At 39.5% G+C, this 288358-nt stretch overlaps 6 protein-coding genes across 67 annotated transcripts; 2 read left to right on the top strand and 4 right to left on the bottom strand.

Annotated features, from left to right (window-relative positions):
• The first annotated feature begins 8681 nt into the window (after nucleotides 1–8681).
• On the top strand, nucleotides 8682–123923 carry GPM6B (glycoprotein M6B). Of its 13 annotated transcripts, none has more exons than XM_068920255.1 (8): nucleotides 8733–8868; nucleotides 98260–98379; nucleotides 109175–109361; nucleotides 112964–113120; nucleotides 116346–116517; nucleotides 118454–118527; nucleotides 118847–118912; nucleotides 119737–123923. In XM_068920255.1, the coding sequence occupies exons 1-8, from the start codon at nucleotides 8865–8867 to the stop codon at nucleotides 119815–119817; spliced, it is 861 nt and encodes a 286-aa protein (XP_068776356.1). In that variant the 5' UTR covers nucleotides 8733–8864; the 3' UTR covers nucleotides 119818–123923. The 13 variants fall into 13 exon arrangements, with proteins under 13 accessions (XP_068776405.1, XP_068776367.1, XP_068776356.1 ...); XM_068920212.1 differs by having other exon boundaries at nucleotides 8736–8868; nucleotides 121365–123923; XM_009683650.2 differs by lacking the exon at nucleotides 8733–8868 and adding an exon at nucleotides 13706–13773 and having other exon boundaries at nucleotides 121365–123923.
• Nucleotides 120839–159214, bottom strand: OFD1 (OFD1 centriole and centriolar satellite protein). 3 transcript variants are annotated; one of them, XM_068919819.1, is made up of 23 exons: nucleotides 159097–159214; nucleotides 158692–158788; nucleotides 157398–157598; nucleotides 156526–156594; nucleotides 156408–156438; nucleotides 155459–155566; nucleotides 154633–154769; nucleotides 152278–152451; nucleotides 150235–150341; nucleotides 149283–149402; nucleotides 146581–146654; nucleotides 145775–145866; nucleotides 145426–145615; nucleotides 144304–144434; nucleotides 143852–143963; nucleotides 141684–142295; nucleotides 135713–135845; nucleotides 132868–132968; nucleotides 129072–129191; nucleotides 127642–127793; nucleotides 126446–126610; nucleotides 125712–125782; nucleotides 120839–124572 (listed from the first exon to the last, which is right to left on the bottom strand). In XM_068919819.1, exons 2-23 carry the CDS (start codon nucleotides 158785–158787, stop codon nucleotides 124527–124529), a joined length of 3042 nt encoding a protein of 1013 aa, XP_068775920.1. In that variant the 5' UTR covers nucleotide 158788; nucleotides 159097–159214; the 3' UTR covers nucleotides 120839–124526. The 3 variants fall into 3 exon arrangements, with proteins under 3 accessions (XP_068775920.1, XP_068775911.1, XP_068775930.1); XM_068919810.1 differs by having other exon boundaries at nucleotides 158692–158793; nucleotides 159097–159212; XM_068919829.1 differs by having other exon boundaries at nucleotides 158692–158793; nucleotides 159101–159197.
• Nucleotides 159176–179022, top strand: TRAPPC2 (trafficking protein particle complex subunit 2). 4 transcript variants are annotated; one of them, XM_068920397.1, is made up of 6 exons: nucleotides 159176–159370; nucleotides 160176–160285; nucleotides 162257–162399; nucleotides 163240–163327; nucleotides 164023–164138; nucleotides 178472–179022. In XM_068920397.1, exons 2-5 carry the CDS (start codon nucleotides 160193–160195, stop codon nucleotides 164119–164121), a joined length of 423 nt encoding a protein of 140 aa, XP_068776498.1. In that variant the 5' UTR covers nucleotides 159176–159370; nucleotides 160176–160192; the 3' UTR covers nucleotides 164122–164138; nucleotides 178472–179022. The 4 variants fall into 4 exon arrangements, with proteins under 4 accessions (XP_068776498.1, XP_068776490.1, XP_068776507.1 ...); XM_068920389.1 differs by lacking the exon at nucleotides 178472–179022 and having other exon boundaries at nucleotides 162257–162401; nucleotides 163242–163327; nucleotides 164023–165361; XM_068920406.1 differs by lacking the exon at nucleotides 178472–179022 and having other exon boundaries at nucleotides 159337–159607; nucleotides 164023–165361.
• On the bottom strand, nucleotides 170475–179532 carry RAB9A (RAB9A, member RAS oncogene family). Of its 5 annotated transcripts, none has more exons than XM_068920316.1 (2): nucleotides 179416–179532; nucleotides 170475–171562 (listed from the first exon to the last, which is right to left on the bottom strand). In XM_068920316.1, the coding sequence occupies exons 1-2, from the start codon at nucleotides 179505–179507 to the stop codon at nucleotides 170923–170925; spliced, it is 732 nt and encodes a 243-aa protein (XP_068776417.1). In that variant the 5' UTR covers nucleotides 179508–179532; the 3' UTR covers nucleotides 170475–170922. The 5 variants fall into 5 exon arrangements, with proteins under 5 accessions (XP_068776417.1, XP_068776426.1, XP_068776434.1 ...); XM_068920325.1 differs by having other exon boundaries at nucleotides 179412–179530; XM_068920333.1 differs by having other exon boundaries at nucleotides 179339–179525.
• Nucleotides 179533–187431: 7899 nt separating this feature from the next.
• On the bottom strand, nucleotides 187432–200476 carry TCEANC (transcription elongation factor A N-terminal and central domain containing). 35 transcript variants are annotated; one of them, XM_068920062.1, is made up of 7 exons: nucleotides 200229–200281; nucleotides 198484–198586; nucleotides 198234–198275; nucleotides 196471–196617; nucleotides 194327–194431; nucleotides 192366–192512; nucleotides 187432–189531 (listed from the first exon to the last, which is right to left on the bottom strand). In XM_068920062.1, exon 7 carries the CDS (start codon nucleotides 189521–189523, stop codon nucleotides 188441–188443), a length of 1083 nt encoding a protein of 360 aa, XP_068776163.1. In that variant the 5' UTR covers nucleotides 189524–189531; nucleotides 192366–192512; nucleotides 194327–194431; nucleotides 196471–196617; nucleotides 198234–198275; nucleotides 198484–198586; nucleotides 200229–200281; the 3' UTR covers nucleotides 187432–188440. The 35 variants fall into 35 exon arrangements, 34 of the variants coding, with proteins under 34 accessions (XP_068776163.1, XP_068776122.1, XP_068776084.1 ...); XM_068920021.1 differs by lacking the exon at nucleotides 198234–198275 and having other exon boundaries at nucleotides 192366–192556; nucleotides 200276–200376; XM_068919983.1 differs by having other exon boundaries at nucleotides 192366–192556; nucleotides 196471–198275; nucleotides 200276–200376.
• Nucleotides 200477–200554: 78 nt separating this feature from the next.
• Nucleotides 200555–258458, bottom strand: EGFL6 (EGF like domain multiple 6). 7 transcript variants are annotated; one of them, XR_011136384.1, is made up of 14 exons: nucleotides 258318–258457; nucleotides 252139–252251; nucleotides 249847–249939; nucleotides 245787–245906; nucleotides 242435–242554; nucleotides 241016–241150; nucleotides 239111–239233; nucleotides 230283–230603; nucleotides 219719–219799; nucleotides 217635–217721; nucleotides 215973–216238; nucleotides 214753–214862; nucleotides 212842–212928; nucleotides 200555–202258 (listed from the first exon to the last, which is right to left on the bottom strand). XR_011136384.1 is itself a non-coding variant. In XM_068919844.1 (12 exons), exons 1-12 carry the CDS (start codon nucleotides 258425–258427, stop codon nucleotides 214767–214769), a joined length of 1665 nt encoding a protein of 554 aa, XP_068775945.1. In that variant the 5' UTR covers nucleotides 258428–258458; the 3' UTR covers nucleotides 214189–214766. The 7 variants fall into 7 exon arrangements, 6 of the variants coding, with proteins under 6 accessions (XP_068775945.1, XP_068775958.1, XP_068775966.1 ...); XM_068919844.1 differs by lacking the exons at nucleotides 200555–202258; nucleotides 212842–212928 and having other exon boundaries at nucleotides 214189–214862; nucleotides 258318–258458; XM_068919857.1 differs by lacking the exons at nucleotides 200555–202258; nucleotides 212842–212928; nucleotides 258318–258457 and adding an exon at nucleotides 257839–258061 and having other exon boundaries at nucleotides 214189–214862.
• Nucleotides 258459–288358: the final 29900 nt, after the last annotated feature.

Raw genomic sequence — 288358 nt, forward strand, 5'->3', positions numbered from 1 at the left:
TAGGACACACGCCCAGGACATGTACCCAGTCACTACAAAGATGTGGCTACATGGAGCTGCAGATGAAGCAGCAGCTGGTGCCTGAAGAAACTGCTAGAATAAGATCTTTCTTTTCTTTCTGAAAAATAACCATTTTTTTCTTGTTTTGCTCATCACTTCCTCTCCAGAGCCTTGCTTACCTCTCCACAAGTTTTTCTGACCTTCACTGGGTTTGTTGCCTTAATTGCCACCCTGCCCGGCTCATTTACCTGCACTTCAGCCTCTCTTCTACTGCAAAAATTCAGCAGGTCTAAAATCCAGTGCAAGGTGTTATATCCTGGGATAATTCCCATTTTTGCTCCTGAACGTCGGTGAGGCTTAATAAAGGCAATGCAGCTGTTTCAGAACCCTTTTCTACCACCAGGGTTCTGGGCAGTCAGCTCTGAGCTCATCACACAGTCATCTCATTGCCGTTTTAATACAAGTAACCCATTATGTATTTCAAGGCTGGGGCACACGCTTCAGTGTCCTTTCAAAGTAGACTCCAAACAACAAAGATCCAAGGGCTGTTAGAAGTGCTGTTACCTTTTAGGAATAATTTCCCAAGCTTCAGTTTCAATAACTTATTTAACAGTACTGGGTCATTCTGTCTGCCAGATTCATGTGATACTTGGTTTGCCTTTGGCCTTTTCGTCTTTCAAACATGAAAAAGTTATTTCCTTCAAATGTGGAAAGCGAGAACTAACATTCTGGGCTCTCAGACAGCTAAGAAACACTTCAGTTTGACCGGAACTTAATATAAAAAAATGCACAAAATGTAAGAATCCAAATCTGCCTATGACAGTAGCCCACATTTAAAATGGCTTTAACAAAAAGAAAGTTTTCTTACATTCCTCTCTTGGAATAGTATTATTTTTATACCTACTGAAAATGTTATCTAAGATAACAAGAGTCAGATAAGAGTCTTAAAAAACAGATCGTTATTTTAAAAATACAGGCTCTCTGATCTGTATTATGTATGCTATAAAGGAAAGAAAATGATTACTGGTGTGCTGGTACTTAGGTACTTTTTCATCTCTCTTAAATTGGAGAATGGATATATATGGGTGACTAGTGTGTTCTACTTCTTTAATCATATTCTCATGCATTTACAAAAGTAATTCGGTGCCTGGACCAAAAACAGGATAAAAATGCTTATGTTTAAAATAGGTGTTTGCCTTTGTTTTTAATATGCAAGTGTGTTTATTATTCTAGGGGATGAGATATTAAATGAATTTTCCAAAGCCAAGATTTAATATCATCTTTGATCTCATTGTTATTTTTCAAGTCCTTCTGTTGCATTCTCATACTGATTTGGCTTTCCTAGAGGGCTGTCACCCGTCTGACCAGAGTGGCTTATGCTTTTTTGTTATCAGAACGTCACATTCCTGGCAGGTCTAATGTTTGGCTTTCTGGGAAGTCAGACGGAGGCCAAACAATTAGCCAACCTGAAGACACGCTTCACGGAGCTGATTGAGGACTTCATGTCTTATTTCAATTATCTACCTGTGAAGAACCTGTTAGACTATGACAACCATCATATCTCACACATCAGCCCAATGTCCTCTGCAGTCTATATGAACTATATTGCTGCACTGTTGGGCATGCAGAGCACGTTATATTGCTGCTGAGTTACTGAGTCATTCCCATCTTTTTCCAACACATTACATTTTTGCCACAAACCACAACTCTTGACTGTAGCCATTTGCTGGAAGCAGACTGTGCAAAGCATGAAAAGCACTACAGGAGCAATAAAACGTAATGGAGAAACAGCAAAAAAATAAATAAATAAATAAATCCAAACCAGCATTTTGAAAAGTATGTTAGTAAAAAAATCTGAAGCTGGGTAGCCCATTACGAGACAATTTAACTCAACTTTATGCTGTACTTTAATTCCTGGGCACCATTCATGCTTACAGAGCAGAATTAAAACCTTCTGTAGTAAATTAAGAGCTTTTTCCCCCTCAGAAGTGAAAAAAATGAGACCTAAAGTGAAATCAGCTGGCTGTTATTCAACCTCCATTGTCCAATTGGACTAGGGAAAAGTGTTAAAATGAGTCCTGTGATTTTCTTCCCCAGCTCTTTGAGTTTAGTTTTCAATTTGCAGAAAAAAGCACCTGAGAATGTTCTTAAATGCTCTCTGTAACTTCCACCAAAGGAGTTTTCTTCTTTGGAAAAAGAGTGAGAGCCTTGTCTCAAAATATATTTTTGCCAGAAATTCTGTCTTGATTAGGCTGCCTTGGAGCAATTTCTTGGGTGGGTGCCATACTGAAGTTGTTGGATGGCAGCCATGAGTTCAACACTCTTAAAATAAAGTCTATTCCCTTAATTTGCAACTCAACATAAATCTTAAGTCTATTGATATTGCTGGAGGGTGGGGCTAACATACATGTGTATGCAATTATTTTCAGGATATTGCAATGAGTAGATGCACAGTCACATAGAAGTTGTTCTGAAGTTGAATGCTAATGTTCCTTGGATATACATGTTGCCCCAGACTGGTTTCCTCACTTGTAAATTATCCCACATTCAAATCCTCCCACTAGTACTAAGGAAAATGTTAGATAATCCATGTATTTAAGTCAGCTCCTCTCCAGCCCACATCATCCTACTGCACAACATAACAGTAACTGAGCAAAGCACTTCGGTAATTGTTTATATCCAAGCCTGCCAGATTGATCCTATCATCTTTGATCAGACTCAAGTGCATTTCTGAGCCAAAATGTGTTAGAACGAAGTGTGCGGAAGAATGCCTTCACCAGGATCATTTTATCGTGATCCTAGCAGGAGGTAAGATTTTTCTCTCCCTTACCTAGAGGAAGGGTTGTCAGGGAGCTTCCCTTTGACATTTCCCAGGTCCATCAGGGGAGGGCGAAACCAAGTGGGCTGCATGTTGAGGGAAAGTTCATACCAAAAAATATTTTTTCTGTATAACAGACATCAGTCTTCAGAGATGCTAGTTAACTCTTTTTCACTCACAAGCTTTCTACTCTTTGTATAATGCTTTACTGAGACCAGCATTCCTCTTTCAGACCTCACATCAGCTCCTAGGTTTTCTACACGGCATGCAGTTTAAAGGCACAGAATCAAATACGGGAATCCAGAATGGAAAGGAATGTGGTTAATATTACTGCTCCCTTCCCTCTGGTCTCCCTCCAGACCCCTCTCTCTCATGGACGCTCAGAGAATAGCTATATACATAAGAGTAAAATATCAGGTGGGCAAGATACATGATGCAGAGCTGAGTGAAGGATTATTCTTCAGGTGCTAGAGGTCCTAATCTGAACATTAATCCTTCATTTTCAATAATATCTGCTAAAGTACTTTTTTGTATGTACTTAAAATCACAAAGTGACATTGGTTATTCCGCAAGTGACTTGGGGTACATGACAGAGAGATGAGTCTGTCTTTTAACATGGAAGATGTATTTAGTGCTCTGTAAATAACACCAAAATGATAATCACTAATTTTCAGATATTAACTATGGTTCATTGGGTAAAATTACGCATTCTGCTGAATATATAATTATATCTATTCTAAAGCAATCACTGCTCATATTTACATATGGAGAAATGGTTGCTGGAAATATGACCTACTTGGTAATAAGATACAGTTTCGATTTTGAAGAGTATTTATTCTATATGCTGTTGTACCTGAATGTTAAATACCAGAGGGAGCATCTACACGCTGGTTAAATTATCAAATTACTTTTCATTTTTTATCTGTTCTTCTTCTCTGTTTTTCCCCAGACTGTGTAATCCTGATGATATTAAACATTTAGTTCAGCATTTTGCTAGACAAACTTTCCAAACAGCTCTGTGCACTGAGCACGAAGGGTTTTTTGGTAGCAGCAGTTGGAGTCTGAAGCAGAGCAGCTTCACATAAAAGGTACAAATGATATAGGAGAGCATGATTCACTCTCCTTAGTCTACACTGAGATGCTGAGTTCCAAAAATGAGAAAGGTCACTGCTTCTTTGCACACAGATGACGGTTCAAAGTGATCCAACTTTCATCTTATTTCCTTTTAACATCTATGGTCCCTGTAACACCACTTTGAACAGAAGATCACATGGGAGAGAAAAACCCCGGCTTGTCCTTGACTGTGCATGGAATCCTCGAAGTTCAAGACAGAGAGGTCTGACGCACCCTGTTGAGAAAGGTCACAAAGAGCACGTACGACAGCTAAAATCAAATTTTATCACTTCTGGTTCCCTTAAATCTAAAATATGCTTGTGTTTGACATCATTGAAAGGCAGGCTGTTTTGTGAGACCGTGATTTTATAAGGTTTTGGAGATTCACCAGATTTTTGTAAAATCAAGTGTAGGAGTAGAACCTTATATACTCACGCTAATTCTCTGGAAATTGAAAATGACTGCTACCCATTGGCACGGCTTGTGTATTACTTCGAAGAAGAAATATTCAGCATTAACCGTAAACTTCACTATTAGCACAAGGAGCCATGGGAATAAGGATCGCAGAGTCAACAGTGGGACACTGTGTGAACTCGGAGTCCACATAAGCAGATATCCCACTAGAACACTTTTACATGAAACCACTATCTTCATTGTAACAAAACGTTTAGTCGAAGCTAAAATATTCAGTGGAAACATACTAACTGATTCTTTTCTTAATTGGAAAAGTTTCTGCATCCAGGACAATCTGCCTAGTTATGCAGCCTGAGAAAGAAAGTAGCAATGGAAAATGGAGACAAGAGAGCAAGTAGCTGCAGATACCACATGGTTCCTTCTGGCTCTGAACAGGTGAGGCCACAAAAGAAAACAGAGGTTCAATTTAGAGCTAGGATATTCTCCGGTGAAGTGGAGACACAGATGGAGCCTGGTACCTTAAAACAAAAAATGAAGAGTTATGTACAATCAGCCTTCATTTGCTCTGGAAATCTGTTTCGCTACTGACTGCTGGAAATGGTCAAATATGGAGAAATTTGGAGTTTCAGACTGGTACTGTGCCCTCAGTAACAACTGTTGAGATACTCCCTTTCCGTCTTACCTCTTCCTGACTGAGCTTGGTACTGAACTTGAGCTTCAGTTTTCTTCTGCAAATCAGAAGGGCTCTTCAAAACATCTCCAGACAGGAACATGCTGCTCCAGACTGAGTGAGGAGAAACACCAAGCATATTTCTACAGGGAGTGGAAGTGTTTCTTTAGATGCCTGGTATCATCACACTGGTATTAAGTAACACTACATACAGAAGTGTTTACAGGTTGTTACCCAAGCTATGGGAAAGACTTCAAAAACCCAGAGTAGGCAATAAAGTACATTAATCAGTACAGATTTCTCACCTTCGCTTTCTCTTTTATAGATCAAATCTGCAGTTATGCTAGGTCATTTTTATAATTCCTTGATGCCAAGATTGTCTGGACCAATCCAGCCTTTAGCACCTTACTTTATTTACTTTATTTTTCACTTTAGCACTTTATTACTATCAGCTATAGCAAACAAAGTGTCATTTCACCTCTGAGACTTGTCGAAATGCTGCGTATTCCAGCCTTTCTTTCCTCTCCGCAATGTACTAGATAAAAGAGAAAGAGCATGGATCAGAATCCAGCGCTAAATCTTTATCTACCAGTGCAACTAGGAAGGTACCTGTTCCTACAGATATCTTAGTTCTGAAATTAAATCCCTAAGTTTCTATTCCTAGTAGAAATGCCAGCTAAATTCTTGCCTTCTTGACCTTATGTGAGTGTTGTAATTTACTTTTGCTCAAGGAATCAAAAGTTAACATCAGCACTGTTAACTTCTCTCTTTACTCGTCAGAGACTCAGTATGTCTGTGACTGGAAATCCCCATTGACTGCTGAGCCATAACCAGTATTTGGACAGCTGTTCTTTGTTTTACTCTGTGAAGAGAAAAGGAGTCCAACATTTCTGGGGATGACAAAAAGCTAATACAGAAGAGTCATCTTATTGCATAGGGATTGATAGGAGCACGATTCCCTGTGCCTTACCATAAGCTTGATGCAAGTATGTAAACCCAATCCAGGCAATACTGGCTGTGTTGATTAACCTTCCTTGTACCACTAGTCACACTGATTTTAACAATGCAAAGTTACTCAGAGGCATAAGCGTGGTCAGAATCAGGGCCTTATTTTTCAGCTCTATGCTACAAGTGTTTCACAGAATGAAAAATTAACTAAAGAATTTGTTTTTAAAAATAAAATCTAAAATGAATTTATACTCTCACCAATACATGGTAAAAACATAGCAGGATGCTCTTACCATTTGCTTTCAGCTTCCTCCATATTTCAGTGCTGTTTAGTACCACTCTAGTTAAGGGTCATGTGCTCTTTCCATAATTAATCTCAGTTTTCAAAGATGTAAAGCTCATCTACTTTAATTCCCAGTGGGGACTGGAAGCAACTTGCTAGTGAATTTTTCTCCTATCTTTATAAAATGGCATACTGAATCAAGCCACTTACTATTTCTTAGAGAAGAACTATTTACTCCCGAATCCTGAAATATTTCTATGGTGTTGGGCTTGTAGTTCTTGCTGGAAAAACAGATACGCTTCTTAATGAATGCAAAATCATCAGAGATTGGGACTTTTTTTTTTTTTTAATAGAAAACAAACCCTAGCTTTAACATTGCAACTTTATACATGTGTACAGACACGAAATTCTTCAGGAGCGGGAGTCTAAAATTACAAAATATGAACTAAATCCCCTGAAAAACATTTTTGACTTCCCTTTGCCTTCATATTATATTAACATATATGTTCCTAAGCAATCTTTCTCATTTAGGGGGGAATAGCTGGTTACATAATTTAATAGCTCAATTTGCTAATAAGCATGGGAGAAGATGACATATATCTTTGCAGTGCATGTAAATAAAAAATGAGGATACTGTTATCATGACAAAGGCAAAGGAACTACATGCCAAGTATCCAATTAATGTAAATTAGCGCAATCTGATTGATATTAATGGCAGTAGATACATTTAGTCTGACGAAAGAGCTGGCCTTTGTCTTACGCATTCAAAATCGCTCTAACGTTGAAAATCCACCTCCGAAAAGCAACTAAACTGAACAAGAAGCCTGACTCTGCCACGCTCCACTCCATACCTATCGTCTGTGTTTGTAAAGACTTTTAAACTTGTACAGCCCAGCTATTTTTGTCTCAGATATAGCTAGATATGGAAGGGGTTTACAGGTAAAGTGCCGAGAGGAGAAGCCAGCCAAGCGCCCCCAAACCACTTAGCCTGTTAGTTGGGGCTCCCCTTCACCGTCCTTCCCAAGAGCTACAACGCGTTTCTTGAAGTGTTTGAAGAAAAACAAGAAGTCACTGCAAGCACTGTTGTGCGAGGCCGTGTGGCTGGAGCGTAGGTCAGGGGGCGACAAGAAGGCTGCTGCGTGACGTTACGGGGGCGTACGTTCAGGAGAGGCGGCAAGAATCAGAGCAAAGTCTCTGCGGAACGTGAATAGAGATAACTGTGAGGCAATTTACGTTTGGACGCATAGTGCCCCTGCCATAGTAACGGAGAAACGTTAAGCAGATGTCTCCGAAACTCATAGGTGCCCTTGGCCCCGTTTCATAGGCAAGCCCCCAAAACACAAATGTGGCCCTTGTTGGGCGTCCCTAGGCAAGGCTGAAAGTCTTGCCAGGATGAATACATAAAATATTGGGGAACAGGAAACACCCTAACTTCAGCGGGTGGTAGGTGCCCAAGGGGAAAGCCGTGATTCCCGGGACACCCCGGCACGGGCAGCTGAGGCACCGCCGCCACAGACCGCTTCACCTCGCCCGCCCACCTGAGAGGACGCAGAGGTCCGAGCCAGTGTTTTTTGGGGAGGGAAAACGAGGAATAACCCCATGCAGTGGTACAGGCTGGGGGTTGACCTGCTGGAAAGCAGCTCTGCAGAGGACCTGGGAGTGCTGGTGGGCAAAAGGTTAAGCATGATGCAGCAATGGACCCTTGTGGCCAAGAAGGCCAAGGGGATCCTGGGGTGCATTAGGCAGAGTGTTGCCAGCAGGTCGAGGAGGTGATCCTCCTCCTCTACGCTGCCCTGGTGAGGCCACATCTGGAGTCCTGTGTCCAGTTCTGGCTCCCCAGTACAAGAGAGACATGGCGCTACTGGAGAGAGTCCAGCGGAGGGCTACAAAGATGAGGAGGGGACTGGAGCATCTCTCATATGAGGAAAGGCTGCGAGAGCTGGGCCTGTTGAGCCTGGAGAAGAGAAGACTGAGAGGCGATCTCATCAATGTCTACAAGTCTCTGAAGGGGGAGTGTCAAGAGGATGGGGCCAGACTCTTCTCCGTGGTGCGCAGTGACAGGACAAGAGGCAACGGGCACAAACTGAACCACAGGAAGTTCTGCCTGAATGTGAGGAAAAACTGCTTTCCTGTGAGGGTGACAGAGCACTGGCACAGGTTGCCCAGAGAGGTGGTGGAGTCTCCTTCCCTGGAGATACTCAAAAGTCACCTGGACGCGATCCTGGGCAATATGCTCTAGAGGACCCTGCTGGAGCAGGGGGGTTGGACTAGACGATCTCCAGAGGTCCCTTCCAACCTCGGCCATTCCGTAACTCCGTGATTCTGTGATTTCCAGCGCCTGCGGCCGTGCCCGTCGGGGGGCGCGCCGCCGCCTGCCCCGGCGGCGCCGCTCTCCCCCGGCCCGGCTCCCCCACCCCACCCCGCCCGGCGCAGGCAGGCGGCGACGTCCCCGCCCCCCGCCCCCCAACGCCGCCCCCCAACGCCGCCGCCCGAGGCCAGCGGAGCCCGGCAGTGTGCGAGAGCTGCGGCCGCTGCCCTCCCTCCGCCGCGCCTGCCGCCCAGCCCAGCCCAGCCGCTGCCCTGCTGCCCCTGCGCGGCTCGGGCGACCAGAGCGAGCCATGGGTAAGCCAGGCGGGCGGCGGGGGCGCCCCGCTGCCGGCAAAGCCGCCGCCGAGGCTGCGGGGGGCAGGTGCGGGGGCCGGGCGGGCGGTGAGGGGCGCGTCGCAGCCTGTTGAGCGCCCGGCCGGAGCGGGGCGGCCCCGGTCCGGCGGCCCCGGGAAGCCTTCGGGGGAGGCGGCGTGCGGCGGTCAGCGGCTTTTGGAGGGGTTGGGGGTGAGCGTCCCGGGCAGAGCCGGCGCGGCCGCCCCGGGGCTGAGACCTGGGCTCCAGCTGCAGAGCGTTTTCTTAATTTAAAAAAAAAAAAAAAAAAAATCGCGGAGGTGTAGTTTCTTGGAGGCGGTTGTATGAAGTCAGCCCGGTGTGGGGTGTTTTTTTTTTTTTTTTAATCTTTTTGTTTTGTTCCCCCCCCCCCTCCCCACTCCGTCTTGCTGAAGCGGGGGCCGCGGGCTCGGGGCGGGCGAGCGAGACCACGCGTGGCTGCCCGAGGGCGCTGGGGGTGCTGCGCGGGGCGCTCGGGCGCCCAGGGGTGTCTTCTTACCCTTCGTGCGCCACCCGGGCTGTTCGTCCACTTCGGTGAAGTTTAGTTTTTGCCACGAGGTGTACGGGTAGTTAGGGAGAGGAAGGATAAGCCCGGGGGAGGGGGGGGGGGAGGCGTGGATATGTTTTTGTAATCCTGCGCGAAGTATTTTGTGTACCTGTGATGCCGTACATAACGCGTTTCTGCCTTTGCCTCAGGAAATCCTATAGGCTTTTAGGGCAGCGTTGTTAGACAGCTTTCAGTCTGGTAGCTTGGGTAAAGGGACAGTCTCGTTGCTGCTATCCGTAAAGGGAATTGGGCATCAGTAAAAAGCGATGCCTTCTGTTTTCTAACTTATGGGGAAGATAACTGCTTACGCGAGTGAGTTAACATGAGCAGAAGTGGGGCCCAAGATAGGGGTCTGTCATGCACATGGGTCACTCAGTAGTCAGCGCACACGTTCAGCGCTCACATCCTTTCATAACAGGCCTTTTTAGTGCATGCTGTTTCCTGCAAGCTTTCCCTTCTACCAACAATAGACCCAAATGAATTAAGCAGTAATGAAAGTTAGAAAGTTTTGAATGAATGATAGAAAAATACAGCTGTATCCCTGCTCCAGTTTGCCAGTGGCATTACATTATTGCTTAGAGGCTGCAGTTGCTGAAGCAGAACCACCAGTGCCCGTCCATGTGTTAATATGCACATACTGATGCTGGCACTGTCTCTGGTTTTAATTAAGGGGGGGAAAAAAAGAAGAAGAAGAATTTAATTACATAGCCAAAGCCAAAGGAAGCTGACAATTCCTATGGCTGTTACTTTGTTAAATTAATTCGCATCACCTAACTTCTTAATTTCTAAATGCTTATTAACTGGTTTGTTCCCTAGCTTCGTGAAGATCAGACTGCTGTAGCATTATGGTCTCTTTAACAGCTCTTTCTAATTTGGAAAACCTTTTAAATAAATGTTAAAGCACTGATTCTTCAACTCTGAAAGCTGAAGTACACAAATCAGTTACATTAACTCTACCAAAAAGCTTTTTTTTTCATGTACATTCTGATAATCATTTTTCTGGACCGTTTTCACTATGTATATTTTTAAATTTGATATTAAATGAAGCTGTAATGTTGATAGCCTCTCATATCTTTGTATCCTCTTAATGCATACTTTTACTTTGCAATCATAGATTGATGTCAAGTAAATCTTGGAAGGGGGATGGAAGAGAGAGAACGAAAAATGTAATTTTTTTCCAAGTTCCCTCTTAAGAAAAGAGTATCTAATGTATTCCTCAGATTACAACATCTTATTTGGGGCAGGGGGGAATAAAATATATTAGGTAGTAATTCATGTGCAATCATTCTTAAGTGTCTTTACTGTTAGTTCTGTGAAATTGACTTTTCCCTCGCTAAAGTAAATGGCATAGGATTTGAAATTTAAAAGCTGTTTTAAATCTTTGTAGATATGTTATCTTGTGAAGAAGCAAATCTGTATTTTGGTACTAAAATCTTAGGAAAATATTAGTATTAGTCTTGTAAGTTATGGTCTGCAACAATGTATGACATGTATGTTTTATATCTCTGTAGAATCTTTTGTCCTAAACGTAATGGTTGAGGAAAAACTCAGGGGAGTGGGGAGAAGAAAACATTTCTTGAATGTTTTGCTAATAATAATTGCACTAAACTCCAAATTCTGCCTACTTCTTTCCTTCCAGCTGTTCTTAGATTATCTGCTATGCCTGACTAGGTAACTCTGGTGTAATCAATCGGGAGAGGGGACTTCTAAGTCACAAAAAAGAAGTCTTTGTCAGCTGGTGAAACAGTCTTTCATGAATGCAACATTTTGTTTATGCTGTTACATAACTGTTGCCTTGGCCTTATGTAGGCTGAGGCTAATTTGACTACCTAACTAGGATTTCTTTGGAGCTTCAGCACTGTATCAAGCTTGCTGATCCAATTGCAAAGATATATTTGACTGTTTCTAATTAGGACCATTTGAATAGTCCTTACTCATACAAAACTTTTGTGGAAGACTGGCCCACTGAGACTGTGGGGTTTTTTTTCTTTTTTTCTTTTTTTTTTTTTCCTCAGAGCTGCTGAGAGTCCATCACTGCCACTGATTTCATTAGGCTTTTGGCTCACTCAGCACTTCTGAAAGTCAGGCCCATTGTGTTTAACAACATTTATGGTTTATGTTGACTGTAGGGTTGTCAGTAATAACCAGCTTAATGTTTTGTGTATCTTGTAGGAGAAGAAGCACCCGTTAGCGTCTTACATTGCAGCACAAACTTTTCCAAATCTTGATTTTGGGGGGAGGTTTATTTTACAAAATTAACAAAAAATGCAAAACATTTTTCCCCCTAAAAATTCCCAAAGCACTATGTAAGTATCACAGACAGTGTAATTTCTTGGGAACTGAATGCTTTCATAATTTTATATCTTTTCCTCTTTTTGCTCTACTAAAAAGTTGCTTTCAAATAAGAAAAGAGGTTGGAATGTTTAAGTTCTTGTTTTTTTTTTTTTTATTTTTAAGATACTGAGGAAAACAACATCTATGAGCAGGGGATCAAATGAAGGCTGTCTTCATATGGGCTTATATCCTGTCTCTTTGCAATTCCTCTGTAGTACTTGCTCCCTTGCAGAGCTCCAAAACCACAGGAGTTCCCAGGGGCTTTTCCCTGTAACACTCCCGGGCCATCATCCTGTCTGTCAGGCCTGCTACAGTGCATCCTGCTCCCCCAAAATTAATTGCTCCTGCATCGCCCTGAGCTTTTTCCTGTGTCTCCAGTGTGGACCATCCCTTTCCCATAAGCAGCAACTCCAAGAGTTCTACCTTGTGCAGTTCTGCTACATATAGGAAAGGTCCTTGCTTTTACGTCAAATGTAGGTTCAAATATTCCCAGCATCATGCTTTCTTCTTATAAACAGCTGGGGGCAAATCCTGAAAGAAAATCTTTCTTCCTGTTCAGATGTACACTTTGTCCAGGCAGGATCTGCGATCTTTTGTGTGTCACAGTGATAGTAAAATCTGATTAGTATCGGTCATTAAGGATGGCTAGATTTCAATTGCAGAGTCTTGTAGTCCATATTCTGTTAAATCTTGCATCTCTTAAATATGTTAAACCTTGATCCTATAAAAAAATAAAATAGTATTTAGTTTATCTTCTCCTAAAACCTGTGAGATATAAAATTTTATATTGCCTTTCTTCCTCTATTTCCGTAACACCTGATTATGCTATTAAAAAGTACTTAATTTTGCCTTCTTGCTGTAATCTTTTTTGCCTGAAAAGAAGCCGCAGAAGAAAACATTGTGCATTTCAGATATTTCTCAGTATTCTAAACAATTTGTAGTTTCACCACGTTTGCGGATTCTCTCTCTTGCTCTCTGTATGAGTGTGGTTCTGTAAGGTAGGAAATCTGTTATTGCCTGTATGAATTACGATGTGTCTGATAGATCTTGAAACGTTATGTTTCAGGAAAACATACTGGATTATAGATTTGATCCCCTGGAGAGCTGAACTGTGGCAGCGTTTGATTATCTGTCTTTCAGAGTGTTTCTGGAACCTCTTAAACCAATTGAAATATGCATGTCACTTTTAATGTTTTAAACAGTTTAAGTATTGAATTATTTTTCTTAAACAGGATACCTTTAATCAAATTGGTTTCTGCGTGCCGTTATTCCAGCAGTCATCATATTGCTAATATCATTTTTATGCAGTGTTTTTTTCATATCCTTTGTTTTTCAAGACTGTTGCTATCGAAAATCACAACTCTTCAAAAATAATCTGAAGTAGCTTTCAGGATAAAGTTATGTAAATTGAAAATAAAGCCAGGGAAGCCCACTTCTCGGTATGCCTTGCATTTCTTGTGCAGTGGCATGGTGTCATCTGTGTTTAATGCACGTTTTCATAGCGAGGATTTTGTTTTTCCTGAGATATACTACTGGCCCAACCACACGTGGACTGACTGGTCTTACTGTACTTTCACTGATGGTCTTTGGATGTAAACGCTGTCTTTCTAGAAGTGTCAGAGCATGGTATCCAGTGTAGTCTCTCTAGGAGTAACTTACAGAAATGTCTTTAAAAAAAGTTTGCGAAGAGGGCTATGGTGGCTTTTTTAATCATCACACTCCCCACTGTATCTGTTCTTCCCACTAAAATCCCAGGGTTTCTCAACTCTTCTTTTGTCCTCTGCTTTCACATGCTAACTGCAGTTGCCGTTCACTCCTCCCCAGACACGCATGCACCTGATCCCTGAGGCTGCCTCAGCGGTTTCTCCCCTCGCACCTGCCCAGGCCGCCTCTCCGGCAGCTCTGCGCGCAACAGCCCCTCGCCCTCCTCCGGCGTCCCCTTGCTGGGAGGCGAAGCCTTTGTACCTGCCTGTGGGAGGCCGCTTTCGGTGAGTTGCTCAGGTCGACCTGCAGGATCTTTGAACCCTTTTGCGGTAGCACGTTGCTAACGCTGCAAAGAGCGCATGTGTTTGCCTAAAGTTACTGAAGGTGAAGAGGCTGGGATAGAAACGGGGGAAGCGTAACTATGCCGTCTTTCCGCTCCTCTGCTCTGCATAATTTTTCCTCTCCGCATTCCACCGAGGAAGATTAGAGGGAGACCCGTGTGAATTGACTGTGGCTCGCCGAGTAGGGCAGCTCAGAAGTGCTTCTTCTCCGAAAGGCGTCGGGAGAATAGAGAAGTCCGATGTAAAATATACTTCTGACCTGCATGCCGTTTGCCCCCAAAGCATGGGGCTAAGGCTCGCTCCTGCTGGAGCGCACAGCATTTTGCCAGGGTGCCACTCCGGCAAAGTGCGTGGCTGGGTGCTCTGCAGAATTCAGTGCTCGTAGCCTCGCTGGTTTGAGGCTGTCTGAGAAATCAAAATCCCTTCTGTTCTGGTGATTGGTTTCTTAAAATCCGATTCGGTATCAGGGGAGGAGTGATGAGAACTGAAACAAATGAGTTTGGGTTTAAATTGTGGGAAGCAAATGTAGAGAAAGATAGTTTAATCTTCCTCTATTAGTAAGGGGACTTCATAGTTGTTGCTATTTGTATTAAATTAATGGGTCTCAGCTGAGTCTGCTTCCCTCTGTACAAATGCAGGCGCCTAAGTTGGGAAAATTACCATGCGAACCCCCCAAACGGGCAAAAGACAAAACAGAGACGTGGAGCGGTAAGGTGGCTTCTTCCAGGTTATATGCTAAGTTAGTGACAATACCAGGAAAGGAATTCAAATTTCCTGAATCTCCCCCAGCATTTCACTGTGGTTAGGCATGGACTCCTGGTAGCTGGGACATCAAGGTAGCTATGCTCTTCAGAATTCCCTGTTACCTGTCCCATGTAGACATAGTGGAGAACCGTAGGGTATGAGAAGAGTTTGACCATTCAGTGTAACGCATAGATAGCATAGGCAGCATTTGGTCCTCACTGTTTTGTTGCTTTCTTCTGCCGCTTTGGCAGTCTCCCTCTCCATCATTATTTGTCTCTAGGGTTTTAGGCTCCGAAGCATGCTTATGGAGTTGCGGCTTTGGGAAGAGTTTACAAGCAATGCAGAGAACTATAGGAATCCAAGATCTTTTGTTCTTCGTGTTTTTTGAGCTGTTTAGCTAGCAGCAGTTTCAAAATGTGAATGGAACTTATGTTTCATTAATATAAAGACATGTCTGAAAGTTATTTAGTGATATAAAATGCAGTGCTTTGCTATTCATCATTTTTGTGAGTGTTTCATGTTTCGACACTTGAATGTGTGTGACACATGAAAACATAAGCCTAAAGTAATACCTACAGAAACAGATTTCAGGAATGTGTGTGTACTTAATGCTTGGAGTTTCTTGTCCGAGGACAAAGAACTTTGAAAGTGAACGTGATCCAAAGACAGTGGAAACTTGGGTCATGAAGAAAACTGGACTTCTTGAAGTTGTAAATTGATTTGGAGTATCCTGCTTAAGATATAGCCTTTATAATTTTGTGGGTTTTTTTTAAATGTTTCCTTAGGCGCATAGGGAAACTATTGCACGTTGCAGCCTAAAACTCTGCCTTTGTGTATATGTTCCTTCAGTGCCAAGGAAAATATATGAATTGCCCAGGTCTAAACCATGTAGAAATTGTAGTGAGTAGAATTGCAGCAATGGTAAACAAGACAGAATTTGCTCCTATATTACTGTTAGTGACTTATGAGTAAGAAAGCAGCTAGGTTGCCCTTTAGATGGTTTATGGACTGGCAGTTAGAAAGAACACCTTGCGTTAAGAGTACAGCTGGTCTAGAGTCCATGGAGATGCAAGAAACACAGAGTAAATGATGGGAGTCCAGTCAGAGAAGGATTACATTTAGTAATGTACATTTAATGTACATCTAAATTACATTTCTTAATTTGAAACATCTATTTGAGCTTATTAGTGTTAGCTGGAGTTGTGGAGCCTGTTGGTGATGGCTACCCAAAGAGGAAAGTGACTTTTTCGTGCTGCCAGTGAGTTGAAGCTGATTTGGACTCTCCCATATCTCTGTCTTTCACTTTACCTTGTAATCTACGTTTTTGTCAGTTTGGGCACTAGAAAATTCTTTGAGTCTTTTAAATTCTAATCCTGAGACACGCTGCATGCTGGATAAATGTGAACATCAGCTGTATGCAATCTCATGTCTTTGCCCTTTGTGGGGATACTAATTAGAACTTAGCATCTCTTCAAGAGAGATTTTGCACTGATATTTTAAACTCTTTGGGTTTGTGTCTTTTTTGCTTTCCCGTGCAACACAAGTATTTTATGACATAAGAGAATACTTTCAGCAACTTAAGATGTCTTTTTAAAACTGTTTAGATTCTAGGAGCTTCCGTCAGGATTTGCTAGAATGCAGTCCTCAACTCGTACGATGCCTACAAATCCAGTGCATGTCTGAACTAGTGCAGATTTCTGAGCGGATTTTAAATACTTTTTCCTAATTTGTCTATTAAATTGATTTCTTCCTTATTTTTCTATTCCATTCATTTTAATATTCTTCTTTTGTTGAAGAAAAAAGACTACTGGGAAGTTTACTGTTTGTGTACAAACTTCTGCTTTTGTTACCAGAACTGTGTTGACATAAACGTCATGCACTTTCCTCAAACAAAAGTGCAAAACGAGTCGTCGTATTTGTTAGGAACACAGCTGAAAATAAGTTTGCCACGTGGAACTTCCCTTATGGGAAATTCAATGTTCTTCTTGAGCTGCTTAACCATGCATTGCAAAGAAGTCGAGAGTAAAGAGAGATGACTAGTGGAAGTATTTGAAGCTGAGAGCTTTTGTTGCAAGCAGAGGGATCTACTCTAGCATGTGTGTCAAGTTCCCACAGCTTGCAAGGTGTAGTAAACAGTAATACTTCCTACAACATCCACTGAGACTCTGTGATGGGTGCTGGTACAAAAGCCAGGGCTCTTGAAATCTCAGAAATATTTGTCATACAGTGTCAGGGGGATATAACAATCTATTGCACAGTCTACTATTGCCTGCTGCCCAACGAATAAAGTTAGTAGGTACTAAAGCTGATAAACGCTTCATTAAACCAGAATTTTGTGTAAGCAAATACACAAATGCAACACAGAGAGAGCTTTGCTCTGCCATATGCCGGACTAATTATTTTCCTAATGCAGTGTCTTCACTTCATAGATGCTTCGTCTGCTCCATGCTGACGTTAAAGTGGCAATTTCTCATGCTCTGTAATTGTCTGGTGAAAATCCCACATGTCAATTAATACCTCTAAACTTAAGGAAACAATGATGTGAACGAAAACTAGCCAGTTCAGTCATCTTGCTTTTTATAGCCTTTTATTTTTAGTTACCCCCTTAAATGATTTTTAAACTTGTTGCGAATACCTGTTTTTTTCCCTCAGACTTGAGCTATGAGAAGCATATAATGGATATTTAATCTTTAACTTCCTCCTCAAATTCTACTTTGCTGCTTTTTATCTTATCTGCCACTGATATGCTTGCAAAACCATGATTCAGGAATCATCATGATTCCTAAAGAGGAATCCTTGAATTCCTCTTACTCCTCAGTGGAAATATGAGGAGGGTAGAAAAGAATCAAGAAGGGATGAAGACTCTTGGAAACTAATATTTTAAAGAAGACTTGACACACTGAAGGCAGGTATTTTGGGAGTGTGTGGAACTGAAAGAAAACACAAATAAGTTAGCAGCTTTAGTCAAGACTTGAATGTTTTTTGCTTTAAACCGTCCGTGCATTTCATTAACATGAATTTCTTCTTGTAAAACTTCATTTCTGGATTTTCTTAGGTGTCCCATGGCTGTAATCATAAAACTGCTGAATGTTTTCCCCATTACAGTCAGCTCCCCAGTGTGCCCCAACATGGTTTAGGCTCTTTTGATCATCCTTGCAGAGAGGAAGTGTGGGACCTCATTGTCAAACCTTGTTCTTCCCACCCTCTAATTTGTTTTCTGTGATCTTTTGTGGACAGTGTCCGTGTGTGGATAGATAGATAGTTTCCTGACCCCATTATTCCTACTTTTTAATACATACTCATTAAATTTTGTTTTCTGGAGACCATTGGTTTCCACTTCTTCAATTCAAAATATTTCCTTTTCTCACTCTGGCTAATATTCACCCCTTAACTGTCTCTTGGGCAACTCTGAAGACAGTTGCTAGGTGAGTGAGTATACCCGTTTGTGTAGTAATTCAGTATTTTTGTTCTCTTCTGTTTTCTTGCCTAGTGGCAGATTTGATCTGTTGTCTCTTCCTGCCTTTGGACAATTCTGTATTGGCTTTTGATCTTCCATTGAGTAGTTTCTCATTGAAATAGTGGCCAAGAGCACTTGCTGTTGCTGCATGCTTATGTCTCTTGCTTGTAGTAGATGAGAACCGCTGTGACACAATCAGATGATGTACTTTGAATGTACAGATATATTTTATGTAGATAGTGTATGTCTAATAGAAGCTAGCTTTTTTCTGTTTCACAGTAAATGATGTACTCCTGTTAAAGAAAACAACTGTTTTCTCAAATTGTTTTCTTAAAGAAAGAAAATAGTTGTTTCAGAGAAACAACTTTAACACAAACAAAGAAGTGCAAAAGGCACTCCCTTAAAGAACTAGATGATTTACTGGAAGGAAATGGAAGCCTTGCACGGTACATGCGGTATATTAAATGTTGCTGCCAAGGCTCACAGCAAAACCCCAACTGATTTTATAAAGAAATGTATAAATGTGTTGATTACTGTGTATTGGATCTTTTCTGTTCTTATAAGAATATACTAAGAAAAAACTCAGGAAAATACCAATATAGTTATAGTCACCACTGTCTACTTCTTCCTCTTCCGAAGTGCTTTTAGTTGCTCAAACAGCTTTGTTTCAACCTTGATTATTTGCTCTTAGATAGTGTGGTTGTTTTTAGTATGTGCAGGTACTAACCAAATTAATTGGTATGCTGGACACAGGATGGGAAACTGCTTTCTGAAGTTCATCTACCCTCTCAGAAAGAATTCTATTCAAATGGGTTAGAGAATTTTGAGTATTCTTTCTTTTCGGCAAGGTTGTCATAGCTTAACCGAGGGATGAGAATGGAAAGAAACCTCCTTTTCTTTATTTAAAAAAAGCTATTTGGAAATGTTATATTTCTGTTTGTTGGTTCTTCCTCTAACGTGCTAAATGGGTCCCTGCACAGAACTCCTGAGCAAAGTCTTGTGCAGACTTCATAAGAAGATGCAGAAGGGGAGCAGCAGTTGTTATGGTCAGCCAAAATGTGAATTCCTACCTTGAAGCATTCCTTCCTATTTCCCATAGTTTAATGCAGGTTTATAGATTCAAAAATGCCATCATGCCTGCTTAAGTTCTCATCTGCTATAATCCTTCTTAAAATACTTGATCCTTAACCCTTTGTTTTTAAGGGATGAGGATGGGAAGATCAGTAGGAGGAAAACATGCCTTTTTCTCTTTTGTATGTGTTTGTGAGTGCGACAGCTGTGCCTGCTTTCCACATGGTCAGTAGCTTGTCTTCATCTCTGTATGTGAAATGTCCCGTAGGTTAGGTGATGTACCTAGTAAAGAAAATAAATGCTTTTTATTCTGAGCCTTGCTCAGAAAATGTCGTTTTTTTCATTGCGTATGCTTCATTGCTCCAACATGTGTGTTTTACAGCAGGTTATTAAATCTCTGAAAAAAAATACTTAGTAGTTACTGAAGAAAATGCTGAAATATCTGTTCCACTTTCGTAGCTTCCCTTGGTTGTTTATATGCCAGCTCCCTAAGAAAACACCTCATAATCACGGCAGTAACATCAGAGAATGATCTTATTTAATATATTATTCCGACACTGATGTAAGACTTTATCCTGTAATTTTGTGTACACAGATGGATATATTCATTTGAATGGGGTTTATGTTTGATTATGATTTCAGCAAGGGTTGACTCTGATTTGAATGCTGTCCGTACTCATCCTTTCTGCTGTTTGACTAAGGTATGGATGGTAAGCTTTTCTCTACAACAGCCTCTTCCCTCTACCCTTCTCCTCACCCAAGTTTAAACGTAGGATAGAAGTGATACACTGGAATCACTATTTTAGGAGGCCCTGGAACCTTAGCTGGCTGAGCTGTGCTGTCCTGGAGTCCTTTGACATGTTCTGCTTAGAGATAGAGAACTCCAGAATTTGATAGTATTTTGATACTATTGTATGAAAGTTGTAATTTAAATTACATTAAAATACTAAAAATGTTTTAATATTATTTAGTGCCGCCATTTTAATAGTATTCTGTTGTGTCAGGCTAAATTACTGACATCACAACAGTATCCCAAAACTGAATTCATTCTGAACTGCTGCATGTAGTCCAAGAGTCATTCAGGATGTAGTTCCTGGACACTCAAATGACTTCCATAGTCAAAAATGGACTTCCAGCTGGAGCCTTCACTGTTTGGTGGCAGACATGGTTGGAGCTGTGACATTTATAGCCTTCAGGCTTAACAGCTGCCATGTGCTTCACTTTGTCCCGAAGGGGATGCCTGGAAGAGCACCCAAATGATAGTCTGTATCCCAGACATCCGTGAACGCTCAACTTGCCATACTGGTGCTTCTTCCCGGGAGATGCTAGCAAATAATTGAAAATCCTTCCTCCAGGTCATCAAGGCTTTTAAGGAGCTTTTACCCTTATTATCTCAGAAACCACCTATCTTCCTTGACTGTGACCTGCCAAGACAGCTGGGTTCCTCTTAAGCACTGACCTTAATGATACAAAACGTGAAGCTTGAGAGGAGGAGAGCAGGATTGCAGTCTTTCTGAGCTGTGCATCTACTCCTAGCATCCCTTGTGTCAGAGACCAGCATGAGCAGCGGTCTTGTGGCTGCAGAACAAAATGTAATTCATGATGTGGGCATCTGTTGTCCTTCTCGCACGATGTGCTTGTATACCCTATCTGGACTTAGTGTGAAACAATGTAAGCTTATTTCTTATGGTATCTGGGTTTTACTATTTATAACCAAGTTACAGTGGAAAAGACTTTTTTCAGACATAGCTACAACACTCATAAAACCATCCTCCCTGTGTTTGCTTATGCTACTTACTTCATTTATAAAAAGCCCTGTGGAGTCGGTGACTTTGCATATGAAGGTAATAAGAATGCCCCTATAACCAGTATGCCAAAATTACTCAGTGTGACTGTCTAATATTGTTTTGTCTAGGCTGTGTAGCTAGCTTCTTTCCTATCATGGTTCATATAGTAACCCTAAACTTGCCTCTATTCACATGCCCTTGAATTGGCTGTTATCTTGATCTCTCATGCATTAGGATGCAGACTCTTTCATTCCAGCTTTGTTCCACATTTGAGAGTTAGCTCACTGTCCTGCCATCTCTTTCCACAAAACTTTGTGTGTGCTTACCTGTAGCACATACGGTAGGAGTTTGCACTAGGAAATACTGACCTTTGGAAATGTTCGTCCTGGCAGCTGTTTCCCTGCGGAGGCATGGGGAAGCAGGCAGTGTTGCATTGCCAGCAAGGTTTACCACAGTCTTTTGTTTCCCTCATAGCTATGGTGACCCTTAACGTGAAACCAGGAATGTACAAACTGGAGATAATTTAAGGAAATGTGTAGCACTACATACTAATTAATTCAGGTCATGCTACTCATAGGATAAGTACAGCAGCTTCCTGCCTCCCAAGTGGTTTCTGTATTGCTCTTGTGAACCCCTTTGACTTAACGCTGAGGAAAAAAAATGCGTAGTAATTAAAATTAACCTGAACTGCTTTAGAGGAGCCTGATTTGAATTAGGGCATGATTATTAACTGTATCAGTATTTTGCTCTGCTAAGTCTTTCCTTTTCCTCCCTGTCCATGCCAATCTTCCCCCCCCCACCACCACTCCAATAGCTCAGTGACATCCAGTGGGTTAACATCTGTTTAGATGCTGGCTGAAGCCACTCATCTTTGTAGTGAAAATAAGGGCTTAGCTAACGTGTACAACAACGATTCTGTCAAAGGTGTGGTGCCAACCGCAAAGCTTGTTGATGGCTGCTACTCTCCAATCTTAGCCCACCCACAGAAAGCCAGGGCTATGGGAGCAGAATATGAGGGATGAAAAGGCAATTTTATTGCATACATAACTGTACTGAATGTTATTCTTGTCATGGTCATCTGAAGTATTTAGCTAACAAAATAAGTCTGCTCGGAGTTATCACGTTAATGTTAAAGTTCTCTGGGCTCTGAGGACGCCGCTTTTTGTATGCTTACCCAGGAACTTCAGGAAAAAGCAAGAGTGTGAGTTTTTCATTAAAAGACAATTTGTGTTCAGTAACTCAGTGCACGGAAATTTTACAGAGAGAGTTTTAACCTCAAAGCCTTGGTTTCAATGTTCAGAGTGTCTATATTATGGCTCTTTCACATGAACTGTAAGATGCGCCTGTGATTTCTTTATATATAGATGACACCATATCAAATGTGTGCTCAAGCTTGTTTTCGTAAGGATGGTGAACTACGAACATGGGTTTTCGTCAGAAAATTGCACTGAAGATTTTTTTGAACAAGAAGCATTTTGAATCGGATTGTTTTGTCACAATTAGCAAGTTAGGTTGCAATTAGCAAAATATGTTTCAAAATTTGCCATGTTAAAGTTGCTACTTGTTCTTCAAGGCATTTTTCAGACAAGTTCCACTGGAAGCTACTAAAATATTTTTTTTTAAGTTCTTTTCCAGTCCAGTGCCTGGATGTCCTGAGCCAATTTGTTTTGTTTTGCTGTACAGTGGCGTGGTAAGGCCCTCCATATGTGTGACCTCTGCTAATAGAACGAATATTCTTCTTTTTTCACTCTTGTTTATTTTTGCAGTATTTAAGAAGTGGATATTGGCAGAAGAACAAAAACAGTAGGGAACTTTTTTTTAATCCAGACAATCAGGATGCTTATATTAGCAAGAGCTTTCTCTGACATAAGAAATTGAACCTTTCTTTTTTTTTTTTTTTTTGTGGAAAAAATGTCTGAAATGTACACTGTGGTATGTTCTTTTTTTCCTCTGAAAGAATTGTTTCCAGTGTGGAATGAAACCAGTCCTTAGTTTGAAGACTCATACTGGACGTTCCCTCGTCTTGAGGGTTATTGGAAGGTAGTTGTGAGTTGTACAGAGAGGCTGCGTTTTTATGCTATGCTGTTTTTCTGTTTTGTCTGAAGTTCTAAGTTATCTTTGGAAAGCAGGAGAGAATACAGGTCACTAAACATAATTCCTTTTGGTCCTGTGAAATGTTTAAGTGTTGATAATCCTTAAACATGACAATCCCTTCTCCCTTTTTAAGCATTGCTTTGTTGCAAGATATCATTAGCCTCTACTACCCATGAGGCATCTCATGCCCTTTAGAGAGGGTTTCCTCTGTCATCTCCGTGCTTTCTTTGCAGGAGGTCGATTAGCGTCCTTCTGGAGGGCTGTGGGCACATAGTTCTTAAGCACCACAAAATCTTCATTCTCTATTCCCGCTCCTCTCCAGCCATTGTCTCTTGTAGTCCTTGAATGCTCAAAAGATCACAAGACCTGCCGTTATTTTGGAGGCTTTTGTTTACTCTTTGGTTTCTGAGCACTTAGTGGCTGGTACTTATTTTAAATTTTCTCTCTTCTATGATGAGGAATGGAAATCTGCTTCCTCGTGCCCCAATAAAAGATGCATTTTTTCCTTTGTGCTTTAGAAGGAGGCCGTAAGCCTGCACCCAATTTCGATAAACTTGGTGATGGAATTGCAAGAGGCAGTTCAAGTGCAGCGAGCGAGTGTCTCTTCCTAGGTGATACTAGTACCTTTGCCTTTGCCTTAGGAAAAAGAAGGCTAAATCTGTCCCACATGGCCTGCATCTGCTTTTTATACTCTTACCTTTTGTATTGGGCTTACAGTTGAAGGTCCATAAGAAAGCACAAACCCTAGGTGAATCTAGAGCCCGTAAGCACACGTGAAGGACCTGTGTCCCAAGGGAGTGTATCTGAAAGAGGACTCAGGAGGCAAGAAATACCTTTTTGGTAGAAGATGCATCCTTGAATAGACTTAGAGGACCTGGAGGAAAAGTGTTCTCTTTTAACATCATACAGTTGCTGCATTTTCAATTCTGAAAATACTTTGTACTTCTTCCCCCACCTTTTTACCTGCAGTAAAACAAGATCTTGCTGTATGTTTATTGTCCATGTTTGAACAGTGTAGTATGTCTACATGATGCTTCCATGCAGTCCCTATTCAGCAGTCAGTAAAAAGGCTCAGTTGGTTGCTATGGCTTCATTACAAGAGTTTAATCTAAAAACAATAGATTTGAGGGCAGTTTCACAGTAATGCCATTAAGGAAATAGTTACCAAACTGATATAAGCGTTGCATTTTTTGCTTTGCAAACTCTGTTTTTCAGACAAACTGTATCATAACAGAATAGTTAGGAAACAGTGGTTAGGGGGTCAGACAGGCCCAGAGGGCTAAACTGGGTTTTATTCAGCCAAATGTTAGTGCTTTTTAATCAACATTGAATTCTGTGTACAACACTCTCTTCCTTCCCCAAAGCCATAAAAAAATAAAATCGGGTATTCAGTTGGGTCATGCACAACATCTGTCCGATACTAGAACAATTAGGGAGTTACTACAAGGAGAGAAGGAAAGCTGCTTGCAGCTACTGTTAGACCATAGTTTCAACCTCATGGCTTTGATGGTGTAGGCAGCTAGCAGCTTAAAGATCTGCACCAAGTACCAAAGCTTCCTGTAGAAGGAGAAAGAGAATTTCTTTTCACGTTTCTTGCAACACTTTTAAGAGAAAGGTACAAAGTTCCAGTAAAACTATATCCCTGAAACTGGAAGTACAATTAATTCACAGTGCTGTGAAATAACTGCGTAGATTTACTTTTTCCCCTGTAAAACTTCCATAAGTGTTGGACTACTCCACATTAGGGAATTATTTTTTCAGATCTCATTGCTGCCACCTATTCAGTCTCTAGTAAATATAATTAACATGATGGTAAAAATGCTGGAGGCTTTGGAGTCTCAAGTGTGAATGGCTTATATATTCTCTGGCATAGATCATGTGTTAATTGAGCTATCCTGATAAATTTCAATTTGTCTTGATACAAGCCTTTCTTTTTTTGGCAATAACCTCATGCAGACCAATTTCATTAAAAATATATATATTTATATTTTATATATATTACAGTAAAAGAGCCTCAGTGGGCGTCTCACACAGGCATTTTTAATTTGAAGATTTTTACATTCAATTGAACTTGTTCTGCTTAGTAGGAGTTTTATTAAATCCCTTCCCAAAACAGGCTGAGTCAGTGGTGTACGTAAAGTTAAAAATTAACCATGAATTATTGAGCACTTATTGATGGTTGCTCGAAAGCAACTCAAGAGCAAAAGATGGCAATTTTTTTTTTTTTTTTGAAATTCTGAAGCAATTCCCTCAACTATCTTCTATTGGAAGAAACAGGAGGAGCAAGAGCCCTGTGATGATGTTAATGTTACAAAGAACAGGAAGGTTAACCTTTTTTTCCCCTTGTATTGGGTAAAGAAGTTAAAAAATAAAAGCATTCTCTGTTTTTGAGTGTTACTTTCTACAGACTGTTATGTTAGTGGATGACTTTTTTCCTGAAATTTCCAAATAAAAATAGTTTTTAAAAAAAGTTAATAGTTAAAATAGTTGTTTAAAAATTGCTCTGAAGTGGATAACTGAATTCTAGAGATCTAGGACTGTCTTCTGATGATGACGACGATGAGTGTAGACTCCTCTTAGCCCCGTTATATGATAAGTTGCAGAGGAACAGTAGGTGCAGATAGTGGCTATTTGAAAAACTAGGCTAAAATATAAAACGATATGCACATTTACTTAAATAACTGATTCTCAGAGTGGATCTATGTGCCTTAGGGTGCAGTCTGCTAGCAGCACGTACTTGTCGATATGAAGTTTTATCCCAGTTCGTAGATGCACTAATGTATGTGCTCGTCTGAGATGGACCAACACTTTTGTGAGCTTGAGAGGGAATACTTGAATGTAGGACATGTAAGTACTCTGCTAGATCAGGGTCTGTATGTGCTTGCTTGTGTTAAAAAGAAACTTAGGAAAATATACATGCACAGTGGGTAGAATTTAGCTGATTTGACACGCGGCAGCAGTATTTTCTTACCATTGCAAATGCTTGCTTTATCAGACAACAAAAGTAGTCTTTTGTATTAGACTTAGAAGTGAGGGGGAAAAAGGTCTGAAGTGGTTCATAAAGCACGATGTGGAATAATTTTTGGTTTGACTGCCACATTGCATTAAAGATTGTTGAATGAAATATTTCCCTAGCTTCATCTTTCAGGTAACCAATTACAGAAATATGCAGTATCATTTGATAACTCAGAAAATACTTTTAATTATAATATCGTCTATAAAACACATTTTGTGCTATAAGTCCAGTGTTGGAAATTGTGATTGAAGATAAGTACCAAGGTACGAGGTAGTTCTAGTGGAAATGAAGTATGCTGTAGCTTGGATACGAATAAATAAGCATTTGTATAGAAATGATGAATGATACATGAAAACATAATTACTGGCTTCCAACACATGATTCAGGCTAGCTGCAAGATAACAGACGTGGAAGCTTTGACTTTGAGCTTTTTTTTTTTTCTAGAGCTGTGCAACACTTTCTTTTTACAACTCTGTTGTTGCGACTGTTTTCCATTTAGCAATCAAATTCAGTGCAGTAAGCAAACATTTGATCTGTTTGTTGTGGTAGAGGTTGTAATATAAATTATATTTTTTCAGTATAATTGCAAAGTGTATACTCGTTGCATGGTTTTCATGGTTGCAAAATATGTTGAAAGTGCTAATACTTACTGGAAAACAGTGCTTCTAACAGAATCATAAAAAATGTTTTGAAGTGATGGATTCGTTGCCACGACTGCAGGAGAGCATGTTAGTTGTGCTTTTCTGAATTGTGTTTTTCATAAATGCATAAAAATGCAAAGAAAAACCTAACTGCCTGCTAATTTTTCAATAACAGTGCTAATGAGTGCTTTAACCGCAGCCTTCCTCTCTATTTAAGAGGAGTGTCCTTCCTTATCTGTGTATTTATCAGTATAAATTAATACTTTCATACATAGAGTATTTGAAATTTTTGTTATATTGCAGGTAAACTGTCATCTCTGAAATGCTAAAACGCCTTTAGGTATAGGAGTATGTAAACCTACATGTAGCAGCTGGGTGGCAGAGATTTTTGCCTTCAAGTGATACTGAACAGCAGTGTTGCTTTGTAGTGACTGTTCAGGTTCTTTGGAAAAAAGAATTTTGTGATACCTTTGTATTGCCAGAGCGGTGTCCTTTGAGAAGACAAAAGTAAGTAACCTTCTCCTGGATGGCACCTTTTCTCTAGATGTCTAAAGGGCCAGAAATAGATTCTTCTGTTTCGTATCTACCATGTACGTGTTTTTAAAACAAGCAAAAAAAAAAAGTGATGTGTGTAACTTTGTGCTTATACTACTGTGGCTTTTTTACTGTCTGCTGTCATGTTCTACGTTTACCTGTCATACCTTGTACAAATATATGCATAGATCAATTAAACTGCTCTTGTGAAAGAAGGTTTGGTACGTGAGTATGCCTGTGTGGAACAGAAGCTTCGGATATAAATATTTGGGAGCATGGACTGTTTCCTGTGTTTGTATTATCACTTATCAGAGCTGAAGCTTCACCCTAATTATATGATCTAGATCCTTTTTGTAATGCAGCAATTATGAAAACAATATGGGAGAGAGAGTTTTCTCTGTTTTAAGATGTGCTACTGCTTCCCAAAGGGTACCTTATATTTTAAAAGTAAATCGACCTAAAATGTAAATGCAGTTAGTAACAAACGCCGGATCCTACCAGGAAAATTTCTAACCTTAATTGATTACTGCAATCCATACACAGTTTGTTCTATCCTTTGCTAGGCATTGCTTATCGGTAGGGATGGTAAGTCATTTTGGTGTGCTTCCTTAAATTCTTTGTCCTTCCAGTCCTTTTCTTTTAATGCTTGGCTGATGTCCACTGCAGTTTGGATAGGAAGCCAGAGAAGACTTAAGCTTAACTCTACACATATCTCTGAACTTCAAGACAGAGCCCTCATTAGAGTTGGCAGCTATTAGACTAAACTGCTAAAGTGGTTAGGATGAAACACTTTCCTGTGAGAGTAAGAAGCTTATTTAGGATTCTTTGATTAGATTGTCATTAAGGGTGATACGAAGAATATTCATGTTCTTTGATTAAAGAAAGCGTTAAAAAAAACACGACCCACTACGGCCCCCCCCAAAAAAAGTTTATGAGAAATAGTGGCCCAGTCTTGCTGGGTTTTTCTGTGTAAAACACTATATCAGAAACGTGTGAAAGGGCTACTATCTGTGTTCAGGATCCGTCCATTACAGTGGATTTTCTAGTCTGCAAGTGAATAGTCTGCAAGCTACCTGTGCTGTGCCGAGAGCATGAAAAGTATTTTTGAGTGTATAATCTTACCAAAGGTATACTAGTTACCTTATTTTAAAAAGAGTTGCAGTTTTTTTACTGAATAAGAAACAGGTTGTTTTGATTGGGAAATAAGTGCTTGATTAGAAAATAGGGTATTTAAGAAAGTGCTTGAGAATGTAGAACTTAGTATTCTCTTTAAATAACACTTTATGTACAACAGTTCTCTTAGCTGATGAGATCTTGAACTAACCCCCACTCCTCAAAATTAATTCCTTAAAGACCAAATCTTAAATATTACACTAAATAGGATAACATAATTGCATTATACTCAGGTCAGAAGACAACACACATGGTTTTTATAACACTATTTTTGCCAAGAGCATGATGTCCTAAAAATTAATGAGAAGGATCAGTGGATTCCACTTATATATATCGAACACTGAAAACTACAAGTCTTAGGTAGCACTTGAATAATTTGTAGAGTTACTGTAAAGTCCTTTCAGTCACTCATGCTTTTTAATGTCCATTTTGAATATTCTCGCCAGGGATTGCGTTGCACTACAGAAAGCACAGTCCGACAAACACATTCTCATTAATTTTCCCAAAGGTATTTTCATAGGAACAAGAATATTGGCTTAGCAACATGCTAAGCTGTTTATTAAGGCAATATGGTGTAGTGTTTAATGTCCTGTAATTTATGTGAATTTTAAGTCATATCTGTTCCCGTTTCTTGATTATGTGGCTGTGGGCAAATAAGTTTAACCCTTGTGGCTCAGTTCTGTTTCTTCTAATTATGTGTTCAGGATGCTTAAGTGGTAATTATCATCTTAAAAATGCTGTGATGTCTAAGTGGAGGGTAATGCCGAAGAGGTTTCTCTGCGGGGGGAAAAAACGTGACTTCGAGTTGCAACTTGAATTCATGTGTGTTCTCAGCATTTTCAACTATTGTGTATGCCTGAACCCTAAAAAAGAGTTGTATCTAAAAAGGCCTGTCCTGTCCTCTTGGTGTCTCCTGTTCCAGCTATGAAGCAGAAGGTTGGAAGAAGGAAGAGACTGCAACTGCGGAAAGAGTTGTCATCCTGTTTTTCAGAAGCCAATGTCAAATTTTTCCTGCAATTTAGTTTTCTTCCAACATTCTCCCTACACTTTGCCTTTCCTCTCTGCCTTTCCGTGTATATTTGCCTAAATATGAAATAGAAAGAGCCTTATAGTTTGTTCAATATCTTTAAAAGACAAAAAAAAAAAAAAGCACCCCCTGCAAAAAAAAAAAAATCATTGCTTCAGATTTTTGATTTGAAGGCTTACGTGGCTCTGCCACCTCTGGAACTTCAGCATTAAGAAATATGCCATATCTGCAAACCAGCCCATTGTTTCTTTCTGTAATTACTTGGGATGGATGGTTTACACATTAGTATAAGTGATGGAGGGACTTCTGTCTCTGTTACTTGACTGGGAAAGAGCTGTCTGATGGGGTTTAGGGTTTTGGGAGGATTAATTACATTTCCTAATGTTTGCTTGATTAAAGGGTCTTGAACGGGGAAAAGCTCTTCCACTCTTTCTAGGTCTTGAACCCTTTCCTGAGACATGCAGTCTCTTCTTGCTCTGTCTACACATCTTTCAAGATGAATTGCTTCTTGTGTTCTGCAAGTGAAGTTAGCTATACCCTCTTAATGGTGAATCAAGTGAAGGAAGAGATGCAGCAGCTGGAACGAGGAAGAGGAACATTTCGTGTGGACCCTTATGAGATGCTAATCCCTGAGCCTTGAGAAGAGAAGATGCAGAACTGGGCAGCTGAGTGAACTGAGCTGAAGAGGAGAGGGGCACTAAGTTAGGGGGACTGCAGAAGAGGTAGGAAAGGCTGTACATGTAGAAAAATGGAAAGCCCTGGGAAAAGAAACTCTTCTTGCCTATAAGCTAAAAAGGAAAAAATGCTCTAAATGGAAAGGGAGTTCAGATTTGTGCTCTGGACCCTGTAAATGGAATATTTTAGCTTTGATTTATATCTACAAGCAGCTTGCATATATAATTTAATGTATTTTTACTTCTGTGGATGTCAGTATATGCATTTTATTTTGGGTACATAATACTAACAATGGAACCCAGCATAAATCATCTGGAATTTAAACTGTGTGCCTATTTCACAATTTAGTACTTGGTTTCCACTGTTAAATTATTATGAGTTATGGTTTAACATCTGTTTGGCCAAATCAGAGAGAGACACATAGCAAATCATGGGAGAGAGAGTATGCGTGACTATTACTCATTATGATTTTAAGCATAAGTAATTTCTCTCTCTTTCTCTCCCTCTCGCTTCATAAAACAATCTCCATCTCAGTATCAGAGTTACTAACTTGCATATATGAGCAGTTTCTCACCCGAGTTGTCTCTTCCTAGCCCCAGGGCAGGATTGCTTACAAATTAAATACAAGATTCGCAGTCCAATTCAAAAGAATTTAGGAAGCCTTGTCAGTACTTCAGACTTTTCAAGGCATCTGCAGCACTCGGTGTGTTTTATCTCCAGGACAGAGGGTGCTGCTTTCAGGCCACGTTCTGGTACCTGTTCTTAAGGAAGAGCTTTCATGGCAGCAAGGTCCAAATCCGAACGTTGAATGCAGCCGATCTGATAAAAGCAGCAGAATTTTACCCCTTTTTGGCGCTCACTGTGTCCGCTGTGAACTTCAATAATGTTTTTTCATGATGTTTGTGAGATAATCCTGGGTTTTGCTGCTTGATTTATTTCTAACAACCCTGAAGGCCGATGAATATGGTATTTTCTGGAATGAAGTGTGTTTGGGGAGATATGGGGGGGGGGTGGGCAAGCTGTTTTTGTCCTTTTGTTTTTAACTCTTCTGCCATAGAAGACACAGTGTCCTACAAACAGATAGAACAATACTATATTCCATTTTAGCACAGAATCACAAACGAGATCTTTGGAATTAAATTTGGCGAATTGCCTGGCTATGTTCAGTTTTTAACAAGTACTGCTTTGTGCATTAGCACCCTACGCTTCCTCCCCCCTGCCCCCAACTCTGTAACTGAAGAGAGGAGGAGAAACAAAAAAACAAAACAGAATAAAAGCATCTGTTAGAGAGAAAATGGGGGAGAAAGAAAGGATGAAAAGAGGAGAACAAAATTCTTCCAGAACAGCTGTCAAATTTTTCAAAAGATCTGGACAGACGTTTTAAGTTAGTCACACTCCTGAGTATCTGATTACTTATGTATACACCTTTTTTTACAGTGAAGCACTCCTTTTTGTGTGGAATGCAGCTCAATTTTCAGCAGAACATTTGAATGTCCATTTACCAGGACTTTGAATGTGTATATGAGTATGGGAATATTTGCCCCAGTCTAACACTTTCTTTTACGGCTTATTTCTGTGTGTGTGTGTGTGTGTGTGTGTGTGTGTGTGTGTGTGTGTGTGTGACTGGAGATGCTGCAGTGAAGAAGGTAGATCATTATTGAATACAGTAACTAGGTATAGCTTTGACATACATTAAGGTACATATTAAGACTATATTTTATTAAGCGTTAATGCTTGCAATACTTTTTTTTTTCATTTGCCAAAGGGTAAGTGGAAGCCTACAGCTCAAAGGATTATTTTCCTTGAAATAGAGATCTATGAACATACATCCCATGATCCAAAGGCAGTAACCTGTGGTTACTATCTTACTTAACTTCTTGGCAAGCCAGTAGCCAAAGTTCTTTCTCCCTCACCCACCCCCGCTTGCTAGTCAGGTCAAACAGTGTGATTGATTGCAAATCACCATTGAGGTTCAGCTCAAAAATATTTTTGTGTTAGATTTAATGCCATGCATGCCTTTCTCCGGAACAAAATCTGTTATCCTTATTTAAATGAGGATATATTCCTAAAATCAACTGTCTTGAAGTAGCTGCACCCAGTACTGCAAGTCTGTGTTGTCCAAAAGCGGCAGTGCAATAGCATAACAAACTAGGATTCTCTGGTAATTATTTAGGTGGTGGTTGATGTTTAGAATAGTTTCAGAAAAATAACTTCCTTGTTACTGATGCATGAGAACATGCTATTTTTAATAGTTCCTGAAGACCCAACGTTTCCAGGAGCTTTGGAGGTGTGAAAAAGTCATTAGGAGGCGGCAGAGGTGTGAAAAGAGCATACTGAAAAGAAAATTCTTCAGTAATGAGGAATTAAGTGTAATTAATCAGTGTACAAAGAACTGTTAGCTGTATTTCTGAATCAAGCTTTTCTTTCGGGGTGCATTGTTGCGCTAGGTCTGTTTTTACCAAAAATCTCTAACGCTGCGCAGTGAAGCCTTATGTGAACATGCAGCTCTCCCCCCACCCAAGCTACTCAGTTGGATAGGGGAAAATTAGCTGATTCCAGTGTTTTCTGAGCAACATATTTTGGACAAGAATTTCTTTTCCAGTATTTTGTTACTTTGAATATGTAAAATACATGTTTACCTTCCACAAGCTCTTATCGTATGAAGTGCTGAGAGGAGAAAAAAAAAGGTTTAAAAAAGAAAAAGAGAAACCTTCAATGCTTCAAGTTAATTTGTTCCATATTGAACAGGAAGTCTTCTTACATTTATGTATCACAGGAAATTTTATTTTGGAAATTGTCTCATTTTAGTATTGGAATGAACGGGTAAATGTTACATTACCTCAAGATGTGTTCATAGTAGCAATTTACTATACCAGCTATAACTAAAGTGGTGCCAATTTAAATATTTACAAGCTTATTTTCTCTTTTTATGCTTCAGTGGAGCCAATTCTTACAGCAGTCTGAAGATCTTACCTATCCTTTTACAACTCAGTATGTGAGAACTATGCTTCAGAGTGAATATAAAGTCACCAAGAAATAAACATCATTCAGAAACTGAAAATGATTTTAATGTTCAGACATAACTTGCAAAAGAAACGTTTCCAAAGTAGTAATTTACAATTTTTGTGAACATGGGCATGAGTTGATGAAGTCTCGGACTTTCATGAAAAAAAAAATCTAATCAGGTCTTTAAGAAATGAGTGCTTTCAGAGTAAGCACCCTCTACTAGGTGAGGTTTGATGCTTTCCTGAGAGGAAGTAACTGTGAATAAGTATGCAAATAAGCTAGCCTTTTAATGAGAGAGGGAAAGAGAGAGAGAGCGAGCAAAAAGCAGAGAAAAGAAAGACATTACACTCCCCTAACTGTACTAGTAGCAAGCTTGGGTTATTGGGCAAAACTGAAAACTGAGAGCTATAAAACTGGAGTGAATTCTGTTAATTCTCTTGAACTTTAGGCAAAGTCATTTCGTAGTAACAGTATATCAAGGAAGAGTATAAGCTCAAATATTTTAAATTTAGAGAGAGTAAAGGAAAACTCAATCAAGTAAATAACCGTAACAGACACAGGCTGTGTCTTCACTAGTGTTTTCCTTTTGATCCAGGAGTGAGTTTCTAAAGCAAATCTCATTTATCCTCACTTACTGTGCTTTGCTTCAAATCTCAGAGCAGTCTTGAGGCTCATGGGCTGGATTCCTTTCAGATGAAACTGAACTGAAATATGCACTTGAGAGGGCACCTAAAAGGTTGCCCCCAGTCTACTGGGGATCAGACTGGAGCTAGTTTGAAGTAACCTTCCCTCCTCTTTTTCTAAAAATGCAGATACAGTGGATACTGAGATCTCAGCTGCGACTGTTTTGCCCTACAGATCTGCTGCTATTGCTTTTCAAATTCATTTTCAGTTGAGTCTCTAGTAACCACTTCAAACATGTTGACTGCACTACAGGTAGCCTTTGTGCTAAATTTGCACGTACTTTTGTTATGTGTACAGTATGCGGCTATGTCTTAAGAAGATACATAATCTGAATTTTTTTATTTTATTGAAAAATGAAGGATTTTTTTAAACTTTTTTTTAAAATCAGTTTGACATCAGACTTTATTTGAATGAAGAATGCAGCCTTTCTAACGCACTCCAACACCTTCAGTTTTTGTTAGTTGACTAAAATACAGTTAAATAAAACTGTATCAAACTGGGTTAAAAAGAGCAGCCCATGTGTATTTAAGAAATATAAATAGTTGTATCTCGTCACTCTTGAGTACATGTATGCTGTACTTTAAATCTACATGTGATCTGCCACTTGCCAGCAGTCCACGCTCATCTTTATTGATAAGCTACAAGTCGCAAGGATGGGAGAAGCCCGAAGGCATCCAGGGGAGGCTGGGAAGTGCAGGGACGGGAGCTTGCCCATGTTGTCAGCGTGGTCCCTGCCTTGTTCCTGTCTGTAGTGGACTAGGTGGACTACGTGCACCAGGGCAAGGCGAGACACAGACATCTTTCCCAGCCATCTGTGATGGTGTCCTATCGTCTCAGCAGCCTTCCTCAGGGCTCCCCGCTCTTGCCTGCTGTGTGGCTGCTGGGGTTTGATGGCTTGGACTCAGCTTGTCTTCTGCCTTCTGGTGCTGGGCTGCTCTTAGCTGATGGCTGAGAGCAAATCTGAATCCCTTTCTTGACTCTAAGTTAACCAGTAAATAAACTGGAATGAGGGAAATGTTTTGAATAACTGCAGGAAATTATGGGGTTTGGAGGGGAGGGGTGGAAAAAAGCAATTTCAGTGGCCTCTAAATCTGTGTGCTTAGCTACTGAAAGCTGCTAATCTGATTTGTCTGTCTTTAAAACCCAATAGAAAATGTCAGCTACTTGAATATATGCTATGCACAACAATCACGTAGATACTATATCAGTGTTAAGCCTCAGTATAGATTTTCAAAGATCAGAAATAGGTTTAATTTTGAAGAAAACTAAATGAAGTCTTTCACTTACCTTTTATTTTTACGGTGCATCCCTGCCATTCTCCCCCTCTTCTTCCCCACCCATCACATGCAGACCCAGAGCCCTGCCTAGATTGCTAACGAGGTCTCCGAGTAGTATCTGTGCCAAGGAAACAATGCATTTAAAGTATGAAAAGTCAAAAGATACAAGGTATACCACAAGGTGGAGAAGTTATTGTGACTTCCTTCATATTGACTTTTAGCTATTTTGTGCTTTTTTGATTTGATAGTTTTTGCAGATCTCTCTCTAAATCCCATTTAGGTTTGACTTGAGGACTTAACACAACCACGAGACACGGAGCCCTAGGTGGCCGTGCTCACACTCAGCGAGTAGTGCAGGTCCTTAACGTTGGCCACGTAAGCTGAAGCTGTTGTTAATCAGGTCCCAGTGTCCTCACTGTGCGTGTTTCCGGGAAGCGAAGGGCTGCTTCAGATGAGCTCCGATCTGATCCCGAGTGCCGAACACACTTACACAGCTGGAGCACATTCAGTGGGCTCCAAGACCACGCCATGGTGTAAGACAAAGTATGGTTACTTGGGGATGACTGGGAGATTTGCTTCAAAAGTGCACTTGCGATTTGAACTAAACCACTAATTTTTGCGGTTTGTGAAATGTACATGCAGCCTAACTGTTCAGTCCCTGTGTGTTTTTGTGAAAGGACCATGCTGATTTTGCCTGTGTGATTTAGTCTCGGCAGTTCCTGGTTTTTGAATGTTTTCCTGCAATGTCCTTAACATTTTTTTTAGCCTATTTTTGTTTGGAGCAATCAGTCGGTTATAATTCAGATTATATTGTCTGTCAGTGCTAAACTGCTGTGTTCCCTTTGTCAAACTTGGCTCCAGCTGCTCACCAGAGTGGTGTGAATGGTGTTTGAGTGTGCACATCTGGCCATTTTTGGAACAGGTTTAGTACATTCCTTTCAATGCTAGAGTTTAGTTTGCAGCTGGAAAGCAGACCAAGGCTAAACTAGATTATACAGTTTAAGACAAATGCTTTCTTTGTGACTGCTTTGTGAAAATGATTTATGGGAATTTTCTGTAACCTGGTGTGCTTTTTCCCCTTCTCCCCACCCCAGGACCGAAATCCCAAAACTTGCATGTTAGTCTCTGCATCTGCTTGCTAAGTCCTATATATCATTACATAAACTGAAGATACAGACCATATACATTTCTGTGCTAGATTATGACTTTAATTATGCTATAAAATTGCATACCTTTTGGTGGGGGTAGGATGTGAGAAGAATGAAGAACTGAACTTTTGCAGATAAGTACCAGCAAATTGTTTGTCGTGTGTACTTGAGGAATGTTTTTGTAATCTGTTTCAATACTCATGAAATACAAGTACTCTGACCTAGGAAAAGTGGACTTCTAGTGTCTGGGAGAGTCAAATTGATTTGGGACAAACAAAATTAGATTGTTTCCTGTATAATTGCTTTTGAATGTGTTTGATTAGGAAGGCCATCTGGCAGAGGGGGTGTGTGTGAAGACAATTACTAATCTGATAGACCTCAGTGATACGTAGTTTCAGTGAAGCTCAGTTTTCAAGACTAATGCAAATAAATTGAAAGCATTGTTTTCCATTACAGGCTCAGACCATCTTATTTATTTCTAAGCAGCAAGCAGAGAAGGAGATATGGATGGTTTGCTGCAGTTGCATCTCTAACTCTGTTCAGTCATTGACCTGGTCCTCATTATTGTTTTCGCATCTCCTATGAGTGAAGGTCCTGAGGCTGTATCAGTTTTAGTGTTTGCAGTTTCTAAATGTAAAGGATTTGGGGTACTTTGTTTTTCTTTAATAATGATCAACCCATATTAATTTACTTTAAAATCATTGCCGGAGGGAAGCATCTTTCATTCATGAAACTCAAGCAGAGAGCTTGACCACTGACAGTTACCTGCACTGCAAAAGTGTAAACCTTTTTATTAGATGTCAAATGTCTTCTGGAGTGAACCATTGGACTTTTTTTCCCCCTTCTTCAGTTTTCATTTAGCTAGTTGAGAATGCTTTTTGTCTGTCTTTGTCTCTACCTTCCTCCCCCCCCCCCCCAAATAATTTCCTACCTTTTTTTTTTGCTAGAACCAGCTGATCTGTTTACTTGTAGTACTCATCGGTTTGCTGCTCTAACAGTTCTTGGAGCCTTATGCACAAAACAACTTATAAGTCAAAACTAATGCCATGGGAAGTGTGAGTGATGATGACTTGCTAGTTGCCACCTCACCTAGTTGTTGCACAGTAGTATTGTGCTCTTTGTTTCGATGTGGAAGCAGAGTTTGCTGCCATTTATCTTTCACCTTATCTAAAAACCCTATTTCGTTCTGCCTTCTAAAATCATTTGGAAACTGCTTCTGCCCTAGCGGCAGCCACGTAATTGGCTGTGCCATTTGGAAGAGGGATAGTTTAAATGGGAACACTGGCATGCTTGCTTTTGTGCCTCCGCAAAACCAATCAGCTGGTATATGGAAGAAGCTACATGTTTTAATTCACATCTGGTCATACATCCTTGTGCACAGTAATCTCTGGATAAACCTCCTGTAAGTGTCAAAGTTACTTCTGTTAAGCAGGCGTTTTCCCTCTGCTTCAATACAACATGAGTGCATTCACCATCATATCTTTGCCATTACACACCCTGCTTATTTTCCCTTTTTACAGCTAACTTACAATGATTAAAATGCACTTTATAAAGAAGTAACTCAGCATCTTAAAAAACATAAATGGCTACTACATGTTTTCCATGTAACGTAGGACAGTTTGGTCTTCACACTGTCTGCAAGAAATCCTGATGGGGAGGTAGTTCATGTGAAGAGAAGCACTTATTCAGGAAATCTCTTTATGTTGTTTGGAGCTGGAAGAATGCTACACCAATGTGGAAAATCATGTTTTGTTTATTGGGAGGGAGGCAGAATGCTGTTTCTCAGAAGACTTTGCGGAGCTGAGTCAGCGTCTGAACTCTTAAATTTTATTTTTGTTTGTAGGAAACTAGCATGTATATAAAATTGTGCTCACGGTCAGAAAAAGACTTTTTTGGTTTCCCATCATGTCAGCCAATGAAAGTACTTAAATATGCATAACATGTATGCACATGTGTGTACATACACACATACAGATATATGTAAAGCTCTTGTTACTCAAAATGTTTGTCTAGTATTGTATGCCCTCTCTCCCACCTTAACATGAAATGGACAGGTTATATTTGCTAGACATTTTATAAATACTCCCGTTGAACTTGCTAGGTGTGTGCTACAGCTCATAATAAAAAGAAGTAAACTGTTATGATCCAGCAAGTTTACTTTTTATCCAGATGGCATCTGTGTGGTATCTTGATTGTTTTTACAATGCATTTTTTCCCCCTGTTATGGTAAAAAGCTTTTGACAAGGATGGCGTCCTTATTAAGGGGTCAATGAGATGGAAGTTGTTGCTGACCATCCTAACTGCTGCAGGAAAAGAAAAACATGCCTTTTGGGTACTTTGTTATCACTATTGCTTGTTCAGAAAATGATGAATTGGGGCTTCTCTCAGTATAATAACCACTAAAATATTCAAACCAGATTAAGAATAACTAGCTGCTCTTTGGGTTACAACTTCTTTGTAACTACTTTCTGTTATACTAAGAGGTCACAGAAAAAAGTCCAGCAGAAATCCTAAAATATTTAGGGAGTAAATGGAATGTATGATGTAAGAGGAGAGGCTGAGGGAGTTGGGGGAAGGAAGAAAAATGGCTGGGGAGTTGGGGGGCAGATCTTATTGCCAAATCGTAATGCGGGAGTTGTAGAGAAGATGAAGATAGATACGCCTCACCAAAAAGACAGGAGGCAATTGTCACAAGTTGCAGTAAGAGAAAGTCTTATTGGATCTAAGGAGAAAAAACTGTTCAGTAAGAGTGGTTAGGTGCTGGCAGTCACCTGGAAAGGTTGTAGAAATTCTGTCCTTGAAGATTTTCAAAACTCAGCTGAGCAAGGCCCTGAGCAACCTGATCTAATTTTGAAATTAGCCCTTTATTAAGCAGAAGATTGGATTAGTTCATCTTCAGAGGTCCCTTCCAAATGAAATTATTTTGCAATTCTAACTTCATCTGCACAATTCGTAGCACATCTTTGTGGAGTGTGTGGTCCTGTCCCTTTCCCCCCTCCCCAGGAAAGACAGGTTCATAACTGGGAGAGAAATCTCTGGCCAAAGAAAGAATTTGTATGCGTGTTTGTTATCTTGGTTACTTGGGAGGGTCCTGTTAGACAACTGGTCTTTCAAACTACTGCCTAGCCTTAAAGGAAACTTTGCCCATCCATGATTTGTCATGGCTTTCTTCATTAAAAAGACCTACATTAAAATTTAGATAGATATTAAGTATCAGTGGGAATGCCTTCCTATAGCTGTTAGCAGCTGTATGTGACAAGGAAGTCACATACATCACTTCTCATTATGTCTGCCTGGAAAGTGAAGACTCTGTAACGAGGTCAAGTTTCAGCTCTGATTTAATACCTGTTTATCTTCCCCTACCCTGACCATGTAGTCTTATAGCCTCTTACTTTTTTGTTGGTGACCAATTCCTTCTTCCACTCAACTGGTGGAAGATTTAGTTTGAGTGTCTGCTTCTTAAGCATTATTTCATGAGGCAGGCCATGTTATGAGAATTCATGGTTGACTCTATATGATTGCTGGATAATGCAAAGACCTGGGCAACTTTAGAGGCTCATTAATCGCAGAATTTGGAGTGGCATCAGAAAACACAAGACAATTTTCCATTTTCACCTTGAAATAGCAAACATTTATTTTAAAGAGTTGATGAAAAATTAATCATTTCCCTATACGTTAACCAGTCAGATTACTTGATTCATCAGTTACTTATCTTTGCTCAAGGATCAGATCTTCATATAAAGAAGCTGGTGTAAATAGTACAGCGAGTTAATTATGCATTTCTCTCAGCTTGAGAAAGTACTACATTTAAGCTAAAGATTTTTTTTTCCCCACAGTAATCAGTGACTCTTTTGTATTTCAATTTAAAAAAGAAATCCAGAATGCCTACTGCAGTGCTGTTTAGGGATCAAGAAAGGTGTTTGGGAGCTGAGAACTTGCTACCCCTGTTCACTGAGCTACTTTTTTGTACAGTCCCAGTATACAAAGGATCTGTGGTAATCCAGGATCACGCTTCCCTACATCACGATTGTCAGCTAGCAGCATGTGATCAGTGGGGCTAAACTTAATGTGTCTTAGTTCTCAGTGCCACCACCATTTTCTCGCTAAGCATGTTAGCTAGCTAATAAGGGGTAAAACCAGAAAGCTAAGGATGTACTTCAGTCCTGTGCTCTGTAGATGATTTGTGCATAACTGCAGAATTGCCTAACTCTGCAATAACTTGTGTACGTGAGTGTAAGTTTGCAACATAATCTGTTTTATAGGCACACATAAGGTATTTTAAATTAATATTCCACACTATTGCATTAAAAGCAGTACAGATTACCTAAGTGTTTCCTCAGACACTATTGGATTAAAAGCAGTATAGATTATCTAAGTGTTTCCTCAGACACTCGTTTAAGTGTTTTCTGATGTTAGAGAGGTATTGATTTTTCTGAATCTTTGAGGCTTCTTTTTAACTCCTTTTCAAAGTGTATCTAAAATATATCTGCTATTTTTTAGGCAAGCTCTCATTGAAATTTTGAGTTTGAGGTCTAGCAGTGTTGTGTGGTTAGGGTTATAGCATTGTAGGTTCATAATTGGACTTTTCCTGAATGGAAAAATTGCTCCTAAGAAACCTATGGCCCAACTGAACAAATACATATGTTGAATAGTTAGATTTATGGAGTGCAGCCAGTACCAGTGAGTGGAAAGAAGTGCATAAGTCTTAAGAGATAGTGGAAAGATCTGGTCACTAATTAACTACAAAAGACTTTCAGAAATTGCTGGCATTATATTTAAATTTTCTATTGCTTTCTGTGATTTGGTGACACAAATGCCAAAAAAAATGGATAAAATCTGTTATACATTATCCGGAGCATTAGAATATCATTTGTTTAACTATGTAGTTAAACAAAGAAAAGTAACGTCTACAAAATTTCATTTTTAAGGGGCTTAGTATATGAGAGTATGAAGAGGGAAGAAAATAGATAATTTAGTTGTACTGTCCTTGAGTCGATTAAAAAAACAGCATGATCAACCTTCTTCTACTGACCTAGAGAAATAATTGTTATGCTTTCAAAGTATTGATCTTTATGACTGAATAACAAAATAGCAAGGGTGTTATTTTTTCAGTTGCCTGTCATCCAGTAAAAGATAACTGGGTAGCAGAAATTAGTGAAGTAAACTTTATTCCCTCTCGATCCTTGGAATAAAAAGGAAATTGCAGTGGCCACTTTCCTAAAAACTTAGCACATCCACTCAGATAGGTCTTTGTGTTGCTTTGAAATACAGGAGGCATTGTCAAGGGGAGCAGTTCAAAGTCATAAGACAGTCTGATACAGAGCATCAGAAAGTGAGGTAGGCAGTGGTGAATTGTTAGAGGTAAGAGCTTCTACTCATCTCTTAGACCGTTTTCAAAATCTTAGCTTACCTTTCATCTCTAACTACTCCCATTTCCTCTAAGAAGGTGTGTGCTGTCGGCTATCTAATAGATGCATGACTGTTGGTGAAAGCACTCTCAGCCAAAACAAACGTGAATTAAGTCTGGCAGTCATGAACATTGTAAGGAAGGCACACTGTTATATCCTGTGTTGGTTCTCCCCCAGCTCCATACAGTATCCATACAATTCCTGACAAGCATTTGTCTTGCCTTTTCTGAAAATCCTCCAGGCGCTGAAACTCTTTAGGTGATCTGTTTTGGTGCTTAATAGTCCTTACATTTAAGGGATTGTATCTTTGTTTTTGTTGTTGTTGTTCCTCTTTCCCTAACCCCCTCTTTCCTTCCAGTTTCCTAATAACCAGTCTAAAACCCCTTTATTGACATTGTAAGACTACTATACTGTCCCTGGTGAACATGGAGAACAATGCATTCTCATCCTCTTTGCAGAAACCTTTCACGTGTCCAAAATCTTGTGTTATCCTTCTTTTTTTAGACAATTGATTTAATGGCAGATGGAGGTATACCTGAGTCTAAAAATAATGTATATATGCTTCCCCCCCCCCTTTTTATGCATATATATGCTTTTTTCCTCTTTATCACTCTAGCCTTGATTTATGTGGCTTTAACGCATAATGCTCAGTTAAGGAGGCACACGCTAACACATAACTAGGCAGCATTGAATGACTTAGAAATAACAGGCAGCAGTAGTTAGCTACAATTATTGATTTATACTCGCCTGTCAGGTCCAAGTGCTGCTATTAGTTCAGCCTGTTGGTGAGTTGGTGCACTGTGCTTGCTTCACCATCGGTGTGTGTGTGTGTGTGTGTGAATCTCTGAAGCCTGCCCGGCCCAGCCCTGAGCACCTCTCAAGCCTTGCAGCAGTTTCCACAGAATCCAAAATTGAAACACCCTTCTGCCTAACCCGTGAGGGATTTTCGTCTGGTCTTGTCTAAAGGGTGCTGTTCTCACTTTTACAGAGTGGAAAGGAATAGCAGAAAGGCAGAGAGACGCTTTTCTACTGTTTTGGTTCAAGAGGATCCGCTGGGCCTAGCAGCTATACCCAGCGAAGATCCAGAGCAATGCTGGAGAACTGAGGTTGAGGGTTTGTGGGTATTGTGAGTTCTTTTTTTAAAAAAAAAAAAACTGTATTACTGTATTAACAAAGTGAACTGCACGTTCTGCTTACAGAAGTTCCAGATGATGTTACCTGAAGACCTCCATGTTTGGGGAAAAAAGTGGCTTTGGGATTAAACAGGAGCTTTTACGGTATTTTAAGGTTCCTTCCAAGCCTGATGAGCTCTCATATATACATCTGCTAGAAAATGTTTTCCATGTGATATATCTTTGCAGAATCTACCACGGGTTACATAAAGCTGCATGGTTTTGAACAGTCTTATGCTCTTGTAATTTCAGTTTGCTTTTTTGCATACATCATTAAAAAACTTGCATATATACATTTAGAAGAATTTTCTGCATGACAGTTTCTAGCATAAGTCAGAAAGCACTCTCTTCCAGAAGTTTACATTTACTGGTTCACAGTTGCAGAAAGTGACTCTTCATAATGACAGGAAAAAAGTTAACTGAGCTCCATGATAGATTTACTACTACATGTGATGGTGGGCAAGTTGCTTGTCTATCAAATACTGATATATGACATTTAGTCTTTTTGCAAAGTCTCTCTGGAAAGAGAAACTGCCCATCCTGTGAGCCTTGGGGGCAATTTTTTGTTTGGATTTTGGCATCAATAGGTGATGATTAGAAGACCAGAGTCCTTTAAATTAAAGTAGGCTGTGGGCCCAGGAAGTCTGCTTTCAGTTCCCAGCTCTGCTGTAGATTTTATGTTGGAGTTTGGGTCAGTCTCAAGGGAGATAAACATATGTAGAAGTTTAAGTCTTATTGATCTTGATCTCTCTCTGACTCTTCTTAAGTAAGATAGCGTATGCCAATTATTTCTTCTTTATGCATTTTTTTTCCTGCCTGGTCCCTTGTTAGAATTTAATTCCCTTCAGAGTTAAAGTTATCTAGCTTATGGTTCTTCAAAAGCTTTCCCATTAATGGTATCATGTATGACCAATGTGGGGGCTATGCTAGCACTCAGATTGCTACGTATTAAAATTTCTGGCTGTGGGAGGAAGTGACCTCCTGTATTATTCAATGTTGTTTGGTTACTGTGGGCTGTTGGATGCTGAGAAAAGCTCCATCCTACAATAAAAACGGACACTCCCGAGAAGCAGCCTCTGAACTATTACCAGGAGTCCTCTTTGCCTTGACTCCTACAGCTGATACATGTCTTGTAGATAATGGCCAAAGGCGCGATAATTAGCACCTGGCTTTATCTCATTTGGGATCTCTATTCAATACTGTAATAGAAATAGTGAACAGTGGGAGGGGAGGTCTGTGTGAGGAATATTATGGAAAAGTTTAAGAAAAAAAGACCAGTATTCAAAGTATCATGATAAAATAAAGAGTCTGGTAAAATAAGAGCAAGGCACACTGCTCTTCTATTGATACTCACTGAAGCCACAGCATGGAAGCATGCGTAAGTAGAAAAGTGAGAGCTGGAAGATTGCTGTAGTATTTGAAATTGCAGCTTTGCTTCAGTAGTTTGATAATAACAAAGGCCAGACCATCTTGCATGTAGTTAGAAATGTATACTTTTTTTTTTAACAAGTAGCCTTGCACTCAACTCCAGTTTCTAGTCTTTTTTCAAGAGCATGAGCCAAAAATACATTAATCACGTACATCCCCCTTCCACAGCCGTCTCACCTGCAGAAACTGTACACGTGATGACCATGTAAAAGTATCTTGCATTTCAGACTGAAGTTTGATTTGGCGTGTGTAAGCTCTGGAACAAGTCTGGCTTGAACTTGCTGGGTCACGCTGAATTTATGATTCTGGTGGTGTTGTATAATTTAAATCGAAGCAATCCTGTGTGATTCACAGCCCCTTGTGTATTTCCGTATCCTTCACGGAGCCAATAGCTGTTTTGAAGAAATGAGTGGGTACAAGGGTTGGGGCCATAAGGTATATGAGGAGCATGAGGTGATGACTTAACTAAGCAGGAAACTGGGAGGAAAAATAGCTAGCCTATATTGGTTTGTTCTAGCAGAAACAGGCTTCTAAATCAGTAGGGGAGGCTTCATGTCAACCACAAGAGGATACAGGGAGTGCAGTTGAACTCCAACCTCTCTTGGAAAACATCCACTTCTTGCTTAATACCACAGCACTTTCCAATATGTTGACTCTCTGTGATGAGGCTCACTGATACCTTGCTCAGACATTAGCCCAGACATATTTAAAGCCCTAATCGCACCATCAGTCTCTTTTCTGTTTAATATGGGTGAAACACATGCACCTGTTTTACTTTAAAACCTGTTCAGTTGGGTTGATGGTGGCCTCTACTGGTGCACCTATGCAAAGAAAAGTAATAACAAGATCTACTCTCTGAGAAACCTAACAGTGTAGAAGATCTGTGCTTTTTAAGCGCGGTTTGGGAAAAAATCCTCCTAGAACTTGCACTTTTGAGGGGACTGTTTTGAATCAAGACTTCAAAACCCATACTAAAGAGTGCAGCTCTCAGACCCATGCACCTTATTCTGTTAAGCTTACGATTTTGTTGCCTTCAGGAGCAGAGATGGCCTGGGAGAAACTCGCTCTGAACCGCACCGTGAGATGCAGCTTTCATGAGCTTTGCACCGCCCGCAAGCGAAAGTTCACATCGGGAGGAATATGTCGCTCGGAGAAGTTCACAAGGCGGCATTGTGAAAGCTGGAGGCGCTCGGCTTGCCTATTGTCAGCGCTTGGCATTTGGCAGCTGGGGGGGAACGCAGTGTGTTGTGACTGGCATGCTCAGTGGTGGTGGTTGTTTGCTTCCCGTGGGGGGTACAGAGCTGCTTTATCCGCTATCTGCTGTCTCTTTTAACCTCTTCCTGCCTTTCCAAAAAAACAAATCTGAAGGTAATTCAAACGGCTTGAAAGCCTTCCAGCTATCCTGAATTAAATAAAATGGGATAAAGTTGATAGACATCTTAAGCTGTTAATAAGAAACTCACATTTACGGCTGAGAGTCCCTGCTGAGTTGAGAGGAAACTTTAAATTGATTTAGGTACAGGGCTTTTTCTCACTCCTTTTGGGTAAGAGAGAGAAAGCGTGCGGGGAGTTTGGGCTCAAGGTGAGAAATATTAAAAAAAGGAACTGGTTTGCAGTTTGTGTTTCTGTCCTTTTCTTCTGAAAAACACAGTGCTTTGAACAACAAAAGCCATTCTTGCTTCAGATTTAAATAATTCTTAATTCTTAATGCACTTGTGAATACTGAGTCTGTTCTGCAGCCTGTTTATGAAGCCCATTTGCCAGTAAATTGTCAGTGGGGGAGAAGGGATTTGTGGGTGGTTTGTCCTTTTAGTGTGTTTAGTTCTTGCTAGGAATTAAAAATTTTACTGCACTCTGGGACATGCAGTTCCCTTCTGGCAGTTGTTATGTGCAAGGAAGATGTGGGCTCTTATGTTTGGATTTTTTTCCCCTCAGATCCCTGAAAGTTGAGCTCTGTTGCCAATACAGCAAAGTGCCAGACCTTCCTAGATCAAGTTAGTGAACCCATCTATCGGGTTTGCAATTAAGTTTACCTGACTCATGGTGATGATCTGATATCAGAGAAGTTCAGGCTCTCAAACAGTCATGATCCAAAACCACAGGGTTTGCTTTTAAATTATGTGCTTTGTGTTCCTCATTTTTGCCTGTTTGTTAATTGTTAAAGGTTACATTCCTAGGCTTTTTCTCAGAAAACATGGAAGCTAGAAAATTTGTTTTTGTTTTGTGTTTTTTAAAACAATTTACAGCTGAGGTTTAACAGTTGAAAAGCTGAAGCCCCGAGAAAAGCACTGAATATCATGAGACTTGCAATAAAATCATGAGATGGCAGTGTTGCTATTAGCAGCTGATCTTTTTGGCAACGCTTCATTTTGCAGATCTCTTTGCAAATGCTTTTCCTTTGCTGAAAGCCATATATTGACAGATTACAACCAAAACTAAAGGCATGATTATTTCCACTATCTAACCTGTTTATCACTTGCACGTTACTTCTAGATTTGCCAGTTGAAATTCTCACACGCACAAATTAGTACGTTTCCTTTCCTGGTAACGCATAGATTTTGGATATGATTAAATATGTTTAAATTAATCTGACATCTGGAGATGTGGGTAGTGAGAATATGTTTCTATGTTACCAGCTAACTTTAGATGCACAGGTTTGGAGGCTGGTCCCTCTGGGCTGTCTCTGTAGCTAACTGTAAGAGGTGGCAGGAGGGAGCTCGCAGAAGAGGGCTCTGGAGAAGGCAGCTGATGTGAGGTGCGCTCTGGCCGTGTTAACTGTCAAGAGAACCTGAAGGGACTGGCCTGTTGACTGAGTTTAATTCGACCCATTTCAACAGCAAGGGCATCATTGGCTTAACAGCAACCACGGAGCTTTCCCTGACGAGTTCAAGTGATCCTTCAGCTTCTCCTAGCTGTTTCTGTCCTAAGCTTTTAGTCCAGGTTTATTCAGGCACACTGAAGGAGGGCATAGGCACTGGGTGTGGGTGTATTCTTGATCTGGAGCAAGTATGCTCTGCCAGGCTAATGCAGGGAGTGTGTTATAAAGTTGTGTTTAAAAGTTTGAGATTCAGACATTGTCCCCATGGGCTTCTTCCTGGTGCAGCAAATTCAAACTTGGCTAACGCTTGACAAAGGGGTTTCTGTGAAGCCAACGTCATATGTCACTGGTATATCATAGTCTAGTGACTCTGCAGTAATGCCGGAGAGCATCTGAATCTTAATCTGAATCAAGCTTTAGAAAAAAGTATCAGCATACTCATGTAGCCTGTAACTAGGATCCACTCTTTAACAAGATTTTTCCTCCTAGGCCTCAGGGTAACTAAATCCTTTATGTACTTGTTTTCTCCCTGGTCTTTTGTTCTCACCCCAAAGCTTTCCTGCAGCTAATGTACTCAAAGGATGGCGTTTTATCACTTCCAGCCAGAATAACGGCTGCTCTCACTAAACTTGAATAACGCTGATGTCCTTTGAGCAGGAGCAGGCAAAAGCATTTCCTGACTAGATAGGCAGCAAAACAAACTCGCTCAGAAATCAAATTTTAAGTAGTTAGCTTGCTGTATGGACAATGTTCTCTATGGACTGGCAGGGTGGGATCAAACTTCAATACGTGACTCTCTTGCATGAAAATCAATGATCTTCATGCAACTGTGTAGAGAGAATAAGGCATGTGGTTTGTTTTTAGCTATGTTTGTGCATTGCTATTGATGAAGCGAGTACAGCACCTACCGCAATGCAAGTTTATTTGGTGAAGCGATAAATTACCAGTGGGAGAGGATTCACTACTCCAGGAAGAATTTCAGTGGTAAGTTGCAAGTCCCACTAGGATCTTTAATATAGGAGTTCTGGGTCCTCAGGGAGTATAATGGGAAAGGGCTGCAAAAAATGGCCATATTCACACGATCTCTCTAAATAGCATCTGCTTTTGTCATTCTCTGAGTGAGAATACTGGGCTAGATGGATGTTGGTCTGACCCAGCTGGGCATCTCTTATATTCTTAAGCAACACGAAATTCCTGTTCCCAGCTTCCCACTGACATAATGCTATAAATAATGCTTCCATAAGTTAAAACACACACAAACATACACGCACACATACACACACGCTAGAAAAGTTGAAGCTTTCTGCTGTGCATTTGCATGCACGTTTCTTCCCTGGGGAACGGACGTGTTCTCATAGCGCTTATCCTCCCTTGTTCCTACTTCAACACTACTAGATGGCTACAAAAGATAATTCTCCTAACAGGAAGATATCAGATCTAGCTTCCTTTAGAGTTTGTCACTGGCACACTCCCAGCAGTTGAGGGGAGGTTTCTTGTTGTATACTGTGGGTCTGGAGAACCTGAAGGGGATAGATAGCAGAAAGTTACATTGCCCCACACAGAAAAAACAATTTTAAAATTAGATAGTTGCATCAAACTGTGTAGACACTGGATATAATCTCCCCCAAAACCTTCTGATTCTTCTTACATAGGGAATCTTCAATGATAGGTTTCTATAAGCTTTATCACCTTGTTCTCAGAAAAGTCGAGCTAGGAATTTCACCTCAATTTTGTTAAGTGGATTAGGGAGGGCATAGCTGTGGTGCTACTAAATCTCCAAGGTAGCTTCAAGGTTAAGGGGTCATAATGGCATTAGAAATATTGTTCTCAGAATGTGCCTGCTAGCAATATTCAATTTTCATAATAAACAACATGAAGCTAACCCATGTAGAAAAAGCTTTGCTGGGAATTTAATCTTCTATCATAGCGTAGAAACTTTTAGCTGAATGTGTAAATCTTTGTTCTGTAAAAGTTATGAAAATTGTTTTCTAAGAAATGTGCTGGTTCAGAAACTATCACACCTGGTTGACAATCTCTATATTTAGTTTTGTTAGGATATTTCAGGGTTATATTTCAGAATCAGAATTCTAGTTCACCATTTTAAGGAGCTCAGACACAACAATTTTAAGGTCGTATCCCCTGATAACTTAGCACATTTGAGGATAAATAGGTGGAGAGAGGAAGTGAAATCCTTTGGTAAGGACAGATGATTGTGAGCCTGAGATGGTTCTCATCTTGGTTTTATGTGACCTTGAACTTCTGTGACGGTCCCCCAAAACTGAGGATGGGTAACACTCATTTCACTGATGAAATGGAGTTTTTGATAGATGTGCAACTTCCTTCCGCAAACAGAATACTACAATATCTATCAAACTGTTTCAGGTAGCAGTTCACAGTGCATTGCAAAGTGTAGATTAAGCAAAGTTTGCACCTCACTTTAAAAATTATTAAAATTAGTGCTGTTCTAACCAACTGCCAATTGTTGCAAACCCACTTCAGGATTACAGTGTTATGATTCAGAAATGCCTGAATATCTCTGAATATCTTATCTCTCCCAATGCTGTTTATTCACCTACGCTAACAATTTTCTCCTGACTCTGCACAGGGATGAAAGGGAAAGACAGAACTCTAGATCTGATGATTAGCTCTATAATTCTCATACTTCAAAAGACTATTGCTTGCTCTTATCATCTCCTATACTATTTGTGTTGTATGTAAATCATCTGATCCACCTTGTGCTCCTAGTAATTCTAGAGCTATTTGCCAGGGCTGCTCATCGCTGTTCTGGCTGCTATGGAAACAAATTGTTCTCAGTTTTATAGGAAGAATATTTTCTTTTACTGTGACAGCTTTGGTTATGATGCATTCAGAAATTGATAGTTCAGGCTTCCTGCCAGGTGTTCTGAAAGAGTTTTTCAAAGAAAGAGTAAAGGATGGCTAATGCTACTTAATATTTGTTGTTTGTTCTTCCTGGAAAATCGTGTAAAAGAAGGGGAAAGGGGCATTAGAGCATATGTATTGCTTTCTGTTAAGGGAAGCACTTCCCAAAAGTCCTGCTGGAACATGTCATTAATTACTGCCGTTGTCCATTTCCCATTCTTTGCTCCTTCATGACAATATGACTACTGTGTTCCCACTGATGTTTTCTCTAATCACTCTGAGCAGTCACTACTGACTTAAACTAAGTTTGACCTTTGCATACTTGCATACTTGTGTTCATGAAGTGAAGAGTGGGGGGGGGGGGGGGGGAACCATTTTCCTAATTGCACCACCCTGTGCACACACTGGTGGGGTTTAGTAACAGTATATGGTGGTATGATGCCAGCTCTCTCCTTGCCTGCTCTGAGCTAATCTGGTGGATTGTTACCAAGTAAATTCTGAAAAGCACAAAAATTGTTTTTTTTGTTAACAAACAAAATATACTGTTGGTTACTTGGTCTTCATATGAATTTTTGCTCAAACAACCCTGTTGACTTTCATCTTACTTTTTCTGCACATACTTTCTGTCTCTCTCTTATGCTGTGGAAAAGAACTGCATGGCTGGAGGAGTAATATTTGCCCTTCTCATACCTTTCCCGGATACATCTATCCTACTAGTATCAGGCTGATCATCATCTCGGACATCTGACTGAAGTCTCAAATTTTGATAAAAATCTGCCCTGCTTTTATTATTGCTTTACCCTTTTACTCAGGGGATATTACCTCCCATCTGTTTCTTTTGTTTAGCTCCTGCACCTTGTCCATAATCAAGAGAATTCAGTCTACAGGATTACAACAGTGTGCTTTCTTCTTTTGTGACATGCCTAGCACAGTAGGAGCCTTGTCCCTAATTGGGCCTTGTAGGTGCTAACGTAGTCATACGTTTGCTGATGGTGACAGATTACAACATATGGTGGCTTCTCAGCAAAATAAGAATATGCTTATGGAAGACAATAGCAGAGTGGGCAAGGCACACTGAGCAGGTCAGGCTGCGTTTTTTTATTTCACCAGATGGAGCAAACTTGCATCAAAATGGCTGTAAGTTCCCCTCCATATTACCCTCTAGGCATTTTTTATTATGCCATTATTGAGTGTCTGGGCTCTAGTTTTTTTCTGTCAGCAAGGTTGTAGCAGTGTTTGGCTTTGAATTCAGTGGGACTCACTGTTGGTAAAGTGAGGAAAAGGGAAAGTCAGTGGAGGAGAGGAGATTCATTTTGACTTCCTGGGCTTGCAGACCAGGCCATTGAGTGACAACTGAAATAAGCAGAAAAGAATGAGCTCCTTCACTTCCACTGTCTCCCTTCTTCAGTAGTTTGGACCTAGAAAGCACATTGGTTTAAGCATACCTGAATTAATTGTTCAATTTTTCATCTTGACATGTAAATCGAGCAGAAAACGCTTCAGGAGGAGTGTGCTGCCTGTCACATTTACAGTTTTATGCGTGGACGAAAATGGTTCTTCAGTCTTTTTACACTGGGTCTCTTAGAGCTCTTGGTTTTGGTAAAGTTTGCGTTGTCCTAATTTATTCTCTGTAGATTAAAATACTGCATTGATCCAGGTAGAGCATGGTGTCAAGTCTATGTGACTTTTTCAAGTACAGGTTTGTCTATTTTTATTTCTGTTCTTTGAAAAGGTAAGTCATACACGATACAACGTGTGTAAATTGCCTGAGTCCTGATGAAACTGTGTTGTATAGAAAAAGCTAAGAAGGGTTTTTGGGTCATGCCAAAGTAAACAAAAAGAACCTGTAAAATGACTTCTGTTAGTTCTGTTTTGGATTGGTTGCCATCTTGGGCAAGCAGCGCAGGTTTTGTCCTTAATTGGAAGGTACAGCTTCTTTTTCTCCCTCCTCCTTTTTTAGAAACTTTAAGAGACTGCTGAGGAAAGACCAGAATGGAATTCTACTCAGAGAGGACTTGCCAATTTACTGGTGAAGTTGGACAAGATAGTACTAAGCGCATTATAGTCTGCTGTCGTTGCTTTATTCTACTAAAATCTTTCAAGGAAGTGTCTTAGCAGACTATATGTTGCAATAAAAACTTAGAAGCAATATAGATCACCTTTTCCTGTGCTAAATTCTTACTTTTTTTTTTTTCAAAAAAGCACAAGTGTTTTTTTTTTTGGCATTGAAAATTTTAGTGGAAAGAGACTTCAAAGAAAGATTAAAAATTTTGCAAGCTAGTCATTAAAATACGTGTTAGGTAATGATCCATGCCTATCTTTTACTCCAATAGCAGTCAAAGTAAACCTTGGTTATCAAAAATACCCTTTTATATAACAGCATAAGTAAGTAAGAGGTGTCCAGGGTCTTGCCAGGAAATTTTTGTTCCATAACTTGCACTGTGGTTCTCAGCAATCCCATTTTGAGGCAGATTAGGTGCAGTGCTCAACAGATGCTTTGGAACACTAAGTATTTGGGGGCGAGTGGGTGAAATACTGACTGGCTTGTGTTGGCAGATGGGAATTCAGCGATTCATTAGTCACGCTATAACATCTTGTTTTTCAGCGTGTCGTGATGAAGAGAGAGAAAAGAGTTGCCTTTCGATAGCTGAAGAAGATTTTTAAATACTGCAGACTAAAGGCTACTATGTTTGAATGATGTTGTCTTCCACAGCAGCTCATCATCGAGATAGTAACGTTGCAGCTCAGGGAGGTGTATGTGATAGGATTAGGATTACCAGACTCTGTTGATTATGGAGAGAGTGGACTGTAGGACCTTATTTTGGAATAACTGGAGAATAATCCATAGATACGTTGTCTTAAATACCCACCTTTTTGTAGGTAGGAAGACCTTTTACAAGTACAATGTAATCACACAGTTCTATAGTTCTCTTTCTGTCAAATTATTTGAGTTTGTTCCAGTAAAAATCAGTCAACTGGAAAATAAACTCAACCTTTTTCAATGCATTTTATGTAAAGGTACCTTTATGATCCTCAAGTTTGGGCTCTGTATCAATCTTATGTCACTCTTGCCCCAGGAGGCTGTAGTATGCCTTTTAGGAGAAGCTGTGCCTTGTCATTCTTTGGTGATTCATTCCTTGGGTGGAAATTGGGCCTAGACCTGTGCTATCTGTGCAAGAATTATAGGATGTGTGAGGCACACTGTGCTGGCCAAATCATTTTAATTTTCAATAACGGGAGAGAGGAGGAAGACAAACAAGTCTTCCCAGTCACCTGCATCTTCAATATTAAAGTAGAAAATGTCTAAAAGGGTATTAATAGAAACGATTAGCAATGAAATCATCCATGTAAGCTAACAGAAGGGTAAATATATGATGAAGTGAAAGATACCATAAAATGAATACTTGGAGAGGCATGAATATTTGTAACCTCACTAATGTCTGTGGCAAAATTAAGTACCCTTGAATAAATTAGAGTAACAATGAGAGGAGTAAGCTTATGAAAAGTTTAAGGTATGTTCCAGCAGAACTGGACAACCTTCCTTAATAAGGTGTATCTCAGAAGTACACTTCTGCCTGAAGCAACATAGGCAAATCTTTGTGAAAGAGTCCAGCCAACAGGGAGCTGGGTTGATCAGTGCCAGTTCATTTTGTACCTGTTGCTTAGTAAAGAGAGTGTGAATCTTCACATAGTGAGATTGCTTTAAAGAGACTGACTGAAGGCAGCCGCTGTGCTAGAACCCTCCAAGTGTGGTTTTGCACCTTCTGCTACTGAAATATAGGCAAATGGAAGGTTTTAAAATAAGTTTTCTTCAGTGCAGTAAGTGCAGTTGCAGCAAAATTCTCCCATATCTTGGCTGCTTCCTTAAACATTATATTTTTGTGCTTTCTGCTTGCTGTCTTCTGTCCCTGTTGCTCTGCAGGCTTTGTACGTTTTTCACTTTAGGAATTAGCAATTGCTCCTGTAATTGTAGCACTGGTCACAAATAGCATCCTGGCTCTTAAAAGAACGAACACAAACTGCCTTTTTTGGACAGCTCTGGTAAGCATGATATTTGGAGGTGATCCAAGCCTATGGCTTTTTTGACACCTGAAATAAGGCAACTGAAAAAGTTTTGTTTGTTCTTTAGCTGTGAGTGTCTAACATGAGCAGCTGACTGCTGAGCCTTCCTGAGAATGGTGCTTTTTGGATATCTAAATACAGACCAAGGAGCCAGATTTGTGCATCTCTTAGGGGACTGTGACTGCTCGAATACTAACCGTGTCATTGCCATGCTGTTGAGAACTAGCCCAATAAAAACTGAACCCGCATCTCTGAATAGCTTCTGGTTGTACATACAGTGAGAGAACAGCTTTTGCATGTGTGCATGTGGGGAAGAGCTGAAGCACTCGGTATTTCAAAAATGTTCTAAACCGCATTGTCAATGTTGCTTAGCAGCAGAGGGTTTAAAATAGCGGTATTACTCAACAGTGTGAGCCACATTTGCACATGGTAATGTTCTGTATCCTGTATTGACTTGCTGTATTATAAAAGTGCTAAGTTAATGTATGGAAAGTGAAGACTGCTCACCTCCTCCTCTCTTAACTTTGATAACAAATGACTGAACATATCTTTCTTCCCTGTAGTTTCAACAAGCAAATGTCCAATGCAGCTGTGAACCGTGTTTTGTTCTGTATACATTTGTGCATGCATGCAGACCTCGCTCTGACATAAAAGGCTTTCACACCACTGTTTGGCTATGAGCAAGTTTGATTCTTGACCCAGCAGTCTGCACCAGTGCAGGCTAGGGCCCTGCTGTTCAAATAATATCAACTAGTTTTAGGGACACTGGCAAGGAACAGTGAGGACACTGGAGCAGTGTGAGAGGTACGAGTGATCCGGATGTCCAGGTCTGCTCCTCTGAGTGGAGTGGGAGCAGAAAATGGAGATGAAGCAGTGCCTGAGTGAGTTACAGCAGCAAGGTTCCCAGGAGAGGTGGCAGTGGCTGGGCTAGAGCTCCCTAGAAATGTGGTTTAACAGCTAGTTTGGGAAGTAGCTGTGACATTAGGAGCAAACTCAGCTAAACCACTGCTACCAACATACCCCTGGGGAAGAGCAAGTGTGAATAATGCTCAGTGACATCTTGGGCAGCCTGGTTTTTGGTCCTGGTCAGTGCAAGTCCCTGCTGCTCATCTGCTCTCTCTTTGGTTTGGTTCTCTGAAGTGACCTTGAGAGCGTGTGAGGTAGAGATGAGGTGAGAGCATGTGAGGTATTGGCACGTTACCCAATTGTCTGTGGAAATCCCAGCTCCTCCTAGAATAAGTCAGAAGACTTCCAGGAATGCAATTGTATTTACTGTCTGGTCTAGGATAATAGAATTATGGTGATGATGGCAATAAATACCTTACTAGATCATGGTACTCAAAGTGAAAAGTTTGATTCTGTGTCAACAAGGTGTTTTGTTTGTTCAAGATTTTTTCTCCTCCACAGGATTAAACTAGGCAAGGATGGTGGGTAAGTTGTATGGTAGCCTACTGAAAGGTGTTTTTTGTTGATTTAAAGAGGAGCAAACCCATATATTACCTGTTTTACCTGCTTTAAAGAGCAGCAATGTTGGTTTGGAGCTACAGAAATACTTACTTACTATTGCTAAGGATCTTCATAACAAATATTACTATGTACTATTGTATCAAAATAAGGCCATATTTTAAAGCCCTGAAGTGAATTAAAACTGGATCTGTCATTTGTGTTTTCTCTGCAGTACCACGAAAATAAAACGCTCATCAGATGTAGATGCTTAAAGCCTGGACTTAAAATAAGGAAAATACGTTTCTTAAGCAGAGCTTTTTTTGTTGTTGTTGTTGTTTTTTTAAGTTTCTACAACCGTGGTCTATTTCTTCAATGAAGGCTTATGAACAACCCATCTTAAATTATATAGTCAGAACATCATTTCAGTTTATAGCTACTTTATTCATCCTGTGCTATCTTGACATGTGGGTCATTATGATAGACACTGACTCCATACACAGTATATGAACAGTGGAGGGATATGTTCACTGAGTTTTAATCTAAAACTGGGCTGTGCGCAAGTGAAATATTTCACTCAGCCACTTACAGTTTTCAGGGTAGTGGCATTTGTTGTTTCTAAAAGAAACCTGTTAGTTCCTGGGACAAATAGCACCGTATAAATTGTGAAAAATAATCCTAATTTAAAATGCTGTTTTAATCTTTTTGAGGAGTAAAGCCAAGCTCTGTGCAAGTATAAATGGAGTCAACAGCTTTGTGCTTGAGATAGCAGCAGAAAACAGATTCAGGCTTGGGCCTCTGTATTTACAGTTGATATCATTTTTCCAGGGGGGAGGATTCATCTTGGGTTATAGTGACCACTTATAACTTAGGTGTCTAGATTCTCTCTGTAGCTCATGGAGTGCGGAAAGCGCTCCCTCGCGAGAGTTACTCCATCCTTGGCTATGTGCTAGTTTCCTCTCTTGACTATAGAGGAAGCCTAGGTGGCCAGCTTCAGCAGGGTGCCGGACTCTAGGCGGCTAGAGTGAGCAAGGACTTGAGCAAGTAAGCCCTTTCTTCTCAGATAACACACAGCATGAAAAGACAGCTGCACTGATGGTGATTCATGAGAGAAGGCTCGTATATAGCATCAAAAAGTATTTTACTTTGTTATAAATTACAAATGCTGAGAGCTTGCTGAGCTTTACTCAAAAGTGAGGGAACTGGTGAAATTAAGTGACGGATAAAAAACGTGCATTCAAATGCTCTCGTACAGATCAGAGAGCTGCCTGAGTGGAAGATCTTTGACACTTCTATTGATGTGAAATGTACAGGAAGCTTAGTCTGAAGCCAAGAGATCTCTCCTTTTTTTATTTCTACTTCCCTAGTGGAAAAGGCTAGTATTTACGGAGCAGGGTGGAAGCTGGACAACAAAACATACTGCGCGCTTGTGCGTAGTTTGTCTTGGCAAGTGATTCACTAAAAGACGTGATAAAAATTTTGGGCAAGATTTTTGAGAAGCATTTAAGTGATTTCAGAGCTCAACGAAAGTCAAAAGATTTAATACTTGCAGTGACTTGCTTGTGATTAATTCGGTGGAGTCTTAAGCTACAAGTGACAGGGACACTGGAATAAATAATTATACTGTCGGTTGTTTGGAAAAGTAATGTTTTCAGTTGTTGAAAGAAAACAAAACAGATGTCACATTTTAGTCAGAAAAAGGACACCTGATGTGCCAAGGGCTGATGCTTCCCCCCCCCCCCCAAAATGATTATAAAAGACGTGAAGCTCATATGACAGACCTTGTATTACTTTGCATACATGCTTTGTACTTCCGAAAGCAGCTAGTCTCATGCGGTATCAGTTGCTAAGAAAAATATGCTTCTGTTTCCAATTAAGCAGGCAGGGTCTTGTAAAACTGTCTGTGTGTACCTACCGTAGTTTTGCTCCAAAATTTCTGTCAGGAGAGGTGCGGTCTTAGGACCTCAACGTGCAAACTCTTTAGGCACATAGGAGACATAGTGTAAGTCATTTCTGCATTACTGCATTTTTATGTTTTGGCCATATGTTGCCCAATTCATTTGCTGAATGCCGCATGCAAGCTGAGGATGTTGATGTCTTGTGCTGATTGTTATGCCTCTGAGTTGGAAGAGCATTTGAGTAAGTGCGATTCAAGGGTAGCACTTAAGGGACCCTGTCAGTGAACTACTCTAAATAGGTTCTTGACTGGAGGGGAGAAAAGGGGAGATTGGAAAGTGCTTTTTCCAGCTGTGTTCTGCTTAGATGTTATTTACCACTTCTGACTAGACTTATTTCCCTAAACAAGTCACTTTTCCATATATGCATACATGTCCATGTGCATATGCTGTAGCAAGGCCTTGACATGTTTATCCTGTACTTCGAAAGTATCTTGTTCCTCTGGTTTATAATTGTGCTTATCTATGACCTATTTGCTGGGTAGTTTCCAATAAACACACATTATTTAGTTAGAAGAAAGCAGCTGAATGGAAATTAACTGGGTGCATACCTCATATTAACCTTCATATGACTGCCTCTCTCTATTGATAAACTTCACACAGATATGAGCAAGATTTGTACCATTTGTTGCAGGTCAAAATCTCATTAGACCTTGAAGTTGTTTAGAAATGTTCAAAATTAGCTGCTAGCAGCCTAACAAAACTCACCTGAACTGTAATATAGCTTGGATTTGGTCCTTCAAAGGCGTATATTTGAAGTGCTTGTCATCTTCAGGCTTACGTGTTGCCTTAAGTTATCAGTTTGCTTTCTCAGAGACCTAATGTTTCTTCGCAGGAAAAGGAATGAGATGCAGATTCCCTCCACCACCTTTCATGATAGTCTTAAAGGCTGGGGTTTTTTTCAGTTTCTTAGGACCTCTTAGGATCCTCAGAGGATGAAGGCAATTCAGAGGTTCTCTTCTCTTCCTGTGAGAGGAAGAGAAGGCTCCGTATTCAAACTTGCACTGACACTAGTGCGCGTTTGCCGAGAGTGCCTCATATCAGGTTCTGAATTCGGGCCAAGTAAAGAGCTGTCTAAGCTTCCGGGTTCGATTTGGCTTTTAAAACTAACTATACATCTGGAAGAAATATTTTCATTAAATACTTATTCCCTTTAGGCAGAGACAGATGTGGATCCTGCATACAAGCCACATGCCAGAACCTGGGCGTTTGTTACTCTCAGGTCAGCTCCTTGCCTGAGAGCTCCCTAGCCTGTTCTAGGCAAAGGAGATATATTTGGGAGTGCTCGTATATAGGTCTTCAGTGTTGGACTTGAGGGAACAGTACCTCCTGCTTAGAAATGCGATGATGAACATCCACTGCATAGATTATGCTGCTGATTAGCATATGCACTTGCCTAACCCCAAGTGTCCAAACTGGATAGGTCTACTCTTATGCTTTCACACCTTGCCAATTCAGGATTCAGAAAATAAAAGAGGTCTCAGCTGCAGAATTTCAACTCCACTTCCCTGAAGCTTGGTGCTCCCCTCTCTCAGAGTCGTTTCATTCTCTTTGCCAGCCCTGCAGGTAGCCATCGACTGTGGGAAGCACTTTTGCATGTAGTCTCCTCTTCTGGGACAAGTTAGCCTTTTGCTCTTCCGGACTTTCTTCCTTCCTGTTCTGAAGGGAGTTTTCCTTCTTGGTAATTTCCCTACTGGTGAATGACCAGTGTGGTTCTTCTGCTTGTTTTTGTTTAATCCTGGAACTTCTGCTTCCTAATATGGATCCTCTTTGCTCTGTTTCTCTATTCTGGAGCAGCAGTTACTGTTGCCTGAAAAGGCATTGATGCTAGGTGTTTCATTAGTGCGTGCTGTCTAAATGTATTTAAAGGGCAGGCTAGAGCACAGCAAGCTCTGGCTGTCTGCTTTGCTGGCTGCCAGGTAGAAACTGAGGTTCAAAGCATCCGTCTTTGTTGTTGTTGTTGTTGAGGAAGAGTTTGGGATGTCTTTTAGGAGCAACTTCTCACCCTCCAGGGTACTCTGGAGCTCCGTATGAGTGTGGTCCCAACTGTACTATACGCAGACCAATGTGGTTTGGTAGGAAAAGCTAAACCTGGCAATGAGCGGGGATCTATGCTTAACTTCTGGTTTAGGCATACTGTTTAGTTACCTGTTTCTTTAAGCCTGTGTTTTGCTTTTGATGGGTAGAAATATCTAAAAATGAGATCCAGGAGCTGTTATTTGCATACATCAAGCCAGTGCAACATCCACTTACTATTTGGTGGATATCTTTTGGTCTATATGCGTATTTCCTGGTGGTCTTTCCAGGGCAGTTTTAAATTGCCAACATTTTGTGTTATATAAGAGCTGCAGGATGAAAGAGTGTAGGCAATGCAATCCTGAATATCTCCTTGCTTCCTGCAGATCTTGTGTTGCTGTGGCAACTAGTAATGGTAACTCTGAGCACCTCCAGGCACAGAACTGCTGATGCCTATCCTTGCCTTCCTGTGTAGTAATCCTCATATTTCCATGCCTCTCAGTTTATTGCACGTTGTGGGTTTTGGGGTTTTTAATCAAGGCTAGAAACTAGTAACTTGTTAGGGTTGCAATTATCTTACCTAAGACAAGATGTATTACATTATTACATGCATTACGCTGTGCTGTATATTGCAGCGTGTGCATTGTGTTTGATAAAATTCCTCAGACTCCTTTTCTAAGTAAAATGAAGCATGCGGTTGTGCAGTGTCCCAATCACATGATAACAAAGAAACTCGTTACAACATTGAATTAGAAGTCTGTATATATCACAGTTAACTACAGTTTCCAACAAGAAACCCACAGATGACCCAAGGGAAAGTCAAATATGTGTGCACTGTTATCCAGCTATCTGCAGCTGGCTGGAAAGCATTTTTGCAATAGCCATCCTACGTTTTGTTAAATAATTTTCCTTGTTCTTTTATATTCTAAGACTTTTTGGTTTTATCATTATCTTCAAAACTGAGAATTACATAGAATATATTTTGCAGTCATTTTCTTCAATTAAACTCTTTATCTTTCCCTAGTTAAGCTCTTTATCATGAGCCATTAGTTTCTTCTTATGAAAACCATTGCCAAAAGGTTATCTTCCTTTTATAAGAGAACAGGAAATTGTGCTAGGGATACAGGCCCTGTAGAGGTTTGCCAATAAATCTTCAGCGTAAAATATTTGTAGTCATTGTAACTGCATAGTGCACTTCATGCTAATGCAGAATCGCATTCTTTTCTTGAGTTCGTCATGCCTAAATTGTAGGGCTTTTATAGTGCTTATGTATTTACAATATATTTGCTGCTGTGACCAGAAAGCAAACTGAAATTATGGAGGAAAAAAATGGCCCGTGTTTTGCTTATATCTATTGATGTGCTACAAACAACAGTAACACAGATGCAGCTATAGGACAGTGAATGAAATGGACCATGTCCAAAGTGCTGTGGCAAGCCCTGTTGGTGGATATGACTACAGCAAACATGCAGGCAAGCCTGAAGGATGTCAAGTCATACTAGTCAAAACAGGTTCAGTTTCATGGGCTCTAAAGTGAAATTGTGGCATTTTATCCTTCATTTCAGATGTAATGCCTGTGTACTTGAATTCGTACAGCTTGTTCTTACATCTCTTTCCTTGTGACTTGGCTGTGGTTAGTAACTATCCTAGCTAGAAAGAATCTAATTTGGGTATATCTTCCTGTGCTACAATCACACTTCTGACAGTGACTTGTACTAGAGAAAAAGGTATAAACACTGTATGGATAATTGTGAATTCTTCCAGTCTTCCCCACTTGAAGAAGGCCCATTCCTCTTGAATTATCCCACTTAATTTGACATATTCATAATGACAAAATGACACTATTTATTCCTTGCTGGATATCCAAAGTGTCACTCTGGGAGGGTGCATTTGAGTAACCTTGCCAACTACTGTGAGGTATCAGTTCAAGTATATTGCTTATCAAAAGAGTGTATCAAATTCTTCATCCTGATTCTTCGCCCTTCATCTTCAGAAGGGCGTACATTCTCCCTGAATTCTGGTTTTTGTCAAGAGCCTTTTCTGCCTCCCCTTTAACAGTGAAGGTCTGAATATCACAGTAAACTATTATTTAGTTAGGTTTCAATAGCTGGACAGAACATTGTTAAGTTAGCACTGAAATATCTTCCTCTGTTCCTTTGCTCTGATGGGAGCTGCACTGGCTGGATTAAAATAAGCTTGATATGGAGGGAGAGAGCATTAGAGAAGAAGGAAAAAAAAGCTCAAGCATTATATTGGTGCTCTGTTCTGGCAGAAGACTGAAGTTAGATGAAAACTTGCACCAAAGTCACAACCATTGTTACCTCTGAAGTACAGATATCGCCTCTTTCATGAGTAGTGGTGCCAGTGCTGGTGACCCAATTCCATTTCAGGTTCAGAAAACATTTGTTGCGCTTATTGGAATTCTTCATGCAGTTCAGAGCAGGATGGTGATGTTCCATACTTCATCTGAACCGTCACACTGTGTTTGACATTGACCCCAAAGGGATAGAGATTTGATTCTGAGCAATCTTTCTCTAGCAAGCTGCTTTACAAAGTTTGCCAGTTGTGCATCCATCGATATGAAAAGCACTTTTGGTTATTGGCTTCTTAGCATTTAATTATAGTTGTAGGCACATATATCATAGTGCTATACATTCTATTTTGGATAAGCACAGCAGTAAAATGTCTAGTATATTGAATCTGTAAATAAAAGGCATGCTGCTGTAGCATCAGAGGCAGTATAGTCACTCCAGGACAAACTGCACACCAGAAGATCCTTCATCTGCCTAAGCCTGAATTTACAAACGTGAAAACTCACTCCCAGTTAAATCTGGGAAACTCTCAGGGCCCTATCTTTGTGCAGGGGAACCAAGGGAGTTTTCTTCTGTTTAAATCTGGAGCTCTGGGCAAGCTCCGTCATTCTTCTTAGTCCTGAGCTGCATCATACCAAGGCTGGAGAGAGATTCAGAGAGGAGCTTGCATGTCTCCCACAAATGGGTTTCCGTGATTTGGTTCCTTGCATTGTGCAGTGATGGACAGTCTGTTCTTCGAAAGCCTTGGAGAGGAGAAAGGCATGAGGGGAGTTCCAGACATGGCTCATGCTGTAACACATGTATGTGTTCTTGCTGTACCTGAGTGACTCTACCAATACTACTACCTCTACTGTTGCCTTCCCTTCAGATGACCTGCAGATTTTGGAAGAGAAATTCTGAAGAATTCTTCCTTTTCCAGCTTTTTCTGGGCCTGGATCGGGAGCTTGCAGGAATTCTCACCTGAGAGCTTAACTGAGCCGAGGTTTTCTTGCTTAGTGGTATGAGCATGCTTTTGGATCCCACCCTAGCTGCCAGGCTTTAGTTTCATGTCTTACACAGAGCCTTGCTATGTAGCTCAAAGTACTTTAATCCACTCCAGGTGCCTAGCAGTTGTCCCACCTTTTTAGCGAGGCCAGGATGGACAAACTGCAGCAATTAGCTCCTAACCGTTGACATGCAACTTACATTGTTCGATTTATCATGTTAGTGGTGTGGGACAGTGCTGAGAATAGAGATAGGTCACGCCATGGTGCCGTGGGCCCCTGTGGCATGCCTCGCATAGCAGATTTGCTCTGCAGTTCCTCCATGAGGCTTGCTGGACCTGTTGTTGTCTTATCAGCTCCAGTGCAGGTAGGGTGTCTTTTCACTCTTACATGTACTAGGATTTTTAGTAGGCAAATTACTTTCAAGAATGTTGTCCGTCCCTTGATCTAGCTTGTGTTCTTTAGTATATAGGAACTTTCTTCTTATGTCACGTTTACTTAATACTAAAATACAGTATTTGAGATTATCTGCAGGTATCCAGTGCTAGTGCTTATCTGAAGATACAAAACAGAAATAAAAGCTAAATTTGCGGTTTATAGTGTGTTAGCTAAATACGAATGTAATATTTTTTAATCCAAACACAGACTTTTGAGTCCAGTTTTTAAATGTCTCAGCAGGCCCCAAAATCTGCTATGCTACATGCAAAATGAAGCTACTAGCTACTCTGAAGCCAAAACTGGCCATTACAAAACCTTTGTAAACTGGCTGCCAGCCTCAGGGTTCATTATGAGGGAGGTCATTCTTCCTTACAGGAATGAATGTAGCTTTTGAGTTCATTTTTAAAGTTTCATTTAGTCACAATGTGGATGAATTGTTTTAACCATGATCGCCTGATGGGAAACTAACTTTCTTCTTCCTGGAAAAAAAAAATACCGTGTTGATTCTTGCAGCAGCTTTTAGAACTACAGGATGTGATTTTTTTTTTTTTTTGGAAAGAGTGGAAGATTTTGGCACTAAAAAAGGAAAATTTTCTCCTCTGCTTTTTCTTTAATACTGAGTAGTCAGTTTTCTTTTTAAATCTGTGAATGCAAAGAATAAGGTCTTTAATAGGGCTCTTACTGAAGCATCATCTTAAATTGTATTTTTTTACAAATATTTTTAGCTTCTTCCATAAAAATTGTATGAGATTGCAAAATACTTTGAAGACTTTATTCATTTTGTATTTGGCTGAAATGTTAAAAAAGGGGGAAAGAAAGTGACTATATTCTTTTTCTCATAGTGATCTTCAGTTACCTATTGGGAAGGTATGGAGAAGATGGAACCAGACTCTTCTTGAAGGTCCATGGTTTCGGGATGAGAGACAAAGGATTTAAGCTGGAACCCAGGAAATTCCAATTAGATATAAGGAAATCTTTTTTTCCCCTGTGAGAGTGGTTAAGCACTGGAACAGGTTGCTCATGGAGGCTGTGGACACTCCATCCTTGGGGATATTTTTAAACTGAACTGGACAAAGCCATGAGTAATCTGCTGTAATAGGTCCTGCTTTGGGCAGGACATTGGACTAGAATCCTGCAGGGGTCCCTTCCAACCTCAATTATTCAATTATTCTTTGAAATTACTTTCAATTGCATATGCAATATCTATGGTATTGCACGAGAATATCATTCTATTATGTTATAGTACTTTCTGCATGATTGACTGTTGACAACCGAAAAGAAATGGAAAGGGATGATCTTGGTAGTGATTTAGTACTGCAAAAAGGTGTTGTTTCTGTAGCCATGGAACAGGGTGAGTGTGTGTGCATTAGTCTTTGGCAACTGTCAGAGGGTTATTATATTGTGAGTAGCTGTAAAAAGGTATACCAAGGATGGTTTTTATTTATGTGCATAAAAGCATATTGGTGAATGAAAATAGTTAAGCTCAAAGTACTGTATAGCTTTAGCTTTCTTAGTAGAAATATTTTTCCAGAACAGTTTAGAAGAATTAAGTCTGTTATCTCTAATCTCTGAATGCTGAGGAAAAAACAGCAGTGATTTCAAACACCTTTCTCCTCCCAGCAAAACTTCTTTCCAAATAAGTACTTGCTTCAAAACTTGTTTAAGTGTTAAATTTTCACATAGCTTAAACTAAACACATAAAGTAGCAAGGGTATCCAGTTCTAATCTCCATAAGCCTTTTGATTTGCTTTATGGTTGTTGGAAAGGATATTGATTGCCTTTGCCAGAGATACTTAAGGTGAGTAAGAGGAATTGAACTGTATTTAAATCAAGATACCATATTGCAGATGTACCCCAAGCCACACAGTTCAAGAAGGGAAAATTCCATGGTACAGACTAACTTTACATGTTTTGGCAGGAAAAATCATGCCTTCCAGAAAATCTTGTGGTCTCTGTTCTAGATATTTCCTTTCTTGGGGTTCTAAAATAGTTCATTAAATATATCTCTTCAGTTATCTCAGTTATTAATATAAATGTGTCCGTGCTATCCTGTTACAGTTGTATAGAGTTTCTGGGCCATCAGCATCAAGGAAGTTCTAAAGCAATTAGTTGTGCAGCCTAGATTAGATGGAGGTAGGTAACAGGATTTGGGTTCCTGTGACATTCTGCTCATTGGTCTCCATATGCTAATTTTTTGAAGTGGTGGATGACTTAAGCAAGAGTACAGAACTAATGAAGCATTAGGCAATATTCGTTGCAAGATGAAGTGTCATATTTCGAGATACTTCTGAAGAATCGGATTATTATGGGAAGAATTCAGCCAAGTAGTGCTGAGACATGTATCTTCTATATTGTGCAAAACTGCAGAAGCCATTTAAAACTGTCACACTGCTGAGTTGAGGTGAAAGACTTTGTTATTTAAAAAGCAACACCTGATGTTTTTTCACCCTCCCATCACCCCCAGACATGGAAAAGTAATTCATTTAATATAAGCTGTCACTGGAGTACCTGGGCTGCATAGTCCAAAAAGTGTGATTAAGGGTAACTGTTATATTGTTCTTATTTCCCAGTAAAGACAAAAAAAACTACATAGGAAAATCTGGAATATCTCAATTTAAACTATTTTAAAAAAAGTATTGTCAGTAAATTATGCTGTTTATTGCACAATTAATATAAAATGCTTTGATAAAAATCCAGTGGGCTTCAGGGAGATGTTTTTGGGGGGCAAATGTGGGGGAAGAAGAAAAATATCTCTTTTAATTAATTCAACCAGCCAGAAGTGATGAAGATAGAGTACTGATGCAGTTGAAGCCGAGAGTGTATCTAGGAATCAAATGTGGGTCACCATCCAAAAGGAGATAGTACTGCAATTTGAAAAACACTTATGGATTGTGATGGATAACTAGACATGAGCTCTCAGTGTAGTGTACTCGATAAAGGAACACAGATGATCCCTGGACAATGAAGTGACAAAAATTCAGTACTGTATGAAAGAGGACGATCCACAAGAATTCCAAGGACAATACTGAGTCTAGAGAAACTAGGAGGGAGTAAGCTTTTTCTTTGATCCAAGAGAAGGTTAAGAAGGGACCAGGTCAATCTCTAAGTAAGTGGAAGAAGATTTCTGATGGAGGAGAGATCTTGTGAGTCACAAGGCAGAGGTATAACAACAATTGATGTCTGGAAATTGAACATAAAATGCATGCTAGTAATGAGGAATATTGCTTGTTATGCTGATGAGATTAATTTATGGAAGAACTAACCCACAAATTTGATAGGTTTCCCAGCTGATGAAGTCTTCAAAGACATTAGATGGGATATGTTTCTCCAGAAGAAATTATATGGCTTTGTAGCTAAACTAGAAGACAATGTGATGATGCAAGACACTGTCTGGCTTATAATAATCTGGAAGGTTTGTGATCTGGAATAAGACTATCAGGAACTGAAGCGAGGCCAACAGGGTTTTTTTTTTTTTTTTCACATAGGCTGCTGCACAGCTGTCAGACAGTAGCTGCCAGTTAACATAAAGAATGTGTCCTGTCTTGCCAAAATGTCTAAGTGGTTTTGGCAGCTGAAGGAAATGTGGGTTTGCTTCATAGTCTTTTCACTGCAGGAATGGATGGTGCACATTATAATCTGTTCTAAGAGAACATTTTTTGGGTCATCAGAGGAAATGAAAAAAAAAAACAAAACAAAAATCTAGGTTAGTGCTCTGTGAAGAAGAAAGAGAAAGACTAGGTCTTGCATGCTTTTACATACAGTTCAGTTCTGCTATTCAGGAAACTTCAAGAAGCTTACTAAATCACATAATATTTTCTGTTGAGTTTTTTGACTTGTTTGAAGTTGTGTCACTGCTTGAGAGCAGCTTTTGCTGGACTCACCAGGGTGCTGTTTTAGGTTAGAGATGTGGAATCTATGTGCTTTTATTTTCCCATTGTCCAATAAGCCTTTCTTCTCTTTGCTCACAGAGTATTCCAGTTTGTGACTGGTGCCATTTCTCAGAGGTCAGAACTGAGTATCATTGTCCTTCATGCTCAAAATAATTCTGGTCCCGTGCTGGCTTAGGTGCCCCTTTTCCAGAGCCCAGATTTATGAGAGCTCTACCTCTGTCATGACATAATTCGAGATGCAAAATGCAGACCATGACAATGTTCAGAGGGAGACCACTTTCTGCCGTACTCCAAATCTTTTCTGATAAGTTTCTTCAGTACTCTGCACTATTTTTTAAGCCTAGATCCTGTAGTTTTGAGGAGTACTTGACTCTGTCCAGCTTGGCAAATCTCTGTGTGGTATATATTCTTTCCATCTAAAATGTCACTGAGAAAGTTGCCTTCTAAAGTTGCAGTCAATCTTGTCCCCCTACCCCTCCTGTGAGACCTGGACTTACTGCACTGCTTGATCACTGGGTGCTGGGCTAGTTCAGTGATTAGTCTCCAGCCTATTAGGGTAGACTGAGTTCTTCAGGCACCAAATCTTTCTCCAGAGTCTGCCACGTGACTATCAACTATGTTCAGCGATCCTTCATTACTAGCCCTGTGTCATCACTCTTTGAGTCTTTTGGGATAGGGACAGAGACATGGCAAAGAGGTCAAATGAGCCTGGAACTCTTCTGTTTGTTAGAAGAGACATATTGATAAATATTGATAAATGTCTACAGGCATAAAAATAAACAATAATAAGGACTTCTATATTGTACATAGACCAGTAAAAGCTGCCTTTTTTCCTGCTTGAAGGTTCCTCTCCTGGAGAGAGATGTGAGGAAAATACCTGTGCTTGGCAACAGTGATCAGCAGGCAGTGGCAGCAGTTCCCAGCTTCAGAAGTTGATCTTGAAGAATTATGTAAAATAGTGACTGCTAAGTAAATCTTAATAAATTGGAAATGAAGAGTTCAGAAAAGGATATATATGCTACATAAGCACAGCATTATACATATACTGCAGATGTATAAATATAACTTTTGAATTAACACTGAGAATCTACTGGAGTTGGGGCTTATACAAAGTCTATTGCAGTGAAACACAGTAGTGAATTTGAAATTAATATCCTTTCGTAATAATCAGTAGATACATTGTAATTCATGACCGCTGAGCTCTCCGAGAGACTGGTACCTCTAGCAAAACAATTCGGTAAGCTGACAGGATTAATGTGAAAGAGGGGTCAGTGTACCTTCAAATAGATCTATTTGCTGAGCTAAAAAATAAGCATATGCAGACATTAGAAGGTTCAAGGGGAAATGAGTGAACCAGCTAGCTTCTACAGAAAATATCTTATTGCCCATCTGCTTCTACAGAAAAAGATCTCCATTCAGCACTGTGTTTTAAAGATACGCTGTTGTTGGGTGCCTTTTTGTTCTGTAGCTGATGTCTCGAGAGCTACTAAGAGAAGCTTAAAAAGATCTTGAATAGTAATTCAGGAATAGTTCAGTACCATCAAAGAAGGGTAATCAAATTGGATCCTGTCCCTCAAATTCCGTTGTTGTTGTTGTTGCTATTAAACTCTCATCCTTTCTCCAAAATACTTGCTGGTGCTTTGCTGAAGGCTCCTCACATTTCACCTGGAAGGTCCTCTCCCTTGCTGTCTCCAAGCTGTGCCTGTTGGTCAGATCTTTCTCTTTATAAAATGACAGTTTTTAATGACCAAATAAGGTGCAAATTCTTACAAGCTCCATGAATTTGCCATGCTTTTCTGCAAACGGTATTAGATTACAAACTGGTGTGGTGCTAGGAGGAATGAAGGAAGAAAATGGTCCTTTGTGTGTGTGTTAATGAGGAATCCCCAGTGAGGTGTTCTGTGCTCAGATCACCTCAGAGTAGCAGAACTCATGGGGCTGTGCATGTGCCTTGTACCATTCAGTGCTGCTGTGTGAGAACATGAAGTGCAGTGAGACAGAATCTGAGCAAAATCTGACCTTCTGTTAGCGGAAATGTACTTAGCATGCTGACTTTTCTGAGACTTTAGCCCTAATTAATCCTCTTATGGTTTCTTCATTTAAAAATGGACTCCAACAATTCACCAAGTACACGTTGTTGTACAGCAGCATGAGGAATATCTAACATACAAGATGCTTACATCCACACAGTTTTGTTGAATTTGATGGCTAGCCCCCTGAGATTTGCAGCATGACTGAATTGCTGGCATTGCAGTGCCTTGCTGCTCTGAAGTGGTGGCACACAATCTTTTGAGAATGTCCGAGTAATGCATGTCAGAGGAGAGAGAAGAGCACCCATTTTCGCTTGTAGTGCGATACCTTGCTCACCAGAGAAGAAACCCACTGGGAAGTTGAGGTATTTGCACTGCTGTACCTGTATTTGCGAGAAAAAGAAGGACATTTATCCTGTCACAGGCAAAGGAATTAACTCTTCTTCATCAGATGGGAGAGTTCACAAAGAGAGAAAGTTTCTCCAACACAAGGGTGTTCCTGCCAGAGGACAGATTCTTCTTCTATCAGATACTTTGAACAGGCTGAAATTATGTCTAGTTAATGATTGTATAAGCTGGCCTTGTGCTAGAAGGCCATATGTTCACTTGTATAGACATGGTGAAGACAGGCAAACAGCATCTGCAGTGATTATGAATTTTTTTTCAGATCTGCTTATCTACCACAAAACACTTGATGAACAAGGCAGTCCCAGTACCAGCCACCTGAAGTAGCACTGATATTGTCTGATGCTGTATGAACATATATGATGGTATATGAATATTCATGGCCCATTGCAGCCTGCAGCGTTTTGTCACTGTGGGATGGGGTCCTCAGCCTGTCTACTGGTCAGAGGCCTCTGATCTGTAGAAGGCCTAGATCCTTATATAAACACTTAAATACACAGACCAGTATGTGGTGTTGGCATGACAGAGAATATATAAGAAGGCACTTCTCCTTAAAGAAACAAGGGAAGCAGACATGAGTGGGAAAGGATCACATTAGTGGAGTTACAGCCAGGAATTTTTCTCCATCCACGGTTGCAAAGTTTCTTTCATCACCAGATCCACTAGTCCTGGAGATGCATGGGAAAGCCAGAAATGCATAGCTGCATGTACCTCTTTTAAATGTAATTCTGGCTTAAGAGGGAAGGGAAGATATGCCTTGCAGGTTGGCAAATAGAAGCTCAGTATGAAATCCCTTCTGGAAATCTGTTTATCTCAGCCTTTGAAAAAGCCATGTTAGTATTTTGGGTTTTTTTTTTTCCTTTCTTTTTTACTTGAGGTCTTTAATATGAACAATAGTTTAAGGGGTGAGTAGGAGACCATTAAGAGGACCAGAGCAAAGAAAATACAGGTTTGCTGTGATCTGTCTCAGTGAGGTAACTGATTGGAATCCAGTCTTAGTTTTTTATCATCTTCCTTTCACCTGGGTTGCTTTGTGTTGTGAGAGAGCGAATGCCATGGTTAGTATGGAAAGAGTCTGCAAAACTTTTACTGAGCTAGAGTTAAAAAGCATTTCTTTGTCCTTGAGGTGTCTTGCATTTGTCCTCTGGGATGACAGATAAGTCAAATAGGCTAACTTTGGGGAAACAAAGAAAAAATCCTGGCTAATTTATTTCCATGGCATTTTGACCTTTTCAACCATCTTTGTCTTTCTGATAGTCCTTTTTAACCAGCTTTTATTCTACCAGAGCTCGGCTCCTGGGTGGATAACTGCTTATGTTTTCTGGTGGAGATGGCTGTACGTGACAGAAACATTAGAAAAGGAAGGAGGGAGAGCATGACTGTTGTGCAGCTTCATGGAAGCACGTTTTCTCACCATTCTCTCCAAGTAGTGGCATTTATATTCTCCAAACTTAGGGATTTTCATGAGAGGACAGGAAAGTTTGTAGTTGCTTGCAGTGATTTGGAACCCCTTTTATATTCTTTTCTGATCAATTGCACCAAAAGCTGGAGAGATTTTAGTTGTCTCAATATTTTTAGAGTTTTAATCCTTTATTTCTTTTTGTGCTGTTCTGTAGAAGCATGTTTATTACTCATTCCAGTGCACTTTAGTTACGTTCAGTATATTGAATTTATTGAATTCCGCTTGGATGCTTTTAATAGTGTTTGCATACCATATGCCTTTCCAGGAGTATGGGAAATAGCCATACTTTGAAACAAAGTACAGAATTCTGACCTCCACATCTATGTTGTTATCCCATAAATTAGTACATTCAGTGCTGTTAAATAAGTTTATCTTATGTCAGGGTAATAAAGGCTGAATGTGCTAAAAGACTGATAAGCCTGCCATGAAAGATTACATTGTTAAACAACTTCTGCCTTAAAATAACAGCTGTTGCTTTACTGATTGGCGCTGGCCAATCAGTGTGTCTTGAACGAGTGTAAAGTGTTTTTATTTTTTTTAAAAAAAAGGAAGTCTTTTTTTTTTTCAGGCAGTTCTGATCCTAGCTTTAGTAGCTTTGAATTTGGTGTTGTCTTTGGGCCACTCTTACACAAAAGGACTATGAGAAAGCACAGCTGTTCAGTATTTCTGCGTATTAAAAACGGACACAGTGACTTTTCAGTAATACTGCCATAGCCTCGAGGACTGAACACGCAAACAAGTGCTGTTATGTTAGCAGGTGGGATGTTCAATCCCTTAAAATGCAATAAAATAAAATAAAATACCCTAATGGCTGTGCAGATTCTGAGCACAGCCTACAATGAAGAAGGGGCAAGCTCCCCACAGCTGCTGGAGAAAATCGCTGCTGGCAATGTGCATGCATAAACGAACAGCGTGCTTCCATCAGGCCTTAAATACATGGGGGGAAGAGGGGAAGTTCAGCATTAATACCATGGCTCTGCACAATGATCCCCTTTCTGGGTGCCGGGGTCGCAGCTGCTGTCTGGAGATTACGTACAGAAGCACTCTTCTTCTAGAGAGAGCAAGGTTTCCTGTCGGATTAAGTGCAGCGTGGAAAAAAAAAGGGGGAGTTATTAGGGAAGGAGACAAAGAAAGTGAGCCAGCAGCACATGACAGATGATGACTGTCAAGTGAAGAAGACCTGTGACCGTGAAAGCAGCTGCTGATAGTTGCTGCCTTGATGGCAGAGACACAGGTTTGGGTTCTTGAAACGGTCCAGCTGTGAGGAGAAACCCACGGTGGAGTCTTTTGACACAACCCTGCCTGCGTTGCAAAGTGTGAAGTGTTGTTCTCCTGGGTGCAGAATGGACCAAGCAGGAGGCAGAGAGGCTGACAGAGCCCGGCTATGTCCAGTATCAAACTGGAATCGTTTCTACGCTCACTGTCTCAAGTCTGTTTTAGTCGCTACTGCTACTATTCAGAAATAGTGATCAGTATAGTAACCTGAACCTTGTGTACATTTGCACACACCATCTGCTCAGAAAGCTATGCTGTTTGTTTTTTCCTTTTCTTCCAGACTACATTGCTGTCACTGCTGCTTCTGTGTCTGGTGCTTCCTTCTTTCCTCTTTCTTCTCAGATTTATTTTTCTTTCTTTTCCTCCTCCTTCCCCCCACCCCTCCATTTTTCTTATCCTTCTATTCCACTGCTTGAATGCAAAGATGCCCAGGAAAATACCTAGAAAAATCCTTCTACCCGCATACGATGTGCCAGCACCTTTGTTTTTTGTAGGAAGATCTGCTATATTTGAAGCCAGGGACATGTGAAAAACAGGTTTCTTACAGTTTTCTTGAAGGGCAGTGGCTCCAGTTTTCTGTACATCTTTAAAAGGAAAACCCAACACATAGTAATATTTGAAACTTCTCTCCTATTTATCAGTTACTTCTAGAATTGAGACTCTTTTCCTTATTGGATCAAATTTCCCACAGTTCCCATATACTGACCACTTATTTTTAGCTGCTTCAGAATTCACTAATGCTTTTTATAATCGAAACAAATGGGTACTGCACATAATGTGGCAAAGGAGAGGTGGAGGCAGAGGAGGTTTACAATGTGTGTATTCAAACACGCATGTGAAAATGTAAGTGGGATGAACATGACTGTGTCAGTAGAACTTGTCAGAGAGGGTTTATGGCATATCATGTAGTAGCAAAGCATTGCGACTTTGAAGGCAAGAGAGTGAAACTTCTTAAAAAGGGAAGAATTCCAGAAAGACGCTAATGAGTAAGTATTTGGTGTGTTTAAATGTAATGTTATAGCCTCTAGTTATTGTCTCTGATGTGTGGATATTTTGTAAGGGCAGTATGATTTTTAACCATCTCACTTTTAAAACTGCTCTTCCCTTTGCCACTGGCTCTGTCCCATGCTCTTAAAAAGGAACGTTGTTGTGGCTGAATTCACTTGCAATTTAAAATCTACTTCTGGAAATTGAAACAATTTGCTAACAAAGAAGTATTTCAGAACTGTAAGTGGTGCGACCTATGCTGTCTGTGCTTCTGATGCTGCGTTTAGGCACAAAAATAAATAAATAGTGAATGATAAAAAAGCTATCCCGAAGCCAGACTTGGTATGAGCTTGATACAGGTATCAAATGGAAATGTAACCAGTGTTGCTCACTTCAGTTCCTGGTTGATACCTTTGTCAGAGTGAAGTGTTGAAGAGCGCTCCCTCGCCAAGGTTTGACTGAAGCAATTTAAATTGATTTGCGAGTCTTTGATGTGAAGAATACTGATCATTGCCCACCTGCGGTGAATTGGATTAGAAGCTAGTAAGTGGTCAAAAAGCTGAAAAGTTTAGAAAACTCTCATGAGGTTTCAAAAATAATACATCAAAGACATAAATAGCTTGGCTAAAAATCCAGAGAAGTATTACTGAAATGTTCCTTGGGTATAACTTCAAAGCAACTTTCCTGCTCCGGAAAGATGTAGCATACATGAATGTTAGCCTGTTATATTTGTCAACCTTTTTTTGTTCAGATAGTTTGGTATGTTTAAAGATGCTTGTTGCATCTAATTGACCCCTGTAATTTAGAGAGTCCAGCTGTAAATCTAGGCACATATGGTAAAAGGTCAATTAAGTGATTTTAGTCTTTGTGAAGGCAATTTTTCTGGCCTAGTTTACACATTAAAAATGGAAATACACCTCTTCTACATTTGTGAAATATCTAAAGCACAAAGAGATAGTCTGTTCAGTTTATGTACGTCAGTTATTTTGCAGGACTGTAATTGTAATGATATATATTTCCAAGCATAAACATATTTTTTCCACTAATCTCATTCCTCCATGTGCACATCAACTATTTTGCATAGCAGCAGAAGGTTAAAATTCAGGCTGAAGTGTGGTCCAAAGGTGAGATGAAGTGAGAAAATCCTTCTATAATGCTTACTATAAAGGAATAGAATTTGTTTCCCCATGTCTGAATTTGTGGTTTACACCTGCCCTGAGAAGCAAAGGCTTTCTGAAAGAACATGACAAGTTCTGTAGTAGAAATTACGAATACTTTAAGACAGAAATAATTATTTTCATGTCTTCGCTCTCTGTTGCTATTCTGGCTGTTTGCTCAGCTTTAGGTATGCTGTTTGTTTGTTTGTTTGTTTGTTTGTTTGTTTGTTTGTTTTTTCCACTGTAGGATTGCAGAGGGCTTATTTGCACAGGGTATTCATAATGTTGCTTTCACTGGGAGGAGTTAAAAGTGGAACTCTGTATATTGTTAGTAGGTATTTTGTGTCCTGAGGAAAAATCTTGTGGAATAGTTATCAGAAGGGACTGGCATGTCTAGTGCTACATCAGATGATTCAAAATCTGTGAGAAAATGACCTTTGACTTAAATTTTCTGGGTTGTCTCACAGGTTTGATTGCTATACATAAAGTAATTGACTTTGTTTGTATGAAGCTTAGAAACATTTTTCTTTGAACTACATAAAAGAAAGAAGAACTTTTGTCACCATCCGTGGTGATGTGATATTCTAGGTAGGAAGGAAAGAGGAATATGGCTTTTGGGGTTTTTCAGCACTCAGGCACATGAGCATTTCTGGAGCTGTCATGCTTCAGAGGTGCATTTCTATGAGGAAACTACTCTGTAAAAGGATATTTCTCCCCTCCTCAGTTTAGGATCACCTTGCGTATCGTGCCTTGGACTTCAGGCTCATCTTTTGTCATGTGGAAAAACGTCAGTGGCTGTGAGTAACAGCCTCAGTCCAGGCACTGCACTCAACCTCTGCCAGCCCACGAAGGATGTAAGCTCTTCCTTGTCCTGCTCTGTGCTGACTTGCAGTTGGTGTCCGGGCAGTCCTCGCAAACACCTGCAGGTCTGCACCACAGCCTTGTGCTGTTGCTATGGCTAGATTGCTGGAAGTAGATGTAATTCACCCAGTCGACAGAAGGTCACGCAGGATGACTGGTTTTGCTCTAGATGTATCACATTGGCGCTACCTCTGCATGTTCCACGCGTTTTAGTGGCAAATACTTCTGAAATCTTAGATGAATAAGCAATCTGTTCTGATTAGCCTCACCCCATCTAAAATTCATATCAACAATGCGCACAACTAAGCCGGGCAGATATGGATGTCAGCAGTGTCTGTAGGCAGCCCACAGAGTAGGGCTTGCTTGTGGTCGCTATGTGGCAGGCAGCCAAGCTTTGGTAGTTGGTGTTTGAGGCTGTCCAGCCTTGATTTTAAGGGAGTCTTTTATTCTCTGGGGCCCTGTGCCTCTGTCCCAAAATAGCTGTGAGAGCCCAGGATGCTTTAACCTCTGAGAATGTGTCTGAATGGGTACTGAGGCTCCCGCATTTCGAGCAGAAACCTTAGCAAATTTCAATTGTTTGCTGAAAAGACTGAAAATCACCTCTGTCCTAACTTGATACCTTCAGCTATATTCCACAAGTCAGGGAAGTGTTTAGAAAGTAGTAAAAACAGTAACAATTTGGGAAGTCAGTTATGTTAGACTGAGTTAAAAGGACAGGAAAGGAGACGTGAGGGACTTGTCCCACTGCACAGCAAATCAATCTCTGTTTGAATGCTGGTAGTTTTGGAGTTTGTTTCTTCTGAGATTAATATAGAGGTCAAAAACTATTTCTGCCTGTGGGAGCAGGTAGAGTATGTCCTGAACTTTTTCTATTGCTTTCTCTTCTCACTAAAACCTATTGTGAAACTGATTCTGAGATACCTGTATGTTGTTCGCTTGCAGAGGAGAAAATGGCAGTAGGTGGGATACTGGAAAAGTTAATAGCACTTACTCGATGTGGAGGTTTTGTTTCAGAAAGACAGTGACTCATAATGCAAAAATGAATGTAATGAGCATGGTTTTATTTTAGGCTGGATATCATACTCGTCTAAGTGTAAGAACAAAGCAAGGGAACCTTTATTAGCAATACTGTCATGGTTCAGTTCTGGAGATCCTGTAGTGATCTGACTTGTAAAACCCACCTCATCACATGAGAATGCACAGTGCTGTTTTTTGGTGCATCTGGAAAGGAATAGCGGTGCTGTTGTTTGTGGAGTGCTGCTCTGTGCCAGAATGCTGCAGTGGATGGGGGCGTGTGCTGTGTATTTATAGTTTGTCTTAATCTAGTAAATATGAAGAATAGCTGGAATTTGAGAATGTTTCTTTGGCTGGTTTTGAATTTAAAAAGCTTAAAAAAAATGTGGTAAAGTACTGTGGTCATATTTGGGGGGGAGCGGGGGAGGACAACTGCAGTATGAAATGCGGTATGAAGTGCTTTACCCTTCTCTGCCTCCTTTCACTTCTTTTCTTCTCTTCACCCCATCCATCCCTAAGAGTAATTCCACAGATGAGGTTTAATATGTCCCAATCAGTGGTGTGTTCCCCCACTCCTTTTCCTCAGCCTTCTCTTTTCTTGATCTAAATTCAAGTTTTGAGACTCTTTTACCAAAGGTTTCAATTGGTAGACACCATCCCCAAGAAACCTACAATCTTATTGCTGAGTTTATTGGACCTTTTAAGTGGGTGCTTCTCGTCCTGCTTTGTTGTGACCTAACAGAATTGTTGTGGCTCCACTGCAGAAGTACAGCCATTTGCAAATGGAGCCATGGTTCACTGAATTTCCTGTGCCAAACTGTCCTACCTGTTGATTAAACGCTTCCAAAAGGCTCTTCTCAAAAAGCGTTTACAAAGTGAAGTTTTGCTCATCCTGGGTAAGAGTGGTAACGTTGATCTCCATTTTGATCTTTAATTCCTCTGACTCCCACACAGACTGCTTTATTACTCTCATCCATATGTTAATCACTGAATAAAGGCCTCTGAAAGCCATCATAAAGCCTACTCCCTTTCGCTTTAATGTGAAACCTTTCTGTGGTAACATGAAGAGATTCTTGTCTGCTATTGTGACACCAAGTTGTGAAGTGCCTCAGAGTTTGGGAAAATGCATTTTCAGCATTTAAAGGCAATTTACCGGGAGTGAGAGAGAAATACTGCCAAATAATGCATAGAGCTCTCCATCCAGATTTCTTTAGCCCCCAAGTATAGCAAACAGATAGTTAAAGTGACTGTGTGACTATTTGAGACGGTGAAAAAGCTTTCCTGAGGGACAGATGCTTCCTTACTGCTAAGGGCTGAGTTAGTGCATCAGAGGACAACGTGAGCCAGCAGCAAACTGACTCTTGGATTGTCGGTGCTTGGCACTATAAAGGACACTTTGGTAAAAATGGTGTAAGAGCCTCTATAGAAGGCAAGAGTATGGCTGTGGTTAGAGCTCAGGCTCTGCATTATGGAGATGGTCTTGCACCTGCTTTAGGAATTCTTTGGTTCTGACAGGAATAAATAACTGAAATAAATACCTCTTCTGCAAAGTAACGCAGAATTGCAAAAAGCATGAGGTTGGCACACTAAGGGAGAGAACATAGTGGTGTGGGGGTCATTAGGCACATGGTAAGGTTAAAGAAAGGGTGGTTAAGTCTTGCACAGCAGAGATTGTTGAGTATATTGAGCATAGCTGCTGTGCTCAAGGAATGCAGGTGGATCCTAGTCCTAAGGAAAATTTTCTGAAGCAGAGCAGGAGAAGAGTCTGAACAAAGTAGCCATTTCTCCTACAAGGCTCCTTCTAAAGGCTACAGCCCAGGCTTTGCAGTCTTTCCTCTGAATGGCTTTTGGATCCCCCTCACTTTCGAGCTGCCTGGAACCTCACTGGCATTCTGTTTCTCTGCTGTAATCTCATGTTGTTAAGGAGCATGATTTTTGTTCTTAGCTGTGCTGCATATGGAAGATTACATAACATCTTGGAAATCTTAAAAAAAAAAAAAAAAAGCTTCAGAGAAGCACTCCAATGGGATATTCTTGTGTCTTCCTCTTACAGAAAATTCTGTTCAACATAGGAGAAGATGAAGGCAGATATGCCTTCTTACCAAGAAAGCCAGAGACTAGCTGCCTAATCGTCTTGCTGTGCTAATGAGCAATTACAGCCCAACACGCTGAGCTGAAGTAGATTTGTTCTCCAAGTGGTTGTTTCCCAAAGATGCTTTGCCCTCCTCCCCTCCCTGTATTGAATTAGTGTCATTTCCATCTCCTTTCCCCTGCCTTCCTTTTGCTGGTAAATAGCTATTCACTTTCTAATTTGAATCCATTTCATAAAGGGTGTACTTCTGAGATGCAGATCTACTGTTCATAACCCTCAAGCTAAAGCAAAGGATAATCCCCCCCGGGGGTTGAGGTTGTTTTCTTTTTCCCTGCAATATAGCAGTTTGGTTTCTCATTAAAAATTGGTATTTTCAATAGCATGCCCTGGTACAGGGGGAAAATTGAGCAGAAGCCAATGTCCCTTCATATTGGACAATGTAAATGTACTTTAGTTTTGAAACGCTTGATGACAGGGATCTGTCTTCTGTGCAAGCATTTGGGGGAAGCCAGACACACTCACCTAGGGGTGGACTCGTGCGTGTGGTTTAGTGAAAACAGCGTGCAGATAAAACGTTGCTCTTTGCCACGTTGAAAGAATGCCTTTTTTCAAGTCTGAAACGTATCAAATGATATAATTTACTAAAAAGATTTTCTCTGTTGCACTTCCTTCTTTCTAGAAAGAGTGAAAATTTGTTAAATAAGCTTGCGAAACAGAGAGAGAATCAAACTTCAAACAGGGCTGCTAAAAGCAGCCCGGCTGCTTTTGTTTAGACTTTCAAAATGCAGCAGCTTAATGCCTCTATTGTATGGAGGGGGAAATATGCTAATTTGAAGCACATTTCCCATCAGAAGCCCTTTCAGTCATGTCATAGCCGAGATATGAATGATGATAAAAGGGGGAAGAACGGAGAGGCCTGTATTACGGGAGCTCGGCTGTTTGTCATTATGCCGGGCGAGCGGGGCTGAATAGGGCTGAGGAGCCCAGTCACCCGTGAGGGCCGTGGCCACCACCGGCCGCGCCGAGCCGCCCGGGTTCCCATGGGCGCCAGCGGCCCGCTCTGCCCCGGGGGAAGCCGGCCAGGGCGCTCGCCACTGGGACGTCGCTCCCTGATGTTTAGGAGGGGAGGCGTTTGGCCGGCTGGGCTGAGAGCTGGGGGCAGCTCGGTGGCCGGACTTGGGGTGGGAGGCGCTTGGCCGCTCAGCAGCCGTATCATAACGGTTTCTGTGCACGTAACGTAGGCAGTTGCTTTCTGTTAACTTTATCTGAGAGAAAGCTCAGTGGGTAGGTTAAGGTAAAAAAGTGATTTTCCCTGTGATTAAGCCTCCAGCGTTTTCTTTTCCAAGTTGGGAGTGCTTGCAGGGTGGTGATGGGAGCAGCTGCACAGCACTGAGCTCCCTGAGTGAAGAGAAGCTCCCAGTTCTGGAAGTAGGCTCTGCTGCCATTTTCTTTGACCATTATCAAGTAGAAGGGAATCCGTGAAATGTTACTTAGGCTACTACAGCTTACTTACGCAATCGTAATTCAAGTTGAAATAAATAAATACGTTCCTCAGTCTTTGGTGTGTGTTAAAAATCTGTAAGTGCTGCTTTTCAAATACTGCATGGTATGTATATAAAAATCTAGATTTTTTTCCTCCTTCTTTCTTAAAGCTACTAGAAGATCTTTAAATTGCACTAGATTTTATCTCAGGAGGATGATGCTGTTGATCTGGAACTGCAGAGATAGTCAACTGCTCTATTTACCCAGGAAAACTAAATTTTCTGTTTTCTTTTTAATAGCTCTTAGTTTTGTTTTATTGTAGAGAATTTGAGTTAAATGAACTCAAGGTTCTGATAATGCTGCTGTGATACTTGTGTGCAAATGGTTTGAAAAGGGAATAATATTGTAGTACTAGTTGTTTGGCTCTATAAACCTGCAGTATGCTAATGGCAAATTAAGTAAATGTGCTTTTGATTGCATTTGCAGTCTGGTAATGTTTCATATGCAGTAGAAATATGTGTTGCAATTGAAGCATGTCAAAGACGCAATTAGTTCAAGTTATTTCTGAGAATCATAACTGGAATTAAGTGTTTAAAAATACTTCTAAAGCAATGATTGGTCTTCGGTTTCTTATTTATACTAATAAACTGGTGAACAGGCAAATTGAATTAGCTGATTTTACTCAGCCTTGAGAAGTGGAGAAGATCTTTTTCTGTAACCTGTGGGCAAGTCTGTGATCTGTAATGACAAGATCTCTATCTTCAGCTGAGCAATGCACCTCTGATCACCTCCAGGACAGTGAGCAGGGTTGGCCTAATACAATTATTTGCTACTGAGGTGCAACTCTTTGCTGTGGACCAAACAAAGGATCTTAGCTGGAATTTTGGATGTTGTATTTTCCTACTTCTTTTTTTTTTCCATATACCCATCCCCTTTCCTTTTCCCCAGTATGTTAGCTCCTTTTGCTTCTTCTCCAAATGGTGGAGAATCAGAGAGCAGATGGTGATACTTCAGGAATCAGGAGTGGTGATAGAGAGAAAGAGGTTGTGTCTACAGTATTACTGAGAGCAAAAATGCCCAGTGCCATTTTGAATAGTGAATGCAACGCTGCCCAGAGCAAATACATGACAATAATGCTTAGTATTTAGTCTTGGGAAGCTCTAAGTGCAAGAGAGAGGGCTACAAATGTGCCTAAATCTAGAGGACACAAATAAAATGTGATGGGAATGATAGTCGTCCAAGGAACAGATCAAGAAAATGCATACTCAGTGAACTTATCTCTGACTCACGCCAAAGTGCAGACATGATGGCTTTCAGCTGTTTGAAACAAGTGAGTGCCATGTTTGGAAAGAAAGTAAAGAAAGGGCATGTAATGAGGTAGTGTCAGGGTAGACACATTCGAAAGAGAGGCTGGGTGGTTTTCGGCAGGGCTGACCCTGGCGGGTTGGAGCTCCCCCAGCCGGTGCGCTGCACTGCACGGCACCCCACCGCACATCAGGGCACACTGACTTCTCTAGGGGCCATTGCAAAGGCTGGAACCCCTCCAGCTCACTCCTTGAAGAAACCACTCCTCCACTGACTAGAGAGGGAGCCTGGCCGTGCAAGGCTGGCGCCCGCCTTTGTGAAAGCCCTCCTTTGTGCTGAACTTCAAAACCGTTTCTCTGTTCCTGCAAATTGTTGGGCTGCAAGGCCCAACTCAGGGCCAAGCTCAGGATACTTAAAAAATTTGATGGGAAAAAGTGTTGGAAATGCATACTGTGGGGAATAATCCTGCCCTGGCAAGGGATTTTACTTGACAGCCTATCTGGGAATTCAGACTGCTTTGCTACTTTGTCCTTAACTCACCCTATAGTGCTTTTGTCCTGGAGATCATTGTGTATGCAGGATCACCCACTCCTGAGGTGCAGCAAAATGTAGGCATGACACGAGCCAGACAGAGCTCCAAATGTGTTAGTTGCTGTCAGGTTAAGTCATTCAGTGTTTATAAGGTAGAGGGTGGATTTTTTTAATTATGTTGAACTCCCCAAGTGCACCCTTAACTTTTTATGTGCGTAAGTGAAAGACCCATTAAACACTTCAGTGGCCATTGTTTGTTGTCCACGAACTGCATTCTCAAAGTCATTGTAAAGTGCAAAAAGAGCCATTACTTTTTATACATGACTAGGATCCCAATTGGCGCAACTAGAGAGAAGGGAATTGGAAAAGCTACGCTAGTTGAAGTTGCCTGGCACATATTTAGTAGATGAGTTAATTGGACGCTCTCAAAGTGGAACTTGTTAGTGTCCTGCCGCTTCCCTAATGAGGATATCTGCGCTTGCAAAGAGTACAATGATTAATTGGGAATCCTTTAGTTAGTGTCTTAACTGAGGATTTCATGACTAGTGTCTTGTTTGCGAACAGAAAATATACTTGTAATTCCATAAGCGGTCCACAGCTTCATAGCATAGCCAGGCCAGGCTCTTTCTCAAAGTATAGTTTAATTACATCAAAACCGGAACGTTCTGTAGCAGCGAAGCAGTTACAGTAAGAGTGACTTACTAGGTGTTAGACTTCAAACAACCAATTTCAGTACTTTGTACCAATTGTTATGTTAATACTTTCTTTACATCAGCATTTTGACTGCCAGGTTATGTGGCCTTTTCTAAAAAGTTGACACACAATTGGCCGATAATCCATGAGCGGATGCTGGAGCTACTGACCTCTGAGATAGGTGTTGGTTGGGCCTTTCAAGCTATGGTGGCTTGGTGAGGAGATAGCTGGGCGTGTGGAGCGGCACTCTCATAACATGGTTTAGCTCTACCAGAGAATTCCCACGTGACTTAGGATAACTCCGTTCTCTGCCTCTCGCCGTCCATCCGTGAAACGGCACAAGTAAAGGTATGCTCTGCAGGAGTCATCGGAGAGCTCCCTCAGGGCTCTGAAATCTGCAGCTGGAAGAGGCTGTGGAATTGCGATGTGCTTGTTTGTGCTTTTGCTGTCAAATGATACATATTACATGGTGCTGTAAATTAATTTGTGCTCTTTGTTGTGGTTCGGATGAAATTGGATTTTCTGCTCACTAAAAATATGTATATGATTATATGCATAGGTTTTCTGCATGTATAAAAATATTTATGTGCTTACATATGTTTTCTTCATATACAGATGTGTATATGATTTATGTATGATATCCCTCAGGAGACCCAAGAGATATTTTCACCCCTGTCTCCCCACACCCCTCCTGTGGGATACTTTTTTATAATGATCTCCTCTGGTTGCTTTTTGGGGAGCAGTAAGGTTTTATACTTCTTTATATTGCTCTGCTTTTTCCATGCTTTGTGAAAAGGCTGGACTGAAGCCAAGACTGAAGAACAAAACGAGCACTAAATAGAAGAGAGATTGTAGGTGGGATGGTGAAGTCTATGCAAAGAGTGGGAGGGCAATTTTCAAAATCAGAACTGGATGTAAAGTTAATATGGGATTATCCGATTAAATTCCACTTTCTAGAGCAGAAGAATAAGTTTATGTCAAGGCTGAACTCACTGAAGTTTAGAGACATGTATATGTATGCGGGTATATAGAATCCAACAGGTAGCCTCCCAATTCTGATTCCATCTCAAACACTCATGTGCTTTGAAGCTAAGCAGCCTGATTAGCAGGAGTATGATACCATTGCTGTCTTCTAAAACGCCAATAGAAATAGCTCTTAAATTCTGCAAGTACAGGAGGCGCATATGTAGATTTAATAGCAAATGTGACATAAATATCTAGGATGCTATTTCAGTAAGTTCAATTATTTAGGAACACATGGTAGTCTCCTGAGATGGCAGTAGACTTAGGCAAGCTAAGTAGATTGACTTGTCCATAAGTGCAGGATTTAGGGAAGGAAGGCAAAGGACCTTCAGTTTGTTGGTGTCCTGCTGCCCTGCAGCATTCCTACTGCTGAATGCTTGACCCCAAGCAGAGAGATGGAGAGATCAGCAAAAGACCTAACAATCCCCTCTGTCGCAAAGGTGTCATAGAGAGCAAAAAGGATGGTATATGTGCCAAAATTCAGACCTTAGCCCTTAAAATGATGGAGTATGCCTGTGTTTGAAGCACTATTGAAGGGCTTCATACATCAGTCATATGTAAGGATGTTACAGTTGCATGCACAGAAAATGTATATAAGTTTGGACAACTCAAAGCCTTGTATTGCTGTATAATTTTGAATTTAAAGCATTTGAAATTGGCCGTCCATTACAGTTGCAGGAGACTAAATATTGCCACAGAACATCCTATGAGTTGAGCTAGAGTAGAAGCTGAAGAAGACCATCAAGGCTGGCATGCTATATGTTGCTTTTTGAATGAAAGCTTCTTCTGGTGAAGATGCTGGGGTTTCTTTGAGTTTGTTTTTTCCTAGTCTGTGTCGTTCCAAGAAGGTCTCTGCTAAACCTTGTCAGTGTGTAAATGTAAGGATGTGATTGCATTTGTTTTCACTAGTTGTAGTAGAGTGTTCTGCAGACAAAGGATGAGTGGCTACGAGGTGGTACTTGTCCAACATGTAATACAATTTGAAGTGCTATTACAGCAAGCAGTATGTTCTACCAGAATCTATCTTCTCTTCAGAATATCCATTACATTTTTGTCTATCGGCTTTAAAAGTCCCATAGGAGAGCATATTTCACTACTTCCTTTAGAAGCTTGTTTGATGTCAGGAAGTTTGCCTAAAATTTAGTCAGAATTTTCCCTTTCAACTATATCCTCTTTTTATTATATGAAAGTGTTTTTTCCCTCCTTGATATTTATTTATACTCAATGAATGTTTAGAGGTTGTTCTTCCTTTCTCTGAATTTTTCATTCAGCTTTTTTTTTAGTATTTCCATATTCTGTCAGGTTCTTTTAGTTGCAGTATGAATGGCCTCCAATTTGTCAGCTTGTTTCTGGTTGCAGAACGCCAAGAACATGGCGCTACTCCAGGAGCGGTCGTTCTAGAGTGAAACAGGAGGTCATGTTACTTCCATGTCAATTTTAAATGTAGCCTACTTTATTTTCATTTTTATAACCTTTCCTCGTAAGTCTTCAGCATGATTATTTGGCATTCGTTTGTTCTGTCTGTCAATGTTCTGAATTATTTTCCCCATATCTATTCTTTAAATAATGCCCACAGTTCTTACTCCTCCAGATCCCTTATTAAAGTCATTACTTAGGAAACAGAGATAATATCTAGGATATTTTGTTAATTATTTCCATGCTATTGACTACATTTCTTAAGTAAAAATGGACCTCTCAGCTGCTTAAGAACATCACCAACTTTTGCTTTAATTGTCACTTTGATTATAGCTTTTTGGACTATTTTCTTTGTTAGCTTTCACATATCTGCCATTTGATACTTTTTTGAAAATAAGACTTGAGGAGACTTGGAGGCTTAGCTGCTGAAGAACCCATATAAAAGCATCTATTCATTCCTGTAATTTTTTTTTCCCTTTACATACCAAATAAAGGTTAACCATCTGTGTATGTTCTGGATTCAGGCTGTTTAGTGCGTATGATTCTTTCCAGTGGCCAAAGCTGTTTTCTCATTAAATACAGCCAACTACCCAAAGTTTTCCTATAAAGATATTTATGTTTATAGTTTTGCTATCTTAGGAATATTATATTAGGTTAAGAGCAAGAGGGAGTCTTCATTAAACTTTTGAAGTCCCTGGCTTTCCTCCCATTTTGTGTTTTCAGCCTGTATTAGGCCCTCCAAAATGTGGCTTTTGCAAGTGGCCTGCTATTAGGAGCATAAATATGAACACAGGAGACACCTGTGCGTGAAAATGATTGTTTTTCGGTTTTTTTAGTTTAATGGGAACCTCTGATGTGCAAAGGCAGCAGGATTTGGTCTGAGATGTGAACTGTTTCTTCAACTGTTCTTTCACTAGGAATAAACGTTATGCCTGTGCAGGCAGTTCTTAGAAAATGCTTTATGTTTATTTGTCCCTTTCAGAAAAAACACACACATACACACACATAAATAAACAAACAAAAAAACCACTGCAACTGTGATGCACTGTGGTCCAACTGGAAGCTAGTAGACCGGGCAGGGAAACATATGAAACCTAACACATGAATGATATCTGCTTTGCTGCCTGCTTGTAGCCAGGCACTTATCTTCACAGATATTGTGATATTCTGGCAGCACAGATATTCTGGCAGCAGTTATTGCTACCTTCACATGGCTTTATTAAGAAGGTCCCAGAACTGGCACCTTTACACATTTAAGGTCTGCTCACCCTCCTGAACTACCTGCCTCAGCTAACTCAGTCATTTCCTTTGATTGAAGAGATAATACTATCCATGCTTAAGCCTTTAGTTTTGCCGTTTGCAGAAAAATCCAAAACTGAGATCCCTAAACAAAATGCACACTCATATTTTGTAGTGGTTTGTATCTTGTATTGTGTTAAAAGTGCAGTTTTTCTACTGTTATTCATTCATGAGGTTATTACTTAGGATTTCATTTTCCGAGCAATTTAGTATGTCTGAAAGAATGGGGCCCAGGGTTTTTTTGAAGCATTTCACAGGTACCTGACTGCTGCACAGCTGAAAGCATGTTGTCTCGCTTTGAATTTATCCACATTAAAAAATTCCCCTACTTTTGCATAAGCTTTCAGAATGGGATTTTTTACTCGCACCTGGGTAAGTGGTCTAAACTCGATCTAAACATAAGCAATTTTGCTGAGACATAGCAAGTGGCTGCATGTTCTGCATGTTCATTTTCTTGAAATTTCCTTAAAAATGTATGCTATAAGCTGTCCTGAAAATTAATTACTTGGAATATATGTCAGTCTTGTTTGAGGGATAGTCTCCAAACTTTACCTTCAAAGTCTCAAATTTGGTATGATAATCTCAAATTGTTCTTGAACTGTGCGAGAACCCTCTTTATTACAGCACTATGAAGACTTTGTAGAAATGGCAAAGTGTATTCATCTCCTTAAAGCTTCTAAAGAATTTTCTATAACTTATGATAGAGCTCCTTAGCCCTCAGGAATGTAAACTCAGTTCAATGACATTAAAGACAGACGGTTCAAAAGGAATGGGCATGTGATCAGAACTGGATTTGTAATACCTTTTTTAACTTGTGCTATCTACTTTACTTGACTGAGAAAAATAATTAAATAATTTTTAAAAGCTAGATAAAATAGATTTAAAAATCTTTTTTTAAAGCTATTTTGCAATGAATATCACTTGGTCTGCCATGCCCTCACATACTCTGCTCAATTGCTTTTCTTCCTGGGTTTTGGCCATGGGCTTAGAGATGTGCTTTCACAACAGGATGCCTCACTGCTTAGCCCCACTCCTCATTTTCATTTTTATTTTGATCTGCAAACAGAGCTGGTCTGAACTCCTGACATGTAACTAGCCATTTTCCCTGGTCCCTGCTTATCTGAATCAGCCTGGTCTATACAACAGGTTTTTGTTAAGTATCAGTCTCTGAATAGTTGTTTGTAATTTAAAATATTTTTCCTTTTTTTTTTTTTTAAGACAGTAGAATAATTATAAAATTACTTCTGCCTTTGTAGCATTGTCTTTCGCCGTATTGTCGTAGGCAGAGATACGATATCTCTGGTTCTTCACATATTATGAAAAGGATAATTAGATAAATCTGATTAAGAAGGGGAGTGTTGGATGAGATAACTCGCTGGCTGAGATCTGTACTAGGTGCTCAAGAACAGCACTGGTGGAGCGCTGGAGGAAATAGTGTATAGTTTATTCTGTCATCTGCCATGCTTATTAATAATGGGACAGAGGTAGAAGGTTAAGAAATGACCTAAGACAATAAGTAGCTACTTAAAACACGTCATCTTTTCCAGCAATCTGGAAAGCAGTGAGAAGTGGGAGAGATCTTCACTCTCATGCATCACTTAAAGCTTTTAGAGGATGATTTAGTAGGTAGAATGAACGCTTTTGAATAGTTTGGATCGATGGCTTCCAAAGTCTTCAGTTCAAGTTCGTGTGCAGTTAATGCTTTCTTACGGTATTGTATACTTATTTCCTCATTGGCTGCTTGAGGAGGGGGTTATCCTGGGAGAAAGTAGTCTCTCCTGCTGTTACTTTTGTGTTAATAAAGCATCTACTCTAAAATCCTGAGGCCACCTAACAAAATCTACTTGCAACCAGGAAAATACACAGTTGTTTGAATGACTAGCTCTTGCGGAAACAGAATGGAGTGATTCTTCAGCAGATTTTCTCTGAGGACAATTTGTAAAGAAAGGATCTGTCAAGTGTATTTTTTATATAAAAGAAGGGAAGTTTCAGATGATGTTTGTATTTTCTATATATTTATATTAATAAATCTATTAATATTAGACCACCTTGGATTACTTTTTGAACAGGCTTTCTGTAACTTGGGCTAGTGAGAAGTGAGGTTTCAACCTTTTAAACTCTTTAAACTTTTAAACCTTTTAAAGTAAGCAAAAATCATTAAGAAAATTAGCCTAAGGTATAGACTGTCACAGCAGTGAGTAGAAATGCTGACACAATAATGAGAAGTTCTAAGAGTCTTAAGGGATTTTAATGTCAGAAACAATCAACTGTTGTGACCAATGGCTAAAATTTGTGTGAGCTGCAGCAAGTAGCGAGTGTTTACTATGTATGTTCAATTTTATCAATGTTACATGCCAAAAATGCTTTATAGAGTAGATTTTCTTTACATAACCATCACCCCAAATCTAAAGAAGTTCTCTTTCCTTTTTGACTGCAGGCCTTGAAAGCCTTTTAGTAATGCTTAAAACAGTACCATAAACATGCCGCCTGTGATTTCACCTTTCAGCCTCTTCCTTGAAGGAGATCGTGTTTGTGGTACAAGGTTTTGTTTAGGTAGGGATTTTAATATGTGGGCTGCTATGTGTGTGCTGGAGAAAGAGCTTGGAGAAGTCTGCCTTGCACCTGCGTGCTGAGGTTTCTGCTAGTGCTGCTGATTCAACCACCTGCAGGAGCCCAATCCACTGCCTCATGTTGGTTCCTGAGGAAGCTTCATCTCCTCCACGTATTAACTTCCTCCTGCCTGTGAAAGAGTCTTCTGTGATAGCAGTTTCCACTGCAGGCTTTGACCTGGACTTTAAGAAAGCTTTTTAGACATGAGCCTGTCATCAGATCTGTTGATGCTGTGATATGAAATCTTAGGGTCAGTGAGGAGGCCAAAACCTCTTCCCAATGAGGTTGGAGCATGATGCGTTTGTTGCTTTGCTCCAGGCATTACTGCTGAAATGCTGCTGTGGTGACTGTGAGAAATAGAACGGAGATGCATGTATTGATTTCTTGCAAGCAAAGGGAACTTTGGCTGAAGGTGGGATTTGGGTTTTCTGGTGCTTTTCATCAGACATCTATAGAAATAAATTGCACAACAAAACTGTGGGTGTAGTAACTTTAACCAGAAAAGGCTGCGTTGCAGATACAAATCTATGGACTACTTCTGTCTTCACGCTCTTTTAGTTGGATCCGTTATATGGAACATGGAGCATGTAGGTTTTAACATCCTCAGCGTTTGCTGAATCTCCCCTGGGCGTCTTCAATGTTTGCAAAATCAGCTGCAATAGCCAAGGCAGTGAAACCTGCCAGGTGGCTAAATCCATTTTTGCAGAGTTGCTCCATCATCCAAAACACGAAAAGGGCTCTCTTTGGGCATGTCTGCCCTGTGTGTGGCACACTGTGAGGCCACTGAGACACACACAATGGTAGGCAAGGTTAGTGAGCCTCAGTACAGTGCCCCTAAATATGTCAGTTGTTGTGGGTTTTGGAAGTTGAATAACACCTCTATGTGGTGTTGCCTTGCTCCGTGCCTCTGTGGTACAGGGCTGCTCAGAGCTGGCTTAGGAACACCTGGTGTCTCCTCGCACTGTGCAACGGAGGCATGTCCAGATTTGGTTGCCTGCAGAGCCGGTTCAAAAAAGCCAGTTAGATTGTGCTGAAATCTGTCTGGATTTAGGGTAGTGATCAAATGCGTTTAGCAGTAACCATGCACTCATTTTTAAACATGGGCTTAGGTCTCTAATGGCAGACATACTTTTAAAAATCCAAGCCGTGTTTTCTTAACCATTTTATCTTTCGAAGTGTTGCACGTGCATTTCAGGTCACTTAGGCTTATTTCTTTTCTGCTCGGTCAGATTTTTTGTCCTCCCGCCCCGTAGCATGTACTAGTAAGAGAAAGAGTTTAAATGCTCCCTATATGTGCCCGCGCTTACTTTTATGCTTCCTTTATAGGGGATTTTGCTGTGTGCGAGCGGAACTTGCTCTGCAAAGAAAGCAAATAAACAGAGCGGCCCCAGTGCCTCCTCTCAGTTCCTTGAGAGAGCAGAGGGCATATGGAATAAATCAAAACGTGAAGCATAATAATAAGGTCCCATGGGAAAGAGAGCCCTGCGATTGTGCGCTGACATGCACTCTCCTTAGAGACGGCGCGCGGGGGGCTAGCTTCATAGCTGAGTCATACGACGGACGGGGGCTCCTTTCTTTCTCACATGCGTCTCCCCTCCTGATGTCGCAACTCCATTCACCGGCGAGAGAATTGATTAACATTCATTGGGAGTCTTTGGAGAGAGCGAGAGAAAGGGAGCGAGAAGAAGGCGCGAGGGGAAAGGGTGGCTTGCTGATTATTCCAGTCCCAGCGACATAGAAAGTTGGGACACAATCGAACGCAGAATGGCTATTTTATAACTGGGGTCCTTGGTGACGTATGGCTGAACGTTTCCTGGCACAGATCTTTATGGACCAGTAAGCAGAGCGAAATTGAAGCTGACAAGACTTTTTGCATTTTGGAAAGGACTGTAATCTACTGTAGTGAAGAACAGAGCCACTCAATCACTGCAGCTGTAAATAAGAGACGGAAGGGAGTAAGAAAGGAGGCAAAGAGAAAAAGTGTTTGCTGGGGGGGGAGGGGGGAAAGCATTTTTGGTGGATGGTATGAAGCCAGCCATGGAAACTGCAGCGGAGGAAAATGCAGAACAAAGCCAAGAGAAAAAAGGTACCCAGAGGTCTAACAATAGCCTGTTTAAATCTTTTCATTGAGGGTGCTTAAAAAGGTTTAGGCCAGTTTTGTCACTTTTTAGAACAGCTCTTAAACAATCGTTACTGCATCTTCTAGCTTACAGGGATCCTTTGCTGTATGATTTGGCACCATATTAATAGAGCAGCGATCTTTCTGTTTGTATGCGTGTTTGCTCTGAATCTTTCCTATCCAAACCAGAAATGATTTTTGCGAAAGAAGCCTTATTATTGCTGCATCTTTGATAGATTTTTTTGGTATATTTGATTTAGAGAGATTGTGTGCCTGTGTGTGTGTGTTTTGTGTGTGTGTGTGTGTGTGTGTGTGTATCCTCTTCAGAGCCACAGTGTGATATTTTCATTGAGACTGGCCGTGTAACAGAGCTTGGCAACGCAGTGTGGGAGACCTAGGTTATAATAACACGCGATAGATTATAATATCACACAGCCTTCCTGTAGTTAGCTTGGTGCCAAATGCTCCTCTTAATTTTAAATCCCTTTTCATTTTCTATCGTTTTGTCTGGCAAATTTTGTTTATAGAGAGGTCTGCCTATGCCGTGATAAAGGAGATTAATCCAATGAGTTTCGCAACATTAGGCTTCAGGATACGTCAGTCATCCAGAATTGCTACTTAATGGAAAAAACAATTCCGTGCTAACTGCTCTGAGATAAGAAAATGGCAGTGCAGTAGGAGAGGTGCTTCATTAATCCCAGCATTTCAGGTGATTTATTTGGTCTGGAGTGCTGAACTTCTGAGAGTAAATTCAGCTACCAGAGGACTTTTATGTTTCTGCATCATGTAATGTATGCCACGTAAATGATCTTCTTTTGTGTATCAGGCTAATGTACAAATCATAGCAATAATTTTGGTTAAATTATATAGCAGTAAGAAAATTATTAAAATTCCTACTGTCTTTTTACATGATTCATGGTTTATCTTGGAACCTGCTGTGTAGCATTTATAAGCAAATCTTGTAGGTACACCCAGCTAATATATTTCACTAGGTAGCATTGTTTTATTTATTTTTGAACAATTCAAATATGTACATAATGAACATGTCCAGTACCAGATTTTGTTTTCCTACTTTGAATCTGATTCTTCCTACATGCTTTGTATAATTCAAAGCTAGCTTCAGTTTCAAGTAAATGAAATTTATCAAGTGATTAGACATAGTACTGCATAATCCCGTAAGGATTTTGCAAAAGGAGTTCCACTGATGAGAGATTAAACTCTGCAAGCCATTAGTGTATGTGGGCAATAATCCACCTCACTACAGTTTTTGGGTAATTAATGTACAGAATGTCCTAAATACCTTGATTATAAAACCACCTTGGTCTCATAGCTCTTTAAAATTACAGTATTTTTTCTTCTGTTTGGTGAGTGTCTTTTAAACAGATAAAATTCATGTACAGTAAAAACGGAAAAAGTTATTTGTATGAGTTAGCAGCTGTGCAAAATAGAAGGAGTTACTGAGTGTATTTGTGATGAGTTTATAGTTTCCCCTTTTATTTTGGCAAGGATGAAAGCACAACATGTAGACAATGTCCAGAACAGTAAATCTGTTATCCAAGTCACGGTAGTTGATCTGTTATTTTCATAGGAAGCAAACAGATGAACTACATATCTTAATTTTACCACACTTTCCTGGCTTTCCAGTGATAATTTTATCCTTTGGACATGTCATATAGATGTATATCTGTAGCATATTGTTCTTGACAGTTCCTTAATTTCTGAAAGAAACACTTGGCCTCTCACATTATGGCCTTTATTATCATTCAGTTAAATTCCAAATACGTTTCACAGCACATTAGAATATGGAAAGCTGAAACACTCAATTTTGCTTTAATTTCAACAGCAAATCCCTATCCATTTGCATAGTTCCTGCTATGAAGTGATAATGTAGGAGGCCTATTCAGGTTTGTGCATTGGGGTGAGGGGACAGATTTTCCAAAGTGCTAAGAGTTTATAGCTCAGTCAGATTTTTAGATGGGCTCAGCAGGCGTCAGGTACCCCAGTGAAATGTCAGGATTCTTCAAAAGGGCTCTTCATCAGCAGCTTTCACAGAGAAGAAGTGGGCTTTTTCTCTGTGTGAAGAAACTTCCTGGAAAATGTTGCCGCTTTGTCTGGCTTTGTAAAATGGCAACTGGCCCCTTCAAAAAGTCTGTTCTTTCAGTGTCCAGCCTGGATCTCCTTGTTGTTATGACTTGCATGTTTGCTAGGCTTGTAACATCTGATTCCTCTGAAATCACACCTGAACTTAGCGTGATAGTTGTCCTTTATAAAGTTGTCCCAGATCTGGTGACAGGAAGGCAACTGCGACAGCTTGAAGCAACTGAAGATCTGTCCTAAAGCATTTTAACTCTTCCTTCCAGAAATGAATTGCAAAGGCAAAGGAGATGCAACAGAGCAAAGTCAGAGGGAATCTGGGGGATGTGGTTATTGCTTTTTAGCAGGTCCTCTGACTTACTGTGTTAACCTAAAACAAATACTAAACAACCAAAGATCCTGAGCAATTTCCCTTTGGATATTCAGATTCATACACAGGATGCTTTGCACTGCTAAGTTCTGGACAAGGTACCTGCACTTAACTATTAGCATATGTCCTTTTCAGCTAAGAGTTTTTTCCTGCTACCAGAATTTTAAACTACAGGCTTTTGGGTTGTGCTTTTTAACGCAAGGACCTCATTAATGATGTGCAGTAATTGTACAGAATAGATGCCTCAAGGAGGTGGGACAGGACCACTTGCTCTGTGCAGGGCTCCTCATACTCCAGAGCAGAACATTAGAGGGAACGACTGCCCAGCTATTTAGGATGAGCAGTGAGAGTTAAAGCATCTAATAACGCATCAGAACTGAATAGTGGGATCACATAGGTACTGGTTTGTGTTTCCTACACCTGTGGCAGATGTGGAAGGCCACTGGTTTGGACTGCAGTATAGTTGAGACAATTTGCACAAGCTACTGTGCTTTATGAATATTTACTGATTGATAAATGAAAATGATTAATCTCATGTAAATTTCTAAAGTTCACTAAATTGTAGATAATTCCAGTTTTATATTTTAATAAGGTTTTTTTTTTCCTTGAGCTCCCCTGCCTGTTTCAGGCAACAATGTTGCCCAGCTGTTGGATTCGTGTTTATCGGTCATTTTTTTCTCTGCACCCGGATGAGTGGCTGCTGCCCCAGTTTTTTGATTGGAAAAGGAACAACACCCATGCTGATGGAGATGAGAAATAAGTCAGCTTTATATTATATATCAGCAGCTCTTATCAGAGGAGAACACCATGAGCAGAGCTCAAGCAACATGTTTAGCAGATACTTTACAGGGCTGCAGGACAGACTGGATGCATTTTAAAGATGAATGTTTACAAATTATTACAAATGACAGGGTTTATCTCGCAGGCATTAAATTAAATCAAAACGTGAGATCTGGGCAGGCAGATTTACTGAGGTGGAACAAATAAGAAAAACGAAATGCCGTTTTGCATCAGCGATGAAGGATATAGATCCTGATACGCATTAACAGAGACAAGAAGTTTCCCTTTTCATTTAACTAAGAGAAATATTACCAAGTTATAAAATTTAAAAAAAAAAAGAATTGCTGTGGATGGCCGTGGAAATTACACATGGAAGCATGATGGAAGAAAGCCATAATACTAGGATATAGTTTCCTTTTATGAATGCATACAATGTTCAAATTGCATATGCAGTATTGAGGAATAATGAAAACCAGTCTGAACAGCAGTGCTAAAAGTTCATTTTGACTCAATGTTCCCTAAGAACCTATTCCTGGTGGAAGGAGCTTCTATGTTTGGGAATGGCTGTGAGCTTTGATTATTATTTTCTTAATATATGAAGAGATATTTCAAATTCTAAACTCTAAATAGACAAAACAGAGGAGTCAAAAATAGAAAGAAAATACTTCTGTTAAACACAGTCATATAACTATGAGATAGTATAACAAATTGCTGAATTGTGGACTGAGAAAGGAGCGAATTGATATGGTACAGTTAATATCACTAAGTGAAGTTCTTTTATGCAATGAACTTAGGACATTTTGATGTATCATAGAGAGATATATTTTTCACTTTAGCAAACTGAAAAAAAATCATCTTTCTTACATACACATTATGCTTATTAGCCAAATTTTTCAAACATAGTCCCCTACCGTTAGGCTTCCACAGTGATTTCAGAGTTGTCAAGCTGTTTAAAGATTTTTAATGTGCTACATATTTTTCTTCCTATTTCCAACAGTTTGTTCGTGTTTTAGATCTCCTGGAAGTAATACTGCTTTAAGTGCCTGAAAAATATAACTCAGAACATTAGAGATCCATCCCAGGAAGAATCTGGGACACACTATATTCTAGGGATAATAATTTGGCAGGCTTTAATGATTCAGCTTTTAATGAATAGGATTTGGTTTCTAAATGTGGGGGGAGCACTTAGCAAACGTACTCATACTTGTCTAAATGACCTCATGAAAGCAGAAAACCTAGACATATGTGCCACAGGGTGGGGCGGGGGGGGAAAAACAGATGGCCCTGTGTATGCACAACAGACAATGCAGTGGGAGAGAGGAGCAAAGTATTTAAAGAGGGGAGTGCTGGAGGAGGGGAGAGAAAAGAGAGGCAAGGGAGCAGGGAAACCCCATTCAGTTGCAGTAACCTTTCCGTATTATCTGACCAGCCTTGCTCCTAGCGTAGTATTTGTCAACAGATTATCAGATCATAAGTGACCAAATGATAACCCTCGCCTCGCTTCCATGAACTGTTGCACTGTTTCATCAGCTGTGACAGATGAAAGTCTTAACAGTTGGTTCCCTCTAAAACCATACGCTCAAGAGAGCAAGCATGAGGATGTTGGATACTGGAATTTTATTGCAGGCTTTCAGGATGATCCATCCACAATGAATATCGAGCACCACAATCGCTATCAACGTGCCTGTTTTGTGCGACATAAAAACATTGTCACCTGTAGCTGTTGTGTCTCTACAGTGTCAGGCTCAACCGGGTTCAGAAACGTGACATCCAGAAGGGATGGACAGAGGTTTATGGGCTTGCCTGTACCTGAAGAGTATCATAAACTAGACCTAGAAGTGTGATTTGTACAGTTAATCTCTCAAAAAGCAAAATATAATGAAGTAATTTAAATTTACTTCATTTCCTAAATATAAGGGGGGAGGAATTAAAATCTAGTTTCTTCATGTTGTATGCAGTAGCTGTTACTGCAACTGAAACCTGTGGGGCTTCTGACTTGACTGTCATTTTTGCATGAGTGGACCTATATGAATCTCAATGCCAGACCCAATTAGGTGAGCAAAAAGATCTTCTTTGACTTCAGAGGTCCTTTCAGAAATTCAGTAAAGACTGTACAACAGCCAGTTCCTAAATGGTTCTTTGCAAAGAAATGGGAGAACCGTGAGATTCCTTAAGGAATCTGAATTATCTTTTAATAAAAGGCATTCTGTTCTTGCAAATCCAGAAATGTCTATTAAACAAACTTCACAGAATATTTTCACTTACAGAAATGATGCTACAAAGTTTTCGTGCTAACTCCATATTTCAGGATTTGATGTTTGTCCCACAGCAGATAGTGACTTCACGAGCATCCCCCATAGGCTAATGAAGAAAGGCAGCTGCCTGCTCTGCTTTTGCGACAGTGTTTTTGTAGCTGCTGCAGAAGAAAACTTGAATTGTGGGTTCAGGCATGGTAGGATAATATCCATTTGGTAGCACATGACAAGGGCTTCATCGAAATGCTGCTGCAATACCAGTGAAGAATTTATTTTCTTCCCTAGAATTTTTTGTAGCTGTTTTTTTTTTTTTCTTTAATTGTGGTGGGGAGGAGGTGGAGAGGTAGCAAGAGAGGTAGCAAGCAGTTCTGTTATTTTCCATTTTGTATCACATCCAATTATTATAGTGATTTTTGTGATCTCATAAGCAGGATGGTTCCTATGTTAGCAGGAGGAGATGAAATCATTACAGAAGTTTTCTCGAGCTTGCACAGTCATTCTGGAATGATTCCTGCTAAATGTTTTGAATTTGGTTGTACTTGTGAGATGTAGAATTTGCCCTTTCTAAAAGAAGTGTAAGTTATACAAAGTAGAATAATTTATTTTAGGAAAAAATATACTACCTGATGCCTTGCTTGATGGTTTGTGCATGAACTGCAAAGAGAGGGAAAAATATCAAGCTACAGAGTATCCTTTAAAGAACCATTGATATTCTTTGTATTAACTCAAAGGACTGTTTTAGTATTGGCTTTCATTTACCAGTGCAGGAGATGAACAAATTCTTGTCTCAAACCACTAGGTCCAATATTTGGACTGGAGGCCAAGATTCTTCCCTTCCGACCTGTGTAAACGTACTGTGCTGAACTTGCTATTCAGCAGTAGAAAAACAACATGAAAGAAGGAACAGGTCCAGAACTTCCTAACTTCTGGCAGAGCAAAAATTTATGACATTCCTATTCCCCCCCGCTCCCCCCATGCCAAGAAATTTGTTGCTGATCTAGTTTACAATAAATTGCCTTTTTAGCATTGTAACCTTCACTTCATCCACCTGCCAGAATGCTGCTAAGTCAAATTTATTTTGGCCAGAGATGACAGTTCCTTTTTCATTTAGCTGCTGCGGAGTGGGACTCGATGCATTTTAAATAATGATTTGTCTTGCCCTGACAGGCTGACAGTTCCATAGCAGTGCCGAGGGGGGAAAATGTTGATGCAGAAGAGGTTTGACGTTGTTTTGCCAATGGCTTCTTTCATTGAGCTCAGGAGCGTTTAAGCTTTGAAGTTCTTCGCTGATGAATTTACAGATCAGAATGTATTTTGTGCATGATACGTCGCTATTGAACTTTGTCTGTACTTTGAAAAGACGAGGAGAAGCAGGATCACAGAATCACAGAATCGTTTAGGTTGGAAGGGACCTCTGGAGATCATATACTCATTCATAGGATAACTACTCATTCATTGTAAACCTGGAATAAGTCTATTGTAACATATTTGGTCCAGATTTTTGCAAATGAACAGAGCTTATATAAAATAAGCCCATAGTTTTTTTCGTGTAAGAAACTAACAGAGCAAATTTGTGTATTGAGCTTATCTCTACACCTGATAACAGTCATTTTCTTTGTTTTAGATTTAGGTTATTTTAAAAAATAGTTATGTGTTTTCCACAGCTTTATCTTCCTTAATTTCTAGAGCAGAACTCTTTGCCGTGAAAGAAGAGGGGAAGAAGTGAGAGTGGGTGGGGGGAAGGAAGAGGGAATGATCAGCCGCTGTAATAGAATCCTTTCCAATGTGTTTAATTCAAAGCCTAGATGGAGCTTTAAGTGTTCAGCCTTTTTTGACAGTTGTAACAGTATTACCCTGTTGGTTGTCTTTTTTTTTTTTCTTTCCTTCTCTTGGTTTGGTAGTTATGTTGTTTCAGTTATAAGACATCAGCGTATTTTTCTGGGCTCTTATTTTTTAAGCTAAATGACTAAAAGTACTGAACTAAAAAATTTTGCTGGTGACACTGACTTTTTACCACCTAAAATTGGCAGTGATCACCAGACCAGAAATGGAAATTGGCAGGTACCACTGGATGTACAGGAGTTCAAGGCCACACCGGTACCATCATGTGCCAGCATTGAGAGGCAGTATTAGTCCTTTGGGGATTCAAGGTAAATAAAGGGCTGGGTGAAATTGAAATGGAGAGTTCAGAAATGGTAGCATAAACCTAATGCTTTGCAATAGTCCTAACAATATAAAATAAATGTTTTTCTGTTTTTGTTTTGTTTATTAAAGCTATAAGGGGTCTAGTTCTTTCATATGAATACTTAATATAAATATAAATTTTGTCATAAATACTTGAAAGACAGTAATGTGTAGTGAGGGTCACCTTGCTTTTAACTCTACTGCCCAATTGTTTCAAAACTGTCTACAAATGAGACAGGGTAGTTTGTTTTTTTATATGCAGATGAACCAGTCAAAGCAATGAGCCACTGGGCTACACATGGAGTAACTGCCACTAAACCAGTGACAGCACATGAGATATACTGGAGCTCCTATAACATGCTTCTCCTGACAATATTCTGAGATTTTGTTTACTTTCTTCATTTGCTAGAAACAGTAATGTCTATGTGTATGTCATGTTTTAAAGAAGGACTTAAGCTGAGCTTTTAAAAAGTGATTGGTGATTCCACATGCCTGTCCTTTTGTTATCGGACTTCAGCCCTTTACAAAGATTTTTGTTTTTTTGGAAGCTTCAGTTTAAGAGTTTGGGACGAATTTAGGTTTGAAGCATCTCGGAGAAGCATCTGAAATCAAGCACACTATTGATTGCATTGGAAAATTCCAGCCTAGCTGAGGGTTAGCACAAGGAAGATATAAATGCACAAAGATAGCATTTATACCTAATTCTACCAGCAATCCTCTTCACTTTGTGGAGCTGATTGACTGAAGTCTGCCTGACAAGTTGTTTGCTAGAGATTTCTGCCTCCGCATCAGAGATTTTAACAGCTATTGCAGGGAAATATTCACCAAGCTTTCTGCTTAATCTTTCCCCTTTATGTTACATTTTCACCCATGTTTGCTCTTCAGGATTCAAATGTTTATGTGTTTCAGGATATCATTTCTCAGCAATTTCCTTTTGTGGTTCTTTTTGCAAATCCACAGGTTGCAAATTATGATCCTCACCTTCCACCTTCAATATCAATATTCATTTTGGCCATGTTTTATGATGAACGACCAGGTAACAGACTTGGGGTTGCCAGAAGACATTCCAAAACTTCATTCAGGCCCTGTGAGAGGAAAAAATCTGTGTTAGATCGGTGGATGTGGGATATTTTCTACAAGGGAAAAATGCTCCAGAAAGGGAAAGGAGTGATAGATTATGAATGTTGACTTCCTGGCCTGTGAAGGACATGGAGGGAGTGGGCCAGGTGCCTGGTTATCAGGGTCTTGTGCCACATCAGCTGCCTCAGTGACGAGACATGTCTGTCCGTATGTGCTGGCACGGATGAGCCAGGGTGTCAATTTTTGCAGCCTTCTGTTGCAGCGCCTGGGAGTCTGGCACCGAAAATGATGCTAGAAGCCTCTGTTTTAGGCAACTGACTCCAAGGCAGGCTGCCTTGGGAGGAAGCTGTCTGAAATGACATGCAGGTAAATGTGATGCCTCATCACGGAGGACTTGAAGATGATAGGGTTCTTCCTGCTTATGAAAAAGATGGAAAGCGGAGATGCCAATTCAAAGCAAGGTGCTTTAAATGGCTGCATTTAAAGAAATTAAAAGGTTTCTAGGCAGCAACAAAACTGCTCTGAATAGGTCTTGAGTAGGAACAATCTGCGAGAGATGGATTAGCCACAGTGAAAATACTGATCTTTGCTGCTTTCCCTTAGAATGGAGGGAAAATGTTACTTTAATGACAACGTAAGTCATAACTATAATACCCTCACTTCAGCACTGACACGCTTCCCCCCAGTGCTGGATGGCATTGGCTAGTGTATTGAGACAAACTCTTGGCTCCTTTGACGCAGCACGCTATTTCTGGGGTGCCTTTGCAGTGTGGATATTTACCTCCTCTGTCAGTGTCAGAATGGCATTATTAGGAAAGCAACTTTAAAGTATTCCTCTTGGCCAATCCAACCTATTCTCATAGATCTCAGCATAAGACATGATCTCTCTTGCCCATTTTAAGCTTTAAGCTAGCATTTAAGCAGTAAGGGTAAATTAACTTGAAGTCAGTGTATGATACTGTATCACTGCCGTGCTTGAGACGAGGCATCCTCAGAACACCTGCAAGCTTAATGACCCTTTCAAAGTGCTGGAAGCTGTTTTTCCCATGAAGTAAAGTAGCATTTCTTGCTTTAGAAAGAGTAGTTTAGAAATGGTTGTTTAACTTACGCTTAACTGTTGACATTCTTCCGGGTGAATTGGGTACTGTTTGCTTTACGGGAATGTTAAATTGCTTCCCCAGACTCTGGGAGACGTTTCAGCTCTGTTTTAGGAAGACATGAGAACACAGACTATTCTATTGAAACAGCCTGCTCCTTTATTAAAACAGGCTTAAATTTTGAAAATAGCGTGGTGGAGAATCAACTGGCAAAATAGCTACATGAAAGCTATTACTGTGCAAAGGACTTCAGTTGTTGTGGCTTGGGTTTCCTTCCAATTCTCTTGTTCTGTAATTGGGTAAACTATCTCTGAAGATCTCCATAGTTTTAATGAACTCTGAAATGGAGAATTTACCTTTTGAATCTTATATCTGCTAGGCAGAAATCCCTCAAACCTCCCCCCCCCACCACCACACACACACACTTTTCTTTGGCCCTTAGCTCTAGGGAGAGAGAGGTTGTGTTTTTGTTTGCTTCTTTGTAGCTAGGGAGGAATCAACTGGGGAAGCAGTCAGTAGCTGTGGCCAAGATCCAGTGTGACAAAAGTCTTATTCTGCCATTGAATACTGAAGGCTAATGGATTGTGAGGTGAGTTACAACTGCCAGGAAGGTGGATATCAGATTAACAGCTCCAGTTTTCCAGGTAAGAGACTAACCTTTGATTAAAATAAAATCAGCTATAGCTTTTTTTTTTTTCTTCAGGTAGAAGTGGGTCTGGATGATGATTTAATCAAGGGAGCTCAAATATTCCTACCGAAGCATCTACAGAACTGCTGAAGTAGTTCATGGGGTTCAAATGCTCAGGGGCTTTTGTACACCGCCCAGTGAATTTGCCTAAATATTGAGTCATTTGCAGTCTGCCCATCAATGCATTTGTTGTACCTGTTTGGCTTGAGCATGTCCAAAATGATCACCTGGGCTGGCATCTACTGAAGTAGTGGGCAGAAATTCTTGCATGTTGATCTCTTGACTGCTTCTCCAAGAAAACAGAAGAAGGTGAACCAAGGGAAGAGAGGTCTCAGAGGGTGAAAAGGAGGAACAGCTGCAGGCATTTGAAGCAGTGAGCTGTGTATGTGTCAGCTGAGAGTTACAGCCGTAGTTTGGACCAGATACTGCCCTTGCTTGTGGAATGTGTTTGCGCTTTGAGCTCTGCATATAGATGAGCCCTTCCACATGCTCAGGGTGTGCAAGAATCCCAGAGGCTAATTTGGATAGTAAAACGCTAGAACAAGTCTCCAGGAGGAATGATGCCAAAGCTTGTATCGGTACTGCTTGAGCTTTTCCTTTTGCAGAAAGTCTCTTTTTAAACCATCTTAATACTTAGTTTTTTCCTCCAGAAGTAAATTAACAGCTAGAAAATATCCATACCCATATATACCTGTTCAAAGGAAAGCCTTTTTGCAAACCATAACTTAAATAGCTTTCTTCTGGCATGGTTTGCACTATTTCATGGGCTGAAAGTAGAACAACGAAGACAAGAATTAAAATCAACAATGTTTTGCCTGACCCTTGTCCAAGATTGATAAAGCCGGACAAGAGAATTGCTCTTGTTCTGCTATCTCATGGGTTAGCAATGCTCTTAATGTGCAAGGGCTGATTCTTGCTCTTTAACAGCAAACAGCCCGGGATAGGTGCTTCCAATAAGCGTGAATGTAGTGGTTCATATTCTATAAATTGGACTGTCTGAAAAAAGATGCCTTCAGAGTACCTGTAAACTTAATGAGCCCTGTAGAAGGCTAGGAATTATATAAATGGGAGAGTGCTTATTTCAAAGAATTGAAAAAGATAAATTAGATAAGGCCTGTAAAAGACCATTCTGCTCTGGCGCTAAACGGGTCTTAGAATTTAACTTACTGATTCCTGCAGTCGAGATGCTTATTTTTTTCGAGAAGAAATGACAGTTTTGGACTGAGATTTGATGGTAAAAGGGGGATATGTTCTTAGAATCTTCTCTGTGTCGTTTAACAGCATCCAGGAGAGCGAAGTCTTGCTTTGTAAGATAGCTTTTTTTCCATTTAGAGCTTCTTGTTTTCTTTTCTTCTTAATGAAAGGAAAAACTTTAGCCTTTTCTGTTGATGAAATTGATAACCTCTGCTAGGATTTTTTTTTAGTAATGATTTTTTAAAAAAATGCACTTGATCTTAGTGCTATATTTACCTTTGCTGGAGCTGTCAGGAGCAGTTTATTATTGTTATTCATGTAGTACCACAGAGATACCTAGTGCTTTATAGACTTAAAAAAGAGATATATTAATGCAGGTTTTGGTCTCTGAAATGCTTGTTTTTACTGTGTACCAGTTCCTCTGGTTCCTCTGCATCAGTTCCAGCACAGGAAGGAGGAGCAAGGATTTATGGTTTTCTGCTACACAAAAATATGCAAGCAGCTAACGCATTTTAAAGATTGCAGGCTTGTAACTGATAACAGGGAATACCTTTTCAGAGGCTGTGTGGAACCAGCTGAAACCAAATGTCTCAAATATGTTATCAAGAGTATCTTGGCGGAGTGGCAGATAATGCTGGTAAGCTTCGGAAAGAATTTTCAGAAAAAAAAGAGCTCTTAAATAGTAGAAACTGGGACAAGATCTGCTGTATGGATCAGATTATCCCAGGTCTCACTGCATTTTCATTGGAAGCATCTCTTGCTAGCCACTGGGAAGGAAGGCAGTGATGGCCTTGGTGGATTTCAGATCTTATCCTTTATGGCAGCCCTGACAGCTGTGGTCACCAAGGAACCATGTCTTCCTGCTTAGAGGTGCTATGCAGGCATTACAGGGCGAGGAAGGCATATTTATTGATTTACACCTCTATGGGGCGAGGGATGCAGGGAGAGATTATCAGTCTGGCTAGAAGACCCTTGAATGAAGTTTTCATGAAGAGTTCTTTCTCAGTAATAAGTTGGTTTCACAACTCTTCTAATTGGAGGAGGAAAAAAAGGCAAAATTAGGAAAGGTTGAACTTGAAAGAAGTGGTCAGTGGAACAGCTTTAAGAGGTACATGCAAAGAAAACTTGCTCTGCTTAAGCCTATCGCTTGCTTAGTCTGTTTAATTTACTTAATCCCTAACTGTGGTGAGTGAGCATTTATTGTAAATTAATAACAAAGGTTTTATCTTAATGTATCATATTTTATGAATCAGCAGAATTTAAGATGAATGGGAAGAGGTAAGAACAGAGTTTTAACAAAGACTTTCAAGTGATTGAACATGCAGCCTTTGTTATTTTAGTGCCCCTATTAAAGTGTGGAGAGAAATCTGTCACACGCTTTAAGCTTACTAAAGACCAAATGTTTTATCTCATTGTACTGTTGCACTGACCCTTGGCTGCTGGTGTAAGTGATAGATGTGAGAAGCAGCAGTTACCATTAGGTACTATCTTATTCTAACACAGGGAAGAAGGATACAAACTCCATTTTTGCTTCTGAGGCATTAGCATATTCCCACGTCCTTTACTGCTTCCCCCGTAGCTGTCAGTCATTCAATAAGATATGAAAATGTACTTCCTAGCATGCATAAAGCCATTCAGAACAGAGATTTTCAAAAATACCGTAGGTGGTAGAAAGTGAAATTGGCATTTGCTTTCATTGACATAAAGTTCATTTTCTAACAAAGATTCCTGGTGATTTAAGACTCCCATGGTATTATATATGCTTGGTATTAGGTAATCTTCAGCAGTGGTGAAATGGGAGGTGAATGTGAAGTACTGAGTTCTCCTCTTACGTTTATATGTGAATTGGGAGTAATGCTCCCAACACCAGGCTCACGTGGATGTGTAATAATGAACCTGATCTACATGCAAGGACTGTATTTAAGATGTTATCTAGTGATTTTTCTTTCCTTGGGTCTCTTGCAACCTTCTTCTTGTAAAAGCAATTCCTCAGCCCTTACTCCCTTTAACTACAGTGCTGAACATAGCAGAGACTATGGTTGTGTTCCACCGAACATGCCACGTAATTTTTTTCATGTAGAAAGTGGATAGAAGTACCACATGCCAAGATTTATAGAAATGCACTACACAATTGCAGGAGGTGAATGATGAGGAAAAAATGGTGCCTATTGCTTCATCTTGCAGAAAAGCAAGAGAGATTTATGTGAGGGGAGGAAACGAAGCTCCTAAGGAAGAGAGTAAAATGGCCACGGGAGCCTTGAGGTATAGCTCCCTCCAACTGAGAGCTCTTCCGACCTTGTTTCAGGTTTTCTGTGTTCCTTGTTTTTCTGTTCTACAGCAGCCTTGACCGGTCTGTGATGTCGGCTGTTTGTACCCGAGATACACTAAGGCAGTAGTTCAACCTAGAAGGAGTTTGGGGCATAAGAGGACAGGCTGTTTTTTTCTCCATGAGAGGCTGCGGATACTCTTTCCTTATATCATGTTTTCCATGCTCCGTTTTGAGTGACAGCTTTGTGGAAAGTGCCTGTTTCTGCTTTTCAAGTCTGGGATTCAGGAGCCAGTATGTTAACTTCCCAGAGAAAGTCCTGGGAATACACAAGATGGCAACCTTATCCCATTGCACCCGCATGCGATATGTTGTCCTGTCCTAAGCACGGATTTTGTCATTCCAGTCCGTCTTGACCTTAGTAGGATAAGTTAGAGTCTGAGGATTGCTTTTTTAAGACCACTTCCCATTAATTCTGCATTACCTTGCTTTTCTGTGTTTAAATCTTAAAGCCGTACTTAAAGTACCAAAGAAGGTTTAGCCACACAATTGCAATTTGACATGGGAAATTGAATGGCTAAGCCCCTGTATATATGTAATAGCCTGTACACTGCTGGGAACTCAGTATAATTATTCTTTTTACATTAAGCAACCAATTGCTGATTTGTGTACATATGTAGGTTCATCCTTTACCAGTTTCCTGTGGCTGATAGTTTCCAGGAGATTAAAAGAATAGTTGGTTCCTGTTTTTTCTCTTCTCTTTATTTTTGTCCTTTAGCAAGAATATTTGTGTGTATGTGTGTGTGTTTAATAGCATTCATTCCCTAGAGAATAATCTCAGCCCTTGTTTTAGCTGGCCTCCTTCTGCGAGTGTGTTAAATCTGTAGCCAAGATCACAGGCAGCTCTGGGCAAATCATTGGGCTGTTATTAACCGGCCTCCATGGCAACTGCTGCTCACCAGCCTGAGGACAAAAAATGTTTTTATTCTGCTGAGTTGGACAAAAGGTTCTAGTGATGCCTTGCACAAAATGGCCATTGAAAGGGGAGATGCAGTGATGTGTGTTTGTGCTGTACAGTTTCATATTTAAATCATTTTACACTATTGTGTTGGAAGTGGATATACAGCTGAAGGCTTCAGTGTATTGGCCTTATGAAAAGTGAAAACCAGCAGAAAATTGGAACTAAACTTTTTTTAATACTACTTACTTTTGTTAGCTTTATAAATATTTAGTTTACAGGCTGTCAGCCTGCAGTTGTCATCAGTGTATTATCAAGTTATTTTGTAAAAATGAGTATATAATAAGCAGATATTGCCATGGGTTTTCAATTGTACTCTATGAAGATGCTTGCTGACTTGAGGTTATGGAGAGATGATAAAGTAGGCTTCCTAGAAAGCTTAAATATTTGGAAGAAATTCTCTGTTTTGTTTCAGTGCTAGTTTGGGAAGCTTGATAAGAACACCTTAGTGCCTGATGAACTTCTAATTTTATCTGTTTTTGAAAGCTGTTCCTGGCTGTACAGTGTTAGGCTTACTTTGGAAAAGATAAAATCAACTATATTGTTCAGGCTAGGCACGGACCCTATGGTCTTTGTAAAGAACGTTCATAGTATGATCTATTTTAACATCGAGATTTGGGGGTGAGTGAGGCTGTGTCTCACAATGCAGTTATCCTTGGCAGGAATCGCTGTGCAGAAGCTCTAGTGTCGATTTATGTGCGGAATGACTATGTGTATATGGGTCATGTCTCGTGGAGACATGCTGGTTTGGGATGCTTCACGTACTTGCAAGCCAGCAGCGTGCTAGTTCCCTATTTGCTGTTTGGAGTGCCTCTGTCCTGGTTACTCTTGACGCAAGGGCAAGTAGTTGCTGCGGTTCCACATTTGAGCATTTTTCTGTCTCATTCACAATAGTGAGATGTTAAAGAGCTCTTTGAGGGTGCCTTGGCCATGGTCTGCCCTGATACAGTGAAAAGCACTGAAAGATTTTTGTGCTTTTTTCACTGGTACACTGGTAGAGTGCTTAGGGAGGACACAGACAGTACAGCCATGAACATGGTTGCTGCTGTCAACAACTTGGAAGTGGGAAAGGGGTTGCAACTGGCAATTTGTGTACAAGGGTCTGTGGATTAATAACAGATATTGAGATCTCTTCGGATAAGTGACCTTGCAGATTCTCCCAGCCTAGAGTGGGCTGGAGTGGCCTGGAAAGTAGGCTCTGCGTTGTGGGATACCTGGAAATGGGTACCTAGTTGGGGGGATGTTAATCTGTAATCTGGGGTTTAAATAGATTTTCAGAGTTTCGTCAAGCAGACAGAAACTTGAAGCTTTTCTTCCAGACCAGGTTAGTCGCTAGGTTTTACTTCCAGCTGTTCTTACTTCCCATCTCTAATGGGATGCTTTTGTGAAGAAAACTTTGGATCAGTGAGATTAGGTGATCAGCCTGCACACCAACTGACCTGACATTTAGTTACTTTCTCCTTTAGATTCGAATAAGACTTGAAAGGCCATTGTGTGCTGGGCTGTGACTGTATGTATGTCAAGCGTGTTCTGTTTGATTAGATCATTGTCACGCGTTGATAATCCTTCAGTGTTAACCCTGTGCCAGGTGCAAGACTTTCTTGGGTTAACTCTTAGAGATTTTAGCCTGATCCAGCAGCAGAGGCAGAGGTGCGCAGCCTAGCCTGGCCTCTGACGTGACTTGTGGGCTGCACTCGGGCGAATTCCCCAAACTGCCACAACTGAGGATTGCTCTGCCAGGTGTGCCACCTTAGCGTAACTCTGGACCTCTGTGATAAGATGTGTGCCAGAGATGACTTCCTCCAAGAGCACTCATTTGTATTTTTTTGCCGTGCTGTGTCCCTCATGTACCAAGCTGCAGTATTTATTCATTCTGCAGTATTTTTGTCAAGAAGATAGTTCTTACCGAGTGGATTCCAGCTGTGGGCTTGACTATAAAAGCTTCCCAGGCTTGTTTCCATACAATTAAATCTTGTGTGTAGTTAGTGAAGTGGTGTTTCATAAGTCATTTCAGTGGTGATAGCTGTTTAAGCCTGACTGGGACACTTGCTAGTGACTTTCTAAAATGAGAGTTTTACGTTTCTGAAATGGGAATGCTTTCAATTATTGTATGCATATTATCCCCCAGTGCTTGATGGAAGTGCCTGCTCTGTAACTCATTCATTAGTGGGAAAGTGAGGATGATAAAAATAAACTTGCCTCATTTGATGGATGGAGACTTGCTGGTCTTTGCTTGCAATTTCTGAGACAGGAAGTTATGATGTATGCACTCGCCAGCTGTCTCCATACGTTCAAATGGTTTATTCATTTAACACCTTCTATTAGAAGAAACAGACTGTTTCTGCTGTATTCTACGCTGGTAGTTCCATTAAGCAGTATCCTAATGGCTTATGTTTTGCCCGGTTGTATGAAATGTACATTAATGGAGGCAGCTTTATGCCATCACCCTGAAGTAATGAATTGGTATGGATTGCCACTACCATTATAACACCGTTAAAAGCTATGTTTGTTTCCGATTTACGTTTCCCAGTTCTGCAAGCAGATGGATTTTCAGGCAGTGCAGCCAGTAGGAATCTGATAATTCAGTTGCAACTACCTTATTACAGTGTTTGTCAAGCAGCAGTTCTCGGGTTTTGTTTTGTTAACTCAGACTGCTTAAACAATACATTTCATTAAAACTATGATTATGCTACCACAGACTGTGTTCAGAGATCACTGTAAATCCATTATATCCTATAAAGCTGGAAATACATTGTGTGTGTAATACAGCTTCTCACTACTCTCATTAAAAATGTTCTCTTCGCTACTCTTTGGCCCCTGTTCAGTTTTTCTGTTGTTAAAATATCTTTATATATACTTACGATCTTACACCAATTTATACAGAAAGATACTTAGCAGCCATGGAAAAGCCCAGGGTAGTTGAGTTTTGCACATCTAAAAGTATTTCTCTTTCAACGAAAGTGCAAAGTATCTTGTATTTTTCCAAAAGGCTTAGTTGTCTTGAGTATTTCCTTCTCTGGCTTACTGAATGGCCCCGGTATACTTGGTGCTCGTATGGTTAATATGAGTAATTCTGCAATGCGGTGAGCTGAACATGAGCAGCTGAATCGCAATGGATCACTTTAGACAAGTGATTTTCTCTTTTTCCATTTCACAGGCTGTCTCATCGATCTCCTCTTGAGCCTGTAAAGACAGGAGCACTCAGTCCACTTTCTGGGTGTCGAGTTCACACCAACAGACCTGTAGGTCACTGCTTTAGAGTGATGCTTTCTTGCACCATCTATAGATTTCCACTTAGCGTGTCGATCTCTAGGCCTTTTGGGCCCCGCTGCTTTTACCACGTGAAGAATGAATATTCTTTTCCTCATAATTTGCTTTTTACTTACACGGTTTCTTTTGCTGTCTCCCTTCTGCCCAGGTTGCTTTGAATGTTGCATTAAGTGCCTGGGAGGGGTTCCGTATGCCTCGCTGGTGGCCACCATCCTCTGCTTCTCGGGGGTAGCGTTGTTCTGCGGCTGTGGCCACGTGGCGCTCACGGGAACTGTGTCCATCCTCGAACAGCACTTCTCCACAAATGCCAGTGACCATGCTTTGCTGAGTGAAGTGTAAGTAAGCCCCCATTTCCATTATTCGTAAAAGACAGTCATCAAAACGCCCTCGTACTAAATGAGTAGAGATGGATCCAAAGCTCAGGCTCCGGCTCTGGGTATTAGATTCTTTCTTTGTCTATGAACCGGTACTAGGTATTTTTCAGTGTGCACGCATGGAGAACCAGTGTATATTCTGCTTGACAGGATAATATTAATTACATCAATTCTAGGGGCTTCAGGAGTCCCCTAAAACATGTGCATTGTACCTACTGTTCCTGAGTTATACCCATCTTTCTTCAGGAATCAGAAGGCAAAGATACACCCAGAATGGGAAACTGCTTTATACAGGGCAGAATAAGATTCCACGTTTAAGTTAGGTTCTCAAATAAGTTAGATGGAAACTTGAGGTATCATAGTTCTTATTCACGTGGTGAACATTACTGTAGGGGAGCAATCCTGGCTCTATTTGGAATAAATAAAACTAGAATAAATAGTATTCACTGGGGACACAAAGTTTGGAGGGATGATAGGAGTAACGGGGAAGAGTTGTTCTTGCATCCCCTCTCGGGGGAAGATGGACTGCTGTTGCACAATCCACAGAAAAAGAAGAGAGAAAAGCTTGGAAAGAGATTAAAAGCTTGTCTTTACTACTGTCTTCAGGAATAAATACCAATGAAATACTAGTGGCTTTCATCTTCCCAAGGTTTCTCAGTGAAACCAGAGAAAGGCCTGTGAATGCAGGAGGAATGGAGGTGCTAGGGTACTCTGAGCAATAGGATTACTCTGAACAGAGCTCGCTGTCGGCGTCCAGCTCCCACGGAACGAACCTCTATTTCCCTTTAATGCTGAGCACCCTGTAGAGACAAGTGTCCAAATCAGTCCTTCACACGTGTGCCAGTCTTTCCCTCTAGTCTGGAGTGTTTCACATCCCCTTGAGCTGAACTTGCTAGGTGTGGAAAAGACTTTTGGTCACTGGCAGAAAGGAGTTTTACCTGAGTGGAGTTTCATGATGACAAGAGACCAGGACTGGGATACTCGCTGTTTCTGGGCTCAGCCTCTTGTCCTCTGCTCACCCCGAAACAGAAGGGGTTGCAGGTCCCACGCGCAGCTGTCCCCGCAGAGATGTTCTCACTCCTGCAGCAGGAGCAGGACATGCAGAAGGGAGCAGGACCGCGCCGACAGCCCCAGCGACTCTAGGAAGGGCTCCCTGTTCAGGTTGCATGCTTCTGCAAGGAGCAGGGGTCACCATGTCGCACATTTTTGTGCACTGCACACACTCACCTGTTGGCAATGGGCAAGATGCAAGTAAATTTGCTTATCTGCCCCTAAGTCCCCAGTTGTTAGGCCATGATTTGAGGATTTCGGCATCGGGATCTAACTCAACACAGTCTTTCTTTTATTGCTTCCCTTTTGCCAATGCCTCCCTCTTGGTGCTTGCACTGACATCGACCTGTCAGCTTGCACGCAGTGAGGTGAGCCTGAGACTTTCACAACTGCCTCCTTCCCACCCTTCTGCAGCACTGCCATCAGGACCCACAGTATGGTTTTGGGGCATCCTCCCCTTCCTCAGCCCCACGTACCCAGCACTGCCCAGAGCTAGCTTTTGACCTGCTGAGTGGCTCTGGTATTGCTGCCCATTGGGGGCCTCCTAGTGGTGCCCCCGATGCCCTGGCTGCAGCTGGACACCACATCCCTTGCTCTGTTGCACGAGCCACAGGGACACTGCAGTTAGTTAGCTTCAAAATTTAGCAAGCAACTGCAGTAGCTGTTCTTCAGCAGCTGACTATCAAAATACCTTGTGCTTGTATCAGGGTTCATTTATTCACTTGAGCAAAAAGAGAAGAAATTGCAGAAGCTGCCATAATAGAAAACATGTTTTGAATTTCGGAGAGTTGTTAACAACTGTTTCTTGTCCAGTCAGCATCAGCAGCTGGGAAAAGGATGTACTTCCTACTCTACGGTAGCCCAGCAAGAAAGGCAAGGGAGAAGAGGTGATATAGAAAGGGCCAAATAATTTAAGGCAAAAGTAAAATGAAAATAAAATAAATGAAAAATATGTGAGCAGACCATCATTTGTTTAACCACATTTCATATTACTCGTTTCTGGAAACATGCACAGAGTCCCTCCTAGACTGTTAATGACAGCAGAATGAATTCTTTTATTCTTTCTCAAATGATGACTTAATTTTTTCATGCTTTGCAGCACAGGTGCAACAGATTTAGCCTGCTTTTTTTAATTACTTTGGAAAATAAACATAACTGTTACTTCCTAAATATAATTTTAAATGAGCAATATCCTATTTTGATAGAAGGGGTCTGCTTATATGTCTGGATAACATTTAACTATATAAATGGTAGTCATCTTTTTTTTTTTTTTTTTTTAATTAAGCTAAAACATGCAGATGGTCCTTGGAGATGTATATCCAGCCAGGCAGCTAATTAGGGGAGTGTGGTAAGAAATGAACAAACATTTGAGGGGAAAAAATGTATCATTAAAAACCTGGCAGTATAGATGACTAAAATTAATATCTTTCTCTGTTCTGTGAGTAGCTTCGTCCAAAACAAAATAAAAAAAAACCCCACAAACCTAGCAAACTAATTACTTTTTTAAAAAGAGTAAGTTTTTGAGAACTTTGTTTTAGAAGACCAGAATCCCAAATCTTCCATACCACATTTCTTCTGGTCTCCAAAAACCATACTTTGTTATTAGCACAATCAAGTTCAGATACTGAATCGGTAATTGGATTAATAATATTTAGTAATGATTCTTTCCATTTATCTGTTCTAGCCAGAATAAAACTACTGTAAGAGTCACTGCAGAAGATAGATTTCTAGGGAATCAAGAACCTTCTCAAATAATATCCAAGAGAAGTAATTATGCCAGTGATCTTATTTCCCTCTAACCCTTAAGTCCCAGAGTACCTCAAATGGAAAGATGATATCCTAAATATTTCTTTCAATGTAAAAAAATTTAATTACACTTTGGGGAGTTCAACACTGCTATGACTTAAGGCACCGAAAATATCTGTTTGCTTGGAAATACTCGAGACAGTAGAGCAAAATATTCTTCAAGAAAAGTAGTCCCAGCAACATCTGCTGGGTTTTGTATCCATTAAATGTCACTGAATTTACCAGTTTTTGCAAACATACATTAATTGGAAACGGTGAATATTGGAGACTACTTTGCTCTCTCTAGGGCAATTCAGGCAGTAGTTCTGCTCCAGCCTTTGCCATGTTCTCCCTATGTTGTACCTGCCAGACACTGTCCGAGTGAGGTGTCGGGATCAGTAACAGGGAAAGAAATATCTCCACAGTGGGGGCCTGAAATTGAGGCTTAAAGCTTGTGACTAATACCAGTCAGTGTAAGAACCGCAACACAAACCAGAGATGCTCGAGCAGACGCAAGACTAATGCACATCAGCATCGCTCAGCTGTAAAAGTGGGATAGTTGTACCAGCAGACTCTCCTGCAGCCCACTTGCTTAAAATGGATTAGAGTGCTTTGAACTGCCTTACTAGAAAATGAGTTATCTCATACCTATTGTGACTAGAGAAGACTGACTTTGTTTTAATGGGGCTGAGCTCTAATTACGTCTTTTTTTTCCTTTTCCATTTTAGAATACAGCTAATGCAGTATGTAATTTATGGCATTGCATCATTTTTCTTCTTATATGGAATAATCCTTTTGGCAGAAGGTTTTTACACAACAAGTGCTGTGAAGGAGCTGCATGGAGAGTTCAAAACGACAGCCTGCGGCCGCTGCATCAGTGGGATGGTGAGTAGCTTTAGAAATGGGAAGAGTGGTCTTGCCTTGCTAAAACCTGCTGCGCTCTTTGACCTCCCTGTTTTTGAACCACAGTGTATCACTGTCTACCCTCCTTAATTCTTTAAGGGTGGTCAGAGTCAATCCCTGTTGCTGGTCATTCTTTCAACTTCGAGGATGACTGGACAAATCTAACTGTGCACACTGACCGTCAGGCTGCTACCGTGGCCTCCCTTGTCATAGCTGAACCCACTGTTCTAAACCAAGCTGAGGGAGACTGCCGATTTTAAAATAGTCAGTGTGAGACAAAATTAAATTTGTGCATTTAAACATGGAGACCACTAACGATGCTTAAAGGTAGACTGTAATATACCTGTGGTGTGCAGACTTATTTAAATAACAAGCTGTAATGTCTCTGACTTCCATAGTCAGTTCTACTTGAGGATGTCTAGATCCTTCAAATATTAATGAATGAAGCTTCACAACATCTTTGCACTTGAATCAAGTATTGCTGTCCTGCTTTTGCAGATGGGACATCAAGGCATACAAATAAAATAATGAATCTTTTTCACTAAGCGGAAACACTTAAAGCCTTAAAGTTACAAGCCATCTTCCCTCCAGTATACTTTTGTATTAGAACAAAATTTTAAACAAAGTTTAACTAAAAATAAAACTTTAGATTCTCACCCACATTGCCCCCTAGGGCGTACTCAGCAAGAACAGAAACATAGCTGTGTCTCTGAGACAGGATTTCAAAGCTATTTCTGAAATCTGAATTCAAAGCTTGTAGTTATGGAGGAAGCTAAGCAGTATGACAGATCGCCCACGGGAAAGCGTGGGTGAGAAGAGAACAGGCTTTTGATGTGATTGTTGCATTTTAATATACAACTTATATCCTGTACTTAAAAAATATGTATTTTCAGCTGGCTAAATAAAAAGGCAATGCATGTTTGTTTCCAAGAGGGATAACAATTTTCCACCGTGCTGTTGGATACTTACTGAATTTTTCAAGAGCTAATAAAAATAAGACAAATGATCATTTTCAATTTAAGCAGCTATTCTACCACTCTTTTTTCTGGAAAGTATGATCTTCACTGAGGAACAAAATTATATCTAAAGACATCTTTTCCAAAGATCAGAAATACAGTAGAAACATACACATACGTGCATCTCATTAGTGCCGGTAATTGCTTGTGCAGCTGAGTGGTTGCAGACACATGATTGTCAGCCTGCTTATAGAAATACCAGTGTGACACATGGAAATATGCCACAAAACGTGCTTTCATGTTTTTGCATATTTGTCTGCACAATGAAGGAGAGAGTTTAGAAGTTGAGTAATGGCTTGGAGCTCTAGTAAGGCACGTCAGTGGTTAGTGGCAACCGTCATGGCCTCAAAATGCCTGTGTGCTGTTGACTAGTGGTAGAACTTCTGAAACTACCAGGGTTGGAACAAGGTTTGTGAGGAGAAGTAGTATCGTAACACACTAGTGGCTGCAGTTGGGGAAGACGACGAGCTTTTGGACACAGTGAGTTTCTGCTTATTTATCAAGACCTTGTCTACCTTTTCCTCAATTACATTACAGATCTAGGTGTTAAAAGCCCCTTCCATATTGCATGAGTTATTTCAAAAGATACAGACTTCTGACTTTCCTAAAGCATGGCCGTTGGCTGTGATAATGCAGAATAGCCATTTCCAACAGTTATCTGTAGTAAATGTGAGAGAGGTGGTGTTTTTTTCCTAGCTATCTTAGGAATCAAAGGTTTCATGTTCTTCTTCCCACGCACACTTTCACATAGGCATATACAAAACCTCATTTTACATAGAGTAGATCTGTAGGAATCCTTTAAACTGATCCACTTGGTCCTTACTGAACTCCAGTGAGAGAACTTCTGGGGTATGGCACTATCTAATAAAAAGTAGGTATTTCAGTTCATTTGTGTATAAATGCAAGACTGGCTGGATTTTTGTCTGGGTGCGTTATTTTTGCAAGCACCTCTAATCCACCCCCCCCAAACACACATACACCCCATCTTATTTAACTATAAAATCTAACTCACTAATTGCTCAAATTTTCATGCGATGTTGCCAGTGTCATTTAGTCTGGATGAAATCCTAGGAAAATAGAAACTTCCACCACCGCAAAATTTGTTCAGTCCTTCAGTTCTGCTGCCAGGCTGAGCGAATCCTGCCCTTCAGAACTGTCCCTGTCCTATTCCTTTTTTGGCACGCAAGTTTTAAACAAGATGATTGTATATTATCAATGCCTATTCCAGCACTTCTCCAAAGCAGAAGTCCTAATAGAACCTACAGTTAAATAAGTAACACTGAAAAGGGAACATACAACATATAACAAACATTCCCTCACTCTGCGATTTGGATCCAAATCCTGGTCTCTGCGATTTGCTGGGTCTCACAAGGAGAAGGAAGCTAGGAATTAATGCCAGATCTCATGAGCTAATGTTTTACCGTAAAACTTAACAAGGAAGAAGAGGGAAAAGAGAGGATGTGCAGCGGGAGGGGGAAGTTGGAGATTTGCAAAGCAGTGAGTGTCAGACGTTATAATCTTAACCAAAGAAAATGCATATAATAACTGCTTTTAAAAAGATAACCAAAACCAGCAAATTTCTGTGGAAAAATCAATGATTCTCTAAGGTGAAGTAACTAATTTTCTCCTAGTCAATGTATACATATTGGATCAGTTCAAGCTTTCTGACTTGCTATAATGAACATGGTATGTCTTCAAAAATAGGAGTTCTCAAATGTTACCTTCAAAATTTATTTGCATAAATCAGGGAGTACAGGAGAGCTTTGTGGACATCCATTCCTCTCCTGTTTTGATTTGCAGACTGGTATAGAAATGCTAGTATGTTACAGTTAATGAAATCTCCTTCAATTGATTTTTGTTGGTGTTTTCGCCTACAACCGGACTTCCTAGTTAGCTGAGAATCTTGAGAAATTAATAACTTTCTCTTTCAGGAGGCCGAGTTGTTTACTTTAGCAGACTGATTAAAGAGGAATGCCTGAATTATTTTTTTTCCAGTGGCACTTACTTAGAGTACCAAAAATAAGTACTTGTGAGCAGTGAGGACACTGATTTTATTTGTGCATGGATATTAACGGTCGTATTACTTAATTTCCGAACATGCCTTTAGAGATCATTTTGATGCGTTTTTAAGGCAGATTCAAGTATTCCTTCCAGGGAATAAATGGGAAGTGCGTGTGTTTTCTCTGTGCAGTTTGTTTTCCTCACCTATGTGCTGGGAGTGGCCTGGCTCGGGGTCTTTGGCTTCTCTGCTGTGCCTGTCTTTATGTTCTATAACATATGGTCAACTTGCGAAGTCATCAAATCGCTTCAGACGAATATGACAGTTCCAGGGGACCAGATCTGCGTGGATATCAGGCAATACGGTACTTATTTTAATCCTGATAATGCCTTATCCTCTCTCCTTAGTCTAACTTCAGTAGGTTTGTTTCAGCCTTATCAGATGAACCAAATGCAAAAGCATCAAGTATCTCTGGATGTGCTATTACTTTTCTAATTAATTCAGATTACATTGATCTCCTTCCAGATGCAATCAATTTGAACTGGCAAGTCATTTATCTAAAATGATTTTTGTAGCAGTTTCTAGTACTATAATATTAGGTTTAAAAATAGATCAGCCTCAAAATAAACGGCCTAGAAACAGAGCTGAGAAACAGATAACCAGATTCTGTTCTTTGAACCCGCTTTTACATATTCTTTCTTTTCAAAAAGCTGTTTTAAATTTAAATTTGAAGTTAACATGGCTTTGCTGTAAGCAATCATTTTCAGTTAAAAACCCAAACACCTGCAGTCAAGAGTCTCTGCCTCAAATATTCATGAATTAATACTGCTTTCTAATTACATGTTGAACTCTGAAGGGAGAGGAAGTAGCAGAGGAGTGGGAAAATAACATAAAATATGGTCAAGCTTTTCGAAGGGTTCAGTCCTGAAGGTGAATTTTTCCTGAAGTTAATCCTTTCAGCTTCCCTTGTGCAGAAAAGCTTGTGCCTTAATTTTAGCTAGCATTTTCTAAGAATATTTCATTCTTTGGACTAATTCATTCAAAAACTGAGAAACTGATTCAGAGTTGAAAAAGGAAGAAAGTTTGTGTTTTTTTTTTTTTGCTTTCCTATCCAGGATTTATGTCCAGTACAAAAGGGGAAGATGATAGATACATTAATTTTGAAAACAAAACATCCCAAATCAGTTAAACAGCTGCACCCCAATTTAGCAGCTGACATGGAGAGGCTGGGAAGTGTGTGTATTCTTCAGTAGCAAAGCCTAGTAGTGTAGGGGGAACAAAAATTCCTACTTCTTTCTGCCTCTCTTGTTTCTCAGCTCTACTCGTGCAACTTTTTATGGACCAGTGCTTTACAGCTGATTAATGAAATCATTTGGCTTTCAGTGAGTGATGGGAGGGAGAGAGCAGCTTCTTAACAGGCTAGTCGTGTCACAAAACTACCCTTGAGGTGCTGGCACTGATAACTCAATGCCTTCAAGTATTTTTATTTTGAACATGCAGAGGAGCTAACTTTAAAGTAAATCCTAAAACAATCTTTTTGAAAGCCATAGCTGAAATGACCTGTTTCTTACAGAGCTGCTAATGCCAACCAGCTGAGCTTGCACTGCAACTTATACTGGGGAGACAGTGTTGTTTTCCTGTTTCAAGGCATGACTTCTGCTTATGCTTTACGTCTGTTATAGGCCTATAAGTTTAGGTTATTTTAAACCTTCTAGATCCTGTCTAGTTTTGAAATTTTCAATCAGATAAGAAAAGCAATCAGGAGTACATGAGGTATAGCAGAACAAATGATCTCGTAGCAGTGTTCCCTTAATGCTTTTTTACCTATTGGAACTAAAACAGAAAAAAAATCCTTTTGTAATTATTCCCTTTGGCTCCATATTCACAGTCCTCTACAGTAGCTGCTTGTTCAAGCAGAAGTTAAATCTAGTAAAGAATTGCATATTATGTGCTATCCTGAAAGGTGCCAAGTATCTCTGAGATGCGGATTATCCGTTTCAATTATGAGTGGGGGAGTAGTCAGTATGTGACTGGACCTGAAGCGTAAAAAACCAACCATTTGGCTGCCATATGGGAAAACCACATCTGAGAACATATCCTGGCAGCAAGCCTTGGTATAAGGAGAAGGCACAATTTGAGTGAGTTGTTTTAATTCCTCCTGCCAACTCAGAGCTGTACTGGTCAATGTGTGGATGCACAAAATGGGAACAGAACTGGCAAGTGGGTGGGAAAGAATAGAAAGGAACAGAAACTGTGCGTTGCTCTTAGAATCAGTGGTTTCTTTTACTCTAATATTTCAGGTATCATCCCTTGGAACGCTGTACCGGGCAGGGCGTGTGGTCCAATTTTAGAAAACATCTGCAACACGAATGAGGTACAGAAACATAACCTGTATGCAACTTTAGCCTCCAAGTTACATAGGCACAGAGTAAAAATAACTTAAAAGCTTTCAGAGAAAGCTTAGCATCTCTTCCTATTAATAGTATAAAGTAATTTATTTAAGTAGAATACTGAAATTATTCTCCCTCTCCTCATCCAAAAAAATGAAAATCATTTCTAAACATTTTTGGTTTTTAAAGCTTTGAACCCCTTGTTATGAAACCAGTTTTACTTTCCTTATTCTCTAAAATGTCTGAAATGTATTTTATACTCTCCCCAAATACTTTAACATTTTTAACATGTCTTTTCCCTAGTTCTACATGTCTTATCACCTGTTCATTGTGGCCTGTGCTGGAGCTGGTGCCACTGTCATAGCATTGGTGGGTAGCAATTTTGTTGTTTTTTTGGTGTAACATATTCCTTTCAGGTTTAAAATGTTTTAAAATCAAATTTTGTGTATCATCTTAAAAATGGTGATACTACAGATTAAGGAGGGCACGCTGTAGTTACCATTCCTAGCTGCTCTGGCATTGGCTGTGGTTTTCTTACCTTAGGACCTACAACATGGTCTAACTGAAAAAAAAAAAAAAATTCCTTTAAAACTGGGTAGGTTCCTCCAAACTTTCCACTTGTCTGACTCCTCTTTTTTGTAGCAATGCCCAGTTTTGGTCATTCCAAGTCAGAAGGTCTCAAACTTTTGCTTTAAGAAGTCATCTTAACCTACTTCCTCCATTCTTAGGGGGAAAAAAAAAAACCCAACTTTGTACCTCCTCTGAAAATCCTACATCTACAATTTTTATATCCAAACTATTTCTTTTCATTTTTGTAGTTTATAATTGATCAGTAGCTTGTAACTGCTTGTTCTTTTTGTCCGGACCCAGGCAATTTAACTAGTCCGGCTCTGCAATGCCAGAGAAAGACAGCAGTTGGAAAAAGGGACTGTAACAAGATGATTTGCTTCACATGTCTAACATTTACTCTAGCCACCAGCTTCTAACTTCTTGTCAACCAAATCCAGGTGTAATATTCACTATTCTTTGATGAAATAGCCTTAGGCCTGCCTGTAGTTTATACTGTATTGCATCTTTGTCCCAGAAGAAGCTCGGAATAAAAAGTCTGTTGTAGTTATCGAAAATTGCCTGAATGGGCTTGAGCCGTCACCTCTTTGTATCTTACTATCCTGTATTTTGTTCTCTTCCACCAGCTGATCTACATGATGGCTACTACATATAACTATGCTGTTTTGAAGTTTAAGAGTCGGGAAGATTGCTGCACTAAATTCTAAATTGTATAAGCCCAGTAAAGAGCTGCATTGCGTAGCTTCAAATACCACTGACACCCTAGGCTAAAAGTCTAGCTTTTTGAATTTTGTTACAGTAATTGTAAATAGCTTCAGTAAGCATCATTTAGCTTATGAGATTAATACAATGACTTCTTGTATATGAACTATGATGTGGATGAGATCTGGCTATTTGTTCCTGTTGAGAGGATTCAGTTACTGTAGGGGTGTTATAAATCATCCTTCTGAAGATGGGATATTTTCATTTAAAGTCTCCCATTATTTTCTAACAGTCCCCTCTGAAACAAATACTGGAACAGTTCAGGGTCAGAGTTACTACTATGTTCTTCATCCTCCTGAACACCAGCTACAAAAAGCTGGGAGCATATGGTATGAAAAGAGTAATCACGTAGTACCAATATCTTTTGGCAGAAACCAAAGCCCAGGTATTGTGAATTAGGCCTGTATTTTCAGGGTGTGGATGATAAAACTGATTTTTTTTTAAAATTTAATTTCCAAGTGATTGCCAAATCATGCTCTCTCTGGAAGAAAATATAACCTTGTACTAGCTCTGCGTAAAACAATCACAATCTTTCTTTTGGACCCCAAACTAATAAGAAACTGTGTTTAGATAACTACTGTTTTTTGTATGGTTTGCACTTTAGTAACTGATTTCTCAGTAGCCAGATCTCAAAAATTTAAGTATGATTACAGGGGAAGCAAAACCATGCATAGATCATAGTGACATTTTTACACTGTTGAAAAAGGAGAGGCGAATCAGTGTTTTCAGATGTAGATTTTTTTTTTTTTTGCATGAAGTACGCTGAAAAGAAGTTGGAAAGAAAGAGATGTATTCACTTCACAAACTAGGGAAAAAAAACCCAGAGAACAACAAAAAAAAATCAATTTCTATACATGGTATAAAACTTAAAGTTAGACAATGGGAGGTTAAAATGTAGTCAAAAAAAATACATTTTTAAGACTTCTTAACCCAGAGATTGCATGCTTTTGCTTAGTTTTGGACTCACATTTTGTTGCTTAATTTTTCAATGTTAATGTAGTTTTGTTCACGTAAATAAAACTTTACAATTTTAGTCTTTTTCCAAGGAGGGGAGAGGGGGCAGCATTCTCATCTGCTTGTTGAGGAAAAAAAGATTTACCAGAATCTGTGCCTGTATATACATAAACACCACAACCTTAGAAAGAAGTTCTTCTGAGCACCTTTTCATTTACAGATTATATAAATTGCCACGTATGAAACTTTTTTCCTGCTTTCCCCCCGTTCTGCATTTTAATTGATCAGTAAAACTCTTTAGCTCATTTAATTACTTATACTAACTTTCTCTAAATTTTAAGTAACCAACTTAAATATTAGCATGCAAAATTCTAGAGATCATTGAAAATAGCCTCTGTGCTTGTTTTAATAACAGAACGCTTATTAACGTAGAATAACTTTTTGGTTATTGTTTTGAAGAGCGTCTATTAATCTAACTAGCAGCTTGCTTTGCCTCTTGACATGCTCACTAGCCATCATGCTCACCCTTCTCTTCCAGATCCACTTCCTCATGATACTGTCCTCTAACTGGGCCTACTTAAAGGATGCAAGCAAAATGCAGGCCTACCAAGATATCAAAGCAAAAGAAGAGCAGGAGCTTCAGGATATCCAGTCTCGGTCAAAAGAGCAACTCAATTCTTACACATAAATGTTGTCACAGTAATTCAACAGAAGAATTCTGTAGCTCTGACAAATCAACAAATAGCTGCTCTGCAGTACAGATGTGTGTCTACCAAACAAAATAATATCGGAAGTGTAAAAGCTTCAAAGTCAAGCTCCTGGAAACATGGTCACAGGGAAATCTTCCCGTGGGTAATCTTCCATCCCTTAATACAGAGAATGGAGGTTTTATTCCAGGCATTTTAAAAGGCAACACTTCACAAGTGACCAAATTATTCTTCTTTAAGACTTTTGGTATTTAATATTTGACGTGTACTACAGCATGAATTCCTGCACAAAAGTGGCAGGTGCTCCAAACCAGCAAGTAGTAGATCTTTGTACAGACCCTGGACGAAGGCACATGTACAATGTGTGATTTAGCATCTCAATTTATATACCAAATGAAACTGTGGCCTAGCTAAGATTTAATTGCTTGTGCTCATTTGACAGCACAGTTGCAGCATTTCCTTAGGTTAAGTTAAAACAGGGCAGTCTTTGAACACTCTTTAAATGGGCCACAGGATTAACCATCTACTTTTGTGCCACACTTTTTTTTATGAAGAAGCAGTCACTGTACTGTGCTTACATGAGTGTTGAACAGGTGTCCCAATTTTTAATCTTTTTATTAACTATTTAATGGAATGTAGATCCTTGGATCTGGATAATGATCTCCTTCTTTGAAAATAAATGTCAGCTTTGCCTTAATATTTATTTTCTATAAATGTCTTAGCATTTATATAGCAGCAGGAGACCATTATCCTACATTTTAAGTGAAAAGTGTTACCTTATTAAAATGACACCTATGGGACTACTCCAAATGAGCGGAGAGGTAATTTTGCAGAGTTTTACACAAACAGTTTAAAAAAAAAAAAAAAAGTTACAGCCATAAAGCAGAATACAGGATGTCCACCTTTCTCTATCTTGGTGCTTAGCAAATTTATAGTCAGTGCTTATGTGTTTTCCTTTTTACAAATTAACTAGCACATTAAGAAAACGTGGTGTTCAGAAAAAAAAAAAAATGGTGCCATTTTAAAGTCATACCCCATAGAAGTCTGCCTTCTAACTACTGGGTTTTTTTTTCAGAAGCATTCAGTGATATCTTGAGTATTAGTGATGGTATACTTGGTGTTTGTTCTATATGATATATCTATAAATGTTGGGGGAAAAGTAAAATACATCAGTCATTTGAAAATTAAATATTCAAGTCATACCCATGTTAAGCTGACGTGTGGTTTGATAGTTTTGACTGTTTGCTGAATATAAATAAAAGGAAGCACAAGTTTCTTCAAGTCAGTATTAAATGAAAAGGCATTTTGGGGGGTTATTAACTTCAAATATAATTTTTTTGGTAAATATTGAAGTCTAATTTGACAGTTTCAAAAAAAGGGGCAAAGTTGATCAACGTAGAGCAAATATGACAAAATAGCCTAGTTTATGTTCTTACCTGTTGCATGAAGGAGACATTTCTACAGCAATGCAGGTGATGTTCTAGCCCAGTGTTTGCATAAGGGTAATAACGGAGGCAGTGTCTTAAAGCCTAATTCTTTTCTAATTCAGTGTAGCTATTACTGGGAGTTTTTGAAGTTTTGTTTAAGTAGTCTAATATTTTTATGTAAAGAGCATTAAATTTTGCTATGTATAAATTTTTGTAACCTAACAGTGAATCAATATTTTCTATCAGTGCCAAGGGCTTCCTGTAGTTACATCCAAGTGTTAAAATAAATATTTGTAGATAATAGACAACACTTGTGTATGCTTATTTGAAAACAGACTTACAGCTACTCTATACTGGTGCATCTCTATGCTCTACATCTCTGTCTTAAGTTAAACACATTTTGTTTAGTATTATCCGTTTGATAATGTACTGGGAAAGGATGCCCTGTAGGTGTATGTTTCAGTATGGGTAAGCCAGCTAAAGGTTTTTCTAGCTTTGTTTTGATAGTTGCTCCAGGCCAGCATAATACAACAAGCACTATTCATCCTATTCTTGACATCAAACAGAATGAGCCTCTCAGAAATCTTGTAAAATCCAAATTTGCTGCAACACTAAATTCAGCAGCTTGTAAAACTGGACTAGCCACCAAATCACTCTATCTTAATTTAAAAAAAGCAAGGTTTATTTCTGTCACATTTTTGGTACATAGCATTTCAATATCCAATGAATTCAAGATGGAGCTTCAGTTTTTGCCCCTAAATTCTGTCAAACTTGGCTTCATATTCTTGTACTTAGGTCAGGATGAGCAGCCTCAAATGCAGTGTGAGTTGTACTATATGCTGCCAACCGAAATTACTTCATTGATTGGAAATACTGTATTTTATATTGTAAATAAAGTTTAATGATCTTGCCTATAATCTACCTACAAAATACAAAGCTTAAATAAAGATGGGTTAAATAGCACTTTTATCTCTCCGTTTTGAACTGGTTCATACCAAAAAAGTGATGCTTGAGATAAGGCTGCTTTTAAAGTGTTTATTTATTTCCCTTACAATAGCAGTAAAGGGGGCAATTTAATTTGGTTCTGTCACACTCTGCTCTTAAAACTGCACTAGCCAAGGTTCTCCAAAAGGTACCTTTAAAAACAAGCGATATTTGAATGTTTTGTTACACTTAATGCTGTTACTTTGATCTACTATTTGTAACATATAATGGGGAAGGGGGGAAAATAACACTTCAAAAGCCATCAGAGTAAAGAAACTCAACGTCAACTCAGTCTACCTGAACATACAGATCTGTTGCTTTACACTGCTTTGTCCCACCTCTCGCCACACTCAAAGGACAGGGCTCCTTATGAATTAATAACGCATCTAGACTCATTATTTGAATTCAATGACTGATGTGATGAGACAGCTCAGTATCAACTTTATACATTTATAATTGTACAGCCTTCAATCCTTGTGTAGGCTGTAACATTTCATACAGCTTCATTTACAGCCCAAAAGTGGCTTTAAAAAAAAAAAAAAAGGCAAGCTTTTACTGTAAGAAAATATCAGTAGCTGTTGTTCACCAGAAGTTTTCATCAGCCTCTCCGTGAGAAATGCCTGCAGCACTGTATTTGGGATAGGAAGAAAAAAAAAAAAGTGATATGAATCCAAAGCACTTGCTTATCTTCAACATACATACTTGTTTTAAAGAGAAAGTTAAATTCCTATGCGATTTAAGTGACTTCATATAGTCACCAGTCCTATTTGATGTCCACACAGGATTACTGTCAATGTCCCAGTTCTACTTTTTCAGTAAACTGAAGTAAGCAGCCCTTAAGAGTGAGGACTTAGGCCTGCATAAACAGAAGGCCATCTCATCTATCAAAAAGCAATACAATCTACTACTTCTACAGTACTCATCCAGTACTTCTGTTTTGTGGGAATTCTTTTCTCAGTCCAAGTTTCACAGAAACATGCTTCTTGTACTAGGATTTACATAATTTTCAGTGAAAAGAACACTATAAAGATATAATTCAGAAGCACCAGTATAGGGTCTGGTATATAAAATAGCCCTTCAAAAGGGTAGATAATACCAAAACATTGCTACTTCTGATTTGAGTATATAATTTTTTTCCTCTTCTCTATAATGTCTTGCTTATATCTATTTTCAATTCTAAATCTTCAACTGAAGTAAAAGATTTGACAGAGAAAAGTTTTTTTTTTTCCTATCAAGCAACTGAAAACCATATATCCTCATTTATTGGTTTCTAAAGATAATCACAGGAAATGCCCTAGCTAAGGTAGCTTAGCACAGGTTGCTTAAATCTCTCTGAAAAAGTGTGTACACTAGTTGATTAAAAGTCTGTGATGCTACTAATAAATCAGAGCTAGATTCAATGTTAATAACAGATTATAAGTAATCTGCAGTGCTAACAAACTTTAGTTATTACCTAGGAAGAATCCCCTGTAGTTCAGTTCACTGTGAAGGAACCGAGGTGCTGCTCAGTTGCAGATTAAAAAGTTTTAATTACTACATCTGTTCAAACAAACCACTGAACGGAGTTCCTACATCCTAATTCCATACAGTGCATTACTTTTACCTGTATGAGAATTGGGAGGGTCCTCAATTTTTCAGCATATCTGCTTTTGACTACTAGTCAATTTATTTTGCTTTATAAAAGACAAGTGTCTCTGAACCATCATTCAAACTTAACTATTTATTAATAATAAGTAACAGATGTGATTAGTAATACACCAGCCTTACCTGTCATCTTTTTCACTAGACAGAAGTCCTTCGGTAAGTGATAATTCTTCCATTTCTTCTTTTTTTGAATCCTGGTAGCCAAGAGGAAAATACACTTTTTGTAACTGGTTCTTAAGTCTAGCTTTATCAGTGACTCCAATTGCATGTGTATTTTAAGATAGCTTATTGAAAATAAAAATCCTGTGGAAGAACCAGCCTATTTGTAGGAATACAACATTGCATCAATAAAAATGAAGCGCTCAGACTTGAATAATGTCTGAACAAAAATGTGCTGCAATCCTTCAGCAAAATAGCATTCACCCATATTTGTTCGTGAAGGTAAAGTTTTCCATTTTGCCAGAATAAATTCAGTTATCAGTTAAAATCAGTTGTGTTAGGGGAACACAGACTGACCTGTGTAGACTCAGATAGATGTATTTTCATCAGGATCTCAAAATACTGTATTTGAATGCAGGCTACTAAAAATTGCAGGCAGTTAATATATTATCTTAGTAGCTAACGAAACATAGCATAGTTGGACAAAACCTTATAAAAGAAAAGGTTTTCTATCTTTTTGTTTTGAATCAACACATTTCTGTAACACAAATCCAACCATTCATCTCAGGAGGTTGTTTAATTAATCTCCTCAATGAAGAATAAAAATGAAGAGAATATTGTTTTCATTCTAAACATACTTAGCAAGAAATTAATTAGGACGACAGATTTTTGGGGGAGCCCGGTTTTAAAATAATCACCTTGTTGGCCAGTTCCTGCTCTCTGCTCTGCTGAATTATTTTCATGTATTTTTCTAAAGGATTTGGAGAAGAATCCTTTATGTTATCTTCAGCACCAGAATTACAGTTTTCAAATGTTTCCTTATCTTCTTTTCCTTCATCTGTTTTCACTGAGTCTTGGATACACTTTAGGACAACACAAAATCAAAATTAAATATTGATGATCAGCTCAAGAAAAACACTTACATGTTGTACTACATACAGGACTTCATTCAGTAAATTCAGTAAAATATGCCAGTCTACTCTAAAGAGCATCAAACTTGTTATATTCAGTTAAAGATGAACCAAGTTATTGCTTAAACTCATAACAGTGTCATTCAAGAAATCACACTCTAACCTGTCTGAATGGACTGCAATGCTGTCAGTACTTAAGTCCTGGCTTCCTCATATGGTTAAAGATCTGGGCTGAGGCAAACATTTACATGTGACTTGAAAAAGGATGAGCGGACATAGGCATGCGAGTGCCTCGAAGGGCTCAATTCACTAGCATGCAAATCTGACATGAGCATATCTGGTAAGCAGCACCAGGCTGAATCAAATTAGCCAAGGTTTAAGGGTGGGGAGAGGAGTAGGAAAGGGGAGGGAGCAACAACCAACTTTTAGAGGGGACCCAGAAGTCCAGAACACTATTTCAACATGTGCTACATGTTTCAACATGTGCTCAAGGGCGTTTAAACAAACAGGCAACAACAAAGCCTCCTTGTAACTTCTACTTCCAAAAAAAGTACCCTAAATATCCTGATACAAACTAATCAACAGGTTGACATATGCATTTTCTGGTGGTGCTGCATCAGCAGCAGTCCAGACCAGAAAGATGGCAAATTTGTAGCTTGTTGTGATAGTCTGGTGACAGCTGAGTTGTGTAAGTTCTGGCCATAAAACTGCAGTTTCCAGTTACACGAAACATTGAGTTTCTGATTATATGAAGTATGGAAGAAAAAGCATCTGCTTCCAGTGAAAAAGCTACTTGACATAAGAAATTTTAGCAAAACTCTTCAGTTAATCACACACATACATAAAAGAATTTACCTTCTACTACTTTCACCTAAAAAAAAAAAGAGTAAAACCTGTTTTTAACCAAGTAACACACATATCAATCCTAAAATATATGGCACTATAAAGCCACATTACTGCCAGAAATTAAAATACTAAATCACCGTCTCTTTGTTGAGGTTTTCTAGTTCCTTTTTCTCTCCTTCCAAAGCTTCATGTTGTTCTCTCTGTTTTCTTTCTTCTCTCTCTCTCCTTTCTTCTTCCAAACTTTTCTCATCTTTGCTTTTCTGCTGTTCAGTCTGTTTTTGATCCAGCACTACGGTGGAAAAATTATTTCACCACCCATGATTTGATTTACACTGCTCAGTAATCTACTAGAGTAGCAAACACTGAAACCCACTGTAGTAAGCATCTTGATAACAAAGTCAGTTTGTAATTAAGGTTGGGCAAAATCAAAGACATACAAGTAAGTAACAGGTTCCTGTATGGCATTAACAGGAAATGAAAAACAACTTGATATGTTGCTTATGTGTATGTATGTATATGTATGTGCATGCATGTTTGCATGCGTGTAGGTATGTGTATACACACACACCCATCCACTCCACTGTTATCTTTTATGTATTTGGTAACATTTCTTTCTACCTCTACACATTTCTGTCTTGATATATGCCTCCCTAAGAGTTACACAGTAGAGCTAAAGTAGAGGCCAGCAAGTGGAAAAATCTCTCAGCACATTACTCATTCCTATCACAGACTTTCTCTTTAAATCTGAAAACTCCTATCTACATGCACACAAGCCTCCATTGAAGTAAGCGTGGATTTAGGTGTTAAAAGATAATGTTATTGTCAGCTTACATGTATCTCTATTATCTTAAAATTCTTTCTGCTCTGTGGAATGTGGTTGGACATTATTTTTTATATTTATAAAGCACAAATACTTTAAAAGCCTTTGAAAATTATTGAAGGACATTCTGCTAATTTGACCAGTAGATTTAAAAAGCTATGCAAGTAGAACAGTATGCAGATATTAATTAGCTGGTCAAATAAAATACCGGGAATTATTAGAAGCTACAAAGCTCCTCTCTACGTAAAAATAACCATAATGCTATCCAAACCAACGAAAAAGTTGTATGAACTGCAGTGAAATCATCCTCATCTACCCAAAGAATTAAATCAGCATTGTGATAATACACTCTGCGAACTCTGATTCAAGAAAATCAAGAAAATGCAGATATGCAGCACGGACAATAACTTTTTAAACAATTTTAAGTCTTATTTCTATTAAGAGCAGAAATAATATTTAATAATTCTCCTAAGTAAGGAAAAAAAAAATCAAAATCTCTCTCCATAAGCTGGGGTGACAGGCTTAAAACGATTAAATTAAAAACAAATTTAACCAAAACAAGGGTGAAAAAGTTATCCTCATACAATAAAGCAGAAGAAAGCATTCCTTCCTCTTTATTACATAATCACCACTTTTGGAAAAAGCGTGAATGTTAAAAAACAGAACGTTAACTATTGGTGTGGGGGGGAGGGGGTTGTTGCACATTTGCCATCTAAAAAGGCTTCTGTTTCTGAGCTGAGAACTCACTGAAGTCCTGCTGTGAAGTGGCTGTTGCTGGTGTAGTAGTTGTGACATGGTTTCCATTGACAGTGTCCCCTAATGGATGCAAGACATCACTTTCACACTGCACTGGAATGTCCCCCTGATCTGGAGAAGATATTTGAACAATAGCTTCATTATTTTGTAATTACAATAGTGGGGCAAAGACAGACACAAAGTGTGGGAACGACTGAATTAGAACACAAATATAACCACTAATTGAGCATTTTCCCTCCAACCTGACCATTCCCCTGAGAATTAAGAATTATCATAGGCTGTGCTTGCTTCTTTGATTACTAAATTGTTGGTTTTGAAATTAGCTACTGGAACGCGTGTGCTACAAATGCAAAAAAGATTCATGGATGGGTATACAATAAAACATCAGAACATTTCATTTCTTTACATAACTAGATACATATTACACAAAAATAACATGTCCAAGTTTAGTTCATCCTTTTCATGCACATAAAACCTTTTTCATTTATCTGATTTCTTTATTAGGAACCTTGACTTCTCCAATGCACAGGACAGATACTGCTAACTCAGATATTCTACATTATATTTTCTTTTCCTTGTGCAATGTGGCTCTCAACTTACAAAAAACAATTACTGTATTTCCTCTGTGATCCTCATCACTACTCTACTCAACTGCGTCTTAACTATTTATTTGCAAAATATACATATAGCATGAGAAACTACTATTATCCCAATTTTATGGGAGAAAGCAAGTAAAGTGGAAAAAGTCAAATGTATCCACTAGCTCTAGGTACATCACCTGAACTATATAGGACCATTTCTCTAGGAAGTTAGCGTAATATAGCACAGACACCTTATGTTTCCCATTCTTCAAATATTATCACTGTCTCAAACATTTTTCTTTTCCACGTTGTAATAAAACTGAAGTATTTTGCATGAAGACAAATAAGACACCCAAACTAATTAGCCTCACTCTCAGAGAGGTATGAATCGCTTTAGTTAATATTTTTTTAAAGGATTTTTAAAACATCACAGAAGACTTAAGCCAAATTGTCAGACTAGAAAAGCTATGAAAAAGTTTCCAGTTTCTTTCAAAAGCAACAGGAAGTCCTACCAACTATGCCTAGCAAAGCAAATTCTACCCGTCCTATGTAAGAGCAAAACAATGGGTTATCACACTCAAAAAAAAAAAAAAAAAAATCTATTACCGTTTTTGGCTCTCTTTTTAACATTAGGTATATAAGGTTATCAACATGGAAATTATTTCCATATGAAGCATCAGTATGTTCTCAGGGTATATGTAAAGCTTAGCAGAGCAGAATCTTATGGATACCTTTACATTACTTTCAAGACAGATCTGTACAACTGGTAAGGAATAACTCATTACCAAAACTATTTAAAAATATTTTTAAGATGAGAATTAGTAACGAGAAAGGCTTTAAACAAGATCTAAAATACCTATTGTACTGATTCTTGTTTAAATATTCAAAGAAATAATACAGTAAGAATCACCTTTATATTAACCATTCAGCAAAGAAAATAAGCAGTAACTTATTCTTTGTATACCTCCCTTCTTTTATGTAAGCATGGTGAGAGACACAATTTATTCCCCTAAGATGGCCATATCAACTAATGGCCACTACTGCCAAGAGAAATTTAAGTATTTTCTTGCTGGAGCTTGCTCACATTAGGATTAAAGGGCTTTTCATATTCTCTAGTGTGGAAGAATACCATTGTTTTTATACTCTGGGTACTCCTTCTTCTCTCGTTCCTTCACTGCATCTTATACTACAGATACTTTTTCTATTTTCCACGCTTCCTCCCAGCTAAATCTTCCTAGGGCACCCTCTCCTCTTTTTAACCATTCTGATTTTCCTCTAGACATACTGAGGTTGTCTTTTGATGCAATCTGACCCAATTCAAGTATGTTATTTTAGAAAACAATAACATATGCAAACTCTTAAAATTACTCTTTTGACCGCCACATGTCACTAAATGTGGCAAGCTATTTGGGCACAGCACCTACTCAGGCCTAATTACTAAGAAAAGGTCAATCTAGTCTCACATCGATAAAATAAAAACAACATGAAATATGGAATATGTTCCTAAAAGTCTCTAATATAAAATTGAACAAAAGAATCAAATCTAATCAAAATATGAGATGAGTAGAAACCATTAGTGGCTACCGACTCAGTTCACATTAAAAGCTTGTAAGCATTTAAAGCTTGTAGAAGGAAAATGAAATTAGATAAATTAAAAACAACCAGTATACTGAGTAAAACCTCAGAGAGAGATGCACAGATAAGTCATTTCCTTCTTCTAGTTATCACTAAACATCGTCAGCACATTTCCTATGTAAACAAACAGGTTTTTAGGGCTTTTGTTAATTGACTGCACAATTCAGGGGAGTGAACCTATGAAATATGACCTAACCAAAACCAAAAGAATGACCAGTCTTGGACCCAGAAAAACACTCATCAGTTGGGAATAATATTTTCCTTGAAATCAGTGGTTCTGCTTCTCCCATACGATAATTATCATCTGTCAACTGTAAATTTAATTATAACACCCAATCACGTATCTTTATCAGTCTCAAGACTTTACAGACCTAACAAGATTTGGAAAAGAGAAATGCACTGTTCACATCCTTTTCATTAACAATTTCACTTACTTAAAACCCACAGTTTCATGGTAAATAAGGGTGCTTAAGCCTAACGTTTATATGCCCCTCATATGCTGAAAAACTAGGAAATAGTCAGTAACTGTGCTTCTATTTCTCTCTCCATAGGTAAGTGTCTATAAAGTACATTAACTTTTACTAGTTCCTTTCTAACTTTCTAAAACTGACCATGCAGGCTTAACTCCAACATGTAAAGGTGAAGGAAACATTTTTATAGTACTCAGCATAAAACACTACATAACGACAACATTCTTTCTGCAATCAATGTGTAGCAGAAAAGTAAATACATAAAATGCTCATCTCAGAGGAAAAAAGCTAGGATTAAATTCACGTTTCAGCAACTTCACCGTATGTTCCAAAACCACTCAGAGATACTGATCACTGCCATTGTAATTTCAAGTGTTTTTCATTCATTTACAGACACTTCTGAAGCAATTTCTAATACATAATACTATTTAAGCCTCTGTGACTGAAGGGGGAAAAAAAAAAACAATAATGGTAGATGTAATGGCCGCAGAAACTCATCTTCAGAATTATACTTAGTAATACTGTTCCAATATTGGTCCATGATGAACACTCCTTGGAGTTTTGCTTTACGCAATAAATACAATAGGACCTCCTCAAGTTAATTCATACACTTACACACTTTGCTTTTTAAATATACATATATTTTTTCTATACAGTTTTAAAACATTCTGAAACAAGTCTCAGACCTAATGCAATACTCAGAACAAGATTATATAAAGTTTTGAACAGAAAGCATAAACCCAAATTTCAGAACCAACTGGATTTTAATATCTACTTACTAATACGTAACTTAGCCCTCTACAGATGCAAATATGAAGAAAATTAGTCCCTAATCACCTGCCTCATTTGTTCTTATTTGCAGAATCAGAATTTTCCTCTCCACCTATAGTCTCAAATTACCACATGAACTGTCTTGCAATTGTTATGCCCTTAACGTGTTAAACACTTTTTTTTTCCCCCCTATAAATTAGCATTTTAAGTCTATCCACTAATAGTCTCTGATAATCCTAGGGCAAAATAAGTCCATCAGAAGGAAAAAAGTATGATGTGTTACTCTCCCAATTTATTGGAATAACTGTCTAAATATACTCTAAAACTTACATTCAAGGGAAGAAACCTGTTCTTCAAGGTCCTCATATATTAGTTTCTCTGGTTTGAGGATATCACTAAAATCTTGTTTGTCTGTTGGTTGATTATGAAGTCTGAAAGAAGAAGGAAGAACACAAAGAATTTAGTAAATATAATTGCTAAGCTTTTAAGCAAGTAATGATTTGAGATTTAAATACAAGGATTACTCACATGCTTAGCAACAGACTAAATCAAATGTAAAAACATACAAGAAAAATGACATACTGTTCTGACATTAAGGTATTTGGATACAGTTCTCCAACTTTCACCAAACGTCATCTCCATCTCTTTGATAAGACTTCTCCCCTGCAGCCTTTCCTCAAGGCCCACATATAACTGAGATAAATGCATTACATTAAATAAGATACATTCTGAAAATGTGCAAAGAGGAATTTAAAAAAAAAAAAAAAAAGGAGAAAGACAACAAAGCGTGACAAACAGTGGACTGAAATTAAGAAATTTGCCTTTTGAGGCAATGTTTTGCTTTGACATCATGTTAACAGATGCGTTAAGAAATATATTGGGATTAGATGTCTGGCAAAACACATATGCAGGGATGAAAATCTGAGTTCTACGAAAAATGGGGTTAGTGCCCTCATTTTAATTCCCTGTTTATTTAATCAGATGAATAACATGAAAGAACAATAACTCCCACATGCCCTAGCTACTAAACTCAACCAGAACAGCAGAAGTAGTACAGTCACTAATGAAATTCAGCAGCAGCACTTTATAAAGGAGCTTACTTCACACCAGCTGTTGCTTTTTATCATTGCATAAATACATTTGTGCTTACAATTTCTAAGGAATTCAGGTCTTCAGTGCATTGGAAGGGGATAACAAACAAACCACCACCATCAACACACAGAGACATGTTCAATAAAAACAGTAAGTCTGGGTAAAAACACAAATAAATCCATCTTTTGAGAGGGATGGTTCAGTAACATCACTGGGGAAAAAAAATATACTGTAAAGTGAATAAAAGGGAATAAGTGGAACTTCAAGTTTTTGAAAGCCTACTTCATGTTTTTAGTCTCTCCTTCATAGAAACAGTTAGTTATTAAATAATTCTTAAGCATTTCAAGCATAAGCATGGCACTTTCTTCAGTACTGTATCCTGCAACACTGCTAGACAGGCACTCAATTCAGTGCTTCAGATTTAGTAAGCAGAAGGAGAGGTGTGCCTCACTGAGGCAATTAAACACCTACACTTTTTAAAATAATTTTCAAGGTGCTTTTTGTCAAAATTGACCACCAAAACCTGGGTTATATCTAACAGCAATATTCCATAAAACAGTACTGGTGTGCCAATCAACACCAAATGACTGAATTTTACAAGTTATTCCTAAAATGTCCATTAAAGAATAAAAAAAAAAACCCTCCAACAACCATCATCTGTATTTTGTAAAGTTAAAAAGTAATCCTAGACATTAAAACTGGTAGCAACCCTCACAGTTGTTTTGTTCAGCCTTGAACATAAAAGGAATGGTTTAGATAGCAATCTGCCTTATAACTCTAGTCTTCCTGAATTTATTAGCTCTCTTCATACCCACTCATATCTCAAAATAAAAATAAACAGAGATTTCCTGTAGTCAAAGAAGTAATTGTTCTTCCCCATTAACAGAGGTCTAACTTGTAATGGCGTACCAGAGCTACAGCATCATATTTTCTTTTGTTTTATTTCTAAGTAAGTTCCCATTGCCACTTACAATCTACAGATCATAAACTAATCCCATACACATTAAAGATGTGGCGTTTGCCTAATAGTGAGGCTAAATATCTGGAAAAGCCAACACATGCATTTCTCAAACATGTAGAGAAATAAAGTATTTTATGTAACAGAAAACAGTCCGAGGCATAACAGAATCAAAAATATCTGACAAAGGAGTATTTTCCCTTGAAGAAAGTATTGAGAAAGCAGCAAGGTCAAGAAAGTTAGTGAGACTTCATGACCTTGTGTTGTCAAGAGGAACCCAAGAGAGCAACTACAACCTATAGCCGTCTGCTCAAACTCTGGCCTACTCTCTGCAACACAACTTCTTCATACTGTTTACTCTCCAGGCAGTGTATCTCCTTTTGTAAAATGTGGGCTCTGTAAGGTCTCTCAAAAGTAGTACAATCCCCTCACAGTATTATAGCATTTTCGCCATATAATGTTCATGCACAGGTAACATTCAACCTTCAGCTGGTATGGTCTGTCACAGGAACACAGGAAGTCTGAGGCATGCTGTAGGAAGCGTGAAAGAGCAGTGGAAGAAGAGACTGGCTCCTATAGGGAGGCACCAAGCAAAGTCAGAACAAATCTCGCAGTCCCTAGATATTCCAGTATGCTCTTTTCAAGGCTTAGGACATAAAAGCTCTCCAAGCTCTAACTATAAAAAGATCCTCTCTACATTAGATGTGTATTAAGGACTGGTTCACACCAGAACAAGATAGGTCTATGAACGCCTATGAGAGCTGCCTCAGGACAAATCATTTTTCTTTAGTCATCAAATCTGGAATGATGGGTGGTCGGTAGGACCTATGTCAAATGTCTTTTATTAGGGAAGCAAAATTATAAATGAAGTAATCATGCTTTTTCTAAAGATATCTATTAAGGGTTCTCATTCTTGGGAACACTAACCTCCTCTTGAGGCATGATCTTCAAGAATGGAAATCCTGAAGCACCTTCAGAAAAGTTCTGACTCATAAAATCTACAGCTTACTTGAATTGTAAATACAGCTATCACCAATGTGTCATGAACAAGTAGACACTTTTTGTGTGTGTGTTTTTTTTTTTTTTTTAAGGAGGTTATACATTTTGTTTTGTAAAACACATTACCTGATTTTCTCTCCATGACTGGATGGTGAGGAAGGAACGGACTCAGAAGATGAAAGGTGGCGTGGTTTTGAAATAGGAGAAAGCACCTGGTCAACACTTTGCTGGGAAGAGGCAAGGAACGAGCCACTGATATCTGCAGAACAAAACACCCAGCAATTTGTATTAATCAGTTCTTTCTACTAAGATTTCTCAGATAAAACATCCATGATTGGACTGTGCAAACACCACCACTACAGTGCAACTAGCATCCAAAGCCACAAGGATTTACATGGACTTTCCTGTACCAGGTACCTTCACCTCTTCAGAGCTGGGTTAGGACCTGACATGAAAACAGAGAAAATTTCCTCAAATGTCAGAGATCTGAAAAACAGAGTTCAGCAGTTGAAGTCTGCTGGTGATGCATAAAGTATTTGGAAAAAAAAAAATAGAATGCAGGAAGTTTTTATTTTTATCTTTGTAATTGTTTTTAAGCAAAATGCCTGTAAACAATTGTCAGCTGCAGAACTACCAGTCTTTTTTTCCCTATTATTTCCCAACAAATTCTGCTTCATAAGCCTTCATAAAGCTTATCAGCTTCAGCTCCCCACAATATCTCTCCATGTCCCACACAAAATTGCCTCTCCTCAAAATCTAAGAATCTCTCCCATGCTGGGCATTAGAGGAAGCAGTTACTGAGCCTGACTTCAAGCTAGGGATGCTGTTACTAGCCAGCAAAAAATAATGCCTGGAGTCTCACACAAGTCATCCTTCATTAGGAAATTTAATCTGGAGATATCAGTTTCTACAGATTTGTGAAAACGGGTGGCTAAGCAAAGAAGAAAGTCCTTGAAGACTTTATCCCCTTCGTTAGAGTTGTAAAGGTGTCAGGGAAGGATAACAGACACAATATGACCAGAGCAGCCTTGGGTTCCCTAAGATAGCCAGGTTTAAAACAAACAAACAAAAAAAACCACCTTGCATTAAAAAGGTTTTAATCAAAATTGCAAAGTCCAGCACTTCAGTTACATTTTGCTTCACAATCTTAATTTTCCTTTCCTGTGCAGCTGCACAAGTGTTTCATTACTTGATTGCACATTTTCTTTTCCCCAGAAAATTCAGTATCACTCAGCAAGCAGGTACTAACATTCTTCTCCTCTTTTTTACTGCAGTCTATTCAAATACAGCTATAGCAATAGAGCAAAAGTCAGTATTAACACTTCCCTACTTGAAGTTCTTTCAGATGTCTGTATAAAAGTGCACCATTCATAGTCCACTTCACAAACCAGAAGTCAGGGTGCTTTAGATCGGGGGTTGCCCCTGTAGTTTTATTTCCACAATGCCCATCCCACACACCAAGAGAATAGTCAGAACAACTTACAGGTCATTTGTTCTTCATAATCAACAAACTCTGAGTCAAAAAAGCAAAGACAAAAAGGACTGGAACATAAGTAGAAAATACACCTTAAAGAACTTCAGTTATCAACAGACATGACAATTTTTTTTTCTTCTTTGAGGTCTTGCGTACATACGTGTAATTCAGGAGCCCTCCAAGCAGTATATAATTCAAAAGAGGAAGAACTCTAAGTCTAATGAAATAGAGTGCAGTATAATCCAGACAAACTGGCTGTCTGAGAAAGATATCCACGTAAGAGGCTAATAATGCTTAACAAAAATAACACTGCCGTGGACAGCCTCTATACCCCTACAGCATACAGGAACACGCCCTAAGGAAGCCGAGCACTCACGGTATGTGACCTAGCAGTTGCATCATATTCATACATCAGCAGCGTGTTAATGCTGGGAACCCTCAGCCCAAGCACGTCTAACCTGTTATAAAACGAAGAAGCAAATTTTCACAGGTAGAACAAATAAACCAAAAATGAAACCAAACCAAAACACCTACGCATGGTACTTACGGCATGAACTTACTCAGCCTAACACGTACTGCAATGTAGGACACATGTGGCACATCAGCCACCTCCTATAATGCTCTAGCACAACCTACTACTATTTAGAAATTATCTGGAATTTGACTTACTGATCTTCTAATAAAAGACAAATAGGTACAGTCAGTGGCTCACAGCATGCTGCCTGCAAGACTTGCTTACCGTGCTTTTTCTCACCAGGAGCAGAAGTTGGTTAATTAGAAGGAATTCTGATGCTGTCCGACCCATGCCCCCTACTACTTTATCGGTATCGTTGCCCAGGAGCCACCAGAGACTGGAGACTGGTAGACAGTAAACAAGAGCACAGAAAAAGGATCCTTTCCTACTTTTAGTTACTCTGACAAGAAATGAGCTTACTCCTTCCCAACAGAAAGACAAAGCCTGAAAGGCACTGAATGTGCATGGGCTTGGGAAGGAAAGCAGTCAAATATATGAGCTAATTTAAAGGATGAGAGAAAACCACATACCCTTCGACGGACAAATTATATAATAAAACAGCTGCTGGATCTGTCAATTACAAGTGCTACAGAAGGACCAACTACTTCCTTTCACCCTTCCAAGATAGCTGCTGATAACTGAGCTGGAATTTATTCTTACACATGAATTGACTCCAGTACAGCTCATTTAAAGGAAAAGCAAATCTCTCAAACTCGCATACAGGGCATTTTTTATCTCTTGACTTTTATTCTGAGCTCTTCAGACTGATATCTTCAACCATTCTGGAAAACTCCAGAATGACTCACGGTTTTCTAGCAAAAACACAGTTAGTGCTTCAGCCACCTCTTGGCAAAAAGGATAACATATATACCAATATAAAAGCACTCTGTATGGGAAGACTCTTGAAGCTTCTTGCTGTTACAGAGATATCAAAGGGGAAGCAATCTAATTCTTGGAAGCACATAAATCACTGCATAGCATGTTAGCACTGAAGCTACAGCACTTATGGCAGTAGTGGCAAGTACCGTTTCGGTACAGAAGTGGTTGCTGCTGAATGACGTACTCTGTTCTGTGTTACGAGAAACGAGGTGTGGGAGAAACTGAGGATTTATGAACCTGTTCCAGCAGAAGTCCCAATAAATGAGCTAGTCATTATCTGTTCTTCACACTTACCCTTATTCATATATCCTTTGCTCTACTTTTTGTACTTCTTGATGTTTAGAAGCTACCGGAATAGCTGTATTGGTCTACCATCACAATTTTCACCTCTCTAATTCAGCTAGTTTGTTGTTCAAACTGCCAAATCACCTGCAATCCTCCTTTGTCTTTGAACATCCTCCCTAGGAACCGTCACCCGTTTCTTTAGCTTCTTCAAAGTTGCTTTCTTCCAAACCCATTGTTCTATTGTTCTATTTCTTCTACTTGGATCTGTAAATTCCACCATTTTGTTACCACTTGCATTTTCTGATCATCAATTCATTCTTTCCTATTAATCAGAATTTCACCTAAAATTCCTACTTCTCTACAAAATTTCCCCACTTTCTTAAACAAAAAGCTATTTCTAAACACATTCCAAGAACTTAAATATGTCTGTCCCACTGTAGCACTTTACCAGATAAACACTAATAATTACAGGAAGTCAAAAGAAAACACAGATCCATTCCTCAATGATAAAAGAAAAAAAAAATTGCTGATAAAAGATAGTAATAGTCACTCTTTTGCTTCAGCGTTCACATTAATATGCACTACATACTTGATGCTATAAATTCTATGAAGTAGATGAGCAATCAAAAAATATATTAAAAAAAATAGTAAGAATAGTTAAAGATATTTAGGTGAGTTAGAAGCTTCCAAAGTGTCAAGACCTGGTGAAATTTACCTGAAAGCATGTAGGAACGTACTGTTTTGAAAACTCTCAGAGGTGGTCCTGAATATTTGGAAAATAGTAAACGATTCACTTTTTTGAAATAGATAACCTGGTGCTTCCCAGGTTATCTTAAACAAGACTAAGCTTTTATAGAGGCTAACAGAACAACTGCCAAGGGTTTACCAAAAACAAATGTTAAAATTTACTTAACAACTTCAACAGAGTAAACTTTCTAAACGATAAAGGGAAGTGGCAGATATAGCATTTGTATTTTGATAGACCTTGACACAGTCACTCACAATATTCTCATGAGCAAGGAAGAAAAATGTCATCGTGATTAAATCACCATAAAATGAGGGCAAAAGTGACTGGAAAAAAAAGTAACTTGTGAATTTGAAGTATTAAATGAAACAAACACGATATAATTAAATAAAATAACAAGAGGAATGTACTGGACTTAGGAAGAAGAAATCAAATTTACAAAATGCCTGTGTAAGTGGAAAAGGACTTTTCCAGAGCAGTAATCAACTCTGTTCACCTTGAAACCATAACATCTACCTGTAACTGTTTCACACACAAGAGGTATCTTGCAATTTCTGTAATACCAAAGCCAGGTAATGCCCTCCTTTGTTAACAACTCTTGTTCCCCTCCAGAACCAGGTCAGTCTTGTGCACTAAACAAAGAAATGATGCTACGGAACAATAACCCAGCTATTGTGCAACTAGCGCAACTTACAAAGGAGGGCAGGATTGTTAAGCTAAGCATAGCATTTTGACATCTCTTAATTTCACAACACAACCTTACTTTTACTGTAATGAAAGATTTTTTGTGTGCAGGATTATAAGAATAGCCTGTAAGTAATTTATACAAAAGCTGACTGCAAATATAAAAATACAGTGAAAATTTAAAACCAAAAAGAGAGCTCTACAAGCTCTAGTTTCAGTAACAGAATGTGGTATTCTACATGTAGAAACACAAACCACCACAAAAGACCAGACTCTAGACTGCTTCTAGCAAGATCCATTATTAAACATTTGGAACAGATAAATTTAAAAATAAGAATAGAGTGACATTCTACCTCTAGCACCCCACTCTACCCCAACTTTCAGCAATCCATAATTTTTTGGGTCCTCCTGACATGGAAGTCTTATTCCTGCATTTATACTTGTTGCCACAGGACCAATACCTTCTACAGTTTATGTAAAAAAAGTACTTCTTTCTGTTTCTTTTAAATGTCACAGGATGTCCCCAAGTTTCTGCAGTCTGTGAAGCAGTGATTAATCAGTCCCTCTTGGTCTTTTCCACATCATTCATGGCTCTCTAGACTTCCCACTGCCCACCTCAACCAACTCTTCTACAAGCTGAACTGCCCTTCTTCTATTTAACCTTTCTTTATACAGAAGCTGATTCTCATTATCCTTGTTACCATAGCTTTTTCTCATTCTACTAAATCAATTTGGAGATAGGGTGACAAGAAGTACACGATTCAAAAAACAAGTGTACTATAGATTTGAAATAGCATAGGGTTTTCCTTTTATTTTCAATTTCCTATTTTGTTTTTTTTTTCTGACTATTGCCACTTCTGAAAAATATTTTTAAAATAAGTATTAAGCGTTGTGAAAGTAATAGCAAATTACATCATTCCAATAATGACTAGACCCTTTTTTTAAAAAAAAGGCAACCTCTACATTTCTGTACCTCACCATTGCTCAATAATATTTGATAAAGACGTCACAGCAAAATGTACAAACAAAAGCAAATATAGACCTTTGAGACTGGAAACCTGAATTTAACAGAAGCCAGATGAAGCAGTAATCTTCTGCTGTGCACATGTAACTACAGCAGTAAAGGAAAAGATGAGAATACAGATAGACAGCTGTTAAAGCTAGGAAGTCATAATTCATGTCTCTAAGTAGTTAGGCTTAATAATAACTTTTGAATGAAACTCTGCAGGTCATAAGACTACAACTGCAGTGAGTTACATAGCATAGTCTTATCTTTAAAACTACCTGAACTAAGTGCAGTATGTTTAGCCTCCCTCAATGGCAACTTCTTCAGTGCTTGTTTTCATGAAGAACTGATATGCCATTCAGTTAGCAAACTTTGCCTCTAACCTTCTCCTGCCCCTTAGCAAACAATAAACGAGTAAAAGATTAACACTGTTAGATCTTCCTCTTCCAATCATGGAACAGGAACGATAAATAAAATGCCAATACCACACCACATTAACAAGCGGCTTACCATCTGAAAGTTTCTTTTTATTGAGATCTCTTTCCATTTTGGAAACAGGAGTGGAAGAAAGGCGTCTTGAGGAAGATGCTCTTTGTTGTGGTGGTGTGAGAGGATTTTTTAAGATATCAACCTGCCCAACTCTTCCAACATATTTTGGGCCTCTTGGACTGCTCAGAGGGGAATGCTGGGAGCTAGGATTGTCTTCTAGAGGTTCATGCTGCGTAGCCAAGGGGGCTCTGCTAATAGCACGCGGTAGAAGTAAAGGGGACTGCTTCTTTCTTGATGTTCTGCTTGCAGCCGCATCTTGGATCACTCTATTTTGGTATTTTTTGTAGGCTTCTTCCAAGTACTCTGCCTCTTTTTCTAGTTCTTTTATTCTAGCCCTAGCCTGAGCCACACATTCCAGGTCAGAATCTGGAGAAGCACTGCGTGTCTGCAGCTGCTGATGATAACCAGCTCTTGCAACAGCATTTGCCTTGATGACATCATTCATAAACTGAGTCTTCAAGAATGCGCTATCCACATAAATATCTGGAGGTACAATTCTGTCATCAGTGAAGTCAATGACAGAGCGATCAACAAGTGAAGGCTTTGGATTCCGATACACTTCATTTTCTAGAACTACATTACCAAGAATGCAAGAGAGGGAGGGAGGGAGAGAGGGAGGGAGGGGGGCGAGAGAGACTCAGAATTAAACAGAAAAATTAAAATGTAAATGCATTTAAATTCCAATTTAACCAAAATGATTTTAACATGAAGCTAATTTCAAGCCTAGCAATTTAATGTATTCATTTAAATACATATTTATGTGGCTGCATAAGTGCAAATTATGACTGATATTAATCATTATTTAATACATCCTCTTTCTCTTCAGGTAAAACTCTACCTGAAGTATACATTCTCACTAAACATTTCTACAAAGTATGATTCCTTAAATTGTGCTTTCTTAAGTTACAATTAAAAAATAGGAAAGTTTCACCCCTTTGGATTCAGTATATCCACTCATGCTGTTAAAGTGTGAGGGACTCAGAGCAGACCAGAAGTCTTAATAGACTGATCACATTTAGATCTAAAAGAAATTCAGAACAAGCAACGTTGCACATACAGTATGGGGTTTAAAAGAAAAGTATTCCTCAAAAATTGTTAGTTAAATTGAATGTTACTGTTCTGAGGCTGTCTGCCTCCTGGTTTGCTCTTGCATGTTTCAGTAAGCCCAGAATCTACAGGGCGATATCTTTCTCCACAGAAAGTACTACCTTTCTTGTATTCTACATAAACGTTTGTTTGATGACAACATCCTTAACTCTGATGCAAAACAAAAGCTCATACAGTACTTGCTCATTTAATTAAAGTAGACACCAATTATTTTCGAAAAATGTATTTACTACATGGACATTGATCAAATTCCAATTACATATAGTACCTACAGTTGTACTATATATGAAAATGTATGTATTGGCCTAGTGAATAATATTAAGTATTGCATATACTGAACTATGTGCAATACATACTGTATGTAATGTATACTTTACCTGTTTCGGTATCTGTTGTGTATATCCACTGCAAAATCCAACTACATATTTTTAATCAAATTTATGTACCAAAACTTGAATTCATCTTACTTGATTCTAGAAATCTGACAGATAGGCATCTTTAGAACTACATGTCTTAGACAGACTGAATCGCTTTATGCAAATGCTTCTCTTCCTAATGCCTAATACCTATATAAGGTGCTTAAGCTAATAGTCTTGACTACAATTGTCAAATTGTTTAAATTTGATACACATGATACAATTTCAAATCGATTATCCTTATTATGAACATTAAAGAATGAAAAAGCATTAAAACACAATACGGCCACTTGAAAAAGGTGATTTATGTTATCACGAAACATTAATGTCTTTATCCTGAGGAATAACATAAACAATAAAAAATGATAGCATTTAGGTATTTTCTTTTCTCCCTTTTGTCTCCTCTTTAGTTTTCTGTAAGGGAAGGAAGTTGTAGTCAGCTTGCATTTTAAATTGAGTTTTTAAACAGATTGATTTTAAACGTGAAATCTACGCACTGACAATAAATTAGTTCCACATAACCAAAGATCTTTCTAAGCCTCTGGAAATTCTTGTTAGTTTGATAAAAGAGCTTTATAAAGGACTTCTTTTGTATGAGATACAAACCTGCCTGTGTTTGTTTCAACTGCAGTTTCAGTTCTTCAACCTGTATGTTTAACTTTCTGATAGTAGCTTCAGAGTCCAACAGCTGGGTCTTTAACTGGGCACAACGCTCAACCTAGATGAGATTGGGGGAGGGAAAGGGAAGGGGTAGAGACACATAATTCAAATAAATAGAAATATCCTGACCTGCTAGATGGTTGTTTCTTTCAAAGTGTTTTTCAGGTCCAGTCAAAACACACACACATAATAAACCACTGAAACTCACTACCAACAATTTAAAGGATGGAAAAGATTCATTTTGGCTTTTTTTTTTTTTTTTTTAAAGTTGTTTACATTAAAATAAGTAGAGTTCAAAGCATTCCAGTAACATTCAGAATGACATGCGCACGAGGGTAAACGTTATCAAGATGACAGGAACAAGTATCAAACTATTCAGATTGGAAAGAGAAATTTACCTCACTTTGTAGCTGCTTTTCCAAAAACTGCTTGTGACTTTCAAATTCATCCTGTTCCAGCTTTCTAGAGTGTTCCGTTCTTCTCAACTCTGCTTGGCAGGCCAGGAGCTCTGCTGAGGGCAGAGCAAGTTCTTTCAAAAAAGAGAAACATAATATATTTAGCAATATGAGTGTTCCTTTTTTTTTTTTTTTTTTTTTTTTAAATATAATACCCCTTTAAAACTTAAAACTGATTTGTTTTTGAGACCATAACAAGTCTTCCACATTTAAATTTCATTTAAATACAGTATTTAGGAGGGATTTTTCTTTGGCTTTTACAAAGGACTGAAATTGTTGTTGGTGTAGTCACGTAAAAACTACACCAGGATTTTCTTATTCTGAAAAGAAAATATGTATTCCTACCTTACCAAACTGCATGCACATCTCTACTCTGCCATAATCTCAGATGCACATTTTATAACTGTAGCCATGCAAGTCCTTAGAAAAACGCAAAGCTCTTCTTACCTTTACTAACCATATACTACTGCTGTGAATGGAAATAGTGTACTGGTTTTTTCAGAAGGTGAAAGGGATACTCAGTATTATTATTATTATAGCTATCTCTTATTTCAGAATTTGTATCACACAGTTGTATTTAAGAAAATAAATATTTAATATCAAGGATTTTCTAAATTAAACAAAGGTTTTACCATTATTTAAAGATGCTTTTCAAAAGACTAAGAAAGGAAGCAGAGAAGGATTATATAGTTCACCTAAATTCAGGAAAATGTTGCAACCTATCTGAAAACTGAAATCAGATATGAAGCTTTGCAATTCCATAAATAAGAGCAGCGTTAATCAATCATCAGAGATAAACTACATTAAAAATTTAAGGGAGAAAAAAAAAAAATCGATCTGAGAGAAAAAAAAAGAAACACAGCCAGCACAAAACCAAGTTGTCAAAGCTTCGGATTTTTTTTTTTTTAAAGGATATTTGTTTCTTTTTTCACAAACATAAATTGAGGTTTAGAGTGAACTACTACTAAACATAATAAAAGTAAGTTATTTTAATGAAAATTTATTTCTAAACAAGTACCAGAAGAAAAGCCTAAAAAAGAAAATTACAAAATCATTCACACTGACTGTCTCGGAGATGCTGGTTGTCACTGCGGGCCTCCTCCAGCTGTTGCCTAAGTATTTTATTCTGCACTTGGAGCTCCAATTTCTCCTCCTTTAACAAAGGATAGTCTGAGACCTCTTTCAGTTTTTCTGTCAACAACTGATTCTGTTTATTTACCAGCAGAACCTGGGCCTTCACTGATTCCAAATCCAGCTGCAGATAAAGAACAGTTCAGAAGCTTATGAAGATGTTTCCCCAAAAAACCCAATTTGTATTAGTTAACAATGACTTATTTCATGTTTTCTTTTTTGAAATTACAGCTCCAACACACCAGTTAGAATAAAGCTCTTCTAAATTCATGTTTATGACTACCTCAAGCTCTTTGGTACGTGAGATAGCTTGCTTCAGTTCCTCCTTTTTTGAATTAACAGCAATGGCTTCTTCATGCAAAAGAAGAGCCTTCTCTGTAAGGAAAATTCCTAATGTTAGACTAAAATTTGTAGAGTGTTGCTTTCAAAAACTATTATCAGCAAAAAACAGTCGAGGTTTCTAAGCCAAACATTCATTTTAATTCAAGACTTAAATGATTTTATGTTGTATATATATACACCCATAAACATATTCCTTCAAAATTAAGTAAATCACTGTCTGCATATGTATATATATGAATACACACACTCCACTATAATTAAATCATAAATTTACATGCACATGATACATAATTTTTCCACATGACCCTGACTTAAAAGTCTAAAATATGTTATCTGTCCCAGCTGTCTTTCCTCAAGCTTCAGTAAATCATCTTGTGCACGGTAAATGTAGCAACTGGCAAACTTTCAAGGATACAGTACCAGACTACATCAGACTTCAATTAGAGAACTAGCTGGTAGAACTTCAGAAGGAGCTGGAAAACCCTCTGAAGAAGGAGGACGCTTTGCAGCCTCCACATGAAGTAACAGCTCATAGTTCCCACTGTATTCTGAACTGCGAGGAGCTGCTGATCTGTCCCTGGATCCTGCTATATGCCTTTCAGTATCTGCTTTGGCATTCTCTTTGTTACTTGCACTGAACTGTCACCGTTACTGAACTTTGGCTTAATAATGATAGTATTTTGAGGCCTCTTAGTAAAAGCTCTAGAGATAAACAACAGCAACTTTATTTATCTCAGAGATGGTTACCTTTATTCTTTTTCTCATCTTCAGTAACTTTGCTGGTTCTGGCTATGTATTCTTCCTTCAACTCAAGCTGATATCTGGAAGTAAAAACAGTTATGTATTCCCAAAGCACAAGCGGGGGGGGGGAGGGGGGGATGGGAAATTCCAAACTTTCCCAGACTAAACTAAAACCACAGAATTATTTGTTGATGAAATTAGTTCTCACAAAAATCACAGAAATGTTGGTTGGAAAGGGCCTCCAAGGGTCACCTGGTGCAATCACCTGCTCCAAGCAGGACTACACCAGCAGCAGCTCAGGTCAGCCACGGCTTTTTCTAGCGAAGTCTTGAAAATCTCCAAAGGTGCACATTCCACAGTCACCCTGGGTAACCTGTGCACCATCTCATTAGTAAATTTTTTCCCCCCAAGGTCCAACCTGAATTTCCCAAGCCACAACTGATGGCCCCTGCTGCCCACTAGATTGCCTAGCGCTCCCAAGCTACAAAACATAGGAAAAATAGCTACAAAAATGACTGAATTGAATTCAAATAGCTGTGGGTGCTATTAGATCATCTTTCAACCTTATCAACAGACTAAACAAGCTATATCCCCCTTCAAACTCTCCTCAGAGCTCATGTCTAGTAGGCCCATAACTATCTTGACGGACCTCTACTAGGCTCTATCCAGTTTCTCCATAGAGGTCTGTAATGCCTTGAAATGGAGAGCCCAAAACTGGGCATAGCATTCCAGGTGCAGGCTTCACCAATACCTAAAGAGGATAACAACTTCCCTCAACCTGTTGGCCTTTCTCCTCCTAACGTAGCCCATCATGTTGTTTGCCTTATTTGCCGAGCATGCTGCTGCATCATATTCAACCTGACATACACTCTCACGTCCCTTTCAGAAACACTGCTACTCAGCAAATTCCTTTTCCCTATATGCAACCAATTCAGAGAGATATTTGGCCCCAAATGCGGAATTCTGCAATTCTTGTTAAACTTTGTGAGATTTATATTGGCCCAATCTCCAAATTTATCAAGGGCCCTCCATATCGGAACTTTGCCATTTGTTGCGGCAGTTATTCCTCTCAATTAAGCATCATGTGCAAATTTGCTGAGGATGCACTATGTCATCATCCAGGTCACTGATGAAGGTATTGGACAGCAGGAATCCCAGTACTGGCTCTAAGGATTCTCTGTTGCCACCAGCTGGACAGAGAGCACTGCTCAACTATCACAACCCAGAAGTCACCCAGCTTCAGTGTTCAATTTTCCTGAAACCTACAGGAGCTAAGAGTACTCAGTGTTTTGTATGATTAGGACATATTAGATTATAAATGTTATCAAATATCTCTATCTCTATCTTGTAATTGTAAATGGCCCAGATCACTAAGATCCTTCTACCAACTGCGTCATTTAAAGTTTACTTAGAAGTAAAAAAAGATTCCTTTTCTAACAAACATCATTATTTCTACACACTAAATAGTAGCTCTTCACTGCTTCTCTTCAAGGATTAGTAAGGACATGGATTTGTATCTACTCGAGTATTTGCAGAATGCCTAAAATATTTCATATGCAAATAATATAAGCTAAGCAGCAGTTAATCCTTAAAATAACTTCCTTTTCCTCATGAACCAAAAGCACTTAAAAGCATTACTTGTAACTAGCAGTTATGGACTATCTGGGTAAAATAAGGTACATCAGTTTAACCAAAGCCTATCAATTAGTTGCATTTCGTTGTTCTCTATCCAAATAACTGAAATAACTCAGTTTCAGCTGAAGCCCCATTCTTACTAAAACCCACTCTTTACATCCTTCCTCTGCAATTGAGAGGAAGATACACTAATGCAGACAGTATCTACTATTTACTGATAGCTGATACTAACAGTTGATAGCTTGGCTTGCAAACAAATCATGCTATATCAGTCACTTGGTTGACCTTCCTAACTGGAAGAGTAATTCATGTCATCATGTACGCATGAGCAATGAGGTCTGAGAGCACCTGCATGCACTGAAGCTTCAAGTGACCAAAGCACTCAAAGAAGAGTGAAGTCGCAACACTTCAAAACCATTGCAACACTTCAAAAGCGATCAGAGATAACATTGTCTAGTTTCAAAGAGCATTTCTAAACAAATCATTTGAAACTATGTTCAGATAGATGGGATTAAACAACAGAAGGTGATCGATAACACAGATGCCCAAAAAGGAGGTGGGGGGGGTGACTGAGGTAAGAACCTATCTATTCATACTTCTTATGGGCAACTGTATCTCTCATCCTTTCCGCAAGAAACCTCTAAACACCTCTTTAATGCTAGCTTCGCCTCCATTCCTTTTCCGCATTCATAAAAGGGCCAGTATTTCAATTCCAACAACAGGAAATCCCTAAAACTGCTTGCATCTCCTTGTCTAAACAAAAATTCATGTCACATCCCTCTCTTGGATAATAACACAGAACATAAGTTTCAAAAATAATCTAACCTATGATTTAAAAGAGAATTATTTTACATGGCAAGCTTTTTTTTTTTAACCTGACAGAATTGTCAGGTCTCACTAGCAAAGATATAAGCAACAATGTAAACAATTCAAACTGATTAAAATAAAAACCTTAGTGCACATTTAAGTCCTTGCTTTGTTACATTTCGGTCAATAAATCCTATAGAATGTATTATTCTATTTTCATGGGAAATAATGTGTGTTCTGTTAAGAGAGATAAAAGAAAAATTTACTTCAAGAGCTCATTCTTAAGCTTTTGGTCATAAATCTCCTCTACGTTCTTCACAGCAACCTCCCGACGTCGAAGTGCATCATCAATAGTTTTATTTTTTTCTTCCTGAAGTTTCTGAGTGCTGAAATATTCATAAATATACAGACAGTGACCAGTTATGAAGCTGAAACTTTATTTATTTAAAAATAAATATATTTTTAAATAATATTTAGAGAAGTCACAGGGTAATGTGCTTGCATGGAGCAATTTAGCAAATTAAAATTATGATAAGAATCTGTCATTGTCATTCATTAAGAGCAAGGAGAAGTGGCACACACTAAATTGCCCTATTTAAAATCCAGCACCAATCAATTATGCAGCTATCTCGGGGTAACCCTAGCTCAGTTTCCCACATGGGAAAGGCTTCAGAGAAGATAATACTGACCATGCTACTCTACCAGCACCCTCTGCCGGCTTGCTGAAAAACAAGTTTTTGTTAGTGTGTCATTCTTTGCCATAGGCCTTTTTTTTTTTTTTTTTTAAAGACAAAAGTAATGAAATTAAGCAGTATTGGAAAACTGGCAAGAAATTTTTTTTTTTATTTAATCAAAGAAAACTGATCTTATTAAGCAGAACACTTCTAATAGATATTAATGGAAAAGCAGGATTACATGCCTCAATGTTAGGATAATATAATGTTTCCTTCCCCCTGAATTGCAAAGCAAACATCTGATTCCTTGCATCTGAAGCGGCTACCCTATTTCGGTTGGATGAGAGGAAAGAACTAAAGCTTCTTTCTTTATGGGGTGTCCCTGCTACGGCAGGCAATACAATATTGCTTAAAACACGTACACAACTAACTCTTGGGATAGATAACAATCTATTTCAACTTCACAAAAGCAATAATATCTTGAAGTACGCTTTCCAGAAACAAAGAACACATTTAGCATTGCATACACCCATCAGTAACTCACACTTCAAATGCTTCGATTCTTTGCTTCAGTTCTGCTTCTCTAGTTCTTATGACTTCGATATCTTTCAGTAGACTTTGTCTCTGAGCGTATACTTCCTTTGCTTCAATCTGAATCACAAAATATTATCTTTAGTTTTACTTCCCATTTTATACAATGCATGCTGTTTAACACGTTGAAACTTTCAAGGAACTTCTTCAGGAACTAGTCTTATTCCAGCTATGACTATATAAATAATATTTATTTGAAGTAACATGCAGAATCTAATGTAATTATCTTTTTCTTTCCCTTATCCTAATGTTATTCTGAGCGAAAAATGCCTTGGAAGTAGACATTACTGGCTACCAGTAAACTCTTTTCTTTTAAGACATTGCATGGATTTAAATTTACATAAAAGATTGTTTAAATAATTTACAGAATAAACAGGTTCAAACATCTCTTTTTTCAATAAACAATTTTTTACGTTCTTCAAAAAAGACAACAATGGAAGAAGAATGTCTGACCCCTGATTAAACATGATTTTAAAATGAAACCTTGATTCAACCAGCAGTCTTTTTACTTTCACAATTTAACTTATATAAATCAAATAACATGTTCATCACTTCAATTCCCTTAACAGTTTAATACCAGAAGTCCCATATCTTCCTACCAATAAAAAAAAAAGCTTCTACTATTTAATGTAAGGTATTACTTCTCTCCAATGAAAGACTAAGTGCATAAGAAAAAAAAAAAAGATGATTTTGCCCTACGGGTGCTCCTCTCAAGTCTGCAAGGCACGTGCATATGTTGAAAGAATTATCTGCTATTCCCTGTGCAAAGAACAGATCTGTCAAGTTGTATTTCCTGGGCATAAAATCATCTTAGTAAAGGGTTAAATGACCTTTTACCTTTAATATATACTTTAACTCAGTAGAGCTGCTGGTCTCTGTTAAAAGAGTCTCCAGGTAAAGGAAGTACATACTCGCTCTGGGAAGCGCCGAAGCTGACAAGAGCAGCCAAAAATCCGTACAGAACGCTTGACAGATATGCTGATCCAAGTATTTTTTTGAATTACTGAATCAATTTCACGCTCACGAAAGAGGACTGATAGCATAAAATAGACAAGTTATCCTGCAAGCTTCTAAGGATATAACCATGAAAGAATTTCACAGAGCAATGATAAAATGTTCAATTTTCAGAGTGGAAGGAGATCAATAGAAGAGTGCTTAGAGACCTGTACGATTGCTTCATTAATGAACACCACAGTCTCGGGGCGGGGGGTGACACATGAGCAGGAAAGTGGTAACATTTGTGGATGAGTAAATTAGCTACATAGGAAAGTGTACCGTAGACAGAAAGGGGATGCTAGGCAAATAGGCAACAGAACAGCAAGCAAAATATTCTATCAAAACATGAAAAGTAATAGAGACTGTGAGAAGCAATTAGACTAGATACAATTTGTTGTGTGCTGCACTAATACTACTCTGGCAAATCATCAAGTGTTAACCGCCAGCCCAAAGGAGTAACTCATCAACAGAGCGTTCAAAGAAAAGCAACAAGATGACAGCTTGCCGCAGAAAGCGGCTACTGGAAACATCAAACATACAAACGACATACAGCAATGGGGTATCCACACCATGCAAGACAATATATTCAATTTAGTTTACAAATTCTTTCAATTGATAGGAAGAATTCTACTACAACTAAATGCCATGTTTTGGAATGAAACAAAAGTGAACGATCAAATCAACTTTCTATTAAAAAAATCCTCAGTGGTCTGATTTCAGAAAAGATATTGAAATAGACTAAAAAGCACACACTACATTTCAATCCTAGCTTGCAGAACTGTTCCTGTTCCAGCCAGCTCTACTTAAATATTTACCCACACGCACCCTTGTAGCTGCTAATGACATTCCCCTGCTTATGAGAACAAAAGTAAATTCAAAGTTTTCACTAAGAAGCCAAGTAAGATCTGAATGCAAATCTCCCAAAGATCAAGGAAGAGTTTAATCAACTCACCGAAACACTTTGTGCTAGATTAAAAAACATATAAATTTGGAACTTTACCTCTTGTTGTTTTTGAAGCCTCTCAATAGCATTCTTTTCACGAGAAATCAGGGCTTCAGACTTGGCTTGATGCGTCCTTTCAAACTCACGCCGTAGTTCAGAGATTTCTTTTTGGGTTTGCACTTTCTCCTCCATTTTAATCTTTGCTATTTCAACTTCTTTAAAATGCTCTAGCTTTTATACAAAGGAGAAAGAGAGAGATTTAAACAGCTTCATCTTCAAATGAACAAAGACAATCCCTCCTCAGACAATCTGAATTTTACTTTACTCTACAGATCTATGAAGAAAAACACCACACAGGGCCTATATTCTGATTGCAATTAAGGAGTGCTAACGTTCTTTAATTCCTTCTTTGATCGGGTCTCTATTTTTGCCGCTTCCCTAAAGAACCTTTTTTGAACTGGTGATACAATGAATGGCAGAAGCAGATCCATCCTGAATCACTCAGGACCTCCAGAATTTCATTGGGACATAAAAAAAGCACAGCACATGTATCTTCACATAAACCAAGTTACAGAAATGGAAGTCCGAGTCACAGACTTCATACAACAGCCGAAAAAAATGAACGCATACCAAAAGGAAAGTCCATAATCTGCAAACGCAAAGAGTTGCAGGGAACATGCCGTCATACAAAGGATTATGTGCAATAAATGCAAGAACAAATAAAGAAGTATAATATTTGCAAACTTTACATATCAAAAATGGCAGTATAATCCCCAAGGTTTAGCCAAAAGAATACCAGTTACCCATATTTTCCTTTCATGTTTTGTATTATAGGTAACTACCCACTCTTGGTTAAGAATACAACTTCATTTATGGAGCAGGTTGCCCAGAGAGGTAGTGGAGTCTCCTTCACTGGAGATGTTCAAAACCTGCCTGGACGCGATCCTGGGAAATATGCTCTAGAGGACCCTGCTTGAGCAGGGAGGTTGGACTAGATGATCTCCAGAGGTCCCTTCCAACCTCAACCATTCTGTGATTCTGTGATAATTAAAATTTGGAAGAAAACAGAAAGCATGCATGTAACATAAAAAAGAATAGGAGAAACAATGAGCAAAAAAATAAAAAGAGAATTACAGAAAAACTGTGAGACTGGAGAAAACAAGGAAGTTAAGGAGGCAAAAAAAGCACAGTAGGGAATTTGGGTCTGTGGGCATAATTTTTGTGGAAAAGTAAAAAAAAAAAAAAAAAAAAAAAACGGTGAGACAGTACAATCTCAATTGTACATACACAACTTGGATTAGAAATCGCTTATACATAGATTATTTTGCAATGTGAAGTGAATTACTAAAGTTAAATAGATATAAATCACTTCTAAGTTAAGATCCCTTTGTTGCAACTGCTTTGCTTAAACCGAGAAAGACTTAACTACAAACAAATTAACATGTTTTGCATACTAATAAGACAGTGCCTGCTGGGCATGAAGAGTGAAGATAAAATGCATTAGTTTTAGTTTTAACACTCCATCCTTTTATTTGTCAATCCCAATAAATATGGCTAAACTGATTTCTTCAAACAATGTATATGCATATGAGTGCCTTTATAAGTGCCCCTAAATTTTCTAGCTAATAACCATTGAGTAAATCTTTCTAGCACTTTACCAAAAAAAAAAAAGTTGATCTTGACAGAAAATCATGGAAAAAAACATATTTAAGTGAACTGCAATACATTCTCTCTGTTCCATTTTTCAAACTCAGGTACTAGCGATAGGTTACGCTGCAAAAAAAGACCCTAATTTTACTCCCAAAGTGCAAAAAAAGCCTCCAAAATTATAATAAGAACAAAACAAATAAGAATTACAAAATTTTGAGTCTGTTCTGGTTTTAAAGTTTCTGTTCAATGTTTTGAAATAGTATGCAAATCTATTTTGATACTAACCAGTATCAAAAACTAATTCATTTTCTAACTGTCAAACTATACAGCAGCAATTAGCTTCTCTTGGTTGCTGTGCACCATATTGAAATTCAAGCTTCAAAATCTTACTGGGGAAAAAAAATATTATGACTGAGCAGAGTAAACTTTCTTTCATAAAACAAAACAGAACAAAGAAAATGAAAGGACAAATAAAATTTACCAAATTAGGGATAAAAAAAAAGATAAGATACATGTTTTCAAACTAACATCAGAGTAAAAAGCTTAAGATTCTGTATACATGTAACAAAAAAAGGGAAATGGAAAACATACGCATGCTACCTCATCAAATTAACAATTGTTATTGGATTAACTCAGCCTTTTGAATTTATTATAAATTATTATTAGACCTTTTCATTCCATTTTTTTATAAATATTAGAAATTTAAGTTGCAAAGTCAAAATTAACAAAATCCTCCCTCAAATTCAGTGACTGGAATTATACCTTTTGAGACATTTCTGCTTGAAGCTGCTTCTCTATTTCTTTTCTATATTCATGAAGTTTTACATCCCAAGATTCGTATTTCTGATGCTGGGGATAAGAGTCTGCAAACTGTTCATCAATCAGCTGAAGCTTCTCAGCTACAAAAATCCAGCATTTAAAAATAAATTAGTCACCACAGTTATCCCACCAAACGTTGTAAGGATTCGTCTCTCTGCACAAAGTTCCTTAGCATACATGAGTAGGACCATCGCAGAAATATCTGCAGGGTACAACAGCCATGGCAGAAGAGAAATGGCATTTCTCAGCTCTAGCCCACCTAACATATGCACAGGAGGAGGCAGGTAGCTGTTTAGACACTATTTGTAGAATAAATAGTCATTCATCCTCTTCATCATGGAAGGATAAGAGGGTTTTTTTTTTTTTTGCATGCAACTTCTAGTTTTTGTACTACCAACACCACGCACATTATAACTTAAAATCTGTACCTAGCTTCCAAGGAAAAAATATTGTAGGAAGAAGTAAAGCATGTAGTTACCATTATGTTTTCCAGAACATATTTCAACACAATACTAACAAACCATCTAAGATGTTTAAGTGTTAGCTAAATACCTAAGAAAACATCTGAGCGATAACAGAATTGTCATAGGACTTTAATCTTAAGAAAGGTGAGAAAAGAAGGTATTAGTGACAGGTATAACTGTGATCATTACTTTAGTTTGCACATGAATAAACGATGAACACACACCATTCCTCCAGTTTATTCATCCATACCATTTATCCAGGACAAAAATATTTGGGGACATCTGCCTGCAAAGGCTGCACTTACCAAGAGATTCTCTGTAAGGAGGCATTAAGTTTGTCTGAGTTTCTGTGTCATGACTTTCCTTACTTAGATGATGCTCGATCAGTTCCATTAAGATCTGCATAAGAAAACCTTTCAAGATCCAATATATTAGTTACTTCTGATTTCATATCAAATTGAGTTTTCAAGCATATAACTAAAAAAGTAATATTCACTAAACAAAGAAAACCAATCCAATTTACTGAAGGAATTCAGTGAAAATTAAATTAAATAAAACCAATGCTAGAAAACTATTAAGCTTATACTACATGCTTATACTGCAAATCTTATATTTGTAGTATAAGCTCTCATTCTATAAAAATTGTCTTTTTGCAACTTTTCCTTCCATCCGTTTCTCTTTGACTTCCAGGCTTACTTGAGAGAGCAAATTATTACTACTTTATTTATGAGGATATTATGCAACAAAAGAAACAAGAGTTTTTGAAGATCAAGTCATTTTAGGCTGCATAATATAGTTAGCTTTCATCATACAGACTTGATAACTATTTCTTACAAAAAACAATGAAAACGCAACTAAATCTTTAACTACTGAAGTACTGAGGTATTCTATGCAACCTAACAAAGTTATAAATAAATCTGAACTCACCAGTGTTAAAGTGAAAAGCTTCCAAAGAGTATTAGATTTAACACCTGATTACAGATTTTTTCATACTTCTAACATCCATATCATTTATTTTATTTTGTAGATGAATATTAACACTTCATCCACACCACAAATAGCAGCTGCATCATCCTGAAATACAATGTTTACTATCCCGATGTGCTACAAGTTTCTTTAAAAAAAATCCTATCAAATCCAAATTATTCAATATCTATGTATACTCAATGAATTTAAGTTTCTGTTGCTCATATCTTAATTGAAATGAAGCTGACATGATGATCATTGTGTGCATCGTGCATAAACATCACATACCTTTTTTATTTTCCTTCTGAGTTCTCAATGTCTGTAAGAAATAAAAGATGGTGTTTTGTCCAGCCTACTTCATTACAACTGTAATTCAAATGCATTTTTTGAATCAAAATCATTTTACCAATGATTTGTAAAGACTGGATTTCGGATTGATCCTGATTAATTGAAGAAGATCTTGCATAGTCAACAACTTTGGGGGAGAAAGAAAGAAAGAAAGAAAAAGATTAGATTAGAGAAGGTTAAGTATCTTTAAAACATTGCAAATATGTAGCAGCCACTATTTTATACTGTCATAGAGTAACATTTTCCATTTGAGCAAGATCTATTCATCACCTTGTAACACCATTTTCAGAGGCTTGCTGTCTTAGTAGCATGTTTACTATCTCCTTTATCTAAGGCATATGGCAGTCAGTGCATAGTTTCATGACTGACTGAGACTGTGAAGAGATTGTTCTGTTTTCTTTCCAACCTAGACACGTGCTCTTGCTACTTTCCTTGCATCGTTTCTAGCTAAATCACATAGAGCAGATCAGCTCACTAATCTAAATGACTGCTAATGACTCTGCAGTTCAAAAGCCTAATTTTCACCTAGAAACATATTCACCACGTTATGAAATCACCATTGAGGGAAAACAAAGAAAGGGCAAGGACTGCTCTTTCCAGCAACAGCTTAAACTGATTGTGAACCACACTTTCAGACAATTAACTGGGCCAAAAAAGAGGCTAGCTTTAATCAGGATCAGTTCCTCAAGTCATCTGCCACATGGCAAAAAAAATGGGCATGACAGACCCTTGTGGTTGAAGCAAGCGTGACTTTAAGAGGCTCTACATCTTTCCAGAACAACATTAGCTTATTGCCAGTTTGAAAGTATTTGTGAAAACAGCCCTGGTCAGAAGCTGCACTGTCAGAAAAAGGGATTTTCCAACTATGTTGAAAGATCAGTATTTGTAAAGCTCCCAAAAGTCTTAAAAGAGGTAAATTACTAAGCTTACCTTCTTCTTCTCCAATCCACTTTCTGGAAAGAAAACAGAAAGTGAATACTCATAGCCACATCTCTGCAGATGATCTGCCACCAAACTATTGGAAGCTGTGATCAAAAGTGAGCCCTCATCACTTGCAACAGTCCGTGGTTGAAGTTCTCCACTTAAAATCGGGTGCATTAGTTCATGGATTAGCTGATTTCGGAGCTGTGTCTGGTACAGAAATTTCAGAAAGAGGTAAACAGAGAAAATGAGAGTTTTTATTTTTCAAAGACCATGGGAGTCTCACTGTAGTTTTATCAGCTGTATTACAACTTACATAACAGAAGGGGGAGCAGGCTAATTCTGGCAAAATTTGGACAGCTCAGGACACCATGGTTTTCTTCAATACTCATTAATGGTGCTACAGTGATGTTTAACTTTCCCTCAAAATACAGGGCTGAGAATACTGTTTTATATCAAAAAACTCACATGAATACCATGCCAGTACTCCCCATCTTCATTTTTGTATTGCTACTTTCCTTCTCTCTGTATTAAGTGAAACCCATCTGATGCGGCTTCAGTTCCAAGTATGCTTGAAAAACTCACAAGTCCTCTTCTATGTTTTAAACCGAGAAGCTGCTGATTCCATATTGAAAGTAGGTGGTAAAACAGGAAAGGCAATGTCTTTAATATCATCAATTATTTTGCAGGGAAGTGAAAGTGTACTAACAAAAAAACGCCTATATGCACTAATAATCGTGCAAATAAATGCTCAGTAAAAAATGTAATACAATTTGGTGTGACAGACTTAGTTAAATCAAACAAGATGAGGAACGGTTCAAGCATTGCAAGTTTAATATGGCAATCACTAAGGGAGAATTTTTGGCTATAAAATTATCAGCGGTATTCTTAAAGACTAGCTCTTGATTTTTTCCTGCATTAATGACTTGACGTAAAAAGTAGGAGCTAAAAAAAATGTATGGTACCAAACAGACCCTGTGATCTAGGAGGTCTTTTCCAACCCATATGCTTATCTAGTCCTCTCCTTTCTACCTGACATTCTTTGCAAACATGGACATTTCAAAGGCCTTATAGAAACTATTAACCTTTCTGGCAGAGACTATGAGAGCAATCCGCAATGAAAACACTTCCGTTTATAAAAAAAAAAAATCTGGCAGATAAGGTGAATATGGATTACGCTACATCCAAATACTTGTGGAGAGAGCAGGAAACATATTGATTCATCATGAGTTTCACTGACTACTTTCAATGTTAGACAGTGCAGCGAATCATAGACAGCGCCCGCTGAAAATAAAACACACACCTTAAGTGTGTCCAATACACCTCGGTTCTTAAAAGTCTGATAGAGCCTTTTCCGGAGTTCATCTTGGGACAACGCCTCCCGCTGAGCCGAGGTCATCCTGCCCTACGTCACCAGAAAGACAGACATTACCGACTCTGAGCTCGACCCCCAGCCCGCGCGATGGCCAAAACCCCAACGCCCCCAGCCGCCTCCTCCCGCGGCCCGAGGCCTCAACCCGCCGGCTTCTGCCCGCGCTGCCTCGCGGGGCGCTGGCAGCAACGGGGCGGTTTCCGGGGACGAACGGCCCGAGCCGCCAGGGCTAAGCCGGGGCCCGGGGCGGCTCTCAGGCGGCGAGGTGCCCCCTCCCCCGCCTCTGGGAACAAGGCCGGGGAAAGGCCCCCCCCCGCCCCGAGCGGACCCCACCACCTGCCCCGCCGCCGCTCGGCCGTCACGCAGCACCGGCCGGCAGTAGCGGCACTCGCGACAGCTTGGCAACGGCCGCTCGCCCGCCGTTAGGGAGCGCCCGGCAGCGGCTCTCGCGAGAGCTGGCAGCGGCCGCCCCCCGGCCAGCCACTGAGCTACGCCGGGCCGGCATTGGCCGCGGCCTTGGAGCGTCACGGGCGCGCGCCGGATGCTTGGGCGGGGCAGAAAGGCGTTACCGGGCGGCCGTTGGGAGCCGTTGGAGAGCTCGCGCTTGAGGGTAGGCGGCTGGGGTCGGGGCGGCCCGCTTGCGAGTATGGGGTAGCCTCACCCCCTCCCCCGCTCCGATTCCCCCGCCTGTTGCTTGGGCAGCCACTGCGGAGCTTGGCCGTCCTCCTGGGGACGGCAGCCCTCGGCAGTAGCGAGTGGTGCTGCTGTAGGCCCGAGGGCGTGGGCGGCGCTCAGGGCGTTGTAGCGCGGCGAGGAGATCCCTGACGCGGTTTTTCTTCTCCTCCGGGTAACTCTGGAGTCGCTGGGGTTGGGGCCGGGCCGCGGCGTCGCTGCCTTACAGAGCTTTGTGGTGTCTCGCCTTGAGTCGCCGCTGTTGGGTAGCGGTGGGACCCGTCCCACTCTGTGCGAGGGAAGGCGCTCTACGCACAGAGAACGGCGGAGGTCTTCGTCTCCGTCCGTTCCCCTTTTTATTGCTGGTATGTAGGACCCACAGGAAGAAAAAAGATGAAGATGTCTTTCAGAGGCTGTTTTACCACGTTATTTCACATGATCAATACCATCTAAGTCACTGGGAGTGCTGTCAGTAGATAAATTGACTCATCAGTCACTTCTAGAATAGAAGTCTTTAGGTAATAGTAATTAGAATCACTTCTAGGTGGTGATAGACTCCCCAGGGTTTTTTTCCCTTTTTTTTTTGAGTAGAAACATACCTACCTAAGCAAATGATTATCTGCTTTTAATCAACAGTAAATGCGGATAGGAAGTATGTTGGCTGATTTTTAGGAGCAGCTTGAGATGCATTAAGAGTTTGTATGTAGCATCATTGGTAAAGCATGTCTGTCTTTTTTCACAAGGAACGTTAATCTGAAGAATGTCTGGAAGCTTCTACTTTGTAATAGTGGGTCATCATGATAATCCCATATTTGAAATGGAATTTCTACCTCCTGGAAAAGCAGAATCCAAGGTATGTGGGTCAAAAATCTTATTAGTATCCAGTATCTTGTTTTGTTACAGAAACTTTGTGATAGCTGGTAGAACTTTGGAGTAATGAGCCTTTTAAAATCGCTTACCAGATCATACTAGTTCTCCAGAAACATGGTTTCCTTAAATATTCTGCTGCTGTATTGTGAAGACTATATGCTAGTCGTGCTTCAGTCATTTTTTTTTTAGTGTTTAGAGCTCTTATTCTGACTGTTCATTATCTAATGTCATTCTCTATTTTAGGGTATCTGTACACAGTAATAAGGAAAAATAAGGGGTATAAATATGAAAGCTCTATTTTATTGTTTTACATATTTATGGTACAAGAAAAATCTATTTAATTCTTATTTATTAGTCATGCTTTCTTTTCAGTAAGGAAGGTTTAAAATGTGTATTGGTTAATAATTATTAATAAGGATTTGAGAGTATGAGAAATGTAAGACTACTCAATATGTAGTGGGAAGAGAGTGTACCTATTAATTGTGATATTGTATCAAAGAATTAGTAGCCTTTAGAATGAAGGTGCATGCATGTGTGTGTGTCCGAACAATGGAAGTATGTGCTGTCACTGATTTAAACAGCATGGTTTCATCTGTATTTTGAACTAGTATCCCGTAAAAGATTGTAAATAAGATTCTTCAGGCTAGACATAGCGAGCGTAGGGAGGTATTGGATAGTGGAAAACTTCGTTTTCTCTGTTCTGCTAATAGAAATAGCTTGACTCAAATAAGTTTCCTGTCTGATTGAAGATGTAGTGCTAGATTTACTCCTAAGAGAATCTAAATTGCACTGAAAAACATGTAGGCATTGGCAACTGTCACTCTTGTTTCTCAGATACACCATTTAAGAGTGAATTCAGTGCAGATACACAGCCTCCTGAGCTAAACACCTTGTATGTATATGTAAATCACCACAAGCTTTTGATCTTCAAACTTTACTGCTTAATCTATTGCTCAGTATGTTTTAATGGAACTAGTGAAGCTGTTAATGCTCTGAGTCAGACTTGATTTGGGGGGAAAATACAGTGTGCCGCAAGGTGCGAGAGCAGCATTAATAGTATCCCTGTATTATAAGAAACCATGGAAGAGTACTCACATTCCCAGTCTAATGGAAGCTTACAGTACAGAAACAGCTTACCCATGTTTCTTCTTACTGGATGTCTGCTAATGTTCTAGTTATATTAAGTACGTGACTTTCCCCACACAGCTTGTTCTGGTATTCGGGCCAAGCACTGTGATTACTCTGTGACGGCTGTTCCTATTTATTATGGAAAGAGGTGCAACTTGTATCTACCGAAGATATATGTAATACCAATTGCTGGACTTTTTTCTACGCTAGGCTCTTTGTAGGGTGTAGGGGAAGAAGCACCAAAACAATCAAAAAAAAAAATCTAGGCAAATCTGAAAAAAGGAAAATCTTTCACTGATATCAATGCATCTGTCTTCTGTGTTTCTACTTTCCCTTCCTGTGCCTTTTTACACATTTTAACCCATTGTTTAGTTTTAGTCAAGTCTGACACAGAGGTTATGGTCCAAAAGATCCTAAATTGCTGTAAATTTCAGAAAAGCAGATGACTAGAAAGCAGGGAAAAAAACCTTATCAGGACCCCTGTTGTAGAAGGTTGAACCTCTGTGGGAGTTTACCCATTGGTAAACATCAGTGAATCCACGTGTGAACTCACTGTTGACATGTAATCGCACAGAAAGCAAGCTTTACTGGTTCTACTGTTCATAAGACTATTCTGGTGATGCTTTACCTTTTTTTCCTCTTGAAAGCAAAAATTGTCACTACACGTTATACTAGTTTAATCAAAAGGTGTCTCATATGTGGCAAAAGAGAGGAGTATAAAGAACTTCATGTAACTTGAGCCCTAGTTGTTCAGTTCCTTGAGCAAATTATCATTTGGATTTAACTCCCTGAATTACTAATCATCTGTTTTCTGAAATTGTATTAGGATGATCATCGCCATCTCAACCAGTTCATTGCCCATGCTGCTCTTGACCTAGTAGATGAGAACATGTGGCTTTCTAACAACATGTATCTGAAGACTGTGGACAAATTTAATGAATGGTTTGTTTCTGCTTTTGTCACAGCTGGACATATCCTTCTTTCTGTCTTCTCTCTCCCTGTAATTATGGAGCTGTTTGCCAGAAAGTGAAAAATTAGATGAAATGGCTTTGGAAGAGCTTTCTCTGCTAGTTTCAGCTATTTTTGTTAGAGAGAGCCACCAACTTCAGGAAGTAAGTTGGCAGGCACAGAAGTTGTTGCATATTGGGACTAATTAGAAAGATGGGCCTTTCCTTTTGGAGGAGCTGAAATAGTCTAATAAAATGTGAAGATTTTATGAAGTAGAGGAAAGAGAAATGAGAGAGGAATGGTATGAGAGGGTCTGTGCAAGCTTATCTTCTACTACATCCATCCATTTGATAGTGCTAGAGAGGAAAAGTAGGGATAAGCATGCTTGGTGTCAGTCACCCATATCTTCAAAATACAGATATCAAGGCTTGATCTTATGAAAATAAAGTCCTGACGGTGTTTGTTGTGAAACATTTGTTGTTTATAGCAAGTAGTCTTGGATGTCGTTGTAATTTCAGGGATATGGGGCAAAAGTTGCTGAGAAGGTCATTCCAATTCAGAATGGTCTGGCTTTGAAAAGAAATGCTTCCGTGCTTGAATGCAGAGGTGATTCCTTTTGTTTTCAAATGGAGGAATTTTAAAATATAAATGGAAACATAATGCTTTCTAAATTTCAGTGCTTCGGTTATTTCTTTAAATGCTTCCTCCTATACAGTTGCTGCTATTTCATGTAAAGCTAAACATTTTACACGTGTGCAGAATTAGGTGTAAATGCCTGTCTCTAAAAAAGACAAAATTTAATATATCTTTTTGGTAAAGTTACTTGGAGATGTTGAAAGTTAAATTTTCCTTAATTGCTTTACATATGAGATTTATAATGCTTCATGATGTCAGGCAAGAAGATGGAATTAAGAACTTCTTTAATGATGTCTATGACTTGTATATAAAGGTAAGAACCAACTTTTTATGAACTCACAGCAATATTTTTAAGTGTGTTCTGTTGTACATGCTTAAACATGCCTATATTACCATGTTTTCCTATGCTCACCAGTGTAAGGGAAGAAGCACCCATGCTGTCCACAGCAGCCAGAGTTGATAATGTGTGACATAAAGGCTACATTTACTATTTAACAGAACAGATTTTTTTAAAATCATTTATAAATTATGCTACTGTAGATTTTCATTTTTAGTCCACTGATATGGGGCAGTGTTTTGTCACATATGGTGATAATGAAAGCCAAGGACTGTTCTACAGAACAGCCTGGTACAAATGCATCTCTTGAGCAGGAGTAACCCATGTTTTCACAGCTGGGCTGTGTTTCCGCTAGATGGAGCAACTGCAAACATTGATTTGGAGTAGGAGGCCATCTCAGCCTGCTACTAAGACTCAAATGGTGCTACTTTTTTAAAATAGAAATTTCCACCAGTGTCATGATGGATTATTTCTTAGGAACTCTTTCTAAGAGATGGCTGTGCATGTATATGGGGAGAACGCAAGAGCAAGTGACTTGAAAGTCAGTATTTAAGTGTTCTCTGCTCTTAAATGGCACTACATAGGCTGAAAGCTAATACTAGTTGTCACTTGGAATATTTTTTTCAGTTCTGGACATTGTGTATATTTATGAGTTTTTCTTCTTTCCTCAGTTTGCAATGAATCCATTTTATGAACCCAATTCTCCTATTCGATCAAGTGCCTTTGAAAGGAAAGTGCAGTTCCTTGGGAAGAAACACCTTTTAAGCTGAATAAATAACTTTCCTAAGTGAGTGCTTTTTTGTACCTTTCTGATTATTTGAACTGTAGTACTTTTGGTTAGTTCTCAGCAGATAGACCAATCGGATGCTGAAGAAGTTTTTTTTGTTGATACAAATAAAAACAACCAACCTTCCCTGGTTAAAAGATGTATCTTAACAAGTTTCCATTTATATCTTATGAAAATTAAGTTTAAAATGTCAGGCTGAGTAGATACAAATCTGACTAGTCTACACTTGTGGGTGTCAAGAAACATGCAAAGTGTAAACCTCTTGATAGAGGGTGGGAGGAAATCAGTTCTAAACACAAAAGATGTCTTTCACTCATGTGATTTAAGAAGAGCAAAATGGAATTTCTGACTGTTCGACCTAAAAGCTTCATTTTGTTAAAAAGCTTTCTACTTACAGTCCTTAGCTAGAAAACTTACCCTGGAGAACATCAGACTAATTTTACCCCTCATGGTATTAAATCATGTCTATATCAATATTATAACATATGTAGATAAAGTGCTAAATATAAAGGAATGAGAGGGGTATCAGAAAAGGCTCTGCAGTGTTATCTTCAGTCTTTCAGCAAGTTTTAAAGCTTGAAATTGCAAATTACCAGCTGTTTTTAGTGAAATATGTATTTAGCTGCCGTGTTGTATCAGTGAAATGAATGAATAAAGTGGACCAAAACAGTTCTGTTTGCCCTGACTTTCAGTATAATTCACAAGTAGAAATAAATGCTCATGTACGTGTTTAAACCCGTCTTTACCATGAAACTCCATTTGTTGAGGTTTCAAAAGGCATTATTTGGCCCATTTGGCTATTGTTCCATTATGAATTGTGGTTAGGGGCCCTTTTGCAAAACTTGTCATCATTCCAAAATAGTAATTTAGCAAATACGCACCTAATGGTTTCACTTGTGTTACAATCTTTTAAACAGTTTGTTTCTTTTTGCAGCAAAATTGTATAAACTATTTTCTTGCACCTTTTGTTTAAATGTCTGAAAAGTAAATTCCAAAGGAAGTGGCAAGCTGTTCTAGAAAGTACATTTTGCATAGTCTGTATGACTAAAAAGACCATGTGAATAGGTGCTTTAAATGTATAGTCAGTCATTATTTCTTTGTAACATATGCTTACTCCTAAACTGTCACTGTAAAGTATACCATGAAAAAAGCAACAAATAATAGATTAAGAATATTTACCAGATATTTACCTTAAATAAAATGTGATATGGTGAGGTATGGATGCCTGTTGAGTGTACTTGAAATGATTTAAAAGAAAAATAGATGTCCATTGGCTACCTTTTTTGGAGGTACAGGAAGTGAAGATGGGAATATTTCTCTGTAGGAGTATTTCATAAAACTGCATCATATAGCACTTTGATAGTGTTATGTAATTTCATGTAAATCAGCAGATTCTTGGTAGATACATACATGAAACCAAGAGAAAAGTACTTGAGGTAAAGCATTCCTATTTATACAATAGGAGCCATTTAGTTGGAGCTCTTGTGCTGTTTTCTACCTCCTCCTCTAGTATGTCATTAACTGTACCTTCACTTAAAGAACTGACATAGACAATGTTTTAAGTTTCTTAATTAGAAATGATTAGCTCTTGAAAATAAGAATTACCATTCTTGCAGGGATCTAAGAGTGAGAAAGCTGTAAGGGAACAGCCTTCTTTTAATTCACGTAGCATCTGACTGGAAAAATTCTAACAGTTAAGGTTCAAGGAAATACTGATGTTAAATAGTCATTCATGTGATAATGAGAAAGTAAAAAATAAAGGATTAGTGCTGAGAGTTTTTATCACTTAAAAACAGACAATTATATTCTTTGCTACCATGAGAGTAGGAATTTTTATAAAATGAAAGCATTTTATCCCTTCTGTCCTAAGGCAGTTAGACAAATAGTGCCTATTCTCATGCTTTCTACCCCTTAACTCTTCTTATTTTCTTCTGAAACTGTGAAGGGGAAGGTAGATCCTATAGGCTTTAATGAAAACAGGCTGTTAGTGGCCATGGGAGAGGGAGAATTACAACCCAACTCATCTGATTTGTCCTTACAGCATTTGTGGTGGGGCAATTTATCTTATGACAATCTCCAAGAAACCAGGTTAGGTCTCTATGATTTCCCCCCACACATAGAGCATGTTTTGTGTTGTCACTTCCTGCAGTAAGCTGAAAGATTGCTATCTGGAAGTGACAGCTGGAAGACTTAGTTGTAATCAAAGTCACAGATCTGCTGTAGCCATGAAATACGTAGTTCTGGCATGTATCAGGCTGTGTATTTCCAACAATATGGAGGTCAGCAGACAGGGCAGAAGAGATACCTCCTTTGCAAGTATATATACCAAGCTCAGAGGCTTGGGCATATGAATTCAACTGAAGGCACTTATCAGTAGCAGTACGAGAAAGAAGTGACTAACCTGTGTTATGGAATAAAGGAAACAAAAAGCCATTGTGGGTTAAAGGGGCTAGAATTGTTCAAAAAAAGTACAAAAAACAAGTGTAAGGAAGTGACAACAAGATCATGAACCAGCCTTAACAAAACTAAGCTGGAAATACAGTTCCTAGAGTAAACTTCCTGCAGGGCTCTGCTATTAAGTAATCTGTTGTAGTTAACTGAGTCAATTTAGAGCTAGATCAATCTGAGGAACTATACAGCCACTAAAGTAAGGCACAAACTGGTTCTCAGAGTAGTAGATGCTCAGAGCATCTATGTACTCTGTTGTAACATGAGCTGTTAGCTGTGTCCTAGCTATTGTACACTGCTTGAAGTTTAAGAAAAAATGCAGTCTCTTCTTCCCATCCCTATTTTGTCTGTTTTAATATGTAGAGCTTTCACCAATCTATTTGCATGACTGTTTTTACTTTCAGGTTCCTTTTTTTGAGGATGTTCTAGGGCTGCTTCTCTAACTTTCTTGCTCCTCTTCTTAAAGGACATCTGGAATTTTGCATACATATCCTGTAGTATGCTGTATGTTGTTCTACAGAACCTTAGCTCTTGCTAACAAGACTCCTAATATTTAAGCTACATTAATAGTGGAAGTCAGAATGAACTGAAACATAAGACACAAGTGCCTGCCTTATCTCCATATTGAATCATAGATACTAAGGCTTCACCAAGTATAGGAGCGCATATTTATTAGTAAACATTATGAAGAATTTTTTGGTCTTATCCACATCTGTTTGTCATAGAACTTCTCCCTCCTCACCCCCACTTCTTTGAAGTATGCAGTAGTCTCCCTCTCAGACCAATTCCTGACCTCAACACAACTGCTATGCTATTGAGCATGTAAACTCCCTTTATTGTTAATAACCACTGTTGTGATTGGCGTACAACTTCAGTGCAGCAGTTCCTGGGCACATGGAATACATTTACATTGTATTAAGTATTATTTATTAAACCTACTTCTCAGTTTGCAGGTTTGGTAATAATGACATTACATAGAAAGGAAACAGAGGGGAAAAACACAGACAAGGACTGTTAGGCACAGGAAAGCCCCCTTGATCTTTGCGGGTTTTAAAATAGTGCTCATCCTTAATCTGTTTCCTTTTAGCAGTCTCTCTGACTTGAGTTGTATCTCAAGTCATGCTACCTTTATATACTATTACTGTTTTGTTTCAGCCTCACTTCTGCTAATCTGAAGGTTAAAAGAAGCTTTAAGTAGTGAAGGTATAGTTTTACTTTACAAGAAACATTTCATGTCATTAGTTTAGTTGCTTGTTTTGGGGGCTATCTTAGTTTTTAAAGTGTTTTCTTCTCTCAGCATAAAGTTAGAAGACTTTACAGTTAAGAGTCTCTTTCCTCACAGAATCACAGAATGGTTGAGGTTGGAAGGCACCTCTGGAGATCATCTAGTCCAATCCCTCCGCTCAAGCAGGGTCCTCTAGAACACATTGCCCAGGATCGTCTCCAGGCAGGTTTTGAATATCTCCAAGGAAGGAGACTCCACTACCTCTCTGGGCAACCTGTGCCAATGCTCTGTCACCCTCACAGGAAAGCAGTTTTTCCTCATGTTCAGGCGGAACTTCCTGTGTTTCAGTTTGTGCCTGTTGCCTCTTGTCCTGTCACTGGGCACCACGGAGAAGAGTCTGGCCCCATCCTCTTGGCACCCTCCCTTCAGAGACTTGTACACATTGATGAGATTCCCCCCTCCCCCAGTCTTCTCTTCTCCAGGCTGAACAGGCCCAGCTCTCTCAGCCTTTCCTCACAGGAGACATGCTCCAGTCCCCTCCTCATCTTTGTAGCCCTCCGCTGGACTCTCTCCAGTAGTGCCATGTCTCTCTTGTACTGGGGAGCCCAGAATTGGACACAGCACTCCAGGGGAGGCCTCCCCAGGGCTGAGGAGAGGGGCAGGATCACCTCCCTCCACCTGCTGGCAACACTCTGCCTAATGCACCCCAGGATCCCCTTGGCCTTCTTGGCCACCAGGGCACACTGCTGGCTCATGGTTGACTTGTTGTCCACCAGCACTCCCAGGTCCTTCTCAGCAGAGCTGCTTTCCAGCAGGTCAACCCCCAGCCTGTACTGGGGCATGGGGTTATTCCTGCCTAGGTGCAGGACCCTGCACTCGCCTTTGTGGAACTTCGTGAGCTTCTTCTCTGCCCAGCTCTCCAGCCTGTCCACAGCACAGCCCTCTGGTGTGTCAGCCACTCCCCCCAGTTTAGTATCCTCAGCAAACTTGCTGAGGGTGCACTCTGTCCCTCCCTCCAGGTCATTGATGAATACATTGAACAAGACTGGACTCAGTACTGACCCGTAGGGGACACTGCTAGCTACAGGCCTCCCACTAGGCTCTGCCACTGACCACAACCCTCCAAGCTCTGCCATCAGAGCTCTGCTATCCATCCAGTTCTCAGTCTGCCTTGCTGTCCACTCATTTAATCCACACTTCCTGAGCTTACCTATGAGGATGTGATGGGAGACAGTGTCAAAAGCCTTGCTGAAGTCCAGGGAGACAACAGACTAACTACAAATCTAATTAAATTTGACATAAGTAGCAGCTCAACCTACAATTAGCAATTAGGTAACTAAAGCTTGAAAAAAAATAGCACTGTTGCAGTATATGCAAGACTGTCAGAATGACATGGACTTAGAAAGTACATTGAGTAAAGAGATGGTGTTTCTGCTTAGAAGTAAATCTATGGAATAAAACAGTCCTGGAAAGGTACGAGTAAGAATAAAGTACATTCAGAGCAGAAAAGCATATTAAGAGCTACAAGAAGAGTTTGTTTTGCAAGCTTTACTTTCACAAAATTACACCTGGTACAGAGTTTGAACAGATATGTTAAGAGAAAACTCTTGCAGTTACTGTATGCTTAAGAAAGCTTTTCCCATGTTAGAAAAAAAAAGTTGCTCTATAGAAAGCAGTGTCTGTGTAGTTTAGTAAATAACATGGCATATTCTATAGGCCTCTGACTTCTGTTTGAGGTCTACGATGTGGGTACCAGAATGCCTGTTTGCAGTCAGATTACACATTGAAACAAGAGCATGCTTTCAAGTTTGCTATTATAAGGACATTTTGAGTACTACTATTCCTTTGAGAGCCAACTTTTAAACAACTTGTCATACAAGTATTCTACCACTGAACTGCAATAGAGAGACTCAAATATACATTTTGTGGTTTTATCTGCATTACTTTACAGAGATTGTCCATTAAATATAGAACTTCTGTTCATCATCCTGTAACAGGTACAGTAATATTAAAGACACTGGAATTTTTAATTTCAGATCCTACAATAACATATTAAATAAGGATCAAGTTCAGCTCAAATGTTAACTTACACTAGAGATAAAAGCTGTCACAATCTACTATAAGTCAAGAGCTTCCTGAGTTCTTCTATGTATTGCCAATCCTTAGTTTCACAGTACAGAGATCGCCAATAAACACATTCATAGCTCAGGTGAACAGTACCAAGAAGTTTGGAATTTTAACTGTAAACTAGAAATCCTCTTCCAAGTTACGACAAATTTGTATCCCCCAAAGAGCTATTAAAAGCTTACTAAATAAAGCATATAACTTCCATAACTAAAATTGTTGCAACCTCAGTTACCCAGATTTTTTTTTTTACCTGATTCATCAGAAAAATGCTAGAATAGGACTTAAGGCAGAGACATGTTTTAACTTTAGAAGTCATGAGCATTTTGCATTAAACTGCTGGAAAAATTAGTACGGCTTTAGAATAGTAAGTGAAATGAAAACAAATATTAAATGTAGGATTTTTTCCCCCCCCACTACCTTAAAACCTACATAAAGTCTAGTGACATTAGGCAATTACAGAAGACCTGAAGGAAAATTGTATTAACTTATAATAAAAAAACCTTAGAGATTAAGTACGACTCACATCGAAAGGAATGTAATGAGACTGAAGGTTTTAATATCTAGCATCGTTAAGAAACTGACTTCTAGTGAAACAAAAATGGAATGCTGATTTCGTAAAAATATATACACATATATAAAAGTTATCTGAATTCCAGAACAGTTTCTCCAAAGTAGTGCTTCTAGAAGTTTCAAGTTTTAATTATATTCAAAATATTTATCATTTGATTAACATGGCAAATTACATTCTTATATTAGTATATATTTACTTGACACTTTCCTAAACAGGAAGTGTCACTAATTCAATATTGGGTCACTCATGAGTGGAAGTTTTTCTTATGCTCCCCTTCGCTCCCCCGAGAAAGCAACAGAGTATTACAACTTTTAATATTAGAGTGGAACCCATTTGTTATTTTATCTACCACACCTTTCCAACCCTCTTAAAGAGCAAGCTAATCAAAAGTAATTTGGAAAAAAAAGAGTCAGTCAACAACAAGATGAACTGGGTTTCGGTTTCCGATGAAGGTTTACTGTATCTGTCTGAATAAAGTGATCTGATCTATCTTCAGAGGCTAGAACTCTTCTGACAGCTTCTTCAAAGGCTGCTGCAACATTTGTGGCATCTTTTGCACTGGTTTCAAAATAGGGATGGTTGCCATTATTCCTGCACCAGGCTTGGGCTTCTTCTGTAGACACTTGCCTTTCATTAATATCAACTTTGTTACCCAGTATCACAAATGGAAAACTTTCAGGCTCCTTAACATCTGCATAATAAATGAATTCTTTCTTCCAGTTGCTTAAATTTTGGAAACTTTGAGAGTCATCCACACTGAAAGTAAGCAGGCAACAGTCAGAACCTCTATAGAAAGGAGTCCGCAAGCTTCTAAAACGTTCTTGACCAGCTGTGTCCCATATCTGCATTGTAACAAAATGTCCATCCACTTCCAAATCTTTATTTAAGAATTCCACACCTATTGTATGAAACAGCTGTGCATCAAACTTGTTAGTGACATATCTGTTCATAAGCGAACTCTTCCCAACTCCGCCATCTCCCAGTAGTATAACTTTAAGGAGTGATGATTTTGCTGCCATTGTTACAGGAACGGATCCTCCTGGTTTTCTAGACCTGCAAAGTTTAAGAAAACTGTTGAAAAGGGGAGTTGTGAAAGAAAGAATGAATAGAAAAATTTAAACACACATACACACGCAAGTATCTAGGAAAGTGTTAATTAAAATCCACCAACATCAAGTGTCATGTATAAAAATATGCAGACTATACTAAATAGTTAAGGCGTAGATACTTATAGCAAGAATACCTCATTGACAGTACCAAGTGTTTAAGGGGTGTCTCTTCCACAGACTGCAGCCTGCATGGCAGTAGAAGCAGTACATTGCATGAATTACTGGTCTGTCACTTAAAACACTTGTCCCCGTAAATCTGAAGGTCTTAAGTTACAGTGTAAGCCTCCAAAGTTTGTGCAGAACAGATCAAATTAGATGACTACAACGACTCATTTACGTTCACTGAAAAAAGTGTCGAAGAAGGAGGAGCGAGAGGATTCTGTAGAGCGCATGCCTTTATAACTAGTCACTTCAGTCCATATTTCATTGGCAAAGTTACTTTTTTAATTTATGAAAGTTAAAAGGAAGCTTTAGGAATAAAGCAGGACACTAGCTGTTATGCTGTAACTACTGCTGCACTTTACCCAAAATTGCAACCAGATAAGCTCCCAAGGAATACAATAGTCTACAGACCAAACGTGAATGCCATAACTTCATAATTTATGTGGCTAACTTGTTTTGTTAGACAGTATTGGTACACAAACATTCAACGTTACACAGCATACTCCATATAAAACAGTGATGCTGAAGGAAATACTTCAATTACAATTACTACAAAAGCAAATTCACTGCTGCTGCTTTAAATGATACTCAAGAAAAACACCTAACACTGAGGCCAAGTCTACACCAACAGCTCAGTTAATTGTTCAACATTTCCCCTAGAATAAGTCAAAAAGCTTCAAAGTGCTGGTAAAGAGTCTGGCTGCCAGTACAGAGATTGTAAATTAGTGGCAACAGTGACTTTTTTTTTTTTTTAATAAAAACTACAGTCTGACAGTTTTATTTAATGATTTCTTTCTTTCTTTTTTTTTTTTTATAAAGTTAGTTCATTAGTATTTTTGCTAGCCCAGGGTTTGTCCTCGTTACACTAGCAGTTTTCCAGTACTACTGTAATAATAGAAAAATAAAGTGTTTTAATTGCTGGGGGTAAAGTTTCATTTTGAAGAGCCCAAACTTAAGTTTTCGTATGAGAAGAACTGCTGTTTCAATATCTGCCTGACACTGATAGAGCTCAAATTAATTCAGTAAAAATAGGCTTCCATTAAAACAGTGCCTATTTAAAATAGAAACAGGTCATTAGTAGCTTGGTTCATCTCCTTCTCTGAAGGAAGGAATGTGGTCTTGCTAGTTACTAGTATATACACCACCTGCAGAGAATGGCTATGGAATTAATACCCAATACAAACTGGCATATGAATCATATGATTGTGTGCAGCCTTAGAATCAAGGCCTACATTAGAAACCGAGAATTTCTGGAATTCATCTCCAGCTTTCCATCACTGAATATTTGTTAGACACAATCTACAGTAAGACATTTGTGAGAAATGCTCTACAGTTTAAGAGTACCTGAAGCTTCAACAAAGAAATTTCAATATAAGAAACAGTGACTGCTTCTAATAAAAATGTTCAGAACAAATTTATTCATTCTTGTACTGCAGAATTAAAAACAATGTTTATAAATCTTTTAACATTTGTACAAAGCTCACATCACAACAATATTTTAAAGACTGCTAAAGATCTACAAGTAGATTGTTTAGTTACCTTTCACAAAGCTGTGGGATAATTGTTATGGCTCATGATATGAGCACATACTTTTTTTTTTTTTTTTTAAATGTGAACAACAGCCTTAGAGTCACTGGACTATTTGCATGTGTTTTCCAGGTTCATGCTGAAAGTCTTTAAAATGCTCCAGTGTCCCCATTTATCTTCTTAATTCCTACTATTAGTTAAGGAATAAGTTATTTGAGCTACTCCATTATATAGTAACAACTTTTTATTAAATAATGTGTTTCTGAGAACAGAGGATACCAAATATGAACTGTTTTTCCATTTCAGTGGATGGAAAAGATTTTTTCCCTGTTCTATTGAAATCACAGCTTCCCTAAAAGACAAAAATGTGAATAAGTAACTGACTTACATTGTTCAGACTGGTACTGTACACTTGTTTCTTTGGCTTCTACAATTTTAAAATGGTCTAAGTGCAATTCTTTAACAGCCACATTTTAAACAAATCAGAAGTAAGGAAACCGTTAAACAATATCTAGTATTTGTGTGCATCTGGAACTGGAAGAGTCAACTTTAACAATTTAAGCTACATGGAATATTACAGTGAGGTCTAGAAGACTGATGACCACAAAAATACTTTCACCAGATAGACAGTTACTCTGTACAGCTGCATAAACTATTACAAGTATGCGTCAGACTAGAACCAAACTGCTGCAACTTTAACACAAGGGCTATAGAAGCAGTCTTCACAGTACTGATAAGCAAGTATCTCAATATGTTGCAAGCAACATCACTTTCCAGTACATTCAGCTTCCACAAGTAGAAGCTGTCATACTCAACCAGCACTTCATATTTTTATAGTTTTTACTTTGAAATAAGTAGGATGTATGTTCAGTTCTTTAAGTATGTGCTTAGAAGCCTCACCTGAAGCTGCACAGAAGCATATTTAAAGGCAAACTTAAGTGTGTATGTTTTGAAGCAGCAAAAACTTTATACAACTACAAACAGCTTTGTTGACTATATAACCAACTCTTACCTGTATTTAACTTTAATCCTTTGTGGCCCCACTGACTGATTACATGATTTAGAGTATCTGCAGGATCAGGATGATAGTTTTCAACACAAGAGGCTTCTGCATTCCCCCCCCCCCCCACACACACATCTTAAAAAAAGTTGTATTTTAAAAAGATTTGTGTTTGTAATTTGTTTTCTAAATTACAAAGCCCTAACACTCCAACAAGAACCAATGAAATAACACACTTAAGTCACCTGGAGGATTAGCGTTATTCCTCCTGTTACACACTTTAAATTCATCTGTATAACGTTTTTGGAAGAAACACTGTTAACATCTGATACCATATTTGTGAAGACTTATTACCCTAATTACCTTAATTGTTCAGTTTAAATCAGACAGTTTAATCAGTTTTAAAACAGATTTAGAGGGGTCTGCTTACACCAGAGAACATCAAAGGCTAGAAAAGGACAGTTATGCACTGAGCTCAAGCTTTGTCTACAGAAGAACACTGCTGGCCAACACAGTAATCACACCGTAGCTATGTGCCACCAAGGTACAACCTCACTTAAAACTATTATGTCAAAAGAGCCAGTTGAACCAATTTACAGTTCCACTTTTACCAGAGTGATACCAGGCTCAGCTATACACCAGGAAAAAAAAGCAACTTAATTTTTGCAGCAACTCAGTTCTTTTGTTTGTTTTTAAATAAACTCTAGAAACTGCTACACTGACTGCGAATCAGTTGCTCCATAAACCACCTGCTATATGAAGTCAAGACTAAACCCAAAGGCTTCCTTCAAAATATGTGGTGCTCTGTCCTTGAGAATTTTCTTAAAGCAATAAGCCTGCAGTACTCCAATACCTGCTTAAAACTAAATAAGGTTGTTAAGGAGTGCCAGTTGACTTGGAGAAAGCAACAAATCCGAGATAAGCCAGACTCAAGTTTGTTCCAACTAATTATGCTTGTTTCACGCTTTCAGCCTACAAGCCTGCTGAGAAGAGGGCCATCTTTTGTCAAACATTTAAGAAACACTGCATTTCAAAAAATAAAACCTTTTTATGAACAAGTACTCACAGTTAGCAGTTCCATAACACTAACAAATGTTTCATAACCTCCTATCAATTCTCAAATTTACACATTAAACATTGTTACCAGCTTTGAAGCTGGTAACTTCATCTACTAAGCCACAAGCATCAGACATTTAACAGCTTAGAAAAAGGATACCAACACTTCAAATATTTCTGGAAAAAAAAAAAAAACTTCCTCTGTGATAACAGTATCAATCCTCATAAGTCATCTTCACTCCCTCATAAATCATTTTTTATTAAAGCTAACTTGACATTAATGCTTTTAATAAAGCATTTGACAATATTTATCATTTTAATATGGAAGAAAAGTTGTTTCTTGTGGGTTGTTGGTTGCAGTAACTCAAGACATAATGACACAAATTGCCTCTCTGTAAAATATCTGAAAAACGCAAGAACTAGCAGAGTTGCAACAGCAGGGCAGAATCCAGAACTAGTCAAGTGTTGAAAACTACTTTTCACTCAATGTTGGTGTAGTTTTTACACTCCTTAACCCTCAATTACTACAGAATATTTACACTTATCAACTACAGCAGATCTGCAAGTTTTCACAAGGCCGAGAAGGATAGAGTAAAAAGGGATACGTTTGCTTCTAACTCAGGCCATGCACTGTTCTTGTATTTAGAAGAAATTAGTTTAATCTTCAGCCCATTAAGCACAACTGCTTCAGTGTTTAAGAGGCCTGTTTGACCTTAAAACACGTTGCTTTTAAATTAAAGGGGGAAATACAGAACTTAAGTCAAAGTGCTGTGTGTTGTGTACTTCTGAATGCATCACAAGCTTGTACATGAGGCAGCCTCAAAACTGACCTTTCCTCCATAGTGGACCTACATAAAAGCTAGGTATTAGGAATACTCCTTTACTGATGGCCTGACATACTCATCAGCAGCATATTTCTCAAGAAACCTGGAAGCTCTTCAATCACATGGCTTGACCTATTGAGATTCTAATATCTTGCAAGTCTTCCTTCCTTTATATGTGATTCTGCTCCTGCACAACTGAAAATAGTTTGTGTGTTGGACAGATTTTGATTACTTTGATGACAGGTTATCCGAGACGCCTTCCCCATCTTCCTTCTGAACTGTCTCTAGCTCCAACTAGACACACATACTTTATCTAACAGAGGAATACTGCTAAGTTTTATAAGTATTTGTAATATGAACACAATTCAAACTAGATTGACACAAAAAATATAAAATCAACAAAATACTCTGATAAAGTTGCACTTCCACCTTTCTATTAGAACTTCATGCACACCGTTCCACTACACAATACTGGCAGTTAGGGAAATTCCTCCCCTCCCGTAGCAAGAGGGCAGAGTGGTACTGTCTCTCATTTGTATAACCAAGAAATTAAAAATAACCTCACAAAGAAACTCAAAAGTGTTAAGTCCTATGTAGTTCAGTTCTCTAGCTCAAACTGTTGCCCTTGCATGACTCAGGACTGTGCAGGAAACAGCATCCAAGAGCAGGAATTCCTTAAGCCTGTAGAGCCCCTGGATCATGAAATTGTCCCAGTTATCTATTGCCAGATTGCTTTAGATATCAGAACTCGCACCTAACCACAAAACTCAATCAGCAAAACTTCTCAGGAGATATAGATGTATTTATACCTATGCTAATTTATTCTTGCAGAGACCTGGCCATCACATTCCATATCTTGTTCTCCACTTTCAAGCAGAATGAACAAACCCTGTTGCCTATTCTTTCTGCTTTAACTAGTTTAGGCCTCTCAGCAGCTCCCAGCTGAACATTGTCCAGTTGAGATATTCTATTGTTTTCAGCCAACTTCAAAACTTCATTAGGTGCTGCTGCTCTTGGTCTAACCTTTATTTCTAAGAATTCATGAGACCACATTAATTGACATTCTCCCTGCAACCTCTGTCATGGCTTCCACCCTCTCAGTCTTATCAAGCAGTTACTTCTGCTCATATGTGCTAATCTTTCTCCCTTACACTAGTTTCCCCTTTCCTCCACGGACTCTTACAACAGAAGCCTGTATTGGTCAGATCACATTATGGATTCATATTCCTTCCAATAAAACTATGTTACTAAATCCCATCCTTAAGAAAGGAAGCGAGTTACTCGGGACCAGGCCAACAGATTGTCTGTATGGTAGAGAACTAAGAAAGAAAAAAAGAAAAGGAGAATGAACAGTATTAAAAAAAACTTAAGGAATTTGACATGCTTTTTTGATGGAAACTTCTTACTCATTGTGAAATATGTAAAGTTGCAGTCTTAATGAGTTGAGAGATCTGTTTCTCACAATTAAAAAAAAAAGCTTGAAAAATCAAATACCTCATCTGATCCTCAGCAATTTTTTCACATATTTTCAATTTAAGAAAATTGATGGATTATTTGAGCACTCAGACGTGAAACAAGCATGGCCGCAGACCATTGTCAGTTCATTAATCCTATTTTTAGCTTAATAGAAAAAAGCTTTACTAAAGTTAAGACAACAAACAGAACTCAATGCAAGCTGAAAGAAGATGAAAAGAAGAAGAAAGTCCACTATAAATTCCACTTGGCACTGAGACAGAGATGCAGTACTATCCTTTAGTTAGTTTTCTCCAGGAATCAAGGTGCCAGAAAAAGTCTTATTTGGGTAGAGTCCAGTAAACAGTTCTCCCTCTAGTCTGCCTTTACTGGTTGTTACTTTACAAACCCTACTGCTCTAAAAAAATAAATAAATAAAATTAAGAAAAAAAAGCATGAAATCAATAAGGACAGCAACAATTTCAGTGTTGTACAAAAACTTAAGAGTCAAGACAAATAAAAACACAAGCTTATTTAGTAGAACTGTACAGAAGGGGAAAAAAAAGAAAAAAGAAAAACACTTCGTGGAGTAGCAGACTCCACAACAGCTATCTGCAAACAAATTAGTGTTTTGTTTAAATTCCAAAATAAAAGTTTAGCCAAGGAGTTCCCTACATGCCTACCCCATGCAAGTTAATAGAACTCAACGCTCTCCACACAGGCCGTTTTACATAGTCTTGCTAGAGATGCCATTTAACATATGGCAAGAAAACTGGTCTTAAAGAAACTGTTACTTTTGTAACAGTCTGTTTTTCATTCACTTCTTTTACAGAAGTAACATTCAGCACAGAACGCTAGTAGTGAAACTGTTGGTTAACTACTTGGAGGTAAAAGATTCAGCAGTGCTAACCTACTGCTTTTGGCTCTCCGGCCATCACAAGATGGAAGTTTGTATGGCCATCTACCAGGATCAGAAAAGCAACTGGCTGTCGCGAACAACAGAGCTAATTCATTGCTAGTCCTTTCTGAATAGGCGACAAATGCCAGCTACCGCGATCAGGGTCCGCTTGGGAACACAGAAGCACTTCTTCAGCGGACAGCAACAGCAAAAGGCAACGAGGGGGATCTTCTTTTTCTAAAGTCTGCAAGAAGTTACGGACACAGGCACGACACCAAGTTTCACGCAGACAGACCGGAGATCCTAATCAGCGCTGAGGAGGCGCCGCCGAGACTGATCATGCGCCAGCCGGGAATCGCTCGGCTGGAGCTGCCTCTCCAGGGAGGCACCGCTCGACAGACCGGTCACGGGATCCCCGATCACGCCACCTTTCCCCTGCAGCTCGCACAAAGTTTGAGGAGCGCCCGCAGCCCTCGCCCGCCCGCAGCTCCCAGCCAGGGCCGCGCTCCCCGTCGCCACCGGGGCGCCGGCCCGCCGCCCCCGCCGCCGCCTCGCACCGGCCACCCGCGGGCAACGGCCGCCGGGCGCGCCGCGGCAACCGGCGGCCAAGGACTACGCGGCGGAAGGAAAGGGAGGGGGGCGGGTAACGAACCGCCGCTCGCCCCCAAGGCCGGCGGGGCAGGAGCGCGGCGTCCCCAGCGCGGCAGCTCTCCCCAGGACACCTGCCCCGCCGCCGCCGCCGCCGCCGCCGCTGCCCCAGCGCCGACCGCCGTCCCCCGGAGCCGACGACGCTGCCCACACCTGCCGGGAGAAAGGAGGGGACGGGCACCGAGGAAGAAAAGGAGGATCCCACCCTGCCAACGCCGGCCGATACCTGCCGCGGGGCGAAGGCTGCTGCCGCCGGCCCGGAGGTGCGCCGCTGCCTGAAACCGCGACCGCTGCCGGCCGCGGGCGAAGGAAGAAACAACATGGCGGAGCGGGCGGGGGCGGGGGCGGGGGTCACGTGGGCCGAGCCCCCGCCCCGGCGGCCCCTCCCACACCAGCGGGCGGGGCGGGGCGGGGCGGGGCGGGGCGGGGCGGGGCGGTGGCTCACCACCCCGCCAGAGCGCGTTGGGGGCGGGGCGGCGCCGTTGGGGGCGGGGCCTCTCGCGGGAGGGAGCCGGTAAGCGGGCAGCCGTTTACTGTCACAGGCGCCACCAGGGCGGCGGCGGCGGCGGCCAAAACGCGTTTGGTTAGCAGGCAGCCTCCTGACGTGGGCAGGAATAAGGGCTCCGCAGAACAGGCTTTCCGTGCGGTTGAATAATCCTGCCTGGTCACGCAAACCGAGCGGCGGCGGCGGCGGAGGAGGAGGAGGAGGACTACTGGCTGACGCCTGTCCCTCGCTCTTGCTGTCCCTGGAGCACCTAACCTCAGGCTGGTGCCTGGAGGTGGAGTGACTGGTACAAACACTTACCTGCCGCACGATAGAGCAGAGCTTGGGAGGCCAAGGTGAGACAAACACCTATAGGCGTGACGCACTGAGCTTTTAACAAACTGGAGATTCACTCTGCAATGTTCTTAATTAAGCTTGTTATCTCACTGCTCTCGTTTTTGACACGTTTATTGAAAGTAACCGCTCTAGAGAGATAAGTGCTGAGGAAAGCTCTTCTCTCTGGAAAGTTCTTAGCATAAATGTCTCCTGGCTGGGGATTCCCATGGGAGTCCCCTATTAGAATAAGTAGAATAAAACAAATGCGCCCCCCCCCCCCATAAGCAGGGAGAAAACAGACTGGGATATTTTTGTTCAACCATCTGTTCATGACCAGAAAAAACTTCTAGTGTTAGTAAGCTGCTATGTGGCACTTAGTATCAATACACTGGCATAATAATGTAATAATATGATAACATATTATCAATCTATTGTATCAATGCATGGCAATACTTCTGAGTTAACACAACTGTGTAACATTTAAAAGAAGAAACCATTTTTCTGTTACAAGAAGATACATTTTTTTTGCTCTAGAATACTCTGAATTATTATGCTTTAAAATTACACCTTTATATATTAGCGGCAGTTCAGAGCTGTTTGTTAATAGTAATAGTAGTAGTGTTATCTGCACCAGAGGCCCATAAAGGCAGATTTATCATTGAAAGACAGCTTCACTTTACAGGTTTAGAGGTTTAAACATATATGTATCAGTGAAAGAACTAAATAAAATCTAAAGTGTGCTATTTAAAAGGAGCACTTAGTCAGACACTTTTCTCCTATAGTCATTCAGAAAAGTCAACTTGACTGTAAATTTAAGCAATATTACAAGAAATAAATCTAAAGAGATTGGTGATAGAGTGTTTCTACACAGTGTTCTGTGTTCCTACAGCGTTTTATAAGGATAGGGCAAAATGTAAACAAAACCACAAGAGTCAAAATGTATTTAAGCATATTTAAAGACATTCCCACATCATCAATAGGAGTAAGTGAGGGTAGACTTAACAAAAAAGCATTTGAAGTATTACAGCCTCCTTTAATAAACTTCACACACAATAAGGGAGAGGCAACTGGACTGGATTTGCCATTTGCACAATCATCTCTTTTTGGATCAGATTTACAACAGGGCCTAAGGAATGGAAAACAAGATTTCAATTTTATCAAAAGGAAATGTCTCCTACTGACAAGAGCAAAACTATTAAAAGGCAGTCCATGCCAAAGGCAAATCTGATGATAGTAGACCCATTCTTATTTAAGAAACCTAGACTTTAAATTTTTTTCAACACTCTTTTCTTGGGAACAGCAGTTATCCGGTGCTGAAGTACAATACGAGGAAGTGCTGGGGGGTAGAAAAAAACATATTTAAATTATGATAATTCTGAGACATAAGTTCTGATCATTTATGGTACTATTATGTGATTTGAAAAAAAAATCTCTGCTTAGAAATGGAGGAAATAATTATTTTGAATTAGTATCTTTTGGGGTGAAGCTACCATATTTTTTTTCTTGAGACAATACTCATTCTCAGAACCTGTGCACATTTAAGGAAATGTAAAATTCTAGTTAGAAACAAAATTCTCCTTAAACTTTGGTGACAGGATTTATCTATATTTCATTTGTATAGGAACAGTAAAGAAGAAAAGGAATATGGCATAATCATGTTATGACTGTGATTCTGTAAAGGTATCTATGGAGTTACTCTTATTGTGAAAATTAAGCATATGCACACACGCTTGAGGATCAGGGACTGAAACTGCTTTTTTCATCTCTTCTGCCCAATTATTAACCTATATAACAAACCACATAGCTGCTGTAGAATGAGGAAAAAGTCCAGAATGAATTCTGTCCTTGATAGGCCTGCGCCCCTGAAATACACCTGCCAGTCCTTAGGACCAGATGGAAAAATGCCCAGCTAAGAGCTGTTTTGAAAAGCGTACACCAAAATCATTCTGATTTTAGATTGCACAGATGATGCCTGGCCACAACAGTGCCATAGGCCCTGCAGCCTCTCCCTGGCCAGCCCAGCGCAGGGCCAGGTACTCCTGCCCCTGTCCTGCTCCAGCTGCGCAGCTGGCTGGGTGGGAGCGTGTGGGTGCTGCCTCGGGGTCCTCTCGCATATGGGACTGTGTTTTGGCTCCAGCCCTTGCCCGGGGGCTGCCTGTGCCATGCAGCCTCCTCCATGCACCTCTGACCTCTACTTGATGCCCCAGCTCCTCCTCGGCCCGGCCTCACTGCTGCGGGCTTGTCTGGTGATCACTGGGCTCTGGGCGGGTCCTGAGCATTGCCAGTGGGACAGCTCTGCTCTTCTGCTTTGGGTACCGGGGGACTGCGCCCTTTTTTACTGCAGGCACTGCCCCGGCCTGCCTTGTCACCCTCGGCTGCTCGCCTGCCTCCCTGCGCGGAGCAACCCGCTCCTGCTGCTCCCTCACATGCGTGTGCATCAGAAAGTTGATTTTGGATCTTAAGGATTTTATTCACATAGTTGTACTCATGAATAGATAATTGTTTTGATGTCACATGGGCTAGTAAATGGCTCAAAAATAACATCCCAATGGCAAATAAAGGACTTTTTTTTTTTTTTTTTGTGCATGAGAAAGTTCTGTATCAGCAGATCTTGTGAATAATGCTTTTTACCATCCATAGTTGGCAAGGAGACTTTGTCCTATCCTGGCAAGTAATGACATGGCCTCAATAAAACATAACTTTGTCACCTCCTGGCTGAATTACAGCAGTACAAAATAAGGGGATATGAAGTCATCTGCCTTTATTGCTCTGCTAATACCAGAACACAGCAAGCAACTCCCCAAGCAAACCAAGAAATTATCAAAGTGCTCTTGTTTCTTTCCTTATCTTAAGGCACTCAATGAACTGGGCCATTATACCCAAAAGATTTCCTGAAGGACTGTAATTCAACACATTTGCTTCTCAGCCACAGCCTAATAGTGTTACCAGGTAAATTTTCTTTGCTCCTGAAGAAAAATGACTCTTTTTTTTTTTGTTTGAAGAGATGCAGTTCTTGTCTTCAAGAACAAATGTGCATAGCACAGCAGACTGAATTGAATACATTTTAAATAAACAATAAACAGCACAACTTCCCTTTTGGCTAGGAAAGGAGGAAAGAGAAGGAGAAACAACAAATGGCAGCAGAATACTCCCCTGAAAAGTGCTACAGTAAAACAGTTGTGAGGGAGATATAAGAGGCCCTTATTGGAATGGAGTGAAAAGGATCTTGCAGTGAAACTCCTGGAACCAGTAGGAGTTTTGTCATTAATGTTAAGGAAGCAATATCGACTCCTATTTATTAATAAAATACTTCTCAGCATAATAGCTTTGCTTTAACATTAAAAATTGGGTGAAATTAATTATGAATTTAGCTATCATCATCCTAAGCCACATATTAAATGTCTTGCTGCTGTAGGCTTCTTAAGCTTTGAGTACAGTCTACATCTAAGACCTTACTACTAAATCATAGCATTCGGGAAGTAGCTGTGTGCAAATTTACAGCCAGTGTTTCTGGAAAATCCCAGGGAAGACGAAGACAGACTTAAGTCTTACTCTGCAAACATTTGCCCTGTGTCTGCTTGGAGTACCTCTAACGTCATCATGCTGCTTTGCAGAGAAGCACCACAGATAGGCTAAACATCATACCAAAAATAATTGTCTCCACTTTAAAAAGTTAAGAGATTTTTCCCATCAGGAACAAATGGAAAAAGGAAGTCTTCAACAACACAAGAAGAATCTAATTTTTGAAAGTTTTCCTTTTGTTCTTGCTTTTGGACTCTGACACTTCCTGTATTCCAGTTATCTGGACCCTCATGCTGACGTATACGCTATGTAGTTGACGTTTTAGGGCCATTTTGGGCCAAAGAATACAAGCTTATCCAGACAAACATTATAAGCCTGCTCTGTTACACAGTCTAGGTAGGAACAATATAACATACTGACAAACCGCAGCCAGGAGCAGTACTTTGCATAGCAAAACTAAGACCACACCTTTGTAAATAATCTCAGAAAGTCTACATGGTTTGAATGATTGTCTCTCATACTTGGCATCGCACGTCTGTAGTGTATTCAGATACATAGTGACACAATAGATGACATCCACTTTCTAGGAAACCTTTCAACTAAAAAACCTACAAGCGGAGAAGAAAAGTTAAGATAGTTGTCAGGGCATGGCAAGGCCGGGGGCTCCACGGGGCTGGTGTAGGGGGCTGCCGGTGGGACCTGTCCAGTGCTGGCCACTAGGGCCCATCCCCCTGCCCTGAGGGCGCAGGGCCCTGGGGGCAGCTGCAGCAGCCCCAGTCCTGGGTGGGGCGCATTGGGCACCCCCACGGGGACGAGACAGGGCCCGTGCTGGGGCCAGAGTGCAGGTCGGGGGTCCTGTGTCTGGGCAGGGGCAGGGCCACGGCGAGGCTGGAGCCGGCACCGCTGTGGCGTCTCGGGGCAGCGACTGAGCGCAGGCTGGGCTGGGAGGGGGCTGGGGCTGGTGGCAGGGAGGAAGCCAAGGGAGGACAGGCGGGCAGGGAAAGGGAGGGTTGCCGAGGCCCCCAGGGACTGGACTGATAGTAAGGCTGTGCTCGACAGTGAATAAAGTAGTATATATATTCTCTCTTAAAACTGAAATCAAACAGGCTTGGATACAAACACAGATGGAAAAATGGCTACATTGGTGATAGGAACTGAGTTTGAGTATGGTTTCATATACAGTTTTACCAACTGTTAAATGAAGTTGTGAGCAGCACAGCTATCGACATGAACTCGGCCTAAGGTGAAACTGAATCTGGACAAGTTTCTTCATCAGCACTGGAACTAACAAAGCCAGGCTTCATACAGATTTGGGGCCTGATCACACTTGCAATGACTCCCGTTTGCTCCCTCCCCCACCCAATACATTCTGTGCTAATTTCTGCCGGTATTCCCAGGTCTCTTCCCTATCCCAAACTGCTGCTATGTGTGTGTTGATTAGGGGTTAGCAGCTCAAATAGAATAGGTGGCTCTAAGGGCTCGGTCTCTTTCAGTAAGAGCATAAATTTCTTGTCATGATCATTGAATTTCACAAAATTTACAGAAATATCTTCATCTTTTAATGTCTATCCTTGTAACAAGACTCGTTAAAGAAAGTTATCAGGTTCAATTGTTGTTGGGAAGGAGGCAATGGAGGAATGCCTGCTCATGTCTTACTACTATAGAAAACTACTTTAAAAATCTGGATTTAGAATTGCAAGACTACTGAGAACTTGCCATAAGAGTACTAATTGCTATCAATTCCAAATGGATGAAAGAAAGTTTAAAGGATAGATGCAAAGGGGGCATGGTTGTAATTGATTTGACTAAGCAGTTACTGCCAATTGTTTCTCTATCATAAACAGCAACTGCAGTTGTTAGTAACTGGATATTGTTATTCTCCAGTCTTAGGAGAAAGGGAGAAAGGGCTAGAAGCGAAAGGGGTGGAAAGCAAACCCTCTTGCTGCTGTTGCAGGTACAGTTCACTCAGATCAGCACTGAGGCACATGTGTTCAGTGATCTAAAAAATTTCAACATAGCCACTGTTTATTTTTTAACTGCTCGGTTAATAGAGCTCTGTAGAAAGCCCCAGTCATGTTGGAGTGTATAGCTTAGCGCTATACATTTAGCGATGGGCAGTTTAAAAGAAAATGATGTTTCGCATCATGTCACAATTATAGGCAGTGTTATGGCAACCAATTTTAGTTCTGTCTCATAAAAAGGCTATCTCTGTCTTTTAATGTTTCCCTTCTCTAGGACAAAACTTAGATGAGCTGTACATTACTGGAACGGCTTCAAAACCATCTGCAGGCAGAAATTATGAGTGTCTACTGTTCATAGCTAAAATAAAGTCTCTTGCTACCCAATGATCTTATATAGTGCTGTACTAATGCACAGCTCTCAACAGCACCATGACCTCCAAAGTGACAGTGCAGAATTCTTTGTTTACTATAGACCACTGCAATGTTTTGTTTTACAGTTTTATTGAAAGCTAAATGTGATACTTTGCACAGAAGTAATTCCACATAAACAAACAGGGCTCCTTACAGGCATCAATTCCAGCACAGGTGTAGGTGTTGGGAAAGTCAGATACTAGCTGACTGGCTACACCTTCAAATACTGAGGTATTGAAGTATTTGCCTAATACTCTACTGTCCTAATGCTTTAATATTTGTTTTACATCAGTGCAATTCAACTAAAATATTTAATTTTCACAATAAAATCTGAGTAATGCCATAGCAAATGACTTTGCTGGATGTATTCACACTGCTAGCTTCCAAGAATGAGAAAGATTTGTCTCGTTTATACCAGTAGAATAATAATTAAGTACCACTTGTAATCAGGTTACACTGTTTCCACCATTTTCAGATAAAAGCCCATTTTCTGTTTTATTTTTAGTCCTGGTTGGCTGTTAATTCACAAGCAGCTATTTTCTAATCTTATCTCCCTAACTGCGTTCTCTGATGGCTCATGTGGCTGGAAAGCTCCAGGACAGTGTGTTAGCCCAGAGAAGCTGAAACCTCAGCTATGTTACAGACAGGCAGGTGCAAGAACTGACCTTAACTCCTCAGGCAGGTACTTGATAGGTTTCTCTGCCTGGTTAATGAATTTTAGCTTTGAACTGCAAAATGTATTTTGAAAAGATATCTACATTAACATAAAGTGTGTAGTTTTATTATGGTTATAACTTCCTTTGTGCTTTAAGGCATAACTGGCAATTTATTGACCCATTTCACCAGCTGGTAAGTGCTCCAACAAGGACCCCTCTATGAAGGTTATGTTTCCCGACAGTAATACTGCTTTGCTGCCAGACCCAAACCTCTCAGGCAGGGCAGATATATTTTTCACTGCATTTCCCTAGGTCCACGACTTGACACATTCACATCCTCAGGAAATGAGAACTCAATGCCAGATCCATTTTCTTTAACATTTCAGTACCTATAGCAAGTAAAAACCAATGGAGAAAGCAAACTAGGATCACAAGAGTGTGAATACATTCTTTTACAGACACAGCTGCATACCGTGCCCTAACTTGGTTGCTTCTACCAATTGAGAAAAGAAGTATCTCCCTGACTTCTGTTACTCGCTCCATTCGGGTGGCTGATTTCTGGATAAGTTTAAGCTTCCAAGGAAAAACAGGACTGATACTTGAGCGAGAAGAACGTTAAGGCAGTATGAATTTTTTTCATAAATAGCTCTAATAGATACAGTCACTGTTGACTCAGGAACAAAAAAGATTTATAAAAACTTTAGCTATTAAATTTCTTTCTATTTATTTTTCTGGGTAACCTGCAGGACATAAAAAACATTACTTTTCTCAGTTCAAAGGATTTTATTTTAAAAAGATGGTTTTGTTCTTAGATGAAGAAATAGTGTTAGTTAGTGGCTGATGTCCCAGTTCAAGAGAGGATATCCAGTCGGGATGTAATTAATACCATACCTTTATTTATTGAAGAAAGAGAAATTTCATAATGGGTTTGCATAATTTCCTGAAATAAACCACTGTCCGATTAATTTCTTAACAGGTGCAGTACATAACATCTAATAATGCAAGTCTGAGCTTCAACCTGATAGGTTGTGTCACAAGCCATGTTGATAGGATATCAATATCAATTCCTGGGCAATATGCTCTAGAGGACCCTGCTGGAGCAGGGGGGTTGGACTAGATGATCTCCAGAGGTCCCTTCCAACCTCAACCATTCTGTGATTCTGTGATAAGCAATCTTATCCTAAATTTTTCCCCCTCAATAGCTACAAAAAGCTTAAATAGAAGTGCATTTCTGCTTTCATTTGCTAGCTGCCTTCCCTGACTCTTATAAATCATTTTTCATTCCTTTTTTTCCTTTTAAATAAATTGGTTTGAGAGGTAATATCTATCTTACACTTGCTTGCAAAAAGCGACTTAATTAAGGAGAGAATCCACGCTGAACGTTTTGTAATGCACAAAGTATGTGAACTGCAGTTTGGTAAAGAGTTTTTTTACTATAAACTCATGCTCTCTGAAAGAACTCTTGCTGAAGATAACTAAAATTCCAAGCAACCAGTACCTCTGGGGGGGGGGGGAGGGGGGCGGGGGATGGGGTGGGGAAGGTTTTGCAGTACTTGGAATATTTGTAAGGGATTTGCTAGTGGATGCTCCTCTCTCAGCTATCGCATTAACCACGGGGGTTTTTAATTTGTTTTTGTTTTAAATGCATTGACATATATATTTATAGAAAGAAATCACAGAAGGTTTGATCAAATCATCATCAAATATAACCTAGCAATTTTTTAAACTGGTATCTTGCAGTTTATTAGTTGCAGCATCTACATAACAACATTAATATAAACTGCAAATTATACAGTTTCAACAGACGTGCCTTCTCATGTCCATGTATCAGTATTCTAACATTTTGCAATTTTTGATTCTAAATCACTTATTAAGAGTTACAGTATTACAAGCAGACCCATCTGCTATGATACCATTGTTCTCCACAGGCATTACAAATAACGTAAGTTAGCATTTGGTCATCTGGATTTGTGTTTCGTACCCAACTTGGAAGAAAGAGAGTTCCTCTGGCAATCACTGTGACAGTGCAATCAAATTTTTCACAGCGCCTGCATTTTATTTTGTTTGTCTGTGTGCCATTAATGACTTGTGGAAGCTGATGTTCCTGAAGAGAAGTTTCTGTGTACAGAGCCCTGAGCTGTTTCAGTTCATCACTGGCCATTTCCATCACTGTCATCTCAGCGAAGGCCTTTGGACTCAAAGTCCCTGAAGAAAGGTTATGTTTTAAGTGGCAACTTTTAGGGTTCTTCAAGTTAGAGATTTTGCTTCTGATGCAATTTTTATACTTCTTCTCATTTTTAGCGTGAAGAGCAAATATATGCTCTTCAATTTCTTTTGACAGTTCTAGCCATTTACTGGTTTCTTCTTTGTCTTCAGCAGAACCAGTCAAAGCTTTATAAAGAAGATCTGAGCATTTACATCTCAGAGCTTTTATGTGATCCTGCTGCAAGCTTGCTTCATCAACAAGAGGTTTAGAATCCGCATTATTAGTATGCCGTTCTTCAAAAGGAGAAAGCTGATGATCCATGTTGCTTTCTGGGCCATTATATACCACATTTTTGGCAACACTTTGTGATGGGACCAAAATTTTAGTTGCATCTAGTAACTCCTGCTGACATGGTCCAGCCAACCGTGTCTGTTCTCTGGGAACCACACTGAGATGTTGGTCATCTTCTTCCAAATACACAGAATCTGACTTTTTAACTTGCATTGAGTGAACATGGTTGTTCTTGTAAAGTGCTTTCCACTTAAATAATAAATGCTTTGCTTTCTTTTTCAACACTGCTGAAGGGCAGCTCTTGAGCACTCGGTATACAGCCTTGGCAGCATCTGTCCCCTGAAGATATTCTACAGTCATATCAATACCTTCCAGCTCTTTAAGATGATTTTCAATATCTTGGAAATTGTTATCAGACAGTAGCTTTTCAATACAATGGGCTCTGTGCACAATATTTTTCTGGTCAGACATTTTTAAATCTGAAAGCCAAGAAAAGTTTTATCACATTTACTATAATTATGTCATCTATTAATTCATTTTTAAAAATATATTTTCAGAAGGTTTTCTTTTTGCTGTATGCTATTTTGCACTATTTTATTTGTATATATCACTGTTTTTGCCAACTTTTTCATGAAACTGTATATAGTGGGCATGGCAAAAGCAAAACGTGGAGAAGCCTGGGTCCCGGGAAAGTGCAAGTGGGCAAGTTAGTTTAACTTGTGAAAGGAAAATATTGGCTGGACAGAGAAGAGCCTAGGAACTTCTGCTGCGGCAGGGTTAAGAATTTAAAGAGTAGGGCATGACACTAGGTTTTAAGGAAAAGTATAGTTTATTGCCAAAAAAACACACTAACAAAGATACTGCTTGTCCTACTTTTTTTTCTATGCACGTACACCGAATCAGAAGTACATAAGCAGATTCTCAGCTACTGCAAGAACACAGGTAACTACATAACCACTCTGCCAAACTTCTGAGACTAGAGATAGATTTTACACAATGCTTTGTGCATTAGTAGACTCCAGATCCACTGGACTACAGAGGAGCAACTGTGTTCTGAAATTCAGCATTTTTCACCAAAAGAGCCAGATGAACTGATGTTTAAAAATCTAGATACTATTAGCAGATGACACTCTTCTCAAAAAAGACAAAAAGAAAGCTTTATAGGCAACGTAATTCCCCTTCCTCACACATACCTATAAGCAAGAAAAATGTAATTTAGGGTTTTTACAGTATTTGTGTCAACAGAGTTGAGTAATAAATGCTGGTTTTCAGAGAATCAGTGTATTTCTCTATCACACAAATGTATACAGTCTATTAAAAAATATGTCTGGGATCTACTGCTGTAACAGTTTTTTCAATGACATAACAATGTCCTTAGGCTGTTGAATACACTTTGCACTAGCTTCCTGATAATCTTCAAGGGCAGCTTTCTAAGTACATACTACACTAATTTAATCTGAAAGTTGCAGTGACATGGAAGCTTACTGCAACACCCATATCCAATTACTGCCATCTTTCTAGAATGCATATGTAAAATAATCCTTCTCACAAAAACTGATTTACTGTCTCAACTTTTGGGAACCCTTATTCAAATATCTTTTCCCATTCTTCACAGCTTTCAAGCATCTGATTAAAAATGAACTCAGTAAAAGCTGCAATGATACAGCATATTAGAAAAAGAAAGAAAAGTGGGTCCAGAAAATCCGTATTATAAGGTGATATGTTTTTTTTTTTCTTTCTTTCCAAATCAGTCCGTCCCTGTAGCCATACCCTAATTTAGCAAGGTTTTTTCACAAATCCTATAAATGCTGAGCTGTTTGGCTAACTGTGCTTTGTGTGTGTGTGTGTGTGTGTGTGTGTGTGTGTGTGTGTGTGTGTGTGTGTGTTTTTAAATCAACACCCCAAGTTTCCATTTGATTTCTCATAAGAAACCCCTTAGTTAAAATCGAAGGTATAGGTTTTACAAGCTTAATTTGGAATAGGAAAGTAACATGTAGCAAAGCTACGCTTTTTACAAACGTGTTTATTGCTGCCACTAGCCTGTACGACAGAGAATCACATTCTTTCCTTAGACCAATAAACCAGAAGTCTCTTTTTCTGCCAGTAAGCATTAAACAACTCCTGATAGATGCAGAAATTATATATGTGCATCAAGAACTACACATAAAACATACAAAGTTGGAAAGTTTTAGAAAACTTGAAGACTTACATTATGTTAGTTTATATTAACATTTACAGCAAACAGATGAAATTACGTGGATTGGTTCTTCATTTCATACTTTTCCTCAAGCCTTTGATATTTCACAAGAATAAAATCAAACAGCTAATGTGGGAATGGTATCTGATCAAAAAATGCTGACCTATTTTAGGTGAATTTTTCAAGCGCCTATCAAAATGTCAGTTATCAGGCCTTTAAAATAATTTCTATGTATCATCATGACTTGATAAAAAAGATTTCTTTAGTTAATAATGAATGGAAGCTACAGTGCTAAGGTTGGGGGCTACTCTGCAGCTGGTTTAAGCAAGACTGACATAATCCACTGCGTCTTGAGCCAAAAAACACATTTTGGTCCTTACACTACCTGTGACCCTCAAAAATACCTCAACCTTTCACTTGTTATGCAAGACATCATGTTTTACTCCTCTTCCAACAGTTTCTCTTTACAGCTGGTAACCGAGAGGTGAGTTAGACTAATAAACTTTTAACCACGGTCTCTGACGCTGCCCTTTCCCTTGCTAGCTGTGTCATATTATAGTTTGCCTATCAGGGCAAGGTGGTTCCATAACAGTGACACCTACAAATTGCTACTTGCTATTTCTGTAAATTCTTAAAGGGTAAAGAGACTTCCTCGTATACTTATGAAGTACCTGATAAAACTGCTGTTTTACAGTAATAACATTCTTAAGGCATTCCCTCTCTGTATTCTGACTAGCTTTAAATGAAAAGAAAAAGGGAATTTTAGAATGCAGACTCTCATGGCTTTAATAAGATTTCTTTTGTTTCCTTTTTTAAAGCCTTGTGACACAAAAAAAGTCTTCTGCTTAGGACAATGTGCAAATTTACACACACATAAAAAATTAATAATACTAACATTCTCCTGTTTGCCAAGAAGAACTGAATACAGAATTAATTGCTATGTTTTGAGCATAACTGTGTTCCTCTTTTCGTAGGATTTAACCTTCTCAGTTCATACGCAAAAACAGTGTTTTGTCTGAAGTTGCATAAATCCTGATTCTACTCCAGAAACAATCATAAGCGAGCTAAAGACTGAAAAAAGGCTAGCTACATATGTGTACATTTAAATAAACTTACAAGCACGTTTCTCGAACCATCACTGTTTCCAAGATGCAATCTCCCTAAAACAGGTGAGAAGACAGGGAACAGGTATGGCTGGATAACTTGTACACTCTGCTGCCTTCAGGAACTGCCAGCAAGGACTGTCAGCCCTATTTGTTTTCTCTGTGGCAGAAATAAGTTCAAACTTTAGGTAGGGCCTCAGAGGTCTGAAGAAGAAAAGAGATAGACAGACAGGGAGAGAGGATAAACCCTACAAACTGTTTCTACAATCAGGAACCACACACCAACCTGACCTCAACAGTGAATGCTGTCTGCATTCACTTAACTTGTCTTTAAATAGCTTGTTCTTGTCTGATATTTTTGAAGTCTTATAACACCTCAGTAATAAGTATTACAGAAATGGATCCACTACTCCAATACCGTTCCAGAAACAAAGAAAGAAACTGAATGCATTTTTCAAATAAGTTAGTTGAACTCTCTGCATCCAACTCTCTGCATACCAAAACGGATATATAATTGCATCCTCGCTCATCTGTTCTGCTGTAGGAACACACAGAGCCTGTGAGAGTGGAAAGAGGTGTTTTCTTAAGTAGGGTGGCCATCATAAATAGTAGATAGGTTCTCTGTTTCCCAAACACTAAGCAGCTTATGTTAGGAGATGATGATCTGCTGGCATTTTTCAAGCAATTTAGGGCAGAGGAAGTGCCACTGTCATATGCTCAACCAAAATGTTTTGCCTTGTGCCTTAGAATCAGCTCTGCTCCTTCTAATACGCTCCACTTTAAACATTTTTTTTCAGTTCTTGTGCCTATGTATTTGTATTGTTTTATGCTACGCATACTAGAAAATAGTCTACTTATCCAAATGCAAGATGAACTCATGAATTCTCTGCATTTAGTATACAGCATGTAGGTTTATAAAGGATATAGTTTAATACACATATATTCAGTCTTACTGTACTGATCACAGAATCACAGATGTAGATTTACAGTGAGGAAGAGCTAAAGATGGGAGCTATAGCTTAACACAGCCTGTCATGTATAGCTGTGGTGTTGCCAAACTTCCCTCCCTCCCTCTCACTTACTGCATTGAGGGCTATGGACATGCAAAGAAATTACTACTCACAGAGTGCTCGGGTGGTAATTTGTCCATGCATAGCCTTTTACCCTATGGAAAAGGTGAGGTATTTTGATCCTCTTTCACTGAGGACTATGCTACATAAAGTTTCCTCTCCAATACTGTAGGCTGAGGACTTGTACGCAGGAAATAGAGCACTGATTTAGCACGTCTTCTGCTTTACAGTAATGGCTGTTGTGGCTGGTTATCCTCCTGACCCTAGGCAGCCCACCAGGGCAGCAGCGTTAAGACACGCCAGTTTTGGTGGCCAGTCTCACATAAGAAAATCCTGTGGCTGAAAGGATTCCTTGAGCTCTACAGGCATGAATACCATTTACAGCTGGGCTGATAATAAAACCTCCAAAGGGTGCTGGAGCCCATGCGTTGACATCTGCAGGGATGGCTCTCAGCTATTCTGCCACATGCTCACAGTGAATTACTTTACACTTACTAGACATACAGTTACTGAAAAGGAGCTGACATATGCCAGCTCATTACCCCACAGTAAGATGCATTTTTTTCCTAATAAGCAAGTCTAAGGCAACCTGTTTTTTTTTTTTTTTTTAAATTGTCTAGCAAATTTATTAAAGGTTGTTTTGGACCGGATTAAATGTAGTGTATACATTCTCTCTTAGTATATGTGAGAAAAGGTACACTAAGGCAATAATTAAATTCTTGAAAATTTTAAGATCTTTGTAGTGATGCACTGACTTTTCCAAGTTCATGCAATATTAAATTCAAGTACATAAAGGTTATGGAGTAAATTAAACAAACAAACCCAAAACAGAATACGGGCACTGAATTAGGAACAATGACTTAAAAATAATCTTAGTAATTCAATCACTCAACAGGTTACTCACATTTAAGGCAAAACAATCACTTCTTAGGAAAGGGTTTCCTCAATACGTATGATGAACAGTAAAGAGGTAGAACTGAGTGTTTCCCTTCAAACTTATTCAGCAAAGCTAGAATGAAGAATCAGAAAAGATAAAGTCATTGAAATATATTATAAGAACTGAATCGAATTCCACAATTAATGACTTTGCTGGAATGGGATATTCAATGGTAACTGGCCGAAGCACAAGAAACAACCAGCAAAAAAAACCCACTGAATAAAGGTAATGCACATCTTTATCAATGACAATAAAGAAGTTTCTGTGGGGAAAGCATTCTTGGAACCACACTGGCGTTGTTGCGTGTACCTATTTTTCAAGAAATTTTAAGATCTTCCGATGTGACATGTAATACATACATATAAAATATTGCACTAACTACCCAATCATAAATTTCATCTTAGTTGCCGAGTTAAAAGGCAACGCCATGGGGAAAAAAATATTGTTTGTGCATTCCCTGCTCTGTAAATAAAGCAAGGACCGGATTTTAATCACCACAGTTGATGGATAGTATTATTATACAGAAGTAGAAATTAAACAGAGATTCTTGTACTTACAAAGCACATACAAGGTCATGAAACAGTTTTACTACTGCAGGCTTCTTTCAGAAGATGAAAGAAGACGAGCTATGAAAGAGGATGAGGCAGAGCTGTTCCCTAATGCTAGGAAACCTGCAAAGCATATCATCCTAAGTCTGGATGTCAAGACCTCCTTTGCTTCTAGAATTGAGGCATAACATGATTCACCCAGACAACTGCAGAAGACATGTTTTTCACATATTTGTAGGGAAGAACAAAGAATTACTCATGTGTGAAGCCAGTGGTAACACTGGAGTATATTTTCCAGACAAAGTTCACTTGGAACCAAAGGAGAGCATGCCCGAGTTCCTTCCTGCTCAGACTCCCATTCCTTAAATGAAGGTGTTTATGCCATAAAACAGGTTTTCTGTGTTTTGTGGAATGATGGCAAAATTGAAAACATACACTCTATGTTCTTCTCACGGGTAGACTTTTGCTTTTTTGTTACTATGCAAAAAGAACCGTGGAAGTCTGTGGTGTCCAAGACAGTAGCTAACTCTCCCACTGCCAGGAGATTTTAAAGTAATCTTCTATTATGTCAGATAAGCAAAATTCTTGTTTGAAATAAAGATTTAAAAGTAGAGAAATTGGTATTTAAAACAACTATAGGTATTCTACAAGTATCTATCATTCTCTCCATTTCTCGATGACAAAAGTGAGGCTTACGGGGTGAAATGACCTTCCTAACCTGCTTCTGTAAGTCAGCTGCAGAATGAAAAACACAAGCACGACATCTCAAACCACAGCTCTACCTCTCTGATAACCTCACAGTCCTAAGCAGCTGTTCATAGTGTTGAACATTTGAGAACAAAGATGGAATAAAGAGGAAGCAGGGGAAAGCCTCAAAGCTTTCTGAAGAGAAAGCAAGAGCTTCACAGAAAGCTAACTGACGTTTTAAAAGGTAAAATGTTACCACCGGAGGGAGCTGTAATACAGCAAACCCATGGAATCGTGTCTAAAAGTGCATAGCAAAGAACTCCAGGCTGTTAAGAGAAAACTATTTCCCTCTCTAGGACTTTTAAGATTGGCTATGGAGACTTCACACTTTTATGGCACCTGTTTGCCTCAAGTTAGCCAAAGCCCCGGTATGTCCAAAGGTGTTGGTATACAGACAGGAAGGAATGCGTTCACTCCTCATGTAGTCATTGTCCTGCATATTGCTCTGTCATTCATAAATCACCACCTGATTGACTGCTATTTAGCAAATGCTGAACAAACATTGGTAAAACTAACTGAATCATATACCCCTTTGGTATTCTGCTGTCTTGCTAGTTGAACAGGTAAGAAATAAAAGAAAAAAGCGAGTATGCATGTTCTTTCTCTGAGGTTATGAAATGCATCATACATTTTCTGTTACTGCATATCTACAATACAAATGACAGTTTTGTGCAGTACAAAATAAACAGTTTCTACCTTTCCAGCAACTACACACGGCATTTCCATCCTGCTTAACTTTATCAATGCATGACAACGTTCACTTCAATTGAAAGTGTCTACTTGAAAGTTATAAGGTAAAGATTGACTCATATTTACAATTAGACCCTTTAATACTGTGCTGATGAGGTACTTCCTTGCCAAATCTTCAGAACCTCTCACATTGTCTGCATGATATAACGAGTCGCTTGTGTATAGAAGAATAAAGGATGGTGAACGATACAAAATTTGTAAGTCGGTTTGCTCCTAAGGAAAAAAAAAAAAAAAGATCAGGTTGCCTCAGATTTGAAATGACTCTAATACTATAATAATAATACTAAATTAAATTAAAAAAAAAACTAAAATGAAAAAAAAACAACAAAACAGCCTGAAACATTTGCTGCTAACTGCAAAGATAGCCCTTGGAAAAAAAAAAAAACAGTGCCTTCTGCAAATTCATCCGTGGTAAGTGCCTTGTCTCAGCCATATGCCTGGAACAATTCCAAGCCATACCCTACTCTGCCTTAGCCCGGCCAACTCCCAGATATTCCGAGACAAACTCAATGCATCCAAGTAAGTGTGTATGAATGTCTTGAAAGTGCAGAGAAGGTTGAGCACTAATCCTCTTCTCCCTCACTCTAACCTGAGACATAGATGATTTTTCTCCCCAAGGAATTCTATGTAAGCAGAAGAAACCCAGATCATAGGCAAGAAAAAGATGTGAAGAGGGTGAGTTCTCTTAAAGGTGGAACAAATCTTCCACTAAAAATGTGGTCAATGCTAGTTGATATGCTGTGTAGCCCAGCCCTAGAAACCCCACATTTCTTGCCTTGGGCAACCTAAATTCCATATAAACAATGGAAATGATCAAACGTTATTTCAAACCCACAGACTAAAAGGAAATCTGAGAATTCTCACAGCCAGTCTCCAGACCTAAAAAACATTCCTTCATCCCATCTACAGTGGGAGAGCGGATATGAAAGATGTCACCAATAAATCATTTTCCTGGGCTTTTATTTCATCTTGGCTAAAACAGAGCTCTTCCTGTTTCTCAGCAGCACTGCTCTCTCCCTTCCCCCCAAGACCTCTGAACTTTACAGAGTTTCAACTTCGAAGAAAGCCTCATGAATAACATTGAGCTAATACAATAATAACTGAGATAATACAACACTACCGTTGCCAGATATCCTCATTGACCAGAAGAGTTACCTCCTAGTCACAGATCTATAAGAAGCAAAGTACACGATCTCAGAATTACTGCAAAGCCATTCCAGAAATCTCTCCCTCAATTACAGAACTCTAGAAATGTAGTACAGGAGGCAAAATGAATCTTCTGTTTCTCTGTACACAACGGAGTAGAATCACAGAGAACAAGGCAAAGAAAATTATGTTAAAATATCATGTAAAAACATTTTTAAAAACAAAAGAAAAGAGTATAGGAATAATAAACAATCTGATAGAGCAATAGTTTTGTACTGCATCACCCACATTAAAGAGACTGCTTTAACTATAGTAGCCTTAACTAGTCTGGAGTTATACTCTCCCTACCCTGAATTTCTCTTACTGGATCCATTCTCTCACAGCTTTCTTTGCCAGAGAGGGGGTTTGCAAGAGAGAGATTGGCAGCAGTAGATTGTACTCACGGGAGGATGTATATAAAAGGCTAATTTTTATCCTGATTTGGAACTGCTTCCCCTAGAACCTGCATTTTTCATTAGAATGGGAAATCTATTTCCTAAAACAAACAAACAAAAAAAGACTGCATAATGAAGTTATCAAGCCTCAGGGATCAAGACCCAATGTACAGTTCTCAGCACACTTTTCTGATAAGATCAAACAAACATGTATGGACTTAATGAGGAAGGAAAATCTGCTGCCCTTACCAGGCTTAGCACAACTCTCTTCATTTGGCATCAGTACATATGCTGGAGCAAAAAAAAAAAAAAAAAGAAAAAAAGAAAGGACTAAAAATGGTACAGCTACACCTTGTGAGTGACAACTCTGACTTTCCTCACTGGTAACAACTAGCTGAGAATATTCTTTATGAATTAAACCACTTTTACTACAGCTGTTGAGTTGTAGACGTTCCAGCTGATGTTACAATGAAAGCACGCATCCCAACAGAGCTTTTACCTTGCTGAAGGCTTCTTTTAATAATTACTTGCAGGCTTAAATTCCAGTATACCACAACTGAAGTAAATGTTCTGTCTGCAGTGTCTTTTCATAACATATTGTGCTGAGAAAATAAATCAATACACTATAAAAATGAAACACGTAAATCATAAAATCTGTCGTGAACTTTTGAGGGTGACTAGGTATTTTTTGATCATTTGTTGAACGAACATACTTATTGCTTCAACGTTCAGTTTCTAGCTCAGCCTCAGCTCCACGCTACTTCCTTTTACCATTTACTTGTTGGGGATATAGTTACGTTAGATATCACTTTACCATTCTATTACAGGTCTTCCATTGAGAAATTAAATAACTTTTTCCCTTTAGAAACATATTCCTTTACATGCAGAAGAGCACATATGTTCCCCACTCCTTTACAAATAAATTATGTTACAAACAAAGCATATTTGTAAGATATTAACAACTTTTAAAAATTCTTCTGCTAAAATACAAAAGGGAATGCTTAATACATATAAAGTCTAAACATTTGAGAGCTTTCAACGATGCTTGACATATACCGATTGAAAACAGGAAGGATGTGACATACACTTGAAATGGATTTTTAAAGTCCTTAGTTATGAAAAACAAAACTACATTGCTGAATAAAAGTGTGAACTCTTTCATTCCATTCCAAATCGATGTCAGCAGTTGACTTATCTGAATACATCAATGCTGCGTGGAGACTAACACAATAAATCTCAAAAAAATTCCCACAGTACCATCAGCACGGATATTCATCCTGCAATTTTCAAGTTTAGCCTCTTCCGCAATGAGGATTACAGCCGCTCATGACAAATCACTAGGGTAATTACGACAGTGCAGAGAAGCAGCCCTGCCGCATGCATTTGGATAAAACCAGCTGACGTTTGCTTGACAGGAAAATCAACTGGAGACCACAGCTCACCTGGAGGGCTTAGGGAGTTGGTGTGTCTACCCCAGTGGCCGACCATCGGCACTGTAACGGGGGTGTCGGACACTAGTGTAAGACACTACATGCAAATCTGACTGCAAATTAGTTTGCGATCGCTCCCATAAAAACCGTGGCCCAGTGCAATTTCTAATGGATCCCACACAGGGATCTGAGGAGTGTGCTAACTCCATGCCTTTTATTTCAAATTCGCCATTAAAACTTCCTCAGAGGTCTTTCTCCCACAACTCCTCGGACGCTTCCCGCTGAAGTCGGGTCCGCTGCCGTATTGCTTAAGGGCAAATTTTTGCCCCCTTTCTCGGTCTCCTCGGCACGCCGAAGACAGACAGAAAAGCAAGCACTGACCTACCCACCACCACCACTAACTCCTCAGGAAACGCTTCCTGCGCCACGCCGTCCTTCACCGATTCTCCTTGGGTCTGCTCCTGCTCGCGGCCCCGCGCGGCCGGAGCCGGGGCCTGCCACGCCTGTCACCCCACCACGGAAGAAACGGGACCAGCCTGGCACCCGCCTCAACGCGCCACCCGGCGAAGCAGCGCGGACGGCTCCTCTCTGCGGGCGTCGGGGGCCGCCGCCGGGCGGGCCGAGCCCGCGGCCGCCGACGCCATTTCGGGGCGCTCCGGCGCCCCCGCGCCGCGCCGCTCGCTCCCGCCGCCCCCTCCTCACGGGCCGCGCTCCCAACGCCCGGAGACGGGCAGCAACGTCTCCCCGGCATCCCCTGACAGGCAGCGCGGGGGGAGCCTATGCGCCTCGCTGCCGCTGCCCTGGCGAAACGCACAGCTTCACCGACAAACCACCCCCCGGCACCGAGGCTGGCGCCGTTACCTCCGCGCCGGGCCTCAACATGGCGCCTCCCCCCCCCCCCGCCTAGCTCGCCGCTTCCTGCCTCCGCTGCGGGCAGCGCAGCCGCCGCCATCTCGTGCGGGGTCAGCGGCAGCCCGCTCCGCCCCGCTGGGCGCCGGCCTGGGTAGCGGGCCGTGGGTGCCGCTCTCAGACGGTGTGTTTCCCAAATAGCGGGGGAGAAAAAGGGCTTTGGCCCTGCTCCGTCCTGAGCCTTAGGGAAAAAAAAATTGTTAATGCGTAATTTTAAAATTTAACCTCCGTGTCGGTGTGTTCCTTCTCAAGCAAACGCAGCTAGTGCAAGCCGGTATGACACGTAAATGAGTATCCTGTGTGAAGCTAACAGGGGCAAAACCATTGTAAACCTTCCCATTTTTCAGCGCTGTGCTGCATTACTTTTAAGCATAAACAACTAGCTGGTTGAATGATGAATTGAGCTGTCGGTATGCACAGGGTTAAAGCTAAATATTATAAAGCACGCGTCACAGGGTAACAGCTTTTGGATATAATGACAGGTGCTGAACTTATTCAGCAGTCAACATCTAAAAGTTGATGCATTTTAGTCAAAGCTAATACGTTTGTTATTGACTTTTTATTGCTGTGCTTTCCCCTGTCACATATATTTTACATTGGACATTCAAAATGCTTGCCTAAAAGATTAATACACCTAGTCCGTTCTACAGCAAATGCAGAGGTGTACGGAGGAGTTTATCCCCAATTACAGTGGAAAAGCCGGGTCATTTCTTAAGACGTTTTTGTGTTTGTTTACTAATGAGGCCTTTGGAGCCCTCTGCTGACAATGAGGGCTCCTACCTGAAATCAACTTGCCAAATGCATTTTTCAACTTGAGTACCATATAAGGCAGACACACCTCTTCCCCTTCCCCCCTTTTTTACATAATAAACATCACCAGCACTAATCACAAAAGGGGAAAAAACCCTAGCATTATTGTATATGCTATTAAAAATGGTATAAGAATAAGCAAATTATTAAATCATTGTAATGAGCCAGTGAATCAGTGTTCTTTATTGCCTACTATTACAATGTGTTAAGCTGTCAGGGTCTGTGGAGTCTGAAGTGATGCAGTGATGCAGTGGTTGATTTGTACATTGATAACTGAGGAATCTTAAATGATTGCTAATTTCATGTAATAATTAACTCACCTCACAATTTATGTGTGTCAAGCTAACAAATTCATTAGTGATTGAACACACGCTGCAATGGTTAGTGTTGTTCCACATGGCTACATATTGCAGGCAAACAGAGACCACAGTTGAGATCTGGCTTCCTCCGTGCCTCCTCTCTCTGGCCCGTACAGCAACAAAGTGCGGGACAAGGCTTATCCCCGAGAGTCCATAGTATAACCAGATGAGAGGAGGCAAAGAACTTGGGACAGAGGAGGTGACTTTCCCGACCCCTCTCAGCAAACCGCTGACAGACCAGGAACACAGTCCAAGCCTTCCAAGTCCAAATACAGCACGTCATCCAATGGGCTATCTTACATGTATTTATGTTTTTCTGCAGCATGCGTATATCATTAGCTTAGCAGCAGCTGTCATTGCAGTATCCGAGACTTTCAGTTTAGTCTCAGTTTGAGGATCCCAAGAGAAGGCTCTCCGATGCTAGTTTTCTTTAACCTTTTTCTGTCTGCTAAGATTGCGAGTGTGGTATGTAGAGAACTCTTTACACCCTCCGCTTGAAAGTGCATTGCCCATGACAAAGACAGAGAGCTCCCTTGGCAGAGAGAAGCACAGGAAGGAGCACGACTCGCTGCCTCTCGCCATTACCCCTCTTTGAGCAGGGCTCAGAACACAGGACGTCCCTCTCGGGGCAGGTTCGGAGGACTGATTCCCGCTTGAAGGACTGCATAGGCTTCTCCTTTAAATCATCTTTGTGTTAATGAATAACGAGTCATTGTTCCAGGTTCCCATTTATAAAACAGGGACAATAATGCTTTCTCAATTACTCCTGAAGTAAAACAGAATAAAAATATGATAAACATGATATACATTCTAAATTCATACCTATGTTTATATGTGTGTAATGATATATACGTACATCTTTGTACATTTTTTCAGGATCAAATCAGTGCTACCATAACATCTACAAGTTCCGAGTTCATGAGACTTTAGTATTGGCTGTGGTATGTGTCTACTACTCTAAAAACATAGACTGCTATTCAAAAAATGATATATTCTGCCAGCTGCAAAAGATATTTACAGAACTAGCTGGAAAAAAGTTGGTCAAACAATATTCATCATAAGATTCAGGCACAGAATCAGTTTCAAATAAGCTTTACTAAAAAGAGATTTCTTCCAGAACAACAGTTCTTTTTAAAGAAAAAAAGATCAAAACAAAATAGATGGGTGATATTTATGCTATGAAATTAATTTTTACATTTTTATTTCATTTTTAAAATTATGTCTTATCAGGGACTAACAATGCCTGCTGTTTTATCATAAAATGTTGCTCCTTTATCATATAATCCCACACTGATATGACACACCATTTTGTGACATACTGTAATAGTTTAACATTTCTGAGTTTAAATCAGCTGTGGTTTAGCATCGTCTGCCTGCTATCTACAGAAAGACTGTATTAGCATAAGAACGCATGTGAATGCGTGTGGCATGCCATCAGGCAGAAAACATCCTGCAAAATTGCCACAATTATTACTTGATTTATTTATTAATGTATATGTATATCTATGAAGGAGATCACAGATCAAGCCCTGGCTGTGTGATCTGAACTTTCTAAAACCCTGCGCACAGGTAATAGTAGCATCTGTTTCTTATGGAATGGAATCAAGGAAACTGCCTTGAAAACCTAAAAAGGAAATGGTTGGTCACTTGCTAGAAATACTCCTAGATAGGGAGGGAAGGTCAATTTCTGCTCTCAGTAATATCAGTATAAAAGTGTCAGCAGTGAAATCAGATGAGTAATAGGTTTACACAAATATGGCTGAGAACAGAATTTGTCTCCATGTCTTCAGCAGAAAGCTTGAATGCCAAAGTTGTGATGAATGATTAAAAAATACCCTTTCTTCCTGACTGAAAATCAAAGACTACTAAGTAAAGTTACAAATACCATTATTGAAAATACTATTCGTCCTATAAAGAACCATAATCCTATTTAATTTATATTTCATGCAGCCTTTTTAAATACATTTGTATAGCACTGAATTGGCCATGGGATAGTTTCATACTAAATCTCCCTGGAACTATGACTGTTTGCAAAAATGAAACAAGAGGTGGCAACAATTCAGACACGCTATATTAACATGGCTGAATAAAACAGATTTTTTCAGAATTACAGCCATTTTCTAGCACAGGCTCTGAAATGTGATTTTTAATATTGTGTTTCCTGCCTAAGAAGAATTATATCATCCTTGAAAAATCTCGAAAGCCAAGAACAGTACTGACTGATGAAGCAGAAGGGCCCCCAAACTTCTTAGTGTTAGAGGAAGGATGTTGCTGGAATAACGGAGGAAAAAGTGACAAGCAGAGACAGGTACTGCAAAAAGCAGACTTTGGAGAAGTTGAAGGTGTGGGAGGCTAATAAGAAGATATTTTCCAGTGATTTTGAAGACTTCTTTCCAACTGAATTCCTCTGGGAGCATGTAGCCCTGATCGGCCAATAAGTTCATGCCTCAGTCTGTCAATGGCAGGAGATTTAACTTATTTGCAATTTTTTCTGACCTCACATCCAACAGACATTACCCAGATGAGGCATCTGTCTTTTGACAGGGGAATGTAAGCCAAAAGAAGACTTTTAACTTTGCATGCAGTTTGAGTGGAAGTATGCAAGTATATATGTCCTAGCATAAGGCCCTCAAATCATTTCCATCTTGTGTAGGAAGGCAGCTGGGATAGCAGGAAAAGCAGAAGTACACAACATATTCAAAATGATTTGTTTATTTAATAATTTAATAGATTGATTGACTTACTAAATCTTGTAGTAAGAGGATACATTAATATGATTAGGGAGCAGTAAGACCATGCACAAGAAAATATCCCTCATCATATACCTGCTTTCCTATTTCTCCTTTATTCCAATGAATGATCATTATCCTGGGTTACCTTTCCTGCTCTAAGATTGCCTAATGTCAGATTTCTCCAATGTTTTGTTATGTAGCAATCAGTTGGTTTCAGTGGGAGGATATCATAACAAAATTTGTGCCATGGGCTATTATAAGTACTTGTTTGCCTTGTCTTAGTTGAGGGTAAGCCTTCACTATTCACCAGCTATTATGGCAATCCTGGTTACAGTATTGGTGGTTGAAAACGGTGTCTAAACAATGATGAGAAATTTCACCTAAGAAGAAGTAAGCGTGACTGAAATTTTGCACGCGATGTTATGGTAGGTTGGATCATGCGGATTATTTCATTGTTCTTATTGTGATTGCACAAAGACGAGCAAAAAGGTATTAGCAAAATTGTGCATCCTTGTTCCTGAGACATCCTAACTGTACAAAAACAGAATAGCTGAGGACAGCTGTGGAAGATAGGTTGTGCAGTATGTCTTACTTCTGCTCCATTTTTGAACTGCTTAACGAATACTTTGGTATGGGAACACTTCAGTTAAAGCCTTAATTAGTCCTCAGAACTGGTATACAATGTATGGGCTGTGATTTCTCAGTGGACATACACAACAGCTCCCCTATTATAAAAGATTCCTTAGCTGCTTAAAGATGAAGGTGAAGGTTGGCTGATTATCTCTCTGTCCTTCTGAACCGTCACATGAAAATTACACATACAAGGAATATATAAGGAATACTGTACAGTTTAACAAAAGACATACGGACTTCCTGCATTACTAACATCAGTAAGGACTTCACCAAGCAAGCTCTAGGAATCTGTTATCACATCTTTTTGTCCCAGTGAAAGCAAAGTAAATAACAGGTATCAAGGATATTTTCAGTTGAAGAGAGCTCTTTCTTCCCTACATATAAAGCCCTCAGACATGTTCTTTTACCTGTGAACAGCATCCTAAGCAATACGTTAGCTACATGCTTTTTATCATGCCTAGTATAACTTCTAGTGGTTAACATTACAGGAACAGTATTTTGACTTTGGATTGTCACTTAAGTCATAACCCTATTAAAAATTAACTGTGCAAGCATCCTGAAGAACACAATTTAATTTCAGTAATGGTGAAGAGTAGAGCTCTGCTTTATCTTCTCTCCAGCGGGGAAGTCGGCTTATGAACCTTTTGTCCTCAGGCCTCTACCCCACCTCCTGTTCTCTGTGATGCAGTAGTTTGCTACCCCCTTCATATTGTTTGTTTCTACATTGGATCATTTCAGCAATGCAGCTTTTCAGTATGGCCTGGCAAGCGGTTGTATAGGTACAACAGTGAGGGCATGGATGTGCAAGGCTGGGAAAGAAATGAACAGCCAGCCAGGAGATGAAGAAGTGGAAAGGAAGAGAACTCAGACCGTCTTACGGCCTAAGAAAACCATTTGTTTATTTACATCTTTGTGAAGACTCTCGATGCGTTAAACAACTTCCTACCTTATTTGCAAATATTTCATACTTAATATGATTTATGCACTACAAAATTAAGTGTGCTCATTACCCTGTTTACAGGAACCATATGCCCTCTTTCGTATTATACTAACCCTAATAAGCTGCTTTCGCTCATATATCCAGTCTCCTAACATGCTTGTATATGCTTTAGGCTATGTCTAGGTTAAGTAGTGTGGTGCAGCAGGACTGCATCTGCACTGTGAAACAACTGGTACTAAGGACACAACTTCCACGTGGTATGTTCTCCTGGCGATTTGGACTTCAGACAAGCTCTAGTTTGGCATAGTGGACAAATGCTTATCAGCCGTTAAGAGTGCTAGGTGTACTCCTGAAGCACATTTTCCAGTTTAGTTGCATGAAAAAATCCAATTCCCATGCTCCAAAACAATTCCTTAACGTAAACCACGGCACAGTAAGTTGAGACAAGTGAGAGCGTCTTCAAAAGCGCATTCCTGCTCCAAACTAAAATATTAAGGTAAATGCTGTTGTAGAAATGAATAAAATTCACGTCTAGCACTTTGGAATCCCTGACTGGATTCTGTTTGTACAATTTCTTTAATGACAAAAGGCTCAATATACACAGCAAATCCTTAATATAGCAAACAATTACAGTTACACTGTGCTGTTATGCTAGTGAGCAAAGGAACCCCCTTTTTCCTCTTGGCAGATCCATGCAACAAAATCTGGAATCCATCCTAGCCCCTGGATAGCTATCCCTTATATGTTAATGACAAGTACAGATAGTTTGAAAACAGAGTTTCTGTGAGAGCATGGGAATTTGCAGTATTAAGGCAGTGCCTAATCCTGAGAAGTGTGCAATTTTCAAGAGAATTTGCAAAATTCATGAAGAACATCTTCATCAAAAACATCTTCTGCTTACATTTTATTTTCTTTAACATGATCTCTGTATCGCAGGGTGAAAAAAACATTTTTGACTTAGAAAACCGAAAGGTTTTAATTACGCAACAGCTCAGTTTGCCCCTCTTTTTAATTATTACTAAGCCACTGAGGGAAGCAAATATTGAACAAAGCATGAATGGCTTTAGATAGCTGAGATAATAATCCAGAAAAAAAGCAGAGAGGCATGACATTTGTATGCGTGCAGATAAAACAGCCGTAGAGGAGAGGTATCATTCAGGAACAGACTGAGAAGGAATCCGAACCAAGCCCTGGGATGAGGCCTCTGGAGCAGCCGTTTGGGCCAGAGAGCTGGGCAGAGGAACAATTTAACCTTTTTCTGGTTGCTTCCTTTTTTCATTTGAAAGACTGCTTTGTAGCTGAAGCAAACAAAAGCCTCCCCCCCCCCACCCCCCGCATAGCTGCCTCAAAAATAGGGATTGCTTTTGTTGCTTTGTTACTACAAGGTATGCTTTTGCCACATCAGGTTCAGGCACTGCAATGCGGCGGATTGGAGCTAAAGCTTCATGTGTGGGAGTTTGTTTTGTAAACACAGTGAGGATGCATGTAATGAAAATATTGACATTACCAAGGTGATAATGCTTCTTTGGTTTCCTGTATTCTCCAGTTTTATAGTTTCTAAGGACATGCTGCAACAGCCATCTTCTCTGCCAGCCTTTTGAGACTAGCTTGTGGGAATGGGTTGGAGAAAATAATATTATACAGACGGCTATTTTGCATGGAGCACTGCTTTGTTTGGACATCTGTTTTGAGGTAAGAGCCTGATTTTGTGTGTGTTTAGACGTGTGTACAGGCCATCCGTTCTCATTATTTTTTCTGCTGACGAACGGGCCTGCTTCAGATTCCTCTTCTGGCTTTGCAACACCTCGCCTTTTCGTAGTGATCCCTACTTTAATGATTGAGTTTCTGTGTAAACTTGATTGTCAGTGCCACATGCATGTGAAATCACAGCCCTCTGCTTTGTAGAACACTGGTGCAAGCCGTCGGGCTCCAGAAAAATATTTCAGCCTTGTTGTCGTAAATGTAACAGTGCAGCTCGTTTGCGCTGTGTTGAGAGAGGCAACTATATAATGAAAGAAAATGGTATGTTGCTTAGATTTAATCCAGAAATGTGTGGTTCTGAATACCCTTTTTTAACCTGTACACATACTATCCCCTCCCTCTGGAATTGCAGCATCTGTTATATTGAATCATATGCATACATAGTCCCCAAATCTTGCCTGGGAGACTACAGCTGGCTATCATATTAACAGAGCAAAGTATTTGACAAAATGCATCATGATGGTTCAAAAGTGATTTACAGTCATAGATCTTTTTTTTTTTTTTTTTTTTTTTTAAGGGGGAAGGAGCATGCTTTCTAAGCAGCCTTGTCCATTGTGATAGTAATCTTTACCAGATAGCCCCATCCTGCAAGACAGAGATTGTTCTGTAGGATCAGTTTCTGAAGTCACATAAGCTGTAGAGCTTCCCTTCTCACAGAGCACTTGCAATCCGCTTGTCTTAACAGTCACTTTAAATGTAGTATTTTCCACAGGCTTTTCTGATTTTTCCTCTCTCAGTTCTTCATCCTAGAGGAGCACAATGTGGCTACCTGTATTTTTCCTGTTTGTTAACTGCCCATCAGATGTAAGATGGGCAGCAGAATTGTTGTTAATAATGTGATACAAGCATCTTGAGAGAGGCACTTAGATCTAGCAAATTATGAAAGAAATAAAAAGAGGCCCACAGAAAGAGAGGTGCACACTATGGCATTTGTTTCATTGTTTATGGCCTTAGTTCTTTCTAAAGGGGTTTCTGATTCAGTACACTTCAACTTGAAGGATTTATTTTGTCAAAAAAGGTATTAAATTCATATTGTTTTTACAATTCCCAGAAGAAACAAAATCTATCTATGATCCAGATGTATAATTCAGTTCATAAAAAGGCACATTACTTTCCTGCCAGCAAGTTAGGAAAAAATGACATAATGCAAGCACTTGCGAGTGAATCATTATAATGAGATGAAACGGAGGTCAAATTGTATGAAACAATCATCTCTGCCTTCGTCCTTAATGGTAACTGGAGCAGAATCCTACACAAACTTCATAGTGATATACTGTGGGAATCCAACGTTTGGGCGATACTATCATACTCTGAAAGATGTCATTTTGTGAGAGTACCTCCCACCACGTAGACAGCATTTGAGGCATGTTCATTTGCACAAAGAAGTCTTGGATGATTCTTTTCAGGAATCATTTATATATTTTTAGGATCTGATCCAGTTTCGAGAGGTAGGTAGATCACACCCTGAATTTCCTTAGGCTAACTTTGAACTGCTGTTTTTTTGTGATCAGATAAAACTTTTGTAATCAGGTGGTACATGAGCTTGACAGGTAACACTACTCACCTGCCCTAATTATGGCTGTTCATGCTATTCATTCCCATGTGCATCGACTACCGTGGATTAAACGCACTCCAGCTTATCTGACATGGAGTGGGGCACTCATACAACTGCCACCTACTTCCTAGTCCTTTACAGTGAGGGGTAATACCTTCATGTATTTGTGCACCACAAAGCCAAAACCTCTCTCCTATTTCACATCTTGACGTGCTGGAGGTAGCTGGCTGCTGAATTCTTTGATCTGGCAGCCAGCTGTGTTGGGTCACGTTCTGGGTCATGTTACCAAGCCCCATAAGTGACACATTCAGTGTCACACTTCAGTGCAGTGCCATGGCCTCTCCCTCATGGTGTGACTTAGCTGGAAGGTGTGAGGGCAACAGGCTGATTCCGGTGTAGATTGTGCTCGAAGTTACCCTCAGGTTATTCCTTCCCTTACAGCAAAGAACAAAGAACTATCTGACCCAGGTGTGAACTCACTTAACTAACACTTTCCCTGTGGCAATCATGAGTGAGTTTCATATTTCATTAGCCTGAGCGCACGTGCAGTGAATTCTGGTTTTAGTCTTGCTGAGACTGGTTGCTAACAAAGAAATGTATTTCTTGATTGGCATTTTCACTACAACGTGAAAAGAAGGAGCGTATCTTCAGCTGATGATTAGCAGGAGATCAAAAAGCCATCAAAAGAAAGAGGATTAAATGAAAATAATTATAAGGATCATTATAAAGTATAGGCGTATAAACAATGGGTCCATATCAGAGTCCCAGATCCAAGACTAAAAGCTTTATCAAAATTTGGTTCCTGAGTGTAATGTCACAGATGAGATCAATTTCTCTGATTAACCTTCTTATTGACACTACAGGTCCCTAAATTAGACTTTCAAAAAGTTTCGCAGATGTCTAGTGACACATTTCCTACCTCTCACACCTTACACAGACCCTGAAGCAAAGGCCTGTCATTCCATCCTGCTTAAGGAGCACTGTAACCAGCCTGTTGTGCCTTAGGAAGAACACTGCAGCATGAATATATGAAAATCTCTAATTACCACTTCAGAAACTATTATATGGGTAGAGGTGGTATTAGACTCATGCAGTGGTATTAGACTTATTACTCGGAGCAGAAGCCCTGGCTGTTCCTTCCCACGTCTGGTCCTGCACCTGGACACCATCTACAGTGTGCCTGTTAGAGTCTGACTCACATCGCACACGCAAGGCAGCACAGAACCTAAGAACATGTAGGAGAAGGCTGCACTGAAGTGTATGTTCATCTCCTGACTTGTGGCTGTGCCAGCGCCAGGTTGGGATGCCTTCCCTGGACTGCATTACTATTCTGGTACTACATTCTGAATTTAGGTTTCCTAGCGCCTTTCTGTGAATTTATTTGTCACACATTATGGGACAACTAACTTCTCCTTTATAGCTTCAGAAACAGATGTTATTTTAGCTGTCACAGGAAGATCAGCTAACTCTGGGTAGTCATCTCTTCTGTGCGATTCTACAAACAATGAAAATCGAGGATATGTTAGATGAGCTGCCTCCTATTTGAGGACCAATCAATAGAAGGCAATCCTGAGGTCTTTGTGGATTTCCTGGAATGCTGAAAGGAGCTGAACCTACAGAATGAGAATGATGCACACAAAACGAACTGGGGAGGATTAATGAGAGTTATTTACCATGTGTATCCTGGCTCTTCCAGGGCAGGAGTACCAATACATGGTGAGGGTATCATACTGCCAGGAAGACCTGAAATTTAATTACCAGCAGGATGTGTGCAGAAATTCTGCCAGAGAAAGTGTACTGTTAGCGAGCTGTCTGAGTAACTTGCCCAGCGCTGCAGAGTACTTTCTTGAGAGAACCTCTACCAGCATGAAGATGGATGGGTATCTCTTTCTGTCTGTCCTTTTCTGCTATTATGTCCACAACTAACCAGTCTGGTGTTGGTTAGTCAAATATCAATTTGTTGTGTGGTTCTTAAAACTTGTTCATCCAGGGGTTATTCACATATACAGGGCTCCTGAAAGAGTAACTGGACATTAAAGAAGACGGTTCCCAAATTGCAGTGACCATTGATAAGCACATTAACTGAAGGAACGAGCAAGTTAAGTCAACTGCAAAGTGGTCCTGCTGTTAGCACTGTAGGACACGGTGGACAGCAATATCAGTATGGGGAACATAGGAAAGATGCACGTGAACTCAGTATGGAGATGGGACATTTATATGGTTCATATGCTTTTTGCCTTTTTCTGTGCCAGGGAGCATTTCAAAGGTAGTTGCAGTTATTCTCAGATCATTTTCTTTAGAGGTAACAGCTAATTTAGAGCCCCTGACTACACAGATGTAATGATGATTATTTATTCCTATTCCAATACTTTGCAGTCACCCACGGTGTATTTTCCATCCCATTTTCTTGTCCAGTAACTCAGTATCACAAGATCCTTTGCAGTCAACATTATGTTTGACTACCTTGCATAATTTTGATTCAGCTGTAAAATTTGTTACCTTGGTTGGGTAATTATCCAAGCAGCCCCTTGCCTCTATGTAAAGTTACTATTTATTTTACTATTGAGGCAGTTTCAAAGAAGACAATGGAAATTAGGACTGCCATGTTAATGAGTAATTCACTATAAAGGCATGTTTGTTTTTCTTGGGTATTTTGTTACTCCAGGATCTGCTCTAGCTCTGAATGTTACTTGTTTTAGAATAAGAATACTGCTTGAGAGGACAGCTTTTTAAATTTAGAAGTATATTGTCCCTGATCACTTTATGGTATAAATTTCTCACATGCGTTTATCATTATTTTCTATCATTTTATCATGTCTGTGACTTCTGCCTTTTATACTATAAAATAACTGTAAATTGACTTTTTTTTTCAGATGAGAAGCTAGCCTCTGATGTGATACCCAAACATACCATGTATTAAATTCTCAAATACAGTAAGGAAACTAATAAACTACAGTGAGTCAAAACACTATAGTTTACTGTAAAACTGCTATCAGCCTGAAATCAAGGGCCAGATTTTGCCTGCCAACTTTAACCACTTAAGTCATATTTACTGCCTTTCACCCCAAAGGTGTGCAGCTCAGCAGACAGATTTGGGATATCAAAGTTAAGCACAGATGTTCTGCACACAGCCAGCAGAAAGCAATAGAGTAGGGCAGTCAGCTCTGAAAGAAGAGCTGCCAGCGAGCTGCCAGCTTTGCTGTTGTCTGTATAGAGAACCTATACTAGCAAATTAAATGTGCCTCCTAACACCTCCTCTATTTATGCTACTAAAAATGGGGTTGCTGCATGCAAACTGCCTCCGAGGAGCTGTTCCTGGAACAGTCTGACTCCTATATCAATATAAATCAATAATATTCTATTTTACTTTCATTTTTAAATGGATTAATAAAACACTTTATACGTGGGATTAAAGTTAGCATAAATCTGAGGATTTAACAGGATGACTATTCAAATGATTTCTAAAACCTGTGCAAGGAGAATATTCTTCTCAGGGCTCTATCTGAAATAGAAATTAGTATAATGAATTACGTAAATGTTAAGAAATTGAGAGAACAAGGATTTTAAGATAGAGTATCAGGTTATTTCCTGAAAAAGGGAAACCAAATCAGAAAACCAAACTTCTAAAACATACACTTATGCTTTACTGCATCACTCAGGACTAAATATTCCTCAAATAAAAAATTCACAACCAGTGTTCTGTCAATGGTTTAATAACGTTCACTTACTGAAAAGCTGGGGTTGTGCTTTGGCGAGGGATGGTTCCGAGAGACTCTATGAATTGTATTAACGTAATTTCATCTGTTGAAATGCAACTGAAAGGCAGGTATGTCAGAGGCAGTAACTGTCAAAAATAGAAGTTCTTTCCATCAAAAATCTTTTTGTCATGATGAGCTTTTATGTAACAGTATACATATGACCAAATAACTTGTCACCAACTCTTTCTTGTTGCTTACCTCTTAATGAATATAGTCATAGATTTCAGTAAATGCAGGTTTTTACCTGTATCCTAAAAACTTCATAGCATGTTAGGAAGTAATAATGGTGAAGTAATTACTGAGTGGTACTCAATCACTGAAAGCACTTCTCCATTATTTTCATCTTTATGATACTTAAGAATTGCAGTGGAGAATCCTTACTTAATGTATAAAAATAACATTTAATAGTAGGAAAATGTTTTAAGATCCTTTCAATTGGATTCAAGTGCAAAAATATTGCGTTTTAACAAGAAATGTCTCAAACATCCTTGACTTTCTTCATAGGTGTAACTCAAGGTCTTGGGACTTTTGGAGTTATTTGCTTTTTGTTAAAAAGCTTGCGTTTGTACAGGCTAAATTCTGCAGGGTTCTTCACTGTTGCTCTCCAAGAGTTTATTCAGTTGTTTCAGGTGTTGCCTTTTTCATACAACAAATGAAATAAAGGGCATCACTAGAAATATATGATAAGCAGTCAACCCAGAAGGGGACATACAGAACTAACCAAGAGGATTACCTGTGCACTCACTTATAACTGAACATTGCCTGATTCAGAGCTTCTCCATGGACATCTCTATCCACTTGGGATTTGGACTGTTAAGTACATTCATTAAGAGACCACAGGAAAGGAGAAGGTGGTCTTTTGCCCCATGGCATAGTCATTGAATTCTGTTCAGAAAAGGTGGCACCTGGATTCTAGGCCCTCCTCAAATGCATATGTGTTGTACCTGCGCGTTTGTACATATGTGTGTGCACGTGTGTTTGTGCTCACGCGTGTGGGCGGAGGGGCAAGGTGTCAGCTCCTACTTTCTGTGAGAACGTTCTGCTCACCTCCTGGTACCTGCAGATGGTGGATATTCACCATCACTTTTCTTGAAGTCTGAAGGGACATGAAGGGACTCGCAGCAAAGATTATTTTTTTCAATTGCATAAGAAAGAGCCTGATTGTGTGGCCAATAAGCTATGCTCTACCCTGGAAAATGAAAACTGTTGGTTCACACCTCTGTGAAGTAAAAAGGGCCTGCATAAATGCTTATAAAAATATACAGGGATCATTTCTAAACAGTGATTTGTGTGATTCAAAGACATGGATAACAAATAGATATTTTACATACTTTATTAACAATGAAAATACACCTAAAAGACATTCCACTTAGAACTTGCTTACCTCCACAGAGGAGGAAGAAAACCTCCTCTCTTTCCTCTTACTTGTTGAATAGATTTAATATCTACACACTAAGTAGGAAGTTAAAGTTACATCACCTGACATGGTAACAACGTCTTAAATACTGCTTTAAATTTTTGTGAAGTAGAAGAAATGAAATAGAAGACTTAAAAATAGTCTTGAGAAGAACTTCAAGGAATAAAAGCTTACCGACTGTAGAAAGGCTAGGAAAGTATTTTAATACTTTATAAACCCTGATCTTGAATGAAAAAATACAGTAGTGCTACACTCAAAACATGTATTAGAATAATTCATATAAAAAGATATACCAATAAGGATATTCTGCATCTTGCACATGTCAGTTTTTCTGTTTGCATTGCTGCATTAAGTTCAAGGCACAGTTTTTGGTTTTGTTTTTCGTTTTTGTTTTTTATCTAGAGAACGATAAAAAATGCACGACTAGTAAGGCAAATATTAAAATAGGATTGAAAACAACATACTGAAATCTCGATTATCAGGTCTCTTCGGGGCAAAGACCAGAAGCTAGTATAACATTATCCACTCCAATTTCTCCAGTTTTGCCCTTCCCACGTTCTGATTCAAAGGTGATCTGCCATAAGAAAAGAGGCGTATTATAAGTGAAAATGTAGTTTATCCAACCATTTAGCAACTCTTAATGTTAATTAGGTATAATGTTACATCTGAGGAATGTTTTATCACAATGCAGGAAAGAATTAATGACTTAAATCCTTGCAGTTTTTATAATTTCCTTGTAATACTTGAACTAGACTGATAATCCTCTACACAGATTTACTATACCAAATGGATTCCTTTAATAGGCTTACTCACTGTCATTGTGCAAAGAAAATGTAAACTGAGTGAAATCTAATCACATAGCTATATCACAAAACGTGATGTTTGTGCACTCCTTTCCTTGGAGACATTGCAGCTGTCCATTTTCCGTCTATTTTGAGGCTCAGTTTTTGGATCCTATATATACTTTACATTCATTTTTATGAATAGGGGACTTTTAGGTTATACTCTGATTCTTGATTATGTAAAAGCTCTTTTACATCATTTTAGCAGAGCAAAGAACCTTAAAAAGGGCTTGCATTTCGTTTATATTCACAGTAGAACCCTTTACTCAGCAGTAAAAACATATATTCATATAATGAAAACCGGGTCCTAGAATTTCAAGGAGAAACTTGCTGATTGAGCCCTGACTGAGGCAGTTTTCAGATATACATGAGTTCACACTGTTCTCTGTTGGTTAGCATTTTGTTCTCCATCTAGGTTGATTGCCCATCCTTGATTATAAATGATGTGCCTTTTTCACTAATGGTCTAGTTTTGTGTGATTTGAGAGTGCTCTGTTGCATGAAACAGGTATCATTTTCATTCTTCTAGGCACAGATTTATGCCTTTTGTTGTATGAGACATTAAGCAGAGATTTTGACTGATTGCATTAATTTACAACCTGATGCAGTTTTTACAAAATGACAGGTTTACTGGCATCAGTGTCCTGGCCAACTAGGGTAAATCAGTTCTGAAATTTCAACTAGATAACTTTTCTGCCTCCTAAAGACTGTTCCCATTTCTCATTCCAGATGAAGCTTCCAATTGCTAGTAGTACTTCCACAGTCTGTGGAACACTTAAGTATAAGGAAATTAAGCTGTTGTGTTGCTTATGGTAATTGGCTTATAAATTGTCTTATACTTACACTGTTGGTTGTTTCAGCCCCCTGAAATATTTCTATTTTGCCAGTTCTCCACCTTTCATCTTTTCCTTTGCTTTGTTCCCAGACAGGAGCAGTTTTTTTGCTGGCCATGAACACCCGAAGCTTTCCCACTCTCTCACCAGCAAGCCGGTAACTGAAAATCAAGCAGTAGCTGCTCTTTGGTTTGAGGTCAGTAAGGAGAAGTTTTAGACGGCCCATATCCTTCTGGTGCCCAACAAAGGCTGGAACTGCCATGTAGTAACCATCACCTTGTAACAAAAAAAAAAAGAAAAGGCACCTTTAATGGACTTAGAATACCATTTTGCTAAGAAAACAAGGGGAAGCTCTGTTACTTGCATAATTTAGAATCAGACTAGAGAAAAGCAGCAGGGAGTATACTTCACTAGGAATGAGCTTGCACTGTTGAAAGTCAGATCAGTCTACAAAGGAGATGAGTTCACATTTCATTAGCAATTACAGTCATACTTCCTAGTTTTCTGTATCTTTCAAAGGCAAAATCATTTCAGTTTTTCAAATGCGACAGCCTGAAATGTGCTGCTGTGCCTCTGTGGTCAGACTATTCTGAGTACTTGAGCTAGCTCAATAGTGTTAGCTCAAGTCAAGCTCCGCTGTCCTCTACAGCGATGACAAGCTCATAAAGCAGCTGATAGTTTATTCCCCAAATCCTGCAGGTCCAATGAGATGAGAAAGACGCAAAGAAGAGCAAAAGGATAAAACATCTGGGCCCATACATGAAGTCAGAGTCAGCAAATCTAAGTTTGGGGGAACAGGATAAGGCCTGGGTAAAGTCTTCCTGGAAGTGACAGGATAAGAGGATAAGACAAGGATAAGACCCTTGTCTTGGGGGAAAGGCAATAAACAGCAAGAGAGGAAGGATTAGTGAAGAAAGACTGGGATGAAAAAGACTGTGAGGGAAGAGGGAGACAATATGTACGTAAGAATTGGAGCAAGTGGTCTGCAGGATCCACTGGTCCCTACTGCAGCATCTTCCGCAACATTTCCTGTGTCACAATGGAAGATACATCCTTTGAAGCAAATTTCTTCAGCCACACCTTTTTAAAAATGCCAGCACAGTAATCACATACTGCACTCATGGAGCATTTTGTTAGGTTTTGTCAGGCCTGCCGTTGCAGCAGCGAGGTATTGGTTGCTCTTGAATAGTGCCCTCCCTTGGCTCATTCTAAGTAATGACTTAACTATTTTAACTTACAGAGTTTGACATTTCTGATCAGTTATCACAGTGCTATGTCTAAGCCATGTGAATGACAACTACATTGCTACATCCATCTAGAGATGGTAGATGTGTTGTTAAAATGTCCTACTAGTCTCTGAGAGGCTTAACTCCAATAAGGTTTCTGTTGTTTTATATCTTGCAATTCTTACAAGTTATATTCTAATCATTTTTCTCATCTTTTGATTCATTTGTACTGAAATACATTGCTGAGTAGCAGTTGCCGCGGATATTTCAAAGAAACAATCTCCACCCCCATCCTTCTCTTCCTCTTCCTATAATTATTTCTTTTCTAAAGATAACCCACTGATAGAAAACCTAATTGCTGTTTCCATTCTCCCCTCTCTCCCCCTCTCCTTGGAGACGGTGAGCCATCAAATTAAACCGTAGCCAGAGGACAAATATTTAAATACCACTATCTCGATCAGCAGGATTCCAGTCAAAGTCGTCATCAGTATCTTGTTTCCAGTGGCAGACCCCCCGACTGAAGCTGCAATCAACTGCAAAAAAAATTGACAATGGAAACACATAGATAAGAGCAGCATTATATAAGTATTGATAAAAATGATTTGGTTTTTATTCATCTAGTTATGAAGGTGTAGGTCATTCTGAAATTATCCAGAATCTGAGTTCACATAGTGTTGACTTAGATTAAACTGTAAAAAAGCAAAACATTAGAACTGATGAAGTAATTAGTTCCTTAACTCAGTAAAATCTATTGTGCCTTTTACTGCCAATCTTTCACCTGCATAGGATTTTATATTTCGTTTTGTATACTGAATGCCTGCTGATTGTCAGGTATAGTTTGAGGTGTTAGTTTTGGAACTCTAACATCATAATTGGTTTGGGATCTGCCAAGTTTAGAGGCTTCCTCTCTCCATGTGTTATACTGCTGTACCTGTAACCAGCTGAAGTGCTCAAGCTCCACTTCTTTCCATTTAAAGGGAGAGGCAGGCCTCCCACGAGAGGAATCCTTTACCTCAGCACTCAGTACTCATATAACTTGAAACTGGGAATAACCCCAATCCGTTGACCTTTAGATAAAGGATTATCTTTTATTTTAGATAAAAAACTTATCATCCATGGCGCACCTCAACCTTTGTTACTCTGCAGATCAAAAGCAGTATATATTAAGGAGAAATGATCACTGTGGAACGCGACCACAATGGTCAGATTAAGAATAACGTATCAGCAATCTGCACTTCCTTAGAAAGACACAATCATCTTGTTCTTTTAATATATTTTATCAGGAGACACAGAAGTGCAGTACATGGCATTTAGATAGCATTACTGTACAGTTTGTTTCCAAGACTACAGTACTCACACTTACTGTTAGCCAGCATGTTTGCCTCTTTTGATTTTTTAAGATTTGGAAGTATTTAAGGATCATTTTTTGGTGAATCCACCTTGTCCCAAGAAGAACCCCAGCTACAGTTCATCCCAACATTTCAGCCACTGCTCGATAGCTGGTAACTCCACAGGAGAATGCTGCTGCTCTGTAAATGAATTAGCTCAATGCAATCTCTTGTTTCCACCTCTTGAACTCGACTTTTTCAACGGCTCTCATAATCAGGACCATGTAGTCAGCTTCGTGATTGCCTCCTACAGCATATTTTTAGCTTCCTGCTCAGTTCACCTCCCTCAGAAAGGCTGCACAACTTAAAATCAAGTTGTTGCATCACGAAACAACTCTACCACTATGAGAGAGGGTGACAGCGCCCTTTGATCTGCTTTTATGTTCTGCTTTGACCAGAGCTACTCTACAATCCATTGTAGTTCCCAGCAGCTAGCAAAGTTTTCTGTTTGAAAACGTGTGAAATAGTATCCTAGGGCATGGCAGAAATTTAAGTTTTGTGCATAAATTGGCTAGTCTTGAGCCTCATATGGTCGTCCTCTGACTGATTTTACAGTTTTTTAACGTGACAAAGAGCAGAAAATATCATCTTACTCTGATATCCACAGGACATACTGCTGAAATGTGGAATATCATGAATTCATAGGAATTTAATCAATGTTTGAGATTTAGAGTAAATATTTATTTAGTCTTATTCGGAGGAAACTTCTACTGACTTCTGACAGATGACCCGGAGAAAAGCCAAGAGAAAGTAAGGGAAGGATGTTTGGATATGGTTGTGTATATGCAACACTCTTCTAACATGCTTTCATTTTAGAGGTGACCAAAATGACTTTGTTTTTCACGACTCTGAAATAAACCAAGTGAAATTTAATTGCAAGTCAAGTTTCCTGGTGGGGGATCTTTCTGTACATGGCTTAAAAACAGCTAAGAGGTATTTTAAAAAGGACATAAAATTCGATTCACACATTCATTGGAACTGCCAGAATGATTTGGGCCAGCCACTGTGTCCAAAATGCTAAGAAAACTTTTGTTTTATATTAAAGACTTTAAAACTTATTCTGAAGCTCAGCTAATAAAAGTTGCCATGAAAACACACAATACACAGGAAAATAAATACTGTAGAGAATAAAAATAATCTACCTTCTCGCTCTAGTGTTGATACTGGAACTTTCCTCTGGGCCAGAAGAGGACCAATGGCAGCTGCTTCTTTAACCTTGGGAACTAGGGAAAATAACTAGTCAAGTGCCAGATCATAACAGGAGCAGAAAATGGAACTTCATTCCCCTATACTAGTTGCCATCATTATTTAAATAACACAATGTATGTGTTCTCCACTACCAAACTCACATCTCTAACTTCAGTTAGATCCTAACTCTAAACTTTAACATTCTGTTAAAATTGCTGATTTCCACATCAGTGTGTATTTTAAGCTGCAGGCAATGGAGTTGTAAGATCCACAAGGTCAGAAAGCTTTGAATGTGATCTTTCTTTGGCATGGTGATCTGCTTTCTTGCTACAAAATTTTAACTCGTGATTGAAGCATAGGAAGTCTGTGAGACAGCAAGGACAACAACACAATGGCTTGGCAGCAGTTTGTGAACAGCCGCCACAAAAATTGGATAATGTCACAGACTGTGTAAAAGCCATAAACTTTGGGGGATCAGAGGCCCTTCAGTACAGAGGTCTGTGTTCACATCAGTGGTATCTGTGATGCTGTAACAGAAGCTCTAGGAAACGTCTTTTTCTGAAGAAGTCAGAAGTCTCCTAGAGCACACGTTCTTCTGCAAACCTGGGTAGCTCTGCTGTCTGTTGGAATGGAGAGGTGCAGTGATTGCCCTGCCTCTTCCTTGCCCTCTTTGCAACAGCACAGCCTGATGTCTTCAGAGTCTGAGCTGGTGAAAAGCCCTGAATAAGTTCTTGTGTAAAAACAGTTTGACTTGTTTTATGCCAAACTGGAAGAGGTGGTACAGCAGCATAGTCCATGTTAGCTGCGTTCTCTAAGATACTGGCTAATACGAAGTAGTTACTCAAGAAGTGCTATTTTTTCAGTAGCAGCCTGAGACCAAGGCAAAACTTCTTCTGTCTGATGAGCTACAAAGGTATAGGCATCTTGCAAACTCACATATTCAGCTGACTGTTAGCCTGGGACCTGGGTATTTTTAAAGTTCTGTGAATAAGCTCCTTCTTTTGCACTAATCTACAAGTTAAACAAGAGATGACAAAACCAATAGGAAGTCTTCAGGACTGCATCCGGAAAAGCTTGGACTACTTTGTAATATAAAGTAAAAAAAAAAAAAAAACCCAAACCCAGCAACGAGAAGCTCAGCAGAACAGCTCTGTGGAGCAGTGTTTTACGGCACGCTCTTCAGAAACAGTGCAAAAGCACAGGCACTCCCTGTGGTGCTAAATGAGCTTACTGAAAACACTGAAGGATTTTCCTTTATGTGCACTCAGTTTCACCTCTCTGCTTTGTCAACTACTGTATATAGAATGACTTATAATGCATTTTGTACTTATGGAAATGACACTTTGTCTGACAAATATGGCTTGGTTTATAGCTTGAAAGTAATTTTCTATTTGTCTGCAGTAATGCATGTGCTATCCTTAAAGCTCTAATCTCCTGTTTTCCTGTTAGTGAGACTGTATTTCTCATAAATCATCTGCAGCATCACAGTGACCTCTTGCTGAGGCAGCCATAGTGGAAGAACGCATATATAGCACAGTATAAGCAGCCATATATTAAGGGAACTAGCAATAGGGGATGTGGTTTATTTTTCTTTTTGTTTCTTGTTACGGCTGTTTGATTTTCCAGTCCCCTGGAAAATGCACATACCTGTTTTTTAGCTAGCTGTAAAACCTGCCTAGGCAGTCTAGGTAGTCTCAATGTAAAAATAACACACAAAATCTGTGAAAAGTAACTCACTGTTAGTAATTCTAACACATATCTAAAGTGTCTAAAACTGCTGCATGGGGGAACTCTCACAAAAATGGTACTTATTGCCTACCTGACCCCACTCTCTGATGGTCAAAGCTCCTAAGAAACGCAGAAAACTAGAGTATGTGCTGTTTATATTTTGGAGAGTTTTCCCTAAAAAGCATTCTGGCAGTCAAAAATCAAGCAGAATATAAAAGGGTAGTAAAATGAAGACTAGCCTCCTATATATACAAAGCTGTCTCTCGAGAGCTGCATGCATAGTATATCACTATGTCAAACTGAAAGGAATACGCTCCATCTCTGCCGCCACATCCTTTTCTGAAAGAATCACATTTGCCAACTGTCTGAGTTCTTTTATGAGCCTTTTATCTATAGCTGTGAACTACTGGAGCATTAGTTGCTCACGCATTGGTCTAATTATCAGAAAAGATTAAGATTAACAGCAATGATCCTGATTAACTGAGAGAATTCTCTTGCTCAGAATTAACAGCCTAGAATCCATAAGGGAAACTACTGACCTTTAATATTGCCAAATAAACCAGGAAAGCAAAGCCTCCTTATCATTCGTGGCGCTAACAAATGAAGGGGTTCTGTAATTAACGTGGCTGGCTAGATTATATTCCTGCAATGTTTTAATCACAACATCAGTTGTGATTAAAAGTTGTGATTAATCAGTTCCATAAACTGATACAGAAAGTAGAGAGTATGAAATTTAATTGCAGTTGGCAATTTACCCTCACAAAAAAAAACTGTTAGAGCAACTCTGCTTCAGTGCTGAAAATCAAGCACTGAAAAGTTAGAAAATGATGGAAGTCAGGTTGCACAACATCCACTCACTTCTAGCTTGAGTGTACGATAGGTAGAGTCATTGCTTACACAATCAAGCACTTGGGTGCATCCGTCCTTCTCTTCTTCAGTATACAGAATGGACAATTCTCACGAGTTAGCAGCTTTTCAGTGTTTTGTTTTATTCTCATTATTTTGTATATATGTGCTTGCGCTCTCTACTGTGCACAAGTAAAATCCCGTGCTGAAGGCAAAAAATTGTACAGCCTACATCACGGACCTTCATGTTTTACAAATATTAATGCATTCATTCTCATGAGACTCTCTGGAGATCCAGGAGGTATTTTGTCCACTACATGTGGATAACCAGAATATAACATCTGGGATTTGACATTTCAATGTCTATTGCATTTTATACCACAGCATAGCTCCTCTTGAGTTAAGCTATAGTTGTGGGTGTTTTATCACTTCTGGAAATTAGATGTTAGGATCTAATGTCAGGCAGGAAACGAGGAACACGCAAAACTCAGACACTAAAAGACAATCTTTTTTCCCTCCCCACAGCCCCTGCCTCGTTTTCTATGCATCTGCAACTTCTGCAATCAATAGGACAGAGTCCTACTTATTAAACAGCCCCTTGCACTGCAGGGCAGGTCCATCCTTCACAGTAAGTAAGGCAGGAATCCCGTGGAAAATAGAATATGCTCGTGTAATTAAAGACTGTATTATAAGGTACATTAATATAAGAAGATAAACTAAGTTTTCAAGTTAACCTTAATTCTGACATTCCTTAAATACTGGGGGCTTCACTTTGCTATCTTAATAGTGGTGTGTTTTTTAAAAAAACTGAGTGGTAAGGTTGTCATGAAGGTCCTGTATTTTGATACTTGGCCTATCTTAATAATTTCATTCTCCATATACTATTTTCTTTCTTTTTCCTTACAGTATTTCTCCACTGCTCTCTTTGTATTTCTTACACAGCCAAACTATTCTCATAAAATTGTGCATCAACTTTAGGATACTAATTAGGATCTCTGAAAAGTGTGACCTATTTATTATCATAATTAACCCCTCTTCCTGGAAAAGACAGATGCAATGGGAATACTCAGGTGGATTATATAAAGGAACTTACGTGGTTTTGTAAAGAAATCACTGATGAATAAACAGCAGCAGAGGAGGAAATAACATTTTGAACAGACTTTCAGAGATTAAATGGCTTAAATGCATGTAGATGGGTACTCAAAGATGTTGATTCCCTTCAGCTAAAGATTTGTATTTGTTGATTGATAAGCATAGTCAGGTCTTCCTGTGGTATCTTGGCTAAGTTTCTCCAAAGCATTTATGTTGTTTCGAAATTAAGAGTCGCTTTCAAATGTGCCATTTTTTTTTGGATTTTAAAGGCTTTTTAGTCATCTGATTCCCTGAAAAGTGGACCTCTAGGCATTTAGTAGATGTCAAAGAGTACATTTGCAATTACGAAGTTAAGTTCCATCTGTTCATGACCGTCCCCGTGCCTGATGCATGGTAACTGTTCCTACATTTTTGTTTACTGCAAACTGTTAACAGGTTCATTCCAGCCAGCAAGAGACAGAGTTTAAGACAACCTTTTCTAATTTGCATTCAGACTGAAGAGGGGTGTTATTGCGTTTAAACCACAGACGTAGAAATAGCTGGCTGAAGACCTGTAACAAACAATCCCGGGCAGAAATTTCTTAAAATACCACAATTGTTTCAGAAGCAAATGCTGAACTAACTTTCACTGAATGAAAATGAAACGAAATGAAAAAGTTACTCTTCACCTGTAAGAGCTATGTCCCACGATAGTTAAAGTGTTATTTTTTATTTCTTTTGACTGATTCTTTTCAGTAACATCTGGAGTGCTGCTTGACACATTAGGCAGATATCCTCCTTTATAAACACACACACACACATATACATACATACATACATACATATATATTATATATGTATATTTATATATATCTCCACACACACATATATAACTATGAATCTGAACAGAATACCACTTTGAATCAAAATTTGTCTACAACATACGCTGCTGTTATTTTTTTCATTGTAACTACAAATGGACTTGTGCCTCTGTCTGTATATTTTGTATAGTGAGGAAATCCTTGTATAGAATACAAGCTGGGATTTAACCTGCACCAAAAATATAAGCAAAAAATGATCAAAAATATACATTCAAAGAGGATCAAAAGTTCGACCTATAACACCTATGGTTATTTTAGAATCAGGAGCTGTTCAGTCCTGCTTCCACTAAAATAAACTGGAGTCTTGCTCCTGAAGTAGAAGTAAGAATCAAAAGAATAAATAAGACTGCAGCCCATCGAGATATTTGAGTATGTGCTTATCTAGCCCCCCAAAATGCTTGAAGCATACCTAAGAATGTCGCTGCCTCGAGTACAATTCAGGAATGTCATACCACAGTTTTTTAATAATAAGAATCTGAAATATATATTTTTTAGGTATTTATATAATAACAATTTCATGGTTATAAGGCTATAAACAGAAGATTTTTTTTTTCAAAAACATTATGTATTGGCTTTACTTCTTTCACTGAAGCCTCATTAGTAAGATTCTCTCTAACTCAAGCAGGAGCAGAGCTGAGTCAATGCTCGGTGCTTGCCACGATCTCTGCTTTCTTGTCCAGTCCAAATATATTCATTCTACAAAATCACTGCGTTCAATGAGAAGGAGCAGAGCTCACTTCACCTCTTTATGACAACTGAGAAATGGTCAGATTAGTGCAATGTGCAGCAAATTCAGGCTGCAACAGAGGATTTTCCCCTCAGAATTATACAAGTATGAGTTGTGATTTTACGATCAAAGAACAAGAGCATGAATGTGCACCGAACATACCAGGCATAGAATTCATTTAACCAAATGGGGGACATCTGTATCTAAAGTCACCCTAGACATCCTAGCTTTTCCAATCAAGAGAAAATTTTGATTTGTCTCATTCTCAAGTATATATCTGAAACAGGTCAGATCAAATCACTAGAAGTGGCTATTTCTCTCTATTGACTGTAAAAGGAGCATAAGTGACTATCTCAGATGTCTGCACATTATCCAAATTTAGCATCTTACTCGCTTCTTAAAGGTTGCTGTTGTGTGGTGTCTCGTCCATGAAGCCCATAGTAGTACGTGGCTAATTTGGGACATTTGTAAGAGCATACTTTTCAGAAGATTTCTCCTGTGTTGACATATACAAATCCTTAAGCTACACATATCTATGTGGAAGAAAAAAAAGGTTGTGTAACTCCACCAGTTGTAAATTAAAGCTAATCATGTACTCCAAAGGATCATTCAATACCCTTAAAAATAAAAGTGATTTTAAAGCCCTAAGTTCAAGCAAATTAAAGTGCTTGAATTAAAGACTGGATTTTGTTACAATAACAAGGATGAAGTATGTCATATGGAAATTTAAAAGGAAATAGAGTTAATATAAGTAAATATAAACTGAAATAAAAATGGCACAATGCCTGAAGTCTTACACATAGTAGGGATCTAACCAGAAAGCCATAAATAATACAAAGCTTACATACTCAATAAAATTCCGTCTTGGGCTTTGTTACATAGTAGCAACCCTGTATAGGGTTAGAAGCACACTAATCTTCTGCCAGTATCCCTAGCAAAATAAAATCTCTCTGAAATATTCTGTAAATAGATCCCATACATTTTTTTAATAGAAAATTCCAGCCAACTGTGACTGGAACAAAGAAAGTATAGACAAAAATACAGATAAAACACAGTGTCTTAACATTTTCAAAAAAATAATAGTTACATTCACTGCTCTCAGGTGTGCAGGCAATTTTGTATAGATCTGTAATCATATATAGTCTCTGCCTACCTAGGCATGTGGTATTCAAACGTTGTGGTTTTGCTCAGAAAGTCCTTGAAAACGGATCTCCCCCAACATCAGGACAGAAATGGTTTGGTACATTATTTTGACCTGGATTTCCCTACAGACAAACCATTCTCCCTGTGTACCCTCACTCTAACTGAGATGTTGGAGATGAATCCATTCCAAATAGTGTGGCAGAGAGTATTTCAACAGGAAGAGTATGCAACAATTGCATCAGGTCACATAACCCAATACAAGGGAGACTGTATCCCATATATCATCAAGCACAGAGAGCAGAGCCCTCTGTCCTTTTAACCAAAAAAATGGTGACCACATCGAGAGCGTGCTGTTTCTGGCACTTTCCAACCAGGTTAGAGAAGAAGCCTGTTTAGATGTCTGAGCTAGTTTCCTCAGTCCATCAAGACATGCATCACAGAAAGGCAGAAAGGGCTAGGACAACTGACTTGAATGATTTTTTTTTTTTTTTTCCCAACAGGCTGCCTTGCCTAAAGTTAAGCAAGTAGAAAAACTCACAGTCCTTTATGGCACTGAATTTTGGGGAAGAAAAAATCTTTTAATGGAGTAACAGTGATAACAGTATTAGTTACTAATATTTAATTACTTAGCTACTAATAACTATTAACATTACCTAGTAGTACTATGCCCCTAAAAATAATAGACCAATGATATTCTTCTTGCAATTCTGTTTGGAAGGAAAAAGTCTTGACTCTGCACAAATCAGAACAATGGGAAAACACGCTCTTGCTGAGGGTAAATATTCCTTCAGGTTCCACTAGCGTTTTACAATTAATTAGTCAATCTTTTTGAATCCTTCCCAGTGTAAGCACGTTTAGTTGAATATATCCGGTAGTACCAGCGCAAGTCAATTCATACCATTCTCTTTGCACACTGAAGCTTCCCATCAATTTGCCTTCAGGAAGAAGCTTGAATACATGAGACCCACGGGCTTAAGAAAAGTCACCATATATATTGCAACTGGCTTCTGTACACTTTCTCCATACTTCCTGCAAAACTGTGGTTGGCTTGGTACGATTTAACATGACTGGGCTGAGTTGTAGTCTTCTACAGGATAGTATTTTAGTAGAAAAGTGTGTGAAACAGAATTCTCTAACAGTAAAAACATGAGACTGGCCATCAGAAAACCTGGATTTTACTGCTTCTTGTGACAGAACGGAGGCAAGCCTCTTAATACTTTTGTCTGAGACTCCCAAATGTACTTGGCAGTGCCAGAATGGTAAAGCTGAACCCTGAAGGTAGCTTGCCATGCAGGGGAAACTTCCGCTCTACTTTGGCTTCAGCTTCTGCCCTTGCTACCTTTTTTAGGTCAATGATTAATGAAGAGATTCCTCAGAAGCTGGGTGGAAGGCTGCCTGAGCTTGACAGGAGTGAAAGGCTGAGCAAAGAAGGATGGCTTAGGTGAATATGGTGTGACTGGCCAGAGGGAGAGTGGTTTTCTGCACACAGGAACCTCAACTTTGGAGGCACAGCAGCATTAGCTAGAAACTTTTCACAAAGAGCAGAGCTGGTTAGAATATAGCCTGGAGGTTAGGACACTCATTGGAGCAGGTGAGGTGCGTTGAAGCCCCTGCTCTCTGTACAGATTTTGAATACGGGGGTCTCCTGCCTGCCAGATGAGCTTCCTAATTTTTCAGATGGAACCATGAACATAGCTCCTCCGGCTGTTTTTTGTTTGTTTGTTTGCTTTTCTTTTTTCTTGAGCGTCTTGCTATTCTCTGTTTGGTGTTGGTCTGTATGCATCCAATCACCTCCTACCTCTGATAGTCATAAAGTCTGAGGAGGGCTCTGAGTATAATCAGCAATATTTGTCTTTCCCTCACTTTGGTAATCCCACCCTGGGCTTTTCTTCTTGTGCAAGGAAGAGCTTGAAGCAGTAAGTCAGTTCTGAGTATTTTCAGCGTTTGTTCTAGTTAAAAGCTGACATGCTGAAACATATTTTTGCATATGGCTAGGTGGTAGCTGTTCTGGTACTTTGGAAATGTCACAGATTCCTGAACTGTGAGCTTGTGTGTTACAGTACCAGAGAGGCATCTCATTGTCTTTCAGGATGCTGGTCTATGCACACTGGATACCACTATTTTCTAAGCTATTTTGAAATGCCCAGTTGAAAGCATAGAACAAATTATAGAATCATGGTGGTTGGAAGAGACACCCGGAGGTCACCTAGTCTGACCTTCCAGTCACGAGGCCGTGCAGGGCCCTGCTCAGTCAAATTTTGAATCTCTCTGAGGATGGATATTTCACAGCCTCACTGGACACCTGTACAATTTTTGACCACCTTCATGGTAACATTTTTTTCTCCTTATATCTAATCAGAATTTCCTTTGTTCCGACTTGTATCCCTTGCTTCTCATCCTATCGCTGCGGAATTTTGAGAAGAGACGGGCTGCATCTTCTCTATAATCTCCCATTAGATAGCTGAAAACAGCTCTAAGATCTCCCCTTAGCCTTCTGCTCTTACGGCTGAACAAACCAGTTGTCTCAGCCTCTCCTCGTACGTCACATGCTCCAGTTCCCTGACCTTGGTGAACCGCTGCTGGACTCACACCAGTATGTCAATGTCTTTCTTGCAACGGGGAGCCCAAACTGGACACAGCACTCCAGATGTGTTTTTGCAAGTGCCAAACAGAAGGGAAGAATCACTTCTCTTTACCTGCTGGCTACCATCCTGCTCATGCAGCCCAGGATGCTACTGGCCTTCATGTCTGCAAGAACATACTGCTGGCTCATGTTCAGCTTGTTATCTAACAAGACCACTGGGTCCTTTTTCTGCAAAGCTGCTCTCTGGCCAGTTGTCCCAAGCCAGTACTGTTGCATGAGGTTTTTCTATCCTTTCGCATTTGCTTTTGTTGAACTTCACGAGGTTCCTCTCAGCCAATTTCTACAGCCTGTCCAGATCCTTCTTAATAGCAGCCCTGCCCTCTAGCATATAGATCACTCTCCCCAGTTTGATACTGCCAGCAAAACTGAAGCATGCTATAGACAGTTACTGCTGTTAATATCTGCAGGATGGCAGGAGCCCTGTGAACAAACTCCTGACTTCAGGCTAAGTATCAGCTCTCTAGCATAATTCTGTGCAGCAATATTAGGTTATATCCGCAGTCTGAACTGCAACGAATACCAAATACCAAATGGCCAAATACCATGGAACATCAAAAGAAAGCAATTTTAGGAGAAGAGTGCCATAGGCAAGGAAGCTTGTATTTTCAAAAGTATTTAGCTGAATAACTACATTTGTTCTTGGCCTTCTTACAGTAGCAATACAACAGTCCTTTTGTTCTGGCAGCCTTTAAAATGACCTTTCCTTTAAAAGTATTACGTGCCTGTGTTTTTTTGAATCAAAGAGCAACAATTCGAATGCTAATTTAAAATTCATTTATGTTCATTAACATTATTATGAAACATGATGCATAATTTTAATCACCATGGGATAGTCTTTATTATTTTCCTATACTTTAGAAAAGAGAAAGTATAATGAAAAAACTATTTGCAGGGTATACTTTTCACATTATCTATGCTTTAGCCACCTTGAAGAATGTTTGACTGAGCCAGATGTATTAAAATATAATTAAAATGCATTTGGAAACTTTAAACAACAAGGCAAGAAATTATATATCTTAAAAGATAATAACTGAAACAAAACACCTGAAAGCAGACTGAGGCAACCCTATGTCAATCTTCCCAACAAATGACTAGTGTCACAAATTAAGCAAGCTACCTGCTCAATTACCATCATATGCTTTAAATCTGAGAATGTCCTTCAGATAAGCTCTCTCATTTAAACAAACGAGATAAAAAACTCTCTTTTCGATTCATGACTAATTATTTTTTCTGATAGGAATGACAGGAATAGAAGCAGCGGTGCCTATTAAATGATCTATATTACTAGAAACACAAGTCTGTGTTTTTCCTCTGAACAGTTTGCACTATTTAGGATGATGAATACGCCTGTCGTGAATCAAAGCCAATTCCTGTCTTACTCATAATAAAACAGCACAATGCCCTGTTTCCGTGGGGTTTCTGTGAAGAAAATATATTTTTACAACAAAACCCATATAAAAAGTGATGAAGAAACTTACAAAAGACATCTCCTCTAAGGCTTTGCTCATGGTCAATCTGATTCTCAAAATCTTCTTTCTCCTCTTCTGCCTCTTCTGTCTCCTCTTCTCTAGTAACTTCAGTCTCTTCCTCAGCATAGCTCTCACCAAGATAAACACCACCCTTATAGTCGAATGACTGCAAGTGGGTCTTAGAAGCTGGTGTCATGGCTGGTTCTGGGATCACATTCTTGATTGCTTCATGTTTTTTCACGCTATTTTTATGTGCAAGAAGTTTCTTAATTGTGTCCTTAACTGCTCCAGGGATTCTTGGAATTTCCTTCACTGACTTCTCAGGGATAACTAGAATCAACAAGAAAATGCTAAACATTCATCTGAAGAATCAGTCAGTAAACATAACATTTATAAAGGGCACCATGCAGTCCTTTAGAAACTCCAAAGACCTACTGAGCCAAATTCTCTACTGTTAGATGTTAAGTTCAACTCTTCTCAGAACTGAATCTACAGGCAGTAGCTATGCATTTTAGCTATGTCGTATATACAACCTGCTGTTGTAGTAAAAAGGCAAAAGCAATCTTCTCTAATAACCTGAACTGGCCTCCTGTGTAACATAGGCCAGATAGCCCTTTATATTAATTATTTTTTACACTTGAGCTTGGAAAAGTTTTTTAGCCTTTTTCAGTCTGTGGGCTACTAGAAATTGTCCACAGAGATGTGATTCCCTACATAACAAATGTCAGCAGTGAGCGTTTTTTCCTATCTATCTGTTGTGAACTCCACTGACCTAACGCTCCTTTGCACCACATGCTGAAAGCCACTGAAATAGAGCATATTTTGAAAAGAGATACATCAAGTTGATCTGTTGCATTTCATTTAGTTTTCAGGGATATTTAGTTCTAAGGGATAAACCTCAAAATTTTGGAGAGGCACTCAAGAACTCCAAATTATTATCTTTTTGCAACTGCCTGGTGGACTAAAACAGAAATGTTCTACTTTGTCAGTTTTTTAGTATTTTATGATTCCTCTTGGCCACAAAATTCTAAAAGGAAAACCAACTTTTTAGTATCTTGCAACTTTTGACCCTGCTCAGAAACACAGAGGCTGCCAAAACAGAAAAACTTAAGAGTGGGGTAAAAGTCAACCAAGATTGTTCAAATCTATAAAACAAAATAAATAAATTTGAATTTTGAGTTTTTCTCACCCTTGGTCCTTAATCAAGTGAAGCCAAATGTCTTCTATATCCCAGCATAAAACTTCAAAACATCAATGGTAAGATTCCTAAATGACATTTTTATATTTACATAGCAGGGCTGATTTTCACATCGTACTCTCCTTGTCAACATACTGAGGTCCATGACGTAAGCCTTTTATTTCTTTTTAAATTGCATTATGCTCCTTTACTATCATTAAACTATGTCAGAATGCTGGAATGAGTGACTTTTTTCTTAAGAACCCTTTGGGACATACACCTATAGGGACACAGGGCACCAGGAATGCTTTTACACCAATGACGGTACGCAGTAACAGTACAAAGGGCGTCTAGAAAAAGGATGCTGGTTGGCTGTTCTACACGAAGATAGGAAAATAATCAGTTTTCATGACATCAGGAGAGATTTCTGTTAGATATTATGAAAAACTTTGCCATTATCGGAGAGTAAAACACAGGAGCGAGCCACTTAAGACTCTGAAATACATCACTGTAAGTTTTTAAAAACTGTTAAGAGTAACATCTGTCATGAATATGCTGGATTAGATATGCTTCAGAGAAAAAGAATAGACCAGCTGATATCTTTTAGTCCCTTTCAGATGTACTTTTTATTATCTGGCAAAGAACGCTGGCCGTTTCTGCTTATGGCCAAGTCGTAACTGAGGGTTAAACCTGGGCCTACTTTTGATCAGCTCATTCAAGATGGGTGCATAGTACAAAGCAAACTGAAAGGAGAAACCATGGAAGTATTGCAGCTGCTGCTTCTTATATCTGACCAAAAACTGAGCAATACTACTGTCCCAAAACTAAGTCTGGTAGCGTTTGTGTGACAACTATGCAAATTTTAGGAAAGACCTCAAGCGTGACCAGTTCTGGTTTACAAGATAATTCACTTCCACCACAAAGTTTCTGCTAGAGTTAATGAAGTCTCTATCTGCCATAGCATTAGAGCTACCGAGGAAGACAGTGTCCTTGCGGTTTAAAGTCCAGGCAGAAGACAATGAGGCTTTGAAATCAACTCAGGATTTCATGACTGCTACGACAGACAAGTCAATATGGTATGTTTCTTTTCATATAAATAAAGAGGAGCAGAAGAAAAAAAAAATCAGTTAATATGAGTTAATAAAAGTGACATGTAATCCAGAAAAAAGAGGGGAAAGTTCCCTAAATTTTATTCACTCTTAGATAATGTAATTGTATTAGCGTGAATTTGTCACATTTTAGTTAAGGCAAATGCAACTACATTTTCTATTTAGTATCCCAGGGGCAAAACCAAGCTCTCTTGGTGTGCCTCCTGGGGCATTCAGATTTTTTGAGGCTCCAGTTTCAGGTATAAAGTAAATGGATGCCAATAAAAAAATAAAAATAGATCGAAATTGAGGATTTTGTTTTTCTTTTCCTTTGGATAAAAATTGTGCTTAGCTTGCCACATGCCTGCAAGTAAACTCTTTACTAATAATCCAGTAAGCAAGCCTTTCCCCTGGAGGATAATGTTATGAGTGATGTACTGTATGATTTAGCTGCTGTGGTTCTCTGAGCCTAAATTCAGAATGCAGCAATAAAAAATAATACGAAAATTTCATTCCAAACAAATTTCTTCTTGACAATCAGTAACATGAAACATCAGGCTTTTAATAAAGAAGCTATGGAGGTTTTCAAGTCAAGACTGCCTAGCAAACCGGAACATCTGCTCTTAGTTTCTGCTTTGAAGTCTTCCTACTGAAATGAAAAATTCTTACAGCTCAACATAATAACCTTTCCGGTGTCAGAAAACCAATCTCCTCATATGTGCAGAACCAAGCAGTGTAGAAAATCAGCTGACAGAAGTGATAAAAACGTGTGGATGAATGTGTACAGTCTGCACGTGCCTGCAGACTTTAGTTTGCTCCTGTAATATGAAAATCTGAACGTTCACGCTTTATGTCATGGACAAAGCGGGACGAGGCACCAGGTAGATTTTAAAGAATATCACCAGTATCCTTCTAATCTGAATGCAGTTTTAGACTAGCCTGCGGTGTGAATTTAAGGCTTTTATCCATAAATTGCAGTAGGAATTGTCTACTCTATAGGACAGATGACCTTAAACAGTCTGTTCTGTAGAACCCACTTCCTGTGGACCTGTGTGAATGAACAGCTCGACTTCTCTGACAGTCTGGGATGCTATGGCTGAGACAGTGATTTTTTCAGTTCTTTCCCCCCCTGACCATACAGGTGTTGCTCACAAACATTCATGCATTTATCCATCCGTATGATTGTGTAAACAATTTTAAAAAATTAAATGTAGTCCATTTCATCACAGCCCTTTATGCACCTTCCATCTGGAAACATGTAGATTAAGGCCTCCTGTTCTCACACAGTTTGTATTTACAACCCTCGTATGACAATGTCCCAGCTTTTCAAGATATTTCAATTATTTGATTCAGGAAGAACTAAAGCATGAGGTGGAAAAACAATGGCAAACGGTGGCTGAAGAGTAAAAGAAAATCTTTCCTGTCATCCAGTTTCACTGCAGGATTACCAGACCACAGAAATGGCTTGGTATAGGATGTCTAATCACTGAGTTGTGAAAGTTGAGCTGGAAAAAATGTATAGAGAACAGATGCCAACCTCTTGTCTCTGTGCTGTATGGTGTGAAGGGCAATACTCTGGGGACGACACAGAAGAGGGACAGCTAGTACTCTGCTTTCCTCCCATGTGCCATATGACCACAGCTGGCACTGGCTGAGGCTCTGAACTTAAGAGGATTGCAATAGGAGACAGCTTACTCTGCACTCTAACAGGCACAGCATTGCTTCCACCTTGACACCTAGCATTGCTACCACCTTGACACCTAGCACGTTTATTTAGAAATCTGATAAGAGACAAGCCTAGGAGACTGGATTACAAAATACATTCGTAGCTTCTGCCTATAAGTTAGAGAGGGAAAGAAGGATACATATGATTCTGTAGACAAGCATTTACTGTGGTTATGTAGAGTCTGTAGATCTGAGCAAAGACGAAATCAGCAGGACACAGTTTGAGAAGTTATTCTAAAAAGTTATAGAATTCACAATGAAGGATGCCAATTCAGAGAGCCATAAGAGATTCAGCAAGTCTGATTAGTTTAATGTATCGTAGATTCTAGAGAAAGGCTATTATTCTCTTTTAAGCATTATGGAATATCATCTAACAATATATATACATTCTTTGTTGTATTTCTAAAATTCTTACCATCTTATTTGGGGAAGGATGCTTAAAGAAATCAGGGCAAGTCCCTCACAATGGACTGTGCTTAATATAAGACTAAAACAAGCAGCAGTATTTACAGTAGGAGAGGTGGGATGACAAAAACCTAAGTGTTACTCATTAAAGGACAACAGCAGTACCAGGTATCCATATTGAACTGAAACATAAAAATATTACCAGTGATATGACCAGAATGGCTTTTTAAGCTTTGAAATTTTATGATGTCAACACCAACTTTTCTCAGAATTGGCAAGTTAACAGGACAGCAAAACTACATACGGGTTTTAGGGGTTAATCTATGAGCAAAAAGGAAACTAAGTACTATAAGAGGGACAAAGAGAATTGCCATGACTTTGTATTGCCATGTAAATATTCAGCAAATCATAACAAAAGATAAGCTACGTCTCCAGATGGGCAATAAAAAGAAAGGACCATTGCTGAGCTCTTACCATAATATTCTTCAGAGTGACGCCTGAAGATTTTAAGTTAGTACCACTTTTTCATATTACTTTGCACCTTCCTACAAAAAAAGTGAATTAAGAAGAGGTTCATTTTTCCTCCATGACATCCTAATTGCTCATGGAAGCCTGTGGGACTTTATTCTTAAATAAAGGCTGGAATGCACATAAAAGCATGTCGTGAAGGAAATGTGTTTTTTCAATGCACAATAGGAAATCATGAAACGCATGAATCTGAGAAAAGCAACAGATCGTAGCAAGATAGAGGCCAGATATGGAAATAGCTAGGACCCTTTTAGGAAGCATTTGAAAGGTCAACCTCTATAGCTTCTCAAACGAAACGTGTGTTAGAGGCAGTTCAGAAATACGCTCTGTTACGTCACGCATATCTGAGAGCTGAATGGCAAAAGGGTGCCTGAACCACCCCCCCCCCCAGCTCATATTCATACCAACAGCACTGTTTGCAGCCTGATATTTTAGCAGCTTTCTGCTAAGTCAGTATATTGATATACAAATTAAATAAACAACTTCCTCCACCTTCTGGACAAACCTGGATTTTACGTTACTTCTCTTGTTAAGTTATTTGGCAGTATGAGGAAATTTAGCCTCAGAAGTCTCATTATAAACAATGTGCTTAGTTCCTTTAGTAATAGTACTCTGAAAATTAAACTATATATTAGAAATTTTTTCATTTGTTATGAAAAGCTAATTCTGCTTCCACAGTAACCAGTTTGCAATATTCTTGAGACAATTGCTATCAAGATGCTAACGAATACCTCTCCCCATCCCATGTGAATAATTACATGCAGTACTAAGGGTGTATTTGAGAAGCCTTTCTTCTAGATGCCACACGGCCCCAGCTACAACTGTTGGGAGTGGGAACGGACTGCAGGAGTTGCATCCATTGCCACCAAAAGAAACGTTGTCCAACCACAGTCTCAAATTCCCAAATTCACAGGATGGCATCCTCATCCTGTTAAAGCCAACAGCAAAAACTTCCTCTGACTTCAATAAAGCCAAAGTTTTTCCACAATTGCTTTATGACATGGAGAACACTTAGCATTTCAGTGTAAAGTGGGACATCTAATAGGTATTTTTGTCAATATTTGAACAAACATTTTATCTGACAGCAAAGCTCATGTCCTGCCCCCATCAGTTATACTGATCCAACTTTTTCTAGGGAGGTAGTATGAACCAACCATTGAAATAGTCTGTGTTAAAAGAACCTCCTCCCCTTCCCCAAAGAAAGGAGGAGTATGCGTGGGAATTGCCACCAGAGAAACCAGTCTCTTTTTAGCACCACGGCTTTTCAGGTTTTACCTATCATTGACTTTGTATTTTTTCTTCCCCTCTATTGCTATACTCACCTTTCCAGTTAGATGCTTGCTTTTTTCCTTTATGCCTATGGCTCTGCTTTCTCTCATTACTGTGCATTATTTCTTTTATCCTTGCTTGCATTTAGTCCATTTAGTCTTCTACAATTTTTAAAAATGCACAGCTTATTCCTCTTTTAAACAGCTAATGGACTTCAATCATTAGAAATATGACATCAGGAAGTGTACAGAGAGAAAAAAACAACTTAACAGAAGATCTCCATCTTCTTGTTGGCATTCCTATCTCCAACATTGATTTTTGTATAGGGCTAGACATTGAAGAACATGCCATAGCATCTCCACACGCCAAAATATTTCCTTTGATCATATTTAAGGAAGTATTTCTGCTGAACTGTTTCTGCTTGAGGAAAGAATATTTTTTATGTAGACTTGGTCAAAAAGATTTTCCTTTGAAATGTTCAGCTCCTCATTAAAAAGAAAAAAACTCCCCAAACCCAGACCTTTTTACTCAGAGATGTTTTTGGTTAACGTTTCAGTAACGGTACACTTCATTTTAATAGAACCATATGAAGTATATGTCATGTTGGTTTGCTTTGATATTCCTCCAGGCCTCAAGCCACGCTGCATCTCTTCCATTGTAATATACTGCAGTGATATATCACAAGGGATGTGTAAAGCAACTGAACAGTGCATCTGACCATAAGACATCTTCTCGATAGCTCTGATGAGGCAATTTGTTTCCAAATCAAACTAATCAGTACGAGACAGGTTTTTATGTGTTTAGTTCCTCTGATTAAAAGTCAGTATTTTTTATTGGAAACAAACTTAACAGAAGTTTAACTTGGGATAAATCTCTGAGTTTTTTTTTGTTTTTTTGTTTTTTCCAAAATAAAGTTTTAGCCCTGCTTATGTATCGAGTTCTTTTGGTTTTGTGTTTAAAATATGGTAACATGCCCAAATTATACTGTGACAGGTACTAAAACGAATTTCAAATAATAAAAATATATTGAAACTCTCCACTGGGTCTCTCTCTTTGTGTTTCACTAGATTATCCTAAGTTTTAGACCATACTTGATAAGCTACATTTGCATAACTCAGAGAGAAATTATGCAACATTTAAAGTTGTTATCTCAATGCAGCAGTCAATGCATGGCAACACACAAGAGAAATTGCAACAAACCCCACCATACTCGGAGTAGAAGAATAAACACATAAAACTTTTAAGCCTGGAAGACTAATACATTTTTCTATGAGTTTTATCAGTATAAGATAGCACAACAGCATATATATGCACAGTGTTAGCATAGCACTGTGAAGCTCTTAATCTAAAAAATGATTCTATCTGATCTATCTGAATCTATCTGATTGAAATAATGTTTTTGTTTGACCCTGGCAAGGACCCCGATGGAAGCATGCGATTTAAGCTGGCCCGAATTTTACCTGATGGAAAATATGTCAGTTGGAGATGATGGCTAGGGATAATAACAACATACCCTACACGAGCTTTAGATGCTAAGTACATTCTTGTAATATACAAACACAAGATGTAGAACAAGTCAAACCTGAGATCCAAAGGCTACAAATGCCTTTAGAGTTGGAATGTGCCTATACTGGCTGGATATATTTAATATTAAATGCAGAGAGAATAATGGTTGATAAATTATCATACAGATATAATGCTGTTTCATATACAGGAAGTGTCAATATTGATGCAATATTGGAAGTTTCAACTACTATTACAATGGAAATAGAAACACGAATAATACAGATAGTTACAGGTTTGAGACCATGAAGAACAATAATAATTGCATATTTGATCACAAAGATTAAAAGAATTACTTGAATAAGACACAAGGAAAAGGATTACATACTGGACTTGATTTGCTAAAGATAAGAGCTTTTAAAATATTTTCACAACATCTTTTATTCAGAAAATTTGAGAAATACTTACTTGGATGTTCTCCTGAGGAAAACATCTCCAATGAACTTGTAGGATAAATCTCGCCCGGATTTAATAAAGATATTTAATAAAAAGATTAATTTAAGATATAAAGACAAGAGCAGCCTTTCCCATCTTCCTTTCTGGAGGGCCATTTTCAGTTAGAAACTGGCAAGAACATCTTTATAGGAAGTCTTTAATATAATATGCCAGTAAATAGATTCAAACAAAATCAAAATTATAAGTAAAAATAGTTTAGCATAGAAGTCATGGCACCTTCCTCCCTTCCCTCCCTCCCTTTAAGTTTGCTTGAAACTGTTTTGAGTTTACTGAGTTTGCTCGAAATTCCTCTGGAAGGGAACAAACAGCCCTCCAAGAGGCTAGCCTTGAAGTTCGAGGGACATATACAGTAGACTTTTTAAAGCTATTTCTCCGTTTCTTGAGGCCAAATTCTCTTCTCTGTTCTACTTGTGGTTCCTAACACCTGGGGCTCATAGGCAGAATGAATTTGAGCTAATAATACTTGTACTAACTATGACTTGTGCAATACATTACTTCAGGGAGAGGTTTGCCTTGGTTGGTATAGCAGCACTGTTCAGCACTGTTCTAGAAAACTTCTTATATCTATCCATTAGTTATTGGACAAAAGCAATATAATACTGTTCCTGGCATCCAGTGGTACTCACCAGAACAATCAAATCCACTTCCTCGGTAGCCCTGTTTACATTTGCATTTGAAGGATCCCTGTGTATTGAGGCACTCTGCATGGACGTTACACTTGTGTGTATTTGCCACACATTCGTTTACATCTACAGAAAGATATAAATGCTTTAGTGAAAACCTCATTGAAACCCAAGCTTCATGACAGCCTGTCTGTGCCCGTTATCTGTTTCCAGGAATTGTAAGCACTAGTGTTAGACCAGAGACCATCTGAGGCAGAAGAATTCACACAAGGAGAGATTGCTTAATGTCCAGCTGCAGTTGCACAACTGCATACGCATCCATGAAAAATGTAGAGCGTCCTAGTAAAGACAAAATGTATTTTACTGATCTTGCGAATGAGAACAGGATTCAGGTTATAGGTTGTATACACTGTTCTATTAACAAAATGCAAAAGGCACCAAGAGAGTAGGAGTGATATCAATGAAAAAATTACTTAGTCACCATATCTGCCCCTCACTTTCACTCACTCTAGACAAAATTTTATTGAAAGTAATACTGGGCAGGCCAAGATCTTGAGATCTTCTACTTCTAACATTCTAGGCATACATATGATGCCTAGAATGATTAAAAAAAGCATTATTAGGAAAAATTCAGTAGAAAATATTGGCAATCAAATGTACAGACATCAAAAGTAACTGATCTTAATCTCCTTTTCCATTTGATTTGCTACATCACAAAGATTTTTCCGATTTCTCCCACATGAGGGAGCCAAGTTGTTGCACAAATGTTTGCACTATTTGTGTTTTATCCAAATTGCTTCATTTTCAGAAACTTACAAATCTTCTGCATCATGTAGGTCAGCTAGGAGACAGGTAGAAGGAAGACTCCCTCAACGAAATGGCATGTCTGAGAGTGAGATTCAGGTTTGCAGACAAAATCTTGACTACTGAGACACTTCCATTTTTCCCCTCATGCACACATTTGGTATCAGAGTATATATATTTTTTTCTTTTTTAAATTCCCAAGTTTACATAAAACAGGAAACTCAAACTTCAGCCTCCAAATCCTGCCTTAAAAGCTCCCCCCACCTTGACTCCTCACTTCAAACAAATAAAACAAAAAAAAATTAATTCTCTTATTAATTCTCTTTTGTATGCACTTGTATCCAACCCTTTCAGGCCCTCAGCTAGTGGACTGCTTGAACAATACTTTTCTGTCTGCTGGATTAACTTATACTTGCTCCTCTTCCACCATTTAGCTAATGGGTTGAAACAGGAGTAAGGGTGTTTTGACGTTTGTTTTACCATCTGGACACGTTAAGATAACTTATTGCCTATATTTATTTTTGCTTGGGAGAATCTTAGACATGCAAGAGAAACCTGAAAAGTAATTAAAATCTATTATTTTCATACAGCTTTTTTTCTTTTTTTGAGGTTCAGTACTGTCCATCCAAACAACTGTTTTTACAGTAACGTAGCAACTTGATTCACATGGCTGACTGACTACATACAAAAGAAAAAAGACTGTAGGACTGCTTGTCCATCAGATTGGAAGTAAGGACAAAAAATTGTTCTTCACATAAACTCATACCAAAACTTGCACTTCCTTACAGTCAACTGTCTGTTGCATCTTTTTTTACATGGTGTTAACCATTGTATGTTTTTTTGAAAGAAGTGCCTAGAGATGACCTGGTACAATAAGGCAGTGTAATTTGCAAATACTAATGATTAGATCTTTCATCAGGCCACAGAGACTACCCAGAGAAAATTTCCAAGTGTCATAAAGAATACGCTTAGTGACAACTTTTATCCATTTCCTGAGCTAGTACCCCTAGACTTGGTCAAAACACTTAAGGCATGAAAGATGCATGGTATGAGAATGAAAAAAGAAGTTAATTAAAGAAGGAAAATTTATGGGCTAAATCTTACCTACACAGTTGTAATGGCCACTGACATATTTCAGTTCGTAACCAAGCTGACACTTGCAATAATAGCTTCCAAACGTGTTGACGCATCTGCGGTTGTAAGAGCAAACAGCTTTGCCAGTGGAACATTCATCAATATCTAGAGCAGGAGAACAGATGCTGGTCAGATCCATGGGAAGGTAAACTGAGAAAGCAAGAACTAGTTGGGATTTGCACAGGGATGCTTTGGTCTTTGCTATCACAAATTCTAAAAGCACTTGTTTAACAAAAAAAGCCCCATAACTGTCACACTTTGGGACACCTTTGCATGCAGCAATGTGAATGAAGCAACAGAACGCGAACTAACTTTATCGAAGATCTTGAGACCTGGCATGGTAAAAGTTAGGGCAACTGACAGCGGGAACCCTGGGAAAAATGATCTGCCCTAAGGTCACAGAACTGGGAAGCGAGGAACTAGGCAAATTCGACTCACGACTTCCTGAAAGAGGAAACATGACAGGGTAGTTTAAGCAAAAGTCCCAGAAACCTGTAACAAAGGGCAGCAGGGAACAGCAACAGCTCTTTCCACTGCATCTCTGCACTTTCCTGTGCTAGGCTAAGTCAGGAGACAGCAAGAAAGTTTCTAAGCTGTGAGCGCTCTGCCCAGTGAAATAGATGAAAGGGAAAGATGTTCTGGATGTTTGCTTTGTTGGGATGTCAAATTTAAAATAGCGCCAGTGATATCTGGCATCTGCTCCTCCCATGCCACTTTATGACACAGTAGTGACTTTGCACCACCACGTGTTCTCTGCTTCTTCAAATGGTCCCTACTTTGGAGGGTTTGTTTCACATCTACTGGGTTTTGAAAGAAGTTAATTTCAATACTAAAACAGGTACTAGTTTAGCATTGCATTACAATGCTGTAGTACTGTAACGTGGTAAGGTAAAACCAGTGTCACAGAACAGCATCTAGTGTTATCGAGTAATGTTTCTTTTCTCACAAGAAATCTCTAGGCAAAGTGATATCGAGGCTGCTATATTAAAATCCAGAAGTCAGTGTTTTGGTTCATCACAATACAAGAAAAATCCAACCAAGCACAACCCCAAAGTCCTACAACAACATAATTTCAGTAGGACAGCCTCCTGCAGGCAAAGCATTGTACCTAACAGCCTCAGAGAAACTGAATCTGTTAATGACTCCAAATTACATCAAAACACTTAGTTATTTATTGGGGATGAGACCAGCCAAAAACAGTTAAATGGTCAATGTTATGAGAACAGGTTATTAAAAAAAAGCATGCAAACTTCACATCACACTGCAAGCAACAAGAGGCTTTATTCCTGCCAGTGAGGATGGTAATCACTTATTACCCTTTTCCATATACTCAAAAGTTTTTTTGGTATCCTACAGAAAAGCAGCAGGGAGTAAGCTCTCTAACCATACCAATGCATGTTCTTCCATTCGGTCCCAGCTGAAGGCCACCTGATGGACAAAGACACCGTACCTCCTCTTGGACCTCTTCACATCCATATTGGCAATTTACTATGGTACATGTCCTAGAGCCTGAAAACAGTATTTAAAAAAGAAAAATAAAAGTCTAGGCTGGAATTACACAAGCTTTATTACTAAATTAGATCTGGATGAATACAGAAAATTAATCAGAAAAACAAAAATTCCTTTCATCATTCTCAATATTCATTAACCAAGCTATTCATACATTAACACATATATGAACAATACAATTCAGCAGTCCATGACATAGAGCTTAAACTTCCCTCCCCACCCTTTCACTTTGTTCTTTCTTATCTGCCTTTATTCCTTTTTTTTCTGCTCCCAGTTCTGCGATTTCTTACTATTATCTTTTAGATTCAAAGGGACAGAAGTGCTCAAAGTAGAAGAGATGGGCTTGTGACATTTTCCATCGTTATAGGCTGCAGCTTTGCCAAACAGAAAGCTTATTCAGTAGAGAGATTTTTTATTGTTTAACATTGAACATGCTAGATTTCTAGCATAGAATTTGATTTTAAAAGTTACTTAGCCTGATGGACCTACAAATCACCCTTTATTCTGAAATAAGTGATTAAGCTCCTTTATGGAGCAGATACATATAACTAAAGTCACCAGCCAGAACACAGATTTTGTTTACCATATATTGGTTAGGAGTGTGAATTATTGGAGATGACTTTGACTAGCCTCTAAATAGAAATATGGGGGTCTAGATCTCATCTGAAAGAACTGTGAGGCTAGAAAAGCCAGAGAAGCATTCTAAGTATGTAGAAACACATAACTAAAACCCTGACGACATCCAGAAGACATCATGCTACTGATGCTAGGGAGAGGAGAAGAGTCTGGAAGTGCTTACCTGAGGTTAGGCAAAGAAATTATTTTCTGCCACTTCACTACAGCTGCGTTCAGGGAAACAGAACTTTATATAGGTTCTTTGCAAGTGAAAAACCCAAAGCAATTGTCGATTTATTTGATACAGAAACAAACTGCAAGACCTCGAAAACCAGCTTGCTGCTTAAGATATGAATTTTATTTTACAATGTAGCATACCTATTGGCAGAAGTACCTCTGTTTTCAGAATTGCTTGTAATAACGTGGTGTATAGACAAGATGATGTTTGTGCAGGTGCATTTATAGCTACAGTTGTATTAACTGCTTAAAATAGATGGACTTCATCTTATTAAGGAGAGTTACATTAGAGAATTTGAGGCAAAAGGAGCAACTGTGCTTAACAAGTTTGTTTGAATAAAATAACGAGAATTTTACAGTTAGTTAAGTAAACCAGCATCTCATCTGAGTACAGACTTAGACTCCCATGTTGCTCGATGATAACTTAGGAGACTTAAGCCACAATAATTTCTACTTGAGTAAATAATTTATATTTCATTTCATAATCATAGTTTCTGCTTAAGAAAATCAAAGTACTTCAGAACTGGAAGGTGTTAGACAGGTAGAGTTAATGAAGCGCAAGCTGTATAAACAAAGGTTGTGTCTCCTTAACTAGAGCTGTGACGAATGAGAGCCTCCGTTTTACTGGAAACCTTGTTTTTCCTGAAACTTGTTTTTTCAGGGTTCTACCAATATTTAATTTGTGCAACATTGTTTCAGTACACTAAAGTCAAACACAGGCTTCAATGCTCACAGCTGCTCAGGCTATTTTCTCTTATATACTCAAAACTGGCCACTACTGCTGCTGAAAAATTCACACCGTCCCTTGCTTTTTGGGCTGGCACAAGAAAGACACAGTGCAGGAACAACCACTTGGCTTGACTGTGCCATTTCCTGAATTAGAAAACCAATCCTGAACTAAGACTACCTGAAAACTAAGCAATCAAAAACTGTTAATTACAGTCTGGATCTAGCTTTCTGGCTTGGCTTTACTGTGTGGCTGCAGAAAGCGGCCATGCTCAGAGCAGAGGGAGCGAGGGAAGGATGGGACAAAATAGAAACAGGTTGCTAGGATGAAAGGGAAGTCAGATAGGATGGTTTCTTTTGACCTTAATTGTGGCTTCTGCCAACTTCAGCTGTCCATAAGATAGTGGCCTTACTGAAAACAGCTCCATGATGTCAGCAGACACACAAGCTGTCCACAAAGGAATACCTATTTCTCAGAGATCTCAGAGGCCCCACAGCTGCTGCCTTCTGGAAAGTCCTGTCACGCAGAGTAACGCAGAGCTACAGCCTCTGAGCTCTGCTGCAGGGAAGGGGAAGCCTCTGAGACCTGCAGCCCTAGGCACTGTTTGCCACAGTTACAGCCTCCAGCTGCAAGAGACAGACCAGCAGCTCTGGCTGGAACTGCGGATCCTGCAGTCTGTAAGCTTTTGCTAAGGCTGAGCATTTCTCTGAGCATCCCTTGATTGAAAGCAAAATCACCAGATGGACACGCTGTCTGGTAAATAGATGTTTCCAAGGTTGGAGACAGAACCCTTTTGGAGTTTATTGTTCTCTGTTAAATCCACAAGAAATTGCCCTGCACAAGATGCACACCAGGGTTAATAGGTTTAGGACAGACCTCAAGCAGATTGTTCCACTGCTGCGACCAACTAGCTCTCTTGCCCAACTGATGTACCTGCTCCAGTCCAGCAGACTCCAGAAAGGACAGTCACAGCATTGCCTAGGGTTTTGTGAAAATTCAAAGCCAAAGTCTGTATGAAATAGCTCAAGTGAAAAAAATTTTTTTTCCAAACAAAACTGTCACTGAAAGATAAGAAGCTTCCTCAGGTCTGAAAAACTGGGTTGGCTACGAGAACAGAATGCTTTCCATCACATGCTGGCTTAAAGACAAGGAAAACTGGTAGAAATACAGTTTAGATAAGCCTCAGCTGAGTAGACAATTGTGTGTAAGAAGGGGATGGCAACTGTGGGAAGGATATCAGCACTCAGAGCAGCAATCAGGAATCACAGAAAGATACAGCAAGGAGTAATGGGATGAATTTCAGCACAGTAAAACACAGGGTATTCCAGTGCTTTGTTTGCAAAGATTCGTTCACCCTTACTCAAACAGATGAACGGGAAGGACCGTGCACCAAGGTTATACAAGTTGCCCTTCATCTGAACCAACACCAAAGGTTTTTATTTCCATAGGACAAAACTTTCTCTGAACACTAAAAATACAACTATGCTCTATTTTACTTTGTCCGTATATACCGTCAAATGAAAAGTCCCTCCCAGGTACTGACAGTACCTGAGAACTGAGGCATACCCTAAATAGGCTAGGGAAGAAACTCTGCTGTGATTAAATGTAATTAGATGATTTTGGTGCGTCTGTCCTATCAGCTTTGTTACTTACCTGCACATTTGCCATCTGGCATAAGCATGTACCCATTGAGACAATAGCATTTGTAGCTGCCATGGGTATTCATACATCTGTGTTCACAGGGACGTGGTTTCAGTCCACATTCATTCAGATCTGTAAAAGTCATTGAAATAAGTACTGGGTTTATACATACGCACACACACGTTACACACATACACACATCTTTTTTTCATACAGATAGGTTGACAATATTGTCTGCCTACTGCCTTATATTCCCCACAGTAATACTGCTTGGATGGAAAATGAGCCAGCCAGGTAGCAACATGAGAGTTTTGCACACCATCTGGCTGAGAAAAACTACAAAAACTAACGTACATAGTCTGTTGCACCTGAAAAACTAATGCAAACTCTGGCTATCTCTGCTAATTTGTTGGGAAGAGGAAGAGTGATGGGGAGAGAAATGCAGTTATAGTATTTTCTGGGAGTTATTTTTCTGAATTTCTCTGCTTCCAGTTGGAGATTTGGTCCTCCAGCTGACCTCTGTACTAGAACTGCTAAAGCATATACGAGTAAGAAGAACAAACCAGCCTGAGATAAAGTGAATCAAAGAGTCTTTTTCTAGGATACACCATGGCACCAATGTTATGAAGGCAAGGATCATCTAGCAGAGATGAAAAACAGTGTATAAGAATCACGTGACTTCAGGGATAAAAGGACTTTACCAAGCATCTCAACTCCTTCTCAAAATCCAAGATTTAAAAGGCTTTGGAAGAAGCTGTATCAGTTTCAAATTCCCAATAACTACCTTGCACAGGGAGAAAAACAGAATCCTAAAATCCTAAAAGGAAGTTCAATTTGTGAGGTGTAGGCACCACTGCTGACAATGGTATCGGTCATATCATAAAGCAACAATACCTGTGCTTGTGACTTCCGTGAACTGACACCTCTACCTCTCATATTTGAAACCTTATTAGTAAACAGACAGAACTCATTAACAAAATACACCAGTGTACACAGCCCATTCCACATGTTCAATGGCACACATGACCAGTGATATAATTTCAATAAATATACAACTCTCCAAGCACTGAGCTTACACAGTTCCAGTTCTAATGAGAAGCATTTCTTCTCACGTCTATGCAGCCTGCCTGCCAGAGAAAAAACAGGCCATTCAGCATGTAAACTTCATGGTTCTATGTGTGCAGAAGTATCTGTTACAGTTCAGGTGAGAAGAAGGAAGAAAAAAAAAGAAAAAACAGTTGCATTCTGTTACTTATAGATAGGGTCTGTTTGAAAAAACACAACCTATCAGCTTGCAGTCACACTGCACTTCTTATGCTACTGTGGTTCCACTGAATAACCAGGATTCTCATATCTGAAAGAAACTGGAGGGGAAAAAAGTTATTCTACTTTGGCCATAGATTTTTCAAAAGTGCCTAGCTCTGCCTATCTCGCACAATGCACAGTAGTGCAGAGATAGCGCACGCAGCTCTAAAAGAACTTACAGAGATACGGCTAATTAGGTCAGACTGAGTAGCAGACTAATACAGCTCCCTCATCTCTGTTACTTCAGTTAGCTCAGGTTGAGCTTGCTCAGCAGAGCATTTTGCTGTACGAACAGACCAAGGCTACATCTGCCTGTAAATTAAACAGTGGCTCTGAGCATTCCTTGGTGCTGACACGTGAGCACCTATATGCTCACTGTGCTGCTGCAATGGCCCCGGGACATTTCTGGCCCATGCCAGCCACCAGTTTCCCAAACAATTCCTGGCCATGCTTCAAAAGTTAGAACAAGCCGAAGAGCTAACAGGCACTTTGCATGTAGCGCCCTATTTTGGGGGCCGAGTTTAGTAGCTAATAGCATAGATGCTGGCTGCTCCATATCAGGCAGTTAGTGCCCAAAAGTGTTCTCAGATATGCTTCATTTACCGGTAAAGAGGTAGACTTAAGGATCTCAGAAAAAGCAGCTTTATCTCTGTCCAAAGAGAATTCCAGTCACGGATCTGTGTACTAGTGCTACACACTACATGCACAGTGACGCTGATGCATCTGAGGCTGGTCAGCATCATATCAGCTTATCTGATAATTTTGGGAAGCTTTATAGTTACTGACCTTGAGTTGTGCCTTAGTCATGAATGAAGGTCTACCCAGTGCTTCCATATAGCCTCAGACTTTGAATCTGTATGTACACAGAGTTGATCTGCTTTGCACAGAGGACATATCCCACACAGCTGGAGTAACTGCACAGGAAAGTCCCGCAAATTAGGCCCTTATCTGCTACTTTCAGGTAACTTAAGCTGATAAGTCATTACAGAGGTTAAACTTCAGAGGCTGAAGCCAGAAGCGGTACCTACATATTTATTAGGTATAACCAAGGCTGCTGTTTCACTTTCCTCTCTAGGGGTACTGAGGAGTTTCCTTGTAAGCAACATCAAAAGTGTGAAAGAAAAATGGGAGGAGTTTTCCAAAATATTTAAAAGGATAACTTCATAGCATGTTGTTTGAAGGGTATTACATAATAAATGGGATTATCTTAAGAAAATTCTGAAAAAATATGTTTTTAGGATGTTACGTCAACATTTTCAAGCAAAGACTGCAGCTGCTAAGGAAGGCAGCAACAGAAGACTTACACATTCATGTGGCCCTGATTTCATTCTTCCCCCATGGTGCCTGCAGCTCACTCATCCGCACTGCAGTATTTTGGCCTCTCTCCATGCACAGTAACCTGCTCCTTTCATCTGATCCAACACAGAAGTCTCATACGTTGGATGAGAAAAAAACTGAGTTGTCACTGATGTGTCTTAGCTGAAAAATTTCTATGGCTAACTAAGTTTATGAAGCTAAAGTGGTGCACTCAGTTACCGAATATGCAGTTCTGAAGACTCCCAGTTCTGTATTCTCAAAAAATACTATTCAGTATATGCAAACAAATGACATTGGCCCAGGCAACTTGAGAAATTACATGTCTAGAAATCCTTTCTGAGAAGAAAGACGGTAGTTATTGAACTAAAATGGGTTCTGGATTCAAATGACAGCTTTTCAAGGAATTTCCTATATAATCTCTCTGTGCCTTTATCCTCTGCCTACGAATGAGACTGTCACCAGTCTGCAGGAGATACATGATGTAGGTTGAAACTTCTGCACACTGAAGGAAGTCGAGGCAAGTGCAGGGTCCTGCACCTAGGGAAGAATAACCCCAAGCACCAGGACAGGCTGGGGGTTGACCTGCTGGAAAGCAGCTCTGCTGAGAAGGACCTGGGAGTGCTGGTGGACAACAAGTCAACCATGAGCCAGCAGTGTTCCCTGGTGGCCAAGGAGGCCAAGGGGATCCTGGGGTGCATTAGGCAGAGTGTTGCCAGCAGGTCGAGGGAGGTGATCCTGCCCCTCTCCTCAGCCCTGGGGAGGCCTCCCCTGGAGTACTGTGTCCAGTTCTGGGCTCCCCAGTACAGGAGAGACATGGCACTCCTGGAGAGAGTCCAGCGGAGGGCTGCAAAGATGAGGAGGGGACTGGAGCCTCTCTCATATGAGGAAAGGCTGCGAGAACGGGGCCTGTTCAGCCTGGAGAAGAGAAGACTGAGAGGCGATCTCATCAATGTCTACAAGTCTCTGAAGGGGGAATGTCAAGAGGATGGGGCCAGACTCTTCTCCGTGGTGCCCAGTGACAGGACAAGAGGCAATGGGCAGAAACTGAACCACAGGAAGTTCCGCCTGAACATGAGGAAAAACTTCTTTCCTGTGAGGGTGACAGAGCACTGGAACAGGTTGCCCAGAGAGGTCGTGGAGTCTCCTTCCTTGGAGATGTTCAAAACCCGCCTGGAGGCGATCCTGGGAAATATGCTCTAGAGGACCCTTGTTGAGCAGGGGGGTTGGACTAGATGATTTCTAGAGGTCCCTTCCAACCTCAACCATTCTGTGATTCCGCAGAGCTTGTATCTTCAGCATGCTAGACAAGTGCCTTAAACTCTAAGCTCTTTAAAAATAGGAAAGCAAGATTTTCTTCTTTCTATAGAAGAGATCAGAATCCTTCACACAAGGTTAGGGGGCAGAACACCAACAGTCTGTCTTCTGGAGTGGTATCACCATGTGCACCAACCTTGATTACAGGTTTTCCCTGTAAATCCAGGAAAGCATTTGCACTTGTTTGGTCCCATGCACTCGCCATACTTGCAGCCATGTCTACAGATAGCTGGAGGAACCAGACAGAGAAAGGAGAGAGAAAGAAAACAAGTTAGAAACTATTTAGGGAGAAATTTGCCCTACTTTGTTAACTAAAAGCTTGTTGCATAAGTTCAGCATCCTCCGTACCCCTCTCTCTCTCTACTTTGGGCACAGGAGCTACTAATCAGTGGTTTATTTCTTCCTGGAGAAGAGTGACACTAGCACTGATTACATGAGTGTGTGCTTTTCCAGGCGTGTGAATACCTGGAGAAGGGCTCCTTTTAGCTCCCCCCCTCACGGTACTTTGTAGTGCCAACAAATCAACATTTACAGTACCATACACTTTTATCTTTTCCTATTTTGGGGAAGCTGTATGTGAGGAGCAGCTAGCCAACAGCATGACCTGCCCCTGGAGCTGGGAAGAGGCAACAGCATTCTCCTGCATCCATGGACAGTGTATTACCCATCAGCAGTTTTCCACTGTTACCTCTTCCCACTTACAGCAGAGGAACATGCCCATCCCATGCTGGACAATCCAGAGCACGTCTGTCAAATGATGAGACAACAGTCGTTACCACATGTCCCAATATATATATCTGTATCAGGTTTACAATAACTTGAAGGGGCTGTGTTTAGCCTGGATGCACTGAAGAGCAGAAGTTTTCTAGTTCTCAACCATCTGGATCATTAATCAGAAATTAAATGCTGCCTTTACTAAGGCTTAAGACTACTTTTAATAATTCAGATGAAAAATCTTTTGAAGTCAATTTGATAATCAACACAAAGGTTTTCCAGCGAAAGTAAAGTAAGTATGCATTTACACCAGCACTAGCTCCAAAAAAGTGAAAGAGTATGTAGTGCGATCCATCTCCAGGTACCTCATGTAACTAAATTACCTGAAGTATAGGAAACAGGAGACTCGGTGTTACTTGCTATATACTGTGTTAGAATTCATACAGCCGTATTCAAGTATTCAAGTATCTTCCCTACATTTAAAGACTGATTCAGAAGTATTAATCCAATAGGTCTACAAATTAAGGCATAGTTAAATACTGCCCTTGTTCCTGAACGCAAAGTGGCACAGAGCGAGATCAACAGAGTATTAATTCTAAAGCAGAGAACACCACTGCATCTGGATTTGCAATGCAAAATTACATTATAGTTTATTTAAAGAAATCTGCCAAAGAAGAATTTTAAAGTTTACCAAACTGGAGTCTAGTAAGAAAGCAGCCTACTGCTTTAAAATAAGACAGCTTACTCCACTGGCTCATCTAAGTTATATCTAGGTTATATTTACCACTTGCGCCTCCATGTATTCATTGGCACAAAAACTAGTGCAATATTAAACAATGTACAATTTTATTAATAAAGGTATTCATCACATTTTTCTGTTTTAACTGACATGTTATACATACAGAGAGCAGAAGCTTTTTAACATCTTTCATTTTTAGACATCAGTCGGCTGATTTTCAGCTGTTAATAACACCAGGCCTCTATTCATATTCACTAGATATGCAATGCCAAACTCACTGGGACAACAGGTGCAACATCTGAGAAAAAAAGTCCTAAAGCTCGTATTTTAGGACTTTTGTACTTTGTCTAAATACAGCTAGAGAGCTAGTCCACGTTACCTTCTCCTTGGAGCCTGCAGAACCTTAATGAATTAGAAGTCTCTTAAGAATCAGTGATTACTCATTAAGCCAACAATCCACAGATCAGAACACTGGCTGGCTATCCAAGTTCAAGTCAGGTACAATTATCATTTGTTTGTTATTTATATTTTTAGAATGTTGAAACCTACCAGTTCTCAGAGGCTGTGTACTTCCAAAGACAAAGAATATCAACCCATAAAAAAACTTCAGGGCTTTGCACATAGCATTAGAAGACACTGCATTGTTGGCACTTATTTGTTTGAGAGCTGTAACAGGATAGGCATGGACCATTTCTAATCTCTTGGCCAGGGATCTGCACGAAGTTAGAACAGATGTTCCCTTTCGGACTTAAGAATTTATGAATCTGTATTTTATTGTTTGGCATTATTTATCCAAAACTGTTTTTAAGGAGATGGTCTCTCAAACATGGTGCCTTCACTCTGAGTTAGAGATTTCACTGCCTCACAAGGTTTCTTTCCACAACTTTTGGCAGACTCATATGAAACCACTTTATTAGTACCAAGTACAGAGTACACGGCCATGGAGAGGAGACAAACATAAAGTGTTAATGTTACCTTCACAGTGGCCCTTGTTGTTCTTTCTCCAGCCATAACAGCAATCCAACCTAGAACCATAGCGACACACCCCAGGCTGGCTCACAGCCACCAGCTGCCCACGAGCTCTTGAGCTGCATAAGGAAGGATAAACACTAGCTCCAAGCAGGCAAACACACTTTCATCCACTGCTCCATATATTCCTTTGTACATATCCCTCACGTTTTATCCACTGTCAGGCTTTTAATTTCACCAGCCCTTGGAGCATTCAGCGGTGTCCCTTGATGGGAAAGCAAAGTTGCATTCGGGTGGAAGAAATAGGGGAGATGTGAACCTTTAGCCTGCAATGAATTAACTGTGCAACATAAATCCTTTCTAATGAGAAACAGTCAAACAGAGCCAGGTCCCCTGCTAGAATGAGTCATTTCCAATATCAGTGAAGTCAGTGGGGCTACTTCAGTTTGCATCAGATAAAGAATCAGGATTGGCTATATGATGCCATACCTACCAGCTCTGTTGCTCTAGATAGTGAAATACCGTTTTCATTGAAAGGCAGCTTTGTGACCATCTATCAGCCCAATAAAAGCAACAGTGACGTGCATGCTCACAGCCATGTGCAAACTGACTACATAGGAAGGGCAAGTGCAGATAGTCCTGCATATTCTGGTTGCACGGGACTCGCTGACCATAACACAATCTGCCAGTAAGTCTGGGTAGTTCAGAATTATACAGCAGATCAACAGCTGCAAATGTTGGCAGGCCTTTAGCGCTAGTTGCCAAAGTTACAAACCCTGTAGAAATCCACAGCTGTACAAGTCTCTAGAAGACTACTCTTACACTGCAGTGGGTCCTGTGAGTCTGATCTCCTTCTCCTTCTGCTGTTACTTTACTCATCCATACCACATGCTCATCTCCTTTATGAAATTCTCTTCTATATCCTAAATGCTTTATCCCTATTGCTTTTTCCACAGCATAATTTGAAATGTACTCTCTTCAGAGTCCAAAGCTTTGTTTCTGCCCCAAAAAATGGTATTTTATGGAGACTCCTGAAGAGACTGTTTTCTGGACATCCAGCATGTAGAAAGACTTCGGTGCTGGATTAAGCTGTTCAGAGGTCACCCAGCCTTTAGCATCCACCCAGTGATGCAGTTTGCAGGACTATATATAGCCCCACCTTCAGACAGGAGAAAACATGCATTGGAACAGTCAAGACTCCCGTATGGGTTAGAAATCAGCACCCTAACTGCCTCTGCAGTCATAGACAATGAAAGCGACCCTTTTCATTTTGTTCATCCCTGTGTCAGTTCAGACTAACATCAGCACAAATGCTGGTTTGTATCACTTGCAAGCATGCCAGTTAAAAATCAGCATACTGCTTACAACCCAGAAAGCCCCTCTGAATTCATCTGGATGGTACTACCGACATCCTGGAAAGTCAGCGTGCCTAAAGCTTAGAAGAAACAGATCTCATTAGTTTCTACAAGGTGCTCATTTCTACCAGAAGAGAAGCTTACTCAGTAACCTTTTATTTACTAATTGCCTTCAAAATGAAATATATGAAAATGTCTTTACAAGGTTTACAATAGCTCAACAGGATTTCAGTATAAACTTCACTTAAAGCCGGGAAATGCTCCATAATATTGCAAATAAAATGAACATAGATGAACTTCAGAGACACTGCCCTGGACAAGGTCTTCGATTTGTTCTGAACTTTGCAACGGCTACTGAGTTAAAGCAGACTTTAGGCACAAAAAAGATGAGCTGGATCACTGCGAGCCCACCCGGCTCCCAAAATTTGGGAACAAAACCAGTCTGGCCAGGTCTGCCTCTCCCTCCCACGAAGATGACAATTTTAATATCATAAGAGCCAGCCATCAGCTCATCTACTGTTGTCAGGAGTTCAGCATTTTATACAAGAGAAGGAAACAGAGAGAGGAAATCCTTTCAGGCAGGCAGATCCTCCTTTCAGGAAGTACGTCACATTGAGCTTCCTGGACATTATGGGGAGAAGCAATGTAGACTGGAGGCGTACGACTTTCTGATCTCTTCCTACATGGTATAATTCATGTACTATTTCACAGTGAGTACCTAGAGTCCTAAATAAGATTGAGTGGGTAGTGATTAGCACAGCAATGTCAGAAAAAATGCCTTACCTTGAAGAACTTGCAGCCTAAACATGACTGAAGACTAAAGACAAGAGGATGGACTTGCCCAAAGTCACCGTGACTGAGTGAGCGGCAGGACCAGTCTCCACTTTTCTAGTGGAGCACTCTGTCCTCTGACTGGCGGTCAAAAACTTCTTGCATTGGAGCAGAAGGTAACAAAAGGTCACAGACTGAGCTGTACAAGGTGCCAAAGCAGCTGAGAAGCAACCAATTTTATGCGACTGAGGCATTGCTGGTATCAGCAGGATATCAGTACAAAGTACATTAGGGATGAATGATAAGAACAACAAGAAGAAACCAGGCTCTCATCAGTTGAGGTGACAAAGACAAACCTGCCTGTATTAGCTATCACAAGATGATTATGAGCACTAGCATGGCAATAAAAAAAGTGGGATCCTCAGATATTTCAATCAACATTCCAGTAGTGATAGGGCAGTTTTACTCCTGCTGTAACAGGTCATGCTGTATACAGTTCTTGACATTCATGTTGAAAAAATATGAATTATACGATATATATGGTGATATATGAAGAATGGAAAGCCTATTTTAGAGAGCAGAACTTTGATGAGAAGAACTTTGCTTCAGCTGAACAAGTCAAAAGCTGAGAGGGAATCCGATTCCTTCTGATTAAATGTTAGGCAGCTCAAAACCAGAGCAAAAAAAGAGCATTTAAGAGAAAGGACAATAGCACAAGAACAAACGGATATAAACTGGCCAACAGTACTTTGAGGAGGACATAAGAGTAAGAACATAACCTGTGAGAGGGATGACAGTCTTGAAGAGCATTCAAGAATCAGTGGAACTCCTAGCTAATTTTAAGCTATGTGGTCTCTTTCACAAAATGAGAAAGCTCTGATGCTGCTTGGAATGATAGAAACATAGGCCTGAAGGAGATTGTCCTGTGCTCTAATTCTGTTGCTGAAAAAAGTTATTCCTGTCTGGAATACCATTAAAAACTTAATTTCTATCTCAAAAGAAGTCAGATAAATTCAGAGCAAAGCATTCAGATACTGGCCAGGATCAGGTAGATATCTAACACTATATAAACAGAGACCTGAGCAGTAGACAAGGTAAACCAGGGCACAAAAACCTCAAACAACTACATGGTACTTTTGAATTCTTACAAAGTGATTCACTGAATTTGGTGGGGGGGGGGGGGGAAAAAGGAAAAAGGAAAAATCTATGTATCTGCAATAAGACATGTTCAGGAAGTTCACATGGTCCATTTAGCAAGTGGCTAGATGCATCTTTTAGCTGAGCTAAGATGATTGAGATGGTAGGACGGATATCCCTAATAGAATAAATATAGAAACAACCACAACAGAAAACATTACCTCTGCAGTAACTGGTGAAAGGGACAGGGAGAAATAAAGTGCACCTGAATATTGTTACTTACTTATCCAGAGTCTGTCCTCCCTTAATGTATTTCTATTGCTTCCATTGTACACAGTAAGAAAAGAGTTTTGTTGCATCAGTTTCTTCTAAGCTAGTTTATGACATCGGCCAAGTCTAAGCTATTAAAAAAAATGTAAGTATGAGCAGTCAAAATTCCATACACAACAAGTGGGCGGCACTATAATCCTGATTAACAGCCATTTTACCAGTAACAACCAAAATAAACAGAAGCAGAAACGCTAGCAGTGAAAAAAGGTACCCACCACATTCTTATGATCAGTGATCACAAATGGTATAATGGCCCCTCTGAATTGGATTATGTGACAGTAACAGCTGTGGAGGAAAACTGAACAAATTTTCAAGGCTGATTTAACCATGTAGTTAGATAATAAAAGCCAGTTAACATCTGAGATAAAATATACAGTAATTTGTCTTCAGATCATATAAGTCACGTCTTTTTTCCTCTCCACAGAAAAATTTAGTAAGTTCTCACCCAGCTTTCTGCTTCAAAACACAGCTGCTGAATAGATTCAGTATACCATTTTTGTAAGATCCCTACAGGATACTTTTGGTTACCTCCTGCACACACAATAGCTGCCTGCTGCTGGGGGAAATAACAGTCTCTTACACTATTAGCAACTTCCAGCTGACCGCCAAGACAAGATATTATCCTTTTCTTTATTTGTTTTCCTCCAAAAAAGCTTCTGGACATTGCTGCTTGCAAACAACAGATGTCAAATAACTTGCAACCCACCTAAAATTCTGATCAATCAATATAGAGAAAAGGGCAAAAAATATGGCATTTTAATCACTTGGCAAGTTGTAACACACTTCTAAAAAGTCTATTATGAGCTTATGCCATGCAGAGACACATTTGAACACTTTGCCAAATGAAGGCATAGAATTATTATTTTTAATTTACCTGAAGAGTGACCTTCCTCAAGAAGAAAGGTTCACCCGCCATGCACTGTTAAGTAAATCAAGAAAATGTCTATCTATTAACTTCTAACAACTATCTCAGACACTCCTTTAGCCAGTTTCAGGTACACAACGTGATGACAGTCCTGCTTCACTGTGAGCACCTTCCAACGCATCAAGTGAAGTGTAGTCTGGGTCAGCCTAAGTTCCTCTATAGCTTCAAGTGCCCACCAGATTTGTTCAAGCAAGTGCTCAAAACAGAAAACTTAAAAGTCCAGATATGAAAGCTACACTTCCTGGAGACTAAAATAATCAGGATTAATTCAGTTCTTCCAAACCAATTTTTACTACTTCTTTTTCCTTCTTCAGATCCAATATGATTTCTTTGCCATCTTAAACTGGAATCCCCTTTCATTTAAGCCTTCCATAAGGATGTTTAAAAACTCTTCTTTCCCCTTCCTCCCAAAGGAAAAGGCAGAACGATAACCCTGGCAGAAAAGAAAGAAGCTCCCCTCCCCCCACCATCATGCAGTATCTATTGGACAAGACAGGTTGTAGAGCAATCAACGTTTACTGCAGGCTTCCTGACTTAGTGCGAAGGAACTTCATTTTTCACCTAGTATGTCCCTCTTTGGCTCAGCTAACTCCAGGCTACACTTTCTTCTGGAAGAAAATATTGCTCTTATTTCGCAGTTACGCACCTTCCAAAGCGTCTGAAATACAAAGCATCTCAAGACATAACAGGAATATAATCTTCTGAAAGGGTGCTCTGCTCTAAGAGGAAAAAAAAAATGTGTTTTCTGTAAAAGCAGGTCTGGTGTTTATAAATTCCAGGGCTTACGCAGCTCCCAAAAAGCCGACCGCTTGAGCGCCTTGAATGTGTTGGCGCAGCACGCTTCCACTTGCTGATAATAACCAAACCCGTTCCCCAACCTGACGCTACACAAGGGAAACATGCAACATCTTGAAAACTTCATCTCTGGAGTCTCCTTTCGCTAGCTGCTATTTTAGTACAATAGTTTCTGCAGCCCCTTATTCAATCCCGCAGAACGCAGATGCCAGAACGCTGGAATGGCTTGATCTCAGAGAGTAAATAGCTTTATTCAGCTCAAAAAATATTCTCAAAAAAAGCTATCCTGCTCCTGGAGTTTACCTGTCCCCACTGAATATAACAACTGTCAGGACATGCTGATTTTGAAGCACCTATTTGCACAAGTAGATCAAACAGTGGAGCCGCTCATACCTTTCAGCACTCGGTAAGACCGTTCTCATCACCTGCATCTTCAGCGCGCTTAAAAAAAAAAAAAAAAAAAACCACCTTTTCCATTGCAACGACACAATTTTGGTCTTGCGCCTTGAAGGAAAGCTTAACTCGGCAGCGCGCCCATCAGCTGCAAAGCCTTAAAAGAGTTTACCAGGTGCCTTCAGCTCGATAGAAACCAGGATACTGCCACACCGGGCAGCAAAACGGAACCTATGTGGAGAGGCAGGACACGCAGCCCCCGGCGACAAGAGGCGCCGGTCACCGACATGGCTGCCCGCGGGGACGGGGCTTCAGCGCCCCCAGAAAGGGGCAGCGACACAGCCCCCCCCCCCCCCCCCAACCGGGCTCGCAGACCCAAGGGAGCCTCCCGGCAACGCCCCACCGCGTCGAAACGGACCGAGGGGGCGGCCGGCCGGCTCGGCCCTACCCTGCCCTGCCCGCCGCGCCGCCCCGCTCACCTGCCCGCGGCGGCCAGCCCGGCGGCGAGCAGCGCGGCGAGCAGGGCGCCCCAAGGCGCCCGCACCATGGCCCCGCCGCGGCGAGGCGAGGTGGCGGCTCGCTGTCCCATCCCCCCCCCTCCCGGCTGCCGCGAGGCTCCGCCAACATCCAGGCAGCGGCGGGACGGCGCTAAATAAACCTGGCGGGGAGGGGCGGGCCGGTCCGCCCGCCCGCCTGCCACCGCCACCGCCTTGCGCTTCCCGCCGCCGCGGGACGAGGGCCGAGGGCGGGCGGCGGCCGCGGGCGGGGCGAGGCCAGGCCGGGCCCTGAGGGGCCGCGGCGGCGGTGCGCAGCGCGGCCCGCCTTGCGGCCCTGCACCTCCCTGCCCTCCGCCCTGCCCTGCCCCCCGAGGCGCGTTAGCCGTCCCGCTCTGCCTGAGGCCTTTTTGCGTTCAGGCGCTGGGTGGAAGTGACCGTGGTCCTTCAAGCTTTGCAGGTGTTGCCTTTGGGGTGGGGCGTTGTCTGTAGGCTGCCAAAGCGGCTGCCCCGCGGCTAAATTTTTCCCTTGATCTGCTCGTGCTAATTTCTTCCAGTCTTTCCTTCCAGGTAGTCCTTCGGCTTGCGGGTTGTTCCTCAGGCATATGAACCGCCTGAGGGGATGTAAAGACCGGCTCTTACCACAGCAGGCTTGGTGCAGCGTTACCGCCTGAGTAGTCACAGTAATAAAGTATCTAACACAAAATAAAATAGGGAAGGCTTTTACCGGCCTTGACTATTTGCATCTGATTCGTACCGTGCACTCGGCTTTCTCATAGACCTTTGTGAACATAAGGTCAGTCCTGGAACATTTGCTTGCGTTTGAAAGAGTAATTTTGCTTTTTTTGACAGAAGGGAAAGCTGAGGCATAAGTGACTTGTCTAGGATCACGCAGGAAGTCTGTGGCAAAAGCAGGAAAAGCAAACAGATCTTCTAGTAGGGTCACTGGCAGTGGGTCATCCCATTCAGTTTTGAGCATGTTGACAAGCAGTCCTCAGCAGATTAAGCTGGGATCGTTGACGTAGTCACCACTGCTAGCCGTCTGTTGTCCCCAGGGATGGCCTGGAATGCTGAAAATTGTTTTTAGGCTAACATACTGAATTTAGCATCTTAACCCTAAGCCTTTGGCCAGCTTGTTCTTCTGTCTTCCTTTCCACAGGGACGGGAACGTCCAGAAAAGCTGGGACGGCAATGGTTTTAGTCACTCCAGGCTAATCCATCCACTCCTGGTGCTGAGTATGTGCCAGGCTGTGATCCTCTGTTGATTTTTCTTCGGACTCCTGTAATTACAAATATCCTCCAAAATAGGTTGAAATCACCTCAGAGGGTAGAGCAATTCAAAGTTAGAGCTACGAAAAGATGTAAAATTTATTCCTAAGATTCAAAATATGTATAATTTAAAAAAATGTATAAGTGCTGTTTATATGCTGAGTAGGACAGTAAAGACTTTTTATTTGGGACAAGTACTATCGTGGCTACCAGGGCAAAAATCCATTGCCGGTTTGCAGCTGTTCTGTTGTCTTTCTGAGAAGCAGTAGTACCTGGAGGACTCAACTACCCTGTGAATGCCTGCTTCATTGTATTTTTCTTCCTGTATGGGGGGAGTACTGCTTCTATTTCAGTCAAATCTGCACTGTATAGAAAACATTCCAATTACTTAAGTCTCTATTCAAAACCACAAGGTTTTCATTATGCAAATTTATTCCATCAAATGGTTAGGAATACATCATTTGGTGCTGGACTTACCGTTACAATATTGATCACTATCCAAGGCATGTTTTGTTGATCCGAAGAGAATTAAAAGTAGCTTGTGGATAGATAATAAAATAATCATCTGAAATGCTGTCCTTAATTTAGAACAATAATTAGAGAAAAAAAGGACAGTGGATCTCATAGAGAATGTTTACATTTACTGCGATATTAATATTTGCATTCTTTAGTCTTTTTAGCCTGGATTCTGAGCTTCTGCAAGATCCACTATCACTCAGCATTTTGCTGAATAATTCCCAAGGGTGGGAAATTCTTGAGTCTCAGATCGTGATCCACTGGAGTGAAGCAGGAGTGAAGCAGATATTTTTCACGCTTGCCATTTTAATTTGTTTTTGCCTTGATTATCCAAAACCTTATATGCATCTTTGCCATGGAAGAGGTCAAGGCTCCAACCCTTTATGACCTATGACTTTGGGAAAATTCTTAAATTACACTTGCCTGTCCTGGTTATAACAGGAGTGAAAATTGTCAGAAGTAAGCCTGAGCCACAGTGTGTGAAACATGATTTACATGAGAGTTTAAGCATGCTGGCTTACCAACAGAAAATGCAAATTTATTGGGGGACGAAAGGAATTTCGGTCTCACCTGACACCCCCTCCTTATTCACGCTGGCTGTGTGGCACATGTGGCACGTGTCCCCCAGTGAAATCCTACAGCTTAGCTTACTCCTACTTGCCAAAGACCTCATCTGCTGCTGGCCCCAGAGCAGTGTGTCCTCACCCTATGTGCTGAAGGTCTGGAGCCTGTTCTCTTGCTTGCCACAAAAGCACCCAGTCAGTGAGTGGAAGGCAAACTAGCGATTGCTGGCTGTAAACGTAGCTCAACTAACAAAGCATCATTTGTGCCTGTCCACAGTGTGAAGTCTTCACAGAGGAGAGAAGGAAAAACTCATGAGTTTCTTATGTATGAACTCCGCCTTCTCTTTTCCCCTTTCTCTGTTCAAATGCATTAGCAAAGTTCAGACTCAAGCGTATAGTAGGCTACTTTTTTTTTTTTTTTGAGATGGGCGTACTCAGAGATTGTATAGAAGGAATCTGAAGTTTGGAATACATTCTAGAAAGCTTTTCAGTACTAGTGGAAATGGTGACACAGCAGACCAAGACACAAGAAGCATTGAGATCTGTCTGCGTTCCTTTTTATTGGAGGTGTTTTTAGATAGAAATGTTTTTAGTAAAAAAGAGTTGAGAAAACAGTGTCTATGCTGCAGACCATTTTTGGAAGTGTTCATGAGCGTCACGATATTTTACTTTTTCCTGGGGTGCAACACTAACCCATCAGAGCAGCACACTCGTTAAACTCTCATCCAAGGTGGAACATATTTTAATTTATTTTATGTTTTTTCACTCCACCTTCTTGCTACTATTGCCAATCCTTTGTTTACCTTCCATACTGCTAACTTCCACATGCTTTTAACCTCTGGTGTGTAGAAATAGAGAAAAAAGCAGTGAGTTGATGAGTAGTCTTTCCATTTTTTCCAGTTACAAACAAAACGCACAGGTAATGGGTCAGATTTATGGAAGCCACAGATTTATGCTTTAGCTTCCTTCCTCTGAGTGTGAAAGCACTGCTGAGATATTATCACAGTAAATGGAGTTGGGCTGCACTGAGTAAATGACACACAAAATGCCCAAACTAGGCTTCTTAGATACTGTTTACTGACTAGTTCAAAGCCAGGAAGCATTTGATGGGTTAATACTAGCTGAAGAAGGGGGAGCAGGAATTCTGTTCTTTCAGGATACATTTGCCTGACGATACAAAATTTGAACAATTGCAAAAAATAAGAGTTTTTGGACAGTTCTTTGGAAAATGTATAATTATATATTTTATATGCATTTTAGGCAGTTATGAAGAAGAAATATTCTCTTGCAGTAGATTTTGCATAAATGGTGGCACATAGTCACTAACACAGCTGCAGATGCCTGATGTCACAACACCCATTTTCAAGGGTGCAGCCACACGCAAAAAAACCCTAGCAGAAAAAAACACTAGAAAATCATTTTAGAAAGGGAGGGGAAGGGAAGAGGAGAGGGAAGGGGCTCTGCAAAACCTTCTCTTACCTCCTCAGAGAGGTACTTGAAAAGGAGAGTCTCAGTGACTTTTTTTCTCTACGCAGAGTAATCCTTACCTGACAAACATTTTGCTTTTTTTCTCTCGTTAGCTTTTCGCCCGGCTTATTGATGAGTGTCAGTTTATTCATAAGTACCTGATTGAAACTCTCATGTCTTTATTTTGCTTTAAAGAACAGTTCCAAATTAACAATAGCACACTGAGCCATAGGTATATGTAGTAAATATATAAGTTTTTGATGCCCCTCTCTCTCTTACAATTTCAGCCAAAGCAGGCAGTAATCGTTCAGAAATGCACTACCTCAGACAAACACATTTCTGTATGTTCCTTGGTCATCTGAAGAGCATGTTTTTATTTCTGTCGATACTGCAGTTTTGTACCAGTGACTCTGCATTTGCCTTATACCGGCAAATTCAGGGAAATAACCTCTCATTCACATCTGTACCAATGAGAGGAAAAAAATCACACAGCAGATTTCAGGGAAATGCACTGCCCTGCTAGGGTGCTCCCAAGGGTTAGCATGAGCTCTTTTGCGTGGTCTCTCAGCCCTGGTGGTCCCTGTTAAGCGCTCACTCATATTTCACAGTAATGCCAACTGGAACGGGCCTGGCTCTGGGTCTGCTCCTACTCCCCTTGGTTTACTAGGGTGCAGTTTATTAGGACTGTAGTTGTGGCTGTTTCCTGACGGAAAGGTTAACAGGCAATCTTTGTACCATCCTCCCATTCTTGCATTAAACTCTCATAGGGGCCGTTTCATCCTAGGCTGATGCAAGGGTGGCCCACGGCCTCCAGTGTCACATTTAATGTGTCTTACAAAAATGTCCCACAGCTTTCAGGAAAACTTGTCTTTTCAACTCCACGTAGTCCTGCCCCCAAAGCAGAGCTCACAGCCCCTGTTGTCTGTATTTTTGGGAAATGGGAAATTTAGATAATGACAATTATCATTCCTGTTACTAGAATGAACATGGTTCAAGTTATTGTTTCATGAGTCAGTGTCCTCCATTTTGGGTCCTAGCTTTGTTTTATACTCCAGTCTGTCTGGAGTGTACTTTGTGCTCGAGTGAGTCGCAACAGGACTGCTTTGCCCACTGAGGATGCCATTTCACAAAATAGGGTGAATTGACGTAACAGCTCTGAATATGGGGGGTCCTGCTCACCCCCCTCAATTCCCCCTTTGCCTGACTCCCGGCCACACTGGCTAGCACTGGCCACCAGCCTGGTGCTTAAACTAGCTCACTGAAATGTGTCCAGTGAGTTAAAGTGGTTCAGTAAGAGCTCCAGTGGGTGTGGAAGGAAGAACTGATTATGTGGGAAGGGAAACGAGATGTCTCTCTCCTGGCATTGGAGAACTTCATGTCAGTGCAGGTACATATGAAACTAAATCCCATGCACCTCAGTGCTGTGTATATGCTTAATGGCAGGTGTGTAAGTGGAGCAGTTCAGTGGAGTGGAGCTGTTGACATTTAAAATTAAAACCTCTCATTAAATACAAGTCCCCTTGACTTAAGCAAGTATTGTATCTCTACAGCTGTTGGATCATGCCCTTGGTTGAGACAGGTGTAAAAATACTCAAGGAGTAAAGAGCCTGAAAATGCAGCATGTTCTACAAGCCCATTTCTGCTCTTCATTTCTGCTACATCATTGCAGCATTGTGCAGCTGATTTCATGTAAGGTTTGGGCTTTGCGAGAACTGATAAGAAAACACAGAATTATAAATTGGACCTCCTGGATTTCAGTTACATCTGTCCTCACGAAACTAAATCCTACTTTCATCACTGATATAACCCTTCTGTGTTTAAAGGTAGTATTGCCTGTATGAAACAAAATGGAAGAAGGATTTTGCCCATGAGAAGACTTAACTTTGAGATTAACTAAGTTTCTCAGTAACACTGAATAATCCCACCGTATTTCCCTTGTCAGTCACATAAAATGATTACCATAGCTATGTATAAGAGGCAGCTTTCAGTTATGCACAAAATGGTCTCAGTAAAATTCCCTGGTCAATAACAACATAAGGAAAAACTTACTTTCACTTGGTTTACAGGTCAAAAATTGCAGTTATTTAAAATATGAAATGCTAAATTAAATGATGTATTCTTAGCCTTCAAAATTAAAAAGCCATTTTAAAGCAATTTTGGTATACAGATATACCATCTTAACTTAATCAGCAATTATCTTAACAGTAAAAATGTCACTTAAATATTGTTTAAGAGTCAGAAGTTTCTCTAAGTGATCACATGAGAGCTTCCATTTTAGAGCATTCACACAGTTCCTATGAGTAAGAGAAGAAGGTTTGAGCCCTAACGTAAACCTCAGATTAGGTCCTAGAGAAAGTCAGTTCTTTTATAATTCGAGGTTGTCATCATGATCAGTGACAATCCCTGCTACACTGGGGTTGAGATGGTATAGAAAAGCATTTTCAGAATCTTTACAGAAAGACATCTCTTTGCTCTGAAAACCTAAAATTATATAGGGGCCAAATTTCACTCACTTTTCGAAAGACCCCAGCAAGTGGTTTTTAAAGGCACAAATGAAACACACATGCATTTCTCATATTAAAAAACTAGGAGAAGGTAAACACCTAACTCTCTCCTGTTCTACTTGCAATGTCAACTCAACAGCTTTGTCACTGGTCTGTGAAAGTCCTTACTGACTGCCTTTGCCAGCAACTGATCAGGTTCCCGGTGGACAAAGAACCATATTTTTTGCACATGCTGACCTCTTGGCCTTTGTGCTAAATGTGTTTCGTGGCCCAAGGTGAATGATAGTGATAGCAAACAGAAGGAAAACACAAAAAAGGAAGACAAAACTAAAACCAAAGCTGATCAGTTCCAGAAAGTAAAATAATTTTTGAGGGCCTTTTGTGGCTCTCAACATTCCTGCTATTTTTTTGCCAGGATTTAAGAGTTAGCTGTGTTTTAAGATGCCGTTAAGTAATTATGATGGCTGAGAGAAAGTTTTGTGCCTGTCATGTGACTGCTTTATTTGCAATTTCCGAACCCTGATTCTGGATAGAAAAGTATTTCTTCATCTTCACTGACCCAGGCACTTGAGACCACGAGTCTCCTCACAGATTAGGAACTCCTCATAGATTATTCCAAAAGTGCTGGAAAATGCACAGAGTCCGCATTTGCTTTGTTTTTTCCTACTTTTCCTAATCCTTCTTCCCCTTTGGAAGTTACTGAGGAACTATTCTTTAGACTCATAGACCCTGAAGCTCCCATTTAGGGGAAGAGGCTAGGTCTCCGCACTGTGCTGAAGTACATGTAGATGTATGGGCATGATTCTGAGTGAACCATGCTTTGTTATTCTTGTTCTTGTAAGTCAGTAAAGTTAATACTTAAAAGGGATGGAAGGGTGGGATGGAAGGTGCTTTACTGAGGTTATGAAAGATCTGAGTAGTCATTCTGTGAGCTAGGATTGTCCCCTTTCTTCCCCAGGATTCAGGTATCCTTTCCAATAGAAAGGAAAGCATTTAGACCTTCAATTACATCTTTAATTTAGACCTTTAATTCTGAAGAATGCTGCAAGCCAGTGTGAAGAACCTAGCACCAAGTATCCAATGCATAATGCCCGTCATCTGAGCTCTTGTTTCTCACCTGGTCCATTTTAATTGATTCCTATGCAATGCATCTATACATCAGGGACTGCCATTTCCAGCAGCTTTATGAATGAATGTCCTAAGAGATCATTGTGTCGTTTTCACTGCAGATTGTTACAAGTAAAAATAAATTCCTGGCTTTTGACGTGATTTTCTTTGGTTTCAGATCTTCTTCCAAAAGATTTGAACTTTTTTTCTCATACTATTTCTCTGCATACTGAAGCATGAGTCTTTCACTGCTTGACTACATTAGCTTGTAAGGAAAATAATTTAATCGCTGTTGATCCTCTTCTGTATAGCACTTTTCGTATGGTAGACCAATCATGTGGTACCTCTGTTTTAGCAGCTTATTTTTTCTGAAAGAAAAAACAAAATTTAAAGTTTTTTCAGTAATAGTATATTTCGAAAAATGAAAAGCTCATGTAACGTCTACCTTTACTTTGTCAAATTGATAAATGTTAGATCTTATTTGACTGCCCTATAAATCAATGCTTTGGAGCTTTAAACTTTAACAATTTGTCCATTTTATTTGAAGCATCAAAATGTAACAGTTCAGCATGTGGCAAAAGAATGAAAAAAATTAGGATTAAACCAGATATGGCCAGACAGCATTTACCATGGGTCCATAGCTGCTTCTCTTTCCGCTCTCGCTAATTTGCTGCTGCTCGTTGTGATCGTTATATGGCATGTGGCAATAGATTTCTGTTAACCTGGATCCTGAAGATGCTTCCTGGTTTGTTCCCCTTTGCTGTCTCAATACTGGCATGCTCAAATAGCAACATAAAGATCTTAACGAGGAAATAGAGTCTGTCCTTAACGTAACACTTTCGACTTCATAGAACTGATTGAGAGGCAGGAACCTGTAGCAATATGAAATGTATAGGTCTGACATTTCACTGAATTTGAAAAAACTCCAAACACCTTCAATTAAACAAACAATTCAAGGTATTTTCTTGAAAATATATAATGATACCAGCCAGTTGCTAGGATTCTCATTACTTTTACTGTGATTGTTGTTATTATTTAATGCTGTGGTTGCAGTGTTACTTAAAAACCACAACCATCCCTAAGCTATCCTACAAACTCGGTCATAGGTAGCAGAAGTACTGTTTACCCTAATCATACCACTTTCAAGATTTAAATTATAAGACTGACTTAAAATGAGCAACGAATCTTTTTTGCTCTCGGGGCTTTTAGAATGAGATCTTCTCTAAAGATAAGAGCTATTGAAACTTCTTTTAAAAGTTGCAGCTGAATTTTTTTTATAATCATTTGACTCCAGAAGTAGGCCTTTTATAAAAATTGCCAGTGGTCATGAGGTATCCAGGAGCACTAAAGTAAAAAGAACTGAGCAGCTGGGCTCTGCATCTGCAGGGGGATGAGCTGAGAGCTGAAGGATTCTTCTCTCCCAGAGCAGTTAAATTTTCAAGAGGCAGGATGCGGAGTTGCTTTGCAGAATTCATCACACCTCCTCTGCAAGTTAAAGTACTCCATTTTTACAGCACCTACGTTCTCCTGCTGCAACTGAAGTTAACTGCAGACAGAATGAAGGGTTATGACTTGTAGATGTCACAACAGTGAACTCCCTTCAGTCTACTGAGATACTTAAGTAATCTGTAAAGATGACGTGCTATGTGTATAACTATCTAAATATTTTTGGAGATAAAGCTCCCTCTGTAGCAGGATAAGTCCAGTTTGAGAGTGGCCAGAGACTGAGCTTAAGTTATCATAATTTCCCCACGTGAAGGTGTATTGTTTTGAGGCTGTATATGGTTTCATATTGGGAAGACATTAGCTGGTCCTGTAGTATTACCTGACAGTTATTTTGTAGTTAAGATGCTAAGCCCAAAGACTACCCTACTGTTATCAGATACATAAGAGATGCAGATTCTTTCTATGTCTTATTATTGGAAGTTGGTGTTGGCTGAGATTCTTATTTTTCTTATGTTGGAAATACCAATTATCACATCTCTAAATAGGAGTCATGAAGGACCTATGAAGCTGAAACAGAAATACTTTGGCTAAGACATTTACATTAGGCACTGGCTGCAGTGAAAAATAACAGCTCAGTTATAGCATTGAGGATGGAAATGTTGCTACAGTAGCAATTCTGACTGTGTCTCTGTTTTTAGCTTACTGAAGCTTCTGTTTGTTTTGCCAAGTAGTTTCAAATCAAATAATTTTAGGGCTTTTGTGCAGTAGAATAAATGGAGGAATAAGAGCAAATCATTCATTTCTTGTTCCCATAAATCACTGTATTAGCTTTAACATGAAAGACATAAAAAGGCATGAAACATGAAAAAGATATAAATGGAATTTCTGAACTGGCTTAGAAACATGATTAGAATGAATTGTGATTCATTTTTATTTTGCCTCGCTGAGTCTCAGGGATCATTCATTTAGCATTGCTTCTGGCAGTCCTGAGAATTAAAATTAATACATGAAAGTTGAGATTCTTGCAGTCATTTTAACTAGGGTCAGAAACTTTAAGAAAACTATCAAATATCCAAAGATTTATGAAACCCCGTAATATTGCTTCACAGACTATGCAGGAAAAGTTGATGGACTAGATTGTTAAAGGTAGAACATGAGTATTAACTAGTCTCTGCCACTAATAAAATTTAGTCAGAACTTCAGCCTTGTTTCTTAGTTGATATTACTATTCTTAAGTAAAACTTTCCTAGATTTTTCTTTCCACGTTTGTGTCATTCTGACATTTGATAACATATTTCAGACTGGTACGCTGGTTAAACTCAACCCTGTAGTTCATGGGGCAACTCCTACTGACTTGTATGCAGCAGAGGGCATGAATGCACAGACACAATCACTATGGAACCCTGATAGCCCTAAGAGGAGGTCAGGTACACCTAACCCAATTCCATTTTCCAGAAGGGGATCCTTATTTCTTCAGTCACTGTGTTGTAATTGGTTTCCGGAATAATTGAACCGACCGTTCTGATTTATCCCTGATAAAATAGTGCCAGACATAAAAACTTAGCGTTTAGGAGACAGTTTCTATTTTATTATATTTAAATAACAAAAGAAGAAACGTTCATGGTGGTGGGTGGGCTAACATAACTTTAACAAGATCCTGTTAAAATTATGCCATCAAGTAGTAGTTTAAATTTTCTAAATATATAAGTAAGAGGTTTCACATGTTAGGTTTACATTCCACAGTCTGGATTTCCAAGTGAGGTTATAACATTTTTGCAAGTAGTGACTGAATTGAAGGATATACATGCATATTTGATTATGCATGTTCAGGAGAACATGCAGAAGAACTCAGTGAAAGCTGATAAATATTGTTTTGTCAGACATGAAAAAGTGGTTAAAGGACTGGAAGACACTAATGAAACTAATGAAAACCCTGAGGGGAGCCTGGGTAAAAGTTTGCGTGAAAGTGTAGGATTTGTTTTTCCGAGTTCTTTATGAAAGAATGAAAAAGAATTGGGATCCAAGGAATTTATTTGTATTAAAATAGTACCAATATAAAAGAGAGAAGTACCTGGCAAAATGATTAGACAAATGTGCTTTTTTTGGAAGATGAAAAAAGTCTTCTTGGTTAATGTATATAAATATGTTTCAGTTAATTTATGGAAATATCAACCAATGTATTGAAATGAAACACTAACATAAGAGGCTGATTACACAGCATAAGGAAGCAGAAATAATATCTTCCCATAAAACAAAAAAGTGAGCGTTATTTCTTTACAAAGAGCTCTGCATCTGCTCTGCATGCTAGAACACCAAGATCAGATTTCATGTTAATTTGTTACAATCTGGCTATATGTAAATTAGCAAGTAGTGTGCCCAATAGATGATTTGTGCTTAAGATGTGAAACTTGCACTATCAACGTGTTACATCAGAAACTGTCTAATGGGGGCTGTATAGTCAAGGTTTACTTTGCTGTAGTCTGTTTCTCTGGAACAAGTGTCCATTCCTGGCTCAGCTGCATTAGACGGGCTTTTGGAGTTCATCATAAGGTTTCAGCTAACATCCATGGAGTCCCTTTCATAAGGGCTATGTGAACCAAAGCATGCTAAGTGGAGGCAATTAGGAGATTTACCTCAAAAGTTCAAATTTGATTTGAACTAATGTGCTGATGTAGATACACCAATTGTTTCTGCATTATGGACAATAGTGGTGTTATAATATCTGACAATAACTTGCTTTTAAAAAAAAAGACTCTCCAAAGAGGCTCCTTCAAACCTTCAGCTTTTTTCTGGCCTTCTACCCTTGTCTTTATGTGGCTCCCGTTATCACCTTTTTCCTCTTACGTAGACCTTCCTTTTCATGCTCAAAACTTTGGCTTTCATCCCATTCTGAGAATAATCCCCTTTCCTGATTTCTTCTTCTCCTGAAATAACTTTCTTGTCATATACATGTCTGGAAAGTGGTTTTCAATCATAGAGATCCTCAAGATGAACATTTTTGTCTATTTTCACTCCATTTTTAACAAAATAGAGAGAGCACAGTGCCTTTCTGTGGATGACAAATGGCTGACTTTTTGCTTTGGTTCCTTCTCTTGTCAGTCTACGTAATCTTGACATGGCTTTCATTGTTAGTGAGCGACCTGCTTTTGAACAGAAACTGACATTTCCAGCAGTGTATCCTTGTTTGAATGAGATTTTATGTTTATTATGTTTTCTTTTTTGTTTCTAATCATTTTATGTGTCTAGAACCTCATCTAGAATTGAATATTTCCATTTTTTTCTCTTATATTTTCTTCTGTGATATCTTGTTTCTAGCCATTTGTTTCTAAGTCACCCACTGACACCACTTTGATATGGCCTATCACATGGCTGCCTGCTTCTCAAACACACTGAAAGACCTGCACAAACTACACTTGAGATACTAAGCTTCCACTTTCATAGTCAGATTCTTGTAATTTGTTTGTTGTTCTTTGCTGATTTCACTGGGGGCATTGTAAACATCTGACCAGAGCCAGTTGGTGAACTGCTCATTGGTGTTCAATTCCTTATTCATACAAAGAATTAATATTTTGCATGCTCTCTCCTTCTATTTTAGGTCAGAAATAAGAAAAGGGGGGGGAGGGAGAGGGAAAACGTAGCAGAAGAAATGAAATCCAAGCTTCTGGGCTCCTGCAAAAATGCCTCTCAGTCCCTCAGTATGCAACAACTTTCTAGTACAACATACTTCGTAATCCTTCTTGTGGCATCTTCTGAGGCTTATAAAGCTGGCTGTACACTAGCCAAACATTCCTGCATTATCTATAATTGTGAGACAGGAAAAGGCAAAAAGCACCTAAACATTTTCTGATGAAAATTCTGCTTGGAAAGAAAGAGCCTCAGAGGGATTTTATTGGTTTAATGCTCTAATCACTGCACAGCCGGCCATGCAGGAATCATTCAGGAGTCTGGAGTCCAGTGAGGTAAGATACTGAGATGCAAAATGAACGTTTTGGAGAAGAGGTACTTGCTCTTCAGCTGAACTTTCTGAATTCCCTCAATCTCTGACCAGTGTCAGCATACCCTCTTTTTCTCCTAAATGTTATGACTTTTTCTCATGCAGATCTTAGTAGAATCCAGAGAGGATCCAACAAAAATAAAAGCAATCCAGAATTCAGTCAAATGAAAAATATGTAAATATGCAGTATTTTCTAAAATGTACCTTGTTTTCTAAGAATGACTGTTCACATAAAGATTCAGTAGGTACAGCTTTGTATTTGTAAGCACACACGTTTCATTCTTTGTTGTCAGTGCTTTTGAAACTGTTATCGTAGACTTTGGTCCCAGTCTGAGATTTGAGTAGAAGATCTCCGAATTGTGTTTTGTGCAGAATCAGGACTGTTGTCTTAAAGTTGATCAGATATCTTGCTCCCGAGGCTAGAAATCTTTCCAGGATCTTGGAGTTCAAAACTGCTTGTTTCCTCAGGTAACGTAGGCATCTCTCATCATTCAACACTTGAGTATCATATCTCTCTATTTTCTAGAGTGGCATTTGATCTTACCCCTCCATTTGCATTGCCTAGTAGACACCCAAATCTTTGGTCTTAAGCAGTCTATCTTACAAGTTTTTCCTCCTATAGGTTTTCCTTCCCTTTAAATTTTGCATGTGAGCCAGTTATTTCTTAAGCGTGTGGGTGGAGATGTGTTGTTATGGGTACTTTTACAACAAACATCTGTTTAACATTTATCTCTTGCTAATATGCAGAATGTAAAGCTAAGTGTATGTTTTAGGTCTGTCCTGGAAAATAATTTTTCTGCATTTTTTGGCTTCTCAGCTGTGTACACACTGTAAATAAAGTTGTACTCTGAAGCCATAGTATTTATATCCAACTGCCTTTCTCCCTCATTCATCCCTGCTCTCCTTGCCTTAAAGGTGGCTGTTCAGAGACATCTGCTTTCTATTACTCTCTGTGTCAAACAGAAAACAATTACAGTGCTCATTAAGATGTTTCCATGCTTAACCTTTGCACGACAACCTTTGGAGAAAGAGAACTCCCACCTTTTTTCTTGAAGAGTTTCACTATTTTCTCACCCTAAGCTCTCAAAAAAGCTTTCAGCAACTCTTCCATGATGCTTGGTAGCTTGCCGGGAAGCTTAACATTCTGAAATAGTCTCATTCTTACACTCTTCGGTCTTCAAGTCACATTGGGTAGTGTGCTTATCACAGTAACTGAAAAATAACTGCTGTTAAAACTTGTTTTAGCTCTTGCTAAAACAAACTATTATTTTAAAACTTGTGAAATATTTCAGAATCAGCTTGTTCACACCACTAACAGGCAGTTAATTCCCATGATTGTTTAGCATGGTTCTAAATGAATCCACCGAGCATATACAAGCTTGAAAGCAATCAGTCTGTCTGCCTGCTTGGTAGGTGTTCTTTTATTTCATGTACAGTTTCTTGTGGTCTGGGTTCAGGAAAATGGAGAACCTCTGCTCTTACCCATTGCTCAAGAATTGCTGATAAATGTGATATAGGAAAAAGTCCTTAATGGAAAAATGAAGTTAGTAACATATTGAAAAATATTAATTTCTAGGAGGCTTTTTTTGTCTGATAGAAAGGCTTTAAAATTCTTGTAAATCTTTCAGGGAGAGGTCATCTTTGTTGACCTGGCTGGTCAACAGCCCTGACCTGGTCTTAGTATACATGCTTGTGCAGATAACCTTGTTGGAAATTAGCGTAACAAAACTCAGTGTAAGACGCAAAGGAAGGGGAAGGTAATGCTTATTTTACAAAAGCTTTGAATAAGATGATTTTACTCAAATGAATTCTCTCATGGATTGTCTTCACTCACACTCTTACTCCCACTTAGTCACAAGCACCAAGTCTGTCTAAGTGGTCTGGCCTTGTGTGTGGCACAGAGGACAATGGACGTTGGCTATTGAGTCATCACAGCTCTGGGGTTCTTCTTGATTGGCAGTGATGAACTAGTTTTTGGATGGATCTTTCATGTACATTAGGAGTAGTGTTTTGCCATTCTCCACCTGCTGTACTAACAGAAGAAGCAGTGGCATATATGTCCTGAGCCTTGCTGTTATTTTCCTATTATCAGAGTGCAGGATCTTCCTTTAAGGAGTCATTTGTGCTGTTGTCTTATCAAAGTGCAGCTTATCTGCTTGACCTCGTTCCTCAGTTTGATTGACTGGGAGGGCTGTTCTTCATTAGGCCATTCTTTTAACCCTTGTTCTGCTGTTTCTTCTGGTGTTTTCTCACACACACACATTTCCACTCATGTTTGATTCTTACCTACCTCAGTATTTCTGTTACAAGTCTCTACATCCTGGTTTCAGTCCTGGGAAAAACTTGGAATTACAGCTGTGCAGGACCTATGCGTCATAAATAACTGGTGACCCCACAATATGAAAAGACAAGAGTAGCAGGTGGTTCATTATGCTAATGCATTATGGTGAGCACCACACGTCAGAGAGGTGCATAACTCTAAAGCTTTTGTGAATTAAATATAACCAAAAGACACATCTGCTCCTAATCGTAGCCACATACAAAAAAAAAAAAAGTGTACCAGTGTGAATATAATATTTGGCAAGGAGACGTCATCTCTGGTATGCATCCATCCCGTTCAAACACTACCAGCTCATGTGTGATTATGCTAAGACTGAGCTGAGCAAGTTTTTTACCCCAAGCTTGAGGATTATCTTTATTGAGAAGAAAAAGAACGATTTCATTATCCTTTGCATATAATGAAAATAATTTTCAAATTCAGAATTTCTATTCTGTGGAGTACCCTTGATTTATTCGACTGTGTCGGTGCTTCCTCTGTGGCTTCATCTTTATCCCCTGTGGCTTCATTTTTATCTCCTTGCAATAAGCAGTGGGATTTTGAGGCTTTTGTATTTGAGGAAACAGGGACCCTATATAAAAGACTTGAAGAAAATAGATACTATAGATTTAACAGTAGGAGGAAATACTGACTGGTTTAGTACACAGCTGCATATTTGTTTTTGTTTTGCAATGTGTACCGCACTGGTATCTGCTGGGCTTAAACACATAAGTACGTTTTTCAGTTTTCCCCCTCTTACTGTGGACTGGGTTCTCTGCTTCTCTAGATGGGATTTGTTCCATTTTGAAATCTAAAGTGCTTCTCCATTGCACAGATTTTAACCTTTCTCTAATTTACTCCAGACGGATTTATATACTGTCCGGCTTTTTTTTTTTCCCATGGCTGATGTCTGACTAGACAGGTAGAGGTGGATAAGTATATGTGCAGGCTGAATGAGTGCCAGATATAGAAATAATCTGTATGATGTAATCAGTGGGCCTCAACAGTGCTAGTAGTAAAAATAGACTTGTAGCCCTCATATTAGCAGTTACAACAAATGCTCCAGTGTGATGTTACTGGGCAGCATGTGTTTTGTGTGTCATCATTCTTGATCATGTGTAGTAACTTCAGATGGCTTATAAGAATGAGTGACAGCTAATCCTGCCTTGCTGAAGAAAATCCAATTTAGGTTGGGTGGAATTTACTGACCCTTTGTCACTGCTCTGTGATTGCATTTGGCACTAATCTAGGCTGTCATATTGCCCTGTGCTGTGTAATCAGGGTTCCGAAAGTGGCTGCTATGTGGGATTGGACACTAGGATGTTTCTTGGGTACCAGATGCATACAAACATCTTAGGTCCATCTGGCTAAAATACTAGTGTAGGGTCAGTCTCTTTGTAACAAGCATTTACTAACGCTAGCCCCTGCATGTCAGTAATGCCAAGTTTCCAAGCAGATGAAGTGCGCAGGTTTCAGAAGCTTTCAAGATGAAACTGAGCACTAGAAATATTTATTGACTTCAGCTTTCTCTATCCTTCTTACAGAATAAATCACTTTTCCTGTTAAGGATCTGTGAGTTTATGAAGGGGAAATCCAAAGTATGTCAATTATGTCCTTTATGATAGCAGTTCTCAACTTTTCTCTAGCCTAGCCGCATCTGAGAGGCATGTGCTCTGCACCTCGTGGTACGCTATGAGACCCATGCAGGGCAGCAGAGCTTATTAGTTGGACCTCCTTGTCATGTGTCGTCTATAGTGTGCTTCATTAGCACTTCACCAGAGAGACCCAAATTTCTGGTTGGGAACTGCTACACTGATCCCTCGTCCAGGATCCATTTTTATTAGAAGTAAGCATCCCATTGACCTTAACCTGGAATTGCGTTAGCTCCTTGCTCAGCGCTCCTCTTAATTCCTCCCCCTCTGTTGGCAGTTTGGGGTCCTCTAAATTAATTACTGAAACTGGATCACTACTAGGAAAACACTTCAGTTTTCTGTAGAAACTCTCTGCTCTTCTGAAAGAGAAGTGCAAGAGAACTTCTCAAAGACTTTATTCATTTCAAGGCCTTTAGAACTAGCTCTTGATGCCTTGGGAATGCTGCTTGGTCATCTACAGTAAGAAGCACTGCTATAGCAAAGCACTGATCAAGAGTAAGTTATTGTCCAAATGTCATCCTCTTACAAGATACTTGTCTTTTGCAAGGCCAACTCTGCCTATTTGCTCCTACTCCACTTTACTTTTTAAGCCATATAATCCCCATTTTCTGGAAAAAGCCTACAAGTGGGAGTTGATTCTTTTGCCGTTGATTGTATCTTGACAAAAGTATTCTGATAGGAGGTGGCAAAGGAAAACTGAGAGTTGTACAGAAAGTTGTATCAGTCATCCAGCTTGTTCAGTATTTTGGAATTTAATTTCTTTATCATCACTTTCAGTCAGCACACTGAAGAAACTGAGATCCTTCTTGATAAAAGCAGCAGAAACTGATATGGTATTGCTGGGAATTGCACTAACAGCTGGTACATTCTTCTGTGTCTGCATAACTCCAAGGCCCCAGGAAGCTGTCTAACATTTTGCTGCAGTCTGCCATTTGCAATAGCATTATCAGTAAAATGGACATGTTTATTAACTAAGATACAAATCACATGATACCGAATTTATTAAGAAGGAAAGTCTGGCCTATGGAAGGCATCCAGTCTGTTAGTCAGTGGAGTAGCAGTAAACTCTTGTGACAAGGGAAGTTGTGCAGACACTGTGGGCTATGTAAGCATCTGGGTGCTAGGAGAAGGAAGAATAAATGGGAAAAGATGAATTGTTAACCAGAACTTCTTACTGCCCAGGGTAGACTCAGCTTCTTGCTTAGAAACAGGAAGGAAAAAGGAAGTGCTTTAGAGCTTTAAAAACGTTTTGGTTCAGTGTTCAAAGTAGGCTCTCTATGATTCTTTGTCACTGACCTGTAGAATATGTTTTTTTCTGTTCTTAAAATCAGTGCTCTTTATAGTATAAATCTGAGCAGTTAATGTACAGGGAGGAAATGCTAAATTTGCATCTCATGGAATCAGAATCCAGTTTATAGTGCCCTACTTCCCAGCAGTCTGTTTAAGAGAGTTAAGTTACTTCTCCTGTCTTGTAAAAGAGTGGTCTCCAGAGAAAATCTCTCTCCTGGAAACAGAACTTTTTGACTTTATATCATGAAGTTTTCATTGGTTTCTGTGAGGAGCATTCTAATCCTGAAAAAATGCCAGTGTCTGTTTGGATTTTAGCGTTCATGTTTGCGCTGGTTCTATTTATTTAATTGAAAATTTATTTCACAGGTGTGATACTGTTGATGAAAGAGCCCCATGTGAGAAAGAATGACAGGAAGTGTAAAGGGAGAAAGGCCAGCCATCTCACAGCAAAATCTATGCTCTTTTGTGTCTCATACAATGTGTTGCATTCTTTTTTCATTTCAGAACTGTGTGTATTTTGTTTGCCTAGGATGGAGCTCTTGATTTAGAAATGAGTAGGTCAGTTCCTGTACGCTGAGGAGAATTCCTGAGAGACTCAAAGACATTGAGTACGTCAACCTTTTCCATATCCTTTGTCACTAGGTTGCCTGTCCAACTATACAATAGGTCCATGCTCTCCTTAGCCTTCCTTTTGCTACTGATATACTTGTAGAAACCTTTCTTATTGCCTTTCACCTCCCTTGGTAGTTTCAGCTGCAGCTGAGCTTTGAGTTTCCTAACACCATTCCTACACGTGCAAGAAACGTCTTTGTATTTCTTCCAAAGAGTGTCCCTACTTTTGCCTTCTGCGTACTCCTTTTTTGTGTTTGCAGTCAAAAGCTCCACATCCATCCATGTTAGCTTTCTGCCGTGCTTGCTTGACTTTCTGCACGTTGGAATGGACCGTTCTTGTGCTCTGAAGAGGCTGTTCTTGAAGATCAACCAACTCTTCTAGGTCTTTTTGCCCTCAGAGGTAGTTTCTCATGGGATTCTGCGAAGCAGGTCTTTGAACTGGCCGGGGTTGTGATTCTGCTGTTTATCTTGCTCACTTCTGTCATGATCTTAAACTCCATTGGATCTTGGTCGCTGCAGCCAATGCTGCCCTCAGCCTTCACATCTTCAGCTTGTTCTTCCTTGTTTGTGAGTGGCAGGTCCCACAGAGCACCTCCCCCAGTCAGTCATTGGTCATCTGCATCAAGAAAATGTCTTCAGTACATTCCAGAAATTTCCTGATTTGCTTGCGTCCAGCTGTATTGCCCTTTCAGCAGATACCAGGGTGGTTAAAGTCGCCCATGAGTACCCAGGCCACTGCATTAAGAAGGCTTTGCCCACCTCGTCTTATTGATCAGCTGGTCTGGAGCAGACACCTACAATGTCCTTACCTATGCTGGTCAGTCCGCTGATTCTTGTCCACAAGCTCTCTACTGGTTTGCCACCTGACCCAAGATAAAGCACTCAAGCCTCTCGTGTACATATATCTATGGATGTAAGTAGACAAATATATGAAAGCACAGACCTACTGATATGTGAGGTGCCCACTTCAGGGGCCATATGGATAATCTTCAGAGAAAGAGAGCACCTGGGCACAGTTCATTCTTAGACCATAAAGAAAACTAGGTTATATGAACCTGGTAAAATTTCTCCCTCCTCTCCAAATTCTATCACAATCAAATGGCTTTCTTGAAGAATGGAGAAAGGTAAGGCTTTCCAAAAGGGTGCAGGATTTTAGAATTAGATTTTACTTTGTTAAATCAGGAAATCACTGAAGGCAGATCATATGCTCTCTCCGATTGCTGGCATCTGTGCTGTAGGACTTTCTAACAACTCAAACCCAAACGTAACCACTTCAGAGGTGCTTATAGAAGAATACTTACAGAAGTATTCTAATTTTGGAGCAATTCTGGGGAGTAATTTGATGAGCATTTTTCTATCAGCAGTTTCAGTTTTCATCTCGATCTGCTCATTCTTGTCTTCATTAGAGCCACTCTGTTGTACCGCTATAGTTGTTTGTGCAAGTATCTGGCTGTTAGTTCCCATCCTGTGATGATATGGGCAGAGAGAGTCAGGTCTGGATTAGAGAGCGATTAATAGAGCTGCCTGCTTAAAGATATTTATATGCAAGGTTTTTTTTTCCGTTTATTTTGAATTGGGGCTCCCTCTCCTTCATTATTAAATGGTGCAGAAGTACCCAAAGTGTAAGGAAAACTATGTAGATTTATACTTGCGTTGTTTCAACCACACCACCATGGGAGAACAAATTCTCACAGTACTGAAAAATAAAAAGCTCAAATAAGCTGCCACTACAGCCTCATTTTTTTCTGCAGCCTACTTAGTGAGCAAAATGAATATGATTTATTTTTGTAAATATACTAGTTTCGCTTTTGAGTTTTTAATAGACTGTAAATAGAGATATCTTTTTCATCATTAGCTTCAATTTGTTGCTAAGGAGGGGATTATTATTACCTAATTCCTTCCACATCACTCTCAAAATACGTTTTTATGGTTTTCTGAAAGGTGCCATTTGTAACTATATACACTTGAAACGTTATAGACACTAAGCTAAATAAATACTTTGTTTCCTTTTTTAAATCCTCTGTTTAAGTTAACAGTAAAAGGAATAAACAATGTTATTTCCTCAATTTTGAAAACTACCATTAAATCTGTCAAGAGGGCTATTACAAATACAAAGCAATCGCTTGCAAAGTGGGTTTGTATAACAAATATTGCCTTTGTGGAATCGGAGGCATTTCATACCATCAAGGTTATAACATTAAAATTGTCAAATTCAGATAATCTTTCTATTAAATCAGGACATGATGTACTGAATGTATACTCCATATTTTGGCAGCATGTGATTTAAACCTGCTTCTCTGTTATTGCTTGCTTCTGTGCTTGTCTCATTATTTCTCAAAAGAAGACTAAGGCTGAACCACGGAAACAAAGCGTGGAGACAACTGAATTTTACTGCTCAGCTTCCAGCTTTGTGGGGAGCCCTTAAACAATAGGTCTCCAGAAGCCTTTTGTTCATATCAGTATTGCCTGTCACAACAGAGCTGAGCCCGTGCTATCGTGTTAGAAACAGAAATCAAAATCCACAATTCTGTCTAGGCAGCTTATAAAGATGGACCTTGAATCTGGTCTGAATTCAGAGTGAAGGGATGTTCAGGCCCATATCTAATTTACTAAAAGCAGGTAGAGTTTTTTGCTAAAGATCTTGGACTGGAATTTGACATTTTTGTGGTTTTAGAACCTAGCTCTGTCATTTATTTCTGCTATAATATCAGGTAAATCGCATGACCAAATTATACCTTATTTGGTCACACAGGAAACAGAAATTTTCGTATGTTGGGAAAAAATGTAAAAATAATGCATGTAAGATGCTCGGAGTCTGTGTGATTAGGAATCATACATGTAGTTAGTAGCTGTAGAAAGATGCTGAAATGAAAAATAGAACACTGGAGTCCATTCTTGAGTACAATTGATAAGGGCATAGTTACATAAATGCTATTTCACTATGTCTAAGCTCTGTGTAAAGGTTTATATGGTCTTATTCCTTTTACAGTGTTAAAATAATGCCACTTCTGCCTTTTTTTGAATTGAAACCAAGTTGTCTATCGTAACAGCTGCTCTTATAATGTTCCTAGAAAAGCCTTCAGATGACAGCTTCCAGTAACAAATAACCTTGGGGACTCTGAATAGTAATTACAATAAAAAAATTTGACATTAAAAATTTCATGGCCAGCATCCTTGTCATTCTTAGCATCCGGAGTACTATATAGCAAAAATATGCTAAAGTTAGTTAAGTTGAGGATCATGCCTGAGAATTTTGAAAATTAAGATTATAACCAAACTTTAGATTTGCTCTCCTATCTGAACAAGGAGAGCAGAGCAGGTTTGCTGGCTTTTTTTAAGATTTGTCAGTAACATAATGTGTTTGAGTACAATTGTTCTGAAGCCCACAAATTTACTAGTCGTCTTGTTCAAATCATCTTCCTCAGTCAAAACTATGTAAATAGGCATTTCCAAGTCAAGCTTGTATCCTTAGTACCTTTCCTTCAGGATAAAGGTTGGCAATGCGTTCACAGCACAGTAGAAATTTACTACAAATGATGAGCAAAACAAGGATCTCATTCTCTGCTTGGTTGGACTGTGGGTATTTGGCCAAAGTGCCCGTGTGTTATCAGCTGAGTAACGTGTCTCAGGCTGAATCTGACCCAAGTCCCGTTAGATGCCCGTTGTTTATTGTAGACAGAATTGCTTCATACATACTGAACCTTCTGAGGAAAATGCTACTATGAAACCCTGTGAAGTGTTTTATATAAAATAGGATATATGGCCAAGTTAATTCTTTTTTCCTTCCCGCTGTACTGGACCACACTGATTCTGTCACGGTCAGGTCTGCCAGAACTCTTAATGGGTCTCATGAACACAGCCTTTACATGGAGGGGGATGCTGCTTTATTCAGCTACAAGAAAACCAGGTTTCATGGTAATTGTGAACACATGAGCCTCTATTTGAATTCGCAAATGTCTGTATTTCTGTGCCTCTGTGGTAAAACATAGGTCTCAAGATACCACTTACCCTCTCTTAAGCGCTGGAACAGGAAGACACATGTTCATAGTGTTATTGAGCCAGGGATATAGAAACTAAATAGAATTGGTTCAAATACATTTAAGGTTTTGTGCAATGCCCATTTGTTTGTGATAATATGTTATTATGCTAGTTAAAGGTGTCTGTGTGCCTGTATGCTTGTGTGCTTGCTTCACCAAATTGAGGGTTAATTTGTAGTAATCTTTTGAAGTAAGAGAAATGAAACATTATCTATTGAAATGATTTACTTCCACACAAGTCTGGCATGTAAGTAGGAAACTCTGACAATTAGTAAAGGGTTCCAGTTCTGGTCTGCCCATTAATAGCTACCAGGAGACTGGAGAACGGAAGAGGAGCAGATACTAGTCTTGGACGTTCTGTGGTTTGTCTTCTCTGTGGGAACTGACTATGTGCATCTAAGGGAAGAACTTGGCCTTGCAGCAAGATTTTTTGGACCTGATTGTATTAGTAGTCTCCTGAGACTGAAAACATGAACAGTATTGTGTCTGTTGTGGGACTATACTTCTTGAAAAAGAAACATATTTCTCACTCCTATTCTCATCCATGTGGTCATCTGTTCTCCAACTTAGTAAAAAGGGATTGAGATGCCTCTTTGTCTCGTCTTCATTGCTTTTCCATCTCCATACTAGTTAGATTTTTTCTAACACTACACTGCAATATAAAAAAAAAATTCTTTTTTTATCTCTTAAAAGAGAGAATCCTGAGAATTTGCCAGTCTTTGTGCTAGTATCCCAGAAACGTTACTGGGACTTGCATCCTCAAAATGCTGTTAAAAGGAGCCTAATGGGCAGTTCTGTCTTCCTTAAAAGTATTGTTTTGAGTTATGTGATGCCCACCAATTGCATTGATTGAAAGAACCTGAACAGAGGTAGCACAGCACTACCATGAAGCCACTCTATGAGGATAGCGTGCTATCATATTTACAAGTTGTTGTGCAGGGAGTTGATTGAAAGTTGCTACCTAATACTTAGTTTCATTTAGGGGTGGTGCCACATGCTTTAGGTTGCAGCTTTGACTCTGTTAGATTTGTATTAACTTGCAACATTTGGCTGTGACTTACTAGCTAGAAAATAAGTTGAAATAAATCAATGTCTCATTTTTCTGAGGCTCAGTCAATGTGATTGCTACTGGGCAACCTCTACTAAAACCACAGCTCTGAATTCATTTAGTATTCTCTTGAAGATAATGGGGGGTGAATGTCTGCAACATTTAAGTAGTTTGCGTGCCTCAATTCCTGCAATATTTGGTCAGATTTCATCAGATTCTGCCTTGAACTTTAGAATTTTGGACAAAGAGAAAAGGTAATAAAATATACATTATAAATGTAACAAATCTGTGAGGTACTGTACAAAATCTACTGCCAAAGAAATGGAACTGAAGCTTGTTTCTCACCATGGGTGGTGCAGGTCTTACCCTTGGTTTAGTGATATAAGCATTTTCCTACTGAAACTCTTTTATTGAAAATTTTCAGAAAAATTTCAAATATGTAAAATGGGGAGGCAGTATAGGAATTACTTTCTTTGTCTGGAAAGTATAATAATGAATAAATAATGAGCTTTTCATTTGTGTTATTTTGGCTTTTGGGGTTAACTTAGCCCAAATAGCTTATGTATAGTCAAACAAACTTAATGACAAGACTGCTAAATTAGCAGTTGGATAGCTGAAAGAAACCAGTGCACATGTCCACTATACAGTAAAGATTATAAGTAAAGATGCACAGTCTTAAGATCTTTGAATCTGCATGTACTGCAAGAAGAAGGAGCCTGCCAGAAAGGGACCTCCTGAACACCTATTACCCAAGTATAGAGCAGCTTTCTGACTGAGGTAACTGCTGAAAGATCAGATAATCACCTGGATAATCACCTGGCATTAGCTATTGAGCTCTTACAGGTGTTCTGCTAAGTAAATCTCTACACTTAACTGGTGGTTGGTGGTGTGGTTCTCATTAAGTTTTGTTGAACCATCTAATTGGGGATAAACGCAGGATTCATCTCACCTAACTTTATCTGATCAGAGGATAGGATGTGTAGCTCTCTGAAGGTGCCTATGTCCTTTCTATAAGTGGAACTAAGGGTGGCTGTGTCATGGATAGATTTTTAGATGCCTAAACCAGGGCAGGTGACTGTCAGCTACCACTCTTCTTTTTTTTACTTAACATCTCATTTAGATTACCTCCTTACACATATAAGCTACGCATAACTTTCTGATAGACCTAAATCATCATAATCTCAGTAATCAGATCATGCACATAATTACCTGAAAGGTAGCCTTATCTGACCCATTGAGCAGTGTCTGCTTAAAGTCCACAGAAGTAAATGGAGGCTTCCAACATATTTTCAGATATATTTGCTGTGGTAAAATCCAGCAGACTTGGGGTAAATCTGTACTTTCGTCAGGAAACACTAAATAGTTCAACATCTGCTGGATTTAAGTTAGGCTATGGAAAAGTAAAAACAGTTATTTAGTTTGCAATGTTATGTGATCACATAACTAGAGAAATGCAGGTCTCGTAACTGCAGTACGGTCTGATGGCTGCAGGAATAATTTTTAGTTTTAACATTCCCTCACTTTTCACTGCTTAGCTAAGGAATGTTCATATTTCTATCAAAGCTTTTGTAAGTAATTCATATGCTGGTGAAAAGTGCTTCGACACTGTAAGTTTATGTGCAAAAATAGATAAAAAGAAGGCTTCAGACCATTTTGTAACTTGATATCTGAGAATATTTGTGAAGTATTCTCTGGAAAAGGAACTCTCTTGTCTGTACAGAGTCCATGTTTCTTTAGCGTTGGCTGCTAGGCACTAAATTTCATGAAACTGCAATGACAAGTAGGTTTTTAGGAACCAAGAAGTACCAAGAACCTCAAAATGACCTACAGTTTTATGTCTTCAGTTTATTACTTCTACAGTAACTACATTTTGTTAAAGGTTCTATGCAACCGTAGCTCTTCTCTTAGGGTAAGTGCAGGAAAATGTTAAGTTCCTTTATAAGACACCTGAAATAGTATCATTCTGCAGAGCAAACACGTGTGTGTCATTATAGCACAAAGAGAGACAAGTGAGTCCAGGCTAGCTTGTAAGTAAAAGCTTGTGAAAGGGGAGCAGAAAAATCAAAGAAGATGTAAAAGAAAGACTAAAAAGGTCCAAAGCACGATCCAGAAAATACTATTGTCTGAGACCTTGATAAAAGCTAGAAAGAGCTTTTATGCAAAGTGCTGTCAGGAAAAGGTCTCAGAACCATGAGAAAATCTTGATTTCTGCTGAGTTTGGGGAAAGGCTTTGAAATTATTTGCAAATATTTCTACAACATTGCATGGAAGGAACATCTACCTCTTGTCTGTCTCGGTTTCTACCTAGGAAAACCTTTAAGGCCTTGAATATTTGGCTAGCAGTTCTTGTCTAAAAGATTGTCAGGTGAATTTTCTAGTGACAAATAATTCTAACTACAACATATCAAAGACATATTTTTACTGAAAATGCAAAATTTTATCCAAAACACATGTCCTCATGTTTGAAATCAAATGCTTAGAGAAGATATCAGTCGTGCTCAAAATTTGTAGCAAAGAAAATGTCATATTTAGCATTTGTAGGAAAAGTACAGTCTGGCTACAGTAGTTTCCTGTATTGACAGGAAAAGTACCCATAAAGCACAGATAAAGTATTTCCAGCACTGTACTTGCTAGCATTCTTCATCTGTGAACTGCAGCAGGGAGATATGGATCATGCTCTTTGTCTTTCTTTGCCCCTATTACTTTAGTTGTAAGTGTCTCTATACTGAGAGCTAGGCTGAAAGAGTAGGCTACCAAAATCATCACATCAGGGTGTGGAGGCAGTGCAACGAAGGACCCCGATGAGTGGCTGCAAGGCAAAGGGAAGATAGGAGCAAGCACTGTTATTCCCCAAACTGGGATCATTGTTTTTACTGTGATTCAGGCCGTTCTCACCACAATGTGGCACCAGCTGACAATGCTTTTGTCCAGTATGTATTTATACCTATAGGAATCATTACTTAATTTTTCTGTACATCTTAAGGTTTAAATTTGCATGCCTTGTTTTCTCCACTATGTATATAAAAAACATGACCAGTTTCAAAACATACGGACAGTTTCCAAGAACTTCCTCCTATATTGGAAAAATGTGAGTAATTTCATTTTTAAAATAAAATCCTACTAAAATGTGGAGGAATGGAAAATACCTTACTAAAATATGATAAGAGAGGCTGCCCATTAGCAGCTTTTAGCCTAAAGCAAAAGTAGGGGAAAACCTCATAAGGAGTTATTTAAATACCTTATATTTCAGCTCTCTAACAAGATTGAAATTAAGAGGGGGGAACCCTGTCCTAAATCCTTCACTCCTAGCCTAATTTTTGGAAGGTCTCCACATTACGCAAAACCAGCATGAATCAGTGAAATGTCTTTGGTGTAGCGTGGCATTTTTAGCAAAGAAAGTTTTGATCAAATCTTGTGACCAGTTTATAAAATAGCTGGTAATATTTTTGAATTGCTGGTCTGAAGAATAAGCTTACCTTAGCTCCTCTTAGTTTTGAGGATACCTCACCTAGGTGGAATATTTGTAAACATCTGTACACCTCTGAAATGGGACTACTTTCATGCTTCCCCTCTCCTATCCCTTTTCCCTTCCCTTCCCTTCCCTTGCTCCTGCCCTGCCCTGCCCTTCCCCCAGTAGCTTGCTGAGGTAGGGCACGCAGGAGTATTCTCAGGAAATATATGTTTCTGGGCCTGTTTCCAGTCTAAGTGCAACAGTCTGATTTCAGATAGTACGCTTTAGTGATCTGGCAAGACTGAATCATTTTTCTATTTAACAGCTATAGTTACTTGACCAGCTGTTAGAAAGAACTGCTCTTTACAGCATGTATCCTCTTACTGTGAAACTATAAGGAAACAGAATTATTGCAGTAGTTCTACTCACAAGGCTAGTTTAATGGTTTATTAACATTTCTATCATAAATCTCTATTTTTAGAGTTGTCTTTTAAAGTCTGAACTAGGAAAGTTGATATATTTATGGAAAGAAATTGTATTAAACATTCTGATAACGAATCAGTTTTAAGTAACAGCACAAAATAATTGGAATGAGTGGGGTTTTATTACTATTATTAATCTTATTTATTATGATGGTGCCTGTCAAGATTGGGACTCAATTCTGTAGAAACACATAAAATTGAATATTTTGCATTTTAGTACTTTGGATCAGCTGATTGTCATCAGACCTGGAAAGCTGGATTATATACTTTTTACAGGATTGGCCCTAATCCAAAACTTATTAAAATTAGTAGAATGACTCCTATGTAAATTCAGTTGATTTTGGATTAAGTTTACGATGAGAATGTAGCTCTGCTATTCATGCTCTGAGTTGGAAGCTGCCAAAACACATCTTTATTGCAGTGAATGTTTTCTCCCAGCTGTTCCACACTGCTGTCTCTTGGCGTTCGGCGCTGCAGAAACCGGCTCGCGAGTCATGGAACGAATGGGAATGACCAAATACTGACCTCTGCGCCACATAAACCACCTGCTTCCCTAGTTATTTCTGCAAGTTACCCTGGAGGCCTGTCCGTTCAGAGTTATGCTCTGAGGTATGGATACCAACGCCCTGTGAGATGTCAGTGACACTTTATTGTTGGCATCTAGAGAAGAACTTGCTGGCATAAAGTGGAGAAGCTAAATCTAAAAATTGACTTGACAGTTCTGTCCATAACTAGAAAGATCATTGCTAGTTAAACTGAAAAAAGGTAAAGTAATTTAATTTTCCCACAGCAATCTTTGAATGTCCTCTTTCTTTAACATTGTTGCCTAGCCAGGGCTGGATGACAGAATCACAGAATCACAGAATGGTTGAGGTTGGAAGGGACCTCTGGAGATCATCTAGTCCCTGCTCCACAAGGGTCCTCTAGAGCATATTTCCCAGGATCGCGTCCAGGAGGGTTTTGAATATCTCCAGGGAAGGAGACTCCACGACCTCTCTGGGCAACCTGTTCCAGGGCTCTGTCACCCTCACAGTAAAGCTGTTTTTCCTCAGGTTCAGGCGGAACTTCCTGTGGTTCAGTTTCTGCCCGTTGCCTCTTGTCCTGTTGCTGGGCACCACGGAGAAGAGACTGGCCTCATCCTCTCGACACCCCTTCTTCAGATACTTGTACACATTGATCAGATCGCCTCTCTTCTTGAGAGGGTTGAGAATGGACTGCTAAATATTTCACATATGGAAATACATGGCATGCATTTCAACTCTCTATTTGTATACGTATTTACATCTCTTGCAGCCTTAAGTTTAGTATTTGTCACTTACTTACAGACATGTTCATAGCTTTTATCACTATTCACATCTTCTTGAAATTTAAAGCCTGGAAAAAATGTGTTTTGTAACGGCAAAGATCTCTCCAGCTCCAGGTGCAGAGGAGTGAGTCCAGGAATGCTCAAGGCTAAGTGCTTTTGACACTGCAGTTTTATTGCCTTGGAAACAAAGAACTGACCATTGTTTTAAGTAGTCGAGGCAAGGAGTTGTCTTTGGTTCCTATTCTGCTAAATGACATGGTGTAACTCTGGGCAAGTCACCAGGAGCCTGGATCCTGTGTAGAATATGGGGGGGGGGGGGAAGTCATACAGTGACTCCTACAACTTTACTCAGTATTGGACCTGGATGATATTTTAAATCTTTCAACTTAAAAATGTGATCAGCCCTACTCAAGGCTGTTTCCTCAGCTGGTATGTAGTTCTAGAGTTAGCCAAAATGGTGCAAGTATGTCAGAGAATCAGCCTGAGAGAAATTACACGTTCACAACACTCAGCTGAGGTCAAATGCGCTGTACTGATTTACTCTTGCTGAGCATCTGGCCGGTTTCTTTGAAAGTAATTTATACATTATCTTATCCCAGAAGTAGTGCTGTAGAATATTTACAAGGATATGTCACATGAAGAAAGACTGAGTTAGCTTTTCCTTTTTTTCCCCACCTTTTAGAGACCAGTAGCAATACCTATTTTTATTACCTACCTTATTTTCCTAAAATAGGAACTACATCCATAATAATTTTATCTGAAAGTATTTGTTTTCTTTTCTTCTTCTCTTAAAGTGATTACCTTGCTACATAGAGATAGCCGCTTACTGAGATGCAAACAGGAAACTGATGCACATTAAGTTCTCTGTCCTTGAGTACGTTCTGATTTTTGCTTTGTAAATCCTTGTGACTTCGCAAATCTCAAGGGATCTTCTTTTTCTTAATTTCTGTATTCTGCTGCTCTAA

This window comes from Struthio camelus, chromosome 1, assembly GCF_040807025.1.
Source record: "Struthio camelus isolate bStrCam1 chromosome 1, bStrCam1.hap1, whole genome shotgun sequence".
NCBI classification, from domain to species: Eukaryota; Metazoa; Chordata; class Aves; order Struthioniformes; family Struthionidae; genus Struthio; species Struthio camelus.

Coding starts and splice junctions, on each gene's coding strand:
- GPM6B (XM_009683643.2), top strand. CDS start 90,637: ATGAAGCCAGCCATGGAAACTGCAGCGGAGGAAAATGCAGAACAAAGC. Junction 98,380..109,174: donor TAGTCCTTTGGGGATTCAAG/GTAAATAAAGGG, acceptor CCTTCTGCCCAG/GTTGCTTTGAATGTTGCATT. Junction 118,913..121,364: donor GTGCCACTGTCATAGCATTG/GTGGGTAGCAAT, acceptor CTTCTCTTCCAG/ATCCACTTCCTCATGATACT.
- OFD1 (XM_068919819.1), bottom strand. CDS start 158,787: ATGACCTCGGCTCAGCGGGAGGCGTTGTCCCAAGATGAACTCCGGAAA. Junction 150,342..152,277: donor GGCTTCAAAAACAACAAGAG/GTAAAGTTCCAA, acceptor TTTGTGATTCAG/ATTGAAGCAAAGGAAGTATA. Junction 143,964..144,303: donor AAAAGCAGCTACAAAGTGAG/GTAAATTTCTCT, acceptor AATCTCATCTAG/GTTGAGCGTTGTGCCCAGTT.
- TRAPPC2 (XM_068920397.1), top strand. CDS start 160,193: ATGTCTGGAAGCTTCTACTTTGTAATAGTGGGTCATCATGATAATCCC. Junction 160,286..162,256: donor CTGGAAAAGCAGAATCCAAG/GTATGTGGGTCA, acceptor AAATTGTATTAG/GATGATCATCGCCATCTCAA. Junction 162,400..163,239: donor TCTGCTTTTGTCACAGCTGG/ACATATCCTTCT, acceptor CTTAATTGCTTT/ACATATGAGATTTATAATGC.
- RAB9A (XM_068920316.1), bottom strand. CDS start 179,507: ATGTTGTTTCTTCCTTCGCCCGCGGCCGGCAGCGGTCGCGGTTTCAGG. Junction 171,563..179,415: donor GCAGCAGCCTTCGCCCCGCG/GCAGGTATCGGC, acceptor TAAACTTTGCAG/GTCTAGAAAACCAGGAGGAT.
- TCEANC (XM_068919905.1), bottom strand. CDS start 200,366: ATGGCGGCGGCTGCGCTGCCCGCAGCGGAGGCAGGAAGCGGCGAGCTA. Junction 189,532..200,275: donor TGTTGAGGCCCGGCGCGGAG/GTAACGGCGCCA, acceptor CTTGGCTTTCAG/ATTTAAAAATGTCTGACCAG.
- EGFL6 (XM_068919844.1), bottom strand. CDS start 258,427: ATGGGACAGCGAGCCGCCACCTCGCCTCGCCGCGGCGGGGCCATGGTG. Junction 242,555..245,786: donor GCCAGATGGCAAATGTGCAG/GTAAGTAACAAA, acceptor TACTGTTTTCAG/GCTCTAGGACATGTACCATA. Junction 216,239..217,634: donor TCCTGCTGATCGAGATAGTG/GTATTTAAATAT, acceptor TTTTGTTACAAG/GTGATGGTTACTACATGGCA.